This window comes from Pan paniscus, chromosome 11 (assembly GCF_029289425.2).
Source record: "Pan paniscus chromosome 11, NHGRI_mPanPan1-v2.0_pri, whole genome shotgun sequence".
NCBI classification, from domain to species: domain Eukaryota; kingdom Metazoa; phylum Chordata; class Mammalia; order Primates; family Hominidae; genus Pan; species Pan paniscus.
The window spans coordinates 28,601,018-28,812,413 of record NC_073260.2 but is presented as its reverse complement, the minus strand read 5'-3'; the positions used below and the strand labels follow the sequence as shown (position 1 = coordinate 28,812,413).

At 36.2% G+C, this 211,396-nt stretch overlaps 1 protein-coding gene across 1 annotated transcript; it reads left to right on the top strand.

The window, feature by feature from the left end:
- The first annotated feature begins 65,413 nt into the window (after window positions 1-65,413).
- On the top strand, window positions 65,414-203,382 carry MUSK (muscle associated receptor tyrosine kinase). Its single transcript, XM_034967957.3, has 14 exons — window positions 65,414-66,708; window positions 80,487-80,613; window positions 84,926-85,077; window positions 93,786-93,913; window positions 95,709-95,850; window positions 132,433-132,557; window positions 145,810-145,969; window positions 160,334-160,340; window positions 165,960-166,223; window positions 173,964-174,139; window positions 183,010-183,211; window positions 183,723-183,914; window positions 185,877-186,025; window positions 192,301-203,382. The coding sequence occupies exons 1-14, from the start codon at window positions 66,630-66,632 to the stop codon at window positions 192,981-192,983; spliced, it is 2,586 nt and encodes an 861-aa protein (XP_034823848.1). The 5' UTR covers window positions 65,414-66,629; the 3' UTR covers window positions 192,984-203,382.
- Window positions 203,383-211,396: the final 8,014 nt, after the last annotated feature.

Below are 211,396 nucleotides of genomic sequence, written 5' to 3'. Positions count from 1 at the left end.
CTATATGGAGAGACCTAGGGACCAGTTCCTGAATCGTTGGCTGCTTTTAGGAAATAGAAGGGTGTACTTGCTTCTTGGCCCTAGATTTCTCATTTGAGAAATGTCCTTTTGTCTTTATTCTTTTCTCCACTGTGATTTCAGATCTGGTGTGTTTTGGAACATTAGGTGAGGTCCCTATGGGCAGACACCTGGTCCCTTGAGCAGCTTTTAGGGAAAGGAAATTCCCTTGAGGATGAGTCATGCCGTGCATCCAATCCCTGGCTTGGATGTCTGTCACTCAGCCTTCTACCCCTCACCCACACAGTCCCTGGTACAGCCTTTGGTTGGGTATTTTGCGCAGCCTCTGTTCCAGGCAGCCAATGGGACACAGCTGGGGTGAGGTCAGTGAGTCACTTGCCTTGAGCAGAAAACTTAATGAGGTGCCAACAACTTTAGTAATCAAGATAAATGACATCCTAACGCAATATTTTTAAAATAGCAGAATGAATGCAAACAAATGATTAACAAAATATCACAGTTTTAATTAACAAAAGGATCTGCCGTGCACTTGCATGACTTGCCCTTCACTTGTTCCACCCTCACTGTAGCCATTCAATGGGCATTCTCTTACCATGTTCTTCAGCCTCCTTGTGTCACTCTGTCTCACCTAGCGATGTGCGACCCATTCCTGGGGATACTTTATATTAAAAATCTGGATAGTACAGGCAAATAATCAGCTACTCTTAAATTAATTTACCCTGTCTTTGAAGGTCAGGATGGTGCCCTGCTAGTCCCATCAATCCATCCTCTTTTCATCCAACCCATTAGTCCTATCTAAAAAAGGGAGGGGCCAGAAAAATAATCTGTACTCCCAGACCACATCTTCCAAAATCTCTATTTCATGCAGAGGTAAAGGAGCTTTTGACCTGGCCAGCTAATACGGTTTTTGTTTCTCAGTGGGAATACAGGGGTGTTCTAGAGGAGAAAAATAGAATGTCCCTTTAGTTGTTAAAGTCTCCTACAAGTTAAGATTTCATATACTGTTCTCCTATACTCACATATACATAAAAACATCAGAAATATATACATCTATATGCCATGCCTTTACATTATTTTCCATTTGAAATAAATCAATTAATGTTTGTCAATCAGAAAGAATACTAAATGATGTACAGCAAGTTAAAAATGCCACATTATTTCTGAACAGCTCTAAAATGTTTAAATCATGTAACTCTTTAACCATTTTAATTGCAAATACCCACAGAGGAACCTATGCACCAAAATAAATACAAAAACAAAAACTCTTTTCTGTCCCATTTCTTCCTATTCAATCACTCTCAGCCAGAGGAGAAGCCTGTCAGGACACAGGGGGGTCTGGATCCTTTCTTCAGCAGGTGTAACCTGGGCCATCCTGCCCCAGCACTAGTGTATGTCAGCGCTTCTATATGGTTACCCAGCCTAAAGTTTCTCACGGGCCTCATCTTTTCCGATTTTGTAGAGAATGGGCTGCATTTTTATGCTGGAGCATAAGAGAAAGCCTCCAGGTAGCTGGCCCAGGGTTTGGTTCCATGTACTGGCCCTCTCTCTTTCCTTTCAGAATTTCAAAATGCAACCATAATTCCTTTTTTTTTTTTTTTTTTTTTTTTTTTCTTGAGACGGAATCTCGCTCTGTCGCCTAGGCTGGAATGCAGTGGCGCGATCTCAGCTCACTGCAAGCTCCGCCTCCTGGGTTCACGCCATTCTCCTGCCTCAGCCTCCCGAGTAGCTGGGACTACATGCGCCCGCCACCACGCCCGGCTAATTTTGTATGTGTGTTTTAGTAGAGGTCAGGATGGTCTCGATCTCCTGACCTCGTGATCCACCCGCCTCGTCCTCCCACAGTGCTGGGATTACAGGCATGAGCCACCGCGCCCGGTCATAATTCCCTCTTTATACCAGAGTCAGCTGCTTATGAAATTCTGTAGCTATCTGCAAAATTATTTATCAAACCACTTCAAGCATGTGTATTCTACTTTGTGAAATGTGTGATTCTGCCAATGTTAGGCTACTTTAGCAATGGGAAGACCATCCAGGAAGGAGTGAGTCATCCTCCCAGTGGCCATGCCTTTGAATTGTGCTATATTTGTGAAACTTGTATTCACCGCCATCCTCTTCCCTTCCCCCACCCCAAATGTTCAGAGTGAGTGGATTTGTCTGGATAAATGCAGAGAAGGCCTCCTGTGCCTCAGCTGCTGTTTTACATTCTGCTGTTCTTCCTTGCACCTCACCAGAGTGACCAATCTGAGAAACCCAGGAGCTGTGCTCCTCCGAGAAAAAGAGAAGCTGAAGAGCCCTCACTGACGTAGGTCATATTATTTCCTGTTTTACTTATATACTCCTCTTTACAGACAGTTAGTTGAAGTGGAGACAAGAGAATGTAAGGGTGAAGCCAATTGGGGAATTCAACAGGAAGTGTTTCATTTTGCTTTGTTTTTACCTTATCAGTTTGGTCTATTAAAGAATCAGGGTTTGAAGCAGAGGCTCATGACCCTTCTCACAGAGACTTCTGTGCTTTTTCCCCAGATCCAAGGCACATGGACATACCACAGTACAGGTCCCTGCTGAAAACACAGAAAATGCAGAAGAATCCCCGGAACACAAGTGACCACCAGAGCGCTGTACTGCACTTTTTCTAGCCCTGCACCAAGACAGAGACTTAATTTAGTCCAGAGATTCAGAAGGGAAATCCAGAATAAACTAAACCTAATGGAGTGAAAAAAGAGAACATTCTCATCTCTTTAGCTTTGGCAAGATGCCAGACAACCTGTGCCAATATCCCAGAATCCATCACCTGTCGAGCTTTTACTAGAAACATCAGGTTTCCCACATCCTGGGGTACAAAATTCATCCTCAATGCTGGTTACCTGCCCCATGCAGATGCTGGCATTTAAAATGTTTTGTCGGTGGGTCACGCCTGTAATCCCAGCACTTTGGGAGGCCAAGGCAGGCGGATCATGAGGTCAGGAGATCAAGACCATCCTGGCTAACATGGTGAAACCCCATCTCTACTAAAAAAAAAAAAACCACAAAAATTAGCCAGGTGTGGTGGTGGGCACCTGTAGTCCCAGCTACTCAGGAGGCTAAGACAGGAGAATGGCGTGAACCTGGGAGGTGGAGCTTGCAATGAGCTGAGATTGTGCCACTGCACTCCAGCCTGGGCAACAGAGTGAGACTCCATCTCAAAAAAATAATAAAAAATAATAATAATAAATAAAATGTTTTGCCTCCCTCAAAGGAAGTTACCAGTAGTGATACCTCCAGTTTCCGACACCTTTTTGATATCCTCTTTTGTACTTTAGGGTACCCTTAAAAATTTCAAACCTCAGTTCTCCTTTAAATTTATTCTGAGGCCCTGGTTTCCTGCCACCGCAAAATTCAGTTATGCTTGTGCTTTCTGTCACATAAAAAGCAAATAAGTTAATTTCATGGCCTTATATTTCTCATAATCTCTTCATCTCCTTCTGATCTTTTCCACATACTTCTCCAACGCATCTGGAGCATGGGGGGTTTCTTTCATCAGCATTTTCCAAGCCCGTGTCCTCAGGAGGCAAGGAAAAAGCAGTGTGATTCCTTCCATGTGTTCATATGCTTGCAAGAGAGACACCAGCGATGAATCATGAAAAACACACCAAAGGAAAGAGAGCCCTTCCCAAGACCTAGAAAGGAGTTGAGGTAAGTCATCTATTCATAGGCCACAACTTTGTCCTCCAGCCCTAAGAATAAAGGTTTTCAACCTTGGCTATACCTTAGATTTTTAAGAGTACCTAGGGTACTCTTAAAAAATGCCTATCCTGGGCCAGGCGTGGTGGCTCACGCCTATAATCCCAGCACTTTGGGTGGCCGAGGCGGGCGGATCACTATGTTGGCCAGGTGGGAGTTTGAGACTAGCCTTGCCAACATAGTGAAACCTCTTCTCTGTGAAAAATACAAAAATTTAGCTGGGTGCGGTGGTAGGAACCTGTAATCCCAGCTACTTGGGAGGCTCAGGCAGCAGAATCGCTTGAACCTGAGAGGCAGAGGTTGCAGTGAGCTGAGATCATGTCACTGCACTCCAGCCCAGGCGACAGTGCAAGACACGCTCTCAAAAAAAAAAAAAAAAAAAAAAAAAAAATTCTTATCCTGAACCACGTAAGTAAGAATCTCTGGAGTGTTTTGTTTTGTTTAGTTTTTAAATTCCTCAGGTTATTCTAACATGCAGTCATAGTTGAGAATCATTGCCTTGGTATGACAGACCAAAGTTGTCCCCTAAGAAATCTATTTTATTTTCTCCTGAGCCATATATTATGAAACTCTTCCGTCTTGAAGTGGAAGGAGATGGGCAACTTTGAGTGCCCCATACATCTCGGTAATCGTCCATCAGAGGTAAGAGAATGCGTCCTACAAATGTACTACCTGAATACCAGAATATTAAAGAGTGAGTATTCACAAACACACCCCATACATGAATTATGTACATATGTGTAAATTACATATGATAATTAGGAAATGTTGTTTTAGCCACTGGAAGTACAGAAAAATTATTTCATGGTACTAACATGGCTTTTATCCATTCTAACTTTATTGAAAATGAAGCATAGCTGTTCTGAAGAAGTTAGGAGAGTAAATGTGCTGACTTCTTAATGAAAGGAAAAGGGGAAATAACTCCATAAACTTTATTACAAATATTCTTAAGAAAAAGATAAAAATTAAAACTTGAAGCATGCATTCCTAATTACTTAATTTCAAACTTTTCATTATTTCTTTCTTCCTTTCTTTCTTTTTTGTCTTTGAGATGGAGGCTTGCTCTGTCACCCAGGCTGGAGTGCAGTGGCACGATCTCAGCTCAGTGCAGCCTCTGCCTCCTGAGTTCTAGTGATTCTCCTGCCTCAGCCTCCCAAGTAGATGGGATTACAGGTGTGCACCACCATCCCCAGCTAACTTTTTGTATTTTTAATAGAGATGGGGTTTCACCATGTTGGCCAGGCTGGTCTTGAACTCCTGACCTCAGGTGATCTGCCCTTCTTGACCTCCCAAAGTGCCGGGATTACAGGCGTGAGCCACCGCACCCAGCCCATTGTTTCTATTTTTATCAAAAGTTTGCTGTTCCTTCTTTCAGGAGAAGTTGAATGATTGTTCTTATTTGTTGAACATGACCCTAAATGAATTTCATGAGCATGAGCCTCTTGGGATTCTAAATGCAAGAATTCTGTGTTGATGCTCCAGATGGGGCATATAATCTTTGGGACCTTCTCCTTAGCAAAAATGAGTTTCTCCTTTCCAAAAAAGTATATTTATCTAAACTACTAAGGATTTCGTTGGAGACTTTCTTTTAGAAAAATTATGCAAAGCAGCCTTCCTAGAAGTAATCAATAAACTTCGATAACATCTACACGCCCAACAGCTTCTGCATCTCTGCAATGTTTTCGTTCCCCCTCTATCTATTCTATATCTGGTTGCCTTCTTTCCATATATATGTAAATGAGGAGACACATAATAGTTTACATAAAAATTCTTTCTCTCCTTTTAAATTATGTTCTGATCTTATAGTTTAAATCCAGAGAATGTGTTGTACAGACAACTCAGAATGAACTTTTTGCTTTTCGGTCTCTTTTGGATGATTTTGCTCATTGCAACACAGTAATTAGAAGGATAATCAATATTTCCACTCAAGCCTCTCAAGCCTAAGAATTATTTCCCACAAACTAATAAGCTAACGGGAAATTCTGTGTTTGATATTACTTTTTGAATTTTCTGTGTTAGTACAATAAAAAGTAATAAATTTGAAAGTCATTAGATTTGATAGGCTGTAGGCCAAAAATGTTCACTGCTATGGCACATAGATAAATAAGTAAATAGATAAATTAATACGTAAAGACAAAGGATACTATGTCTCAGATGCAAATTTAAGGAAATAGATCAATGAAATGGCACAGAAATTTCTGAAACAAACACCAGAATAGTTAAGAATTTAGTGCATAATAAAGATTGCATTTCACATCAGTGGAAAAAGAAGGATTGTTTAATAAACATGCTAGGATAATAGCTTACTTACGAAAAAAATATAAACTTAGATTTCTGATGGATTTAAGAGATAAATATAAAGAGATTAAATCATAAATAAGTCAGAAGAATATATAGATAAACATTTATAAGATTGTAGGGTAGGAAGGAATATTTTAAGGCTGAACACAAAGGAAGAAACCACAAAGAAAATGTTAAATTATTTGATCATATAGCAATTACCACTTTTATTCATCGAAAACTCACAAAATAAAAAATAAAAATAACAAATTAGAAAATAGTAGGAAAAAAATTTAATTATCCTTATATATAAATCACTCTTATAAGTCCATATTATCAAGACAACTGGAAATATGGACAAAGGATAATGGAAAAGTAATTTACAAAAGAATAAATTCAGATGGACATCAAACATATGAAAAACTATTCAACCACAATTATAATTATGGAAATATGCTTTATAACAAAAGCAAGAAACTTTCTTTTGTATTTCATGTTGGCAAAAATTAATGAATATATGTATATTCATCCCCAGAACTGGCTAAGGCTGATTTGGCAGACACAAAACACATGTGCTTCCATGCTTCCATCTTTCATTGAGATTAAGCATCACTAATTTATCTTAGCATTCTTTGCTGCCATATTCAGATGTGGTCTTGCAGTCATTCTCAAAAAGGAGTACCAGGTCAACACTGATATTTAATCAATGATGGTAGTCTAGATGAAATCTAATTGCCCTTCCCAGCGTTTGAAGAAAGTGGAGCTGTTCTACATGGTTAGTCCTTGACAGTCTGATTCAATAATATGATCTTTTTTTTAAAGCTATGATAATGGCCATATCCTTCAGCTAGAAATCTTTTCTAAGGAAATAGTCAGAGATGAGCACATGCATTCATGTATGATAGAATTTACAGTACAATTACAAAAGTGAAATGTTGGAAATCTTGGAAACAACTTTAATATATAATAATAAGAATGGTTAAAGTATATTAAATATAAAGAAAAATACATAGTTATGCTTATGTTTTCAGAACTAATGTTAAAAATGCTTAATACGTACTGTTAAATTGATACACAGTTGTGCAATTTTTTAAATGTGCACATAGAAAAGATGAGAAGAAACATACAAATATGTGATAACATTTATCTTAAGGTAGAACAATAGTTATTGATTGTCACTTATTTGTTATATTTTAAACTATAGAAAGTAATTAAGCTACAGATTATAAATTTTTATCTATATGCAGATAGATATTATAAAATGTACATCAGTTGTGTCCTATAGCTAAATAATGTAATATTGTAAACCTCCTGAAATGTCCATGTTTAACATAAAGGAGTTTTTCAAATTTTGGCTTTATGTGATAGACCATCCTAAACTTAATGACCTAAAGTGATAATGTCTTACTATCATCCTTGATTCTATGTGTTGACTGGAATCAGTTGAGTGGTTCTCACTTGGGATTTCTCATGTGATGGCATTTAGACAGTGGCTGGGTCTGGAGTGATCTAAAGGCTAAAATGAGCAAGATGTCTAGATGTCCAGGATTCTCCAAGAGAATAGCTTGGACTTTTTATACGGTTACTCAAAGCTCCAAAGACAGGAAGCAGAAACTGCTGGATCTATTAAGAGTGATGGCTGGTACTGACATGCCATCACTTCCACCATATTCTAATGGCCAAAGCAGATATAAGGCCAATCCAGAAAAAGGTAGAAAAATGGACTCCACCTCTTGATAAGAGAGTAGCCAGGTCACACTGCAGAAGAGCAGGTGGAATGGAAAATATTATCATGGACCACTTTGTAAAATACTCTCTGCCACTCATTATTAGAAGGAAATTTGTCGCTTTTAGAGATCTCCTTCTTGTTTTTCAATTTGCCAGCCCGATACCCAAGTATTCTATTCCTTCAAAGAGCTTTAATGTGCTCAGTGGATCTTAAGCTGATATAAAGTCTAAAAAAATAGGAATGTCTCTCTTACTTCTCCACTTGATAAAGGACCAATTTGAAGTAGCTTAATTTATCCTTTGCAGAAGTGTGATTTGATCTCAGACTCACAAACTTCAACAGTTTAAAATGAAGTAACATACTCCACTAACTTCTGTTCACCCTAATTGTGCCTTGTTTTCCTCCAGCCAGATGTTTCTTATACTTAATTTGCCTAATAATATTCAGACTAGGAAACCATTCTGCATTAAAATGATGCACTAAGCATACCCACACTTATTTTCCATATCCTTGGCTCTTTCTAGATCTGCCTTGCAGCTTTCAACATACTTAATTTCTTTTGAATCCAGATGGAATCTATGTTTACCAGGAAAGAAAACAAAACCTGTAACAGTATTTTATATTCTTTCATTTACATGGAAAAGATATGAAGATATAATATGTGCTTAAAAATTATACACAAAGGCAGTGGTTTAAGACAGTGTGGCAGGCAACTTCCAAAATGGCCCCAAATTAGCTCCGCTTCCTGATATTCATGTGCTGTATAATTCCTTCCCCTTGAATGAGGGGCTGGCCTTAATGATTCACTTCCAACAAATAAAATATGCTTAAAATGTTGGGATGTCACTTTCAAGATTATGTTACAAAAAAAGACTCTGTTTTGCTTTTTTCTCACTCTCTTTCACTCTATCTCTCTCTCACTCTGAGGAAGGCCAGTTGCCATGTTGTGAGATGTCCTAGGGAAAGGCCCATACGGCAAGGAACTGATGTCTCTGACCAACAGCCAACAAGGACCTGTAGCATGTAAGCAGCCACGTAGTGAGCTTGGAAGTGGAGCTTCTGAAACCTGTTTACAGCCATATGAGTGGCCTTGGAAGCCGGTCCTCTCCCTGTCAAGCCTTGAGATGACTGCAGCCCTGGGTGGTACCCTGATTGACTGCAGCCTTATGAGACACCTTCAGCCAGAAAACCCAGTTAAGTGACACCAGGAATCCTGAACCACAGAAAATGTCACATACTAAATGTTTGTGTTAAGCTACTAAGTTTTAGGATAATTTGTCATGGAAGCAGCAATCTGGGCAGCAGCAAAGCCCAGAGACAGAGCTCATTTCTCTGACCAGAAGAACAAAGAAAAGGGACACCTATGGTCCAAAGAGTATGGAGGGGATCATCATTGTTCTCTCTCTCTCTTTCTCTCTCTCTCTCTCTCTTTCTTGCTACTTCATCATGAGGAGCATCTCAGCTGCACAGACTACACACAGAGTAAGGGGCTAAAACTCAGATACCATGGCTTTCTGCTTAGAGAAATGTGCTCAACAGATCTTATGGTCCCTATGGAAAAGGGACCATAAGAAAAGGAACCATAAGAGCCAGAGAGTGTGACAGGAAATGCCAGGTTGGGGAGAGCTGGAGAAAGATATCCCCTAATTCTATGTATGCACTAACAGAAGTTCTATGACCTGCAAATGCATGGAACAGACACAAAGAAGCATAGCTTTGAAAAGTGAACTACAATATAAACCACCAGCTATATCTCAGACTAACCCAATGAGGTACATGCATGGAGCGGACCCAAGCAGCATAGAAAAGGCTTTGAAAACTATAACTGCCACCCATAAAAGGAGAGACAGAGCTCATGGTCTAAACCTAACTGGGCAAAAACAAAAACAAATTGACATCTCCAACAGGTTTTCACATGCCCACGAATCTCACAATATAATCATCAAAGTTTTCAGCATACAACCCAAAATTACTTTTAAAAGAAAGAAAAATCTGATCACTTTTCAAGGGAAAAGATAATCAACAAATGCAAACCCTGAGATGGCCCTAGATATTTGAATTATCAGACAAAAATGTTAAAACCGTTGTTATTAACATGCTCCATAAGGTAAAGGTGAACACTTTTAAATGAGCAGCAAAGTGAAAGTTTTGAGCAGAAAAACTATGAACATCAATGAAATGGAAATTTAAAAACTGAAAAATAGAATATAAAATTTTTTTAAATTACTGGATGGGCTTAATGGCATAGGGGAAATGACAGAGGAAATAGCATTGAATTTGAAAGTAGGAAAATATAAATTATCAAATCAGAAAAACAAAATTACAGAAAAGATTTTTAAAAAAAGAACAGAGTCTCTGGTACCTGTAGAAGAATATCAAAGACATTTGCGTCATTCAAATCCTAGAAAAAGAGGAGAAATAGATTACTGCCAAGTATTTTTTGAAGAAATATAGGTGAACACTTTGTAAGTTTTATGAATTTAAGACACAAATTTACAGATTCAAGAAGTTCTGAGAACCCCACATAGAATAAACTCAAAGAAAACCATGCTAAGACACATAATTAACTACTTAACCAAAGATTTAAATATTTATATATAGAGAGAGTGGTCAGTGACAAATAACACATTACATTCAGGGGAACAACAATTTTCTTATCAAAAGCTGTGGAGGCTAGAGATAGGGAAATACCAACCTTCAAGTGCTGAAAGGGAAAAAAATTGCCAGCTCCTAAGCCTATATTCAATGAAAAGACCTTCAGGAATGATAGCAAACTAGAGACATTTTCAGCTGATCGAAAGCTTGAAGAATTGGTAGGCAGCAGGCTGCTTTAAAATAAATGTAGAAGGAAGTGCTTTAGAAAAACAGAAATGTAGATATCAAGGTAGACATACAATCATCCCTCAATATATACAGGTGATTGGTTCCAAACCACTACATACACCAAAATTTGCATATACTCAAGTCCGGCATTTGGCCCAGTAGAATCCACGTATACAAAAAGTTGGCCCTCATGATTTGCAGGGTTTAGATCTTCAATACTGTATTTTCGATTCACATCCGGTTGAAAAAAGTCTATGTATAAGTGGACCCACACAGTTCAAACATGTATTGTTCAAAGGGCAATTCTAAAAGCCTATTTTTCTACTTTTAAGTTCTTTAAGTAAGTAGAATTATCAAAAGCCAAAATTATAATATTGTCTGGTGGGGGTTTCCATGTGAGTAAATGAATATATATTATATATATAATAGGCACAGATATTATGTAATTATTATTATATTATGTAATATAATTACATGGCCATAGGCAAGTTGCCTCACCTCTCTGAGTATTAGTGTTTTCATTTATACAACAGGGATAGTAATCCTAACCCTAACCCTAATATTATATTAACATAAATAATAATATAATATTATATATAAGTATTATATTATAGATATTATATATATTCACTACATAAAGAAGAGAGCATAAAGGGACCAGGTAAGATTTCTACATTTCTATATGTTCTAATTAAAAAACAGACTATCAGACTCAATTTTTAAAAAGACAATTATGTGACTACAGGAAACACATTTAAATATAGATATATAGATAGATAAAATAAGAGAAAAGTAAAAGATACATCATGAAAACACCAATCAAAAGAATACTGGAGTTGCTTTATTAATATCAGATAGAATAGACTTCAGAATTAAAAATGTTATCAGGGATAAGAAAAGACATTAAATACTGAGGAAGGGGTGAATTCTCCGAGAATACGTAATAATCCTAAATGTGTATGCTCCTGACAACAGGCATCAAACTATGTGAAGCAAAAACTGAGAGAACTGAAAGAAGAAATAGGCAAATTAACAAATCTATTTGAAGATATCTACACTCAGGAATTAGAAGAACTAGACAGAAAAATCAATAAAGATATAGAAGACTAAAACAACACTAGTTGACATTTATAGAATACACCACCCAACATTAGCATAATACACAATATTTTCAACTGTTCATGGAATATTCATCACGAAAGACCATATGCTGGGCCATAACACAAGCCTTAATTGATTTACAATAATTGGAATCATGCAAAGTATGTGCTCTAACCTTTAAGGAATTAAATAGAAATCAATAACAGAAATACATCTGGAAAATCCCAAAATAGGTGGAAATTAAAAAATCCATGAGCCAAAGAAAAAACCTCAAGGGATATTAGAAAATATTTTGAACTAAATAAAAATGAAAATACAACATATCATAATTTATGAAATACATGAAAAGATCATTAAATGCTCATATTAAAAAAGAAGGAAGGTCTCAAATTTGTTAGCCTCTTTCCTTAAGAAACTAGTAAAAAAAAAAATCAAATTAAACCCCAAACAAGCAGAAGGGCAGAAATGATGTATATAAAAACAGAAATAAATGAAGTGGAAAACAGAAAAATAGTAGAGAAAAATCAATGAAACCAAAAGGTGGTTCTCTAAGTAAAACTCTATGCAGACATTCTATGGGTGGTGGGTATTATAAATAAAGTTTCGGTACCGCAAAAGAAATAGCACTCGAATATAAAATTTTCTTTTTAATTATCAGCAAGACAAGGTACTTCTATAGAAGGGTGCGCCCTTACAGACGGAGCAATGGTGAGTGCACACCTGGACAAGGGAGGGAAAGGGGTTCTTACCCCGACACACATGGCCTCTGATGCTGTGTCGTTCCCCTATTGGCTAGGGTTAGACCGCACAGGCTAAACTAATTCTGATTGGCTACTTTAAAGAGAGTGACAGGGTGAGTGGTTTGGCGGGAAAAATGGTTATGACAGAGCAGTTAATCGGAATGAGTCAGGGTGGAGCAGGTAATCAGAATGAGTCAGGGTGGAGCAGGTGATTGAAATGAGTCAGAGTAGAGCAGGTAATCGAAAAATGTTGCTTTATGAGGAAGTTAAGTTTAAAAGTAGAAGGCAAAGAATTGAACATACTGACATATTGATTCTTTGAAAAGAAATTTAGAACTCATATCTAACATGGGGGAGTGGGAAGAGGAAGAAGATACAAATGACCAGTACCAGGACTGAAAGGGAGATATCACTGCAGACCCTACAGACATTAAAAAGGCTAATAAGGGAATACAATAAACAATTTTATGCATAGAAATTCAACAGTTTAGATGAGATGGACAAATTCCTTGAAAATTATAAATGCCAAAAGTCACCCCAAACTGAATTTTTAGTTACTGGAGGCATTTATCTCAGCGGACTCTCCAGACTTTATTCAGAGCCATTGCCTGCTTCCATCAAGCTTAGTCTTGAATCTTTACCAATCTTTGATTTATTCCTCTTACTTTTTTTTCTGTTAACTTTGAATACCATCCCTCCTCCTTTCCAAGACTTTATTTATTGTGAGTGATAATTGACATAACCTTCAGGAACCTCAGAAACCTTAGGCATCTGCAGAAACATTTTGAAGCATATCAGACTAGCCTCTCTTTCTAGAAACCCGATTCCCATTCCCCTCTGCCAAACCCCTCAGCGGCGATGTGTATACTTTGTATTAGTGCATATTCAGGAAGATTCAAAGCACTTGTCTGCTACTCTTTACATGGCCACACTCTCAGTCAAGGGCCTTTCTGCTTCAAGCATCATTATAGATGGATTTGGGGCTTTGGGCTGTCTCCAGGGGAGCCATCTCCTCCAGGTTTTTGTTCCCTTTTCTGACTCAGAAGTTAACCATTCTGGCAAAACTTTCTGTGGTGTGGCCATAGTTACAGTACAGCGTTTGCGTTCTATGGGTCTTACAACACTATCCCCCAAATCCACCAATTTTCAGTAGCATGTAGCTTGTCTCATAAGCTTTATTTCCTGCTTTAAAGGATGAACAGTCCTCAGAGGAACCAAGTTCCTTGCCCAAATAATTTTGGCAAGGCTAAGACACTGAAGGACATCTATACGCCTTGTTTTCTCATAAGTCTTAGGCCTGTAAATTCTGGTTTATGGGTTCACATCCAGAGTCCCTCCTTTCTTTCCAGCTTTCCAATTAGTTTCTGTTAATTTATACGGTAGAAAATACATATTTCAAAGACGTAGTTCTTAGCTCTGTCTCAAAGTGCTTAAGCAGTTTTTATCAATTTCTTCTTATTTGGGAGTGGTATCCCCAAGCTAATACCGCCTGTGAGGGAAAAATATATACTCTTAGGCAACATTTTGCTAGTAGCTTGATAATCATAAGAGTGTCTTCTTGCTAGCAATATTTTGAGTACAACAGCAACAGAGTGTGCAATGGATTCACTGGTTAAGCCAAAAAGTTATAATGTTTGAACCTCCCAAGGGCCACCTCCATATTTAATATGAATTTCTTTAAACCACCAGAGCTGGGCCTCATTTCTCCCATACTCTGTGGGAATTCTGACTTTCATCCAAGATCTTCCCTATGACTTTAAGAGCAGAAAGACATGGTCCTTGTGGTGTCTCCCAAACAGGACTCCTCTTAGTTACAAGTGGACTATGACTGACTTATTAAAATGATCCTCATCTTTCCAGAAACACTTGAATGCTGCCACCAGTATATTTTTTAGCTAAGACCTTCCTCTTCCTTTTTTCCCCATAACCAGAATCTGTGGTCTGTGCTAACGTTGCTTCTCCATGAAAATTTCACTCCCACTCCACTCTTTCTACCTTTCTGCAGATGCCTGCACTTTCACCGCAAATCATGAAATGATTACATATTTTTAACAGCATTATTGAAATTAAATTTATTTACCATAAAGCTCACCCAGGTAGCAGTGGCTGCCTGCTATCCCCTTTCATAGAATTAGCCTTTTCTTTAGGCTTTGCTCTTCTCAAAACAAATACTTCCCTTTTTGTTCTCTTGTTTCCTCTTGTAAGTCCCTAGGATTATTAAACGTAGGGCTTGAATTTCACTTTGAAATGTTTTCCACGTTTGTGGTAATAATGTCACCTGAGGATTTCTACTAGATTAAGTAAAGGAAGAAACAGAGTGGGAGGGGAATGAAGTGTGACAAACTCTCCTATAAAAGATAAGGCAAAAATGGCAGTCAATTATTGTTTCTGATAAATGTAATGTCATCCAATAATTTATAGTAATTCTGAGAACTATAACCAGTAAAATGAATTTGCATAGTCTGTCTTCTTTAGGACACTGATTTTCAAACTTGAATGCACACTGGAATCACCCGAGGAATTTAAAAAAACACCGACACCTGGATCCCACACAAGGACCCTGATTTAAATGGTATGAATTGCAACCTGAGCATCAAGATTTTTTAAAGTTCCCTAGGTGATTCTATTGTGCTACGAAGTGACTCTTTTACTGCAAACTTGTTAGCATGATCAGAATCACCAGGGGAGTTTGATAAAATAGATTGCTAGAGTTTTTGATTCAGTACATTTGGGTGAGACCAGAGAATTTCAAGTTCTAGCAAATTTTTGGCTGAAACTGATGCTATTTTTCTGGAGACTATATCTTGAGAATCACTGCTTTAGAGCACTTTAATATGCAAATGAATCACCTGAGGATTCTGTTAAAAGGCAGTTTTGATTCAGTAGATATGGAACTGGACCTGAAATTCTGCATTTCTAATAAGCTCTTAAGTTATGCCGGTGCTGCTGATCCATGGATCACACTTTAAACAGCAAAAGATTAGAGTACAGAGGTTAACAATTATAATTAGAGAATACAGTAAATAAATTTTATTTTGTAAAAATATTGAGAAAAAAATTAGCACCAAAGCACCAATTGAAAGGATATTTTATTCCTTGATTTCCATATTATTACATGGATACATGATTTTTTAAAATTCCATGATCTTTGAGAAATTAACAAAATATTTTGGAAATGTTGTATAATGAGGAATTCAAAATTACTCTCTTTTTTTAAGGTAAAGGTGTCAATATTCAAGAATGCCCCCCAAATCATTGAATGATTACATATTTTAACAGCTTTATTGAGATATAATTTACTCATTTGAAGTGTACAATTTTATGGTTTTCAGTATCTTTTCATCATCACAAAAGAAAACTCATTGTTCATCACTCCCCATTTTTCTACTATCTGAGTCCTAGGCAGTAACTAAGCTGCTTTCTGCCTCCATAAGTTGCCTATTCCGGACATATCATATAAATGGGATCACACAATACGCAGTCTTTTGTTCCTTCATTTATCATAACACTTGCTTTTCCATGATATAATCCCATCAACATTATTATATGGATATTTTTCTGGTGATATTTAAAAAATAATATTCAGCTGTTCCATCTATTGGTTTATTTTTAAGTGTAAATAATCAATTCTAACCAAGAATGTAGAAGTAAACCAGTAACTCACATTTCTGCTTTTAAGTATACTAAGAACAGTATCAAATTTGGCTCTCACAGTTCTGAAACTTAAAAGGAACGCATGGAGATTCTGATTGTGATATTTATATCTATGTATTTTTTCTCTTGATTTTGGTAATTTACAATATGGGAATAAGACCATCTTCCAAAACCTAATTAGGAATACAGTGTTTAGCAGATCAGTAATATGTGCATTTCTCTCTTTCTAATTAGGATAATCCTCACCAGCCTCAGAGTTCATGTCTGAAAGTATAGAGGCGGCAGATAACCAATGCAAGTGAACATGGGTGAAAATGGATGAAAGTCCATCTGGGCTGTCTGCAAAATGAGAAGATTCTAGACACTGTTTCTTAAATACCTTGGAGGCGAGGATCACAAAATGCTCTCAGAAGTTTATGAAAGCTATGGAGTCTCCGGAAATATTCAGAATTTTGCATGTAATTTTCATAGATTGCAGATTCCCTGAAGAACACCAATAGTTGAGGACTCCTAGAACCCAGGTTAACAGTAGCTAGGGTTCATGCAGTACTTGACATGTAGTAAGTTATAAATGTTTGTGATGATGAGAATTAATAGCTTTGTTTCATGGAGTGAAGAATGAGAAAAAAAATACTTGTTTTTATAAATGGAGTTTTTAATGATTACAGAAAATATGTTTCCAGAGCCTGGAAACAGGCTGCTTGTTAACATTCATTATCAGTGTTTATTATTTTTAATGCTCATTCTTTTGTTTTTAATTGGCAGTTTTGGCAATATGGAATAGTCCATTTAGGAACTCCTGACTACTTGTTATTTACTTTATACCAAGCACGCTGATAATCAATTTACCTGGATTAGCTCATTTAATCCAAACAAATCCCAATAAGTAGGTTTCTCTAATAAAGAAGTTGAGACTTAGAGTAACTCGTAATGGTCCCAAAGACTGTCATGTGTAGGGAACAACTTTGTTTCATGAAGTGAAGAATGTATAGAACACAAACTATTTTTTATAACCACCTTCATTGGCAAAATAATTGCTGAAAAATTCCTACAGATTCCAGCAAGCATTTGTTAATAATAATTCATTGCTTTGTGTTGATGTATAATCTGGCTTTCACTGATATTTTAGTAAGGACTCTGGACAGGATAAGTATGGATAGCTAGCTAGAAGCTATTCTCACTCTTCTCTTCAGCATGGTGACTCGAATTTCCATGGTATAGTTTCAACATTGTCATTTGGTTTCCTCATTATCTTTGGCTTTTCCAAGAGCATGCTACCTAGATTATAAACTGAACCTTATTTTATGTTCTATAGCTCCATAGCTTGTTTCTGCTTCATTCAACCTGATTTCATGCTAAATATGAAAGTAGCTATAAAATTCCTACTTTAAAGTGTTAATTGAAAGATTATGAAGAAAAGAACAGGGTTTTAGTAAAGACTATATTTAACTGATGGTAAAGACTATCATGACCAAATTTATTTGGCAAATGTTTGCCACTAATGTTGACAGGTAATGTAAACTGCTCATACTATAATAATCTGCTTTCTTTTTTTGTCTTCTTCCAGCTTCTGGATGAAGCCTTCCACCATTTTAAAGCTCCTTTTATGGATATTTCTGGTTTTGGTCTCAGATTTTCATTCTCCAAACATTCTCTTTAGATGACCACATTCACTTTCAAGTATTCATGCCAAATAAATCTTCGTTTCCAGCCCAGACCTCCCTCCAAACTCTTGGTTTGTTTAGTCACTTGCAACACAGATTATTCATCCAGATTTCCATGGGCATCTCAAAATCAACACATCCGAAATGAAGTTATCATCCCTGATAATCCTCCTAGCTCCTGTCCCATTCATCTCCCTCCCATCTCTCACCCATAAAGAATTAACTTCTGATGTTTCTCACTAACCAACCCATAATAATGACCTGCATTAATTAATCCATGTGCAATTCAGAATTACTTACATTCATTTATCCATGTGATATTTTCACTCATTAATCACCATCGTCTGCATATGTAAACAGGAACAATAACATCCACCTATCCCAGCAGGGGTTTTGCAATTACTTTAAAGCCTTTTCAAATATATTTTTGTGTGATTAAAATGATGGAGATATTTCAAATGAATTCAAGTATAAAATGCAAAATATTCCAACTTCATAAACTGTTTACTTCTGGCTTAGAAAATGTTAATATTTTTACTCAACCCATCTGGCTCTGGAGATACTGTGTGTGTTTGATAATTGTATGTGAAAATTATTATTTGCATCTTTAAAAATTACTTAAGGAATGCTATTTATTAAACTTGTTATTCCTATCTATTTTTTGACAACATAATACAACTTTAAATTCAGAAGAAAAATTGACAAGACATATTTTAGCAGTTTAAAATGAACATCACAGATACAAAATGATCAAAGTAAAATATTATTAGCTGTAGATGACTCAAATATTTCCTCGTCTTACTGTCTTTTGTTTTGATGTGATTTCCTTCCATCCTTAAAAAATCCTGTAGCACCATCTGCTCCTATAACACTTTGGCATGCTTAAAAATTTCGTTTCCAGACTCGGCAGTTTTGAAATACTTCCATGGACATTTCTTAAAGAAAATAAGTTGGAAGAATTTCCATTCCTCCCAGCTTGTTTCTTAATAAACAGCAGACGAAGTACTCAAGAAACACAGAGCTATATAAATGTTTTGTTATAATCAGACATTTCCCTTCTGATTTTCCCTCTGACCCTGTGGCTATATTATGCCTGAGGAAACAGTATTTTATATGCTATGTGCACAGTTTATGCAACAATTTTTTAATATGCATATCTGGTTTTATAATCTGAATTCTAAAATGTAATGAATTTCCATGAAGTGTATGTTTCATGGATAAGCCAGCATTTAATAAATGACTAGATTACCCAAACAAACACTCCAAGGGAAGTTGGAGACTAAGCAAGTAATATCTGTAAAAATAATCCAATAAAGTAAATAGATTCTCCTTCTACGAAATTTAACCATACATTTAGAAAAAATTAGACTTCCAATTTTTGACAGCGGTAATGGAAAATTAAGTGGCTCATTTTTTCAATGTGTATGACTCCAAGTCGTTGAAACTGATACAGAAGTATAAATAAGGGGTATTAAGTGATGCTGAAACTGTGGTAGGAGAAATAGCAATGCACTAATGGCCTCCTCAGGGAAGCCTACATATAGGTGTTGCATTGTTTACAAATATATTCATCCTTTTAGTCACTTATTCAGCATATATCAAACACCTACTATGTCTAGATTTCATATTAGTTTCTGCAATGAATCAATAATTTCCTTGTCATTTTAAAATAATATTTATCTATCATCTTAGAGATGCAACTTGGTCCCCTTCCTCCAGCAATTTCTACTCTAACCCGTTTTTCACATAATAGCCAGAGTAAATTTTGTAAAGTTACAATTGTATTGTATGATAAAGGTCTAACTCCTTAATATGGTTTACAAAGCCCTTTACAAAAGTCTCACTTTTACTTACCCTCTTAGTCTCTGCCTTTCTACACTTACTGTCTAGCCATACTGAATTACTTCGCTGTCACTCGAGACTTAGTTCTTTGCATGCTCTTTCCTCCACCAAAAATATTTTTTTTTCTCCTCTCCTTACCTGGCTTCTTTTTTAAAAACATTTATTTATTTATTTATTTATTTATTTATTTATTTATTTAGAGACAGAGTCTCTCTCTATCACCCAGGTGGGAGTGCATTGGTGCAATCTCGGGCTCACTGCAACCTCTGCCTTCCAGGTTCAAGCGATCCTCCTGCCTCACCCTCCCAACTAGCTGGGATTACAGGCATGCGCCCCCATGCCTGGCTAATTTTTGTAGTTTTAGTAGAGACGGGGTTTCACCATGTTGGCCAGGCTGGTCTCAAACTTCTGACCTCAAGTGATCTGCCTGAGGCCTCCCAAAGTACTGGGATTACAGGCATGAGCCACCGTTCCCGGCCTCTTTACCTGACTTCTGTTCTTTACCCTTTAGTTTCTGACATAAACATCTTATCAGTGAAACCTTCCCTAAGGAACAATGCCAAGTCAGATGACCATAGTTACCTATGCTTTCCACCTTGCAGCATATAACACAGCAAGTTATTTATTTCCTTGCCTCTTCTACTGGACTGTAAACCCCTTGAGGACACGAAATATACTTTGCTTGCCCTGGAAACCTCATTATGTGAAATAGCGCTTTGGCATACCTTGGTAAAAAAAAGGCTGAATGAGGAAGTGGAAGAGTGAGCCATGCATTCTTCCTGTCTCTCTGAGTGAGGTCATTCAAAATGGCAAGGGTGTAAAGACGAGGGAGGCATTCATTTGCCTTGCCACTTGACTACATGGGTTGGAATATTTGATGGTAAATGCACATACTTAATCATACTCTTTTTTAAACACTACATTTAAATTCTAATTTACTATTAAAATATTTCCAACTTAAATCAGTAATGCCTTAATTTTTCTTATGGAGAAGAGTATGTGACTTATTCTTCTTGTTTACTTTAATGCATTATGATGGACTGAAATACAAAACAATTCCAAGATCAACTTAAATATATTTTTCTTGTTTTGGAAGCAGAATAATAATAACAAATTAACGAATCTAGAGAAATAAATATGTTCAGTAGAGAGATAATTGCATTTGCTTGGGTAAAATATTTTGGCTTGCTCAGTATCACATGTATACAGCTGTATTTCTAAAATAACTTTATTCATAAATAACATTTCTTTAAATATTTATTGATAATGATATGGCAATCTAGTATACTATGATTTTAACCTCTATCTATAGATTCTAAGATCAAATATGTAAATGAAATAAACATACATCTATGCATATTCAACTAGGAAGCATTGTATTGAAACACTAATGATCGTATTAAGGGTTGAATTTTATTTTCTTTTTTTTACTTTTCTATATTTTTCCAAACTTTGAGAATGAGCACATAGAAAAGAAAACCAATTAACATTTTTATATATGAGATAGAGCAGAAAAGATAATGACATTGTTCAATAGAGAGATAGTAGATATGGGTGTTCCATAAGTTTCTTGCTAGCTTTAAAACTAATTTTATGAGTTCTCAATTGTACTGTCAAAAAATATACAGATTTCAATCCAGTAGAGATTCAAATAGAAATATCTGTCAAATATTCTTTCTTAATAGATAATTAATGAAAAAGCATACAATATGACTGTCATAAAAGGTGAATGCCTTTCACCTCATGGGCACTTACGTATCTAATGAATCCATGAACTGGTCAATGAATAGAAACTGAAGTTTGTGTATTAAAATCCTGTCTCTGCTGCCCTCCAGTGGCTTAACTCTGAAGAACTTCAAAAGAGAAAATCAAGTGCCGTCTATTCCCAGATCCTTATTTGTGGTGAGTATGAATGCTCAGGTGTGTGAGCTTGGGATTTTTCTTGGACAGTTTTGTATTTGTCCTATTAGATATTACCTTGGTATATCAAGACCAAATTCCCAAGACTAAATGCATTACCCATCTCCTCCCACCTGCAGAAGGGTAAGCTGGAGCAACTGCCATAAATGGTGCCAATAAATACTAGCATTTGTTCGTGGACAGTTTATAGAGATTTTTCAATTGTGTTATCATAGAAAACTCCTAGTAAGAAATAGTGGTGATAGCAATTGCATCTCGTTTATTAGAAATTTCTCTGATTCCCTTTACAAAGTGGGTGATGGTGTCAGTGTTATCTTTAGGTATGAAAACCCTACGAACAGCTTGTAGTCTAAAACTTACAATGTGGTGCTGTAGAAAGATGTTAGCTTAGCAGCAAACATCATCAACAAATATCTTCTGCAATTTGGTAACCATTAGAATTATATATTTTTTATTGCCCTGGACTATGAGAATTACATTCTGAATTCATTTGGTATCTTGTGTAGGCATAGGAGAAAACCTTTTTGTATCTAAGAAAATGGGGTTTTTGACATTGACTATCACCTGTTCCCAGATCTCCTATGACTCAGACCTCAGACCCCTGAAACCTGAAACCTCGGGGGTTTCAGATAGTGATCTCCAATTGAGTTCTTGTCTAGATGAATTCTTAAAATGTTTTACCTTTCCCTGTTATTGTGGTTCTGGAATATTCTTTTGGTTTTAGCCAAGGAAATCTCTCAATTTCTTCAAAAGTTTGCTACTGTGCCTCTAGGTGGTACAATTATTTCCATCTTTTTGCTCATTTGCAGCCTGTCTTTTTGGATTATAGTCTCTTACTACTTAAGCAATTTCTTCCTTTTCTGTAGTATGTCTCATTTGTCCTTCATAATAATGAATGTCTGTGTTTTTTATTCTCAGGTAGATTACTGGAATTTTATATATATTTTATTGGTGTTCTCATGAATGCTTGGATTTAACAATTGTACCATTTTCCAACGTTCTATGTCATAGTAATTTTGCAACTTGTTTTCAATTAATAATATGTTGAGAATAGTGTACATAAAATGCATTTTAGAACTAATCCTAAGATAAAGTGTCTCATCAAAGCATATTTTATAACAATAAAGCAGTAGAAAAAATAAGTTAACTAAATGTCCAAGTGGAGATGTATTATATAAATTCAGTACCATCAAAAATGTAATATTACTCAGTAATTAAAATTATATTTTATTTAAATGTTCATTGGCTTGTGAAAAGTCTATAACATACCAAGTAGAAGTTAAAGTTATATTTTGTAAATTAAAAAAATTTTAAAAGGTGAGAAGTATATACAAGATTTTTCCCATTTTTTTAGAAATGGATATGCATGTGTATATTGTATGTATGTTTATATGTTATGTATATGCACACAAAAATGCCTAAAAGGATATAAGTTACTAATAGTGATTTTATCTTTGGTGTGGTTGTCATTATTTAAATCTAAAATAAAAAAAATCTTAACTCCATTATCCTTCATGAAGCCCTTAATCTAATCAAATAGTTCCTTAAACTCTAGCATATACTACTTTTATGCTGTTGGTGGGACTGTAAACTAGTTCAACCGTTATGGAAGTCAGTGTGGCGATTCCTCAGGGATCTAGAACTAGAAATACCATTTGACCCAGCAATCCCATTACTGGGTATATCAAAGGACTATAAATCATGCTGCTATAAAGACACATGCACACGTATGTTTATTGCGGAACTATTCACAGTAGCAAAGACTTGGAACCAACCCAAATGTCCAACAATGATAGACTGGATTAAGAAAATGTGGCACATATACACCATGGAATAATACTAGGCAGACATAAAAAAGGATGAGTTCATGTCCTTTGTAGGGACATGGATGAAGCTGGAAACCATCATTCTCAGCCAACTATCACAAGGACAAAAAATCAAACACCTCATGTTCTCACTCATAGGTGGGAATTGAATGATGAGAACACATGGACACAGGAAGGGGAACATCACACACTGGGGCCTGTTGTGGGGTGTGGGGAGAGCAGAGGGATAGCATTAGGAGATATACCTAATGTTAAATGACGAGTTAATAGGTGCAGCACACCAACATGGCACATGTATACATATGTAACTAACCTGCACGTTGTGCACATGTACCCTAAAACTTAAAAGTATTAAAAAAAAAATTTAAACAGCTGAAATGAAAAAAAAAAAACTCTAGCATATACTTTCAGTTTCCTAAACACTCTCATAAATGTATTGTAGTGCAATAAAATCTAACACATTATAATGCCATCTTTATTCTATCATCTCCTATCAGTTCTTAGTGGAATAAATTTGAGATCAGAACAGTAAGATAATTCTATTGACCAATGGACATTACTGAATCGGGGGAAATTCCAAAGTGGAAATGCACTGTGTCATACGTTTGTTTATTATAGTTGCAGCCTCAGCATTCATAAGTTGTTAGGAATCCCATAACAACTTAGGACTGACGTAAGTTGTTTGAATCCCAGTCATACCCCATCACCTTTGGCCTAGTTAAAACTCCCCCTTCCTGCGAGGTTGTTTGCAAAATAACATGCTTATGCCTCATCCCACTGATCCAAAACCCAATGCATCCCACCATTGCCAAGCACAATAACACCTAATGGTCAACACCAGAGCTCTAAAAATAAGTTCCTCATTCACACATGTTTTCTTTACACTAGCCAATCCACAACTTCTGCAGGAAAAACTAAGGGATAGTGCCCATGGCTTTGGTCCTTCCTAAAGACATAGCCCCACAGGTTCCCCTCCTCCCCATCTCATTGCCCACCCACTGGTTGAGCTTCCTGCTACCACCTACAGATTTCCCCATAGGCCTCACATTGGCACCCCCAACCTCTCTGGAACCGGTAAGTAATAAAATGCTTCTGTTTTATGCATTTTGGTTTCACAACCTCACTGAGTCTCACTTGGCTGACACACTTGAGCCTAACTTTCCCCCTATCAGGGCTCTCCTAGGGAGTGTCTATCTCGGCTTATGGCGACTCTCAAGAGAGAGATCGCAAAAACAAAGCAGACAGAAATGATAACAATAGAAATCATAACACACTGCATTGGAGAAGTACAGAGAGTTTTCTTCAGACCTCTTAGGTTCTGTGGCTGGGTCTGAGAATTAAAGTAACAGAAGACATATTAACAAGAGAAAAACATACAAGTTTAATTTTTTTCATATGTACACGGGAGTCTTCATAAGGAAAATTAAGACCTGAAGAAGCTATTAGGCCTCAATAGTTATATATCTTTTTAAACAAAGAACAATAAATTGTGAGGATGTGACAACAAAGAGGCTTGGGCCAAAGGCAGTAAATGTGGGACAGTGACTAGGAAATATATGGGAGAGACTAGTGGAAGATAAGGACTATTATAATAGATTTGTTTGTACGATTGATTTTGGTGTCAACTCCAAGTTTCCAGTGATAAAGATGGTCTTCTCTTCCTGGTACAAGAAGGGCATCTTTTTCACGGGAAATTTTATGGCCTGCTTTTAGATAAAAGGTGTTCAAAGAGTATTTTCTGTATCTGCTGATTCTCAAGTGTCTCCAGCTCAAAATAATCAATATGCAAAACAATAAATTTGGGGGTGACGTGTTCTGAACCCGTTTAGAAGAAAAATACATCAAGTTTGGTTAATAGACAAAAAATAAAACAAGATAAATAGATAAATTAAAAAGACATTTGTCATTGAGACTTATGGAGAGACACACAACAAAAGGCAAACAAATTGACCAATCTGTGGAATGCCTTCCATTCCTGTTGCAACAAAAGTAGACAAATAACACAATAATAATTTGACCTGATAGAATTAAAATTTTACCAAAAGCTGAATAGAGCATATAACACTCCCAATTTTCCTGGCAATGGGGCTGTCATTTCTATAATAATTACATTTTAATGAGGATAAAACATATCCAAATAAGATAAGCAATAATTAAAATCTGAGTCACATGTGTTCTACTTAGTTCCACTTTAAGGAAAGATCTGAAGAGGAATTGAGAGATTTTTGTTGCAGGCCAAAAATAAAGTTATGAGAAAATAATTTGAGTGATATAAATGACTGATAAAATTAAGCCTTTGTTCTGAAGAGCCTCTGGGTATCACACAACTGTGTTTGTCCCAATGTCTTTGATGGTGATAGCCACATTGTCTCACCTGTTCTTCCCATCAGCATTTCTGATTGGAGAAAATGAATACTAGAAAGTGGCAAAAGCTCATTCTTTCAGTGGCCTGAGAAACCCAGTAGCCATAATGAAAAATGTTGACAGATTTTAACTATATAATTACTTAAATACTCTTTCGGGATAATGATGGTTCATAAACAAGATTAAAAAGGCAAATAATAGAGGAAAATGTTGCAACACATGAGTCATGAATTAATGTCTTAAATCTTTCAAATCAATAAGGAAAGGCAAAACTTGACTGAAAAGTGAACAAAGGATGGAGCAGGCAATTCATAGGAGTAATGCAAATGGTGTAGGAACACAAAAAGTAAATCATCTTCTCTGGGAACCCTAGAAATGCACACTAAAACAAAAATGAAATTCTCTTTTACTCCATCAGTTTAGCAGTGGTGTAAGCACAGAAGCATTCTCATCTGTTGTTACTGAGAGGCAAATTAACAGAGCCTTTGGGAAGGCAGTGTTACACCCTCTAAAAATATTTCAAATGTGAAAAGCTAAGACAGCAATTTCACTTCAAGGAATTTAATCTCTAAAACTATAATGCACACATATATACACATAAGCAAACAGGGTAAAAATATTATGTACGAAATTGTTCCCTGTAGAAATATTTGTGTAGCAGTCAAATTGTAATCAATATAAAGGATGAAATAAATTATAATATGTGCTTATTACTAGTATGCTGTAATGCAATGTTTCCACTTAAAATGGGTTAGAACTATGTGTACAAACATTGAATGATGTCTTTAATATAGTTTGAGTTCAAACATGTTGCAGTTATGTATATATTATATATGTATGTATATATATGCACATTAAATCATATTTTAAAAATAAATTCAGATGAGTTGTATGATTAAGTTTTCTGTCTGGGTATCACCATTTATTTTTCTGTTATTTATTAAACTGACCTTGGACAAGTGACCTGACTCCATGTCCTCCATGTCTAAAATGGAAATAGTAATTTGGTGAGTCTTAAATGAGTTAATAAATGTAAAACAATTAGAATCTAAGTGTAAAGCCTGGCACAGGGTTAAACTATATGTGATGTCTATTATTATAGTATTTTTGTTATCTAAATTGAATGATTTTAACCCTTCTTACAAATAATGTTTTCTCACATAGACATTCTTTTTTCTTTTTTTCTTATTAATAGAACCCTGACCTTGTTTTTTATCCATGCACTTTTGTGTATCTAAGTGCTTAAGAGGAAAATAGACTCAATTCCAGTCTCATCAATTAAATCTTGATTAGTTTAAGCCAGTGATAAGCCAAAATGTGAATATTTTAGGTCAATGAGATATGACAGATAATTACCTAGATTTCTGGAAAGAATTCTGGGATCTTGAAAAGAGGCATAAACAAGAGATTGTCTTTTCAAGTTTTGTTTGTTTGTTTGTTTTATATCTAGATGTTGGTTTGTAATGATAGGCCTGAAGCTGCTGCAGTTATTTTATCCCTGTGAGGGAAATTAGCACCCACAGATGATGATAAACGGAAGAGATAAAAAGAATCTGTGTCTTTGTTGACATTGCTGAGCTACTGAATTGATCACTCATAGAAGGCCTTATTATATAAGATAATAAATATTGTTTTTCAAAAACTATTTTGATTGGGATTTAAATGTAAAGAACACCTCCCAATAAATATATCCATAATCCTGATACTTTGAAAAATCTATCATCTTCTATTCCTCTGCCCTCACACCCATGCCTTCCTCTATCTTCTTGAATATATGAAACATATTTATAATAACTTATGGATCTGTTCCCCTAGCTTGATTTTTCTCATATGAGTTATGCTTATATTTTTCTCTTGAGTTATATTCATATTTTCCTCTTGAGTTATATTCATATTTTCCTGCTTCTTTGCATTCCTGATAATATTTAATTGGATGCTGAACATTGTTAGGTGCTGGATTTTGTTGTATTCCTTTAAATATTTTTGGGGTTTTGTTCTGGGATGCAGTCAAGTTACTTGGAATTAATTTGTCCTTCTGATTCTTGCCTTTAAGGTTTGTTAGTGTGTGTCTAAAACATACTTTAGTCCTAAAATAATTTGGCCTCAGTATTTTTTAAATGATTCTACCCCAAACCCATGTATTAAGAGGTCTTTCTACCCTGGCTGGTGGGACGAAGAACTATTCCCAACTCTTTGTGAATTTTAGAAATGGTTCCCCTTCATTCTATCAGTTCTTTCCCTGGCATTGAGTAGCTTACTCACACTCATATTAGGTCATTACTTGGTTATAAAGACTCAAGGAGACTCCTTTGCAGTGGTCAGTTCTCTTTCTGTGTAGGTCTTTCTCCTCTGGCATATTTTCCCCAGCAAATTCTAGCCACTTAGTGTACCTCGACTTGGAACTCAGAGTGGCTGCTGGATGCTTTTGGATGTTCTCTTTATGCTTTGCAGCCTGGAGACTCTCCATCGATGGTAAGCTTGGCCACCACAGGGCTCACCTCATTTGTTTTCCTACTCTCAGGGACCACTCTTCTAGCTGTCCCTTGTCCAATGTCTAAAAACAGTTTTTTCATGCACTTTATTTGGTTTCTGGTTATTCAGGGTGAGACATTTTCTAGTTTAATGAGATGAATTCTACAGCTGTGGAGTACTCCTTTGTGTAGTGTAACATAGTTTATTCAACTACCTCCATATATACAAACATACAGTGTTTCCAAGACTTTGTCAGTACAAACAATCTTTAATTAATGACTTGTACATATGTAGTTTGTATTGCTAGAGGAAATTTTAGTGTATATTTCTAGCCAGTGGGAACGCTGGGTTAAAGGTAGTTTTGTTAAATACTCCATAAGTGTTGTAACAACTTGTATTCCTGCCACTGATATGGACATACGCCTTTTTCACCACAGCCACACCAGTTGAGTGTGTGTTGTTATATTTTAAAAATTTTGTCACTCTGATGGATGAGAAATGGGTCCTCAATGCAGTTTTATTTTGCATTTATCTCATGATAAGCAAAGTTGAACATTTTTCCATATGTTTAAGTTCCTTCTACGTGTGTGTGTGTGAGTGAATTATTGCAAATATTTTCTCTCAGTTTTTTTTAAACTCTGTTGTTTTTCTTTTTTTGCTATGCAGAAGTATTTATTTTTATTCCTTTATAGTCAAATGAATTATACCATCTCAATTTCTAGTCCTACTTAGAAAACCTTTTTTCCTCACTGAAGTTAAAGACGAATTCACCCATATTTTCTTCTACCACTTCTATGGTTTTTATAGTCTATATTCAGATTTCTGAATCATTGGAGTTTATCTTTATCCCTGGTATAAGGTATGGATCTAATTTTAACTTTTTTGAATTGGCTACTTAGCACCATTTATTAAAATGTCTGACTTTGTCCCAGTGATTTTTGCAACATTTATCATATATTAAATTTCCATATGTACTTGGGTATCTTTGAATTTTTTATTTAATTTCATTGGCCTGTCTGCTTATTTGTGTGCCAGTACCAAATTGTTTTTATTAGAGGGTTCTATAATGTGTTTCAACATCCATTTCCTGGATATTCTTACATGTTTATTTTTCCAAATGAATTTCAGTATTAACTTGTCTAGCTTCATTTAAAAGCTTGCTGCTGTTTGTATTGAGAGTGCACTAAATTTATCCATTAACTTAGAGAAAGCTGATGTATTTATGATGTTGAATCATTCCAAGAACAAAGAATATTTTTCCAATTGTTCAAATCTCCTTTTGTGTTCTAAACACAAGTGTTTTAAAGTGTTCCTCATATAAATTTTACACATTTCCTATTAACTATATTTCTAAGTATTTTACTTTTGTTGCTATTGTGAACAGGGTTTTAAAATACATATATACATACACATACACAAACACACATCTTTATTCTTTAGAACACATATTCTAATACATATATGTAGATTTATATATACAGAGATGGAGAATATATATACTTTAAAAAGTATTCATCAGTTCTTATTTTCTTAAGTGTTTTCATCAGACAAATATTTGTTTTTATCTAAGACTTTTTTCATTATCTATGAATATAATCAAGGCTTATTATTACAAGTGTTATTTGAATAAATTTCTTAATATTGAATCAATCTTGCATCCTTGGAAAAAAATCTACTTGATTGTAGCATATTGTTTTCTTAATGTGTTTGATTCTGTTTATTAATATTTTATTTAGAAACTTTGCATCAATATTGATAAATAATATTAGTATCTTTAATTTTATACTTTCTGTACTAGATTTAGGTATCAGGTTTAGGCAATGGAAAACATATAGAGACTGGTCTATGAAAATCTGGTAGAACTTTCTGGCAATTGTTTATTGGTTCTGTCTTTATCACTTTTTCTATTTCTTCATGGAAATTAATCTGTTTAAGCTTTGTATGTCTCATAGGTAATTTTTGTAACCTGTATTTCTGCGTAGGTAGAATCGTGTCCCTCCCACCCTGTCCCCAGGTCCATAAAAAAAGATACGTTCAAGTCCTAAACTTCAGTGCCTGTGAATGTGACTTTACTTGTAAAGGCTTTTTGCAAATGTATTAGGTGGTACAAAAGTAATTGCGATTTTTGCAGTGTTGAAATTTGCTGTTTGATACTGGAATACATTCTTAAATGTGATTATGTTAGACATCATTTTAACGCACATTTCTCACTTTATGTTTTTTGCTAATGACTTACTACTTGCTGTTTATTTTATATGTATTTTAGACTATGGAAATGATGTCAGACAAAAAACAAATTTGAGCGATTTTCTTAATTGAGTTCAAAATGTTTAAGCAGCTGAAACAACTCGCAACGTCAACAATGCATTTGGCCCAGGAACTGCTAACAAACCTACAGTGCAGTGGTGGTTCAAGACGTTTTGCAAAAAAGACAAGAGGCTTGAAGATGAGGAGCATAGTGGCTAACCATCAAAAGTTGACAAAAACCAATTGAGAGCAATTATCGAAGCTTATCCTCTTACCACTACACAAGAGGTTGCTGAAGAACTCAACGTCGACCATTCTGTGATTGTTCAGCATTTGCAGCAAATTGGAAAGGTGAAAAAGCTCAGTAAGTGGGTACCTCATGAGCTGAGCGAAAAATTTTAAAAAACCCTCATTTTTGAAGTGTACTCTTCTCATTCTACATCACAACAATGAACCATTTTTCAATCAAATCGTGACATGCAATGAAAAATGGATTTTATATCACAATTGGTGACGACCAGTTCAGTGGATGGGCTGAAAAGAAGTTCCAAAGCACTTCCCAAAGCCAAACTTGCACCGAAAAAAAGGTCATGGGCCCTGTTGGTGGTCTGCTGCGGGTCTGATCCACTACAGCTTTCTGAATGCTGGCAAAACCATTACATCTGAGAAGTATGCTCAGCAAATCGATGAGATGCACCAAACACGGGCAGCCAGCATTGGTCAACAGAAAGGGCTCAATTCTCCACAACAATGACCAACCATTTATCGCACAACCAACACTTCGAAGTTTTGCCTCATCCACTATTCACCTTACCTCTCACCAACCGACTACCCTTTTTCAAGCACCTCGACAACTTTTTGCAGGGAAAACACTTCCACAGCCAGCAGGATGCAGAAATTCCTTTCCAAGAGTTCATCGAATCCTGAAACATGAATTTTTATGTTATAGGTATAAACAAACTTATTTCTCGTTGGCAAAAATGTGTTGATTGTAATGGTTCCTGTTTTGATTAATAAATATGTGTTTGTGCCTAGTTATAATGATTTAAAATTCATAATCCAAAACTGTGATTACTTTTGCACCAACCTTTTGTATTTCCCTTTTGCCCATTCTGCAAAAATCGTTTAATGTAAGGCTTTTAAATTCCCAGCTGAACCTTTATTTGTTGCTAATAATTTTTAGTTCTTGGCTTTGTGATAAGAGAATATGTAATATTTCTAGTTCATGTTACTGACTTTTTGTATGTGTAACATGATCTCAAAGTCAATTTTTGTGACTTCCATTTACACTTGAGTAGGTGCACTCTCCATTAACAGAGTTTAAAGTTTTGTATAGCCTTAAAATCTACCCCATTTATTATGTTGTTTAGGTCTTTTATCTTATTTATTTTTTGTCAACTTCATCTGTCTTATGTGGAGAATACTGAGCTAAAGTTATAATGAGTGTGTTTCCACTTATGTCTTCTTGCATTGTTGTAGTTTTTGCTTCAGTGAGGGAATTCTGTTATTTAGTGCATAGATATTCATAAATATAACTTTGTTGTGAATTATGGTTCATTCTAGCATTAAGAAGTGAATTATGGTTCATTCTAACATAAAGAAGTGTCATTTTTATACCTTTAATGCTTATAAAATTGAATTTTTCTTTGTCTAATGTCAGAATTGCTACACCTGCCTCCCTGACAGATTCCATTTGCCTGGTATGCCTTTGTCTATCTCTTTATTTTTATCCTTTGAGTCACTTATTTTAGAGATGTCTCTTGTGTGTCCATATAGTTGGTTCTTGTTTTGTGAGTCAAATTGGAAGTCTTTTCCTATTAATATATGGTTCAAGTCCATTCACGTTTATGAGTAAGTGTGATTGTCTAGTCTCACATCTACATATTATTTGTCATAATTATGCATTTTATGTTATAATTGCTGAGTTTTTCCTTTACTATATTTTTTTTTGCTGTTTTACCTTTACAATTTCTTTGGCTATTTAGAAAGTTCTAGTGATCATCTTTATCTTAATGCCTTTTTAATGAAATTGATAGATAAAATTGTATGTATTTATTATGTACAACGTGATGTTTTGAAATATATAAACATTGCAGAATGGTTAAATCTAGATAATTAACATATGCACTAACTCACAAAGTTATCCTTTTTGTGGTGAGAACATTTAAAATATACTCTGTTAGCATTTTTCAAGAATACAATATATTGTTATTAACTATAGTCACAATACATCATGATCTCACTCATATGTGGAATCCATCTTTATAGATTTTTAAATATCATTAGTTCTCTGTTTCCATATTTAACCTTTTACTTACCACTTTGTTAGTTTTTACTGGTATCCATTAGCTTTCACTTGTTCCCTATATTAAAAAAATTAATGTGCTTATTTTATTTTCCTCTTTCAATTTTTCTTCTCTCATTCTTAGTCACATCATTTACATTTGTCAAAGATAAGACACATAATGTGATATATAATATATGCTATGTAACATGTTATTCTATCGCTGTTATCCTCACTTTTGTCTGATCTCAATTGTATCTACAAATTGAACATACTAAATGCTCACCATTAGTCTTTTTTCCAGAAGTTTCACTCATCATATCTTGGTTCAAAGAAGCCCATTCTCTAATGTATTTCTCAAAATGGGCTGCCAAGGATAGAATTTCCTGATTTCTTCCATATTTGAAACATTGACATTTTAAAGACAACTTGGCTTTATAAAATGTTTGGTTCACATATTCTTTCCTTGAATCTTTTGAAAATGCTGCCCAATTGATGCTTTGCTTTGTATGTGTGGTTTTTCCTTATTATCTGGGAAATTTGATCCTAGTCTAATCTTGTCCTCGTAATTTATTTGTTTTTTAAAAAACTAGTGGCCCTGATAAATCTTTTTCTTCATTTTAAGGTTTGATAGTTTTACTAGAGTTTGTCACAGAGTTGATCATTGTGGGTCAGTTTCCTCCAGTACCTGGTGGGTCCTTTCCATATGTAAACACAGATCTTCTTTATTTCTAGAAAGTTTACTATAATTTTTAAAAATATTAGTTCTATTCTATTGTTTAATTTTTCTTTTGAAACTCCAATTATACATAAATTGGTCTTTTGCCTGAATACCATTTCAACCAATTTTATTTGACCTTTTTAAAAAGGCTTTTTCTTATTTTTTCATTTATTAGTTGTTTTTCCACTTCTACTTATTGCCCTTTATTAAGTGATCATTCACACCTTTTCTTCCTTGGGTGCTCTAGGTGCCTTAGTCTTCATTTCTTATGTAATTTTTGCCCCTGAATTCAGTCAGCTCTCATTTCATTTCTTCCAATTCTTGACTTTTCAATTTCAGATGCAAGGTCTTTTGCTGTTGTTATTGTTTCATATATCAAAATGCTTGTTTGAGGATACTTAATTCAGTTTTAAAAACTGTAATAGTTTTGTTTTGCTTTGCTAGTCTTCTGCTTGGAGAAAAAGTTCCTCAGATAAACTGTTTTTATTTTAATTTGTTTTCCTTTAACAGTAATTTGTACAAAGACTATGTCCCTGCTTGGTGTAGTATATAAGAATCCTAATTCAAAATTGCCTCCTTCTATCAATATAGCAAAGTAGACCTCGTTTCTAGATAGCTTTGCTTTCTGTAGGGGTTTGGGAGAATAATTGTGTGTTCTTTGATATTTTTACTTCCTTTTGTGTTCCAAGATCTTAAATTTCTATCTCTTGCTTCTTTTTCTCATTCACTGTGAATTTTCCAAAAGGTACCTCTTCTATCCTTTCAACCATTATTGCCTCCAAATATTTACTTTTTTAAAAAATAATTGCCTCCTCATATCTTAGGTATACTTTTAAGTCTTTTCCATGAGATCAGTACTCTTTTTCAGTATTTTTCTTTTTCTTCTTGAGACAGAGTCTCACTCTGTTGCCCAGGCTGGAGTGCAGTGGTGACATATTGGCTCACTGCAACCTTGGCCTCTTGCGTTCAAGCAATTCTCCTGCCTCAGCCTTCTAAGTAGTTGAGATTACATGCACACACCACCACATCTAGCTAACTTTTGTGGTTTTGTTGTTGTTGTTGTTGTTGTTTGTTTTTTGTTTTTAGTAGAAACAGGGTTTCACCATGTTGGCCAGGCTGGTCTCAAACTCCTGATCTCAGGTGATCCGCCTGCCTCCGCCTCCCAAAGTGCTGGTATTACAAGTGTGAGCCTCTGCACCTGGCCTTTTTTCAGTATTTTTATACCTATGGTTGATTTTCTTCCTCTGGAAGTGTTTTTTTTATTTTTATTTTTGGTTAATCTTAGGCACACTGCTAGTTCCCCTCTTTTCTCTTTTATTCAGTTTTTACTTGACTGTTTTATTTTCCATGAATGCATTTGTCATGAGTAATTCAGTAGTATTTTGTTTTTATTTCTCTTACTTCACAGGTTATATGAAGTTTGGGCATTCTCTACTAATAAAACTCACGAAAGCAGGTATTTTGCATGGTTATATTGGTTCTTTTTGTTGTTCTGACTTCTTTCTTTAAAAGTTATGCTGGGAGGTTTGAATATTCACCATTGCCATTGTTTTGGCTTCCCCTAAATTCCCCTGATTTATTCTCAGGCGGCAAATTGTAATATATTATCAATTTGATTAAAAGTACTTTTGAAAACAATGTGTATTTTTAAAACAATCCCACACAGCAGCACAAGATGCTTCTCAGTAAATCTGGATTGTAGCACACGGACATGGATTAGATTTTGATACCGTCATGAAATATGAATGAATGAGGAAAAAATATAGAGCTACTCTGGTACAGGTTAACTTTTGTCTTCTCTTTAAAGGAAATAAATACGGGACTGAAAATTCTAGAAAAACATCTCTCTTAGAAGATGACTGGAGCCCTAGATGGGCAATGAGCACGGAATTAAAGAGAACACCAAGATAAATGTGTTTAAGTCTTCAGGCTGTGCTTGAAGAGAACTTGCTATTGAGCTACCAGAACCACTGCTATTGATCCTCAGAGATATGAAGGGGCATGAGACAGCTGCGAGGAGATTGCATGTGGGTAAATAGTGTTCACGTTTCCACAAAGTGAAAGATGAGTTATGTAAGACAATTATAACAATGAGCCTAAGCTGGGTCACAGAATGGTTATTAAAAAGGTAGTTTGGAATTACTAAGGTGAAGCACTAGTTGAAGAGAAGTCCATTGTGAAGAAGCACTATCATGTTAGCTGGACTACTTTCTTCGATAGGATGGATAGGTTTGGGGGATTACTGTAAATATGATGTATCTGGAATTGAGAAGACATTTGACAAATCTTTTATTACATCCCTGTGGACAAATGGAAAATATAGGCTGTATTATAGTATCATCTGATTCCTATTATTTCCTATGAGGATTAGACATATCTGTGTCAGATACTCACCCCACCATATAAAAGAAGTCCATTAACACATTCTTTTCCACTCCCATGTCCTAAACAGTTGTTCCTCATTCATTACCCTGATTTATTTTCCCATTTATTATTTATTTATTAAGGTATTTCACTTTATCTTGAGCCTTGGAACTATTACTTATTATAATTTTCTGGCTAGCATCTACACTTCACTAGCATTCTAAACTTGGCTAAGTCTCTCTTTGATCACTTCTATGACAAGGAATTACTGTAAATTGAAGATGATAAAACTGTAATGCAAAATGTAGGAATAAAAGAATGGTAGACTCAGTGTTCAGATTCTGAACACCATACGTAAGAGTTAAACTAAGTAAATTTCACAATATTTCTTCTTATATATTCCACTTTTCTTCTTAAATATTTCATAATATTTAATTATGATAATTACTGACTTCCCTAAGTTCCGAAAAATTTTATTGTTGTTCTGAAGGAACACTCCAAGATGATCAGCAGATGGCACTGCTAACTTGAAAAACCAATTCTTAGATATATTAAAAATTGATGACATATTTTTAAAGCTGTTAACTGTTACTATGATGTATTACAGAATAGTGAGAAAACAACGTTAAACAGGTGGAAGAAATTTAAAATGATCCACAATTGTATATAAAATAACGATTAACATTTTAGTACATGGCCAAGTTTTATATTCACATAAATGGAATCTATCCTACAAGAGCCTACTAACTGAATTTTGAAAATAAAAAATGTATTATATCAAATTGCCATGTCATTAAATCTTTCTCAGCAACATTATTTTTTATGGTATATAAATACACCGTACTTTAGTTAACCAATGACTTGTAGTAGGAAATTTAGTTTATTTCCAATTTCTTATTCTCATAAATAACACTGTTATGAACATCCTTGTGTCTAATTCCTGAGTTATAGGTCACATATTTAATTGTCTCCACAGGATAAATTCCCAAAAGTAGAACTGCTGTATTAGAATATATTTTTAAAATATTATATTCAAATTGGACCCAAGAAAGGGTATAATAATTCGCACTCATTTTTTAAATTTATACACATCGAATGTTACATTAAAAATCATTTGTCTCAAAATAGGTACAAAATATAACTTTATTTAAAATTATGCCTTTGATTAAATGTTTTCAAATATTTTGTAAGTTTATGATCCACTTGATATTTGTGAATTTCATTTTCATGTCTTTTAACCCTTTTAAAAATAGAATAATTCATAATTTCTCTACTTATTTTGTGAATACTCTATATATTAAAGTCATCATTGCAATTAAGGCTATTCTAAATAAGCTAATGTCGCTAACCCAAGTGTTATTTAGGAGAGTGTTATTTTACTTTAGAAAAAAATATGTCTTTTTTTAAGTTTATTGAATTTTTCTTTGAGTGTTTTTTTATGATAAATTTTAATAACTGTTTCTCAGGGACCATGAAAAGGATTAGTCTATATTTGTATGATATAGAATTCAAATATTACAACTTTCTTATATTTCTCAGATTCTCTATATAATGTTATGTGCTTTTTGTTGTTGTTGTTGTTTTTGTTTTTTTTTGAGATGGAGTCTCACTCTGTTAGCCAGGGTGGGGTACAGTGGCATGATCTCAGCTCACTGCAACCGCCGCCTCCTGGGTTCAAGCGATTCTCGTGCCTCAGCTTCCCAAGTAGCTGGGATTACTGGGATTACAGGCATGTGCCACCACGCCTGGCTATTTTTTGTATTTTTAGTAGAGACGGGGTTTCACCATGTTGGTCAGGCTGGTCTCAAACTCCTGACCTGAGGTGATCCACCCACTTTGGCCTCCCAAAGTGCTGGGATTACAGGCGTGAGCCACGGCACCCAGCCAATGTTACATATTTTTTTAACCACTTGATTTCTCATGGAGAAGAGATATCAAAATCTCTGACAATTGTATTTCTTTTCATTAACATTTGCTTTTTCTTTACATGTTTTACCATTATATTATTCAATGAATTAAAGCTTATAACTCATATTTTAGTGTGATTTTTTCATTTTGATTTTAAAAAGCCCTTTGCCTCATTTTAAGTTTTGCTTTTCTTAACTCAAATTATACTTAGTATACTTTCTAATTAGTTGTCAATGTACTCATTGACAACTGAGTACAACTGATATATTTATTAGTATATCAATTGATATATGCTTTTAAAGTGATTGAAACATTTGATCTTTTCAGTAGCATTAAAAGTTTTCCAAAAAATATTTCTTACCATTTTTCAATGGCTTCCTTCAAACTGTAGCCTAACCACGATCTGTGACAGCATTACATATGATGAATTAATGAGATCTTAATTCCATAGTATAAATGTTGTAAAGAAGAATGCGGAATATCTTTATGTGCTCAGTATTTAGGAAGCTGCCTAACTGGACTAGAATAGTTCCAATTTAAATTAGTGGATTTTCAAAAATTTTGGCCATTCGATTAATGACAAAGTTTTTGGAATAATTTAAACTCTTTAAGCGAGGGATAGGTGTACTTACTCATCAAAACATCTACACGAGGTACGTATTATTATTATTATAACATTTTAGAAAGGAGGAAAGAGATTAAATTACTTTCCCAAGGTAATATAGCCAGGCTTCAAACCCACACAGTAAAAACATCTTACAGCTTGTGGTTTTATTTCTACAACTATGTTAGAGAGAGAGAGAGGCCTGCAAATAAAAACTTCAAGTGCTGATTTTACCTAAAACTCTGTAAGATGACTTAACGTAGCATTGATTGTCACCTGTGGCTGGGTGCCCAGTGGGAGTACCTAGACATCTGCAGTGGAAGTTGTTTTGACAGCTTCAGGAGTATTAGAAGACAGTCCTTTTGGCAGGCCTGGTGACATTATTACAGAGAACAATAGAAGAAGTGACAGTGATGAGAGGCTCTTACAGCTGAGGTTTGACAGGATGTCTCATTGAAGGGGCTGTTGCAAGAAAGTAAGATAACAGCAGCTGTGGGGGTAGGAGAAGAGATTCAGTTGTGAATTCAAGTGCAACCCCCACCCACTCACTTACCCTGGAGACTTGCAATGTATATGATAGACTGTGCAGAATGCCTGACGCTACATGGAGTGATGGAGTTGAAAGCAGAAAATTTTGCATATTGCTTGACAAATAGTCCTACTTTTGCCTCTGGTATGGTCTAGAGAAAAGACAGTATTCCTCTACCAAGACAGAGAAGCTGTGTCGAGGGGGCAAAGTTGATGTAATTTGGCAAGAATTACCTTCATGACATCAAGGGATTGATTTGCACAGCCATAATTCATTCCTGGGCTGCAATGCTCTATGATAGCTGAAATCCAGTTATCCTTATTTTGAGTCAGTTGGTCCTTTGACTGAAGCAAACTTCAAATGATGAAAACTTAACGGGGCTCAGAGAAAAGCTAATGTAGGATTTAGAAAGATCCACTCATGGGTTGCACATCATCGTTTTTCATGGATGATTACTAAATTAGTCAGAGCAAATATCTATAATTTTACCTGCAGAGTCACAGCCCTAGCTCTGCCAAGTACCCTGAGCTTTGTGTGATCTGAGGGACAGCATACATAGCCTTGGTGCAGTCACCAGGGGTGACCACAGAATTCCCATATTCCAGGTGACACTGATCTTCAAATTAAAACAAGCCTCTGTCTTAATGGCTAAAATTGGTGAGAAATGGAACCAAAGTTTTTCCGATTTTGATAATGAAACACTGTAGGAGTAACCAGGCAAAAACAAAATTAAAAAGGTGACTTTCAATAGTACAAAAATTAGATTTGCTTCAAACTCACGCAATATTAAATGTCCGTCAATAGTACGAAAAGACTATATTCGATCTATTTGCCTTTTACAAGTGGAGTCTTTAGGAGACAATCTTTCATACACAAAGCCTTAGAAAACAGCTACTATGTACCCTTCCTGAAAAAGAAAGAAAAATATTTTACTCAATAGAAAAATGAATCAAAATTTACAAGTCAAGGCCAGGTGCAGTGGCTCATGCCTGTAATCCCAGCACTTCGAGAGGCTGAGGCGGGTGGATCACTTGAGGTCAGGAGTTTGAGACCAGCCTGGCCAACATGGTGAAACCCTGTCTCTACTAAAAATACAAAAAATTACCCGGGCGTGGTGATGGGCACCTGTAATCCCAGCTATCTGGGAAGTTGAGGCAGAAGAATTGCTTGAACCTGGTAGGCGGAGGTTGTAGTGAGCCCAGATGGTGCCTCTGCACTCCAGCCTGGGCGATGGAGCGAGACTCCATCTCAAAAAAAAAATTCACGAGTCAAGATAGTTTTGTGACATGTAAGAACTGATGAGTGCAGGAATAATGTATAAAGTTGACTAAAGTGTTGTAAGCATAACTGCAAAACTGGGCACAGATGTAAAAATTGTATGTAAATGTTTATTTATAAATTTTATATATATGTATGTGTATAGTTGAAAGTAATGCATAATCATAGTGAATAATTTAGGGAATCAGAAAATTCAATTATAAAATAAGAATATAAAAATATATCTTATATAAAATGTAGAAACTTTTTATATAAATATAAAATTAAAATAATAAAATATTTAAAACTTATCTGCTCTTCTACCTCTGAGAGAAAATTCTAAAGATTTCAGTGTATTCTCTCTCTACATATATGCATGTGTACAAACCATACTATATAGGCACATTTTATTCTTATACTTTAAAAACAATAATGGCACTTTGGGAGGCCAAGGCAGGCTGATCACTTTGAGGTCAGGAGTTCGAGATCAGCCTGTCCAACATGGTGAAACCCTGTCTCTACCAAAAAATATACAGATTAGCTGGGCGTGGTGGTATGCTCCTGTAGTCCTAGCTACTTGGGAGGTGAGGCATGAGAATTGCTTGAACCTGGGAGGTGGAGGTTGCAGTGAGTGGAGATCACGCCACTGCAGTCCAGCCTTGGTGACAGAGTGAGACCCTGTCTCAAAATAACAACAATAATAATAATAATAATAATAAAATGGATCAAAATTTATATTCTTAAATTCAAAAAACATGATTATTTCAGCTTTTTTTTTGGCTGTGAGGTCTAACATAGATATAAATCTCTTTTACAGTTCTGTGTTGGATAGAGTACTGAATGTGGGTCTAGTTGGTGTAAAGGTATTGTCTTTATGAAGCTTTTGGTAAAAATTTTTAACTAATTTGCACAATCTTCATCTGTGAATGAGAGTACCAGTCTCACTATGTCATCAATAGCAATACTTATCCTCAAAAAATATAATTTTTCCATTTTAAAGGCATTATATTTTATTCCATTTAGCACCTGTGTCATCCACAGAAATTCAAGTCAGGGCATTCTCCCTGGAATAAATGTGGCTAGTGAAGGAGGCAAGGAGTCATGTTCTATTTAACTACAGTATCTGAATAGACTATGTCTACATCTTAATGGCACCAGCCCCTCAACCATACCATCCCTACTGTCTATCACCCCTGCACACTACTCTGCCCCTATATTGTCTGTCTTTCTAGCTCGGAGCAACTGTCATATTCTTACACCATCTACCTACCACATAGACTGGAACAAAGTAAGTTAGAGCTTGGGTTAGAGGCATGGTATATTCACTGCTTTTCATTGACTAACATTGTTTTACTATTTGCTAACCTGAAACAGAGAACAAATTCTTAATGGTTAGTACATTTGATTTAACTTCCTTGATAAAGTAAAGCTTAATAACATTAGAAATTAAGACACTCTTATAGCCATCAGGAGCTGATCAGTACACAGTTACTTTGACTTATCACAATACTAGCTGTATATTAGCAAGTTGTTCCTGCTTTTTTCTCTTCATCTCCCAAGGTGGAATAAATAACTGTAAGAAACTTCATATATATAAAACACTGATGTTTATTATTTGTATTTCTTTGAATAGACGAATTTCAAAATGTTCATATTTTATTAGGTATTTGTAATTCTGTGAATTTTTGTATCCTTTGCTCTATTTTCTGTTGGAATTTCTCTTTTTTTCCCCTTATATAAGCTCTTGTGCACTATATGTAGTAGCCAGTTCAAATCCCTAACCAATATGTACCCTTAAATTCTGTTTGGCAAATAATAGTTCTACCTTATTTCTGATGTTTATGTGTGAACTCTATTTGTGTAAGATTCCTGGTTATTTTTTAACCCATTTCTTTCAAAGGGAGAAGAAGCATTGTAATCCAACTGACGAGTTTGGGAGCACAATCTTGGGCATATATAGCCTGACCCCCTTTTCAAGTTTTTTCTTTGGCAGCAAACTTCCCCACAGTGAGACAAGAGGCATAAGTTGTTTTTTGCTCTTTTACACTGTAAGTTCATCAGAGGCAGACACCATAAGGGAAGGCCTGAGTCACTCCAAGACTGCCTGTGCATGGATGGATATATCTGCCTAACTTAGGGGACCCATGTTAGTAAATTCACCTGCCCACCACTGTCCAGCAACATTCTACAACCTCAGTTTAATAATGATAAAGATGATATTTTGGCCTCTATCCTATTGACTCATCTTCTTTATTGTTCATTTGGTTCAGAAGTTGACCAGAGTAGAGGTGTCTTATTTATTGAGCCCCTGAATTCCAATTATTTGTTGTTTGCTTCTTAATGATGTTTTTATAATACAAAATATCTTAATATTTGTAAAGTCAAATCTCTTGATGCTTTCTTTTATTCCTCACATTGATTTTATTCTTAAAAAATATTTCCCCAAGTCAAGATCATTCAGATTTATCTATATTTTTATCCACCTATTGCGTAGTTTGGTTTTTGTTGTTCAAATCCATGTGGAATCAGTTTTTGTACATGATGTGAGGATTTCTTTTCTGAATAGTTAAGAAAGCATCCTGCAATCAGGCAGGAGAAATAAATAAAGGGTATTCAATTAGGAAAAGAGGAAGTCAAATTGTCTCTGTTTGCAGATGACATGATTCATGATTATATATCTAGAAAACCCCATTGTCTCAGCCCAAAATCTCCTTAAGCTGGTAAGCAACTTCAGCAAAGTCTCAGGATACAAAATCAATTTTGCAAAAATCACAAGCATTCTTATGCACCAATAACAGACAAACAGAGAGCCAAATCATGAGTGAACTCCTCCCATTCACTATTGCTTCAAAGAGAGTAAAATACCTAGGAATCCAACTTACAAGGGATGTGAGGGACCTCTTCAAGGAGAACTACAAACTACTGCTCAATGAAAGAGGACACAAACAAATGGAAGAACATTCCATGCCCATGGAGAAGCAGAATCGATATCGTGAAAATGGCCATACTGCCCAAAGTAATTTGTAGATTCAGTGCCACCCCATCAAGTTACCAATGACCTTCTTCACAGAATTGGAAAAAACTACTTTAAAGCTCATATGGACCCAAAAAAGGGCCCGCATTGCCAAGATAATCCTAAGCCAAAAGAACAAAGCTGGAGGCATCACGCTACCTGACTTCAAACTATACCACAAGGCTATATTAACCAAAACAGCATGGTACTGGTACCAAAACAGAGATATAGACCAATGGAACAGAACAGAGCCCTCAGAAATAATACCACACATCTACAACCATCTGCTCTTTGACAAACCTGACAAAAACAAGAAATGGGGAAAGGATTCCCTGTTTAACAAATGGTGCTGGGAAAACTAGCTAGCCATATGTAGAAAGCTGAAACTGGATCCCTTCCTTACACCTTATACAAAAATTAATTCAAGATGGATTAAAGACTTAAATGTTAGACCTAAAACCATAAAAACCCTAGAAGAAAACCTAGGCAATACCATTCAGGACATAGGCATGGGCAAGGACTTCATGTCTAAAACACCAAAAGCAATGGCAACAAAAGCCAAAATTGACAAATGGGATCTAATTAAACTAAAGAGCTTCTGCACAGCAAAAGAAACTACCATCAGAGCGAACAGACAACCTACAGAATGGGAGAAAATTTTTGCAATCTGCTCATCTGACAAAGGGCTAATATCCAGAATCTACAAAGAACTCAAAAAAATTTACAAGAAAAAAACAACCCCATCACAAAGTGGGCAAAGGATATGAACAGACACTTCTCAAAATAAGACATTTATGCAGCCAACAGACGCATGAAAAAATGCTCATCATCACTGGCCATCAGAGAATGCAAATCAAAACCACAATGAGATACCATCTCACACCAGTTAGAATGGCGATCATTAAAAAGTCAGGAAACAACAGATGCTGGAGAGAATGTGGAGAAATAGGAACACTTTTACACTGTTGGTGGGACTGTAAACTAGTTCAACCATTGTGGAAGACAGGATCTAGAACTAGAAATACCATTTGACCCAGCCATCCCATTACTGGGTATATACCCAAAGGATTATAAATCATGCTGCTATAAAGACACATGTACACATATGTTTATTATGGCACTTTTCCCAATAGCAAAGACTTGGAACCAACCCAAATGTCCATCAATGATAGACTGGATTAAGAAAATGTGGCACATATACACCATGGAATACTATGCAGCCATAAAAAAGGATGAGTTCATGCCCTTGGTAGGGACATAGATGAAGCTGGAAACCATCATTCTCAGCAAACTATCGCAAGGACAAAAAACCAAACACCACATGTTCTCGCTCATAGGTGGGAACTGAACAATGAGAACACTTGGACACAGGAAGGGGAACATCACACACCAGGGCCTGTCATGGGGTGAGGGGAGGGTGGAGGGGGGAGGGAAAGCATTAGGAGATATACCTAATGTAAATGACGAGTTAATGGGTGTAGCACACCAACATGGTGTATGTATACATATGTAACAAACCTGCACGTTGTGCGCATGTACCCTAAAACTTAAAGTATAATAATAAAAAAAAGATTTTTAATAGCCATTATATAGAAATTAAATCAATTGATTTTTGTATATAGATCTTGTATCCTGTTTTGAAAAAAAAAAAAACAAAAGAAAACATCCTGGTGCAACTTTTCCAAATAATCCTTTCTATTCACAAAATTGTGATAACTTTATCATATACCAAATATGTATATGTTGTATATACACACACACACAACACATACATATTGGTATATGACATATATAGACATACATATATATACATACATGTACACACAGATATATGTGTATATATGCATGTAAGTGTGTGCATACATATTAGTATATGCCATTTTTCTGGGCTATCAATCATACATGCTGTTGGTTCTTTTGCCAAAGTTTTATTTTACAAATTACCATAGCTACATTTTTTTAAATCAGATAACAAAAGTTCTACTTTGCAAGGTCTGATTATGAGGATACATGTTATGATAAAATACCATCTTTCAACAATCAAGTTTGTAAGCAAATATTTAAATGAATTTTCCAGAATAAACTTTTATGTAACTGTGATCTTTAAACATTGCTCACGTGTATGAGGAGTGAGAAGCCTGATGCCTGTGAGTCAGGCTGTGGACTGTACTATGGCTCGTGCCACCAGCTGGCCTATTGCATGACAGAGAATGGTCTCCACAAGTCACAAATTACATCTGTTTATGCTTCTATTTGTTAGACAATCTGGCACCGGGAACAGCTGAGCAGAAGGATTTGAAAACAGCTTGTTTGATTGATGTATCTAGAGTTATCTCTAAATCCAAATAAAATGTTAAGTGCTATCAAGAAATCATAAATCAGGCATGTCTCTCTTTGAGCTATGAGAAGTTCTTGCTAAAGCTTTTATGACACCCATTTGAAAGAAATACAATTGGCTTGTATTCAAAATAGGATTTAGGCCTGTGTGTAACACACGATTAATTAGGTCACATTTTTAACCCGATTCAGCTGTGAGATATAGCACAGGGCCTAGCATGTAAGTCATGGTGATGGAAAAGGTTGGAACTAGGGTTTTCAACCAGGTAAGATAAATGTAGAGAGCATCAAGTACAAATGCAGAAGGTGGTTGATACTAACGAGTATGTTCGAAGAGTAGTTGTGATCAATGACCTCTGTTTACGGGGAGCAAGACGCCAATCAGAACAGGCAACAACACAGGGAAGCTGAGTGCCAACTACTAGGACATCACTTTGGCGGGATCCCAGCACTGAATCTTCATCAGTTATGACAAGAAAATTTTACATGCTTATGTCTGTGAAAACTCTAAATGCCCAGGAGACAGTAGAAATGCACTTTTTCATTAAGCAAAACTTCTGGGGAAAAAAAAAAAATTTCCAGGCCAGGCACTGTGGCTCATGCCTGTAATCCCAGCACTTTGGGAGGCCAAGGTGGGAGGATCACTAGAGCCCAGGAGTTCAAGACCAGCCTGGACAACACAGCAAAACCCCCATCTATACATTTTTTTTTAAAAAATTAGCTGGGCATAGTGGTGTTCTCCTGTAGTCCCCGCTACTCTGGAGGCTGAGGCAGAAGGATCACTTGAGCCCAGGAGTTTGAGGCTATAGTGAGCTATGATTGTGCCACTGCACCAGCCTGGGCAAGAGAGGGAGACACTGACAAAAAACAAAAACAAAACATTTCTGTATGTGTTGTATTAGGTGTTGCCAATTAATATCAGCTCTGCCTAACTTAGGCTGAAAAGGAATTATTAGAAGAATATTGTGAAGTTTATAGAATCAACAGAAGCCTAGAGAATAAAACTTGAAAAAATGGGTAAAAGCCAAGGAAAGCTAGGTGGGAGGCACAACAGTTTAGTCAAAATCATGCCTAGGAGCAGATGGGCTCTGGTGACATCTTGTCACCAATACTGCTGCTCCAGACTCGGCTGCTGCTGTGCACCATGACAGTGAATGTATTCTCCAGTGCCTTTTTGCTTTGGCTTGACTTACTCAAGAGTCAATGCCATGGTCAGGAGCATCCCATTGGCTGATCCTGGTCACGTGCCCACCTGGCTTTGCCTGCAAGGGGAAGAGATCTGGAACCTTCAGCTTCTTTAATGTAAGGCTGGACTTTGACTTCTTCTCAAGTCCCCAAGTGTGGGAGGGGAGAAGTTCTGGATGTTAAGTAGCAAAAAGTGCACACACACAACCATACACACACAAACATATATATACTATAACTGAAATTTTAACATTTTGAATACTTATTACTTATGTAATAAAAACTTGTTTCTTTTTTTATAATAGTTTACTTTTATTTTTCTTAAGGTCTATTTTTTCCACTTTTGATGAAAGAGTCTCTTCTGTTTATTCATTCTTTTGTTAAAGGCCTAATACATCTCCCTATAAGTAGGGTGCCTGGATTCCGCTTATATTTTCCCATACTTCACTTGAGTCTTCATAATGAAGCCTAATCTCTAACTCCTTCATCCAGTAGCCCAGATTGAGTGCATAGTGATCTGGGGCAGTAGGTAGTCCTGGCAGGTACATCTCATTTCAGGAGAGTTTTTCATCTGTGTCTCTCAACACTTATCTAACGGTGCGAAATCATTTATGGCTGTACCCCATTCCTGGTGCAGTATATGAAATACTATGAGAACCGAATGAAAATGTGCCTCCTGCAGGAGATTGTTCCTCACCTGCCTTCATCAACCCCCAGTTTTAGCATTCTGAACAGTTAGTGACCTACACCTTGACAAAAGTTTTCCAATGTCACCCTTGCCAGCAGCCAGTGACTTGATAAAGCCATCTATGGCCCAGACCTCATGGGATAGCTACTCCTGAATCCCGTTACACTCTCCCTAGGCAGCTACAGCACTGAAGTCTGGCGAGCAGGCAGCCTCTGCCAAAGGCCCTCAAAGAACGAGATTTTCCTTTGATTGGGTGGTCCATTACTTATCCAAGTCCTAGACTAGATAAATAATGGTATCTATGACATTCAAAATCTCTTGTTAATTGTTGAAAGGTTCTGCTAAGGTAAGTGATTTGCAAGCCAGTCCTGCTCAGCCTTCTTCATACATGTCTCATCTGTCCTGTAAGTAACAAATTCTAGCATTTGGATGGTTCCCTAGTTTCTGATGTCAATGTAGTCATTTCACCATTTTCTGGGTGATTTCACTAGTTACTGGTGGAGAACATGCAAAATATCTGTCTGTTGTCAACTGGCCACTTTCCTCCAGAACGCAAACCGATACCAATTTGTTCTCTGATTTTATTTCACCTCTTTGAATCCTTGTCTCATGACTTGCACTTGGCATTCAGGGAAAGGTATGAGGGAAAAACAAACTAGGCCAGAAAAGACATGGCATGTATCTCTCAGATCCTGACATCTTGTAGGCTGTTTTCTGTGAGCTCTGCTGCTCTCCCTGCCTTCACATCTACCCAGTTAACAACTGCTTAGTTCAAGCACTGTCCTCTCTTGGTGGGGCGGGTTGGTCATCTCAGACTGCCCCCATGATTGCCTAACTCCTGTAAGTGCCCATACTCTGTTCTCCCAAGAGCTCTAAACATGCCTAGCACTTATTGCACTCTCTCATAGTTGTTGATATAGTCACCCATCTCCCTAGCCAGACTGTGAGTTCTCTGGTAGAGACTCATCCACCTGTCACCGCATTCCTGGCGTCAAGTTCAGTTAGTTAAATGAATAAATAGGTTTGGAAAAGAGATGGGAAAGAAAAGAAGAAAACAATTTATTAGAATATCTAGATTTTTTTCTAAATTGGTAAGATTCAAGATTAATCATGCTTTGACAGTTTGGAAGAACAAAAGTGAAGAATAAAGAAAGAACTAAACTGTGATACTGATAGCCTTTTTGTTTCTGCTCTGTTAAAAGTATAGTACATGTGTTGGAAGTGAACTTACTGATTGTGAATAACTAATAATAGAAAATAACGATAGAAACATATCTTCTGATGATAGTTTCTGTATAATTCCCATTTCTTTATAATAAATACACTATTCTTCAGTGGTAGAAAAACTAATTGTTCGCTGTGAAAATGCTACCCATTAGCATCACTGTTCCTAAACAATATACAATCTTCTCTTTTATGGCTCTCAGCTGCACGCTGCCTGGAAGATACTTTAGACATGAGCCAGCTTTTTACATATAACAAATGCCCAGTAAGAGACACTTAGAATTCCAGTTGGACTGAACTTGCCCCTTCTCCAGAGGGCACATAAATGAATACATACAAGGAAATCCCCTCCCATCATGCACACACATATGCCCGCACGCAATCCTCGGAGCAGCTGTGTTATATTATAAATTGGAGGCCTTTTGTTAGTTCAGATGTTTCAGGTCTGCAAAGGCACTCTGGAGAAGAAATAAATATTATGAGTAAGTCTCGTTTCCATGCTTGTAGTGGGGAAATACTTTCCAGCACAGTTTACTACGGTTTTATACTAAAACAATCTCGTAAAACAATACCAGCATTACTCACTCAGCACATGACTGCTAAGACAAGAATGGTGTCTGTTTTATTCCCTAAATATTCAAAACATTATTTCATTCAGACTCTGTCCCAGATAGACTTTCTTTTCAGTAAAACTAACCAGAATAATCATGGATTGTGTGCTCACTAAATCTATTATTCTTTTTTTAATACAAAATAATTCGTCTTTTTTCCCACTTTACCAAATATTGTGTATTTATAAAACTTCACCAATAAGAGAGATCCAATATAAGCATTTAAAGGAAAGGCAGCTTGGAGCTGGGTGGGAGCTCAATCTGGAATCCAGGTCATTCCATTTAAGGATCTGGTCTTCTGCTTTGAAGGCTCAGGACCTGAAGTTGCTTATAAGCTTGGTAACAAGAAGAGAAGGTACTGGAGATAGGTATAAATGCACATTTATTAATTTATAAGGGGAGAGGACTCATAATAATCAGTATACTAAAAGTCTACATAATAAGTGCATTCTCCTCTTATTGTCAAACTATACATGAAGCCAAGTGATAAGATTTTATTAAATATGAAGTCAGAATAAGGGTACACAGAGAAATTTATTTTAATGGCACTGGCCTAAGAGAGATATATTTATCTCCCTATGAGATCTTGTCAAAGGGATTAGAAACACTTTGCCATGCTCTTACCAAAGCCTGGCACATTCTCCCACCCCCATTCTCTGCTTACTTTTAGTAATCCATTTAATCTTAGCTTAATTATCACTTTCTTAGAGAAACCATTCCTAGTCTTCTTATCTAAGAAGGGGCCCTGATGTATACTCCAGAGCACTCTGTAATTTTCTTTTGTAACACTTGTCTCAATCTGTAGCTGTACATTTATTTGTTGTTTTAAGTTTTGTCTGCCTCTAGATTGTAAGCTCCAGGAGAGCAAGCATATTTGTTTTGAGCTCTACTATTCTCAGCATCTAGCACAGTGCCTGGCATAGCTAGGAGCATTCAGTACACATTTGTTGAATGAATACATGAATGTACAAGGTAGTGGCTGAGAGCACAGTTGCTGGATTCAGGCTTCCTTAATTGAAATCATTGCTCTGCTTCTTAATAACCACGTGAGGCTGCAAATTACAAAATTAGTTTCCTTATCTGTAAAATGAGAAAATGATAGTATAATACCTACCTCATAGGTATTATACCATCTAATGAGGATTAAATTCCAATGAGGATTAAATAATAGATACAAAATACTTGGAACAGTCAGTGATTGGCACAGAGTAAGCACTCAAGCAGAGTTAGCTGTTAATATCATCTTACAAAGAATAATTCTAAGAAAAGTCGAAAGCCTAATTTCTAAAACTCAGCTTTCTTGGGACGTTACTGGAATAGTACTATCAATACTAACCTCTGGAGATATTTATTTATGTTTCCAAGGTTTAATAGAACCACCTTTTTTATTATAAAATTCTTAAATTAAAAAGTGACCATTAAAACAGGTTATACCAAAGCCCTTTCAGCATGAAATAATTTTTTTATTATACTTTAAGTTCTGGGATACATGTACAGAATGTGCAGGTTTGTTACATAGGTATACACATGTCATGGTGGTTTGCTGCACTCATCAACCCGTCAACTACATTAGGTATTTCTCCTAATACTATCCATCCCCTAGCCCCTCAACCCTTGACAGGCCTGGTGTGTGATGTTCCCCTCCCTGTGTCCATGCGTTCTCATTGTTCAACTCCCACTTATGAGTGAGAACATGCGGTGTTTGCTTTTCTGTTCTTGTGTTAGTTTTCAGCATGAAATATATTTTATCCTATTTTCACAATGTTTTGAATGTACTGATGTGTACTGATCTATTATGCACAGATTTCAGAACTTAACTCTGATGGCAATTGTGTTCTTATTTCCAAGTTGTTGGGAGGGACATCTCTGTAACAGTGAACTATGAACACGAATATTAAAGGTGGAAATCATAAAATTTAGAAAGGAAAAAATAAGAACATAATAACTATATATATGTTCTATAACATATATTATAACTTTTATTTTATAAAAAAAGAGGTGGTCATTATTGTATTTGTTTTATATTGTTGTAAGGGCTTTACTATGGGGCAAAACACCTTATTTAACAATTATATATTATTATGTTGTAAGGCAAATCTTGGTTGTTAAGTTGGCTGTATAGTTGTTAAGAGTCTTACTCTCTGGCTCATTCATTCAACATTTATTGAGTGGCTAATAGGGCTGGTTTATGACATTTTGGATTTGCACTAAAGCATGGTACAAACAAGATTCTGTTTTTTGATAAATTGGTATTTTGATCATCACAACTTTTATCAATTATTTTTTATGTATTACGTCTGTTATTTTCAATGACAAAATACTGACAACAATAATGTATGAAAATGCATTGCTAAAATAACCAAAGTAAGGGCAACCACCCTTTTCAAATCTTCTTATCTTGTATATACCTGTAGTGCACCCTCTGGTCATTAGCTGTAGCTGCTACTCAAAGAGCTTATTTTCATTCACAATTGAGCATCTTTTACCTGGAATTAAAATATTCATTTCAAAACATATTCTTTCCTTTCCTTTGAGGACATTATAATACTTAATCCTAAATCGGGACTTTAGGAAGTGGCTTTCTATATTTGAGCCTTAATTTGTTCACCTTCTCACTTGTTGGAATCTCCATCCTTTTATTTTCTCACATAGGGGTTCTGCTGTTTTCAGTCCCTAAGACAAGATTATATCCTGTGTCCACATGAATATCCCACAGATTAAACTAGTGCACTGTCCTCAGAATTGAATCAAGCTCAAATATCTTGTACAATTACTCATCTGTTATTCACTTTCTCCTTATCAAAAAAAAGGACTTATAAAAACTATAATTTGTACACTTGAATTATCAATTATAGAGAGATGTGTTAAAAATCTTCCACAATGGTTGTAGATTTGCCATTTTCTCATAGTAATTTTATAAACTTTTCTTTATATTTTATAATGACTATATTATTAGGTACACATACCTACAATATATGATAGCAGGTCAAGAATAGACATTAATGAAACACATTGTATATGTATAAAGCATATTTATTATTCCACTCCCACTTATGTGCTCATGAGAGACATCAGTAATTAATCACAGCACTCCATTTTGATCCTAAAGTTGTTCCAGAATATGTTTTAACACAGTGCCCTGTGCAATCATCTTAGTTGTCACTCAAGGTAATTCCTGTTTGCCTTTCCTTGCCCCACCTTATTTTCTTGAAAAATAGAATGTACTAAAAAGGTGGGATTTGAATAGCCCATCAATGGGATGAACATTATAAAATATTACTCAATATATGGTGTTGGAACAATTGATACTTTTAAAAAATGATGTCATGTTTCAAACTTTCATCATATGCTAAAAAATCAATGGAAACAATTAATGTAAATATAACAAACTTTTAGATGGTCTAGAAGAAGATATAGGTGATTATCTTTTCTTGAGATCCAGAGACCTTTTATGAACATATAAGCAGAGGCTAGTGAGAGGGCATACAGAAAATCTCTGGTAAATTCGGCTTCATAAAAGTTAAAATCTTCCTTCTTTCAATCATAAAAAGCAAATGGAACAAATGAGGAAAAGGTAGGCAGTGTATGTAATACTAAAAGTTCTTAATATATAGTGATCTTATAAATTAAATAAGAAAAAGCTATTCTAGGTGAAAAATGACTAAGAACAAAATCACACAATTTGAAAAAGAAGTATTAATGGTGAATATGCATACTACAAAAGGTTAAATCTGACACTAACACAAAATAACACAAGATAATTTTTTTCCTGTCAATTTATCATAGTTCAAAAATAACAATGTCATGATATAATGTACATTGTTGAAAATATCTGAAAGGAAATTTGGAAACACAGATCAAGAAACTCATAAATATTCACAGACTTTGATTCAGTAACTCCATTTCTATTTTCACCTGAATGCCATAGTTTGAGGATTGCATATGAAAAGAATGGATGAGATGTTGACATTTTATTCCTAATGATTAGAAATTGGAAGTAACTAAAGTAGGTGATTACACAGATTAGAGTATACCTATATATTGGAAGAAAATGTATAATAACCAATTATAGTAAAATGTATAAAAATGTGCAATGTACATAAAATCCTATTTAACACATTTTCTATGTATATATGTGATATGAAAGAAGATGAGAAATAAATGTACAAACATGGTAATAATATTTGTTTCCTAAGTCTTGGCACTACTGAGAAATGATCGTTGTTTTTGTTTTTGTTGTTCTTAACCTTTTATGGTTCTTTTCTTCTTCTTATTTTACAATAAACAACTGTAATCAGAAAAATATTTTTTAAAAAGAAAATGTGAGGGAACAAATAGTGCCTAAAAATCGTATCAGTTTATTGCAGTCCCCAAGTATTTCCTAATCTGGAAAGATACAACCAACAACTGTTTCATTAGGCTATTGCCAAAGAAACATCTAAAAGTTACTTCACTGATGAAGACAGAAAACCACAGAAAATTTCTTCTTGGGTACATATTGTAATAACACATAAAAGCCTGTGTAAATCACAGATCAAAATTACCAGGACTTTCCCTAGTCAACACAGTTCAATCCAGCCACTGCCCTGGGCTAACCTAGAGGAACCTCTAGTCTGGTCCGTAAGCCACACACCCAGGCTTTGAGAAAGGGCCAGAAACATAGCTGGTTTGCTTTCCTAATCCTGGTGATGACCAGGACATTATAAAAATAAGTTTTATCTCTGGGTGTATATTTTTATTAAATTAAATCTCCTGAGAGCATCAGAGTTATGCATAGACCATATTTATTAATCTTGCATCAGCTCTAAGTGATTGTTTTAAAAATAGGCTATGAATAAATTGACACGTCATACTGATTCAGTCGTGCAGCATAGTTTTCCTAGCATAATTTGGTGCTGCTGAGCTTCTGGGAGACTAACCTGAAGGATTCTGTTTCCTGAGGTGATATATTTTGCAAAAGGGGAAAATTATTTTCCAGGTAGCCATGACATTAGCATTACACATTTTTGAGCCTTTATTTAGCCAGTATCGTCACTACAACTGTACTGCACTATTTATAGATGATGCTAGAAGATTCCGTTATTGTATTCAATCACACACAGAACCATTTTCATACTGCATGTGCCACTAGTAATTGTTGCTAGTTAAGGAGTAGGGAGAGTTGATTGTATTCATTTTCTTATCTTTCAATAACCTGGCAAGAAAGAGGAATAGAAATTTTGGGAAGAAATTTGCAAAGCTACTTTAAATATAGCGTTAGTAGTTTGAATACATTATGCTTTCATTTTCTGAAATAGGGATTCTATAAGTGAAATTAAATCAAACTGAAATTAATAGATGCAGAGCTCTCCTAAGGACTTGTCATGTGAAATGTTATCTATAACCCTTTTTTGTGTGTGTGCTCATATTAACCCTTAAGTCTGCAATATGAATTACTGCTGTTAAGGTCACTATCTGGGCAAATCAGATGGATACTTCCCATGTCTAAACCCCCTCACCCTCTCAGCAGCATTTAACCAATTTGATCTCTCTCTCTTTGGGAACTTCCTTCCCCTTCTTCTCACAAGAATGCACACACCTGGATTCCTCCAACTTCTCTGGCGATAGTTTCTTACTCTCTTTTGTTTTACTAACTTGCTCTTCTTCCTCAATACAGCCTCTATGGGTTGGTATTACTAAGGTAAAATCCTGGGCCCTTATTTTTGCTCCACCTATTTCATGACCACATGCTACCCCATGGTTAAACATCAACCTGCTGTAAACTCCCAAATTTATATTCAAGCCCAAACTTCTTTTCTGAGGTCCAGATGTAAACCTGACCTGCTTACTAGACATTTTGATTCAGATATCACATAGGTATCCCAAACTTAATGTCTAAATTCAAAATCATGATTAAGAAACTTTTCCTCTTTAAACTTTTTCTTTTCCAATTTTCTGCGTGTTAGATCACACCACATTGATTGTTATTTAGTCCAAAAATCTGGGCATCATTTTGATTCCTCTTTCCATCTCAACTAATCCCAAGCTTCTAACATCCCAGATGGAAGCAGCAGTCTTTTTATAACTTAATCTCAGTAGCAACACATCAATACTTCTTCTGTATTCTATTCATTAGACATGAGTCCTGAAGTCCAGTCCACCATTAGGGCAGCTTGACGAGGACTGCCTGTCATCCTTCTGCAGTGCTCCAAGCCTTGCCAAGCACTTCTCTCCGCACATAGCCACATGGCCTGGTGGATGCAGTTGTCAATGTTTCTTTTGGATTCTAGTGTCTGGCATGGCCCTAGCAATGATCTGCTGAACTGAATTGAAATATAGCACTCTAAGCCATAGTGAGAACATATAAACAGTACTAATGGCTGGGACTAAACGGAGAAATAAAACTCATACAATGGGATGTTTCCTTTGGAGGTGATCTAGTTCACTGTTTTCCTATTTTTTCCACAGTGTACCAAAAACAGATCTAGCATTTTTGTGTAATATACAGTAGGATCTGGAACACTCCAGTTATTATAATAAAGAAGGAGGAAGAGGATAGGCAGAGAGAAATGGGGATGAGTTTGTCACCCTGGTAAGGGCTCAGATGATAGTTTTCAAGCTACTCTGTGTCTTTCTATAATACCTTTGGAAATTCTAGATGAAGTCTAAAATTGAGGAAGGCAGAAGAGATGAGGATGCAGAAGGGAGGCTTTCAGGACACTCAGCTACCAGTTGTATTATAAGAGGAACCAAGGAAAGAAATTGCTTACCACCTCCTTCAAGACACCAAATGATAAAGGCCAAGGAAGGCCCAAATAAAATTCACTCTTTTCCTGTACACAGAATATGCCCAGAATTCCTGCCCGCCATATTTTCTCTAATGAGCTGAATAAATAGCACAGATCCATTTTGCCCTACCAAAAGCATAGACTTTAAGTATCCAGCACTATGCAATTTCAGTCCTTTCGCTCCAGTGTTGAGTGCACCTCCAAACAATCATTTCCCTGAGTTGTAAAATGCAATTCTGTATCACTTAGAACACAGTTCTCTATGGCTTAGCATGGCTCTAAGAGGAAAAGAAAAAATAAGACCTAAGAGAATGAGCAAGGAAATCACTTGTAATGATTTCATTCCCCTCTCGAAGAATTCATCTCCAAGGCCTAAAATTCCTAGGGATATGATTTCATTTATTCCCTCTTTCATCATAAACTGGTGCTGCAGTACATCAGGAACTCTGCTAAGCATAGGAAATGCACAGATAAAATACATAAAAATCAGTCTTCAGTAAGTTCACATTCTTGCAAAGAGAGAGATGCAGGAACAGGTAAAGATTCTTTGGTAGAGTGTGTTGTGAGTTAGGTGCAGTGAGCAAGGTGTGGGAGCTCTCCATTAGAGCAAAGAAAAGGAAATCCCACTTGGACTGAGGCATCAAAAGGCACCTCTCAGGAAAAGTAAGAACCAGGTGGAGTCTTGAAAGACAGAGGTAATTGGCTAAAGATAAAAAGGAAGGGGAAATTCCAGTGGAAGGGAAGACATTAAAAGGAACAGAGGCTAGAAAGAGCATGGCAATGAAAAAATGCTCATCATCACTGGCCATCAGAGAATGCAAATCAAAACCACAATGAGATACCATCTCACACCAGTTAGAATGGCAATCATTAAAAAGTCAGGAAACAACAGGTGCTGGAGAGGATGTGGAGAAATAGGAACACTTTTACACTGTTGGTGGGACTGTAAACTGGTTCAACCATTGTGGAAGACAGTGTGATGATTCCTCAGGGATCTAGAACTAGAAATACTATATGACCCAGCTATCCCATTACTGGGTATATGCCCAAAGGATTATAAATCATGCTGCTATAAAGACACATGCACACGTATGTTTATTGAGGCACTATTCACAATAGCAAAGACTAGGAACCAACCCAAGTGTCCAACAATGATAGACTGGATTAAGAAAATGTGGCACATATACATCATGGAATACTATGCAGCCATAAAAAAGGATGAGTTCATGTCCTTTGTAGGGACATGGATGAAGCTGGAAACCATCATTCTCAGCAAACTAACGCAAGGACAAAAAACCAAACATTGCATGTTCTTACTCATAGATGGGAACTGAACAATGAGAACACTTGGACACAGGAAATGGGACATCACACACCGGGTCCTGTCATGGGATGGGGGGAGTGGGGAGGGATAGCATTAGGAGATATACCTGATGTAAATGACGAGTTAATGGGTGCAGCACACCAACATGGCACATGTATACATATGTAACAAACCTGCATATTGTGCACATGTACCCTAGAACTTAAAGTATAATAAAAAACCAATATATATATATATATATATATAAAAGAAAAAAAAAGAAAGAGCATGGTTATTTTAAGGACCTACAGTTATGCCCAAGAGCAAAGTGTGTGAAGAAGGGAAGATGAGAGAAGAGAGGGGAGAGGTGAACAGAGGTTTGACAGGCTAGGAAGTGTGGAGTTTCTTTTAAAAAACCGTGGAGAGTCAAAACATTTCAAACAGGACAACAATGCAGCCAAATTTATGTATTAGAAGGAGCTCTCTGACACTGGTGCAGAGAAATGACTGGCAGAGAGGCCCATTAGGGAGGGATCTGCTTTAGTAAACAGACAGTAAATTAATGAGGCCTTTAACTGAGGCAGAGAGTGTGGTGAGGAAGGGTTGAACTAGAGAGGCTTCACAATGTCAAACTGATAGGACTCATTAAACATGAGGTTCAGGAAACCAGATGTCAGGGATGATTCACAGCTTGATTGCTTGGGAAGCTGAGTAGAAGATGGTGATATTCACTGAGATCAGAGATGAAAGAATTCCCAGGTTTCAGGGAAGTTGATGAGTTTAGTATTAAGCATACTGGCCTAATTCCCCCTGGTACTTAGGGCACGTACTATCTTGGATAAATTTAATTAAGACAGACTCTTTGGTCAGTAGAAATTTCTATCTCAGATCTTGAGCAACATGGAAAAAAGCTTTTGAAACAGATTTTATCAGCTCTAAAAGTATAATATCTTTCCAAACTGTCTCCCAGAACTCCCCATAATGACTTCTTCTCACTTCCATAGAGGGCAAGGAGGCGAACAAAAATGGATAGCATTTTATTTGAAGATAAGTTAGCTGTCTAGGATTAGCTATTTGCATGATACTATCTTAACTTTAAGAGCACTTTGATTTTTAGAATTCATGTTTTTTCAGGTCAATTTACAGACCTGTTAATTTTTTAAAAACAATTCTGAATTTATATACAATCTGTAGTTTATCAAACATATTACATTCTTCTGCATGTGGCTATCCAGTTATCCCAACACAATTTATTGAAGAGACTATTAAACTCACCAATAGAAGGAAACACATATTCCCCAACTTTTCCCCCGTGGCTTCATGTATAAGGATTTTGAACAGAGTCCAATATCTGGATGTGTGTTGGTTTACAGAAGTATTTTAGCTCAATGAGGACAGTGAGCACCCATTATGGAGATATGGCCTGTAAAATGGCATTTTGTTTTAAAGTCTCTCACAGTGATGGGAAGAGAAAGCAAAGTTTAAAAGTGAGCAGTCCTCTTTGATCTCACTGTTAGTTCTAATTGAATATTAAACCATTTAAAGATTAATTTAATATATCTCAAAAGTTGAGTTTTGGTTTCTTGTGAGACGGGCATGTAGGTGACCAGATATACCAGTGTTTCCCAAGACAGAGATTTAATTCAGAGATACAGGTGTAGAATTCATATGCATATACATGTTACCTAATGCTGTAAGTGTGGACACTGAAAAAAAATTGCCAGTGACTTAAGTTTGGAGAAAACTAACATTTATTTTCTCCATGGAAGAAAAAGGATTTCATGAAAGAGAAAACAAAAAATAACAAGAAAAACAGGAAAGAGCCCTATTTAAAAAGCCAAGTGAAAAATGGCTTTTAAGTGAAAATAATTGGCCAGTATTTTCATATGTTTGGGAAAATATATGTAAAGCTATAGATCTAATAGATATATTCCTTCTCTCTCATACACATGTTTTTTCTGGTACTTTTAAAATCTGAAATTTTATTTTGGCGTAATATATGAGGTACAGATGTAATTGATTTTTTTAAATGGCTACCAAATTCACCTAATAAGTCATCTTTCCTCACTAATTTAAAATGCCATCTTTATCATTCATTCAGTGTGCACTGACCTTCTACTTATAGCCTCATACCACAGGATTTTAATATCATTACATTAAGCTATTATTAAACCTTTACAATACATTTTAACACTTGGTAGGCAAGTGATTCCTTATTTTTATAACGATGCCAAGAATACACAAAAATAGTCTCTTCAATAAAATTGCGTTGGGACAACTGGATAGCCACATGCAGAGAATAAAATTAGGCCCTTATTTTATATAAAAATCAACTCAAAATGGATTTCAGACTTAAACGTAAGAATGGAAACTGAAACTACTAGAATATAAATGGAAAAAGCTTTTTTTCCCACATTTTCCCTGATTATTTTTGCTTACTGTGTTTCTGTATATACATTCTAAAATCAGCTTCCTAGTTTCCAAAATACTATTGGAATTGTATTAAGATTACCTTAAGTGTATAGGCTACACTATCTCAGGAGACAACAGTTCTGATAAAACTATGGTTTGCTATTTTTCTCCTTCGCAAACTGCACTAGGAGCAGGTTGGAGAAACTGAGTTGTAAATGAAAACCCACTACCAGTAGTTCCCCTTCACTATCTAGACCTCCAGCTCTAAGAAAGACGGCATGAACTAAGGCTGTGTATAGGGTAGATGTGAAATCGAGGTTCCGGTGGAGAGGGAAGTATAGTCTCCTTTTTGTTAAGAAAGAAACAAAACCCCAAACTTACTTGCCCAATATCTTAGGCCCTGAAACACCAGGATAATTAGGTGCCCAAAAATTCATAATCATTATTTTTTATTCCTCCTAACTGCAATTTTGCATCCTTTCACCAACATCTCCCCAATACCCATTTCCCCTCCCCCAGTCCCTTGTAATCACCATTCTCTCTACTTCTATGATTTCAACTTTTTCAGACTCCACAGACAAGTGAGACCATGTGGTGTTTGTCTTTCTGTGTTTGGCTATTTCACATAACATAATGTCCTCTAGGTTCATTTATATTATCCCAAATCACAGGATTTTCTTCTTTTTAAAGGCTGAATAGTATCCCATTGTGTATATATATACACATACACATATATATGTGTGTATATATATGTGTGTGTGTATATATATATATAGTACCATATTTTTGTATTTATTTATCTAGTCATGAATAGGTAGGTTGATTCCATACTTTGGTTATTGTGAATAATGCTGTAGTGAACATGGGAATACAGATATCTCTTTGACATACTGATTCATACTGATTTCATTTCCTTTGAATATATATATATCCAGTAGTGGGATTGCTCTATTATATGGTAGTTTTCTTTTTAGGTTTCTGGTAAACCTCCCCACTGCTTTCCATAATGGCTGTACTAATTTACATTCCCACTAACAGTATACAGGTTTCCCTTCTGTCCACATCCTCACCAACACCTGTTATCTTTCATCTTTTTGAAAATAGCCATTCTAACTGGAGTGAGATGATATTTCATTGTGGTTTTGATTTGTATTTCCCTGATAATTAATGATTTTAAGCATGTTTTCATATACCTGTTGGCCATTTGCTTGTCTTTTAAGAAATGTCTATTCAAATCCTTTTCCCACTTTTCTTTAAGCGAATGAGGTCTTGCTATGTTGCCCATGCTGGCCTTGAACGCCTAGGCTCAGCATCCCGAGTAGCTGGGACTAAAGGGGTGTGCCACTGTGCTTGACTTCTTTGCCCATTTTAAAATTGGGTTATTTGTCTTTTTTTTTTTTTTTGCTATTGAATTGTCTGAATTCCTTATATATTTTGGATATTAACCTCATCAGGTGTATGGTTTGCAAATATTCTCTCCCATTCTGTAGATAGTGCCTTTACTCTGTTGATTGTTTCCTTTGCTGTGCAGAGGCTCTTCTGTTTAATGTAATCTCATTGGTCTATTTTTGCTTTTTATTGCCTGTGCTTTTGGGGTCACATCCAAAAAATCATTGCCCAGACCAATGTCATAAAGCTTTTTCCCTATATATTCTAGTAGTTTTAGTTTCCATTCTTACATTTAAGTCTCGAATCCACTTTGAGTTGATTTTTACATAAAATAAGGGCCTAATTTTATTCTTCTGCATGTGGCTATCCAGTTGTCCCAAAACAATTTATTGAAGAGACTATTTTTGTGTATTCTTGGCATTGTTATTAAAAATCAATTGATCATAAAGTCAGAGATTTATTTCTAGTTTCTGTATTCTGTTCCATTAGTCTATATGTGTGTTTCTCTGCCAGTACTATAGCTTTATATTATACAGTCATTTATCACTTAACGTCAGGGATATGTTCTGAGAAATGCATCCATAGTTCATTTTGTTATTGTGTGAACATCATAGAGTATACTTACAGAAACCTTGATGGTATAGCCCACTGCACACCTAGGCTGTATGGATAGCCTATTGCCCCTAGGCTACAAACCTGTCAGCATGTTACTACACTGAATACTGTAGGCAACTGTAGCACAATGGTACGTATTTGTGTATCTAAACATAGAAAACGTACAGTAAAAATACAGTATAAAAGATAAAAATGGTACACCTGCATTGGGCACTTACCATGAACGAAGCTTTCAGCACTGAAGTTTGCTCTGGGTAAGTCAGTGAGTGAGTGATGTGTGAATGTGAAGGCCTAGGACATTACTGTACACTGCTATAGACTTTATAAATACTGTACACTTAGACTACGCTAAATTTATTTTTAAAATATTTTTCTTTCTTTAATAATAAATTAACCTTAGCTTACCACAACTATTTTATTTTATAAACTTTTTAAATTTGTAAGCTTTTTGACTCTTTTGTAATAATACTCTGTTTGAAACACAAATATATTGTACAGTTATACAAAAATAGTTTTTCTTCATATCCTTAAGCTCTTTTCTATCTTAAAATTTTTATTTTTATTTTTTACTTTCTAAACTTTTTTTGTTAAACACTAAGACAAAAACACACAATAGCCTTGGCCTACACAGGGTCAGGATCAAAACATCACTGCCTTTCAACAGCTTGTCCTACTGGAAGGTCCTCAGGGGCAATAACACACATGGAGCTGCCATCTCCTATGGTAACAATGTATTCTTCTAGAATACCTGCCTGAGGCTGTTTTACAATCAATTTTTTATTTATTTTTATTTTTTATGTTTTTAAATAAGTACAGGGTATACACAGTAAAATAATAATAAAAATATAGTACATTAAATAAACCAGCAACATGGTCATTTATTATCATTATCAACTATTATGTACTCTACATAATTGTATGTGCTTTTTTATTCAAAAAGAAAATCATTAAGAACACAGCAATATTAATATTTATTCTTTTTTTTAGAAGAACCTGATTTATTTATTTAATTTTTTTATCACACTTTAAGTTCTGGGATACATGTGCAAAACGTGTAGGTTTGTTACACAGGTATACATGTGCCATGGTGGTTTGCTGTATCCATCAACCCGTCATCTACATTAGGCATTTCTCCTAATGCTATGCCTCCCCTAGCCCCCCACCCCTTGACAGGCCCCAGTGCGTGATTCTCCCCTCCCTGTGTCCATGTGTTCTCATTATTAGCTCCCACTTATGAGTGAGAACATGTGGTGTTTGGTTTTCTGTTCCTGTGTTAGTTTGCTGAGAATGATGGTTTCCAGCTTCATCCATGTCCATGCAAAGGATATAAACTCATTGTTTTTTATGGCTGCATAGTATTCTGTAGAGTATATGTGCCACATTTTCTTTATCTAGTCTATCATTGATTGGCATTTGGGTTGGTTCCAAGTCTTTGCCATTGTGAATAGTGCTGAAATAAACATATATGTGCATATGTCTTTATAGTAGAATGATTTATAGTCCTTTGGGTATATACCCAGTAATGAGATTGCTGGGTCAAATGGTATTTCTGGTTCTAATCCTTGAAGAATTGCCACACTGTCTCCCACAATGGTTGAACTAATTTACACTCCCACAGTGTAAAAGTGTTCCTATTTTTCCACATTCTCTCCAGCATCTGTTGCTTCCTGACTTTTTAGTGATTGCCACTCTAACAGGCATGAGATGGTATCTCATTGTGGTTTTGATTTGCATTTCTCTAATGACCAATAATGATGAGCTTTATTTCATATGTTTGTTGGCTGCATAAATGTCTTATTTTGAGAAGTGTCTGTTCATATCCTTCGCCCACTTTTTGATGGGGTTGTTTGTTTTTTTCTTGTAAATTTGTTTAAGTTCTTTGTAGATTCTGGATATTAGCCCTTTGTCAGCTGGATAGATTGCAAAAATTTTCTCCCACTCTGTAGGTTGCCTGCTCACTCTAATGATAGTTCCTTTTGCTGAGCAGATGCTCTTTAGTTTAATTAGGTCCCATTTGTCAATTTTGACTTTTGTTGCCATTGCTTTTGGGGTTTTAGTCAAGAAGTCTTTGCCCATGCCTATGTCCTGAATGGTATTGCCTAGGTTTTCTTCTATGGTTTTTATGGTTTTAGGTTTTACATTTAAGTATCTAATCCATCTTGAGTTAATTTTTGTATGAGATATAAGGAAGGGGTCCAGTTCCAGTTTTCTGCATATGGCTAGCCAGTTTTCCCAACACCATTTATTAAATAGGGAATCCTTTCCCTACTGCTTGTTTTTGTCAGGTTTGTCAAAGATCAGATGGTTGTAGATGTGTGGCATTATTTCTTAGGCCTCTGTTCTGTTCCATTGGTCTATATATCTGTTTTGGTACCAGTACCATGCTGTTTTGGTAAACCAGGAAGAAGTTGAATCCCTGAATATACCAATAAGAAGTTCTGAAACTGAGGCAGTAATTAATAGCCTACCGAGCAAAAGAAAAAAGAAAAAAAAATCCAGGACCAGACGGATTCACAGCCGAATTCTACCAGAGGTACAAAGAGGAGCTGGTACCATTCCTTCTGAAACTATTCCAATCAATAGAAAAAGAGGGAATCCTCCCTAACTAATTTTATGAGGCCAGCATCATCCTGATACCAAAACCTGGCGGAGGCACAACCAAAAACAGAAAATTTCAGGCCAATATCCCTGATGAACATTGATGTGAAAATTCTCAATAAAATACTGGCAAACTGAATCCAGCAGCACATCAAAAACTTACCCACCACGATCAAGTTGGCTTCATCCCTGGGATGCAAGGCTGGTTAAACATATGCAAATCAACAAATGTAATCCATCACATAAACAGAACCAGTGACAAAAACCACATGATTATCTCAATAGATGCAGAAAAGGCTTTCAATAAAATTTAACACCCCTTTATGCTAAAAACTCTCAATAAACTAGGTATTGATGGAAACTATCTCAAAAAAATAAGAGCTATTTATGACAAACCCACAGCCAATGTCACACTGAATGAGAAAAAGCTGGAAGCATTCCCTTTGAAAACTGGCACGAGACAAGGATGCCCTCTCTCACCACTCCTATTCAACCTACTATTGGAAGTTCTGGCCAGGGCAATCAGGCAAGAGAAAGAAATAAAGGGTATTCAAATAGGAAGAGAGAAAGTCAAATTGTCTCTGTTTGCAGATGACATGATTGTATATTTAGAAAACCCCATCATCTCAGCCCCAAATCTCCTTAAGCTGATAAACAACTTCAGCAAAGTCTCAGGATACAAAATCAATGTGCAAAGATCACAAGATTCCTATATACCAATAACAGACAAACAGAGAGCCAAATCATGAGTGAACTCCCATTCACAATTGCTACAAAGAGAATAAAATACCTAGGAATCCAACTTACAAGGGATATGAAGGACCTCTTCAAGGAAAACTACAAACCACTGCTCAAGGGAATAAAAGAGGACACAAATAAATGGAAAAACATTCCATGCTCATGATAGGAAGAATCAATATTGTGAAAATGGCTGTACTGCCCAAGGTAATTTATAGATTCAATGCTATCCCCATCAAGCTACCATTGACTTTCTTCACAGAATTAGAAAAAACTACTTTAAATTTCATATGGAACCAAAAAACAGCCCATATAGCCAAGGCAATCCTAAGCAAAAAGAACAAAGCTGGAGGCATCACACTACCTGACTCTAAAGTTCTATAAATGAACTCACGAGGCCAAAGAATGAAGAAGACACCAACACAAAGGGGAAAAAATCAAAACAATATGGTCAATGCAATGGTAGAGATATGCACAGTATATTATGGAAACCCAGAGAAGACAAATGTAACACAGCTTTGGGAAGATATGGAATTTTTCTCCCAGGAGGAGAGGATGACCAAGCTGAGAGAGGTGTGAACTGAGTGGAAAGGAGGGGAGTAGTATTCCAAGAGAAGCAAACAGTATGAGCAATTCATGGAGGTAGGAAAGCTGTATACAGGGAACCATCAGCAGGTTGTTGAATATAGGAAGCTGAATGAGGCTGGGCACAGTAGCTCACGCCTGCATTCCCAGCACTTTGAGAGGCCGAGGTGGGATCATCACTTGAGGCCAGCAGTTTGAGACCAGCCTGGGCAACATAGCCTGACCCCATCTCTACAAAAAATAAAAATAAATTAGCCTGCTGTAGTGGCAGTGCCTGTAGTCCTAGCTACTCTGAAAGGATCACTTGAGTCCAGGAGGCTGAGGTTGCAGTGAGCTATGATTACCCCATTGCACTCCAGCCTGGGCAACAGAGCAAGACCCTGACTCTGAAAAAAAAAACAAAAAACAAAAACAGGATCGCAAAAGACAATACTAACATACAACAAAGCATGCAGATTCCAGTAAAGCCTGTCATATTAGGCAGATTAGGCATGTTTAAATATATTTTTATGTGATGATGAGCCCCTAAAGGCTTTTAAGCAGGAGGGACTATCTGAAAAAAGATAGAGAATGGTTAAGACCCAAGACAGAGAGAAGGTACAAGGACTATTTGGTTGATAAAATCTGTAGGAATTGGAATGGGCTCAATGTGGGAGTGGGGGTGGGGTGAGAGATGGGGAGGAGTGAAGACTGAATAGACCCAGATTTCTGGTTTGAGTCCGGGAGAGGTGGGGTGCTGAATTCGAAGGTCAGGACACCTATACCTCTGGGAATACAGCGATGGTTGCAAAAGGCATCTGGTATTGTCCTTCTGCCACTGTCTTAAAAGGGATTCTAAAGGGATTTTCTTGCCCTTGTTCCTCCAGCCCTACACTTGCATTACTGGCCTACGTGGATGCTCACCAGCTGGCTGTGTCCATCATTGCAGCCAAGTCTGAGAATTCCTGATTATACTTAGAGCCTGTGGAGCTGCTGACACAAACAGTCATTAGCAGACGACCCTTTTGCAACAAAGTATGCTTTAAAATGTAAACTGTGGAGGCATTTTCCTTGCGTTGTCCAGAAGGAACTTCGTCCTGCGTGAGCCTGGATTAATCATGAGAGAGCTCGTCAACATTCCACTGGTACATATTCTTACTCTGGTTGCCTTCAGCGGAACTGAGAAACTTCCAAAAGGTTGGTTTGAGCAATCGTGTCTTCTTGTTGTCTTGTCATGGTTGTAAAGTGTGTGTATATGAGATATGACCAAGACTGATTTATAGTATGGTGAGCTTGGGTTTTACTTGAAGAAGTAAGGGTGAAATGTATGATGAGGGAGGAAATTATATACATAAGCAATTGGTCTCTCTACCAATATTTTACTCCGAAGTTCTGCAATAAAAGGCTTAGCCACATAGTGCATGCAGAGCTCTGACTTCTAGGGCAAAACATAAGCATGTACACTGCAAGTTATCAAGGTCTATTTTGTTTATGCGTATGTCAAATTTCAGGGTGGTCTAAGTGGATGATGAAAACCTTTTTGCATCAGGTTTGCCAGGAATAGAATCAACCCCATTCTCAGACATCCAGAGCATTTGCTTCTGAATAAAAATCACTTTTATTTTCAGTTTTAACTTTGCCAAACTCTTAATAAATATTTTAGTTTCTAAAAATTGGAAATACAGAAAGACGTACACAATTTGCCTGTGTAACAAACCCGGAAGACAATGGATTTTAAATAACTTTGAGGCTGGAGTCATGATTTGGCTTGGCAAGAGACTGCAAAAGTTTTTTTCAGAGCCTTTGGAATGTACCGGAAATAACACCACCTCAGGGGAAAGGAAAGCAACTTAAGAAACTGACAAACACCTGTTGCAGTAGCAAGAATGTCCAGTGATATAGTTTCTGGCCAGTGTATTATGAAACTGGGACTAGCGTATTTGAAATCAGAAAGACTGGAAAGTATGTGATTTGCAAAGTGACTAAGGGTATCATTGAAATCTTTTTTTAAAAAGACATGAGAAAGCAGATCGAGTGGTATCAATTCAAGAGTTTTCAAATTTAATGTTATACCATAGAGTAAAAAGAGATTTTTGCTTCAGGACATGTTCAAATTAATCATTTTCCCTTTATATTAATCAAAGCACTGAAACAGTTTGTATTGTGTAGATAAATGAAGGTGGTATCTGTATATAGATGCAAAATGTATCTTTAGATTTTGTGGTAAAGAATTTTCAAATTAAATGTTATACAATAGAGTAAAAAGAGTTTTTTGCTTTAGGACATGTTCAAATTAATCATTTTCCCTTAATATTAATCAAAGCTCTGAAAGTTTGTATTGTGTAGATAAATGAAGGTGGTATCTGTATATAGATGCAAAATGTATCTTTAGATTTTGTGGTTCACTAAAAATTCTGGAGCCATAAGGTCAAAGTTCACATGCAGATAAGATGCAGGTTTCTTCACAAACAATCTGATTTCACAGATTTTTTTGTTTCATTTTGTTGCTTCTCTTTTTCCATTTTACTTGAGTATAATGGTATCTTCAAATGTATTTAAACGTTTAATTTCTAACGAATACTTTAAGGCATCTACAGATAAAAGAGACTCTAGATCTTTTCAAACAGCTAATAATAGTCAGAAAGACTTAACATTGGCTTCAGATTATTTTAATACTTCCTGATCAAACAACGGATGTCCGGTAAGGCCCCACCTGGATGTTTGAATGTATGGGTTGTCTTAAGTATTATTTGTATATTTCTAAACCACGCAGTTACATAAAAATGATAGGGTTAAATACTAAAATACAGTCTTATAAAGAGCAGGACAATTGATTTTGATGATTCAAATAAGGATTTGTTGTACACACACACAAAACCCCCAAAAATCTCTCTATCTGAATAAGTCTTAATTTATATTCTAGAAAGAATTGATTTTCATTTCCAAACTTTACAAATAAAGCCCTTAATTCAAATGCACACTACCTCTATTTTGAAAATATTGAAATATAGTGGCATAGAGATAACAAAGCCAAACACCCTGACTTTTAAATAAACTAACCAGATCATCCACCCAATTTCATTTCTTATAATTTATTTACTACTAGAATTAGGTTTTAAAATCAAAAAATTTAAGCAATTTTTTCTCAGTCTATTGTACTGTAAAATCTAAATTAGTATGAGTTTAACATCACCCTTAGCCAAAACACTATGTCTAGGAGAACAAACATTTATTTACTACATACAGCAGTTCTGAGAATAACTAATATCATGAAAGCATAATCCTTAAAATTTTAAATGTTGAAGGGTGAGGAATACATTGGTAGAAAAGAACCACAATAAAATATTATTATTTTCATTATTATTATTATTATTATTTGAGACAGTCTCATTCTGTTGCCAGGCTGCAGTGCAGTGGTGTGATCTCAGCTCACTGCAACCTCCTCCTCCCAGGTTCAAGCAATTCTCCTGCCTCAGCCTCGCAAATACCTGGGACTACAGGTGCAAGCCACCACACTCGGCTAATTTTTATATTTTTAGTAGAGACAGGGTTTCACCATGTTGGCCAAGATGGTCTCTATCTCTTGACCTCGTGATCTGCCTGCCTCGGCCTCCCAAAGTGCTGGGATTACAGGCATGAGCCACCGTGCCAGCCATTATACTACTGAAACTAATAAAAATGGCCCACCCAAACTATTTCTACTATTTCTAGAAAACTACTGTTTTCCCTATTCTTGGCAGACAGTAATAACAAAAAGAGTTTTTTAGATAATATACTTCTTCCTAAGTCCTTTATCATGAATGCATAAAGGAAATTGTACAATATGTATTACCTAATAAATTGACATATTTAAAATAACACAAAAGTATTCAGGGGATTATTTTCTGACTTTCTGCACATCATTTTTTGATAAAAATTAATATCCAACTTTGTAGAATTAATTGGTCATAGTTTTCATTTTAGTTTAATTAAGACTACTAATGCCCAAAGATAAGGGGAAGAATCATTGTCTTTCTGAATCATTTCAACTAGTGATATTTTCAATGATGAATTCAGTGCCATAACCCAAGTAGTAGAATTTCACAAACTGTCATTTATGAAAGTAGCCAATGTTCCACTGGATAATTGGCTTAACTACATACATCAATAACATTTAATGCTTTATTAGGGAGTATTAAATGTATGGTGCAATGTTAGATTCTGCAGGAGCATAAGAGTTCATGTAAGCAGCTCTGGATTTGCTTAATATGCACAAAGAACTGTCAAAAGTCTCACTTTCAAAATACCCCACTTACTACAATACGTTGAAGTGTTTGGGCGTAAGTGATTTTATCTTTAGATAGATTTGAATAACCTCCTCTTTTAAATTGTATGTATATAAGGATAGGATTCACAGATTTGACATATGACTAAGTCATGACTGACACAGCTGTCATTGAAATCCAGGACACACAGTCCTGGATGAATATTTTATATTGACATGCATTGAAAGAGTTACTCATTGCATGTTTGAGTAAACAGAGTTGCTTCAAATATTATTGACCTTAAAGAAAAGAAGGAAGGAGCAGAAATTTCAGGATCTCTTTAAACTCTATCTTATTTCCAAAGGTAAATGAAGTAGGCAGCTTCTCAGTGAAATAAAACCTGATGTCGTTGAAGGAGAGTAACAAGTGAGGGGTGGAAAGGGGGCCTGAAAGGAGTGGCTCTATTCAGGAAGATGAGAGGATCACATGGGCCATACTGAAGACCCAGCTGGGGCTAGGAACTGCAGCTTTCTTTATAGTGCCCCTGACCTGAACATTTGCTGCACTATACCCAGCAGTGCTATGTGAACATAGGGTAGGGAGGACAGATGGCTGGATTAATTCAGGATTGGCACTTTCCAGGGTCAGTACAGCTAAAGAACTAGAGAGTAAAGGAGTTGGAGTTATATGGCAGCGTACCATGAGATACAGATTGGATCACGAAGAAAGTAAAACAAGATATTTAATGCTTGGAAGAAAAGGTTAAAAAGTTTAAACCAACCCCAAAGTGTTTTGTTGTACTAAAAAAAATACTGCATTCATAATGTTAGAGAAACATGAATATTTTCCAAGTCAGAGCCCTAATTTTACTAAAATAGAAAGGAGCAAATACACCTTGTTTCTTTATGTACCCAATCATTGCGTCATGTCAATCAAAAAATAATCAATCAAAAGTTGGTAAGTCAATAGTCATATGCGAGAGCCCATAAAATACAAAGGAAAGGTAATGTCACGTCCTTCTCATCAAGCAGTTGATATCCAAGTCAAGCTTTTCTTCGGGTCCAAAAAAGGATTGTGTTCATTTTCATGTATTTGTTATTCATGTAGTCCTTGGATTGAGAGAAGAAATAGTGCCCTAGTTTAAACGAGCTCTGGCTGAGATGAAAGCTGGATAGTAGAATGAAAGTAAACAAGAGACAGTGTGCTGAGTCAACAAATATCATTAAATACAGCTGATCCATGTGATTGTGTCAGTGAAAACCGGAAAGCAGATTTGGATAACTGGAAATATGGGCAATGTGGACTTGGCATTCTGTGTGTAGAAACTGATATTGATGTACATCTTCTCTTTATCCATCTGTGCATAATCAGTATGATCTTGAAGATGCAGTATGTCTTAGAGAAAGGAAGTATAAACCAACTTTAACCCTGAAGTTCAGCTAGTTCAGCTCTATCACTTCCTATTTTTGTGATATGTAGACAAGTTGTGCAACCATTTTTAGTCCCCATTTCTGGTCTGCAAGTGGAAATATTAATAGTATCTACCTTTATTTTTTTGGGGTTAAATAAGATAATGAATAAAAAGTATAATGCATGGCACATACCAGATTCTTAATCACTTTTAGATGCTAATATTAGTAAAAACAGTCAAACTTCACACAAGACTGTTATGTCACTGAATCTTATGGGAAGGTGTTAACTTAATAAAGTTCTTAGTAACACCTTCCATATTTCTCCATGTCTATTTTCGAAGACATTCTAAGACTTACTTCTTTGATCTTAACTGATCTCAACAGTTCATGTGACACCTCCAATGTGTCACCTCATTGGAAAGATAACATTAATAGTAAGTCTATTACCTCTGCCACTTCTGCATCTGTGTATTGAGTGAAAATAAAACTAGTGCATAAAGCTTCTCTCTTATAAAAGTAGCACATGGTATTTAAGATTGATTTTGAAAATGCAAAATACATAAAGTTTAAGACAGAAGAAGTCATCCATACTTCCAGGACTATTAACACATTGGCATATTTTCTTCCATTTTTTTCTACGTATTTTTTAAAGTCCTTATTAACATTGTGCTGCCTGCTATTTTTACTTAGCACTAAAGCATGAACATATTCTATATTATTAATAATCTTCAAAACATCATGTGTGGTGACTAAGTAATATTCTCTTTAGATAACAGCGTGCTAGTATATGTTTAATATTCACCTCACTGAGAAAAAAAAGACGTGGATTTGTTGCTCTTGTTTATTTCTGCAGTATAAATACTCTATAGTAAAAAACTCTATTGTGTCTGTGGCCAGTCTCAAGCTACTATCAAATAATGAGCACTGAGTTGGGAAATAGCATGTGTAGTAGCATCCTTCATATATTATTTCTACCACACAGACACATTACAGATAACCTCAAGAGCTTATATAATAATAAAATGTAGTTAAATCATTGGGAATTTCAAGTATTAATACTTTGTTTTTAATATATTTGATTATAAATGTATACAACTTAGTTTTTAATAATGATTGTATATAACAATCACCTCTCAAAATTCCTAAAAAATTACCAAGTGGCTCTTGCAAACCTGCGGAAGACAAAACTTGTGTGCCTCAATCTTCTCCCACTTGACTACGATTAATAGAATTTAGTACAATTGATCTGTTTTCTGCAGTAAAAGTCACCTATATGCCTTTCTATATGTGAGATTATTTCCTTAGGATAGATTCCCGGAGATGACGATGATGATGATGATATTATTATTATTTTAGAGATAGAGTCTTGCTCTGTCACACAGGCTGGAGTACAGAGGAGCAATCACAGCTCACTGAAGCCTTGAACTCCTAGGCTCAGTTGATCCTCCCACCTCAGCTTCTTCCCAAGTAGCTGGGATTACAAAGTGTGTGCCACCACGCCGGCTAATTTTTAAATTTTTTGTAGAGATGTGGTTTCTCTGTGCTGCCCAGTCTGGTCTCAAACTCCTAGGCTCAAGTGATCCTCCCACCTCGGCCTCAAAAGTGCTGGGATTACAGACATGAGCCACCAACCACACCCAGCCTGAGATAAAATATTAACGGTATAATAAATCTGAATGTAATAAAGACAAGGAAAACAATCGAACAGCCTGGTTTTCTTTTTCTAAATTATAGAATCAAGTAACATTTGCACAGTGCTCCATGTGGACCAAGGACAATTTTAAATGGTTTCCATTTATTAATTCCTTGCGACAAGCTTATGTGGAGGCTATACATTATCTCCGTCTATAGCTGAGACACTGAGGTTAAGTGTGGTTAAGTGACTTGCAGAGCAGGTAAGTGATGGAGCTGGGATGTGAATTCAAGTCCTGTGCCACATTGCCTCTTTTTTTTTTTTTTTTTTTTTTTTTTGAGACAGAGTCTTGCACTGTCGCCCAGGCTGGAGTGCAGTGTCGCGATCTCAGCTCATTACAAGCTCTGCCTCCCTGGTTCACGCCATTCTCCTGCCTCAGCCTCCCGAGTTGCTGGGACTACAGGCACCCACCACCACGCCCGGCTAATTTTTTGTATTTTTAGTAGAGATGGGGTTTCACCCTGTTAGCCAGGATGGTCTCGATCTCCTGACCTCGTGATCCGCCCGCCTCGGCCTCTCAAAGTGCTAGGATTACAGGCGTGAGCCACCGTGCCTGGCCGCTACATTGCCTCTTAATGTGTAGTTGCTCAATAGTCTTCCCTTTTTTTTGGGGGTGGGGGGACTGAGTCTCACTCTGTTGCCCAGGCTGGAGTGCAGTGGTGTGGTCTCGGCTCACTGCAATCTCCACCTCCTGGGTTCAAGTGATTCTCCTGCCTCAGCCTCCCCGAGTAGCTGGGATTACAGGCCTGCACCACCACACCCAGCTAATTTTTGTATTTTTAGTAGAGATGGGATTTCACCATGTTGGCCAGAAATCTCTTGAACTCGTGATCCTCCCCGCCTCGGCCTCCCAAAGTGCTCGGATTACAGGCGTGAGCCACCGCACCTGGCCTAGTCTTTCTTTTTAAACAGTAAAAGCATTCAACATCATCAATTAACCTTTGGGCTCATTGTTAACCACACTCCACAAGCTTAATAAAATATTGTTTTTGTTCTTTATCTCTCAATATCTAGATGATTATACTATTAATTGCTTATTTCATTCATTCGTTGTTTAGAAAATAACTTTTTATTGAGATTGACTTTCTCAAACTTTATGAATTATAAGTTTGCATCCATTGCATTTTGAAAATTAACATTTCTTTGGCATTCTATCTGCTACAATTTTTTTCTATTATGAAAGCAATATGTATTCATTTTTTTAAAAAATCCTGTAAGATACAGAAAAACAAAAATATAAAATTACACATAATGCTCATAGCAAGGGATAAGTGCTCTTAGCATTTTGCTATTCATTCTTTCAGTCTCTTTCTCTCATATGTGTGTGTGTATATATAAGTGTATATATGTTGTATATATACACATACACACACATATATATTATATATTATATATATTATATATTATATATGTGTGTGTATGTGTATGTAATTTTATTTTTTAAATTTTAAGTTCTGGGGTACAAGTGCAGGATGTGCAGTTTTGTTACATAGGTAAACGTGTGCCATGGTGGTTTGCTGCACCTATCACCCATCACCTAAATAACTGGGCTCAGCATGTATTAGCTATTTTTCATAATGCTCTCCCTCCCCCAATCCCACCTGCTGACAGGCCCCAGTGTGTGTTGTTCCCTTCCCTGTGTCCATGTGTTCTCATTGTTCAGTTCCCACTTATAAGTGAAAACGTGGTGTTTGCTTTTCTGTTCCTGCATTAGTTTGCTGAAGAGAACGGCTTCCAGCTCTATCCGTGTCCCTGCAAAGGACATAATCTCATTCCTTTTTATGGCTGCATAGTATTCCATGGTGTATATGTATCACATTTTCTTTATCCAGTCTATCATTGATGGTCACTTGGGTTGCTTCCATGTCTTTGCTATTGTGAATAGTGCTGCAGTGAACATAGGTGTGCATGTATCTTTACAAATTTCAGAGGCTGTTACTTCATTGAGGAAAGAGAAGCATTTAAATAAGAAGCTCTCTCTTCAGCTGCCTACCAGCAAAGGGGGAAAACCTACCTCTCTGCATCCATCTTGTCCTCCTTCTCCCTCACTGTGCTTTAAGGGGACTTTCTCTTCCCATCCGTGGTTAACCCGTCTTTCTTCCTCTGAGCCCCACATATATCTGCTTTCTCAGGGACCTATTTCCCTCAATTATCTCCTGTTTTTCTCCAATGTCCTACATTTTTGCTTCTACTAGGTGCTTCCAGTCAGCATTTAAACCCACTCTTGTCACCATACTCACCTCCAGCACCATGCAGCCCCTTTCTTCCCTTTTATTGTTAAACTCCGCTGCAAAAAGATGTCTTCCCTCTCCTCTTAGTTTCCACTTCCTTATCACAACCTAACCCCCACCACTGCAATCTGGCTTCCACCAAATCTGCAAGCACCGAAATCAACATGACCTCCTCATCAGGAAACTCAGTGCGCACTTTTAGGTCCTTATTTAACTTAACGTCTTGGCAGCATTCGATTCTCCCTCTTTTGTGAAACGTGTGCTACTCTTGGGCTCTGCCAATAGCCTCCCCTGGCTTTGCTTACAACTCTGATTTCTTCCTCTCAGTCTCTTTTCTAAACTCTTCATTCTCCCACCCATCTTTTATAAATGTTTGTGTTTTCTTCTAATTGGCTTAGGGCACCAGCCTCCCTCCGTCTTCAGGCTTTCACGGGTACCGTTTCCTCTGCCTGGAACACTCTTCTCTCTCCACTGCACCAAGCCAAATTTGAATCATCCTGTGAATGTGTGTGAATGTATTGTGTAGTTTTTTTTTATTCCTAGTCTTATCAAGTTCAGTGGTTGAGAAACATTATTTATCATGTTAAAGAAATACTATTATATTCCGACTCTACTAATGGTTTTCAAGTAGGGAATGGATAGTTAACTCTGTTACTGCCTTTTTGACTGTGATAGGTATCTTTTAAACTATGACTATAGTAAATCCTGTTTAAAGGACTTTTCTATTAAATTATCCTTATATTTTTGCAAGGATTTTTTTTCTGCCTAAATGCATAGTAATAATTTTGAAATTTATGATTTAATTTGCTTTTTAAAATTTTACTTTAGGGCTTTACATCCTGCTTGACTTACATTAGCATTGTTTTATTCCAAAGATTGATTTGTGAAGCTTTCTATATTTTATATTCCCTATAGCTTTTGTTTGTTTGTTTTTGAGACAAGGTCTTTCTCTGTCACCCAGGCTGGAGTGCAGTGGTGCAATCACAGCTCACTGCAGCCTTGACCTCCTGGGCTCAAGTGATCCTCCTGCCTCAGGCTCCCAAGTAGCTGGGACTACAGATGTGTGCCACCTGTACCTGGCTAATTTTTTTATTTTTGTATTTTTTATAGAGATGCAGTCTTGCCATGTTGCCCAGGCTGGTCTCAAAACACCTGGATCCTTCAGTGGATCCTTCTGGGCTCAATGGATCCTCCTGGGCTCAATGGATCTTCCTGGGCTCAATGGATCATCCTGCCTCAGCCTCCCAAAGTGTTGAGATTACAGGTATGAGCCACTGCACCTGGCTCCTTGTAGCTTTTATGTAACTGGAGACTTAATTCTTTCTTAAGAGTTTTTTAAAACTTATCTGAAAAACTTTGGGGCATTATGTTTTTTTCAGAAGTGTTCTTTGATAATCTAATCTTTTTCTTCTGTGAGTATTGATGATTTTACCCCACCCTTTACTACATGTGAACAATTTTGTTTTTAAAATTCTTAATTCTTTAGATTTTCGTTTTTAAATATTCATTACTGTTTAGCTCTGTTGAATTGTGGTCCAAGAATGTGACATATAATCTATGTTTTTAAAATTTATTTAAGCTTTAATTTTCATGGGCATTTGAAAATATGTGTCATCTATCAGGGCTTACAGTTGATGTGCATATCTGTTTAATTAATTTTACTAATTCTGTTATTCTGTTTTACTACATATATATTTTTGTCTTTTGATCTATAAACAGGATTGGGATTTTTTGTGTTTTTTTTTACTATCTTTTTATTGTCTATTTCTTACAGATTTTATTATGGTTAGAAAATATAGAGTATATAAAATCAATTCTTTGAGCTGGGTTAAAATCTCCTATGTAGCTTGGTATATTTTCTTTATGTTTGAATGTTTCATCTATGCATCATTTACAAAATGTATTCTGTAATTGTTTCATTGTTTTATAAATGTACATTATATCTAGTGTTAATTTTGATGTTTATATCTTCTATATCTTTACTGTAGTTCTGTTTGATATATTAGTGTCTGAAGGAGATCTCTTAAAGGGTTACACTATGCTAAAACATTTCTCCATGTACTCTTGTGATAATTTTACTTTTGGGTTTGAGTCCATATTTTTAAATAATTAAGTTTCATGATTGTCATATCTTTTTATGGCTTGTTCCTTTTATCATTAAGCAATGTTTCTTTTTTTCTTATAAATGCATATGCCCCTATATTACATTTTTCTTATATTACTATTGCTATGTCACTTTCTTTGGGATATCGTTTGCTTTATACATATTTTCCCTCCCCTTTATTTTTAACATTTCTGTTTTATTTTATTTAGGTGTGTCTTTTGTGTTTGATAGCATCTGTCATTTCATAGGTCAGCTTATACCATCAGCACTTACTGTGATTTCTGGTATATTTGGACTTGTTTCTTCCATATTATTTTATGTCTTCTGTTAACCATGCTTTTTCTTGGCTTATTTATTCCTCCTCTTCTTCCTGTTTGTTTTTGCTTTTGTTTTTGATTGATAAAGCCTTTCTGGTACCTCTTTTTTTCTCCTGTTGTTTTGGAAGTTTTGAATTTTATCTATTTTTTAGTAGTAACCATTAATAAGGTTTTAACATAATCATTTAACCATAGATGTTTCTGTTTGAAGTTATTCAATATTTCTGTCCTCTTGTTGTTTATGGCAAAGAGCTTAGCATTTTTTAACTACTTAGCATTTTAAACTTCTTTCCTGAACTTTGATCTTATAATTGTTTGTCTAGAATTTAATTCCACTCTTTTTAAACACAAAAATTCGTGATTTTTAAATATTCCATAGTGTGTTAAAATTGCAATGGTATTTCACCACCATTTATGCTATTGTTTTTTATAACTCACCCCTTTCTTTCTGGTATAAATTATTCCTTAGTGAGTTTATTTACTCTAGTAACTATTTCAGAGAAAGTCTGTGAGTGGTAAACACTCTTAATATTTGTTTATAAGTGTTCTGAGTTTAAAATTATTACCTAAGCTAGCTGTATAATTCTAAGCTAAGAGTTATTTTTACTCAGTCATGTAAAGGTATTAGCCTATTGCCTTTTGGTATCAATTGCTGTTGCTGAATAATCTCAGGTTACCCAAAATTGGCATTCCTATTAAGGAATTAAACTTTTTCTTTCTGGTAGAGTTTAAGATTTTATTTATCTTTAATTTTTACAGTTTTAATTCAATGTGTCCAAGTATGAATTTCTTGCTTTTTTTCTTTTTTCTTTTTTTTCTTTTTTTTTCTTCTGAGACAGAGTCTCCCTCTATCACTCAGGCTGGAGTGCAGTGGTGCGATCTCAGCTCACTGCAGCCTCCACCTCCTGGGTTCAAGCGATTCTCGTACTTCAGCCTCCCACATAGCTGGGACTACAGGTGTGCACCACCATGTCCAGCTAAATTTTTTGTATTTTTAGTAGAGACAGGGTTTCACCATGTTAGCCAGGCTGGTCTTGAACTCCTGAGCTCAAGTGATCTGCCCTCCTCGGCCTCCCAAAGTGCTGGGATGACAGGTGTGAGCCACCATGCCCAACTGTATTTCTTTTTTAAATCTGTCTTGTCATTTGGTGGGTACTTTCGACCTTAATATTCATGGGTTTTTCAGTTTTGAAAAATTATCAGCCATTTATCTCTTTATATATTGCTTCTAGGCTGCTCCCCTCTTTTATTTTTCTCAAACTTCTATCAGAGGTGTATTAGTGCCTGTCACTGTATACTTTATATCTCCTAACTATTCTTTAATAGTGTCCATGTCTGTATTTCTTTGTATTATGTTCTGTATATTATAATGATCCTTATGATATATAAATCATATATATGATATATATAATGATCCTTATATATTATAAGGATCGTGATAATATATATTATAAAAATTATTATAATATATATTATCACGATCCTTATAATATATATTGTAATGATTATTCTGTTGAAAAGCTGGGAAGAAAGTGGCCCTGATGACTGTGTATAAGATGTCATTTTACATAAAAATTCTGCTTTCTTATTTCAACTACTATGTTTCAACTTTTTTATTTACTCCTTTTGTGAAGGCCTTATAAATACAGTTTTGTTCATTTAAACAGTACATCAGTCACTGTGCTCACCCTGGGAATTAAAAGATTCTAAAACATGATCCCTGACCTAAAGCTCAAGGTTTTAATAATTGAGTGTGGGACAAAGACGTAAACAGATCATTTTAATAGTATCTGTGTGACAAGTGACATTATAAGAATGACATTTCAGGATAACATAAGGTTAAGGAAAGAGGCATTTGGGTCTGCCTAGCATGTCAGGGGAAGTGGAAGGAGATGGATGCTTAAACTGAATCGTAAAAGACAAAATAACATTAGCAAGGGAGATATGGGGCAAGTAAAACGCTTCCACTCACCATTTTTTTTCACTCTCAGCAGATGAGCTTGCCTTTGACTTTACCAAAAAATAATAATAATAATAATAATAAGGTTTATTCAGAAAGTGGATGTATCTTTTATGGCCAAACAATGTGCCAGTCTGTTCTAGATGCTCTATAAGTCTGTCCCTGACTATTTCACCTCTAAACGTCAATCATACTACTTATTTGGCTTTGATGTATACCTTGCCCTTTAACTGAAGCGACCATATAATTTACTGTATAAATGCAGGTAGCCCTCATTTCACAGAGGAGTGAGAAAAAAGAAAGGACGATGTCTATAGCCTTTCCTCCCATTGTCTTAAAAAAAATAAAATAGAACAAAACAGCTTTGAGATCTAATTCACATACCGTGCGCTTTACCCATTAAAGTGTACAATTCACAAAGTGGTGTCTCTTCATTTTCTAGTTGTATGCCAAAGTGAATTCTCTATGAATCTGATGAAGCTTAAGCTTCAGATTCTCTCATTTGCAGGAGCCCTTTCTAAGACCCTCAGTGGGCTTTAGCAATGTGCTTTTATGAGTGTCTATTTTTATAAAATCAGGGGAAAATTGTTCCTAAAAAACAATTTTTTAAATTATTATCCTTTTCCACCCTGACTTCCCTTCAGACTCACTTCCCTTTATGCTGATGATATTGGGGTGGACACAGAAATTTTGTATTCATAATTTTATATTTTTTCTTTAAAAAGTACACTCAAATTGCACAAACTTGGGCCCCATAAAACTTGGATCTGCCTCTCCTCATATATCATAAACTCTAAGCCCTGCTCTCCTGAGAGACTTCTCTTTTGATTTTCAAATGCCTAGTTTGGAAGTAGAAACAACATTCTTTACATAAGCTCTTCCTTTCTTTTGGCAAATTTCTACTCTGGGGAAACAGAATTCTCATTCAGGTATGTAATGGCTTCTGACTGCTTAAGGAAGGGTTAGTAAACAAAATTCTAGAATGTTCTCTTTTGATTTCTCCTTTCCTTTCAGCTCCTGTCATCACCACTCCTCTTGAAACAGTGGATGCCTTAGTTGAAGAAGTGGCTACTTTCATGTGTGCAGTGGAATCCTATCCCCAGCCTGAGATTTCCTGGACTAGAAATAAAATTCTCATTAAGTAAGTATTCCACATTTTAATTTTTCTAAATTTTTGTGCGTATATAGTAGGTGTATATATATGTATATATTTATGAAGTAGATGAGATGTTTTGATACAGGCATGCAATGTAAAATAAGTACCTCATGGAGAATGGGGTATCCATCCCCTCAAGCATTAATCATTTGAATTAGAAACAATCCAGTTACACACTTTAAGTTATTTTAAAATGTATAACTAAGTTATTGTTGACTATAGTCACTCTGTTGTCTTATCAAATAGTAGGACTTTTTCATTCTTTCTATTTTTTTTGTACCCACTAAACATCCCCTACTCCCCCCGATCCCTGTACTACCCTTTCCAGCCTCTGGTAACCATCCTTTTACTCTCCATGTCCATGAGTTCAATTGTTTTGATGTTTAGATCCCACAAATAAGTGAGAACATGCAATGTTTGTCTTTCTGTGCCTGGCTAATTTCACTTAACATAATGATCTCCAGTTCCATCCATGTCTTTGCAAATGACTGGATCTCATTCTTTTTATGGCTGAATAGTACTCCATTGTGTATATGTACCACATTTTCTTTATCCATTCATCTGTTAATGAACACATAGGTTGCTTTCAAATCTTAGTTACTGAAAACAGTGCTGCAACAAACATAGGAGTATAGATATCTCTTTGATATACTGATTTCCTTTCATTTGCTTATATATGCAGCAGTGGGGTTGCTGGATCATATGGTAGCTCAATTTTTAGTTTTTTGAGGAAACTTCAAACTATTCTCCATAGTGGTTGTACTAATTTACATTCCCACATCAACAGTGTACAAGGATTCCCTTATCTACACATCCTTGTGAGCATTTGTTATTGCCTGTCTTTTGGCTATAAGCCATTTTCACTGAGGTGAGATGATATCTTATTGTAGTTTTTATTTGCATTTCTCTGATGATCAGTGATGTTGAGCACTTTTTCATATGCCTGTTTGCCATCTGCATGTCTTCTTTCGAGAAATTGTTCAAACTTTTTTGCCTATTTTTGATTGGATTAATATATTTTTTACTATAGAGTTGTTTGAGCTCCATATATATTCTGGTTATTAATCCTTTGTCAGATGGGTAGTTTGCAAATATTTTCTCCCATTCTATTTGTTGTCTCTTCACTTTGTTTATTGTATCCTTTGCTGTGCAGAAGGCCTTTTAACTTGATGTGATCCCATTTGTCCATTTTTGTTTTGGTTGCCTATGCCTGTGGGTATCTCAAGAAATTTTTGCCCAGACCAATGTCCTGGAGAGTTTCCCCAATGTTTTCTTGGAGTAGTTTCATAGATTGAAGTCTTAGATTTAAATCTTTAATCCATTTTGATTTGATTTTTGTATATGGAGAGAGATAGGGGTCTAGTTTCATTCTTCTGTACATGGATATCCAGTTTTCCACACATCATTTACTGAAGAGACTGTCTTTTTCCCAGTGTATGTTCTTGGTACCTCTGTCAAAAATGAAATGAGTTCACTGCAGGTGCATGAATTTATTTCTGGGTTCTCTGTTTTGTCCCATTGGTCTATGTGTCTCTTTTGATGAAAGTACCATGCTGTTTTGGTTACTCTAGCTCTGTAGTATGATTTGAAGTAAGGCAATGTGATTCCTCCAGTTTTTTTCTTTTTTCTTTTGGCTATTCTGGGCCTTTCGTGGTTTCACGTAAATTTTAGGATATTTTTTTCTATTTCTGTGAAGAATGTCATTGGTATTTTGATAGGAATTGCATGGAATCTATAGACTGCTTTCGGTAGTATGAACATTTTAATAATATTGATTCTTCCAATCCATTAATATGGAATATTTTTCCATTTTTTTGGTGTCCTCATGAATTTCTTTCATTGATGTCTTACAGTTTTCATTATAGAGATCTTTCACTTCTTTGATTAATTCCTAGCTATTTAATTTTATGTCTGGCTATTGTAAATAGGATTATTTTTAAATTTATTTTTCATATTGTTCATTGTTGGTATATACAAATGTTACTGATTTTTGTACGTTGATTTTGTATCCTGCAACTTCATTGAATTTATCAGTTCTAATAGTTTTCTGTGGAGTATTTAAGTTTTTCCAAATATAAGAGCATATCATTTGTAAACAAAGATAATTCTTCCCTTCCAATTTGGATGGCCCTTAATATCTTTCTCTTGTCTGATTGCTCTAGGTAGGACTTCCAGGACTGTGTTGAATTAACAGTGGTGACAGTGGGCATCCTTGTTGCATTCCAGACTGGAGGAAAGGCTTTCAGTTTTTCCCCATTCAGTATGATACTACTAGCTATGGGTCTGTCATATATGGCTTTTATTATTTTGAGGCATTTTCCATCTATTTTTTGAGGGTTTTTATCACAAAGGGATGCTGAATTTTTATCAAATGCTTTTTCAGCATATATTGAAATAATCATATGTTTCTTACCCTTCATCTGTTGATATGATGTATCACATTGATTGATTTGCATATGTTGAACTATCCTTGTATCCCAGGGATAAGTTTCACTTGGTGATGATATATGATCTTTCTAATGTATTGTTGAATTTGGTTTGCTAGTATTTTGTGCAGTCTGGATAGGCCGATAATCCCAAATCATCAAGTCCTGGTTCCTTTTTTGCTTAGCAGTTTTTCCCACTTATCTTTTCCTCTTGAATTTTACTATAACCAGAAAAAAGAAATGAGGCCGCAGCTTCGACACATTGCTTAGAAATTTCCTCAGCTAAATATCTGAGTTCATCATTCACAAGCTTTGTTTTCCACATAACTGCAGGACACCATTCAGCTAAGTTCTCTGTCCTGCATAACAAGGATCCCCCTTTCTTCTTTTCCCAGTAGCATGCTCCTCATTTCCACTCAAGTCCTCAACAGTAGTGCTTTGAACATACATATTTCTACGAATAGTCTGTTCATGATAATTTAGGTATTCTTTAAGATGATGTAGATTTTCTCTACCATGCAACTCTCTTCCTTCCAATTCCTCAGGAGCAGAATCATTAACACACGTATTTCTATTAACAGTCTCTTTGAGGAAATACAGGCTTTTTCTAGCATGCTTTTCAAATTTTTTTCGGTTCTAACTATTCATCAATTGCAAAGCCACATCCACGTTTAGGTATTTGTTGCAGCAGCACCACACTTCCAGGTACCAAAACCTGTATTTATTTATTATCCTTGCTGTAACAAATTACCACAAACTTAGTGGCCTAAAACAACATAAACGTACTATGTTACAGTTCTGGAGTTCACACGTATGAAATAAATCTCGCTGGGCTAAAATCAAAGTGTTGGCAGGGCTGAGTTCCTTCTGGAGGCTCTAGGGAAGAATCTGATTTCTTGCCTTTCCTAGCTTCTAGAGGCCACCTGCATTCCTTGGCCCCCTACTCCACTTATAAGGCTAGCAATGGCACTACTCTGACCTCTGCCTCCATTGTCATACCTCCCTTTATCAATCTGCCTCTCTCTTCCATCTTTTAAGGATACTTATTATCACACAGGGCCCATTCGAATAGTCCAGAACACTCCATTTTAAGATTCTTAACATCTGCAAAATAAGGTAACATATTGACAGATTTTGGTGATTAAAACAAGAACCTCTGTGGGAGTGTTATTCTGCTTACCACACGCATTTGGCATTAAAAAACTCTTATTTGGTTAAAAGAAACTCTCTTTTATATTGCTGCTTCTCTTCCTATTTCTTTCAATTGCCCTAATTCCCTTCTCAACAAATGGTTTGCATATAATTAAATAGGTAATATATGTAAAGCATGTATTTTTATAGTTCGAAATTGTTTTCCTCCGTTATGTATCCCAAGTAACTAGAAGTGAGCCAGGCACTTGTTAGCAATCAGTAAGTAATTGTTTAATGAAAGAATAAATATTCAACTAATCATTAGTTACTTCTATAAGTAATTAACCCTTTCTGTTCATCGTATTTATACGTATGCATGTTCATTATCTATTAATAGCTGCTACTTCCCAGAACTTATTGGGAGAAGACACCTATATCTTGGTTTTATATGCTTTTCTGAATAAAGTAAACTTTACATTTTGTCTTATCAGTGGGCATCACCCTTTGAAAGCATTTTTGAAGGACTATGGTACTTTGACTATTGGAGCCTAAGAAAGATGAGAATATAATGTTAGCTTTATATTATCAAGTAAGGTTATTCTATTATTCAGAACTCACTCAAGTTTCCTCTCACCTTTATTCTACTTCCTCATTAACAAGTCATTGGTTTGATACATTAATCATGGCAAAAACAATCACAGAGGAAGCACTAATCTGTCATTTTTTTCTGTGACCTGCAGGCTCTTTGACACCCGGTACAGCATCCGGGAGAATGGGCAGCTCCTCACCATCCTGAGTGTGGAAGACAGTGATGATGGCATTTACTGCTGCACGGCCAACAACGGTGTGGGAGGAGCTGTGGAGAGTTGTGGAGCCCTGCAAGTGAAGATGAGTGAGTGGGAAAGAGATTCATCTATTGATTTGAAAGTTGACTTGGTACACTTAGTTTTGTATTTATTTTTTACATTTTTTTTTGAGACAGAGTCTCACTCTGTTGCTCAGGCTGGAGTGCAGTGGCATGATCTCGGTTCACTGCAGTCTCCACCTCCTGGGTTCAAGTGATTCTCCTGCCTCAGGCTCCTGAGTAGCTGGGACTACAGGTGCGTGCCACCAAGCCCAGCTAATTTTTCTATTTTCAGAAGATACAGGGTTTCACTATGTTGGACAGGCTGGTCTCGAACTCCTGACCTCTGGTGATCCGCCCACCTTGGCATCCTGAAGTGCTGGAATTACAGGTGTGAGCCACTGTGCCCCCCCTGACTTGGTACACTTTAAAACAGTCAGTAAATAGAGATTTTCTCAGGCCTGGTGATTCAGCAGTGAGACAAGTTCAAGTTCAAGCACAACCCTGAGGCCAATTAATCCCACACCTCTTATGCCTGCTATCAACCACTACCCTAAGGCAAGCCTCTCAATTCTCTATCCTCTCCCATTTTCTTACCTTCACTCATCTCCTGACTTCTTCCACCCTGAATTCTTTCACCAGGAAAACTTCCTCTGAAACATTTACCCTACTCCTGTGAAACACAACCAAACACCCTTTTTATTTCTAACCTCTTTGCAGACACTTTTGCCTTATTTCAAATTTGATACTCTTCTGAGTGATTTTCTGCTTCAGTGGAAGCTGTTCTATTTTCTCCACTTCATGTCTACAAGACTGCCAAACACTAGTAGGTAATCTCCCAGCCCTCAGTGTTGCTTTTAAACCATTCTATTTTGTATTCCTATACAAAATCTTTCCTCTGATGAGGGCTTATGCCATTCTGACCTATCTTTTCTCTAACTGTATTCATCATGTCATCTACTCTTCTAGGCACTTCCCCATATTTATTAAAAACTTTGATTCCAGGCTTACTATCTTTCTATCCATCTCTACTCCTGCAATTACCCTAAGAAATTTTAACAGCCATGAAATAGAACCACTAGCCACTTAATTCTCATAATTCCTTGACCTCCAGAAATCCAGTGATGTTTGTCTATTTTTCAATTTTAAGGCTCATACTTTTAATCTCTATGGACACACGTATGTAGTCGTTAAGGTAAGTCTGCCACTGTGAGGAAAGGTAGTTTCATTTTATTTTTTTAACTTTCATTTTGAGTTCAGGGGTACATCTGCAGAATGTGCAGTTGTTTTACATAGGTAAACATGTGCCATGGTGGTATACTGCACAGATCATCCCATCACCTAGGTATTAAGCCTAGCATCCATTCTATTCTTCTTGATGTTCTCCCTCCCCACACCAACACCCCTGACAGGCCCCATGTGTGCTGTTTCCCCCCATGTGTTCATGTGTTCCCATCGTTAGCTCCCACTTATAAGTGAGAACATGCAGTGTTTGGTTTTCTGTTCCTGCATTAGTTTACTGAGGATGATGGCTTCCAACTCCATCCATGTCCCGGCAAAGGACATGATTTCATTCCATTTTATGGCTCTGTAGTATTCCATGGTGTATATGTACCACATTTTCTTTATCCAGTCCATCATTAATGGGCATTTAGGTTGTTTGTGTTAACTGTTTTATTGTTTTTTTGTTATATATAAATATATGTAAACATATATTTAAATATAAATACATACATATATTTAAATATATACAAATATATATTTAAATATATAAAAACCTTTAAATATAAATACGTATAACTATATATTTAAATATATAAATATATAGCTATAGTTATATATAGTTATATATTTATATTTAAATATGTAGTTTTATAGTTTATTTCTATAAACTATAGAAATAAACTATATTTATATAAATATATAAATAAACTATATATTTATATAAATATAAATATATAATATATATTTATATTTATATAAATATATAAATATATAATATATATTTATATTTATATAATATATAACTATATAATATGTAAATATATAAATTATATATTTATATATTATATAGTTATATATTTATATATAAATATATAGCTTTATATTTAAATATATATTAAATATATATATTAAATATATATTAAATATATATATTAAATATATATATTTAATTTAATTTAATTAAATTAATTTAAAAAATTAATTTAATTAATTAAAAAATAAATTTAATTAAATTAAATATATATTAAATATATATTTAATATATATAAATATATATTAAATATATATTAAATATATATTTAAATATAAATATATAAATATATAAATACATATTTATATATATGTAAAAAATAGATGTAAAAAATACTTATTTATATCTAACATATGTAAAAAATATAAAAATATGTAAAAAATACTTATTTATATATAACACATAAAAAATATGAAAATATGTAAAAAATACATATTTATATATAATATATGTAGAAAATATGAAAATATGTAAAAAAGACATATTTATATACGTAAAAAATATAAAAATATGTAAAAAATACATATTTATATATAGTTATATATATTTATATATTATATATATTTATATATATTTATTATATAATATATAATATATTATATATTTTAGTATATATAATATATTATATATTACTATATATTAGTAATATACCATATAATATACATAGTATATTATAATATATAACTATATATGTTATATATAGTTATATATAATATGTAAACTATATAATATATATAAACTATATATAATATATAGTTTATATATATTTTAATATATAATATATAACTATATATTTAAATATATAAATATGTAACTATATATTTATATATAACTATATATTTAAATATAAATATAAATATATATTTAAATATAAATTATATAAATATACATAAAAATACATATTTAAATATATATAAATATATATTTAAATATAAATATATATTTATATATTATAAATTATATTATAAATATATATTTATATATTATAAATTATATTATAAATATATATTTATATATTATAAATTATATTATAAATATATATTTATATATTATAAATTACATTATAAATATATATTTATATATTATAAATTATATTATAAATATATATTTATATATTATAAATTATATTATAAATATATATTTATATATTATAAATTATATTATAAATATATATTATAAATTATATTATAAATATATATTTATATATTATAAATTATATTATAAATATAATTATATATTATATATTATAATATATAAATATATATTATATATTAATATAAGTATAAATATAGAAATATATAATGTAAGTATAAATATAGAAATATAGATTATATAAGTATAAATATAGAAATATATATTATATAAGTATAAATATAGAAGTATATATTTAAGTATAAATATATAAATATATAAATATATATTTAAGTATAAATATAGAAACATATAAATATATATTTAAGTATAAATATAGAAATATATATTTAAATATAAGCATATATAAATATATATATTTAAATATAAGCATATATAAATATATATATTTAAATATAAGCATATATAAATATATATATTTAAATATAAGCATATATAAATATATATATTTAAATATAAGCATATATAAATATATATATTTAAATATAAGCATATATAAATATATATATTTAAATATAAGTATATATAAATATATATATTTAAATATAAGTATATATAAATATATATATTTAAATATAAGTATATATAAATATATATATTTAAATATAAGTATATATATAAATATATATTTAAATATAAGTATATATATAAATATATATTTAAATATAAGTATATATATAAATATATATTTAAATATAAGTATATATATAAATATATATTTAAATATAAGTATATATAAATATATATTTAAATATAAGTATATATAAATATATATATTCAAATATAAGTATATATAAATATATATATTCAAATATAAGTATATATAAATATATATTCAAATATAAGTATATATATAAATATATATTCAAATATAAATATATATATAAATATATATATTCAAATATAAATATATATATAAATATATATATTTAAATATAAGTATATATAAAAATATATATATTTAAATATAAGTATATATAAAAATATATATATTTAAATATAAGTATATATAAAAATATATATATTTAAATAAATATATATATATTTTTTGAGACGGAGTCTCGCTCAGGCTGGAGTGCAGTGGCGTGATCATGGCTCACTGCAACCTCTGCCTCCTGAGTTCAAGCAATTCTCCTGCCTCAGCCTCCCAAGTAGCTGAGATTACAGGCATGTGCCACCGGACCCTGCTAATTTTTGTATTTTTGGTAGAGTCAGAGTTTCGCCAAGTTGGCCAGGCCAGTCTCAAACTCCTAATCTTGAGTAATCTGCCCGCTTTGGCCTCCCAAAGTTCTGGGATTACAGGCATGAGCCTGTTTGTGTTAACTCTTTATCAGCGTACCCAATCGATGACTCACTATTGGCCTTGTCACCCACTGGAAGTAGTCTGCATTTAAAATCCTCAGCTTCAGTATGTCACTCTCATCATGGACATTTTTTGGTACAGCCTTGTCAGATGAGCAAAACAGTTTCCCATACTCATGATTTGCCTCCGAGTAGTTTGTGGGCACAAACTACCATTGTCTCCTTCTCAGCTAACAACAGTGTCTCAGTCTCTCTCATTCTCCTACTCTTGCTATACAACCTCAACATCACCAGCATCATCATGTTCTCTTACCTTGATTCGTCTCTGTTCTCCTTTCCATTGATTCCCCAATGGGGCTTTTATTTCTTTCCATACTGAGTTCTTTCTTCTACCTGGTGATGTATCATCAAACACTGCCTTACCAGCATCTTTAAATCTCATGGCCTCCTGTCCTGTAAGCATCTGCTACTTGCAAACTGTCAATCTTACAATGATGTAACCTCCATCTTCTCTTCTCTGACATGCTTATAACCATACATACGGGCACCACACAAATTAGAGGAATTTAGGTCTACTTGGGACATTTATTTTTAGTTTTTGTGTTGTTGTCTTTCCTCATTATTTCTTATCTTTTGTTATTTTGCTGGAGGAAATCATTAGGTACTTTGTTCAGAGTGTGAAGATGTAAAATATTTCCTGAATTTGTGCATGATTGGAAGTCTTCATTTTGCTTGCATTGTTGGATAATAATTTTGCTGCATGCAGAATGAGAGTTTTAAAAGCCCTTTTCTTTAGTTTTAGTAGATATCCTCTGTTGCAGATGAGAAGTCTTTTTCTTATTTCTTTACAAGTAAATCTGATGTCTCTCTTAAAAAGTTTAGGATTTTTCTTTTTTTTCTAGAGTTCATAAATTTCACAAATTGACAAGAATATATTAGGTGTATTTTTAAGAATTATTGCTACTCAGTTTTAGGTGGGCCTTGTTTTTTTGTTTGTTTGGTTGGTTGGTTTTTGTTTTGTTCTGGTTTTTTTGAGACAAGATCTCACTCTGTAACTCAGGCTGTAGTGCAGTCGTGTGACCATGGCTCACTGCAGCCTTGACTGCTTGGGCTAAAGCAATCCTCCTGCTTCAGCCTCCCAAGTAGCTAGGACTACAGGCATGAGCCACCATACCAGGCTACTTTTATTTATTTATTTACTTTTTTTTGGTAGAGATGAGTTCTCAGTATGTTGCACATACTGAGTCTTGAAGTCCTGTGCTCAAGTGATCCTCCCACCTTGGCCTTCCAGAGTATCGAGATTATAGGAGTGAGCCACTGCACCCAGCCTAGGTGGGCCTTTTTGATCTAAAGACCAAAGCTTTTTTGAAAGGTACATTTTCTCTGTTTTTTTTTCTTTTTTCCTTCTCTATGACTTCAAATTTTTCTCCTCATATTTTCTGCATGTCTTAATATTCTACTCTCTTGAAGATTCCTTTTACTTTTTCTTCATATTATGAATGTGGTCTCCAGTATGACTATTCTGTCATTCTGAGTGTTTTGGTCTTAAAAACTATATTTTTAATTTCTAAGAATTTCCTTGATGTCTCTGTTGTCATAACAAACTCACTTGTATGATACAATATTCACTTAAGCTTCTAAGGATATCACTAGTGCATCTTTTAAAAAGACATTTTCTTTTTTCCCCTGCATTACTTTTATTTCCTTCAGAAAAAAAAAAAATTGATTTTGTTTGGGTTCCATCCTTTTATGTTTACAATTTTTCTCAAATTGATCTTTTATTTTTTGATCATAAATATACATGGAGTGTTCAGTTAATTAGGATAAAAAGCTGGTGGGAATAGCATGACTTTATGGAATACTGATTTGGTACTTACTGTGAGTAAGTAGGTGGGGATCTGCCTATATGCAGGCTTCCCTTCAGTATGCAGAGAAGTAAGAAATCAAATAAGGAAGTTGGAATGCTCTCATTTGCTAAATAATGAAGACTTCATTCTGAGGATGAAACACATTCAAGTATTTCCTTACTTTGTGACACTACCTTTCTTTTGAATGTTTTGCGTATTCTCTCTGGCCCAATTGTTCTTGATTTGGGTTCTATACTAAATCCCCTTTTCTTTTCTTGCCTTCTTTTTTCCAACCTCTCCTTTGGAGATCTCATCCATTCATGTGGATATACACCGGTGTGGCCATTCCAATTGCTAAAATTTTGGAATGCTTCCATACTTCTTGGAAAGATCTGTTTTATAAGGCTCCCGAGATCCCCCAACCCCTATCACTACTCCAGCTCTCTTAAGCCCTCCCCCAAGAGCTCCCTCCCCTAAATTCCTAATGGTCCATCAGCTAAAATCTCAATGCTGGCACAGCGGGATACTTCCAGCATCCTGCTTTAAGGTGACCAGTTCTGATTGGTCAGTACTTATGACTCCACCCTGAATCATGTTCCCTTACAGTGGGGATCCGTGGCTATGCGTCAATACCCTAGTCATTCCTAGTTGACTTTACATTCAATTTCCCAAAAGGGAATTCCTCACCCCTCACCTAACAGATGACCAAGACATCATGTCACTGAGAAGATAGGAGATTTTTGCTTTAAGCAAAGGTCTTTACCTAAGACATTATCTGTGCCTCAGCTTTACCATAGAGATCTTGTTCAGGGAACCTATGGAAGGCATAGATAACACTTTATTCGACTGTCATAGGAATATCAAGTGCTCAGCTAAGTTTTTCCCAGCAACTGTATGACAATACAACTCACAGTTGAGGAACCTGGCCAGTACTGTATTTACATGTAGGTATTTACAGTTTATTAGAAGGAGAGTTGTATGCTATAGATAGCAGGCAAAGTAATAAAGTTGTTATTTTCCTATATTGTAAAGCCTTTCTTGTATTTTTGCTATAACACAGGGCCACAGGAACTCTAAATGGCAATGAATGCTTAGATTGAAAACCAACAGGTCTCACGCCTGTAATCCCGGCACTTTGGGAGGCCGAGGCGGGCAGATCACGAGGTCAGGAGATCAAGATCATCCTGACAACAGGGTGAAACCCCGTCTCCACTAAAAATACAAAAAAAATACAAAAAAAAAAAAATTAGCTGGGTGTGGTGGTGGGCGCCTGTAGTCCCAGCTACTCGGGAAGCTGAGGCAGGACAATGGCATGAACCCGGAAGGCGGAACTTGCAGTGGGCCGAGATAGCGCCACAGCACTCCAGCCTGGGAGACAGAGCGAGACTCCGTCTCAAAAAAAAAAAAAAAAAAAAAAAAAAAAACCCAACAGGTCATGAAGGCTTTGCAAGTATCTCTTACCACCAACAACACCAAAGCCCCCACTCCTCTCCCTCACATTGAAGTAGAAGAAAACAAAGTCCATATTTCATGCCTTCCTTTGTCAAAATAACAAATTGGTTACGGCACATGTCCTGCAAGAAATAAAATGTGTCCATTGCTCAGTAGTCTCTCTTGCGAAGTCCCCTTCTGTATCTGTAACGTAAAATTCCTAAGGACATAAATGTAGTTTTAATTATTTTACGAATAGTACTAAAATAACTGGCATCCTGAACTTATCAATTCTTTTGTATATTAGATTTAATAACTTTGTTTGAAAGTTTCATATTTGAGAATAAAAATTAACTGGCATAAACTATTTCTTCTGAAAGATTAAAAGTGTTTGAACAGTAAATTACATGTTTGCTTTACAGAATTGAGTCCCCCCAAATTGTATGACGGAATTTCTTCTGATTGTTAATATAATAATATCTGGTTTACTTTCTAGAGAATGAATGTATTTAATTAATAATCATCAAATTTAATAGTCAAATTAAGATGGAAGCTAAAGGGAAAATAGGTCATAATTTCTAACTAGGTAAGAATATAGTTATATCAAAATTTTCTTTTCAAATGTTTTATGTCTATCAGTATGAATTAAATAATGTTGAATTGCTATGGTGACAGCCTATGTTAATCAGCTTTTATTAACTATCTTTTAAAATGAAGAATGCTATGGTAACTTCACACTGTTAATATTTTTCATAAATTTGTGTTTTGCTAGTAAGATTCTAATAAAGCAGAGACAACCAAGTGTTTCTAAACTGATTTCTGTTTGAGATCTACTGAGGAAAACTGTCTTTGCATTTGGTGAATTTTGTAATGTAACATGCCTCAAATGATTCTCAAAACAGATGTTTAGAATTAAATTGAAAGTTAGAAACTCTAGGTTTAATAAAGCCATATTGCCTTATTTATTTTGAATTTTCATTTCTTTTTAGAACCTAAAATAACTCGTCCTCCCATAAATGTGAAAATAATAGAGGGATTAAAAGCAGTCCTACCATGTACTACAATGGGTAATCCCAAACCATCAGTGTCTTGGATAAAGGGAGACAGCCCTCTCAGGGTAAGTGGTTATGATGTTAAAACACATATATAAAATGTATTTTACAATATAACATTTCTTTACACACTCAGTTACACACTTACAAACTTCTAGTATAAAGTAGTTTCCATGTACATTTTAACCAAATGTAAATATTTCTGTTTGCATATATGCAAACTGCATGGCATTTCATTTGGGTCTGGCTAGGGAAAAAAGAGATGGGAACCAATAATGTTAAAGATAGAAAAGGAGGCAATGAAAAAGCAAACCTGGAATCCTTTGTATTTGTTGGCTGGCTAAATCATTTATTTTTTTTTAATGTTGAATCTGAGACTTAGGGGATGAAAAAGAAAAACTAAAACCCAGGCTTTAGAACTGAGTTTCTGGAAGGAGGGAGGGAGACAAGGTTCGGAAGAAAAGAAATGAGATCTCTGGAGAGAAGTTAGGCGAAAAGACTCAAGACTCATACACAAATACCTTGGCAAATCCCTCCTGAGTCATGAAGAGTAGTCACGCCTGTAATTCCAGCACTTCAGGATGCCAAGGCCTGAGGTCAGAAGTTCAAGACCAGCCTGGCCAACATGGCGAAATCCTGTCTCTACTAAAAATACAAAAATTAGCTGGGTGTGGTGGTGTGTGCCTATAATCCCAGCTACTCAGGAGGCTGAGGCAGGAGAATAACTTGAACCCGAGAGGCAGAGGTTGCAAGTGAGCCAAGATCTCACCACTGCACTCCAGCCTGGGCAACAGAATGAGACTCCATCTCAAAAAAAAAAAAAAGTTATTATCGATATGCTTATTTTGTACTGCCTCTGTATCTTATCCCCACATTTATTGATAAATTATTATGAGGCATCATTATTGTCTTTCCATCTTTGTATCACCTAAAAGATTACAGACTATGTTTTTCATTTAACAATGCATAGTATATTTTAAGAGGAATACAAAGGTGTCACTTTATGTCAATTAACTGAACTAAGGTATAAAATTGCTCAGCTTTGCTTTATTTAAAATAAAATAAATATTGCTAATTTTTAATGATTAATTATCTGGCTTTCCTCTTGTTATAAATCTTGGTGCATTTCCTACAATGACAAACAAGGGTGGTTGTACTTATGTTACTGAATTTAGGGTTCAAAACAGAAAAGACAGATGTAATATTTAAACTCCAAAGAGTAATTTTAATATTATGTGTGAAATTTTCTAGTATTTCAAAGGACATGTACTCTTCTAAAGATACCATCTAGGGTGCAAGGTAAACCTGATAGTTAAAAGCAATGTGTTTATTTATTTATATTTCAATAGCTTTTGGGGTACTAGTGGTTTTTGGTTGCAAGGATGAACTGTATAGTGGCCAAGTCTGAGATTTTAGCGCGCCTATTACCTGAGTGCTGTACATTATACCCAGTATGTAGTTTTGTATGTCTCACCACCCCACTCTGCAACATTTCCCCCTTGTAAAAGCAATGCTTTTAATCAGATTTAGCTGTGACTTTGGGGAAGCAAAATAAGCCCATATACATATATATATTATACATATACATATTATATATATATAATATATATATACACACACTCATGGGATGAAAGAAAATAAAAATAAACTATACCTCATAGGACCCTGGTGAAGATTAATTTAGGTACTCTTGCACTATTTCATTTAATATTGTATGTTTTACATAATAAGTGGCCAATAAAGGTCAAAGCGATATCTTTGATGATGATAATAGTGATGACAATAAGTTGATGATATTTGGCAAATGTATCCTTGATAGACCCATAAACATTTTTGAATTCACGTCCCTATCTCTGGCAGGAAAATTCCCGAATTGCAGTTCTTGAATCTGGGAGCTTGAGGATTCATAACGTACAAAAGGAAGATGCAGGACAGTATCGATGTGTGGCAAAAAACAGCCTCGGGACAGCATATTCCAAAGTGGTGAAGCTGGAAGTTGAGGGTAAGGAGCTGCATTTCTTCCCCTGGCTGTGTGACCAGGGGCCTCACTGTCTACTGTGAAGGCTGCACCTGGGCTTGGGAGAGAAGAGATGTGGGCAGCCCACTTCCCTCAGTTGTTCCAGATATTAGGCCATAAGTTCAAGCGTATGATAACAGAAAAGGAAAACTGAAAAAAGAAAGAAATTTTCACTAGTATAAAAGGTCATATTCCATTGATTACTCACAATCACTGGTAATTTTTACCAAAACAGACTAAATTTACTGTAACAGTAAAATAATAGAAACCCATTTTAGAATGTCTTCCTGGTTTGGACAATTCTTCCCTCATTTAAAGACTTGGGCGTAATAATTTTAATCTTTTTAATCATATAGAACAACTTTAAAAAGATGTGATAAGGAGGAAAAAGTAGCTATTTTCAGATAGTGTTCTATCACAAAGCTTGAAAAAAAAATTAACTCAAATCGTAAAGCCAAAAATAATCCCAGTTCTATGAGTTATGTTATCAAAATCGTTTTTCTTTTCTTTCTGAAAATATTTTTTAATCAGCTAATTCAATAACTTGGTGTGAAAGGTCTTCACTGAGAAATCAGAATCCAAATAGGTCTAGGTGTTCTATTTGCTTGTTAGTCGGGTCCTTCTTGACCTAAAATTGCACCACATTTTGCTTAAAAAGAACTATCAGCACACTTCTATTAGGCGAATAAACTGAGTACAAACCCTTCCTAGCTCTTCCTGTTGTATGCCAGAGAATTAACATCTTTGGCTCCTAGCTTTCTCACCTGTTAAGTGGGGTTTGCTCTATTTAATGAAGTTAGGTGTTGATAATGTTTAGCAGAGCATCTGGTCCTTTGTGCAACCTCAATAAATGTTGGCTATAAGAATTATCATCTATTTTTCTGCTTTTCTCTTATCTTATTGATAAGTGTTAGAGTATCACATACTGGCACAAATTACAGTTCAATCAGGAAAAGACTTGAAGAGTTCTCCATATTTTACTTTGATTCTGTCCTACTTTCCTTAGGCCAAAATCTATCCTTTTCTGCATATTTCCTTCTCACTCATATAGTTTTCTATTAACTCCTTTAAGATTATTTTTATTTCCTTGATGGACATTCCTGTCACAGCTTTAATGATCTCGTTTCCCACATTTGCCTCCAATTGAGGTAACATCTTTATTATGTCATTGTACCAATTGCTCATAAAATTTTCATTAATTCCTCATGGAAAATAATGAGGTTGGTGGGAATAGTGGCTGTCAGAATATAAAAATACATTTTCAGCAAGTTGCTGTAATTTAATATCTTCTAAATAATCAGTGCTATTTGAAGCTCCGTATTCAACAACCAGTTGATATGATTTATTCAGTAAAAACTAAATAAACCTACAAACCCACGCAGACACACATTCAGACTCACTGAATATCTGTCTGCCTAGATCCAGTGTTTTCTTGTTCTGTCTAAGGAATGATGCAGACTTAATGCTATCCATTTGTATAAAATATCACAGAGTTTTTCTCTTTAAGATATTAAAAATAAGCTTTCTGTATTATAATATTTAATACTGATCATTTAGGTCACTAGCTTCATAGATATTAAAACAACTTGCTTTACCTTTGACCTAGAGAAAATTATCACCGAACTCCATTAGTTGGAGTTATTATACAGTTTGGTTTTGTGTTACCATTTAATTTTGTATCATGCCTATCAGTAACATTGAATACTGCCTCTTTTCTCGTAACCTTTAAATGGTCATGCTTAGTGCTTTAAAAGTTAATATATGCTAGAGATTGTATTAAATTTGCTAGAACTGAGAGCTCATAATATCATTTAAAGTTATTCTAACTGTAGGTAAGATGATTTTCGCACACATTTAGCACACATGTCTATTTCTACCCTCATCTTAGTCCCTATTAAAATAGCCAAAATATGTGACATGCTTAGCACAATTGCTGGTACATAATAAGCATTTAATAAATGGAATCTACTATACTTATTATGATTAAAACATAAAATTGTAACAAATTTGCTTTGGCTCTGGAAGCTCTGAAAGGTTGACTTCCACTTGAATAAATAGTTGAGGTATTTTCATAAGATATAATGTAGACGTGACCTATTTAGAGGTAAGGCTAACTCAACCTACAACTCAGAACAAGTTTTTTTTAAAAAAAAGCAACTGAGAAATGACTGGAAAAACCTCAAAAGTACATGCAGATGCCTGCTAGTTTGGCAATGATGAGGACTGAAGATGATGAGGCAGGGCCATCGTCAGTTGGGGCAGACGAGCATATGTATGTATCAAGTCGTAACTCTGCAAATTAGTTATGCAGTGACTATATCGAATCAGAACTCTATGGTGCCATTTGATGCTGGGCTACATGTAACACAGATGGGCATACAGGAAAAGATAGAGTTTTGTCATTGATAGCCTCTAATAAAGATAAACATGCCAGGCCATGGATTGGGTACCATGTGTTAACTAAATCTTTGTTGTTACAACTGTGAAAGAAACACCCTACCACACAGAAGTAAAGCTCCCTTTCTAGATTGCCATTCTCAGACTGCTGGACCTCTGCAATGGAAATATAAAGGTATCCTATACTTTGGTCTTGCCTTAAAATGTTCAAACGGTGACATACAGAATTATTGATGGAACCATCTAACTCAAGCGTGGTGCAGCATGGATGTCTTTCTGAAAGGATGTCCAATGGGAAGGCTAACATTTTAAAAGGTTCCATTGAGGCTAAATGTTTTATGTGGATTATCTTGTTTAATTCTCACTAAAAGTCTGTAACAAGGGCCCTATATTCTGCCATTTTAGGAAACAGAGGAATAGAGAGGATCGCTAACTTACACAAGGCTGCACAGATAGCTGTGTCTAAGAATTTGAGTCAGGCTGAATACTGTCTGTTCTATTAAAGAATGAGATAGTCCTGTGTGACATTGTCAAGAGAAGTATCTAGATGAAAATGAGGGGAAAACCAGAATTCTGCAAATGAAGGAGAGGATGGGAGCTGAAAAGAAATAGACAGGAGGTATTGACAAATTTTTTGATAAATTTTTCAGAGAAAGGGGAGGAGTCAAAAAAGGGAGCAGTAGCTGGAGCTATGTTTGGTGTGTAGATCACGTTGCATTGCAAGATTTCTCTTCGAAAAATATTGAAATGTAAAAAAATTTAAATGTTAAAATATTAATGAGACTGAGCTCAGAGAGAAGAAAAATTTGAACATACATAAGAGAACAAAATACTCAATGAAATGTGGTGCTGGATAATGCACAAGGGTTGTATTTGGGGGCCAAGTAGAATGATAAACTGTATACAGAGGGTGACCACATGTTCTGGTTTTCCCAGGACAGTTCTGGTTTACACCTGTTGTCCTGGAATCATTATTAATAGAGTCTCTCTTTTACTTTCAGAAGTATCCAAGCTTCCACGATAAATTATATGGTTACTCTCCTTAGACAGGAAGACAGAATGTCCTTGTAATAGGAAGAAAGGAGAAGAGGGAAGTTTTCAGTATAAATCAGTTCATAAGTATGATGGATAGAATTTGAGAAAATTCTGTTCTTATGGTCTCTATTTCCTCTAGGAAGGAGAAATTAGGGTTATCTTTTGAAAACACTTTTGTTAAAGGGTCAGGGAAGGGGGTGGGGATGAAGTGAGTTCTAAAATAGCTGTGGAATGGGAGAGATGACTCACAAAGTAAACCAGGATTGTAGGGCAGCATTAAAGTTTTAGTAGAGAGCAGGACCGTGAATATGGAGTAGCATCAATGCACATGGTTGCAGGGTTTTTCCCTCCAGTGTTGCTCTGCTGTACAGGTGTAAGTTCAGAAAATAGCAGAAAGCTAAATTCAAAGGCAAGACATAAATGTTGGAGTTTTGTCAGGAAGGAAAATAGGGCAAAGGATTTGAGACTATTGCAAAAGAGAGATTGAAGCATGAATCATGGAATCCTTAGGTACCAAATACACCTATAATTTCTCTTTCTTTTCTTTTCTTTCTTTCCGTCTTTCTTGTTTGTTTGTTTTGTTTTGTGACAAAGTCTCACTCTGTTGCTCAGGCTGGAGTGCAATGGCACAATCATAGCTTACTGTAGCCTCAAACTCCTAGGCTTAAGTGATTCTCCCACCTCAGCTTCTTGATTAGCTGGGGCTACAGGTGTGCACTACTGTGCTCAGCTATTTTAGTTTATTTATTTTATTTTATTTTATTTTATTTTATTTTATTTCATAGAGACAGGGTCTTGCTATGTTGCCCAGGCTGGTCTCAAACTCCTCAAGCAATCCTCCAGCCTTGACCTCCCAAAATGTTGGGATTATAGGCATGAGCTACCATGCCCAGCCATACCTATGATTTAATATCCAAATATGAAATATCCTCAGATATGAGCCTAGGATTAAACACTATAGCTCCAGCAATATAACAGACAAGATAATATGAAAATCTTCCAACTAGCCCGGAAATGCTGGGCTAGTTGTATAACTGATAAGAATAAAATATAAATCTCTGGAAGCTCGAAATGGACAGGAACTGCAAAAACCATAAGCTCAATGAGCTGGTTTCTTATCGTTCTAAAGGTAATGGGACAGGTGCTCATCTCCATAACCTAGGAGATTGGTTTGAAGACCCTTAAAGGGGCAGGAGACAGGGTCTTGGCCCATGTGAAATGGAGGTTAGCATTCAGACCCTTGTATAAAGCTGAGAACCACAAAAGTAGAAAGATGGGCCAGAAATTCCATCTTTGGGCACAAAAACACAACACAATGGCTTGTCTGTCTTTAGTCGTGAGGGAGAAAAAACCAGGTCATCTTAGGAGTGAATATTCAACACTCAGGACTATAGCTTCCATAGGCTTGATATTGACTTAATACCATCAGCACAGTCTGGGAATTCTCAGCTGGAAAAATGAACATACAAACTGGTTTCAGGCTGGGCACAGTGGCTCACCCCTGTAATCCCAGCACTTTGGGAGGCTGATGGCTTGAGCACTGGAGACCAACCTGGGCGACATGGCAAAACTCCATCTCTACAAAAAATATAAAAATTAGCCAGGTGTGGTGGTACATGCCTCTAGTCTCAACTATTTGGGAGCCTGAAGTGGGAGGATGGCTTGAAACTGGGAGGTGGAGGCTGCAGTAAGCCAAGATTGTGCCACTGCACTTCAGCCTGGGCAACAGAGTGAGACCCTGTCTCAAAATAAAAAAAAAAAAAAAAAAAAAAAAAAAAAAAAAAAAAAAAAAACTACATACACATAAAACATTGGTTCCAGGCCAAAAAACCCACACACATACAAAACATTGGTTCCAGGCCAAAAATTTAACAAGAAAAAAAAGCTAAAAGAAGAAGCACTTTACCCAGGTTACATAGGCTTTTCATGGATATACCTACACTGAGGATGAGTTCACAATGCAAAATTGTCACACCTACAGAAAACAACCTACCTTGAGTGAGTGTTGTCCAACATAATATACAAAGAAAATTCAGTTAACCACATAACATCATAGAAATTATAAAATAAGTATGCTTAAAGTAATTAAAAATGCAAAAGGAGGAATAAGGAAAACAAAAATACATTAGGGCCAGGCACAGTGACTCACGCCTGTAATCCCAGCACTTTGGGAGGCAAAGGCAGGCAGATTACTTGAGGTCAGGAGTTCAAGACCAGCCTGGCCAACATTGTGAAACCCTGTCTCTACTAAAAATACAAAAATTAGCCAGGCATGGTGGTGCACGCCTGTAGTCCCAGCTACTCAGAAGGCTGAGACAAAAGGATCTCTTAAACCCAGGAGGCAGAGGTTGCAGTGAGCCAAGATTGCACCACTACACTCCAGCCTGGGCAACAGAGTGAGACTTTGTCTAAAAAAAAAAATTAAATAAATAAATAAATAAGGCAGACAGGCAGTTTTGATAAATAATTAAACACAATTTTAACACATAAAAATATAATTAAAATTAAAATTCAATGGATGAGTAATAGTATATTAGAGATAAAGAGATAATTCAGCCATTAGAAATCAGCTCTTCAGAATTTAGAATTCAGTGCAGAAAGATTTTGAAAGCATAGAAAAGATGAAACTGAATTTAAGAAATGATAAAAGATATATTACAGAAAATATGAGAGGCAATACTCAAAAACATGATGACTAAGAACTTTCCAGCATTGATGAAAGACTTAAATCTTCAAGTACTTGAAGCATACCAAGTCCCAATCGGTAAAAATGAAGAGCAGAGAAATAAGCATTTCACACCCAGTCAAATCATAAGGAAACATCAAATACAAAGAGATTATCTTAAAATATTGAAGACAGATTATTTATAAGGGACAACAATTAGGGTAACAATAGAGTGTGGGGAAACTATCACTTTCATCTATCCTTACAATTTGGTATAGCCCCATGGAGGTTTATGAAAAATAAAAATCAAACTTTAAAATGTATATAGATTTGTCTCAGCAATTTAACTTCTGACAATTTATCTAAAAGAATATTTGCACAAGTGTATGTTCAAGATTTTTTGTTACAAAGTTACTTAGTAAAAAGTTGTAAAGAACTTAAATTTGCTTCAATAGGACACCATCTAAATATGTGATGTAATTCCATGCAGCCATTAAAAAGAATGAGATGGATTTATATACATTAACTTCTAAAATTATCTACCGTATATGTGACTTGGGTCTGCTTTCCATCTCTGAGCCTCAGCTTCCTCTTCTCTAAAATAGAGATAAAAGCAGAACCTACCTCTTAGGATGCTTGATTATTAGTTATTATAGACACATAGTGTATACTATATAATTATTTGCTGTTTTATTATTTATTTCATGTATTTAATAAGTACTTGTATAGTGCTTACCATGTGCAAGGTACTGTTCTAAGTGCTTTAGAATATTAATTCATTATCAATATAATATGTTCATAAGTGAAAAAGTAAGTAAAGAACAGTATATCTTATTATTATATATTAGAGTACATGTATATCGAACTCTTAAGTCATCATCTCTGCATAGAGAATTATATGGGGGGTCCCGGCACGATGGCTCACGCCTATAATCCCAGCACTTTGGGAGGCCGAGGTGGGCGAATCATGAGGTTAGGAGTTTGAGACCAGCCTGGCCAACATGGTGAAACCCCATCTCTACTAAAAATACAAAAAATTATCTGGGCATGGTGGCAGGCACCTGAAATTCTAGCTACTCAGGAGGCTGAGGCAGGAAAATCGCTTGAACCCAGGAGGCAGAGGTTGCAGTGAGCAGAGATTGTGCCACTGCACTCCAGCCCAGGCAACAGTGCAAGATTCTATCTCAAAAAAAAAAAAAGAAAAGAAAGAAAGAAAATTATATGGGGGGTAACTTCTATTTTATACTTTATGTAGGTCTATACTTTTTGCATCTTTATAAAGAGAACTTTATAATTAGGAAGAATCAATACATGTATTTATGCTTTGGAAAAAAACACTTCTTCCAAATATTATACTATTTTTGATAAAGTAACATGAACCTTTTTGTTCATTAGTTTGATATTTTTGCAGTTCCGTTGCTCTATTGATCTCCAGGACAAATTCAGGGATGGGAAAAGTTTTGTCAAAGGCAATTGATTCCTATGTTGCTTAGGTTTTCACAACTCTTGGATATTGGCTGAAGAATTTTGAAGGTGGAGGTTCTGATGAACAGGACATAGAACATGTCATTTCTTTAGGGAAGGAATCAATCCATAAAGCTGCTAAGCTTGAGACCTACAAGAGGAAGCTGGCAGAGTCACCTAGATGGAGGAAGTGAAGGGGGTCAGAGAACAGCAGCTGCTGATGAAGTCTCCATTCATCTGACTCTTCTTTTCTATGTATAGATGGAAATCTGAAATTTATGATTTTATAGTCTGGAATAGTTTGGAGGATCCAGCACAAAAGTTTTGTTAGGGTTCTGATTTCTCAGTGAACATTTTCCACACTTTGCTGGGTGTTACTTACAGCATAAAGGGAAAAGTAAAACAAAGGGAAGTTCCTATAGGAAAGGGAAGCACCGCTAGGTAAGAACTATTTAGGTATACTGATTTGACATTGACAGGGAAGCCTCAGTCATCTGGAATGCAGAAGAAAGTTTTCAGTCTCACAACTGTGGAGGCTCTTCTGGAAAGGTTAAGCCCTGTCTCAGGCCCCCATGTGCCAAAGGGCTCTAGGAGAGGATTCACGGCAGGATGTGACCAGGGAACATCTTATTGTCTGATGTCACCAGAGAAATCTACATATCATATTTCATACATTCTAAGATGCTCATTATTTCATATTTTGGCATATCTGGGTTACATCTCATCATTAATCCCTTACAATCACAATTGAATAAATTTTAGTTTCTTTGTTGCACATTTTAATATCTCTGAAATTGAGATTTTTCTTACAGGTGCTAAAGGCATTCACACCCAGTTTGTGGCTTCTGCCCTCCAGCTAAGATCGTTCCTTAGCTGTCCCCAAATATGAGAATGAATATACAGTGATAAAACAAAAATAAATCAACCATATTGGCTCATAAAGCTTTCTTTATTTTTAACTAGAAATTTTCCTTCTGCTTGAGATCATTTCATTTGTTCCTCACAGAAATGAAAGCATTATTTTCAGTGAGATGATGCCAGCTAGGCTTTTTCCCTCAAAACCTTTTATTTGCTGCCTATTCATTTTATTAGGTTGAAATAGAGACTAAGTGACTTTTCAGGGCCATATAGAGGAAATTATCTTTTAAGAGACAGTTTTGTCTGCTTTTCTAATCCACTTCACATTCTACTTTAGGTATGGTGTGTAGCCAAAGAGTGATCTATGTTGTTTTTCTTATATATCTGAAACCATTTTCTCCTGAGTACCTCTAAAGGACAGGAAGACAGATACTCAGGGGCAGAGGGATATGGCAGTGGAACATGCTGATTTGAATGGCAGGGCTGGAATTTTCAATGAGGGTTTGCTATCATGATTGCTTGGGACAACTTTTGAAATTCTGATTTTATTTCCCTGTTTTGACCAGTGGCATATGCCCCCTTTAAAACGCTAGACCGGAGGGCCAACCACAGTGGCTCACACCTGTCATCTCGGCACTTTGGGAGGTCGAGGCAGGCGGATCACTTGAGGTCAGGAGTTAGAGACCAGCCTGGGCAACATGGTGAAGCCACGTCTCTACTAAAAATACAAAAATTAGCCGGGCATGGTGGTGCACACCTGTAATCCCAGCTACTCAGGAGGCTGAGGCAGGAGAACTGCTTGAGCCTGGGAGGCAGAGGTTGCAGTGAGCTGAGATGGAGCCACTGAACTCCAGTCTGGGCAACAGATTGAGACCCTGTCTCAAAAAAATAGAGAGAGAGAGAGAGAGAAACAAATAAAGAGAGAGAGAGAGAGAGAGAGAATTAACTCCTCTGACCAGTGCAGGGGCTCATGCCTGTAATCCCAATACATTGGAAGGCCAAGGTAGGTGAACCTCTTGAATCCAGGAGTTCGAGACAAGCCTGGGTGACATGGCAAAAACCTCATCTCTACACTGAAGTAAAATAAAGTAAAATAAAAATAAAATACCAGACCATACAAATCAAATCTTTTAAGGTGATAACATAATTACTGTTTTTTATAGCTGGGGGGTGTCTTTGTTATAAGATTTTTCAAACATTGCAAAAGACTCATTTAAAATTGACAAATATCTAATTTTCTTTTTTCCCCTCACATTCTCTGCCTTAACTAAGATTTTTAAAAATGCACTTATTTATTTGAGGCTGAATGTGGCTCTTACTACATTCTGTGAATATCACATTCAGATGAATACTGCTTTGTATATAGAAACTGGCTGAATGTAGAGTACTTGAGACCCAAATTAAAATAGATGGATGCTGGAGTGTATCAAGCTCTTGTTAATTGCATTTTCTATTATTATCTTGTTTACCCTTGAAGCTTTAAGCCATTAAGGAAAATATTGGGCAGAAGCTGGAATCAAGAGAGGGCTGTCAGTCAGCAATTGCTGGTGGGAAGAGGTGTCTTGGCACCAATACAAAACTGCAAATAAGAGCCAGGGAGGGTCTAGGAGCAGAACAAAAAGAAGAGAGTCCTTCTGGGTACAGGGTTATTGTAGGGCTCCTTCATGTTTAAACAACTCCTTATTTCCTCAGGGCTTTGAAAAGCAGCCTCTTGTCAAAACGTGGAGAGGCATTTTGGGGAGTAGCAAGGGAAGGCAAGTTATATGGAGAATTTAAGTGGCTTCAGTGCATGAGTCTCCATCACTTGTCAGGACACCTGCATGCTGCCAGCCCAGTTTCTTTGCAATCTGAAAGGCTGCACTATCTACCCTTAAGGCCAAAAAATCTATTCAGAAACTTTTTATCTGAAGAGATTTTTGCAGACATATGAAATAGGTAAGACAAGTAGAATTCCAAAAGATGAAAATAAATAATTCCTATCTATCTATCTATCTATCTATCTATCTATCTATCTATCTATCTATCTAATCTATCATGTCACAGAAGCAGATGTCAATAGACATAACTATAAAAGATCAGCATTGTCTTCAAAATTTTAGACTTCTGGCTGCCTTCTTTCCTAGAGATCAAATTTACTTGTTGCATCTACAAAAGTGGAAGCAATCATGTAATGTTTATACCACATTTGATTTGCTTTTTCCTTTGTTTATGCTGCAGCTCTTAATATCACAAATGCCACAGAGAGAGGTATTTAAAACCCCACCGTGTGCTGTGCTCTCAGTGATTGCAGTTTTAATAAAATTTGCAGTGGTCCTGTTCCCGGCATCAGTCCTAATTGTTTGATGCCACTAACAGGTTTGATTTGCTGTCATGAGTACATTGTGCATTTGAAAACCAAACAAAGAAAAAAATCACAAACCTCTGATATCCCTGGAGGCTATCATTGGGAAAATTAAATCTGCATGATTTAATAGGATGCATGTTCTAAAAGAGGAGCTTGACCCATTGATTTTGACTTTAGGGGATATTATGGTATATTATGGTATGGTTTCATCTAAAAAGTTCTATAAGGCTTTCAGAGAAGAATGGTAAAGTGGTCCTTTAGTTGAACAGTTGTCACTGCATTTCTCTAAGAAAAAGTCACTTGTATAATAATGATAGCACTGAATAGATAATACATAATGCTTCAAGTCAACACATAGTTAGGCCCTCTTAAATTGCAGTGTTAAAGAAAATGTACTTTAAAATAATTAAATTGTTTAGTATAATGTTGACGTTATATTATTTGAAATGAAAAGTTATCGTGACCTGAAATATGTATACTCTAATTGGAGTGAGTTTTTAATATCATTTTTCAGATATTAAAATGAGATGCATAAGTTCAAGTATACATACACAGTAAAGGAAAATTTCTTTCTCTTTAATGCATTAGTTCATCCAACAAAGACACACTGAGCAACGTTCCAGGTGCAACATGAGACAGAGAAGGCCATGCCTCCACTGGGCTTAATTTCAAAATGTGACTATTTTGATTCATGCAAAGATATCATGGAAAGCTATTAGAATTCTATGGCAATAAGGAGTTCAAGTAATTTTACATTCAGTTATTTTCTTCAGATACCAAATACATGACTCTGAGATTGTAATTGCTATATTTATTTCCATGAACAACAAACTATACAAGGCATTATTTTTGGAGAGGACTTAATATGGGTGGTAGGATCTCAAGAAAACTGCATGGGCTCTAGAGTCTCAGGTAAACTTCTTGAGTCCAAATCCTGGTTCTACCACCTATCACATGTATAACTTCCAGTAGGTTACTTATCTCTTTGTGCTTCAGTTTCCCTACTTGTAAAATTAGGTTAATAATACTATCTACATCATAAATTGAAGAATGTAGAAGTAGATAATATATTTATAGCTCTTACAAGAGTGACTGACACAGAGTAAACACTCAAATAGAAATTATCAATGTTAGTTCTAGGGCTAATATAACTTCTGTGCAACAGAAGCAGTGATTTACGCACTTGTGCAGACAATTATAGCTCCCTTTTCCATGTGTCATCTTTATCTCTGAGGTACAAGCAATAAAGTCCAATGGCAAAAACTAAATTTTTATTTTTAATAGTTTATTTGTATTAATTTTGGTTCTAGCAAAAGAATAATAACCAACTTTAAATCTGCAAGGAGACCCCAAAGTCATATAGTTCAATTCCTTAGTTTGTAGATAAAGAAATTTGAGACTAGGGGCAGTGGCTCACGCCTGTAATCCCAGCCCTTTGGGAGGCTGAGGCAGGAGTATTGCTTGAGGCCAAGAGTTCGAGGCCAGCCTGGGAAACATAGTGAGACCCCCTCTCTACAAAAAAATACTTATTTAAAAATATTTTAAAAAAATAAATTTGAGACCGGAAACATCTTTTATTTTATAGATAAAGACACTTGAGAACAAACAAATTGTGACTTTGCCCAGGTTGGCAAAGGAACTTGAGGGTCTTATTCCTAGTCCAGGACATGTTCCACTACCTATTCCGATTCTTTCCTCTTTTTAATATTTATGTTGTGTAGATAATACTCTGCAGAGTTCACATGCTTTAGTATCAGACAGACCTGGGTGTTAATCCTGACTGCTGCTTACCAGTTATGTGAGGTAGGACAATTTACTTAACCTCTGCAAGTCTATTTCCTCATTTGTGAAATGGGGGGTAATATTATCTAGAACACAGAGTTCTTAAAATGGACTCAGACAGCATATTCACAGTGTCTATGCAGTAGCTCTTTGATAAGTATTTGATGTTGTTGGTATTGTTGTCTGTTGTTTACATTGTTATAAAGCTGGATGACATCTATCCAGAGAATACCACTAGTCAAGCTTCTTGAATTTCATAAATAGAATGTCAACATTAACAACTGCTCATCTGGTCTCCAAAGAACATAAATCTACTTTCAATCAGCAATGCTTTGTACCTGCATTATTGTTACTTGTTAGAGATTATAACTTTGGTGTGGCTTCACCGTGACAAGTGATAAAGGGAAGCTTATCTAAGAAGCTGTGTAAAGAGGTGCCTTTAATGGCTAACAGGAGAGAGGCTATTTGGAGTCAACCTGTTAAAAAAAAATAGTACAACAACATAAAAGTGAAGGTGGCCTTCGTGTGTATCCTGAGCTTATATCATATTTTATTCACTATAGAAATAGATATTTGCCAAAAATCTTGTTGAAAATACTGATCCATTCTAGCACTCACTGCTCCCAAGTAAATCCCAAGTGAGAAATCACTTTAAAAATTTAGTGCCATAAAAAATGATGAGTTCATGTCCTTTGTAGGGACATAGATGAAGCTGGAAACCATCATTCTCAGCAAACTATTGCAAGGACAAAAAACCAAACACCGCATGTTCTCACTCATAGGTGGGAATTGAACAATGAGAATACTTGGACACAGGAAGGGGGATATCACACACCGGAGCCTGTTGTGGGGTCGGGGGAGAGGGGAGGGATAGATAGCATTAGGAGATATACCTAATGTAAATGACGAGTTAATGGGTGCAGCACACCAACATGGCACATGTATACATATGTAAAAACCTGCACGTTGTGCACAGGTACCCTAGAACTTAAAGTATAATAATAAAAAAAAAAAATTAGTGCCTGGCTGAAGCTCTGTGAACAATGGCTGCAGAGGAGCTTCCTGCCAGCCTGGGGAAGCCATAGCCTGCACATGATCTGTCCCTTTTAGTGAACTAAGGTTGATTTGATGGAGCCAATGCTGGCAAAGGTCTCTGAGGAAAACTGACCTGGATTTATACAAGGTCCAGCCTTGCAGGTGGTAAGGGAGGTCACTTTCATGGCAGGCCAAGATCCTTGAGATGTTTTGAAAATTTGAAGGAGAAAGGAATTAGGCCAAAATGAATAGATACTGCAGATGAAATCTTATGGAGAAATTTCCTTGGACTTACATCCTTAGCCTCAGCACAGCAAATTAATAGAAGCTTGCAGAAGACCAAGCTGAGATTTCTTATAGAGACCTTCAGTGGAACAAACTTAAAGAAGGCCCATATGGTTAACGTTCTTGATGCCCATATGGTTAACATTGTTGATGCACCTGTGTAAAGAACCAGGCTAAATCTAATAAGGCCATACTCACTTTGTCATCAAGAATCTTTGAGATTCTTTTTAATCAAAAGTGGGGAGACTATAAGGAACAATTTGTGCTTAAATGGAAAAGTGTGTGTTGTCATTCTAGAGCACACTTGTGTTGTCTGATTCCAATTCTGTGGGAGCTGTTTTAAAGCTTTATAAATTGTAGATAACTGGCAGCAATGCTAAATCGTTCTCCTCCATAGACTTGCAAATGAATTCTGTCCAGTGGAAAAACAACCAAAAAACCCAATCTGGCTCTGTTTGCATAGTCATTTTAATATTCCTGATCTATAAATGGGTCTGTCCTTGGGAATCTCTTTTCACCTGGTTGCAACACTTCACTGGTTTCCTTGTGAATGAGTTAAATAAAACCTTTAACTCATGTTTATTCTGAAAAAAAAAAAAAATCAGTGCCTGGGTTGGGGAGAAGGGGTCTCTGCTGAGAAACTGACATTTTATCCATTCCTATAGTAAGTACTGTGTACTTTATTTTCTTTTACTTTATTTTTTGCTCTGCCTGGCATGTATCTTAGAATCCAGTTTGAAGCTTAGTCATAGTATCTGTTACACCAAACCATCCAGAGGTTTTCTCCCTGATCCTAATATATTGTTATTCATTTAATTTATGGCCATATCAATATACCCTCCTTAAGACCTCTATGGAAAGAGAACGAAATACCTAAGTTGACGGATTCATGGAACTTCTCCTCCAAGTGGTTCTCAAATGCCAGTGCACATCAGAAGCATCTGGAGATCTTACTAAATGACACAGCTTCAGGATGCATTCCCCAGTTATTCATATTTGATAGGTTTATGTTAGTGCTTTTTAACAACACCCCAAAGGATCCTTAATGCAGTGACCCATGAACCACACTTTGAAAAACACTGACTTCAGGTTTTCTACTTAGAGGGACTTTATTCCAGATGAATCTAAACAATTCAAGGAGAAAGCTTATCTGCAAATAGTAAGATATCAATGTTAGGATAGCTTCAAATTCATCCATTTGTGGAATGCCTACTATGTTCTATGCAATGAGGTAATTCTTAAGGATACAGACAAAAGAGAGATGTGGTTCATTTCTTGAAAAGTGTTCAAATTCAGTGAGGAAGATGGATATGCAAACAAGTAAAATGCAATATATTTACAATGATAGAAGTTTGTGTAGGGTTATATACACAGGACAGAGGAGATAGTGAAAGGTCAGGGAAATCTTCAGAGAGGTGAGGGCCAACAAGGCTTTGATTGATGAAGAGTGAGGAGCTCTTGGTGAGGATCATATCACATTGAGGGAGGAAAAAGAAAATAGAGGAAAAAATTCAGATTTACCATGCAAGCACAGCCTGACACTGACTCATAACCAGGGAGTAAAAGAAGGATTAGAGAGTTTGGGACAGTATCTATTAGTGGTGCTATAAAAAAAGAATAAACCATGATTTGACTCACAGACTAACATGGAGATCATCTTCTTGGTATCTTCTCTTGGACCTTTTTTTCTTTTTTTTTTTTTTTTTGAGACAGAGTCTCTCTCTGTCATTCAGGCTGAAGTGCAGTGGTACAATCTCTGCTCACTGCAACCTCCGCCTCCCAGGTTCAAGCGATTCTTATGCTTCAGCCTCCTGAGTAGCTAGGATTACAGGCATGTGCCACCATGCCCAGCTAATTCTTGTATTTTTAGTGGAGATGGGGCTTCACCATGTTGGCCAGTCTGCTCTCAAGCTCCTGGCCTCAAGTGATCCACCTGCCTCAGTCTTCCAAAGTGCTAGGATTACAGGTGTGAGCCACCATGCCTAGCCCTCTCTTAGACATAATTTTAAATGGGTAGATACCTAACATCCTGACAATGTGGGAACCTATGGTTTGGAGGCATATGGCCTTATCTGGCATCCAGAATTCCATCTAAAAGGTTACAGAAATGTTCCCAACCCAAGCCACTTTAGGCAACTGGGATACTGTGGTATGATTTAAGATTAAGTTTATGGCTTCTATTTATTTTTCCAACTAAAATTTCCGGTTGGCTAAAACAAAAATCTTATTCTTAACAGACCTCAGCTCATTTAACGCATGTCAGAGTGCAGGCATCTTCCAGAGCTTAGATCAAAAAAGTTATTTAAAAGTAAACTAAGATTTTGATAAACGTACCATGGTTATACAGGATGCTAACATTAGGGGAAGTTGGGTGAACAGTACATGGAAACCTTCTATACTATCTTTGCAACTCTTATGTAAATCTAAAATTATTTCAAAAGAAAAATGTTTTAAAAAGGTAAACTAAGAAATACTTCTTTGTCCTGGTAATTAAGCAGTTTAGCATCTCCTCCCATCAAAAACAGAAAATGAACTTTCTTTAAGAAGAAAAAAGTGAATCAGGAATGAAGTCACATATTTTATTAGCTGATGATTAAACTTCTAATATATTTTCAGAACCAGTTTAACAAAAGTGCGGTTGCTCTATATACACCTAAGACTGAAACAAAAACAAGTAAACTTTGTGTAGCTCTTGTCTGATTTACATGGTAAACATTTCTTGCTCCTACCCACTATTCACCATCCATATTTACAAGTGAGAAAAACGTTACCATCTCAAAGGCCACAGAAATGTTCCCAACCCAAGCCATGGGAGGGAATCCTATATCATTGAGGCAGGCAGAACTATTTCGTCCTGGAGAAGAGAGTCACTGTATTTGAGGATGATGTGTATGTTTTCTAAAGGAGCTTGCCTTCTGACTCCTTCAGAGTTGGAGCCACAGTGGGTAAACCTCTTCAGGCATTGCCCTGCTTCAAAGCAGACAGAAACGTAAACAGTGGCAGTACACCAGGATCGGGTTTCTTTGCTTTAGCTACCAAGAGTCAGGAAAGAGAAACCAGGTATTTATTTAGGTTCGTCATTATTGCTAGGTTTTCTTTTAATAATAAGGGTTTGAGAAAAGAAGTATCTGTTCAGAAACAAAGTATCACAGAGCCTCAATAGGATTACTTTTTCTACCACCCTGGGCCACGTATTTTTTAAGTCAAAAATAAAAACAATTTAACCCATTTTGTTCTTTGTAGTCCTTGCCTTCTAACAGGCATCTCCAACTCAGTTATTCTTAAAATATGATGCTAGATGAGACAAATAGTCTATTTAAGAGCAGATTCAAATAATCTGTATAGATGAGCATCTATGTTTTAATAACAGGGTCGAAAGAATTTCTCTCTCTACAGAGTGATTTCTCTGTCTCAAATAATTCCGTTTATGAAAGGAGTTAAGGATATGCTTTTTAACACCGGAAAAGGGTACTTAACATGATCAATATCTAGGATACAGCCAGCTAAAGCAGATTGACGTTACAAAATAAAATAAAGCCTTCTCCCTTTGAAGTCCGTTAAAGGAACAGCTTTCATGACTCAGAAAGATATCCTAGAGATCAAAAAAGCTCTGGAGAAAGAAAAAGAACTAGAAGACCTGGCTTCAAAATTTACCTCTAGTACTTCCCAGTTATGAGTTAGCTGCTATATTAATTAATTAATTGCTTTATATAAATCATGTCATTTAATCTTCTCCACAATTCTATGAGTTGAAAGTTAATAACTACGTTTTCTGGATTGAAAACCTGAAGTTCAGAGAAGTTGAACAGCAACTCAGAAAAAACAGCTAGTGAGAGTGAAGTGAGGATCCAATTCTACCACCTGGATTGCTGTTAGGGTATTGTACACGAGTGTAAGGAAAGTATCCTACTACTAAGATTTTGACTTCCCAACCTCTGAGTTTGTCCTTTGAAAAAGCCCTGCAATGGTGTTCTTATTTACCAAATGGTCAGAGATTTTCTCAAGATATTGACTATAAGGAAAATGATAAACAATTTAATGAAATGGCACTATGAAAATAAAATAATCTAGGAACAAATATTATTTTATTTTCATAGTGCCATTTCATTAAATTGCAGCACTATTCACAATAGCAAAGACTTGGAACCAACCTAAAAGCCCATCAATGATAGACTGGATAAAGAAAATGTGGTACATATATGCCATGGAATACTATGCAGCCATAAAAAGGAAAGAGATCATGCCCTTTGAAGGGACATAGATGGAGCTGGAAGCCATTATCCTCAGCAAACTAACACAGGAACACAAAACCAAACACCACATGTTGTCACTTATAAGTGGGAGCTGAACGATGAGAACACATGGACACCTGGGGGGAACAATACACACTGGGGCCTGTTGGAGGCTGGGAGTGGGAGGAAGGAGAGCTTCAGGAAGCGTAGCTAATGGATGCTAGGCTTATTAACTAAGTGATGGGCTGATCTGTGCAGCAAACCACCGTGGCACACGTTTACCTATGTAACAAACCTGCACATCCTCCACTTGTACCCCTGAACTTAAAATAGAAGTTGGGGGAAAAAAAAGAAAAAAGAAAATATTAGCTTGGTGCAAAAGAAATAATGGCAAAAACTGCAATTACTTTTTTTGCACTAATCTAATAAAATGATCTTCAGAAAACAGTCTACTTTTTTAAAAGGCAAAAAACAGAGTGGTTTATATAATTGGAATAATTTTTACATCTCTTTTTGATACACACTTCTTATTTTCAAAAATTTTCACAAATCATCTTAAACATTAATGCTGTCACTAAATAAATTCTCACAAAGTAATAGAAAGCTCAGAAAATTAATATTTGAGAAGTAAATTTAGAGGCAAGGATAACTTAAACTGAGAAGCATTTATAATTTTCCATTTTGAGAAATACTCTGTAGCATTTATAAACATTATATTTTAATATTCTATTTCAATAAATTAATATTGTACCAGAATACCAAACTGCATTTGGAATCATAGGCAACTGTTATGTTTGTCCTTTCTTGATATTTGAAAAAAATGACCTTCCTTTTGAATGCTGCCCTCATAATTTAAAATTGGCCTTCTCCTTCACAGGGGACATTCACGATAAACTCTCAATAGGGTTTAATTTGGAGAATTTTAGTTTTGCCTTAGCAGCTTTTCTTATATCTTCTCTTAATTCTATAAGTTTAGGCTTTATATGTTTTGAAATTATATTGTTAAGTGCATACACATTAATTATTGTTGTAATTCCTCCTCTGCAGATTGCATTTTTAACCTTTGGATGATGTTCCTCTTCATCCCTTTTTTATAATACCTTTTAGCATAATTCTGTATTGTTTGATATTAATATCATTACCACATTTTTCCTTTGTTTTGTGTTTTCCTGTGCTCTTTGTTTGGTATTCTTCTATCCCTTTCTTCCAACCTCCCCACAATCTTGTAAGCAGAATATAGATAAATACTTTTGTAATTCAATCCAAAAGACTTTATTTTTAGTAGATAAGTGTAGGTCTTTGTATTTATTCTGAAAATTTATTTCTATTATTCTTTAGACGATTTCTATCATGTATTATGCTGTTTCTTTTCTCTGCTTCTTTTTTTAATTCCTTTTCTGTTTTCTGGTAGATCATTATATATTTTTTTAATTCTCCACTTTACCCCACCCCACAACCACTTTGCTGATTTTGAAATTGTGGATCACAATGTTATATTTCAGTGATTACTTTTACATTTTAATATACATATATGATGCTATAATTCTAACAGTTTAAGATCATATAGGATATTCTCCAGTCTCTTTAACTAAAGCAAGCATCTTATCATTCTTTAAAATCTTATCTAACAGCACCTTCCCTCATCCTCTGTCACTTTCCTTGGCATTATCCAAAATTTTATTTATCTTAAAACACTGAATTATTTTATGGTCCATAAATAGTTCTATCAATATATGCCACCAATTGCTGTGTTCATCATTCAATTTTCATGTGCCTTTTTCCTTCTGTTTCCAATTTCTTATTTCTGAAACATATTATTTATTAGTTCATTCAATTAGATCTGTGAGCAGATATCTTTGTCTTTGTCTTTGTATGTTTGAAAATGCCACTATTTTACCCTGATCATTCAGGTGAACATTGAAATCTAAGTTGACAGATATTTTTCCTCAGTGTTGTCCTATGTCTTCTTATATCAATTGATGAGGAGTGTTCTGTCATTGTAACTATAATTCTTTGGTAGGTAACAGAGTTCTTCTATCTGGTCTTTTTACCTTTGATTACCAGTACTTTTACTGTAATTTGTCATAGGATCTGTATTAGTTATCTGTTTCTCTGTAACGAATTACACAGAAACTCAATGTTTTAAAACAGTAAACGATTATCACTTCATAGTTTCTATAACTCAGGAAGTACAGAGTGACTTTCCCAGGCCAATGTCTGGATTATGTTTGCAGTAAAGATGTTGGCCACTTCTGCAGTCATCTGAAAGCCTGAATGGGCTGGAGGATCTAATTCAAATGTGGTTGACTCATAAGTTGGTATAAATTGATGCTGGCCAGTGCAAAGCCTCCCTTTGTCCCCATGTGGGTCTCTCCTCAGGCTGCTTGAGTGTCCCCACACTATGGTGCCTTCCTTCCCTAAGAGTAGATGATCTAATAGAGAACAAGGAGGAGTTAGTAATGTTTTTCATGGTCTAGCTTCAAAAGCCACACACAGTCACTTCTGCCACATCCTATTTGTTAGAAGTGAGTCTAAGTCCAGCCCACTTCCAAGGAGAGCAGAGGAACTATACTCTACTTTTCCAAGGGAGAATTTGTGGACAGGTTTTAAAACTACAATAGTGTCAATGCAAAATGCACCAGAAAGTCTCAGTAACAGAATCACACAAGCAGAAGAAAGAACTTCAGAGCTTGAAGACAAGGCTTGAATTAACCAAATCCATCAAAGACAAAGAAAAAATAATTTTTAAAAATGGACAAAGCCTCCAAGAAGTTTAGGACTATGTTAAAAGTCAAAACCTAAGAATAGTTGGAAGGAAGAAGATAAAGAAGATAAATCTAAAAGTCTGGAAAACATATTTGAGGAAATAATCAAGGAAAACTTCCCTGGCCTTGCTAGAGATCTAGACATCCAAATACAAGGAGCTCAAAGAACACCTGGGAAATTCATTGCAAAAAAATCATTGCCTAGACACATAGTTATCAGGTTATCTAGAGTCAAGACAAAGAAAAGAATCTTAAGAGCTGTGAGGCAAAAGCATCAGGCATCTTATAAAGGAAAATCTATCAGAGTAACAGCAGATTTCTCAGCAGAAACCCTACAAGCTAGAAGAAATTGGGGTCCTATTTTTAGCCTCCTAAAACAAAGCAATTATCAGCCAAGAATTTTGTATGCAGTGAAACTAAGCTTCATAAATGAAGGAAAGATACAGTCTTTCCAGACAAATGCTGAATTAGCCACCACAAAGCCAGCACTACAATCTCAAATGAACTCTAAATCTTGAAACAGATTCTGGAAATACACCAAAATAGAACCTCTTTAAAGCTTACATCTCACAGGACCTATATAACAGTGACACAATGAAAACAACAACAACAACAAGGTATTCAGGCAACAAATACCACAATGAATAGAATAGTACCTCTCATCTCAATACTAACGTTGAATGTAAATGGCCTAAGTGCTCCACTTAAAAGATACAGAATAGCAGAATGGATAAGAATTTCACCAACCAAGTTTCTACTGTCTTCAGGAGACTCACCTAACACATAAGGACTAACATAAACTTAAGGTAAAGGGGTAGAAAAACATATTCCATACAAACAGACACCAATAGCGAGCAGGAGTCGCTATTCTTATATCAGACAAAACAAACTATAGAGCAATAGCAGTTAAGAAAGACAAAGAGGGAGATTATATAATGATAAAAACACTAGTTCAATAGGAAAATATCACAATCCTAAATATATGTACACCTTAACACTGGAGCTCCCAAATTTATAAAACAATTATTACTAGACCTTAAAAATGAGATAGATGGCAACACACTAACAGTGAGGGACTTTAATACTACACTGATAGCACTAGACAGATCATCAAGACAGAAAGTCAACAAAGAAACAATGGAATTAAACTATATCCTACAACAAATGGACCTAACAGATATTTACAGAACATTCTACCCAACAAATGCAGAATATACATTGTAATCATCAGCACATGGAACATTCTCCAAGACAGACCATATGATAGGCCACAAAACAAGTCTCAGTGAATTTAAGAAAATAGAAATTATATCAAATATTCTCTCAGACCACAGTGAAATAAAACTGGAAATCAACTCCAAAAGGAACCCTCAAAACCATGAAAATACATGGAAATTAAATAACCTGCTCCTGAATGATTGTTGGGTCAACAATGAAGTCAAGATGGAAATTTAAAAATTATTTGAACGGAACGATAATAGTAACAAATAGTGAGACAACCTATCAAAACCTCTGGGATACAGCAAAGACGGTACTAAGAGGAAAATTCATAGCATTATCTGAAAAAGCACATATAGACAATCCAAGGCCACACCTCCAATTCTCCATGCAATTGGTGAAACAAGAACAATCTAAACACAAATGCAGAAGAAGAAAAGAAATATAAAAGATGAGAGCAGAACTAAATGAAATTGAAATGGAAAAAAATACAAAAGATAAATGAAACAAAAAGCTGGTTCTTTGAAAAGGTAAATAAAATCGATAGACCATTAGCTAGATTAACCAAGAAAAGAAGAGAGAAAATTCAAATAACCTTTATTAGAAATGAAATGGAAGGTATTACAACTGATACCACAGAAATACGAAAGATTATTCAAGGCTAATATGAACACCTTTATGGGCATAAACTAGAAAACCTAGAGGATATGGATAAACTCCTGGAAGTATACAACCCTCCTAGATTAAACCAGGAAGATGTAGAAACTCTGAGCAGACCAATAACAAGCAGCAAGATTGAAATGGTAATTTTAAAACTGCCAAGAAAAAGCAGTCCAGGACCAGACAGATTCATAGCTGAATTCTATCAGACATTCAAAGAAGAATTGGTACCAATCCTATTGACACTATTCCAAAAGATAGACAAAAAGGGAATCCTCCCTAAATTATTCTATGAAGCCAGTATCACCCTAATACTAAACCAGGAAAGAGCATAACCAAAAAAGAAAACTACAGACCAATACACCTGATGAACACAGATGCAAAAATTCTCAACAAAGTACTAGTGAACTGAATCCAACAAAATACCAAAAATATAATCTACCATGATCAAGTGGGTTTCATACCAGGGATGCAGGGATGGTTTAACATATGTAACTCAATAAATGTGATATACCACATAAACAGAATCAAAAACAAAAAATCACAATCATCTCAGTAGACATAGAAAAAGCATTTGACAAAATTAAGCATCCCATTATGATTAAAACCCTCAGCAACATCAGCATAGAAAAGACATACCTTAAGGTAATAAAAGCCATCTATGACAAACCCACAGCCAACGTTATACTGAATGGGGAAAAGTTGAAAGTGTTACCCCTGAGAACTGGAACAAGACAAGGATGCCCACTTTCACCACTTCTATTCAACATAGTACTGGAAGTCCTAGCCAGAGCAATCAGACAAGAGAAAGAAATAAAGGGCATCCAAATCAGTAAAGAGGAAGTCAGAATGTCACTGTTTGCTGATGATATAATCTTATACCTAGAAAACCCTAAAGACTCATCCAAAAAACTCTTAGAACTGGTAGATGAATTCAGCAAAGTTTCAGGATACAAAATTAATGTACACAAATCAGTAGTTCTATACACCAACAGTGACCAAGCTGAAAATCAAATCAAGAACTCAACCGCTTTTACAATAGCTACAAAAATAAAATAAAATACTTAGGAATATATCTAACCAAGGAGGTGAAAGACCTCTACAAGGAAAACTACAAAATACTGCTGAAAGAAATCATAGATGGCACAAAGAAATGGAAACACATCCTGTGCTCATAGATAGATAGAATCGATATTGTGAAAATGACCATACTGCCTAAAGCAATCTATAATTCAATGCAATTCCCATTGAAATACCACCATTACTCTTTACAGAACTAGAAAAAGCAATCCTAAAATTCATATGGAACCTAAAAAGAGCCCACATGGCCAAAGCAAGACTAAGCAAAAAGAACAAATCTGGAGGCATTACCTTACCCAACTTCAAACTATACTACCACGCCACAGACACCAAAACAGCATGGTACTGGTATAAAAATGGGCACAGAGATTGGTGGAACTGAATTGTGAACCCAGAAATGAAGCCAAATACTTATAGTTAACCGATCTTTGACAAAGCAAACAAAAGTATAAAGTGGGGAAAGGGCACCCTATTCAATAAATGGTGCTGGGATAATTGGCAAGCCACATGTAGAAGAATGAAACTGGATCCTCACCTCTCACCTTTTACAAAAATCAACTCAAGATAGATCAAGGACTTAAATTGAAGACCTGGAACCATAAAAATTCTAGAAGATAACATCAGAAAAACTCTTCTAGACATTGGCTTAGGCAAAGACTTCATAACCAAGAACTAAAAGCAAATGCAACAAAAACAAAGAAAAATAGATGGGACTTGGCCGGGTGCATTGGCTCATGCCTGTAATCCCCCCACTTTGGGAGGCCAAGGCTGGCAGATCACTTAAGGTCAGGAGTTGAAGACCAGCCTGGCCAATATGGTGAAACCCCATCTCTACTAAAAATACAAAAATTAGCTGGGTGTGGTGGTACGTGCCTGTAGTCTCAGCTGCTCTGGAGGCTGAGGCAGAGGAATCACTTGAACCTGGGAGGTGGAGGTTGCACTGATCCTAGATAGTGCAACTGCACTCCAGCCTGGGCAACAGAGCGAGACACCATCACGGGAAAAAAAAAAAAAAAAAAAAACCATGGGACTTAATTAAACTAAAAAGCTTCTGCACAGCAAAAGAAATAATCAGCAGAGTTAACAGACAACCCCCAGAGTGGGAGAAAATTTTGCAAATAATGGATCTGACCAAGGAGTAATATTCAGAATCTACAAATAACTGAAACAGCAAGAAAAAAAAAATCCCATCAAAAAGTGGGCTAAGGACATGAACAGACAATCCCAAAAGAAGATATACAAATGGCCAACAAGCATGGAAAAATGCTCAACGTCACTAATTATCAGGGAAATGCAAATCAAAACCACAATGTGATATCACCTTACTCCTGCAAGAATGGCTATAATAAAAAATAATAGATGTTGGCATGGGATGTGGTGAAAAGGGAACACTTTTATATTGTTGTTGGGAACGTAAACTAGTACAACCACTATGGAAAACAGTGTGGTAATTCTTTAAAGAACTAAAAGTAGATCTACCATTTGATCCAGCAATCCCACTACTAGGCATGTACCCAGAGGAAAAGAAGTGATTATACAAAAAAGATACTTGCACATGCATGTTCATAGCAGCACAATTTGCAATTGCAAAAATATAGAACCAGCCCAAATGCTCATCAATCAACCAGTGGATAAAGAAAATGTGAAACATATAAATACACACACATACATACATATACACACACACCATGGAATACTACTACACATACATACACACACACACACACACACACATATACATACCATGGAATACTACTTATCCATAAAAAGGAATGAAATAATGGCATTCACAGCAACCTGGTTGGAATTGGAGATCATTATTCTAAGTGAAGTAACTCAGGAATGGAAAACCAAACATTGTATGTTTTCATGCATAAGTGGGAGCTAAGATAATGAAGATTCAAAGGCATAAGAATGACACGTTAGACTTTGGGGACTCAGGGGAAAAGAGTGGAAGGGGGATGAGGGATAAAAGACTATATATTACGTACAGTTTACCCTGCTCAGGTGATGGGTGCACCAAAATCTCAGAAATGAAAAAATTTTAAAAACTACAACAATGTCAAATTCTTTGTATTAATCCTCCTATGCAATCCCACTGCCACTTGAAAGGCAGTCTTCAAGTACTTCTGAAAAATACTCATCCCCAAAACCCAGGCAAAAAATTTTGATTCAGTAACCTAAATTGTGTGTCCGGCATTTAATTGTTTGTTTGTTTGATTGCTTAAACTTCATAAGTGATTCAATGAATTTCGAGTTTTAAAAGCCACCACTTTAACTGATCTGGGGTTTCATGTATTGCTTCAAGCCTAGAAAATCTCCACCATTATGTCTTCAGATATAACCTCTCTGCTCTTCCTTCTCTTCTCTACTGCTCACACTCCTGTAAGCATATATTAGAGCTCTAAATCTGTTCTTCCCATCTTTTAGTTAATCTTTCACATTTCTGTCCATCTTTCTCTCTGGCCTCAGGGCTGTATGATGGCTTAAGTGCCATCTTCTGATTCATTAATTCTTCCCTTGACCTTGTCCAAGCTTGAGTTTATCATATCTTTTGTGTCTCTGTTTGTTATTATCAATTTCTAGCATTTCTACTATTATATGTATTTCAATTTTGCCTGTTTGTTTTATAATTTATTTTTATACATATACTATTATTTAAGGTTCTTAAACTCCTTTTGAACTTCTTTGTTTTCTTCCAGAGTAAATTAATCCCCCAGTTACTGAATTCATTAAGTTGAAAGTCAATTTATTCTTGCTTAGCAATTGTTTTCCTAATGTGCTTTGAAATTATGATTTGCCACTGTAAATCTTATCATCATCTCTCTGAAATGATTTATTCCTTTTCCAGTAATTTTGGGGGTTGCCCTCTACTTCCTTCATTCATATAAGATATTTCAGGGAGCAATTGTAGGACCCTATTCTGTAATGTTTTGACATTCAATCCAGACCCAGTCACTAAACCATCAAAAGCATAACACATGTTCTGACTACGATACTATGACTGCTTTGGTTTCAAGCAGCGAGCCTCCAATCCCCCATCTCATATAGTACACTTCTAGAGAAATCAAACTTCAAGCCCCTTTCTCTGTTTATAGAATTGGAACTCAGCAGTGACTACTTATCTGTTGTGTTTTATCTACTTTCTTATACACTGAGATATTCATCTTGTTTTTTAATATGGCTTTGTCTTTTTAGGTAGCAAAAAATTATATCTTCATTATTGCTATGTACTTATATTCTAGCTAGATGACTGAATTGTAATATCATAACACCAACTTGAGTAGTACTCTTTGTGCTATAATTATTATATATCATCATATAAATTCTATCCAGCTGAATATATAAAAATAAAAATTTACATTATTGCTTGAAAGAGGTCAAAAGTATTGATGTTTAAAAGTGATATTTTTATCCATCTAGAAAACACAAGAGTATCAACTCCAAAGCTACTTTAACTAATATGATAATTAATCCTATTTACAAATAAAACGCATACTTATGTACACATATATTAACAGTTTTCCTATATAGCAGAAATAACGCATTAGAAATTAATTGAAATAATGGCATTCACAGCAACCTGGTTGGAATTGGAGATCATTATTCTAAGTGAAGTAACTCAGGAATGGAAAACCAAACATTGTATGTTTTCATGCATAAGTGGGAGCTAAGATAATGAGGATGCAAAGGCATAAGAATGACACATTAGACTTTGGGGACTCAGGGGAAAAGAGTGGAAGGGGGATGAGGGATAAAAGACTACATATTACGTACAGTTTCATTCTTGTTAGGTGGATAGAAGTGGGAAAAGGGTCTTATAGATAGTAAGTATAAAGAGATTGGTTTTGGTTTGATTTTGATTTACAGATATTCTCTCTCCTTTATAACACAGTTGATCAAAATGGATTGCTACTATGGTACTGAGTTTCTCATAAATAAAACTTTTCAAGAAAATTATGGATTACTATTTACCTTGGATGTTGAAGTGAAGTGAATAAATTATATCTCAGATTAGTCCAATAAGAGCAGTCATTGATTATTCTAAATACCCTATTGGACAATTCCAACAAAATAGGATGAAAATGCCCCACTAATGCAACTGGCAAATAACTTGTTTAACAATAAGTGTGTTCTTCTTTCTACAAGAGACTGTGCTGGACTTTAGAGGAAAATAAAGCAGCAACAAAAGTCTGATACTAATCCCAATTTAATTCTAGCCCTAACCTCCCTAAAGAAGATTACAAATCAATTTGGAAGACAAGAACAATGCATTACATATAAAGCAGTTAAATAAAAATTTAGTAATTAAATGGGAATAAAGACTATGAAGCAGAATATTTTAAAATTGATAAGTGGTAAAACAATAAGTTCAGAAGTCAAGAGTGATCCTAGTAGGCTAGGCAAGCAGGATATGTGGAAAAACTAGGACTACTGTTTGAGCTTGAAATGACCAACAAATTAATACAGTGAATAACTATACCTGAGCTTAAATAGGCCTATAGACTTTTCTTGCATAATATTCTCTAATTTAAAGTAACCTCAATTGTGTGTGCATGCATGTAAATGTGTGTATGTTAATGCATAAACATATATAAATTTGTATCTATAAAGAGGTATAATATATTTGCATTAGAAAGAAATTTTGATAGTCTATAACTGAAACTATAATTTCTGGTAGAACTTCTAAGCTTCCTCCCAGGAAAATGACAAATCTTAGACATTCTTTCATGTCTTGAGTTCATCCACTGTAAGTAAACAGTGGATGAAATAGGTGTATTCTTTCAAAATTTTGCACTGCTTCCAATCCCAAATAAGGCAAAATGAACAATAGTAGCAACAATAACTTCAAACTGAAAAATTTCAAAGGAAAATTAACATTATCTAAAATTGAGCCTACGCTCAAAGTAGAGTTCAAGTATAGTCCTGTATAGATCATGGAGCGAAACTGAAAGGAGACTCAGAATTGACCTGCAGTTGCCCTTGAACCCTGACAAAGAACACTCTAAGAGAAGAAAATGACAAGTGAATATAATTCTCAAAATTTACTAATGGAAAAGGTTTACTGATACTCTTTAACTTTAGTGGAATAAAGTTTTGGAGATACCGCAGTTGCAGAATAAAGACACTTAATATCCCTATAAAAACACCATGGCCATCTCAACCACTCTAAGTTACTTGGCTGATAAAGGAAAAAGAAAAAGAGAGAGGGAGAGAGTTTTTGTTTTGTTTTGTTTTGTTTGTTTGTTTTTCCAAACTTAGAAACAAACACATTGTTCTGGGGCTCTAGAAAGATGTGTCCAGCCCGAAGGCATTCAAATGCAATTTTTCAAGTCTAATCTGGCCCAGTCATGGACCTTCTTTCATTTCTCCTGACTGAGGTTTGTGATACAGACAGGGAATCTGCAGTTTCCTAATGTCCAGATGACCAGTTTTAAATATGAAACAAACTAATATTTATCCAATACCTGTGCTTTACCAGGCACCGTTACGAAGATTGTAAAAAAAAGATTTCTTCATTTGAAGGTACATTTGACAGACGACCTCTAAATCTCCTTTTAACGATAAATATATTCAATTCAGAAGTTTTAAATAGTTTTTGAACTTGATGCTTATAAACAAAAACCAAGAATGTACCACTGAGTTGATGGAGGTAGGGAAAGTTCAGACAGTAGAATCTAAATGAGGAATTACAAATTCACTTAAATGTAAGGGGATTGGGTGTTAAGTGTAAATATGAGACCTTCTCATTGGGAAGACTCAATGTCTGAAAAGGGGGTTGAATTTCTGGCTCTGCACCTGCAGCAAATCTCCAAGACTTAGATCCTTTGTCCGGAAAATGGGCTAATTTTGGCAGGGAGGAAGTGAAGGGTTTCACTATTTATTTATGACAAATATTCAACACTCACAATTCTCTCCAATCAGAAGTTCTTTGAGATGCTGTTGGTCTTGACCAGTCAGAGAATGGAGTCATCTGACTCACCCATTCTGAGAATGGTCCCACAGACACTATAGGTTTTAAATTGGCCATTAAACCTGCCTATAACCTTGTCAACCTTGGCTAAGTTCATCTGATGGACACATGGTCCTTGGCACCCATGATGCGGTTGCTGGCGGAACATTTCCACTGCATGTTCAGGTCCACAAACTCAGGCTGGATAATATCAATTATGTTCAATTACAGAGACATGGGGAGAGTTAAACGAGATCAAGTAAAAAATGTGCATGAAAATATCCATAATCTGTGAAAGACTATGCAAGTGTATTATCATCATTGAGTGTTGTTAGCAATAGCATGGCCATTTTTTACTTACAAATAAATATTGCAGTTGACGTATTACTAACTCTAAGAAAGGTTCAAATTTACATGAACAAATAAAACTTCAGGAAAGAAAACTAGAGTTCCACTTGGGGACTACGTCTGACATGGTTATGTTAAACATTTTGGAACAATTAATTTGGTTTTGTTGTCTCTCTTCTAGGATTTTGAAACATTTATAAATTCTCAATTCTTTCTATTCAATCTAAACATTTTACAATATCCTGTGGACCTTACTTCCTTAGTAGATTCCCAGAAGGTAATGATTTGCTCCTTTCTGCTCTCCAAGCAGCTTCTGTGTTGGTGCAGAGTTGCAGATCTCTGTTGGTGGTAGGTTCTATTCTGCAGAAACCCCCTAATCCTCTGTTTACCACAACATGAGTCTATTGCCATAGAAATGATAGCTGAGATCCCAGATTGAACACCACTGACTTCACAGCAGGGCCTGGTAAGAGGAGACTCTAAGCTACAAGGGGGGAACGCAATGTATGAGAACAGTAGGCACTCTGTAGCCTTGAAAGAAAGGGTAACTGTCAACATTAGAATAAAAATTCATGAAAGAGCTACATTGTTAGGTATGCTGTAGTTTATTTTCTGTATAATACTGCCTGGCTAAAAGTAATCATTCTGAAATCTTATGTCATTTAATAGTTTGCTTTCAAAAGGTCTGCAGTTTTCCTTGATTGCATTTGTTTCTTATTGAAATAAGAAACAAGCAGCTTCTAATTAATCTTGTTGCACAACTGATGTTTCTGTGGTCAAAGATTTCCCTTTTCATGATGTGTTGTTTTGTTTGCGTGTTTATTGTGTGTGTTTGTTTTGTCTTGTTTTTATTAACAGAAGAAAGTGAACCCGAACAAGATACTAAAGGTATTTTTTTTTCTTTCTGCATGGCTTCTTTTTAATTGTGTAGCTCTTTTCAATTGTTTATTTTTGTTGACCTTATAAACAGCTCTAAGTGCCATTTTTAAAGAAATAACAAACAATGTATGGGGAATATTAAGTCACAGCACTTAACGGTGTTGTTAGATAGGCTTCTTTATTATATAATATGCTTACTGACCATTTGCATTTCTTAAGCAAGATTGAGTTAAAAGTAATGTTTAAATTTGGTGTCTCTGGAAATACAAACAAAATGAAATGAAATAAATCAGCATGAGAGTATAAATCCCACATAGATTGGAAAAGAAAGATACCCTTTGACTAAAAGACTTTTGGTGGGGGTTGGGGGCCTTTACAGTCTTTGGATAAATGTTAGGATGTCAAGGTGCCAATTTGGTTTTTATTGTGATGATTTCAACAAGATCAGGAGTATTATGCAATTGCTCCAAATCAAGAAAAATTAAGTTATTTTAATTGCACAGAGACATATGTTTGTAGTGGAATATGTTTAGAGGAAAACAGCTGGAAATTAAATTTGTATGTGAAAAATTCTACTTTTTCCCCAACAGTTTTCTGTCAACAGTTTCTGTTTTCTGTAAAAAAAAAAAAAAGAAAAAGAAAAAGAAAAGGTACCTTGCATTCTGATTAAGCCCCAAACTTTGTGCTCTTCTAACCTAAAATTTGATATTTGGGGGATGAAATTCGTGAGTTCTCATGTAATAGAGTTGACTGTAGGAATTAATCTCAAACTGGTATTATTTAAAACAGTACCTCCTTATCTTAGTATCTCATATAAAGTACAGATAATGTTTTCTTATTTTTAAATACCAGGTTGCTTACAATTAAATACAGGTAAAAAAGCATTTTACCTGGTCCTATGTGAATTTTTTTTCTTAATTTATTCCTATCAGTCATTGCTGGTTTGAATCATGTAACCTAAAAACCCTTTTCAAAGGAAGCTAGAAAATAACAAAAGAGGAAGGGAAAATAAAATCCATGGGAGCTCCTTGTGTCCTTTGAAATAACTGCTCAGAAATAGAAATTGATAAGAGACTTAAGTATTCCTCTGGCACTGCTCCCTTACCAAGAAAAGAGAGGTAGTTCATCTCCAGCCAAACCACTCATTTATTTCAGGACTTAACATGGATGCCCTGTCCCTTGGGCTTTTTATTACACTCCAGTGCAATTTCAGAGTGAATTATGCCTTTATCTTTTTACTATACCTTACTCCTTAAGATGACAATCAATAATAAAACTGATTACGTATCTGAAAGTGCTTTGAAATAAGGAGAGAGAGAGAATATAATGTGGGTATGTTATAAAAGATTTTAGAATTGCTGGATTCTTGAGCCCAATTTTGAATATAGGATTCTCCACTTGCAGTTAGCCTGCAAGTCTGCTCAAGAGACATTAAAGCCCCAAACACATGAATAGATCCCATGAGAGAAAACCCAGAGTTAAATATATTACCTGGTGTCTATTTTCCATGTTGCAGATGCACTTGCTTACCCACAGGAAACCAAGTGGTTTAGGGTTCACAGTGAATTGGAGAAGGATGGATAAGACTATGTACAGAAAGAGGGGTTTGATGATTTTTTTGTTTAAAAATCCATATCAAAACAGTTATAAATGCTTTCCAACTTACTAAGTAATTTAATGTTCCTTCTATTAAGTGGTTTAATTGTTTATGTAACAAAAACACTTTTATATTCTTTTATGCAAATAAAACACAAAATAGGGATATTCTATGCCCATTTTATTTAATAAGAAACATGTCATATAACTTTTTAAATTGATGACCTAGAATGCATTTTCAGCTAGTGACTACCACTGAAATAATGGGATTTACTGTTGACTTGTGTCCAAGTTTGTTATTGCCGGTGTATTATTATTCATGGAGGTTAATCTGGCATTTATTTTTAATTGCAACTGACTTTATTGTTTACAATGCTTGAAAAACATGTCAAAATTTCCCTCATCACCTTTTTACCTTTCATATTTGAAAAATGGTAAATTTGAGTATTATGCAATTGCTCAGATAGAGTTGGGTAAAAACATATCAGCTTTATTGCTGATAAGGCTGGAATGAAAAATAAAGATTTCTATTCCATGTGAGAATTAGACTAACATAACTTATGTTTCCTCATCCTCTTCCTCCCCACCCCACTCTTTCCCCTTCACTCTTAGTTGTAGGATGAAGAAGCCCTGACCTGGTAAACTTACTTACACACATCAACCCTATATCCTTCTTAGATGCAAGAGAGGTGGGAGACTGATAGCTCAGAATAGGATTGAGATACACATAACATATCCAAGTCCCTTCCCCCAACCTTACCAGAGAAGTCATCATGTTCGTTCATTTATTTATTCGTTCACTCAGCAAATATTCATTGAGTGCCTACCATATATATATACCATGCAGGGTTCTAGAAATAGAGACAGATATGTAGATAGATATATAGATTGTATCAGTCAGCTCATGTTAAAAAGCAAAGCAAACCTTGCCCTTGTGATGCTTACATTCTAGAGAGGAGAGACTGACAAAAAACAAACAAGCAAACAAATAAATCAGTAATTACCAAATGATTCAGATAGTGGTGTTATGATACAATACAAACAAGGGTAAGGGGAATGGGGATGAGAAAGTACTATGATAAGGAAACATTTGAGTAGAAACCCAGAAGACATCTGCTATCTCCTTTGAGAAGGGAGGAAGACTGGGAGGAAGGGTGAAAACTAACTTTCAATACTGAAAAAAGGGGGTTGAGGTTCTATTTTATCGTTTAGAGAGCATGTGAGAGTGCAGGAGAAAGCAGCTTCCCTTTAATCCCTGGCCTTATTGTCCTCTTAACCTAATCCACTGCACTTAATGAAACCCATGGTCAGCCATAGTATATCTGCCCCCTTCAGGGAGAAGTTTATCAGCAGTCTCATATTCATGAAGCTACCTATAATGTCAGCAGTACTCCTGTACCTGCCTGTGCCACACTGGAGCCCCCAGAAAGTTCCCATGGAGGGCAGAGTATTACATTAGTTAAATTAATTCCAAAGTCACGTTGAATTGACTCTGTTTTATTTACCATCCCACACTATGCTTAGTTGTGTTGTGCAATGTGGATAATCAGAGGTTTCACAATAAGCCCAAATGATATTCCAAATAATATAATAACAGCCAAAAGAAAAAAAACTGCTATAAATTAGGACAAAATAAAACCTTTCCGATTACTATATTTCCAAGAAGAATTTAAAGTCCCCAAATTAAAACTCTTGGCTTTATAAATTAAAGCAGCAAAACATAATCGAAATTACATTATTCTCCAATTTTTTATTCTGCTCATCTTCAGCCAGAAGGCTTTCATTCAAAAGGCGTTTTTGATTCAAAAAGTTCAAGGGTATAGTCAATGTTACTAGAACAGTTTTCTAGCACATATGAGGTTGAAATGTGCTAGATTTTCCAAATCTCTCAAAGATCCTGCTTGTTTCAGATTCTCGGGCAGTGGGATCCATAGATGGTCATGCAGTAGTCCCACACTCAAAAAATTTAGGAAACACAAGCATAGCCCCAACCCCTACAAGAGTTATTTTAGCCAGATGATGCACATGGACTCTAAGTCTCCATTATTGTAACCAGAAAACATTAGAAGAGTACCTGGACGCACCCTCACTACAATGCCTGTCAGTGTTAGTTGTCAAGAGTCTGTAACGTGTGAATTTAGATTAAGTTGGGAGAATAAGAATCCAAGCAGAGGCACACATTGCATTTGGGTGATATGTCTCTTAAGTCTCTTTTAATCTATAATGGATCACTCTTTCTTTTTTACCCCCTAATGCTAATGATTTTCCCTGTTAAATATCTGGGTTTGATTGAATTGCATCTCCATAGTGTTCTTTGAAATGTTCCTCAACCCTTTAATTTTTGTAGATTGTTAATTGGACCCCAGGACTTACTTAAAATCAGGCTCAATTTTGCTTCTGGGGGACAGATTCAGCTTCATTTTAAACATTTGATAGCATTCTTTGTTATTTTTTAATAATCTCTTTTTGCCTTGAAGACAGCACCTTCCTTGCATTTCTTTTCTCCTGGTTTTGGGCCCCACATTTCTATATCTAAAATATCAATATCAAAAGATAGGAAGTCAAATTAATTTAAATCTGCAAAAAGCCCCCAATGGTCAAACAAATCAAATGTTCCTTAATCTCTTTAAATTATGCAATGTTTTTTAAGAGGTACTCAACAATCAGACCAACTGGAAACACTACTCTGGACCTGTTCTATCATTGTCCTGCGTATCTCCTTATACTTATATATGGGAGAGCACATGTGGTCTCCCATACTTTAGTTTAGAATCCAATATTCACAAATTTCAATTTAACTAGAATTAAGTTTCAAAGCATTGTGCTAATTGGGGCTTCATACTCTAATATTATATTCTGCGCTTAAGTCCTAGAAATCAAAAAGTAGGAGCATAAAATATACTTACAGTATAATAGGCCATCCAAAAGATTCCGTAATAGTTTAAACAAACACTGAATTTGAAGTCAGAAGACTTGAGTCCAGGTTTCTCACTCATCATTCTTGTTACCTTGGGAAACCAGCTCACTTAAATTAACAAAGATTTGGTTTCCACTGCTATAAGATAAGAACAGGAATCTAGCTGATCTCTGGAGTCTCTTCCAAGTTTAATGATTCTGTGAATCTAAGTACCCTCCAATTTGTAATGCATTGTGAGCCTCAATCCCACTGTTTAGTTAAAGGTAAAATTTCTTCCTACATCAAAATAACTTCCTCTTACTTAATCAGTGGGGATTCAGGGTCAGAAAGGAATAGAAATTACTCATTCTGCTGCCTACACTTTATCTAAAATATCCTTTTTTTTTTTTGCCCAATATATCATCTGAAAAGTTTGACACAATTTGTCTGCCCTCCCACTATGATACAGTTGAGGGTGTAAAGTGTAATTATTTGATTAATTCAATAAAATACTATCCTGTGCTTGCTCTGGTCAGGAACTCTGCCTGAAACAATACAGCAGTCAACGAAAGGCAAGGCTTTTGGCTTCAAACAATCTAATGGGAAAGGGGAATAATAGACAAGTAAAAAATAAATAAGGTAATTTCAGATAGTTGTAAGGTCTGTAAAGACAATAATGTAGGCTGATGAAAAGTGAATGGGGGGAGGATTACACTTGATGTTGTGTGAGTAAGAAGGACCTTTCTGAGAAAATGTCACTTAAACAGAGACTTGAATGATTCAAGGAACCTACTACTTGAGGATCTGGGGGATAAGTGGTCTAGGCAGAGGAAGAACAAGGGCAAGTTTCCATGTTAAGAACAAGCTCAGTGTGTCCTTGAGTGGTGAGAAATGTAGGGTTATAACATAAAGGGCTTGGAGGCTCGGCCATGGCATGTGGTATTATCCTCAAAACAGAGCAAACACTGAAGAACTGCACACAGGGGAACATGGTCTAATTTGCATTTTTAAAAGACCACTCTAGCTTGACCATTTCCTGCAGGAGCGTCACTCACCACTTCTGTCTTCCTAACAGTTTTTGCCAGGATCCTGCGGGCTCCTGAATCCCACAATGTCACCTTTGGCTCCTTTGTGACCCTGCACTGTACAGCAACAGGCATTCCTGTCCCCACCATCACCTGGATTGAAAACGGAAATGCTGTGAGTGTCATGTGTGTGGGGACTTGTCTGGGGAAGACCCATTGGTGGTGAACTGCAGGATAGACCATATAGTTGTAGTTACCCAGATCTCTGTCATTGGTCTCACCTACACCACTTTTCAAAGCCTCCCAATATCTTTGTCCTAGAAGCCATTGCCATAGAAATCAAACTCCAAGAGTTTGCTTCCTTCCATGTATCATGAGGAATACTAGAAAACCAATTTCTTTCTTTGTGCCTTTGTGTAAATGGGAAGTGGTAATAATATCTTCCCATATAAGTAAAATAATTTTTGTAAAACTCATCACTGAAAGATTAGTTCCCTGCTAGAGGCTACTTTGATGGAAAGTAATCCGGAGTTAGAATCAGTGTCAGTTCAGCATTCTTTTCTTCATTTTCAATAGTGGTAATAATAACTGATGTATATTAAGTAGTTATTTTCAGCCAGGCTCTATTCCAAGCACTTTACCTACATACATTTATTTATTTATTTATTCATTCTACAAATACGTATTGAGCTTCTGAACATCAAACACTATTCTAGGCCCTGTGGATACAGGAGTAAACAAAACAGGCAAAGTTCTCTGCCCTCAAAGAGCTTACCTTCTCATGGGGAAATATGGGAAAATATATGTTGTATGTGTATGGTGTCAAATGCCATAGAGAAAAATAAATCAGGAAAAGGAGACAGAAAGTTCAACCTTAGGAGAAATCAGAACTCTCCTACACTGTTCATGGGAACGGGAATTACTACAGTCACTATGGAAAACAGTATGGCGGTTACTCAAAAAGCTAAAAATGGAATTGCCGTATGATCCACCAACCCACTACTGGGTATACAGTCAAAAGAAAGAAAATCAGTATATCTAAGAGGTATCTGCACTCCCATGTTTATTGTGGCACTATTCACAATAACCAAGATATGGAATCAAACTAAGTATCCATCAATGGATGAATGGATACAGAAAATGTGGTACATATACACAATGAAATATTACTAATCCATAAGAAGAATAAAATCCTGTTATTTGCAACAACATGGATGGAACCGCGGGACATTATGTTAAGTGAAATAAACCAGACACAGAAAGAAAAGTATTTCATGTTCTCTTTCATAACTAAAAAAAATTGATCTCATGGAGATAGAGAGTAGAATGATGGATATCAGAGGCTGGGAAAGGTAGTGGGGAAGGGGGGATAAAGAGGGGTTGGTTCATGGGTACATAAGTTAGAAGGAACAATATTGAGTGCTTAGTAGCTTTATTAGTCAGTTCTCGCATCGCGATAAAGAAATACCTGAGACTGGGTAATTTATAAAGAAAAGAGGTTTAATTGGCTCATGGTTCTGCAGGCTATTCAGGAAGCATAATGGCTTCTGCTTCTGGGGAGGCCTCGAGAAACTTACAATCATGGCAGAAAGCAAAGTGGGAGCAAGACATCTCACATGGCCAGAGCAGGAAGGAGAGGAAAGGTGCCACACACGTTTAAACAACCAGATCTCACAATTCACTCACTCACTACCATGAGAACAGCACTGAGGGGATGGTGTTAACCCATTCATGAGACTTCTGTCCCCATGATCCAATCACCCCACGCCAGGCCCAACTCCAACACTGGGAATTACAATTCGACTTGAGATTTGGTGGGGACACAGATCTAAACCATAGCAATAGCACAACAGGACAACTATACATAGTTCACGATATTGAACTACATAGCACAATACAATATTCAAGTATTTCAAAATATCGAGAAGAGTGGAATTGGAATGTTCCTAGCACAAAAAAATGACAAATTACTTAGGTGATGGATATCCCAATTATCCTAATTTGATCATTACACATTGTATGCTTATATCAAAATTTCACATGTACCCCATAAATATGTACAACTGTTATATATCCATAAAATTTTAAATTAAGAAACATTTTAAACAGAAAGTTAGACCTCAGGAGCAAGATTATATTTTTAAAAGAATGATCAGTGAAGGCTCATTCGGACAAAGACATTTGAACAAAGATCTGAAGGAGTTGAAGGGTGAAGTTACATAGATAACTGGGGGAAGATAACTAGACAAAGTCTCTGAGATAATGGTATACATGGCATGTCAGAAAAACAGCAAGGAGACCAATGTGGTTAGTGGGGAGTAAGCAAAGGGTCAAGAGATGAGAGGCAGGCATTGTGGATCCTATAGGCCGTGTGGTCATTTAGACAACTTTGCTTTTATTTGAGTGAGATGAGGTGCCACTGTAGGTCTGTTTCTGTTGTCTGTTTTCCCACTGATTCTTGTTCATTTTGTGTTGTTTCCTTGTGTGCCTAGCTATCTTTGATTACCTGCTGTGCATTGTTTTGTATAAAAATATCAGGAACTATTTTGAGGTCTAGATGAAGGTATTTTCCTCCGAAGAGAATTTTGCTTGTTTCTGCCAGGGACAAGAGGTTACTGCTAATCTTGTACCACCTTCAACTAAGCTCAAGGTATGAAGCTCCTTGGGCATCCCAGATAATTATAACATGACCAGTAATTCATTATGTGGACTATTTAACTTGTAGTTCACACTGATAGCTCCCTGATATCTAGTTCTTTTATATCTTAATTTATTATATCTCTTATTAGACTCTTAAGGGCATGAAGTTTTGATTTATCTCCTGACTCCCTAAGGCCATCCAAAGGAAAGTTCAAATTTTCTGGGTTTGGAAAACTCTCTAAGGGTAAATAAGATTTTCTTAGTTTGTTACATCTGTTAAAAATTTTTTTTTCAAAATTTTAATTTTCTCACTGTGTAGCTTTGTCTGAATAACCTAACATCAACATCTGAGACAGAAACTTACCATGGATTTTTATTGTCATTATATAGACTTTAACCACTTTGGTTTGCACCGAGTCTTTAGTTTCTGATACTCTTTATGAGGTTAAGAAAATTTATTTTTATTCTTAATTTGATTATTATTTTTAATATAAATATATTTTAAAATCAATAAAACACTTCATCATCAATTACATCCTCTTTTTGATGTCATTTTTCACTTTAAATTGCAAAGTTTCCCTTATATTGAACCATTCTTTCATTTCTGAATACATTGCTTTTTTGTTTAATTTTTTAATTGTGTTGTTTCAATTTTCTGTATTTCTTTCAGGATTATTTGCATCTATTTTCAATAACAGAAACGGTTTTGTCTTTTAGTAGGCTATCATGATCAGGCTTTGTTAATATTTTTCCAATCTTATAGAATAGACTGCCAAGTTTACATAGTTTCCTTTGATACAGAGCTTGAGATGAGAAAGTTGAGATGCAAGTCTTTCTTATACTCCAAGACATTTTCCTCTACTATACCAATAATTACTGCTTCTCTCTTCTCCACATCCTTTCTGTGTAGACTCCATTGAAATGAATTTCTTTCAAAACTTCAATCTTTCTCTTCTTTATGCTCTGCATATGTTTGTGGAGGAAATAGGGGGCCCTATTTTATCTGTCAGGTTATTCTCAAGCTCTAGTGTCCACCATGATTGTCAACTATAGGAACCCACAACAGAAAATCTCATTCGCAATCTCTATCTCACAGGCAGATGCCTCAGCCTGGTGCCATATGCATACATTATAGCTCCCAGAGTTCTTCAATTACTTTGCTGACTTTCTTAAAGTTGGCTCCTGCTTACAGCCCCTGCTATCTGAAGTTTGAAATTTTCCATGACTTTGTAGGGAAAATGTATCCATTCTCCTCTCAGTAAACCTCTTCTTTTGTGCTAGGTTTCAGCTACTTAGTTGATGTTAATTTTTCTATCTATCCAATCACCTCTTTTTATCTTCCAGAATTTGCTGGAAATATCTGATCCTTTGATTATAATACCACCTTTCTATATATTTACTTTTCTTAATTTTGTATTTATCTTTTAGGATTTCAGGTCCATAAACAAGAGTTAAACATGTGAGCTAAGATTATTATTACTGTAACTCTGATGTTAATGAACATGACTTGCATAGAGCACTATCTTATTATTTTCTTTGTCATTTTAAAATATTCAGCAGAGCAAGTTCTTTTGCTACTATTTAAGCCTACCTTAAGCAGGCTCTGTGATTTTTCTGGTTACTATTAGATGATTTGAAATCATTAACATTATCCCAACTTAGTCATTTAAGTGTCTAGTCCTAAGTAATAACCAAAGCATCCAATGGCATTCACAGTTCCTCCCTTCTCAGGGATATTTCAGCTTAACTTTCATATAAGAAAAAATTGCAATTGGCTTCTTACCTCATGCTCACTCATTCTTCCCCCATTTCCTAGCTGCTCTTTATGACCCCAGAAGGGGTGGGTGGGAGGTAGAGAGGAGCAATAACTGGTGCAAGAGAGCTCTAATTCAACTGATGCACTTGTAAGTTGGCTTTATACCTTCTGTGCCTGCCAGATATTTAAAACTGACTCTTACCCTCATAGACCTATTCATGATTCTTCAGAAATCAGGGAACATTAAGATGATACCAGTGATGCATTTTCCTCAGGCTATCCATCTTTGGCCACATTAGCAAGTCCCCAATTTGTTAGTTGATGGAAAGTCTCTTTGTGTTGGGGTCTAATCAGTCCCCCAAAAAGTCATCTTGGGAGGACTGAAAATGACTCCCAATCAGATCTTCTATAAAACCTTTTTATTGACAAACTCTGGAAGCCCAGACCATTGGACTCTGTCTTCTTTGTTCCTTCCATTGGAGCTGCCAGTCAGCCTTTAGATTTTACAGGTGGGAATTACATACTTGTCTAATGTGTCTCCAAATTGCAAGTGTGTTGGAGTCCCCAAGATCACATTCATGTTTGATGATTCATGAGAAGGACTCACAGATTTTAGATAAGCTGTTATGATTATGGCTTATTGCAAGAAAAGGATATAGATTAAAATCATCAAAGAGGCATCAGTTTTCCTCTTCTAGTGAAGTTGCATGGACAGCACTTCATTCTCCCAGCAACAATGTGTGACAGCATGCATGAAGTATTGTCAACCAAGGAGGCTCACCCTAACCTTGGTGTCCAGAGTTTTACTGGAGCTCAGTTACATAGATGTGGAGTGCTCACATAACCAGTCTTAGCTAGTTTCCAGCCCTTCCAAAGGTCAAACTAATACAACGTGGCCTAGGATCCCAAGTATTCACTATCATTCACATTATTATCATAAACCATCCAGCATTGCCCAAAATCTCAGATATATAAAGATATTCTTATTACACAGGATATTCCAAGGGGCAAAGGTCATCTCTCAGGAGCCAAAGGCCAGACCTTTCTTTGGAATGTGTAGGGTTTGAGCACCTCGAGCCCATTGAGTTAGCCCTTCAACTTTTCACTGCACAGCAGTAAAACACATATATAACTCTCCAGGTGGTCCCATGGAGGATACTTTTATCCCTTAAGGAGATGGGTGCATGTCCAACCCAGTCCTTTGGGTGGATTGAGAATGGCTTTCAATATGGCTGAACAACCCAAACCTTGATAACTCATCTAACTGGTGGCTATTTTCAGTTTTCATTTCCTCCAGGACAGGCTGTCCAACTTTTTGGTATCTTGGCTGTAGTGAACATATATTATCATATTACAATATAGTAATGGTACCATTTGGAGATCAAAGAAGTGTCCCAAATCGGGACACTTTAATATCCACAACATCCCAAATTGTGTTTAATGCAAGCATCACAACAAGAAAATGGGGGACTTCTTTTTAAGGAAGGCAAAACCTTATGGTATAATTCAAATGATATTAAGTATAATTTCTACCCAATCCAAGGCACATTCCTTCATGGACTTGAACTATTTCATATCTTCATGACTTTCTCTTCTCCAGGATTACATTAGTATTTAGGGCTGCCATAATAGAATACCACAGATAGGGTGTCTTAAACAACAGATTTTTTTTTTCCTACAGTTCTAAAAGCTGGAAGTCCAAGGTCAAGGTGCTATCAGGGTTGGTTTCTGGTAAGGCCTCTCTTCCTGGCTTGCAGATGGCTTCATATGGTTTTCTCCTTGTATTCTCACAGGGCTTTCTCTCCTTGTGTGTGCACTTCTGGTGTCTGTGCCTACAATGATGAGTGCCAAAAATCCCAGAGTGTTTTTTCATAACACAGTTCTCATTCCTAAATAGTTTTTATTCCTCTCTTTTATAGACCATTATAAGGTTTCTTCCTCTAAATTAAATAACAGTGACTAAAACTAAGGCAAATACTCTGGAGCAAAATAAAAACTAAAAAACAGCCTTAAAGCAGGAAGTTACCCTGTCACTAGGGCTTGGCATACTGTAGGCTTTAGAAGCATTTTGCGGCATGAAAGAATGGTAACCCTGAGGCATCTCCATGTAATAAGTTAATTTGTATACTGCTTTTAAATAAAGTTAAACAACTTACAGTTTCAGAAAGATAGAAGGGAAGAGCATTCGGAAGACTGGGAGTGAAGTTTCCCGGACCTGAATCCTTATTCAAAGGCGTCTTGACATGGATAACCTCGAGAACATTATGCTAAGTGAAATAAGCCAGATACAGAAAGGCAAATACCAAATGATCTCACTTATTGTGGAATCTAAGAGTTGAACTCATAGAAGCACAGAATAGAATAGTGGCTGTCAGGGATGGGAGGATGGGGAGATGATCATCAAAGGGTACAAAGTTTCAGTCATGCAAGATGAATTAAGTACTGTAGATGTAATGTACAATATGGTGCCTACAGTTAACAACACTGTATTGCACACTTGAAATTTGCTAAGAGGGTAGATCCTAAGTGTTCTCAAAACACACACACAAAGGTAACCATGTGAGATGATACTTCACTAGTTTGATTGCAGTAATCATTTCATAATATACATATATATCTCAAAACATCACCTTGTTCACCTTAAATATATACAATTTCTATTTGTGAGTTATACCACCAATAAGCTAAACAAAATTAAAAGTCTAAATTTTTTTAAAGGAGTTTCAAAAACTAATGCTTTGCTCTATACTTGTACCTGGCCCCACCCTTGTCTCTCTAAAGCAGGGTGCCCTAGGAAGACTGATTGGCTGCAGCCCCAAAAGGTGAGAACTAGGACATAAGACAAGAAAGGGAAGAAGGGAAAAGGAGAGAAGGAAGTGGAGAACAAAGTGTGTCAATGTGTGAAATTTTAGTTGGATGTTGTAAAACAGGAAAAAAAATGCCAAATTCTATGGCTACCCCAATAACAAAGAATGTCTTATGGCAATGGCACCCTCCAAGTCATATAATTCATTTATTATTGTCAGTTTCACTATTGTTTTTGCTGAAGTTTTTTTTCTGTTACTTGAACAAAATCATTTTTTCGTAATTTGTTAATAAAATTGTTTCATTTTATCTGTCTATCCTACATCCCTTCAAATACAGTACACAAACAAATGAACGTGCTTTTCCAGCTTGTAACTTGAGGCATGGTAGAATGAGAATTAGATGGGGAGTTGGAAGACTGAGGTTGTAAATGCCCCTCTTTAGTTAATGTGATTTTGGGGTCCGTTTACCACTCAGACACTGATTTTCTCATATCTATCTACACTAACACAGACGTCAGGTGGCTGTCAAAGATGATCTCTAATGGTATAATTAGAGACATCAGGGCTAATGTTCTCTAATTTTGTCCAGTTATGATAAAGTAACTTGGAGTGCCTGTTCTTTACCTCTCTAAGAACGTTTCAAGTGTCATTTAAAATTTGATTCTTATTTGTCAATGTGTTTTTTGGCTCCTCTGTGGAAACCGTTATAGTCTTAAGCCTGTCAAGGGAGTATAAAGACATCCTAAGAAAATCTGGAGACTGGGCCGGGTGTGGTGACTCACTCCTGTAATCCCAGCACTTTTGGAGGCCAAGGTGGGAGGATTATGAGGTCAGGATCCAGACCATCCTGGCTAACACGGTGAAAACCTCGTATCTACTAAAAATACAAAAAAATTAGCCAGGCGTGGTGGCACGTGTCTGTAGTCCCAGCTACTTGGGAGGCTGAGGCAGAAGAATCACTTGAATCCAGGAGGCGGAGGTTGCAGTGAGCCAAGATTGCGCCACTGCACTCCAGTCTGGGCAACAGAGAGAAACTCCATCTCAAAAAATAATCAAAATAAAATTGGGAGACTGACAATATAACTTCACTAATTTGTCTATGTAAAAATAGTAATAAAGAAAATGGAAAGGTATATACTTTTTAAATTTCTAGTATTTTCAAAAGATTCATATGAGGTTATAACTGGAAGATAAATGATTATTCTTTGTCGAAGTTTAGGAATAACAAGAGTAGGATAGTTTAAGATAGTTGAGGCCTTATTGAGACCCCAACTTATTCATTTAACATGTGACTCACAAAAAGTGAAAGGCAAAATGGATTTATCACCTCAGATTCTAAAACAGGAATAAAACAAACAAGTGACTTTCATCCAGGAAGAAAGCAAAAGTACATCCGCAGTTCTTACGGTCTGAGAGTGTGTGCTGCTCTTAGAGCCAAGTTTAGTTCTTGGTAATTCTACCCAAGTCTGAAAGGAAATCAAGATGACTGTCCACATTGACGCAAATCACAGGACATGGAGGCAATGTCAGGCATTTAATGTTGTAAAAGTTGCAAACCAGAAATCCCATGGAGGAGAACACAGAGAATCCTATAGTCCTGATATCATTTTTGGTGGAATGAACAAAGACGAACGCAGAGCTGGGAGATATTTGGCACAGAATGAAACAGAGTTTGAACTGTGGCTCTTCACTCACTGCAAGTTAGTAAACTAATGCCATAGCACGCTGCTCAGTACAATGGGTACTCTGAAAGAAGTGAGTGCTCCCTTTCTCCCCTGCTGTGAACCTGCCAGTGAACCAAAACCCTGAACAGTTAGAGCCAAAGAGCAGGAGAAAGTCCAGCAACGTGTCCCAAAGTGATTAGAAACTATCTTGCTTTCCTCCTATGGAAATACCAAGCATTTTTTGTGGAAATCTGAATTCACAGATGAAGTTCAGAGGGAATAGTAACATTCCTTTTGTTTTACAATCTTGGAAATAGTAGTTTGGCATGGAAAGAGCAGAGCTTACTTTTTAAAAAGAAAATTATTTGTATTTTTATAACCAGATTTATTTATAGTTATACCACTAATATCTCTGTTATTTTGGCATGCAACTAAAAAATATAGAAAAATTTCACGTCCCTCTTGCTTTGTCCAATAAATATAATTTCTAAAATATTTTAGAAGTTGAATAATTTTAACTTATTAGAAGAATTTTATAAAATAAACAGCCAAATCACCTAGGTTGAAGGTTGTCTTTTAGAATTTTCTTAAAGGGAGGCATATCTATATTTAGACATATTTTTAAGAGGCAGTAGTTTTGCTTTAAAATATATGACCTGTGAAGTCCTTTTATCTTACTAGCTGTGTAAACCAAAATAATTACATGTAACAAGTCTTACGTGGAATAATTCAGCAGCCAGTTTGAAAGAGGCTAATTAATATTTATGGCTACATTAATCAGAAAAACTATGGAAATGTCTCTTGGTTTATTATCCCTTTCTCTATGATTCATAAACAGACATTATTACAACTGCATAAACATGAACCCTACTGGGCCACATTCTTGTTTTGTTTTTTTTTTTTCCCCCAAGATGGAGTCTTGCTCTGTCATGAGGCTGGAGTGTAGTGGCGCGATCTCAGCTCACTGCAACCTCCACCTCCTGGGTTCAAGCAATTCTCCAGCCTCAGCCTCTGGAGTAGCTGGGACTACAGGCGGGTGCCATCAAGCCCAGCTAACTTTTTGTATTCTTAGTAGAGACGGGGTTTCACCATGTGAGCCAGGATGGTCTTGATCCCCTAACCTCGTGATCTGCCTGCCTTGGTCTTCCCAAGTGCTGGGATTACAGGCATGAGCCACTGCACACGGCCCTGGGCCATATTCTAACAGTTCCACAGGATATTTCCAGCCAGCTGGAACTATCTGCAAGACAGGGCCATTGAGGCCAGAATACGTTTCAGAGGTCTTCCCTAGCTAAGGTCAAATCATAAAATTATCGGATTATCCATAGCTGGGGGTGGATTCTCTCAAGACCACATTAGTAATGTATTAATGATACATTAAGAAGTACTCCACAGGTCTATAACTGCTCAATCACCTTCAAAGAGTTTTTACACACATTATGTCAGGCATGAATTATTATGCCTATTTAATAGAGCTTCCTATCCTACTGCCTCTTTTTAGAAAAAAAAGTTTTATTGTGATCTTTATTGTATACATTTAAGGTACAAAACATGATGTTTAGATAAACATATACAGTGAAATGATTACTATAGTCAAGCAAATTAACAAGTCCATCTCCTCACATAGTTACAGCTAACTTAGAAAGACAGAACATCACACCCAGAGCAGGGAGCTGTGTCTCCAGCTCCCTCAGGTCCATATGCCTGAGTGACTTGGAGAAAATCATGTATTTCCTGTAACTACCAGACGTAGTCACCTCAATTAAGTAATCTGTTTTGCTTAGGCATACCTTGGTAAAAGCTCACAGTACTAATCTGGACCCACCCCTTTGGTCTTTGAAAGCTGAGGTGCGAAAAAATATCAAAATGGAGGGCAGAGGGATTTGTTTTTATTTTCAGATCATCAAAAATACTAAACTGTTGATCAGAACGATCCATGAAGAAAGAAAAACAAATTCAAACTATGACTAACAGGGCCTGCTGTGCGTGAGTCACAAACTGAATCAAGCAAGGCCTCTGGAAGCAGGGGGAAAAGCATTCAGGAGTCACTTTGTACTCAAGCATGAACCTCCTAACATGTTGGTCTCTTTGCTGAACTATTTCAACACCTGGATGAAGTCCAGGAGAAGAGACGTCAGGCAGTTTAAAAATTGCTTCTCTTTCCTACTAAGGATGTTTTCAGTGACCTTGAGGAGGTGTTTAAGAATGACTTTCTTAGGTGTGAACATGAAAACAGTGGGACTTAGGGCAACATTTGGGGAGATTCCTTGCTTCAAAGTTGTCTCTAAGGCATTGCACATTCCTACTTCTTGCAGGAGGGAACTGTCTTTCCAAAGGATTTTGCAAACTGTTCTGCTTTTGCTTATCTAAACTGGAAAGAGATATATAAACAAAATATAAAATACAAAATAACATAAAGTCTGTTGATTGAGCATAGAGGCTTGGGGTCTTTAGCTTTTTTTCTTATTGTTGCTTTGTATTAAAATTCAAGGGAGTCCAAATATTTTCAGTCCCCTTGATCTAACTGGGATACTCATACAATGAGACATTGCACTTCTGATAAATATGATAATGATGAGTTTAGTTTGAATTCCCAACTGAGTGCATGTCTCTTAAAAACATTTTTCTCTTCACTTTGTAAATTTCTTATAGAGTCTAGGTTGCTCATCTGGGGAAAATGCCACAATAGTTGATCTGACCTGGAAAGATTCCCAGTGAAGGTAAATTGATACTCACATAAGCCAGTTTTTATCATAAGAATTGAGACTAGTACTGAAGGTAAAGAATAAAAAGCTAGTTGGACAAACGTTCACTGCATGATTGCTACACAGTGCTTGGTGCCAGGGATAGCCAGCCACCTGGCAGCTAGGAAGAAAGCTGGCCATACCTCAGAGCTTTCTTCTTCCTGGCTAGTCAAACTGTGAAAATCCTCTCTCATGCAACACAATAAAATAATTGGCTCCAAAATGTCTCATTCTCAGCCTCATTCCCTAATACTGGACACAGGAATCTCTTTCAGCCAAGCAGCCAAGCTCAGGCCAACATGGGACGTACCTCCACTCCTTTAAGATAAAGTCAAAGCATAACACCAGCTGATTCCTTAACTGTCATTTCACTCCAGTTTCCCTCAATTGGCATCATGTTTCCCTCATATAAGCAGTGTTAATTAAAGATTAGTTATTGAAAAGGTGGTATTGTGCTCAAGAAAACAGTGAAAAAAGAACCACCATTTAAAAAAAATGCCACCACCTTAACAATGACATTTGTCAGATACATATTTTGTTCATGGTTGGTTGATTTGCTAAGGTAATTGTTACTCTTGTTTTCTAATGACTGCTCATTTGTTCTCTCTTCTAGGACTAGGGAAGGCACTGTAACAATGATTAAAAGCATAGGCTTTAGTGTCAGACACGCTAGGATGCAAATTCTAACTATGCAACCTTGTAAAATGTGCTGGGCAGCTATCTTTCCTACAGAGTTGGAGTAATGTTGACTAATATATATGCATTTGTATAAATTAAGCTGTTAATTGTGTGTCAATATTGCATTGATATCTTGGCTCTTTAAGGACATTTGATTTTCTGGTTTAAGTAGTACCTCCTGCATGAACTTCCTAATGTGTTGAACTATTTCAACACCTGGATGAAGTCCAGGAGAAGAGAGGTCAGGCAGTTTAAAAACTGCTTCTGTTTCCTACTAAGGATGTTTTCGGTGACCTTGAGGTATTATGTATGTATTATGTATGTCATGCCTCAGAGACAGACTTGGCTTCACAACCATTTTTCCTGACAACCATCCACCTATCTGACATGCATTTATGGGGAACTGAACAGGAGTTATGAAAATAAGTCCTTAAGTCTGCAACCTCTCATACTTAACTGTCATCTGTAGGACACTGAAGACATATATCAGAGGATCCACACCGTATATAATTCATGCCTTGTATTGGTTATCTATGGTTGTATCACAAATCAGCCCAAAGCTTAGTGACTTAAACCAATAACTATTAGTGCTCATAAGTCTGTGGTTCAACTGGATGGTTTTGCTGATTTGGTTTTGCTGCTGGGCACGACTGCCTGATCTTGGCTGGTCAAGTTCCTGTGATCGGCAGATTGAAAATGTGGTAGTTGGTTCAGAATAGTCTTATGTGTACCTTGGATGGTTGTTGTTGGTTCCTACCTGGGGCAGTGGGGATAAACGGGCCAGGTGTGTTTCATCTTCTACCATGCTGGCTCTTGCTTGTTTATAGGCAGTCCCAGGTTCCATAAACAAGAAAGCAAGCCACAATGTGCAAGAACTTTAGTTTCTGCTCATTCATTCCAAAACACATCACAAGGCTAATCTAGATTCAAATTATGGAGGAAAATGCTACTTCTTGAGGGAAGAGCTACAAAGTCACATTGCAAAGGCATGGACACAGGGAGGGAAAATCTTTTGGCTATGTTTGCAGTGTACCACATGCACTTGATTATAATCTTAATGCTTTTCCCTTCAAACCTACTGACATAGTATAGTGGGAAATCCTTGACTGAGTTCTTCTATTTTCCTTTACTCTGTCAGGTTTCTTCTGGGTCCATTCAAGAGAGTGTGAAAGACCGAGTGATTGACTCAAGACTGCAGCTGTTTATCACCAAGCCAGGACTGTACACATGCATAGCTACCAATAAGCATGGGGAGAAGTTCAGTACTGCCAAGGCTGCAACCACCATCAGCATAGCAGGTAGGATGCCCCTTCACATTTGCGTTGTTCCAGGAGAGGGGAGAGTTGATACTATTCTACAATATCTAGCATTGGAGAAAATCTCCCTTTTCTTTTATCTCTTATTTCAGTTGCATTTGGGCTATTTCCTCCTCCATGGGGATACTCCAGAGGTGACCTAGATATGGATTTTGGCAGATTTGCTGCCTGAAAAACTAAATCCTCAATACCTACCCAAGTGATAGGTAACAGTTTCCAGGAACTCACTTCTTCCTTCCTTCCTTTTTGTTTTTCTTATCTTTTTTCCTTTTCTCCATTTCTCCTTCCTCCCTCCCTCCTTCCCTCCCTCCCTCCCTTTTTTCCTTCCTTCTTTCCTTCCTTCCTTTATTCCCTCCTTCATTCCTCCCTCCTTCCCTCCCTCCCTCTTCCCTTCCCTCCCTCCCTCTTTTCCTTTTCTTTAATTTCCTTTCCTTTTCCCCACTCCTCGTTCTCTCTTTTGGTTGATCAAACTTTCCAAGTCTCTCATGGAGAAAGTTGGCAGACATTCAACATGGTCATGCCAATTTCTGCATGGCTATTTCTTGCGGGCATTTTTACCTATGAGCATGATCCCTGTGGTCTTTCCCTTCCCTGCTTCAGCAAGCCACAGCAGGACTTACAGGTGTTTTCAAGAAAAAGGCTGACACACGGATTTCTAGGATGTTTGTGTTGAGTTCTAAAGGTTTATTTTTAAAACGTAAATGTCCCAAAGGCTTCTGAGAACATTTATAGAATTCCTAGAGATGGAAATAATCCCTGTATCAGGAAATGCCAGGCATATTAGATTCATAGCGTGCCTAGGGCTCAAGGGTCAGGAGAGAGGTGCTTGGCCTGACATGTAAGGCAAGCACGGATAGAGCTTGTGCCTAGGGCCAACTCCCCACAGCCTGCTGTTTCTTATTACAGTGCCACCTCTTTGATCTTCCCTGATGGGGAACTTTCCAGTAATGTCTGTGATTTGTAATATGAGGTGAATAAAAACCACAGATAAATAATAAGGAGCACTGGACAAGGCTGGCCCTCTGGGACTGCCTATGAAGGAAAAGGAAGACTTCAAAATTAAGGTTCCCTCTCCTTTCTCCCCCAGTGATATCTCTGCCTACCATGTCTTCAGACACCATATCAGTTATTCTAGCTTTTCCACAGGTGGGAAATTATTTCTCCCAGAAAATGAAAAGTCTTCTAAAAGTAAATTCAACTCAATTTAACAAATAATAATAATAGCACATAATAAGTAATAGTATAATCATATAATATAAATAGTAATAAGAATTACTATTTACATAGCACTTTGCTGTTTATAAAGCACTTTTACATGCATTTATCAAATACTCTAGATGACGCCCATTGTGTTGGGTAGAGTAAGAGATGAAAAGTTAATTTAAAAATGGGTCCTGCCTTCCAGGGACTCTGCATCTAGAAGGAAGTCAGTCAGTCACATATCTTATGGCACTGGCTGTATTCTATTGCAGAAGCATACACAAAATACAACAGCAGAACAAGAGAGGCAGGATGTCAGGGAATCCTTGGAAAAGAGGTATCATTGGAGCAGAAGATGTGGATATGAGATGACTAGGTTGAAGTCAAACCTTTCAAACCTGTTCAAAAAACAGCAAATCAGTGATCAAGGCTAGACCACGAGGGAGACAGCAGGGAGGTGGAAAGTGGAAACAAAAGTTGAAACATGGGCTCTAGCCAGGTTATGAAGAGCCTGCATAGGTTTAGTATATTATTTCATTGATGAGAAGTCATTTAATGATTTAGAAGAAATAAGTGCAATAGATATATCCTCTAGCAAATTAACAGATGCTGAGGTGTCAGGAGGTTGAGAAGTGCGGCAAGCTGTCAGGAGGCTCTTCCAGGTGTCTCAAAAAGTCATGAAGGTCTGAACAGCAGCAGCAGCATTGGTTCAAAGGGAAGAGGAGAGATGCACAGGACAATCAGGATAGAAATAAGGTTTGCAAATGCTTGAAAATGGCAGTGGGCTAGAAGAATGAGCTCAGATGTGTCTGATTTTGAAAGGTGCCTAGGACAAGCAATAATATATACACACAAAGCATATGAACAGGAGAAGGTCCAGGAGATAATAGAATACTCAAAAATGTTGATGCCTTTGAATTACCTGGAATTATTCTGGTCTCACTGTCTTTGTATTATTTGACATTTGGTCAAGACCTACTGTTAAATAAACATATATTTATAAAAATCTATCAATACATATTTATATAACATATATGTATGTATGTGTGTTTATATACACACACACGGAGAGAGAGAGAGAGAGAGAGAGAATCACATTTACATATGAATACTCAATCCAAGAAAATAAACTGATCTACTTTAATTTAACCTGCACTTTCACTGGCAGAAGAAAAATACTAATGTTACTAATCTTAGGAGAGTCTCATTTCAGGTCATTATTCGGTCACTCAAAGATACCCCTGCCAGAGCTCTTTTTCCCTTTTCTTCCTTCTTTCTCTTTCCCTAGATGGCAAAAGAGAAGAGGATTTGTATTTAGGCAGTGGTGTCTTCTGGACACCCCCCACACCACTGCTAACCCCCGGATCTCTAGTGAAGTCTGCAGCTGAACTTGTGATTTTATCTCTTGGCTTGGTTAGGGCCCAGGGGACCTCCCTGGCTGGCTTAGCCTGGGAGCCTGAGACATCTTTTGGAGCAGCACAGCCCTCTTCATCTCAGCCAAATCCTTCATCATGCCCTTGTCTACACTCTGCTCTGCAACCTCAGAAGCTAGGTCTCCCTGTCTGTCCCTACTGTGGCCCTGTGGCTGGCCTGCTGAATTCCAACTCAGCTCCTTCAGTACTCCTCACAGGGCCTGAAGCAACTTCTAGATCACTTTCAAGGCATACAGAATTCAGGAGAGATTTGGGCTTGCTAACTCAGTTCTGCTGTCTGCCCAACCTTGTCATGCTACCATTTTCACATTAATGTTGTCATCCATGTTGGAGTAAGGGATCCCTGTGGGGTGTTTTACTTATAGCATCCTAAATAAGAAGTTAGAAAAACTCCATCTGCTTTTGGCTTTTTCCTTAATTGATCAATACACCTCTATTCTAGGATTTGCATTCAGAAAAGGGATCTATAAAATCTATAAAATATCCAAATTTTTAATCTCCCTACCTTCCTCCTTTTCACAGCATATGAAGCTGGAAGAGCAGGTGGTCAGGAATCTCCCCCAACCTTCAGTGCAGTAATCTTTAGAGCCTACTCATCATAAGTACAAAGGTGGTTGTGAAGGCAGTGCTATAACCACTGAGGGGAACCTAATAAAATGGGTATATCTACTCCACACAAGGGAAGATTCATCCCACGGACACAATCTTTAAGATGCCGAGAGGACTACAGGGCATGATTGCCACCATACTATATGCAGCAATATCATGACTTCATTCCTGTCCTAGCCCAGATGAGAACCTGATCCAACTCCATAAATGGAACACCAACAGGGAAATCTGTAACCTTAAAAAAACGGCATCTTCCAGTGGTAGAAAGAGCCTAAAGGTCTGAGACAGGCAGTATAGGAAGGCCATGTCCTAGGGTGTAGGGAGAGGTCATCTTAGATATCAGTGTTGAGAAAGACCAGAATGAGGATGGGGACAATCAGCAATGGCCACCCAGGAAAAATAACAGTGGCATTTGCATGGGGGAAGGGATGGTGGGAGCAATGCAAAGATTGGCATGTGGCAGCAGAGAGCAACTTGCAATCTGCTGCAGCAGCAGAGGTGAGTGCCTATGAAGAGCAGTTATCTCTGTAGGAATAATGGTTGTGTAGACTAGAACCAGCTATGACTTTTCATGAGCTTGACGATGGCAGTGCGATGGAGGTCAGCTTTAGAGTGGGGAGAAGTTGGGGACCCTGGAAGTGAGGCTTGAAGTCACTCTGGACAGGGGTATGTTTACAGTAGCTACCCAAGGAACTTGGGTAGAGGTAGAGAAGGCAGCATAAGGAGAGGGTTAACCTATAACTGGGACCTGGGACTTTGCTCTTCTGAACCACAAAGGCAACAATTAAATCTGACCATATACAGAATCATAGTGCTGCACGATGTTTGGAGTCAAGTAAAGAAATGAGAGTTGTTACTCGAAAACTGAAAAATGGAAAAGACTAAAAAGGTCTAGAGTGGATATGATAAATGAGAAACATGCCTATTAATTAAAAAATTGCTACACATCTAGTGTTATTCCCTGGAATAAGACCCTTTTGTCCAACCCCTGATTTGTTTGTCTGGTTGATTCTCACTGATTATTAGGGGACTTGACACTCCCCGACTTTTCCCAAAATTTCCCGAGGCAGACCTAATAAGGGTGTGTCATGAGTGTGATTGAATAAGACTTCTGAACTCCCATGAGACAACTTCCATTTTCTCTTCCTCTTTGACCTGCTCTTGTGAGTTAGACCTGCTAGAAGCCCCATGAAGTTCCCTCTGGAATCACTGAGGAAACTACCTCCCAACCCTGGGGTGCTCCGTGGACTGGTATTTTAGGGAAATGAGGCTACTTCGATGAAAAAGGGATCCTTGGAGCCTCTTTCATTCAGGGTCATTTGAAAGAAGCATGGCCTTATGCTCTCCAGATCTCCCAGAACTCAAGTATGGTATCTGCTTTCTCCATTTCTGCTTTTGGCCCCTCTCTCTCGGCATCCGATGAGGCTGGCCGGAAGTCCAGAACTTCAAGTCAGACATGGCGCCTCTTTTGCCATTCTGGCAATGCTTCCTTAATGCCAAACTCTGCTGTCTCATTTAACCATCTCCATCCTCCCCTATGTGACTAGTACCCCTAGTAGTCAACAGCCCCCTCTGTCATGTTCCTCGTGTTTCCCTTTGAAATTTCTACTCCATCTGTTTATTTGCTCTTCCCAGCAGGAAAACTGGAAATGGAAAAAGCTGATCTTATGCTTATGCTTAGGATTATGTCTAATGATATTTCTAGTGTTTGAAGGACAACAAAAAATAAAGATCGGGCTTCATTTTTCCAAAACTCTTCCATGTGTCTGCCCAAATCCTTATGCATTGTTTTAGAAATGTGATATATTTCTTTCTGACTCATTTACATTTACTGTTAGTCATCAAAAGGAGTCCGAAAAACTTTTGGAACCTCTCCCTATGAACCAGGAAGTTGCATTTCCCCTCCAGTCACAACCCCATAAAGCCTCAAGTTGCAAAGTAAACTTGCCAGGATGCTGGGCATTGGGCAAGATGCTTCTCTTTGTCATCAGAACCCTCAGCCCTGTGGAAGAAAGCAAGACAGCCTATGATACCTATAGTGAGCATAGTCCTAAAACAGCCGGAGACCATGAAAATGGACACAGGGATTCAGAAGAGAAAAATACAGGCCGGGTGTGGTGACTCACACCTGTAACCCCAACACTTGGGGAGTCCGAGGCGGGCAGATCACCTGAGGTCAGGAGTTCGAGACCAGCTTGGGCAACATGGTGAAACTCCATCTCTACTAAAAAATACAAAAATTAGCCAGGTATGGTGACGCATGCCTGTAATCCCAGCTACTTGGGAGGCCGAGGCATGAGAGTCACTTGCACCTGGGAGGTGGAGGCTGCAGTGAGCTGAAATTGCACCACTGCACCACGGCACTCCAGCCTGAGCAATAGAGTGAGACTTCATCTCAAAAAGAAAAAAAAAAAAAAAAAAGAGAGAGAGAGAAATAAAATACATATTTGTATTTCCCATTCTCAATGGCACCAACAGGTCCTTCATCAGAGAGTGCAGTCCATGGTTCTATCCATGTTTATCCAGTCTCAGAGTACAGGGACGAGCCTATGATCACACACCCCTCTAATGTAAGCCACTCCCCATTCTACCAACAACCCCCACTTTCTATATTGCCCCTTCTTTGAATCGACCTCAGGGTCTAAGCCTTTTGGTCACTAAATTTAAAAGTCACATGAATACAGGTAGTATTATCAAAACTGAGCAGGAGGGAAAAATCTGATGTGGTAATACTGGAGTCTCCCAAACTCCCCAGATGAACCACATGGTTTTATTTTTCTTATTTCAAAAGAGGTGATGTTTCACACTACTACAGAAAAAAAAAAATGGAACTTTGAACACTATTTCATAATCAGTATAGCTGACTGAATGTACTGACATGTTTCATGCTCTTTCTCATGTCTGATAGCCACACTCCTGTTTCCTCCCAATGTTGGAGATAATTCTTGAGACTTGGTAACAGAGCAGTAGCACATAATTTGCTTTACCACTCAGTGCTTCAACCATCATAGGTAAAGAGTGTTCTTATCAACAAAACAGACACCATCCCTGGCATTCCATGCTGGCTTTCTCTGGTTTTAAATTAATTAAAGTCGTTTTGTTTTTGTTCTTAATAAAAGGGAAAAGGATAAATGAGTAACAGCCAGTAGCCACATTAAATTGCTACCAGATGTTCTGCAGTTAGGCATAAAAGGTAAGCATCCTTTTACAATCAGGCAGCTTTCTTATATTAGAACAGTTCTGTTTCAGAAGAGAGCCAATGTTTTTGCTGACTTCTAGATAATTTTAAAGATACTATAATATTGGTGGATATTTTAAGAATTTTTAAATACTACAAATATTGGTGGGATATTTTGAGAATTGTTTAAAATTGAATTCTGAGCTTAAAGCACTTTATAGTTGCAAGGTTCTTGGACCCCTTCCTCATCTCCTAGCCATACACCCCCACAAAAATAAAAGAAAATGCAAGTGGAGACATTTCCTATAGAAGCTCATTATCCCCTCCCAGGAACTATGGCTGGATTCTCTTTCACATTGGCTTATCTCCATGCTCCTTCCACATTACAAAATGAGGGCTCTATCATTTACATAACCTTGGCCCCCTTGCTTTTCAATAGATCTTCCTGCTCAGCTGCTATTAGAATCTGCCTTTGTATTTCCAAATTATATGCCATTTTCTCTGGAAGAATTTTCCAGTGTTCCACTGTCTTTCTTCCCACTATTCTATTTGTATAATGGCAGAATTGCCATGAGATTTGGGGGCATGAAGGCACTTCTTTCCTGAGTTCGGCAGTGACATAGAGTTCTCTTCATTCTCTTTCATAGCCTTTGGTCATTTTAATTAAGAGACTCTTGCAGGCCTCTTGCCCGGTTCACTAAAATTTAAATTCTCTCTAATTTATAATTTGTTGACATCATTGGCATCATCTCTTAGATGATCAAAATGACAATCCTATAACCCAGCCTGCCTATCTCAGTAAAACAGAAAGAATCTACTAGATGTTTTTCAGAATGGAAATAGGTATAACATTTATAATGATTTTGCTATTGTCCAGCAAATTATCTGGCAGTTGGAGTCCTGCCAATCTTAGAGACATCTTGATGTTTCCTTCATAGTCACTCCAGAGTCTGTTAGTTCTTATGTATAAAGAAATTTCACAAAGAAATCCAGCTTTTCTCACTGCTAAAAGGATGTGGCCTTCTGTCCCTAAGCAAAGTGACCCATTTAGGGGAGGGATAAAATTTTAGAGCTTATTATTGGCTAAAACCCTACTCTGGATCAAAAGTTTGTTTTTAAAGTGCATTGTAGATTGCAGAACAACTTTGAATCACTCATAAAGAGAGGTAACAAAGATCTGAGGCTACATGTGTAACCAGTGTATTGAACAATTTAAACTTGACAGGTACACAGAGAAAATGGTGTTTTCTCCAACCATTGGGGACTGAGGAATTATGCTTTTTAGAATCTCCTTGCCCCTCTCAAGAGCAAACCCTTTACAAACTTTCAGGCAGATTCCATAATTTCCAGGTAATGTTTAGAGATTAAAAACCCAGCCTGATCTAGTTTAAAACTCTCCTCTTACATAATTTAAACCTCATCTGCTTCACTCTCTCCACTGCCAGCCAATCTTCCATTCAGGAACATGGAGAGTAGACAAAATGGGTCTGCTACTATTATACACCCTTCCCTTCTTCCCTTTCCTCCTGTTCCTCTTCATCTCTGGCATATTTAAGGAGAAGAGGATTTGCAAGGAAGGCGGCAAATGTGTTTTCCTAAATGGAATATGTTTTAGTTCTTTCTCTGTTAATTGTTATTGCTTCTCTGACTAATAATAATAATAATGCTAACAATTGCAAGGTACATTCTCAGTGCCCAGTGCTATATATATATGAATTTATTTAACACCCACAACTCAATGAAATGGATACTTTTATTATCCCCATTTCACAGATGAGCAAACTAATGCTCAGAAAGGTGCCCAGTCTGACACAGCTAGTAAATGGCAGAACCGGTATTGAAACCCAGCAGGTGCAGCATCCAGGCTTTTAATGCCTTGATGGGTTATTAATGTCTCTCTATTGCAGGTGGTACCTGAATACTGACTGTCTCCTAGGACATTTGGGTTCTTTGGAGGGTCCTTCTGAAGACTGTGTATTGCACAGTGCCCTGATGTGGGAGATTCTTTACTGGTTCAACCTCTCATAATCCCCAGTCCTTGATCTCAATCCCTATTGAGGTAACCTGCAATTGCTTATGACTGGGGTTCTTTGTCTGGTGTCCAGTCTTCTTGGTAACTTAGCTACCTTCATAGCATCCACTGAACACACAGGAATGTCCCATGTCCCTACCATCCCAATGGTGGGGAGTTCTATTCCTGGACCCTCTCACTCTGCCCTCAGATTGTTGCAATTCTTTTTAGACAGTAATATTATTAAAAAAAAAAAAAAAAGACAAAACAAATGCTTTCCTTGTCTCTGAGTCCTAGTCTCTTAATTCTTAGGCAGTTGAAAAATGACTCCATGAGATGTGTTGTTACCATTTACATTGTATCATTCAAGAATGAGAAGATCTAGGGAAATAATTCATCCCCTTTCTCCTTATATTTGCTGAGATGCCCTTCATCTTTACTTGAAGGCTGAGAACCAAAGCTATTTGTCTGGTTATAGGGCCTACAAATTGCAACAAAGGTTGGGGTGATTGTGCCTTTTAGTAAATTCCAAGGAAAAATGTCAAGTTGTATGTGTGTGTGTGTCTGTGTGTGTGTGTTTACATATTTCCTACGTGTGTGTGTCTGTGTGTGTGTGTTTACATGTTTCCTACAATCATTTGTCTTACTTTTTGAGGGCATTCCAACTACTGGTGGAAAAAAAAAATAAATACAAGGGGGTCCATGCTGTGAGTAGTTGAAATGAAAATACTGGTGTTTTGATGGGATTAATTCAGTACATTTATAATAGACTAATTCACCCAAAATCAACTTCTAAAACCAGTTTGCCTTAACTCACTTAACTCAATTTCAGTTAGCCTGATGACTATTGCATCTAATGTTGAAAATTCAGAATTAAAAATGAAATATTGGCTGGATACAGTGGCTCATGCCTGTATCCCAGCACTTTGGGAGGCCGAGGCGGGTGGATAATTTGAGGTTGGGAGTTCGAGACTAGCCTGGCCAACATGGTGATACCCCATCTCTACTAAAAATACAAAAATTAGCCAGGCAGGGCAGCAGGTGCCTGTAGTCCCAGCTACTCAGGAGGCTGAAGCAGGATAATCGCTTGAACCCGGGAGGCAAAGGTCGCAGTGAGCCAAGATTGTGCCACTGAGCTCCAGCCTGGGCAACAGAGTGAGACTCTGTCTCGAAAAAAAAAAAAGAAAAAGAAAGAAAGAAACATTTACCAAATAATATGGCTGAGTATTTATGACTTATTTTTGTATTGCTAATACTTTATCACATATAGGGAATCATGAGATTGTTACATATTGTTGTGACTGTCTTTTTCTGTTCCATTCATTTTGAACACTTGCATTATTCTTTAGCCAATTTGTCAAAAAAAAAAAGTCTTTTTCTTTACAATTTTGAATTTCTGCTAAAAATACTTAGTGGAATGAAATTTATTCCATTAAAAAATGAACCTTTTGATTATTATTGCCTCCTTGCTACTTTCCTTTATTATAAGAGTCTATGAACTCTACATGTATGTGTATATATATACATATGTATGCATTAACCAAATTAGCATACTCTCAGAGCTCATTTCTGTTTAGTGAGGTATTCATATTTTAAAAGAATAAAGAAAAATGGGTCCCTCTTTTGATCACCATTCCATGTTATTTATCAAGAGATCTAACTGATAAAGGTTTTATTTTGTTTTGTTTTGAGACAGAGTCTCTCTCTCTTCCTCCCAAGTTGGAATGCAGTGGTGTGTGATCTCGGCTCATTGCAGCCTCTGCCTGAGCTCAAGAGATCCTCCTGCCACAGCCTTCCAAATAGCTGGGACTACAGGTGTGTGCCATAACGCCCAGCTAATTTTTGTATTTTTTGTAAAGAAGGAGTTTCACCATGTTGCTCAGACTGGTCTTGAATTCCTGGGCTCAAATGATCCTCCTGCCTGGGCCTCCCAAAGTGCTGTAATTAACAGGCATGAGCCACCATGCCTGGCCCTAATTGATAAAGTTTTAAAATGCAAAATGTGCATCATTTCCAAATGAATTTATAGTAAGAATCATAACATTTTGAAAAACAGTTTTCAAAATGCCACTGGAGTGTTAACAAATTAATACCATCTATGACGACTTTTCCATTCTGCCAAAACCTGATAAAGCTCTGCTGAAGTAAAGAAATTGGTTTCACAGAGCCAGCATACTGAATGGGCAAAAGCTGGAAGTATTCCCCTTGAAAACCAGAATAAGACAAGGATGCCCACTTTCACCACTCCTATTCAACATAGTATTAGAAGCCCTGGCCATAGCAATCAGATAAGGGAAAGAAATAAAAGGCATCCAGATAGGAAGAGGGGAACTCAAAGTATCCCTGTTTGCAGATAACATGATTCTATATCTAGAAAACCCCATAGTCTCTGCCCAAAAGCTCCTTGAGCTGTTAAGCAACATCAGCAAAGTTTCAGGGTACAAAATTAATGTACAAAAGTCAGTAAATTCCTATATACCAACAATCACGAAGCCAAATCAGAAACACAATCCCATTCATGATTGCCACAAAAGAATAAATACCTAGGAATACAGCTAACCAGGAAGGTGAAAGATCTCTGCAATAAGAATTACAGAACACTGCTCAATGTGCTTAAAGCAATTTATAGATTCAATGCTATTGCTATCAAACAACCAACGACATTCTTCACAGAACTAGAAACAAAACTATTCTAAAATTCATATAGAATCAAAAAAGGGCCCAAACAGCCAAGGCAACCCTAAACAAAAAGAACAAAGCTGGAGGAATCATGCTATCTTACTTCAAACTATACTACAGGACTGCAGTAACCAAAACAGCATGGTACTGGTACAAAAACAGACATATAGACCACTGGAAGAGAATAGAGAGCTCAGAAATAAAACCACACACTTACAACCATCTAGTCTTAGGCAAAGCTGGCAAAAACAGGCAATGGGGAAAGAATCCCTATTTAATAAATGGTGCTGTGATAGCTGGCTAGCCTTATGTAAAAGATTGAAGCTGGATCCCTTCCTTACACCATATACAAAAATCAACTCAAGATGGATTATAGACCTAATAAAACCTAAAACAGTAAACCTGAAAGATAACTTAGGAAATACCATTTTGGCCATAGGAACTGGCAAAAATTTCATGATGAAAATGCCAAAAGCAATTGCAGCCAAAGCAAATCCGACAAATGGAACTTAATTAAACTTAAGAGCTTCTACAAAGCAAAAGAAACTATCAACAGAGTAAACAGGCAACTTACAGAGTGGAGAAAATATTTACAAACCATACATCTGACAAAGGTCTAATATTTCAGAATCTACAGGGAAATTATACATACAAGGAAAAAAACAAACAACCTCATTTAAAAGTGAGCAAAGGACATAAACAGACACTTTTGAAAAGAAGACATACATGCAGCCAACAAGCATATGAAAAAATGCTCAATATCACTAATCATTAGAGAAATGCAAATCAAAACCACAATGAGATACCATGTCATTCCAGTTAGAGTGGCTATTATTAAAAAGTCAAAACATAACAGATGCTGTCTGAGACCATCCTGGACAACATGGCAAAACCTCGTCTCTACTAGAAATCCAAAAGTTAGCCAGGTGTGGTGGCACATGCCTGTAATCCCAGCTGCTTGGGAGGCTGAGGCAGGAAAATAACTTGAACCCAGGAGGCAGAGGCTGCAGTGAGCCAAGATCACACTACTGCACTCCCTCCTGGGCAACACAGTGAGACTCCACCTCAAAAGAAATAAAAAATAAAAAAATAACAGACATTGGCGAGGTTGCTGAGAAAAGGGAACTCTTATCACTGCTGCTGGTGGTGTAAATTAGTCCAACCACTGTGGAAAGCAGTGTGGTAAGTCCTAAGATAACAAAAACAGAACTACCATTCCACCCAGCAATCCCACTACTGAGTATATATTCAAAGGAATATAAATCAGTCTACCATAAAGACACATGCATGCAAATGTTCGTTGCAGCACTATTCATAATAGCAAAGATGTGGAATCAACCTAAATGCCTATCAATGACAGATTGGACAAAGAAAATGTGGCACATATACACCATGGAATACTATGTGGTCATAAAAAATAATATTATCATGTCCTTTGCAGGAACATGTATGGAACTGGAGGCCATTATCCTTAGCAAACTAATGCAGGAACAGGAAACTAAATACTGCATGTTCCCACTTATAAGTGGGAGCTAAATAATGAGAACACATGGACAGAAAGAGGGGAACAACAGACACTGGGATCTACCTGAGGGTAGAGGGTTGGAGAAAGGAGAGGATTAGTAAAAAAAAAAATAGAACAACTTTTGGGCACTATGGTTAGTACGCGGGTGATGAAATAATCTATACACCAAACTCGCAAGTCACAAGTTTACCTACACAACAAACCTGAATTATGTACCCCCGAACCTAAAATCAAAGTTAAAATATTCTTCAGGATCATTGAATAAAAAGCTCACAAAGATTCAAAAAAGTCATACACTCAAAGTTATAAACACCTTGTAGTTACCAACCCTCACCAATCTAAAAGAGAATGATTAGAAATACAAGCTCATTGTATTTTAAGAAGATTGCCCTCTCAGAGAAATTCATGTTACAGCCCTTAAAAATCCCCCCCAAAATAACACCCAAATGGATCTAAAACCTTCAAAACGGAGTTAGACCTCAACATTAGGAGAAATTTTAATATGGCAAATTGGTTTTAGACAAAGCATGTGTTTTACTGTTTATTTTCGTAATGAGGGTTGAGAGGACAGGACGAAGTAACCATCAAGCACTTGGTAAAGAGTGTGAAGTTTTTAATTTACAAGAAAGAAAATGGAATAATTCAGAAATGCTGGTTATATCACACCCTTGCCGGGATTCTCATGCCTTGGCAGAGTCTGAGTTGGGGCTGTTTGTCCTGGGAATCACATACCACCAGAGGAGAGGCATATTCTCCTCAGAGCCCTGAGTTTTTACATCCGTGAGCATGGGCAGCTACATAATTTGCAGGGCTAGGTGTTCAAAAAACGGTAAGGATTTCAAGGTAGGGACAGCAGAACATTAAATTAAGCCCGAGGCCCTTCTGAGTGCAGATGCCATGCAGCTACCCAGGGCACACAGCCTTGAGGCAGCCAGGTCTATGAGAACAACCATTGCCTACTTTCTCTTCTACCCTCTCTCCTCTGCATGTTCTTTTCTTTTCTCCTTCTCCTTTTTTCTTTTTTTCCAAGTCTGCTTTATGCATCTTCTCTGTTAACCTCCACATCTTGCTTTTTTTTTTTTTTTTTTTTTTTTTTTTTTTTGAGACGGAGTCTCGCTGTCGCCCAGGCTGGAGTGCACTGGCGCGATCTTGGTTCACTGCAGGCTCCGCCCCCCGGGGGTTCACGCCATTCTCCTGCCTCAGCCTCCCACGTAGCAGGATTACAGGCGCCCGCCACCTGACCCGGCTAATTTTTTGTATTTTTAGTAGAGATGGGGGTTTCACTGTGTTAGCCAGGATGGTCTCGATCTCCTGACCTCATGATCCGCCCACCTCGGCCTCCCAAAGTGCTGGGATTACAGGCGTGAGCCACCGCGCCCGGCCCACATCTTGATTTCTTAATGTAAAGTCCCTGGGTAGCTAATGGAGGGAAATTCTGAGCTTAGATATTGCCTTGGTGGATGTTACCCATGATTGACTCAGTTTGAAAACAACCTGCTTCGTAAAGATACTCAGTATTTTCTTCATTTCCTCCGAATCTGCCCATTAATGCAGCATCTGGCCTCCTAGCAGAAGCGGAGAACTTTTCAGAAACTTAGAGATCAGTAGTATCAAAACAATCTCAGCCAAAGCATAAGATGAAAATGTACTAACGTTCTTTCTTTTCTCCTTTAATTTGACTTCCTGTGGGAACTTCCTTTCCTGTTAATAGAATGGAGGTAAGAAACTGTTATTGTACCAATGTTTCCAATGTTTTGTTTTGTAGGGATTTCGTTTGTTTGTTTTTGTCTGTGAGAGGGTCCTGTGTTGCCCAGGCTGGAGTGCGGTGGAGTGTGTTTTGTTTTTGTTATTTGACATGCCATTTATTGAGTGTTTACTATTTGCTGAGCACTGTAACATTTTAGAAACTTTCTAATTTCTAATCCTTTTAGTAAGTATGATGAAGTGAAAGACAGGTAACCTCTACTGAATACTTACTATGGATCGGGCACTGTGCTGAGCTTCACATGCATTATTTAAATCTATCTTCAAGACATCCCCATGGAATGGGTATTATTGTTATCTCTATTTTGCAGAAAAAAAAATAAAAAAACCTAAGAAAGTTTCTTTGAACTGGAGAGTTCAAGTGGCTTACACAGCCAGTAAATGATAAAGTTAGAAATGGAACCCAGAACTGCCAAACTCCCCCTTATAGCTCTAACCTATATATAAGAAGGTATCCCTTGCAATATAACCTTTTGCAACTTACAGTGTTTTATTTGCAGTACTTTTAAAACTGACCTTCATAAAACTCTATGGAGTGTAATTAATTTTAAGACAGCATTCTTAGCACATAGCCTACGTTTAAAAACAGGCAGCAGGATACAAAATTTTGGTTAGATAGCAAAAATAATCTCAAGAGATTTAGAGTACAATACAATGACTATCATTAATAACAATGTATTGTATTCTTGACAACCACTGAGAATAGATTTTAAGTGTTCTCATCATCAGAAAATGGTAAGTATGTGAGGTAATGCATTTGTTAATTAGCTCAATTTAGTCATCCCACAATGCGTACATGTTTTAAAACATCATGTGGTACACAATAAAAAAAATAGTTTTTTTTAACTAAAAACACTTTTTAAAGAAAGTTTTACTGTTAAAAAGATCTTAAGAAATACCATGTGGATGTATATATTGCTCTGAAAAGCAGTGAAAATCATGATACACATTATATGAAGAATTAAACTAGTTTTAAGTATATAGGATAGTGATTTGTCATAATTGACTGCATTCCAGCGTGTTAATGTGGTATCAAAAATTCTCAGTTCAAAAAAAAGAAAAAATTCTTAGTCCATTTTTTAATCTAAATATTGCTTTAATAATTTTTATTAACAATTTTGGAGCTACTGCCTTAGCAGAGTAAAGTTTATCTAAACTAAAATTAATAAAAGTGCCATTTAATAACCCTCCTTCTGAAAAAAACAGGCAGCAGGCCAAATTTGTCCTGTGGGTTGTACTTGCTGACCCCTGCCTTGGAGAATAAATTATATACAAAGACACTAGACACGAAAGAATAGAAACAGTTCCCGTTTGCTTTGAAGGTTGGAAGTAGCACAGAATCTGTCATTACCTTTGTTGGGAATGTTCAAGGAGAGATAAAGCAGTTGCTAAAAAAGGGAAGATTTGTCTGAAGCAGAGGAGAGGTACAGCTGTCAAGTGTGCCTGTGCAGGGAGGGAGGCAAGTAAGATGTGGAGTTTCCACTAGAGTCTTGGGGTTGTCATAACACAAACATGCCATGGCTGGTCATCTGGAAAGCCCTTGGGACAAAATATTATGTGTTCAAAGGGAGTAGACATCTCCCTCAGAGAAACTTGAAGATAACATTTTAAAATGTTCTATTGAATGTGATTCATGCATTTCAAAGTAGAGAGAAATAGGAGTAAGAGGTGCAGTGAGAATTCTTTACCTACTCCCTTTGACCACATAGGGTTGTCTGTTATAAAAGAAGTTGAAAAGGAGATCCGAGATCAAATATCCATTATTGCCTCTACAAGAATGGGAACTTTTCTGAAAGAGAAGTCAACAGAGTTTATATTGTAAGGAGGCAAGAGAGGGACTGGTTCCATGTGCAATATTAACTAGCATTATTAGAAGCTAGTCTGGCTGATGATTCCGAAATAACCAGCATTCTGTGAATGGATCCCTGTGACCTCTGTCCCACGGTTCTAATGAGCAACAGGACCAGCTGCTTCTAGTGTTGCCCCATCAGCAGTACCACGAACTGCAGGCAGAGAAACACAACTTTAGCTGGACATGGAGGGGTCTTGTCACTTACAAAAGACAACAGAAGACACCAATGGAAATTATTTGCATTTACCTCATTCCCCAGTTCTTGCTGTGAGCTCCTTTTAAAAATGTTTGAAGTGATAGATTTAGGGGGTTGAGGGACAAAATGTTCCAGTTGGCCTCTGTGTCTTGCATCTAGAATTTGATCACTGTGTAAAATTGAAGGCTTATATTTCTGCACAAGAGGAGAGGAAAAGGAAGTGGTTGAAACACTGAAACTATAGGTAGTTGATAGATAAACAAATTCAGATATATATAAATTTAGATAGACAGATAGATAGATGATAGATAGATAGATAGATATAGATAGATAGATAGATCAATCAATCGTCGGTCTTGTGTGTGCCTTACCTTTTAGAGCTAATCCAAGCACTGATATAATACCAAAGCCAAGTCCTTAATTATTCCAGGAACATCATAGAAATGAAATGTAGAAAACTAATAATAATCATATACTTTGTATGTGTATGTTTTTTCCCAGCACATAAAGGGTTTGTATAAGCTAGTGGTCATCAAGCTGTTAGGAAGAAAAAGCAAAATTAAAACTAAGATCTTCTCATTTCTATTCAAAACCTATTGTCTTTTTTCTTTTTCATTTTTATTTTGCATTATATACTTAATGCTGTAAAACTAATGAGGATTCAATACTAGCAGAAATTCAGACAGAGGCGTTCATTATTAGTTGATTGTTAGTAATCCTTATCTCTGAAGTTATTTTCATTAATTTTTCTTTTGTGTACTTTTTCTTAGTTTCCAGTTTTTTAAAAAAGTGTGTTTTGATGTATAATTAAAGGAAACATCATGAATGTCTATTATTTTTAAAAATACTCATGGAAAATGAGTAACAGCATCATTGAATAGTTAACACATGACAGCAAAACCTGAATGAATAATTCTCAGCTTGGAGACATTGAGAAATATTTAATTTTTACATGGTGGAGTTTTTTCTGTTAAGCGTAAAGGGTCACACATGCTTTTATTCATCCCCCTTTATGCCGAGATATTACGTCAACATGTGAGACCATTTTGTAAACCAGTTTGAGATATTTCTGGTTACTCCTTATTATATAGTTTCTTAAAGCACAGTGTAGAAGCTGGTTAGGGATTAATTCCTTTCCTTCCCATCCTAACAGTCATGGCTGACACCTATATAACAATGACAGGTTAACAAGAGAAGAGCATAACAAATATGTTTCATCACAGTTTTACATAACATGGGACCCTTCAGAATAAAGACCCCAGATACAGGGAAAGCAATCCTTTTTTTCTGAGACAGAGTCTCGCTCTGTCACCCAGGCTGGAGTGCAGAGGTGCAATCTCAGCTCACTGCAACCTCTGCCCCCCAGATTCAAGTGATTCTCCTGCCTCAGCCCCCCGAGTAGCTGGGATTACAGATGTCCGCCACCACGCCCGGCTAATTTTTATGTTTTTAGTAGAGACTGGGTTTCTCGATGTCAGCCAGGCTGGTCTCAAACTCCTGACCTCAGGTGATCCACCCATCTCGGCCTCCCAAAGTGCTGGGATTACAGGTGTGAGCCACCACACTCAGCCAAAGCAATCCATTTTTATGCTTAGGTTCAATGAAGTATGAACAGCTGTGTAGAAATATGATTAGACACAAAGGGTATGATCTAATGCTAACAGGTTGAGTGGGGAAACTAGCCCATCCTGCTTGTTCAGATTTTTCTCAGCCCCTCTGTGCAGCACTCGCTCCTCCCAGGCAAGAGGTAGGATCCCTCTGGAATGAGGGTCTGAATTTCTTTATGGCCAGGTGTTACACAGAAAAGCTGGGGGTGGGTAGAGTAAATGTTTAGGTTTTATGGCTGGCCTTAAGGAAAAGGCGTTCTGGTGTCTATGATCTGACTTGGAGAAGAGGGATTCTAGTGTCTAAGGTTTGCCTGAGGGAAGAAAGAGAGGAGAGACAGGAGGGCAGAAGGTCTGTTTCTGAGGCTGCTTCTTAGGCCTTCACCTTGGGGTGTCGTTTACTGAGCCTCAACAACAGCATCCTTGTTTCTGCCTAATTTTCTCTGGGGGTTTTCTCACCTTTAGCTTGAGAAAGTTTTTGTGGAGTTTTGTGCTTTCTTATTCAAGGCCTTCATTTTAAATATTCCCAACAAACAAAGGGATACAGTAAAACTCATGTTGGCTAATTAGAAAAAGGCCAGTATGAATTAAAGGAAGACTCCATATTACAAAATATTGTTTTAAAGTATAGCTGTGTTTCTTGGAAGTTCATCGCTTTACCTGAATGTATTATATCTCATTCTAATGAATTTGCTTTAAAGACCTGCCAGTGATGGTTTGTAATTATAGTATTAATTTTTTAAATTCAAATGGGGTCACGTAACAATTTTAAAATTTGACACAAATTCTAATTTGTTTAATTTTCTTACTTTAAATTCTTTATATAAAGACATTGAAAAACTAAATTCGATAGTTGTACAAATCTAAATGAGAATATAACTTAAGAGTTTTCTTAAGTCATTACTAACACTATGGAAGATCTGATAGAAGGCATAAGAATATACTGAGACCATCACAGTGCCTACACATAATAAGTATTCAATATATGTTTGTCAGGTGAGAATATGAGTTGTTATAATTCCCAGCATTATATTAAGGGAACAAGTAGATGTGTGAAGAGAGTACCAGCAGCATTTTCCATTCTCCCAATTGTCTTCAGTTATTATAGCAGATAAGTTTTTAATCCTGTTTGTGCTAGCACTAGCATTTACAGGTTTCTCCCTGATATATGGCCCATTAACACACAATAATCCGAGTTCAGAGTAATTACTTACATCATTCAACAGAATAGATCACTGAGGCACTGGGTGACCAGTTGACTTTCCATGTGATGAGCCATGATGAGAAAACAGCAAAGCTGAAGGTGCTACTTGGCTCCTCTGGAAGCCATATTTCTGCTTTCTCCTCCCTACATCACTTTCTTTTTCTTTAATGGAATTCTAGGAAGATGTGTGAGTGGGAGAATCTGAGTGTGGAAGGTGTTGCAAAGATGTATATGTTGTCAAAAATTAAGGTAAACTATCATAACACATAAATAAACTATGTTCCTCAAGCTGCAAACTTTTTAGCTGAGAGCAATTATTATTATGCTCAATTATTTGTTAACCATCATAACGAAATGTCTTCCAGATGCATCTTTGCTTATATCAGCTTATTAACTAAGAGTAGTCAGATTCTATTTATAATGTAAAATATTAAAAATACCCAAATCTATTCAGTCCTTCATAGTTCCCAAAGCTTTCCACATCTATCGTCACATTTGGCCTTCTCAATAGCCCTGTGGAGTAGCTAGAGATGATATAATTGCAGCTGGAAATGAAGACAATATTCAAATGGAGCATGTCAACCAATTTACTAGTACAATTTTCTCCTATTTCTGCGACACAGATGTGAAAACCAAAAAAAAAAAAAAAAAAAGAAAAGCAGAATGAATGCCAAGAAATAGCATGTGATTAGAAATGTTGTTCATTTCTTCTTTCAGTAAACCACAGAAAGATAACAAAGGCTACTGCGCCCAGTACAGAGGGGAGGTGTGTAATGCAGTCCTGGCAAAAGATGCTCTTGTTTTTCTCAACACCTCCTATGCGGACCCTGAGGAGGCCCAAGAGCTACTGGTCCACACGGCCTGGAATGAACTGAAAGTAGTGAGCCCAGTCTGCCGGCCAGCTGCTGAGGCTTTGTTGTGTAACCACATCTTCCAGGAGTGCAGTCCTGGAGTAGTGCCTACTCCTATTCCCATTTGCAGGTAAAATCTCAAAAATAAGTCAAAGGAAAAATTCCATTTTTCTATCTGCACAACAGAAGGAGATTTTGAAAAATGTTGTAATATGCAACAGTAAAAGGAAAAGCTGGTTTTCATCCAAAATAGGAGGTTAATGCCTGGGTGCAGTGGCTCATGCCTGTAATCCCAGCACTTTGGGAGGCCGAAGTGGGTGGATCACTTGAGGTCAGGAGTTTAACACCAGCCTGGCCAACATGGTGAAACCCCGTCTCTACTAAACATACAAAAATTAGCCGGGTGTGGTGGTGCACTTGTAATCCCAGCTACTCGGGAGGCTGAGGCAGGAGAATCACTTGAACCGGGGAGGCAGAGGTTGCAGTGAGCCGAGATTGCACCACTGCACTCCAGCCTGAGTGTTGAGACTCCGTCTCAAACAAAGAAACAAATAGGAGGTAATTAATCAGACAATATTTCTACCATATAAATCACTAAAGATAACCTAAAATACAAGTACTTAGAACCTCTAGAAAATATCATAAATGGTGTAATATTCCATTACTCTTGTTATTGTTCACATTATTATCATATCCATAAATATCCCAGATTGCTATCAGATGAAAGGAGAAATCTTAAACATGGACCTCATTAGTAAGCCAAGATAGAGAAAATAAAAACTGTACATTATTTGTCAATAAATGAGACCATGCCAAGCATCTCTGAATGTTATTTTAAAGTACATTCCATCCAAAATTCTAAGTTCTGATGCTGTTGCCTCATTTGGGTGGTTATAGGAGGGAATTAGATTATAAATAGATATTTTGTTAAACTCCCATACTTTTTAAATATTGAAATTGATAAATTTATGTTCAATAGAATTATCTTCATCTTTAATTACTTCTTATGTAGAAAAAAAAGAATCAATCTAGTTTTTGAGCTAAATAGAACAAAGTTCAAATACTGTTAGTTCTGCTTTCTCGATGTGTGTGGTCTTGGCTAAACTTCAGTTTCCTCATCTGCACGGTAGAACTGAGAGGATTAAAGGAAAAATCACACTCATGGAATATGTCAGAAACTAGATAGACATTGTTATTCCTAAATTTTCTGTTGAGGAAACCCCATGACAACAACCAACACAGCACATTTCCACTTCTATTTTGATAAAACCAGAAACTATTTAAATATTGCAATAATTTGAGGACACTCTCTATTTAGCATTCAATAACAACAGTATGGTCATTAAATTAGAGTTCTGTATTCCTCAATTTACTGCAAAGTTTGAGCGTTTGGAGACACTATAAGAGTAATATAATTTGTTTATTCATCTAAGAAGATTGTATTGTGATCAGGCATGTTATCTAAAAATCTCTAGGGACTTCAGCATTGACAGAATAAGAAGGGGAAAGAGAAGGAGAGAAAAAGTAAAATTACTGCAAAAAAAATGGGAAGAGTGGGTGAGGGGCAGTAAAATTTGTTTTAATAGAACTTAAGAAATACTGATGCTATTTCAACTGTCCTTGCAGTTATTTGAAAAAATAGTGTCTCTGTTAATTATCACTTCTTTAGTTTAGATTTCTCTTTCTTGGGCTTCTTTATAGGATTCTCCAAAATTGTTTATTTGATGTACTGCTCAACAGTGAAAATCCTTTTGCTAGAAAGTAGCACGTGTATAATAAACAGAATGTAACCAGCAAAATAAAGTGACAGTAGATTCTATCAGCTTTTCCTTTAGTACTACTAACATAATTTGTGGTGGCCACGGGATAGTTATCATACTTACACAGTGACACTCAGGCAAATCAGCTCAACACCATGGATAGATGCTTGAGAGAAATAATAATTAGACTAGAAAAATTCTCTGTGTGTGTGACAGCCATTGTGGTTTTCTGATTACAAAACCCACAAGACTCCATTGTATAAAAAAAGAACACAGTACTTTCATTGCTAAAACCCAGAAAGTTGGTCACTACTGAGGTGTGTGTTTACTTATATTTACTTATATCTATATTTCTGTACTCTGAATTCTATTTCATGGATGGTTTCTCTATTTTTGCATTAGAGACTTCGGGTTTAATTACTGTCTTTATAATTAATTTCAATTTGTGCTACGAATTTCACAGGTTTTCATCTTTTAAAAAATTATTGTTTACTCATTATATAATTATTTTTATTACATGTTGACATTGGCAAAATGTTTCTAAATTTCATATTTAAAAATAATTATATAAGTTATATAATATAATTATATATTAACTTAAAAATAATTATCAATAACAATTAATAATTATATTAATAATATATAATCCTTAATATTATCATATAACTAATTATAAGCTATATAATTATATTATATATTATAGTATATATATAATTATATAGTACTTATATAATTGATATAATTTATAATTATATATTAATTATATAACATATAATTAATATATAATTATAATTATAGCTTATAATAAGTAATATATAATTATGTATTATATAACTCACTATATAATTATTTTTAAATATAAAATTTAGAAACATTTTGCCAATGTCCACATGTAAATACCATTTAGAATTTGATCAGAATGATGCTAAGTTTATTACAATTAACTTAGGGCACAGAGCTATATTTACATTACTGAGTATTCTCATTTAGGAGTATGGTATGCCATTCCTTTTATGTAGATCTTGTATTATGCCTGCTAGTAAAATTTGGTGATTTCTTTCTTACTTTTTTAAATTAAATTTATGACTAGGTGTGTTTTATAGTCATTGCTGTTGTTGCAAGAGTATTAATTATAATATAGTTATTACAGGAGGCTAGAATGTCCATAAAACATAGAGATGCAATTAATTCCCTTGTTCCTTATTTTAATAAAACTGCCATTAATTTCTTTAGAATTTGTACATTTTAGAGTTGAACTATGTAATTTTTTGGATCGTATTAATCAGATTTCTAAAAATGTATTCTTTTTTTGAGGTAGTTAGTTGATAGAAGTATAATTTATATACAAGAAACTGTGCCCCTTTTAACCATATAGTTCAGAGTTTGACAAACGTATACAACAATGTAACCACTACCCCAATCAAGACATAGAATGTTTTCACCACCCATAAATTTCTCTTATGCTCATTTCCTTCCTTTTTTTTTTTTTTTTTTTTTGTCCCTGGGTTCAAGCAATTCTCCTGTCTCAGCCTCCCAAGTAGCTGGGACTACAGGCACCTGCCACCAGGTATTTTTGTATTTTTAGTAGAGATGGGGTTTCACCTTGTTGGTCAGGCTGGTCTCGAACTCCTGACCTCAGGTGATTCACCTGCCTCGGTCTCCCAAAGTGCTGAGATTACAGGCGTGAGCCACCGCGCCCAGCCCTCTTATGCTCATTTCTAATCAACTTCCATTATCTCTAAAGGCATCGCCGTTCTGATTTCTCTGACAACTAGTTTTGCTTGCTCCTGAATCTCATACTCATGAAATTGTATAATATATACTGCTTTGTGTCTGACTTCTTTTGTTCAACATAATGTTTTTGATATTCATCCACATTGCTACATGTAACAGTGGTTTGTTCCTTTTCATTGCAGCTTTTATTTGTGTGGTTGAGATGGAAATAGTTATGTGAAGAAGTAGGTAGGGTCAAGCTCCCCTTCATGCTGCCTAAGAATTATAAAGCAATTAATTTGAACAACTGCAGTATCAAAAGGAAAGTTAGTATAGAAATGTTAGGCCACTCAAGATGACAGACTCATCAGCCACAACAAAAAAGTCAGATACCAGCTTTAGACACAAAGGATCAACCAAATAATTTATTCCTGCAATTTGTAGTTTATTCCAATTTTGTTTGGTATTATACCTCCTAATTATTGAGAGGAATCAAGTCTCATCAATCATAAATCATTAATCCTTGCCAACAAATGTGTATTATTTTCCATTTTGTTAACGAGTTGTTACTACTATATAATAAAGCCATTTCATTTTATTATATTTATATGCAACAACTGCTTTACAGTATTCTATTAGATTTTTGATTGATAGTCTATGGTTCCTCTGATGGAAAAATATGGTCTATAAATAATTATAAATTATTATATATAGTTTATATATAATATAAAACTATAAATCTTAATTAGATTCTACTCTTTCTTAATTGAAATTTCAGAAATTTTTACTAGAATTAAAATTAAATTTTATCTTCATGTGCTAGCACAAAATACATTTATTAACTTTCCAGCATTTATGTCCCAGATCAGTTTACATGCCTGAGCCACAGATGTTCTTTCTAATCTTGAAAATAATTCACCTTTTTGAAAGAAAAAAATCCCTTTCATTGAAATTTTAAATTTATTAGAAAATCATAGTTATTTCCTAAATCTATGTCATTCACAGTATACATTTAAAATTTTTTTCTAATTCCCATTGTTATTTAAATAAGTAGTTTTATTGGAAAAATGTTATTTTTTAAAATCCTCATCATCAAATATTTTGTTCCCATTGAAGTAAGAAAATATAATCTAAAAATTTTTACATTTTAATATTTTATAGAGTTTTCTCTGATATATAATAATAAAAATTGGCATTTATAAAGACTTAGTCTCTTCCATTAACATACAAAATTCATATATTTATGTTCAATCCTTTCTGCTCTTAAATGAGTATTAGCTATTTGATCCAATAGTTTAATAGTGATGCGTCAAAATTTTCACAATTGTGTTTCCAAGAATGTTTTCTTGCAATTCTGACTCCTGCTTTTTGCACCAAGAAATATTAAACTAAAATTGAATTTACTGCTGATAACTGGTAAGTTTGATCTTCATTTTTTTGTTATATCTTTTGAAAAAGTCTCTACCTTTATTCATCAAACTAGTTCAGAAGTTGTCAACCATTTTATATTCTACTTCTACTTGCTTGTGAGATTTTTAAAAGCGTGCTATCACTCATGGTTTTCTAATTATTAGGTTGGTACAAAAGTAATTGTGTTTTTTTTCCATTAAAAGTAATGGCAAGAACCGCAATCACTTTTGCCCCAACCTAACATAAGCAGTCATTCAATGATGTGTGCCTCTTTTCATGAACGACATGGAATTTTATTTGTCCAACAAATATTTATTGATCTCCTTCTGGGCTCCAAGTACTACACTGGGCATTTGGGATATATTAATGAACATAATAAACAACTTATATATAACTTTAGAAGGTGTTAAATGTCATGGAAAAAGAAAAAAGGAATGCTTTAAGGAAGACCGGGAATAACAAAGGGAGAGGGGAAAGTTGTAACTTTAAAAATAAGGTGTTCAGGGTAGACCTAATTAAGTTAGCATAATTGTACTGCATCTTCCACACTTGTTCTTTGAAACTTTACCTGAAATTATCAACCATATTTGTATTGTTCAATTATATTTTATTTGCATATGCTCAATTTTTGGAACATTATTCTTAGCTTTTACATTTGATTTCATAATCATGTATAAGTAGATACTTGGAGGAGCTTATACTATGTTACTTATCATTGATACTCATTGTCATTCATTTCAAATAAAATATTTCTTTTTCTTAAATTCCTAATTTAAATTCACTTCTTGTTCATTCATCTCTTCTTTACTCATCTCTCATTCAGCTGGAGTAGGTGTTTTTCACATGTAAAAAAAAATTCTGTCATTGTACATATGTGTTTTTGGGTATTTAAGTCTGTGTTAACACAAGTGTTAGCTTTTGCGTTAGTTCTCCTCACTTGTGTTACTTCTCCTCAAAACTGTGGACTCTGACCAATTATTTTCTGACCATGTTGTAATAAAGAGTAGAAGATAGCAATCCTGAATTTTGTTCCTTTGTAAGGAACATTTTCCTCTCTCCAGATTGTAGAAAGATTATTTCTTTAATCGTTGAGATTCAAAATATTTGTAAAATTCATTTGGGGATAGATTTATTCTCATTGTTTTCTTTCATGTAACATAAATAATATAAAAATAATGGGTAATATGTCCTAAACACTGTGCCCTTTTCATCTTAAAAATGTTTTCTTATACCACATCTTTGATTATTTTCTATTTTTTATGTGCTCTGGTTCTCTTGCTGAGAAACACTATTATTTGATTTTGAATTTCTTACTTGCTCCACCTTATCAGTTATTTCACACATTATTTTCATCTGTTTAGCCTTTCTTGCATTCAGTTAGGTCCTTTCTTTCTGCATTCAATTGAATATTTAGTTCAAATTTGTTTATTTCTTGCAGTGCCATTTGTTTTCTATTTTCAATGAAGATTATTAAGTGTTGGTTTTATTTTTTGTGGTTTCTATTTTCTGTAGTTACTTCCATGTTCAAATTATCTTACTTTTTAGTCTATAGTTCATCTTGATTTGTTTTTTCTTGTGAAAAACTCTGCTATAGAGGGCATGCTTTAGTGCATGGCAATGAAAACAAAGCAAACCAAAAGCCATTCATTAATGTGTTCTTCTGTTTAGAATAAAAAAATTTCCCAGGTATTTGCTTCTTCTGCATAATGTGGAGTATGGAGTTGTTTTCATATGTCCCATATTGATTTACACTTTAACTATGCTGTCTGCGTGCAAAAAAATGTGCTTATACAACCCAGGGGTGGAACCAAGCTAAGCAACTCTCCTCAGGTCCTTTACCTGCTCAGAAGTCTTGAAAGCCCCATTATACTCCCTTCTCCCTTACACACACCAAGAATTATAAATCCCATTGTTTTCTTCATATAAGAATATATTTGCATCTCATCACATTCATATGCACAGCCTTTTATTCTATGCATACTCAATTAGCACATATTGGCAAGTTAGGAAAGTAGGAGTGTGGGAATAAGTATGAAAAAAGACACCATTGTGGCATATATATATATATATACACACACACACACACACACACACTTACAATTTCCTCCTCTCTGAATCCTTCAGATACTGAATAAAGGACATCTGCTATTATTATGTTTAATTTATTTAATTATCTTTAATTTCCTCTTATTATTAACCCCAAATACTTTAATTTGAAATTAACCAGGTTTTTCCTATGCAGTTTGTCCTATTTTCTATCAGGCTTAAACAAATACTAATCTGCAAAATTCCAAGTAGTCCAATTAGTGTTTCTTCAGCCCCTTCACTCATAATACAACATGTAGATGAACATAACAGCTTCATATTCAAACAGATAATACTTTGGCTTTCTCAGATGGAAGCACGCAGAGCAACGGGACAGGATTCCGTGCCTCAAAGTAAGGGCTGAGTAAGGACCCACATGCCCTCCTATAAGCTGCCAGGGAGGTGGTGGTGTTCTGTTTCAGAGGACAAAGCACACAGAGGCCCAGACTGTGTTCCTCGAGCTCTACCCATTAGCCCCAAGATCATAGAAAAATCTTCCAAGCTGGAAACTGGTTGACAATGATCCTGACTTTCAGTAGGTGTGTTTTTTAAACTCTGTATACCTTTTTCCTCTACCTGTGTTGTTATTTGAATATGAAGTTGGGAGAAGACATATCAGAGATTCCCAATCTAATATGTTTTAAATTTGACGTTTTTTTCCCTTAGACTAGCATTAATTGTGTTTCACAACAAAACGAGATAGCATTTCATCTCACGGGACAGTACACTAGATTTCATGAGGTCTCATATTATTTACAGTAAAAAGTTTCTTTCATAAACGCGCTTTTTTCAAGAACAATTTACCATGATGATGTCTTGAAAACACAGAATTTAGGCTCTGCCACAAATTTGCTTTAACATGTAATGATTCATCAAGTTTTGTTCTCCATATACTATTTTAGAGAGTACTGCTTGGCAGTAAAGGAGCTCTTCTGTGCAAAAGAATGGCTGGCAATGGAAGAGAAGACCCACAGAGGACTCTACAGATCCGAGATGCATTTGCTGTCCGTGCCAGAATGCAGCAAGCTTCCCAGCATGCATTGGGACCCCACGGCCTGTGCCAGACTGCCACATCTAGGTAACACAGAGTTCTCCCAAGACTTTGGAGGTTAAGAGAAATTTACTATTTTGAAGAAACTAAGGTGTGAACTTAAAGCTTCTAATATTTCTAGGCATTTCTAATTTTTTTTTTTGAGTTCTGCCTTCCTTAGATACCTACTAGCGGAATCCTAATGCTATCCTAATTGTACAGATTAGCGTAAAGATTTATTTCATTTGCTCTAAAATAAATGAAACAGCACTTTTAATTACTGCTTGACATTTTAGATTCTTTCATAGGGAATCTTATGAGAGCTTGTAACATTTTCTGGAGTGTGCAGAAAAATGGCTAAGAAACATCTTATATTTTGTCAGAAGAGTGGAATAAAGGAATAAAGTCCTTTTTCTTAGCCAAGAAAGCATGCTAAAATAAGACACATGTTTGAAAATGCTGATCTCACAAAACAAAATTGAATTGCTTCATGTTGCTTTAATGAACTTTGTTTGTAAGGAACTATGTTGTTATCCCTAACAGCTGGTTTAATTTCAAAGACCCAATTCTTTCACATTCGAATGCAAAGAATGTTTTCCAGTTGTATATTAAAAAGCTGAGAGAGAACTTGCATTTCTTAGCACTCACTCTCTCACAGAATATGTGAGATATCTGGATGCTCACTTAAAACAAATTTTTATCCTTTCCCCTTCAGATTATAACAAAGAAAACCTAAAAAGTAAGTAATTGTGTTTGTGCCCTTGAAACCTTATGTGTATGTAATTGGATTCATGCATGTGTGTTTACACTTATATTTCCTGATGCCCAGAACAGAATGTACAGCCGCTCTCAAAGTCTTCTCACCATACTCATCCAGGGTATAACACGAGGGAAAATCATGGAAGGTCTCAGTTTATAACTTTTAATTAGACCGTAGAGAGTACCATATTTAGTGAGTCATACAAATGCTATCTCCCACCTCAAGGTTATTAGTCTGATTTATTTCTTATATGTCTATAAGTAAGCCAAATTTAAAATGTCACCTTTTGATTTTATATTCTTGATTCAGTATAATCTAATTATGTATAGATGAAACCCAACATTTATTTCTTCATTGAGCCAATTCGTGATCTTCATTTGTGACAATAGATCCCTCTTTTGGAAGTTAGGCATTTTTTTAAGACAGCTGATTTCCAGTATAAAGTTTATAGGATCAAATCAAATGGCTTTAAAAAGGTCATCACAAAAATCTCTGGGAAAGAATTCAAGAAGGTTGCTTGAAAAGGGATGTCGTACAAAATCACTTGTATCAGATAGTGCTTTAACCTGTCAGAATGCAGAAATCCTCAGGATGAAATTAGAAAAGCTTTTCATGTCAACTAACTTCCTCTGGTCTCAGCGTTCTAAGGCTTAAATCACACTTACTTCCTGTAATACATATTCCAGCCCTAATCTCCTCTGCCTTTGACTAGGTGCCAGGACTTGATTTTACCAGCTTGCTTAAAGGACCAACACTTAAAAGTATGAAAAGCAAGAATGCTACTGGTCCTAGTTGAATTACTCAGAGTTATTAAACAAGAAGAGTTATGGAAACCTTAAAAATCTATTATTCTGGTAGCCTGTCAAATTGTTATTCCCAAATCGAAGGAATAAAAAAAAATTTCAATTCTTTGTTATATGAGCAGCCAGAGTTTACTTTGATTGGACTTTGAATTGATTACTGTGCTCTTTGTTATCCATCGATTGTTTGCTCACTCATCCATTCAAACATTCATTGAGGGTTTGCTGTGTGGAAGGACCAGACCATTCATCTTAAATTAGACAGGAACAATACACAAAAAAGCATCCACATTTCTGCCTTTCACACTAATTATAAAGGAATTTTGAGCAGCACAAACTAGCTACAATAATAAATTTTCTAGTCTTTTAAAAAACAGCTTTATGAAATCTTTGATACATGTAAGAAAATGAGCTCCTAATGTCATGAACTAACCATTTAAACTGCAAGTAGGGCAGGGAATGTCTGAAAGTATGCTCCTTGAGTTAAGGCAATTATTATTAAAAGAGTTGGCTTTAGCAGGTCAATAGTGGAGCAAAGAAAACATCCTTATTAGTCAGTGTCCCATATTTTATAGGGGTGTGTAAAGACCTTAAGTATTTTCCAAAGAGTGTCTTGATTTCTGAGTAAACTCTAAAGAATATCACCAGCTCATTTGGAGGGCTCACAAAAGAGCTGTTAATCATTTGTTTATTTTTGCATTATTTTCTTCTTCCTTGAGCACAGGGACTAGAATTTCAGTAGTTTTTCTTTTTTATAATTTCTTTGGCTGAAGTGAAACATCTTTTTGAGCAGGCAATGCCTTTGTGCTATTTACATTATTTGTAAGCAAGGATTACACTATTCCTCTCTTCCGTGAGACTTCACATACTTTATTACAGAAACACTCAGCAGTGAATCTGTCTTCTATTTCAGAGCTTCTGTGGAGAAAAGGTTAATTTGTCTTAATCATTGAAATAATTACTTTTCTCTTGAATTCTCTTTTTCCTTCCATCTTTGCTCTTTCTATACATATACATGGAGAATAAAGGACCCAATGAATGTGCCCAAATCCAAACTGACTAGTGTGATACATACATTATCTCTCTTAATACTCCCAATAGTTCTACAAAATTAAGTACTATGAACGTCCTCCATTTTACTTACAACCCAACATGAGAAAGAGAGATTAAGCAATGTGTCCAATTTTACCCATCTAGTAAGGTGATAAGCCAGAATTTGAACTGGAATCTATCTGATTCTGGCTCTGTCTTCAGAGCCAGAATGTTATACCTGATGCATTTCTGTTATTACTAATGTTTCTTAAAAAATTCCAAGACCTCATGTGTAATAAAGCTTAACTGATTGTTTAACTGATTCATTCTTGAATAAATTCCACTACCTTTTCACATTTGTTATAATTGATTATTCTTAAGAAGCTCCAATTGATAAAAATTTTATTGTTCACAATTTTAAATCACCCAGGCCACTTGAGGATTTGACTTTTTGTTAACATTTAAATGAATACATGCTTTGTGTCCCAGACCATTTTTCCATAATGATCAGCTACTATTTTGCCCACGAATGAAATCATGAAGCGTGTGTGTGTGTGTGTGTGTGTGTGTGTGTCTGTCTGTGTAAAACTCATGAATTATTTCATAATTTGAAATGTGGTTTGGGTAATTTTTGTGGTAATATTAAAGTTACAAGTTCTTAGAAAATTGGAGTTTAAAGTAACTTTAACAGTTATTTAATCTAAAGTCTCCCACAATGAAAGAATCTTTTCTAGAGCATCTCTGACAGAAACATTCCATTTTCCCTCCTGAATTTATTTCTCAATTCCTTTGTAGAATACATTAATTATTTCAACAATTTAGCTATGTAGAACTAAATTCTGGTTCTCTAGAACTGTCAACAACTGATCTTCACTCTATTTCTTTGATTTATTTATAATCTGTATGATAGTCCTTAAAATATTTGGAGACAGGCACTCAATCTCTCTGTAGTCTTCTCTTCTTCACATTAAATATCTCCAATTTTTAACTTTTTCTTTCGCAACTGACTTCCAAAATCCTCACCTCCATGTTTACTTTTTACTGGCTGCACACAAGCTTGAGAATATCCAGAACTGAACACAAAGCACAGAACATGATCTGATCAGAATTGCAATGCAACCGTATTTTCTGTGATAAGGCCTTGTTCTTTTATGAGTATAGATTAAACTCATGCTAGCTGTTTAATAATCTCATGACATTAATAGCCCTTCTATACACATATGGGTTTACTGATTTCCTTGATTTTCTAATAAATTTTCTACTAGACCGATCCAATTCATAATTATTTTTATTACAGTCTTCTAGCATTTATAATAATTTGTACTTTACATGTTTAGTTACTATGTTCTATGAGGCATAGTGATCCAAGACACTTTTCTTTTTATATGAAGCTCTTTACCAATGTAAAATGTCACTCTCGTCTTGTTTTAGTGCTTTTAGCTTTAAATTTCTAGTATTAATAATGGTAATTTTTTCCTTGTATTTATGTTAACCTAGCACCTCTTTGTTCCTCTTTTATTTTTCTTTTCTTATAAACAACATATACCTGGGTTTACTCCAATCAGATAGCCATTTTCTATTAATAGGAGGATTTAGCCTGTTCATATTTTATATCACAACTGATATACTCTATTTTATCCCTACTATCTTAACTGTACATTTTCTATTCACTTTACGTTTTTGCTTCTTCTTTTTCCTTTTCTTTACTTGTTGCTGGTTATGTTTTCTCCACTGCTAAGTGAAAGTCAGACACCAATTCTTTCTACACATTGCAGTGCTCTATTTATTCTTCATTTCTGCCCACCCCATGGGACTTTCAGAATCTCCAGGAGATCCTCAGACTGCTTGGATCTTCTTCCTTACCTCCCCTGGTACTCTTAGGTTTCTCTTTGCAGAGTGATTCTCAGTATTGAGTCTTACCTAGCGAATTAGACAAGACTCCACCCATCACAGCCCATTTACATGTATCCTGAAGTCATTTTCTGATTCAATTGTTATTAAGAGTCTCCTCATGTATTTCCTTAGAAGGGAAAGTGTCTTGGGAGACAGAATCCCTGAAGCCTTGTATGTTATCAAATTGTTTTCTTTTATTTGGGTAGTTGAAAAGTGTATTAACTGGGTATGGAACTCCTGAGTGACATTTCTTTGGGTGGTTTCTAGATGTGATTTCACGCTTTTCTAGCTTCTAGTGTTGGAAGCAGGTAGTCTGGTGTGAATTTGTTTATTTTTTTCCTGTAAGTAATTTATTCTTTCTATCTAGGCAGAAACTTTTTGATTTTTCCCTTTATCCGTGATATCTGTATGATAAAAATTCTGTTTAATCATGTGCTATTGAACATCTTTTTCCAACTCCATGATAGGGCTTCATGTTGGGAGCTTGAGATAAGCTATGATGGGAATCTTTATCCTGTTGAAATCAGGATGGTAGACAGACCTTTCTAATGCAAAAAGTTGATCATGCTATTCCACCTCATAAAACACTCCTATAAGACCCTCCATTTGCTGCAGGGCATAGTCCAAATTACTTAAATTGGTATACAAGGACTTTTATCACTAAACCTGATATCTGCATCTTTACCTATAGATACTCCCCAGCTCCAACAATGAAATTTCTAGGTGCACTTTTAGAAAGGCATCACATCTGCTTAGTTCAGATCTTGGTATATGCTATTACTTCTTTATAGAATACTATCTCTCTACCCTGACTCCATTCTACTCTCTTAATTCCCCCATCCCACACACACATTTGTGTGTGTGTGTGTGTGTGTGTGTGTGTGTGTGTGTGTGTGTGTGTGTGTGTGTGTTTGAGACGGAGTCTCACTCTGTCGCCCAGGCTGGAGTGCAGTGGCACAATCTTGGTTCACTGCAAGCTCTGCCTCCCGGGTTCACGCCATCCTCTTGCCTCAGCCTCCCGAGTAGCTGGGACTACAGGCGCCCACCACCATGCCCAGCTAATTTTTTGTATTTTTAGTAGAGATGGGGTTTCACCGTGTTAGCCAGGATGGTTTCGATCTCCTCACCTCGTGATTCACCCGCCTTGGCCTCCCAAAGTGCTGGGATTACAGGCGTGAGCTACTGCTCCCGGCCCACACCTTTTCCTTAGTCTGTTCAGGTTGCTATAACAAAATGCCACAGACTGGGTGGCTTATACACAGAAATTTATTTCTCACAGTTCTGGAGTCCAAGAAGTCCAAGATCAAGGTGCCAGCAGATTTGGTATCTGGTGAGGACCCATTACTCATAGACATAGCTGTCTTCTCCCTGTGTCCTCACATGGCAGAACGGGCGAGGGAGCTTTCTTGGACCTCTTTTATAAGGGCATTAATTCCATTCATCAGGACTCTACCCTTATTCATTTCAACACATGAATTTGGGGGAGAGACACAAAGACTCAGATCATCATAACCTTCAATTGGTTACTGGCTACTCACCATTTATGTTTAACTTACAGTTACTCACTCTAGAAAACCTTCTCAGTATGTCTAAACCTGAGTTAGTGCCAGCCCTGAATGAGACTCACAAGCATCATGTTCTTACTACTCCTATAATGCTTCTTATATTTTGTTTTATTTCTCCATTTATTCACTTGTGTCTCATGACAAGCAAAGACTTCTCATGTTCACCACAGTGTTCTGGATACCTAACAATCACTATTGATTTAGTGAATGCATTTACATATGGATGAATGAGTCTATAAACTCCCGTAGTGTTCAGAGGAAAAGAATCAAGACAGAAAATTGGTGAGAGAAAAGATAAAAAGGAAAAAGAATGACGATTCAAAGTGATCCTTTAGACCCAAAGAGATCATTGGTGTAGTTCAAGGGAAGATCAGATCAAATCAGAAGCAGTCATCAAGGAATAACAAAACAAAACTATCTTGAAGGAAAGAAACATTTAAATCCATAAAGCAAAATTATTGTTCCAACTATGTCATTTCTTGCATTTAAAAAAAAACTCACTAAATCATCATAGATTTTTCTTTTAACATGACAGTAAATTCTACTTTCTGATTCTTTTTAGAAAAACTAACCTTATATTTACCAGTGAAATTACACTACCAACTTTACTAATTACATTATATTCCCTCACATGTTATATATGGTGTGAGATGCTCTGTAAACTCCAAATACAAAAATAGTTATTTCTCCCTATCTTTTAATAATTGTTCCAACTTTATTATTAGCAGAAAGCAAAGCTCGTCAATTTAAGCCACCCCCTACCACCACCACCCACCCATCTTAGATCAAGAAAACTTGGGATAACTCAGTCCAAAGAGAATCAGACTAGCTTTCAAGTCAGTCAGAGAGGAACCTGGCCAGTCTGTTGAGTCCACCACTCCTGTGGTGCTGGATGAGGCATGCTGTCACTGATCTTGCACAGATGTTTTATTGCTGTGTTGATGTTCTTCCAGTTCCAGGTGCCTGCCTGAGTCACAGTGGTGACCAGGCCTGGCATCCGCAGGCTTCAAAATCACTTGCTTAGCCATTGGTACTCAGGGCATAATCACTGGGTCCACTTCATGTATGACTAAGAAGTCATACATGAGCGTCTCTTGTAACCTCCAATTTTGCAAGTGTCCTATTTCAAATGCTTTAGGCATCTACTGCCATAAAGGTTTTATTTTGACTTTGTAATATGTTATATTAATATGTCCCCTTCTATTAAATCATTATTCTCTGACTATGATGTAGTCAGTTGCTACTATTTCATTTAGGATCTTCTAAACTTAGGTTGTATAATCTATGTATGCTCTTTTCTTCTGTGCTAACATTGCCAGGTTGTGATATTAGTATTATAATAATTTCTAAAATAATTTGAAAGAATTTTCTCTTACTGGAACATATTATAAATATGGAAATTTTATCTCTTTCAAGACTAAAAGAATGTCTTTTATAATGTGATGACTTAAAAATCTAGTTTCCTGCCTATGGTAATATTTATATTTTCTAATGCTTCGAATTTGGTGATTAATATGTTCCTATCATTTTCCTTAAGGTGTGAAATATATAATTACATATTATTTTAATTAACTTTGAATCTGTTATAACTTTTTTATCATTTCTAATTTTCTGTTTGTAACTTTTCTCTTTAATTAAAATTCCATTGATTAGACTACTATATGAATATTTATAAAACCAACTATTGATCTTTTAATTTTATCATTTGTGTTACGTGTATTCTAACTTATTAATTTCTGCTTGTGTATGGCTGTTACTTTATTACCTATTATCTTTTGTTTTCTGTAGTTATTGTTTCTTACCCAAAGTCTTGGGTTAAATGTTCAGTTCATTTACTTTCATTCTTTTTTATCTAGTGGAAGGAGATAACACTATGACTTTATCTTTGAGCACAACTTTGGCTAAATAAAATACACACTATTAAGAGGCTTGTGTCTAATCTATAACTATAGTTACTCTCTAGTTTTTGATCAAAAAGTCATTGATTTTTTTCTTTTTAAAAATGTCCCATTGGATTTTATTTAATCTATTATTAATTGCACTTTGGCCATTAAGTAGATATGCATAATTTCTGCTTTTAAAATTTATTGAGATTAATCCACAAATATTTGAAAGGAAGGTTTATTCTCTATTTTTGGGTACAAAGGTCATTCTTAGCTATTAAAACATTGTTGCTGATTATTTTTAAATACTCTGTATCCCTGTTTTTGTCTTTACTCAATCTGTTAAGAGGATTTAAATGTGATTAATAAGGTTCTTTTAATACATATACAATGGACTTTGTACTCTACAAATAGTGGTATGAGTATGGCATCTTTTGGTTTCCAACAGTAATGCTGATTTTACTTTATACATATCACATCGGACTTTTAAATTGAAGTTTGACAGGAGTTCAGTTTTTAGATGAATTAACTTCTCATTTGTCTCCTAATATTTTCATTTTTCATCTTCTTTCATGATTTTTCTTCTGTTTGTAAACTGACAGTAAATGTATATAAAAGCTCAGCTCTAGACAATCCTGATGTCAAGTGTAATTATGTGAAAATATTTTATTTGATAATTTCCATGATTTATGTCAGGTCATAGATAATATGATTCAGTATAAATGGCACCAGCCCAAGATCTACATTTATCTCAGAAAAAAAAAACCTATTTCCTCTCTCTGAGTCTCATCTTTAAAATTCTATTATTCTATAAGCTGGATTTACTTACAACTAGACCTTACTGAACTTTATAAATATATAACCAGGGAGAACCTGATACATAAATATATTCTTATCATGAAATTTAGTTTACTGATTGCTTAAATACAAAAAATTGCTTCTTAAAGGTTTGAGAATGAATGAAATAATTATTCTTTACTTACAGCATTCCCACCAATGACGTCCTCAAAGCCAAGTGTGGACATTCCAAATCTGCCTTCCTCCTCCTCTTCTTCCTTCTCTGTCTCACCTACATACTCCATGACTGTAATAATCTCCATCATGTCCAGCTTTGCAATATTTGTGCTTCTTACCATAACTACTCTCTATTGCTGCCGAAGAAGAAAACAATGGAAAAATAAGAAAAGGTGAGATTCTAGTTTCAGCTAACCACGTGTAGTAATATTTTAAAGCCTTGTGTTTTATGGAGTTGGTATGACGTGAGGAATATATATGACACTGCAACTCTCTAAATATATCCGTAGCCCTGCTTTAAAATTAAGCACCCCCATCATGATCTTTACAAATGTCAATGACTTTTTGGCATAGGATCAAATCAAATGCCCTAGGGTTACTGTTTCACAAAAGGTAAAATCTAAACAATAATTTGGAGGAAAATGGCTATTCCTGCTCCTTGTCTTCTCTCTCAGGCCTGTTGCCATTGCTGGCTTGGAGAGCTAAACATTTCTGAGAAAATGTGCCTTTTGACTCTAGACCAAACAAAATATTTTATTGCTCTCAAAACGAAGGATCTTTGGCTGCCTTAGTATAACTTGTTTTCATTACTCTTAAATGCCATATTTCTTAGAATCTAAGTCTAAGTACAAAGATCTAACCTGCTTCTGAGCTCATTCCTGATCTTGCCTGTCTTGCCTGCAGAGAATCAGCAGCAGTAACCCTCACCACACTGCCTTCTGAGCTCTTACTAGATAGACTTCATCCCAACCCCATGTACCAGAGGATGCCGCTCCTTCTGAACCCCAAATTGCTCAGCCTGGAGTATCCAAGGAATAACATTGAATATGTGAGAGACATCGGAGAGGGAGCGTTTGGAAGGGTGTTTCAAGCAAGGTAAAGTTACCTATGGAAAAAAAACTCCACTGAAATATGTTATGTCTGAAAAGCTACCAAACTATTAGCTTGGTATATATATAATATTAGCTTTATATATATACACACACACATATATATCAAGCTAATGATATAGTACATATATATGTACACTGTGTGTGTATATATATACACACACACATACATATATACACACAGTGTAATATACAGTATTATATAGTATTAATACAATATTATATATGTATTATATGGTAATAATATACTATATAAAATAGTTTTTATCAAGTTAGTTAATTCTGGCCAGGTGCGGTGGCTCGTGCCTGTAATCCCAGCACTTTGGGAGACTGAGGCGGGAGGATCACCTTAGTCAGGAATTCAAGACCAGCCTGGCCAACATGGCGAAACCCCATCTCTACTAAAAATACAAAATTGAGCCAGGCATGGTGGTGCACAACTGTAGTCCTAGCTACTCGGGAGTCTGAGGCAGAAGAATTGCTGGAAGCCGGAAGGCAGAGGTTGCAGTGAGCCAAGATCACGCCACTGCACTCCAGCCTGGGTGACAGAGCAAGACTCTGTCTCAAAAAAAAAAAAAAAAGAAAAGAAAAACTAGTTAATTCTTTACATCATTAACCTTATTTGTATTGCATAATACACTTCAAATCTTAATTTCCCCTCTTTGCTGGAAAACAGTAGCCTATATGGAGATAATATATTTTATTGCATTTAAAATAGGTAATTTATTGGAGATGTAAATGTATCTTCACTTCTACGATTTTTAAATTATAAGAAATTAGTAATATAGTTCAATAATATTTCCTTTTCAGGAAAGAATTTACCATATATTTTTAATCATAATTTCTTACATTGTTTTAAATAACTCCTTACATTATAATATAATGTATAGATATTAAGTAGATGTTCATGAAATGACAAACAGAAAAGGAATAAAAAGGCAAAAATTTATAAAAAATGAGCTCAAGAAAGGAGTATGTATTAGGGCCAATATTAGCCTATGTATCACCTTTGTGCGAACTGGAATAAAATACCCTTTCTGCTGCATGGATATGGCTCCACAGACACACAGCTGAGCCAGAGAATATGAATTTGGTTTTAATCTCCAACTGGCACTTCGGCCTGGTGCTCTTGGGCAAGACACAACTTAATCTCCACCCATGGTGGCCCTGGCGTAGAGGTTACATGAATAGTGAAAATCTCACACAAACATGTCTTGGAAACCAAAATTTGCAAGGCACCACTTTAGGCTCAATGGAGGGTACAAAGATGAGTAAGCCATAGTTCCTACATCATGGAATTTAGATTCTGGACAAAGATTAAAAGGTTAGGATGTGGCCGGGCGCGATGGCTCACACCTGTAATCCCCGCAGTTTGGGAGGCCAAGGTGGTCATATCACGAGGTCAGGAGATTGAGACCATCCTGGCTAACACAGTGAAACCCTGTCTCTACTAAAAATACAAAAAATTAGCCAGGTGTGGTGGCGGGTGCCTGTAGACCCAGCTACTCAGGAGGCTGAGGCAGGAGAATGGTGTGAACCCAGTATGTGGAGCTTGCAGTGAGCCTAGATCATGCCACTGCACTCCAGCCTGGATGACAGAGTGAGACTCTGTCTCAAAAAAAAAAAAAAAAAAAAAAAAAAAGGTTAGGATGGCAATGATAATCCTATTGGGGGTGTATACTTCAGAATTCCTATAATGTGTAAATAATGCATCTTTCAAACTTCATTGTTTGAAATTGTTGAAAATAACACCAGTGATTTTTATTAGTTGACATCAAGGATTTTAAGTATGTTGTCTTTCTTTGATTCTGTGGCTCTGGGAAAGGCTGCATGAGACTTAACCAGCCTTTTACACAGGGGAAGTGGGAGGATATGTATAAATGTGGGTAGGTATAAAGATATGATGTCCATGATCTTTGGTTTCTTTTTCAATAAATGTATCTCTCAGGGCACCAGGCTTACTTCCCTATGAACCTTTCACTATGGTGGCAGTAAAGATGCTCAAAGAAGAAGCCTCGGCAGATATGCAAGCGGACTTTCAGAGGGAGGCAGCCCTCATGGCAGAATTTGACAACCCTAACATTGTGAAGCTATTAGGTATGAAAATACAAGTGAGGATATGTATTTCATCAGAAAGCAGAGGCTTTCCAAGTTTTTCTCCCCTTGTTCATGCTTTTTCCTTTTCTCCTTGATCAGTGAGACGTTTCAGTTCCTTTTCAAATTTAGCTTCTTCACCTTGGTCTATCCCAACCCTATAGGACATTCATGGCTTAATGGATTATCCCTCTTTAAATTCATCACTTCAATTTGTCTCTGTCTTTGCTGCCTCCTTACTATTTATAAAAATGTTTAAAATGTCCCCATTGTAAAAAATTAATACTGCTTCTCCATCACAAAATTTATCAATATTGAAAAGTCTATATATTTTACTTATTTTGTTTCTCCTCTTTCTTCCCTAACTAGAATGTCATGAGCAGCGATTTGTATCTTTTCTGTTCATTGTTGAGTTCCAGTTTATTCCCAGATTCATAAATTCAACACAAATTTTACAAATATTTAGTTTGTATTAATTACACAGCAATTAATAAAACTTTTCAAAAATCTGTGCTCTCGGCTGGGAGCAGTGGCTCATGCCTATAATCTCAGCACTTTAGGAGGCCGAGGCAGGCAGATCACTTGAGGTCAGGAGTTTGACACCAGCCTGGCGAACAAGGTGAAATCCCATCTCTACTAAAAATAGAAAAATTAGCTGGGTGTGGTGGTGTGGGCCTGTAATCCTAGCTACTCGGGAGGCTGAGGCATGAGAATCGCTTACACCGGGGGGGGCAGAGGTTGCAGTAAGCCAAGATGATTGCACCACTGCACCACAGCCTGGGTGACAGAGTGAGATTCCATCTTTAAAAAAGGAAGAAAAAAAAAATCTGTGCTCTCATAGAGCATACATTCACTCTATATGAGGAGACAGATAATAAAAAAAAAACAAAAATATGGGATGCTGGATATTAAGTTCTACAGACTTTTTAAAATGTTAAAGCAGAGAAGTTGGAATGTGAGCTACAAAGTTTGAAGACTTCAGTGAAAATATTACATTTATATAAAGACCTGGCAGAGGCAAGGGAATAACAGTGTGGATATCTTGGGAAAGAACATTCCAAAAAGAATGAGAAGCATTTGCAAAGGTACTGTGGCAAGAGCAGATGTGGCATGTTTGAGGAATAGCAAGGAGATGAATGTGGCTGAAGCAGAGTGAAAGATGGGGAGAGTTATCAAAGATGAGATCAGAGAGGTAATGGGGGAGGTAGGCAGGTCCTGTCAGGCCTTATTAAAAACATTGGCTTTTAATCTAAGTTGGGAAAGAAATGGAGAGTTTCAGCCAAGACATGACATGACACAACTCACATTTTTTCAGATCTTCTCTGGCTGCTTTCTTGAGCATTGCATGAAGGGAAGCAATGAAATCAGGAAGACAGTAAACAGGTATTGCAATGATGCAGCAAGAGAAGATGATGGCATGGACCAGGTGGTGGTAGTGAAGATCGTGAGAAGTGATTCTCTTCCATGTGTAATTTGAAAGTAGAGCCAAATAATTTGCTGACAGACCAAATATGAGATGTGCAAAAAAGGGAAAAGTCAAAGATAGTATCGAAGTATTTGGCTGTGCAGATGAGTGAATGGAGGTGCCATTGGCTGAGTTGAGGAATACTCAGAAGGAACAGGTTCCTTTAGTGGAGAGAGTGGGAATTCATTTAAAGATGTGGTTTTTGTCCAGGCACTGTGGCTCACGCCTGTAATTTCAACACTTTGTGAGGCCGAGGCGAGCGGATCACCTGAGGTCAGGAATTCGAGACTAGCCTGGCCAACATGGTGAAACCCCATCTCTACTAAAAATACAAAAATTAGCCGGGTGTGGTGGCACACGCTTGTAATCCCAGCTGCTTGAGAGGCTGAAGCAGGAGAATTGCTTGAACCTGGGAGGCGGAGGTTGCAGTGAGCCAAGATTGTGCCATTGCACTCCAGCCTGTGTGACAGAGTGAGACTCCATCTGGAAAAAAAAAAAAAAAAAAACATGTTTTTTGGCGATGCTTATTCAACATCCACATGATCCACATGAAGTTAAGGATGCATGTGGATATGGAGGCCTAGAGTTCTGGTAAGGATGATCTGGTTAGACATGAATCCAAGGCTATTGCAGTACACAGAGTATTTAAAGCCATGAGGTTGGGCAAGACACCTAAGTATGGAGAAAGCAAGCCAGAACAGAGAAGAGGTCCAAGGACCAAGGCCTGGAGCATTCCAGTATTTAGTGTGAGAAAGAGGAGATGAACAAGAAAAACAAACTAAAAACGAGCAACCAATGAAATAGAAGTAAATCAAGAGAGTGTGGTGTCCTGGATGTCAAATGAAGTATTTTAAATAGGTGAAAGTGAGCATGTCATATGCATTAAGTCTAGTGAGAGAAGGACTATAAAGTGACCTTGAATTTGTAAACATGGATGTTCACTGGTAACCCCGAGAAGAGAGGTTTCTTAGGAATGTTGGGGGCAAGAGGAAATGTAAGTGAGCTCAAAAGAAGAGGAAGAGAAAATTTGGAGAAAAAGTATAAACAACTTGTTTTGCCATAAAGGTGAACCAAGGAACATGGATAGAGCTGAAGGGGGCAGAAAGAAGCATGCTTCCTTTCATGTGGAAGTAATAGCACATTTGTAAATTAATGAGAATGATCCCGTAAAGAGAAAAATTGATGACAGGGTTGGCAAATAGTGGAAGTAACATCTTTGAACAGTGAGAGGGAATGGAATCTTGGCACTGTTGGATGGATTGGCCTTTGTAAAGAGAATGCTCAGATCAACCACAGTAATAAGAGAGAATTGGCTGGAGATTGTAGCCAGTCTCTTCTGATTGATTTAGTTTTCTTTGTGAGGTAGGAATCAAGATCTCATCTGAGAGTGAGGAATGGGAGAAGAGTTGAAGATTTGAGGAAAGAGAAGAAATAAATTGTCATCTAAGAAAATCCATTTTTACATAAAATATAAAATGGACTAGAGAAACATAATATGATTGGCAAGAACATTAAAAGCTTACTTGAAATTAGAGATTACACATTTAACATGAGACCGGTCAGCATGGTTGTGTATTTATCCAAATGCCGCCAGCTGGGCATAGACTCGTTAAGAGGAGTTAAATTTTACCAGAATTAGCATTTTGCCACACAAGTAAGTTGAAGTCAAATTGAGGCAAATAAGAGAGGTGTATGCAAAGGAGTGATTATTATGATTGATCAAGGAACTTAAGCTGTTTAAGGAAGGAAGACAAAACGTGAAGAAAGTAGGGATCATTAAAAGGGGGTAGGATCAATAGATTAAAAGTTTCAGTGGGGTCAAAGGATTTTTAGAGTTAGGGCAGTCGAGGCAGTGAACTAGGGTGAAAAAGGGAGGAAGTGATGAACAACAAGTAGAGTAACTGAAAATGAGATTATGGGAGGTATACAAATGTATGGAATGACAAAGTCAGGGGTATGACAATGTGAGTGATTAGCTGAAGTTGGGCAGAGGTCTAAGGAAAGGAAGTAAAGTAATTTAGTGGTCAGGATATTGGAAGGAATCTAGATAAATATTAAAAGCAAGAATTTCTATAGTAGTATCTCGAATAGTTTCTGGCACATTGTAGGCACTCTATAAATATTTGTTCAATAAATGAATAAAGGATATTCAGTATATAACAATTCATCTTGAAAACACTTCTTCCATTTCCTCAACTCCTAAACATTCATTTATTCATTCTTCATCACACAAAAATCTGAATCTGGCTTCTGCCCCCTACCCTCCTTATTTACTTTCTCAAATAGTATACATTTAGTCATTAAACAAACATATATACATGCATATTTTCAAGATTATCAAGCAATTCCTGTTTCAACTTTTCTTAAAATGTTGACTCTGTATTCATATACAGTTTATAACATCCTGAATTCCTGAAATTGATTCAAACAGAAACTGTGTACAGTTTTCCAATTTAACCACAGTAGCATGCTTATACATCACTACTTGGAGTTTTCTCTCATTTTTATTGTCCAACAAGAACTGAAACTTATGTTGCCGTTTGTTAAATGCTATATCTAAATTCCATTTGGATATCCAATGAACACAGGTTCTATTTTTTATCAAGTATACATAAGCAGTAATCATTCATGCAAGTGATTCCACTACTCTCATAGTTTCTTGTAAGTTAATCCCAGTGAAATAAGATGACAACAGTGGAAGAAAGGGAAATTGGGAAAATCCATAAAATTCACTTCTATCAATAAAAGAAATCTACTTTGTTTTATATATTTGATACATCAGCCACTTATTGAACATGTTCGTATCTTAAAAATTGTTTCCCTTTTATTGAAATCCTAGTGGATAATGGTTTCGTAGTCATAAATTGGGAAAAATGGTATAACTAAAGAAATATGCAGAATTTTAGAATGGGAGTAGGCATTAAATATTATAGACTCTTAGGGAATATTCTGGCAGTGGAGCAAACAGTAGAACAATCAGGTGAGATTATTCATTGAAGATGTCATGCTAAAGTTTAAAGACATGGCTTGGGCTAGGCATGAGGTTTTCTTATGGCCATCCATCTACGCATCCATCCTTAAATCTATCCATGCATCCACCTATCCATTAATTCATCCATCCACCCATCAACATATATTGAAAACCCATAGTGAGCCATGTGTAGTATTAGACCTGAGGTTACAAGGATGAATAAAATACAGTCTTCCTCTCAATAATTATTCTATTTTGAAGTCCCAGCTAAGAGTTGGGTTCAAGTAATTACAATATAGAAAACATTTTGAGGTCTTAAATAAATGTATATACATATATAATTGTAAATTATATCTATACACATGTATATATAATTGTTCATAATAATCACAAAGTAGAAATCTTTTATATAGTATTTTCTTTATCAGAGTGGAAAATTTCATTAAATCAACTTAGTTCAAAACTTTTTTATTTCTCAGAGAAATATTTTGTCATTTTTTTCCAGTATAAGAAATTATTTTTAAATCAACTCAACCAGCATAACAATGGTAAAGCCAGTTGATGAGATAGGTAAGTCCCTGTTAACTAAAGATTATCCAAAAAGGATCCCACAGAAGAAATTTCTAAGTATTATCCAGTTGGTATTTCTTTATTTTTTCCCTTTAGTTTACAGAAATGTGCTAATTGAGGTCCTTGGAATTAAAAATTAATGCCAAAATAAATAAGCCAAGATAGCAGTATTCCTCATTTCTCCTCTTTTTCAAACAGATACTTTTAACTTTTGCCTGAAAAAACCCAATAGATCTAATAATCTATTTTTAAGATGATGTGAAATTATGCCCACCTTATCTAATATTCCAAGTTCTCCAGTTTCCCTCTCAAATATATCAAGACTTTAAGATTTGAAAATGATCTTCTGGCTTTAAATCTAAGACTTTATTTATATTAACTTTTTTGGTAGCATGAACATTGTAAAACCTAAATTTCAAAATGTTTTACTGCAGCAACTTAAATACTTCATCTAAGACACTTGAATTGTATTTGTTATTGTTTCCAAACTTGATACATCTTTCTTATTAACATCCTTCATAGAAGTAAACAGAAACAGACAGCAATTACATTACACACTCAGAGCAAGCATCCATTCATAAATTAACTCACCAAACATTATGAGGCATCTGCTCTGCCAGACACGTGGTAGGTGTGGGGAATTTTTAAAGAAGAATAAGGTTCAATCTCTCCTTTCAAAGTGCTAAAACGTTGGGGAGAAACCTCAAATAGTCAAATGATTATAAAATAGGATGGTAGGTTCTCTGTGAAAGGATGACAGTAGGAAAATCTAACAGTTACTGGAAGGATCAGGAGCTGAGGCACCCTAGGGAGAGTAATAAACTGAATCTTAAAGGCAAAGAGGAGATGTTTAGGCAGAGAAATAGGGTCAGGGTTCAACCATGGCGTTGTCAACAAAAAACCAGGGCCTCCAGATTTCAGAGAGAAGAGCCACTCCAGAGAACTGATACACCATGTACTTATATGCACCATGAACTTGATGCACCATGTACGATGTACTTATGACAAGTGCCCAGGACAACAGTGCTCTGCTGGAAGTCCTCAAAAACTTTAGCCAAGGGACAGAAACCCCACTACCCAGAGTGCATTTCCTAGCTGAGACTCCTTTTGTGTTGTGATTAAAAGGATACAAATATTAAAAAACAAACATACGACAACAACAACAAAAAACAGGGCTTCATATGTTCTGACATGGTCGTTTGCTTTTGGAGTGCTCTTTCCATTGTTTCATTGTAGAAACTGAGACTAACAGGGATGGTCTTTTGGTTCCAGGAGTGTGTGCTGTCGGGAAGCCAATGTGCCTGCTCTTTGAATACATGGCCTATGGTGACCTCAATGAGTTCCTCCGCAGCATGTCCCCTCACACCGTGTGCAGCCTCAGTCACAGTGACTTGTCTATGAGGGCTCAGGTCTCCAGCCCTGGGCCCCCACCCCTCTCCTGTGCTGAGCAGCTTTGCATTGCCAGGCAGGTGGCAGCTGGCATGGCTTACCTCTCGGAACGTAAGTTTGTTCACCGAGATTTAGCCACCAGGAACTGCCTGGTGGGCGAGAACATGGTGGTGAAAATTGCTGACTTTGGCCTCTCCAGGAACATCTACTCAGCAGACTACTACAAAGCTAATGAAAACGACGCTATCCCTATCCGTTGGATGCCACCAGAGTCCATTTTTTATAACCGCTACACTACAGAGTCTGATGTGTGGGCCTATGGCGTGGTCCTCTGGGAGATCTTCTCCTATGGCCTGCAGCCCTACTATGGGATGGCCCATGAGGAGGTCATTTACTACGTGCGAGATGGCAACATCCTCTCCTGCCCTGAGAACTGCCCCGTGGAGCTGTACAATCTCATGCGTCTATGTTGGAGCAAGCTGCCTGCAGACAGACCCAGTTTCACCAGTATTCACCGAATTCTGGAACGCATGTGTGAGAGGGCAGAGGGAACTGTGAGTGTCTAAGGTTGAAGACGTTCAAATAAAATGCTGCAGTTTCCTCTCAGACTCTGTGAGCCAGGGGAATCCTACACCAGAGGCCCAAAAAGACCCACATAGGAAAGAGTAAGAGTAAACATGAGTAGTGTGTTGTTTGCTTCCCAGGGAGAGCAAAGACAGTGCAAAACCCATGTGGTAGATGGACCCATTGAAAGCCAGTGATTGGAAACACAGGCTAGGAAATGTGTCAGATAATGGAGACAACTATTCTTCTTCATGAAGGTTTGTAATACACACTGCACAGGGAAGAATGTCATCCTGTTCAGTTTCCAAAGTAGCTGGTCACAGAGTAAAGCTCTGCTGTATTAAATTTTAATATAAAATGGGATTCAGAGCTTCATTTTTTAATTGAGTTAATTCCTGTCCATTGTGAAAGTAGCTTAATCGTCATGTGAGACACTTAGGTGAAGTACAGAAAACTAAAAAGAAGGAAAAGCCACTCATTCTGTCTCCCCCCAAAGACGAGTCTTAGTGTTTTATTAAATCTTTCTTGCATTTAATGCATAATTTTATATTTGTTTGTATTCTGCAGAGTTGTGGTTACATTTTATTGATAGAGGGTTTCTAAGGAATGAAACAGCAAATCAGCAAGGCTGTAACTCTGAGTTCCCTTTTCTGTCCTGTGCCCCTCCTTTTTTCCTTTCTGTGCATTTGTCATGAATTAAGTCTGCTTATTTTATTCCTCAAGTTTTCTTGAAACAAGTTTTTGTATCTTACTGATTTACCTTTTCCTTTAAAAATTGTATTGGTATCTTTTCCATTGCTTTAATCTTTATTTCTTCTTCTTTCCAGGACTTCTGTCCTTTTTTAGTTATTAAGCTATTTTTTTCTTTTATTTCATTCATGTAATAAACACTCTGGCAGAAATAATAACATTTTAAATACCATTGTAGATTGATATGTATATGCCTTTTGCAAAGTATTACTATTTTTTCTGCATTTGCCTTTGAAGTCACACATTTCAACATTCTCACCTATTAATATTATTACTAGAGTCTATTTAAATCTCTTAAACCATAATTTATAATATGAGATTTCATAAGATACACTTGTGGCTCTGAGTTATTTCAAAACTGATATTTCTGTGCATTCTGACATTTTATTCCTTTTAGAAACAAATTCAATTGGCTGTAGAATTAATATCGTTCTGCTTAACAACTTTGTGCATGACATATTAACTGATTTTGTTGTATTTCATGATTTAAAAAAAAAAAAGCAGCAGCTCTGGAACTCAGATTCCTGGGGGTTCAGATTTTTTCTCAGTGGATCCTCACACAATACATCTTTATCTAAGTCCATACATGATCTGAGTTTATTTCTGATATAGCATGAACCCAAATTCTCCTGAAAACGAACAGGGAAGAGAAAATAACAGTCTACTCTATACCAGCTTATCTTAATTCAGACTAATTGGTAGTTAGGGCATTGGAGGAATGGTGTGAATTCTTGAAAGTAGATTTTCACTGTCTGCTGGAAAACTCTGCCTGAAATCCCCAAATCTGCCTCATGTAACAGCTTGACATCTTTGGTGGGAAACCTGCCATTTCTTATTCATAGTGTCTCCAGGCAACCAAGACAAAAATGTAGAAATTTTCCTAGACTTTGCCCTCTCTTTCATCATCAGTTTTCTATTAGTTTTACTTCCTAAAATCCTCCTGCTGACATCCTCTTCCCTTCAACCCAAGAGCCAATGACTCAACCTCTACCATTGCCCACCCTGTCTATTATCTGGCCTTCCTCTCATTTCAGGCCTGAACAGATTCTATAGGATACAACGACAGTAAGGCGGTCCTTAGTCACAGTTCTGGTTCATAAATAGCGAGGTCAGCATTTAGGACTGAGACCTAAAGAAGTGCTTCAGATAAAAATCATGAGTCTAAGTCCAAAATTGATACTGTAATCCAAATGACTGAATAAAGAATAAAGTTGCAGCGTGCGTCTAAAACAGAAAGTCAAGATGCCAACAAAGCAGAAAAGTTGGAGAGGGCCACCAGCAAGTCTAGAACTTGAGCATAGATATCCATGGCTTATTTTAGATGGTTCATGTATGCTCTGCAAAATTCAAAGACAGCTTCGGGCTTTCTCCGCTGATAAAGTTTTGTTGTAAAAGACAGACATAGAAGTCAGGCTGACAGAAAATAGAGTAACAGTAATCATAAAAATTATAATATCAGCTAGCATTTATTGAAATCTTACCATGTGTATTCTGAGGCCTTTAAATATATGAACTTAAACCTCACAACATCCCTGTAATGTTGGTACTATCATTATATACATTTTAGTTTTGCTTTGTTTTGTTTTGTTTTTGAGACGGAGTCTCGCTCTGTCGCCCAGGCTGGAGTGCAGTGGCACGATCTTGGCTCACTGCAAGCTCAGCCTCCAACAGTCACAGAGAGATTGTGCAACTGGCCCGAGTGCACACAGCAACAGAGCCGCAACAGAGCCTACTTTTTGACCAAAAGAGGCCAAATTCTCAACCACTATACTGTAGAGCCTCTGTACATGATAGAAGCAATAACTGAACCTCAGTAACTCTGTGGAAGTGATTTGTAATTTGCATGTCATTTCAAGCACACTCTATATCTATATTTTATTCTATTAACTTCCTAAGTCTTTTTAATGAATAGCAAAAAAAGTATATTTCAGCATTATCAATTTAAGTTAATCATAACATCTAATAGGTGACATGTTTATTTTTTCATGAGTTCTAATTACATTTTCAAGTTAAGATCACTGACTTATTCCCTAAGTGCTCGATCTAATGTTCTGAATCACAGGAGTATAGATGCATTATTCACCAATATTGTTTACTTTTTTAAATAAGATTTTTTTTCATGGTAGAATCATCATATACATTCAAAAAGGTAGACAAAAGAGAGACACTCACAGTGTCACTGTTACCAAGTGCCAGGACAGATATCAGTAAGGCACCAGCAGTCATTTTTAGTGATCAAATACCAAACATGGTAAGATACCAGAGTATTTTTCACATGACACCCAAAAACATATTCTCTGCTATTGTGGTGGAGCAGAAAAAGAACACTTTCTTTTCATTTTACAGTATATTACGAACCTGTTCCACGTCATTAAATATTCTTCTAAAAACCCAATTTTGGAATAATATTCTATTTGATTCATATACTGTAATTTAGCTAATCAATCTTGTATTTTTGAACATTTAGGTTTTTTCCAATTTTCATCATTATAAAAAATGCTGTAATTAACATCCTTATCTGTTCATGTCCACATTTCTTTTTATGAAAATTCAGAGAAAGGAAATGTCTGGACCAAATGGCATGTACAATATTAACACTTCTGTTATGTGGTTTCATATTCTGCAGAAATATTACTGCCACTTCTACATTGTACAAGAGATCTCATAGCCCTAAACATTTGCTTTCATAGATAATTTTCTGTTTTTTAGAAATCTTTTATCTCTTTGGTTATAGAAAAAGAGAACCTCTTTTTAATTTTATTTTTTAAATTACTAGTCAGGTTGAATGTTTCTTGTTCCTAGGTCATTAACAGTTTTTATTTTGGCAATTGTCTACAGCCCATTTTTCTGCTGTGTTCATTTTCTAATCGAATTATGGGATTTATCTTGTAAAAAGCCTATTAAGCCTTTTTCATACTTTACACAAGAGATCACATCTACTTACTTTACCTTAAAATAACATTTACTTATTTTCTTATAAAAGTAATATATTATGTTTGAAAAGAAAAATAATATGCAATAATATACAATAATATGTATAATCATAATAGACAATAATAAAAATGAAAAAACACCAACCAGTGGTAATTAACATTAACATCATAATATTCTTCCAGCCTTTTTCAGATAGACAGGTAGGTAAGTAGGTTGGTAGGTAAATAGATAGATAGATGATACATAGATAGAGAGATAGATAGATAATTTAAACAAAAATAAGATCATACTGCTACATTACTTCAAGCCTTGCTTTTATCACTTAATATATCTTAAACATCTTCTACATGAACAAGTATTCATGTGCAACATTAATTTTGATGGTTGAATAGTATTATACAGATTTATCGTAATTGACATAACTATTATTCTACTGTTAGACATTTGGTTTATTTCTATTTTTCCATTATAAAATGTAATGTTTTGATCATCCTGTTGCTAAATTTTGTAAGCATTTATCTTAAGTGATTTCTTTAGCTATAACTCCTAGAAGTGAAATTTCTAGATGAAACGATAAATGCACTTTTAATACTTTGTAAATATATTAAAAAATTACCTTCCTGAATTATTTTATTAACATGTACCTCTCCTAGTCAGATAAGACAGCCCATTTATTTCAATCTCACCAATACTGAGTATAGCATTTTAATCTCTGTCAATATAATAGCTAATAGCTTAAAGTTATTTCATAGCTTATATTTACACTTCTTTAAATACTAATAAAATTGAACATTGTTTAATGTTTTGAGGATACTTGATTGGTGATTTGCCTCCTACTATTATTTTTCTACTGGGTATATCTTTTTCTTGTTGCTTTGTAAGAGCACTTTATATATTAAGGAGTTAAATTTTGTGATATATGTTTCAACTACTTTTATCATGTTAAAAATATAGACTTCTATTTGTCTTTTATTGTAGGTTTTATCAATCAGAAAAGAATGTTGACTTTTCCGTCCATTCAGATGATTGTGGCTTTTTTCCCTAAATGATTTGTTAATATGTACAATTGTATGAATTTATTTCCTAATGTAGCGATATCCTTGTCTTCTAGGAATAAACTTTTTGGGCGAATCATATCAATCTTCTACTTAAATACCAAATTAATTTACATATATTTGCATCAATATTAATAAGTTCATAAAATTAAAAGTTTTTCATTTTCTTCTCTGTTAGAGTTTTGTATTGGCATTAGCATTTGTATTAGCATTGTATTAGGAAAAACTCAGGAGTTTTTCTCTATAATCTTGGTTAGTTTATTTTTAAATAATTGTTATTTATGAAAGTAATACATAAAAATGTTGTTTAAAAAAACTCACAAGAGGGTAAAAATTTAAAAAATAATAAAAGTTCCCTTCTTCCTTTTCATCTCTAGTCCCAGCCTAAGTGCTAACCACTTCACCCATTTATAGTGTTAGTTCTTCTGGTGATTACCAGTGCAATTCTAACAAATAGGTTTGCATTTCTCTTTCTGAATTGATCAATTTTTTAAAAATATGCAGCACTCTGACTCAAACTCCCTTTCTTTTTCCTGAGATATGTTAACTTCTAATGTTATATTGTTTATCACAACTTTCACAAATATTTCTAAATAAAGGTTACCTACTGATTCTGGATTATGCTACATAAAATTAGAGCTTCCAAATTTCCCTCCATCACTTCTCCCTGCTCTCTACTCTCACAATCAGTCAACTATACACCTATTTCTACGCTGTCAACTATATGTTCATTTCTATGAATCTTGAATATTTGCATTTTGTTCTGGAACAAATTAAGATTTAGGTGTTTTGACTAGATTGATTCTAAACATCAAAAAACAAAAATAAAATACCTGCAATTATGTGATCATGTATTTATGCATTGCCAAATAATGGTATTCCATTATTTTAATTTGATAAGATAAATTTAATATACATTAATTCTTATTTCCTCTATTTTATGGAAGAAATATTTTTAAAAATCACAAAACTTTTACATTCGCTTCTCTTCCTAATATTTATTTTTCCTTTTCCTTCTGCCTCTCTTCTTTCGTGCCCTTTTTTCCAAAAATTATTTTGATGATTTTTTTTATTCACCATACATAATTACAAATGAAGAGTTGCTCTGGTTAGTATTGGTAGCAGAAGTGGGGTCCCTTTGCTGTTTTGTTGGTATATTCACCCAGCATGACCTCTTTTCCGTGGGATGGCTACCTCTGGGCTCTGGTTATGTGGCTCATAGGGAAGTATAGGCAGCCTGAGTCAGAATCCCCACAGTTCCAAAGTGATGGAAGACTGTACTCTGAGATACAATATTTTGACGTATTTCACTCCCAGGAGAGCTGCTTGCTATTCTTTCACTGCTTCCATTACCCAAAAGAGTATGATATTCTCCCCATTTTCTGTATTGCCTCACACCTAGGACCCTTCAAACCCACACCAACGACCTCTCAGGCAAATTGATCTATTCAGATAGCAGTTTACAGGGATAGACATGAGGCCTCTTGGCCCACCTGCTCTATACACAATCTTCTAGTCGACCATCCTGATTGACAACCCACAACCCACCCCTGTCTCTGTATTTGCTGACTCAGAGCATTGAGACTTTATACATGTGAAATCACATCTCCCCTCCCCTCACGCTTGGCTTGTGTGTATTGCAAAAGCTGCAATTTAGTTTTTCCTGTGCCTTGTCTTACCCATGGATAAGAACACTAAGATACTTTCCGCTTTTTGAATATTTGTCAAAGTGATGGCACTTGGATTGGTTTCAGCATGTACATAGATTGATTCTTATTCATATACATTTACTGTCATATTGGGGAAATCTTGAGGGGAAAAGAAAAGGCTCTTACTACCATGTTCATCAAGAGTCCTCTCTGGAATAGTTGAAATAGTTTAGGAGTTATCGGTTCACTCCTTCGTCTTGTTTGCCTCCAGATTTCTTTTTTCCTTCTTTTTCTGTTTCTTAGTGTTGGAACAGCCCACACCTCAATCCTTGGATGACATCTCCCTTTTATCTGTATTCATCCCTAGTGATCTCTTCTGGTTGCAAGGCTATAAATGCCATCTGTATGCTGAGATTTTTTAATTTTTAGTTCAAACCTCTCTCCCCAACTTTACACGCACATTTCTAACTATGTTATAGATGATAGCTTTAGATTCTCCTCCTCAGGACTAGGCTTTCTGCTTGATCTAGGAGCAAAGCTGAAAACTGCTATGGAGCTTGGTGTTGCCTTGATACCAAGGAGGAGTCTCAGAGCCTCTCCAATGCAAATACACACTTGCAGTGTCCTAGTGCTGCTGACTTACGTACTCATTCTAAAGAGGGTAGATTGTATCCATTTTAATAGCTCTCAATACCCTTGCCCATTCCCATTACAGCTGGCAGAAATTCCCCAGCTGCAAATGGGTTGCATTTATCTGTTACCCATTCCTGATTTGCAGCACGATTGACTGTTTCCTTTTCTGCATGGTCTATGTGTCACTCCGTGAGAATCTGGGAGAGGAGAACTCGATATGGTGCTCATTCCATCATTTTAACCGTAGTGTTCTTTATTGTGAAGAGGGATCCCTGTTAGAGTGGAGTCAAAGCTTTATAGCAAGTGTATTTCAGGTAACTATTCTTTTACTTGTTTCAGATCTATTTCAGTAGCACAGCCACCAAGATAGAACACTTATAAGCCCTTATTTTGGTATAGATCACCAGAGAAACCACTCACCACTCGCACATGGCCTTCAGTACTGAGTCATTACATATTGGAAGGTCAGAAACTACATCAACAGGAAAGACCCATAGGTGTGGGGGTCTGATATATTTGCCAGTACATTTCTTATCATTACAAACAAAGATTTATGTGTGTCTAGATGTTTACCTTGCCTTCTAAGAGGTCATGTCCTCTGAATGAAGCAAAATCAAGGTAAGCCTTTACATGTAAGCTGTTACATGTCTTCTTTACAGAATCCCTCTTAATTAAAAACTTCTAAGAGATTCAGCAGGGTTAGTTTTTCTTACAACCTTCATCGTCAGACCTGTAATTATGCAACTGGCCAGCATTGCTCTTTCAAACCACAGTCTCTGGAAAGTACACACCGTATATAGCATTTTGCCCATAAGAAGAGAAACCACCTGTAGTATCTAAGGTTACGTCAGAGAGATGTTAACCACAAAAAAACCCAGACTTAGATACACACTATCATTTTCTGGGTGTGTTCTTGACCATTTAGAGCTGTGATTAAAATTAGAAGTGTTGGCATGACACTGCTTTCTGACTTTCTTTTTTAGCCATGTTGACACCGTGGTGGTTAGTGTGATGCTCCTTCTTATTTCAATTGATGCTTTACTCAGGTATGGATGAAACATAATTTAAAGTCACCTTCTCTTCTGCTATCTTGATTTTTAAAATTATTTGGATGCATTATATTTAAGAATCTTAAGACAGTCCATTAGTATTATGTATTTATCTTCTCTTCACTCATTTAAGTCACTTTCTGACTCAGATCACCTTCTCAGGAGACTCTCAGCATCATTTTGCCTGACATCACTCAGTTGCTTTGTTTATGGCAACCTAAAAAAGCAGCTGCCCTAATTTTAGCCCATTCCCAGAGTGCCCTCAGAAGTGACAGGTAAGAAAGAATAAACTGATCAAAGATGAGAGAAAGACTTACAGAGGAGTGACACTGAGAGAGCAAAAAACCACAAATAAATTTCATTTCTAAGAACAAAGCAAAGATGACCAGGAAATGCCTGAGGAAACACATTTTTTTTTTTTTTTTTGGAGGTAGAGGGTATTATATTCCTTTTTTTTCTTCAACTTTCATTCTAGATTCAGGGAGTACATGGGCGAGTGTGTTATGTGGACATATTGTGTAGTGCTGATGTTTTCAGTACAACTAAACCTGTCACCCGGGTTGTAAGCATAGTACTCAATAGATAGTTTTTCAACCCTTGCCTCCCTTCTTCAGAGACCTCCCCCTTCTTGTATTCCCCAGTGTCTTTTGTTCCCATCTTTATGTCCATGTGTACTCAATGTTTAACTCCCACTTATACTTGAGGACATTTAGTATTTACTTTTCTGTTTCTGTGTCCATTTTGCTGCAAAGGACATGATTTTGTTCTTTTTGGCTGCATAGTATTCCATGGTGTATATGTATCACATTTACTTTATCCAATCAACAATTGATAGGCAACTGTGTTGATTCCACATCATTGCTATTGTGGATAGTGCTGCAATGAACGTATGGGTACAATGTGCCTTTTGGCAGAATGATTGATTTTCCTTTAAGTGTATACCAAAGGAAATGGGATTGCTGTATCAAATGGTAGATCAACTCTTATTTATTTCTCATTCATTTCTCAAATAATTTCTGAATTATTTGAGAAATCAAGGAGACACTTTTTTTTTTTTTTTTTTTTTTTTTTTGAGACAGAGTCTTGCTCTGTTGCCTGGGCTGGAGGGCAGTGGCGTGATCTTGGCTCACCAGAACTCTGCCTCCCAGGTTCAAGCAATTTGGAGACATAATTTTTAAGACATTTTAAAATAATAAACCTCAAATATTTTAGGGAAAACATCTTTATCTCTGTTTCTATAACTGTCAACCTGTTTCTAATAAGCTTTGCAAAGCTATATGAAACTAGTTTTTAATTTTTGTATACTTGAGACAATTTTGGAAGAAAGTAGGTATCTACTCATCCAATTTCAGAGAACTCTGAGAAAATTTAGTTATTCTTATGAAAGATCTATTTTCTTATTGCAATAACTGTGAATTTATCTGGCACTTGCCCAAACTTAGCATTAACAGGTAATACATTATATTCACAACAGAAACTAGAAGATGATTCCAGAACAACACAGCCCTAAAGGAAAAATCATTAATTGTTTGACATAAATATTCTACACTTCAAAAATCTACACTTAGATTTTTTTTCTAAGATTGTTTTGTATTATTTACTAACAGCTTTCCATTAACAATAAATTTAGAACTTTTTTATATTTTAAATATCAATGTGTGCATTATTTTGGTGATGACATAATAAATCATTAGATGTTGCATACATGTTATCAAGTGTATATGGATGTTGCATAAGTGTTATCAAGACAGGCAGCAGATGGAGTGTTGAAATATATGGACTCAGGGCTGAGTCTGCTGCCTGTCAAATCCTAGCAATTTACTTAACCCCTTTGTGTTCAATTTTCCTCATTTATGAAATGAGAATAAGAATAGCACCAAGCTCATAGGTTATTGGAAAGATTAAATGATTTAATAAGTAGAAAAGGCTTAGAAAGGTACCTAATACACAGTAAATACTTCCAAGGACTTTGCTAATATAATTGTGTCTAATTTTTTGCAATTATATAGAAAACTGACATACTATAGCTAAATCATTACACAGATCTTTTTACTATTTCCTGCAGATACAGCAATAGAACTAACATAATTAGGTCAGATGCAATAAACCTTTTTAGGAATTTTAATATATGTTACAAAATTACCCTCCAGAAATCTTGCAACAATTTACACAACCAATAGCAATGTTTGAAAGTGCTTATTTCTGATACTTCAGCTAATTTAGCATGTCATCAAATTTAATTCTTAGCCAGTTTGATAACTGAGAAACTTTAGCTCCCTGTTTAAATTTGATTTTTCTTTTAAATTCCTGCAGATATTGTTTGCTTTTCAGATTTTTTACCAGCTGTTTTTGGGCATTTTGTGAATTGTCAAGTATGTTCTACTGTTTGTCTTCTACTGATTGTTCTCCACCTGGACTGAGTGTGGATCCTGGAACAGTCTAGTTTTTCTTGGGAATCCTGTTACAATGTATGTTCTAGATCTACCCTCCATATTTATTATCTTTAGCCTCATTGTATACATTTTATATCAATTTCTTCTGAGATAGGTAAATGTCTTAATCTGATTTTGTAATTCATTACATCTCCTATCTGCTTTTTACTGTTTTCATTGCATTATTTTTTATTTACTTATTTTTAATAGTAATACATTCACTTGGGTCAACATTCAAAGATATAAAAATCTACACAGTAGACTTCTACTTATAAGAAGAGGGGGTGGATGTGCTTTTTCCTCTTCCTTCCACTAAATACAACTAAAAACCCGAACATCACATAGAAAACCAACGTGGAAAAGTGGAGAGAAGTAGACAGTTCATCTAGGAAGAAGACAGAGTCAAGGAATGACATTCTGGTGAGCTCTCTAGGTTTTCTTTGGGCCTCAGCTATCTCAAACTTGAAGCTGAAGAAGCCAGCAACACAGAAACGCCAGCGGGCATATACCGAAAAAAAAAACCAAACAAACAAAAAAAAGCCCCAACTAAAGCCTGCTATCTTTAGACAAAACACCAGGAAAAGGGCACCTAGCAAGACAGAAACCTTTTAGACAATAATTGCTCTCTTCTAGCCAAACACCACGCGCACACACACACAACAAACAAAAAAAATGGCCTCACCTCCACCCACGCCAGCAAAGACCGAGTGTGGATCCTAGACTTCTCCCTCACCAGGTGTAATAAGGAGCTCAAACTTCCCACAGGTGTGAGTCAGAAAAGTCCTCTTCCACAACTCAGACTTTCATGCCTCTGAGCTCTAAATGCATATAGAGGAAATATTTAAGGCAATATATTATAAACATAGGAGGCTAAAGCGATATAAAAGGAGGTCCTTTCTACACTTTGTTTGAACTGGTAAAATGTCGACACTAGTAACTGTGATAAGTTACATACATACTGTATAATGCATGTATAATGTAATCCCTAGAGCAACCATAACAAAACTCCACAAAAAGATATACTTCAAAACACTATTGGTCAGGTGCAGTGGCTCACACCTGTAATTTCAGCACTTTGGGAGGCCAAGGCAGGTGGATCACCTGAGGTCAGGAGTTCAGTACCAACCTGGCCAACATGGCAAAACCCTGTCTCTACTAAAAATACAAAAATTAGCTGGGTGTGGTGGCACATGCCTCCCAGATACCTGGGAGGCTGAGGCAGGAGAAAAGCTTGAACTCGGGAGGCAGAAGTTGCAATGAGCCGAGATCACACCACTGCCCTCCAGCCTGGGTGACAGAGCAAGACTGTGTCTCAAAAACAAACAAACAAACAAAACCCACTATAGATATATCAAGACAGAATTCTAAGAAATGTTCAAGTAACCCACAAGAAGGCAAGAACAAGAAAACAGAAAAAAAAAAAACAACAGAGCAAATAAAAAGCAACAAATAAAATGGCAGACTTAAGCCTTGACATAGTAATAATTACATTAAGTATAATTATCGTAGAATTTTAAATGTTTAGATGGGCTTCCAGTCCAAGATGGAGAGAGAGCATGTGTTTGCCTCACCACCTGTGGTCTCAATGGACTACGGATTTGGATAAATTTCTGCAAAATGGAAAACACATGGCGTCATGCTAACAGACAAGACTCACAGGAAACAAGAGTGATACAATAGAGGTAGAAACCATCTGTTTGGTTCTATCCTTGAGAGGCTAAATAGAGACTATTTCCCTAGATTTACTAACTAAAATACTATCACCTGGCAGGAAGCAGTGGAGGTTGGGAGGAGGGGCGGCAGTGAACTCAAAATAGATGATTACCTTTCTGGTGTCAGTGCCTGGTCCATACCCCTCACTCCTAGCAACAGTTCTTCTTCTCCGTTTCCTTCCTTAAAATCCTCCATTAATTTTTTATTCATTCATTTGACCAATACTTAGTGATTAGCTACTAAATGCTAGGCACTGTCACAGATGCTGGGGAAATACTAGTGAACAAGATAAGTCTGATTTGGGGGAGTTTTAATTCTACTAATGAACAAATAATAAATATGAAAACAAAAATATAAACAGATCATTTTAAATAGCAATGAGTTCTATGAAAGCAGAGACATTGCAGGAATTAGTGTATATCCTTCCACCTGCTCATCACAAATAAATTCATTAGTAACTGCACTGCTACGACATTTCAAAGGCTGTTGAAATTCCACGTCTCCAAGGGCTGGAGTTCTCATTGCTATCAGCAAATGATCTGACTCCAGAATCTCAACCTTAGGGTATGCTTCCTAGGACTACTCTTAGGATACAGGGTTAGGTCATGTATTAGTCCATTCTCATGCTGCTAATAAAGACATACCCAAGGCTGGGTAATTTATAAAGGAAAGAGATTTAATTGACTCACAGTTCAGTACTGCTGGGGAGGCTTGAGGAAACTTACAAACATGGCAGAAGGGGAAGCAAGCATGTCCTTCTTCACATGGTGGCAACAAGAAGTACTGAGCAAAAGGGGAAAAGACCACACCATCAGATTTCATGAGGACTCATTCACTATCAGGAGAACAGCATGGAAGTAACTGCCCCCATGATTCAATTACCTCCCACCAGGTCTCTCCCACAACACATGGGGATTATGGGAACTACAATTCAAGATGAGATTAGGGTGGGGACACAGCAAAACCATATCACGTCAGGTTCTTGACAAACCAAGCCTGAGATAAAGATTCCTGTGCAAGTGGTTTATGGAGGGAGTGCTCTCAGAGGAAATGCCTCTGGGAGTGATAGAAGGAAGTTTGGTTAGTGAAAGAGCTGGGCAAAGGTGTGTTATCAGCTGAAGTGTGACCTCAGCTTGCACTCACAGAGAGCTCTGGAGTATGAGTTATACCGCAAAGATTGTCCTACCCAGAGGCAAAGAAGATTGAACTGTTATACTCCTGCTTTGGCCTTTGGATATGAGCCACCCTGGGGCAAGGGCCAGAAGTGGGTAACCTCTCAGGCGTCTCCACATGAGACAGTTCCTGTTATTCAAAGGCAATCCTTTCAAGAAGGGTTTCTTAACTTCCCAACTTTCAATTTGGGAAGATTTCTTATTGTCTAGCTTATTTTTATAGACACAGTCATCTTATTAAATAATAGTGACACACTAGCCTTATATGTTGAAGACTTCCCTTAAAACTGCTAACAGATATGGCATAAATCATTGTAACAAAATCAATTCTTTTTGGTTGATCCAAGATTCCATTTTCCTTCTCGTTGAAGAAGTAGGTGAACTTTAAAGGAAAGAACTAACTTTCCAAATTCAACCTGAGCTAGTTACAAAATAAATAAAACAGAAACTGCCCATTCTACCTTTTTATGCAATAATAACAATACACACTTAGTCCACTAATTAAGTCTTCCCTTCAAGAAAGATTAGTAATTTATTTAGTAATTAATTACTAAATATTAAAAAAATAATTTAGTAATAAAATTAGTAATTTTATTACATTAGTAATAAAATATGTGTGCCAGGTGCAGTGGCTCATGCCTATAATCCCAGCACTTTGGGATGCCAAGGCAGAAGGATCATTTGAACCCAGGAGTTTGATGCCGGCCTGGGCAACATAGTAGGACCCCATCACTACAAAAAAAATTTTTTTTAATTAAAAATTAGCTGGACATGGTGGTGTGCACCTGGAGTCCCAGCCACTCTGGAGGCTGAAGCAGGGAGATACCTTGAGCCCAGGAGGTCAAGGCTGCAGCGAGCCATGATCATGCCACTGTACTCCAGTCCAGGTGACAGAGTGAGACTCTGTCTCAAAAAAGAAAAAAGATTTCTCCCAGGCTTTTGGAGTTCTCAGAGTGTCACAAATGCTAAGAACAGACAAGGAAAGAGGAAGAAAAAGTACAGAGAAACAATCTTCTATCCCCTTTAGTATTTGCAAACTATAGTGTGTCCCTTATTTGTTTCATTGTTATAATCTGGATTCTTGGCATTTAAGAAGAAACTGAGATTTTTCTGTAACTCTGATGAAGAACATTCCCGGAGGCCAATGTGTCTATGTGCTGGAAACCAGAAAGGGGAAGTGTCCCAGCTAGAGTCTGGTAAACCATAATTCTTCCTATTGTCAAGAATTTCACATCTTTGCTCACGCATGGGAAAGTTCTCAAAGTAGATTTGACAATATTTCACAAATACCACAAAAGGACCATGCTCAGCAAAGACAATTCCAGGCTTGGCGCTAAGCAATGTATTCTATCAACTGGCACCAGTGAGTCTCACTTGGTGTGAATGTTCCACAGCACAGACCAGTACCACTCTTAGATTTGGGCAAGAGGAGACTAACTTGGGCACTGTGATTAAGAGGATTTCACTCTGGTCTTTCTCCAGGCACCATCCTTCTCACAGGGTGAGGGTCCCAGGGGCCAAAGGGCTATGCCTACCTAGAAACTGACTCCCTTCTTTTAAACCATATTTCAGATATGAGGGGCCCCAGAATTTCAGCTCTGCCACTGGCCCTTTTCTGGGTCCCTCTACCCTTGAGTGGACAGTGCCTCTGGCAGTCATATCTTTAGGCTGGGGGTTGTCCAAGGAGCAGCCATTGTAAGAAGAATGAACACAGATGTGTTCACAAGACCTTTCATGTGTTGGGCAAACTCAGGGTGGGAAAAGAGAGTAGAAGGGCTGTGATCCAGGGCCTAGCTCTTCCCACACCACCATACTTCAGCAGAGACCTCAGAAGAGTCCTAAAACTCTCCATATAAATAGTATTCAGTTTAGGTAATAATTGAGTTACTATGTGGCAGGCACAATCAGGACTGGCAGGCACTATTCTCAGTATCATATATGTATACACAAATATATATACATATATAATATGAATTATAATATATTATATATAAATATATTCACTTAATTTTCACAATAACCTTATGGGAAATAGGCTTACAGGGAGATTAAATAACCTGCACCAGGCCATACAGCAAGTGGTGGGCCCAAGATTTGATCCCATGCAGCCTGGTTCCAAAACATGTACTCCTATTTCACCAAATACAATTTTGCATCCCTCTGTGAATTTCTAGATTAGATAAATTTGATGTGTATCACAATCTTCCTTGGAATTTGCTTTGTAAAAAAAAAAAAAACTAAACAAACCAAAACAACATGATTTTTTTGGAGAAGGCAACTTGCTTAGTTAAAACAACAGGGTGGATCCGGTGCTATATAGAGCAGTTTGCTGCAAGAACACACAGCGTAGGGAACTTAACCCAGACCATGGAATCAAGGGGCACTTCCAGAGGAAGACAGTTTCTGAAATAAGTCTTAAAAGATAGGTCCAAGGTAGGCAAGCAAATAAGATGAGAGCAGGACAGTCTATTCTAGCCTCTAGTAGGAGAACAAAAACAAATAGGAAAGAGGGCCCTTTATTTTTTTTTCATGGATGGGATTTTATTAAAATTGTACATAGATCTCAAATTTAGATTTAAAAATGAGCATTTTTTTCTAGTATCAAAATAGTTATTTTAAAAATAACTTGGAAGCCGGGCGCAGTGGCTCACGCCTGTAATCCCAACACTTTGGGAGGCTGAGGTGGGCGAATCATGAGGTCAGGAGTTTGAGACCACTCTGGCCAACACGGTGAAACCCCGTCTCTACTAAAAAAAAGAAACAAAAATTAGCCGGCGCAGTGGCGGGTGCCTGTAGTCCCAGCTACTCTGGAGGCTGAGGCAGGAGAATCACTTGAACCCGGGAGGCGGAGGTTGCAGAGAGCAGTGATCGCGCTGCTGCACTCTAGCCTGGGTGACAGAGCAAGACTCTGTCTCAAAAAAAAAAAAAAACCCTTAGAAAACTTTAATACAACTTTGTTATATATTAAATATTCACCTAAAATCTCAATCATTTCTCTCCCATCTCTCTCTGCTAGAATCTTGGAGGGCCCTTTATTTATAAGTAACTCACTGCAAAACACTTTCAAGACAAGAGTGAGGGGAAGGTGAAGAGGTCAGAGCTGAAGTGTTTATCATATCTCTAAGTCCATGGCTTTTAACCTAAAAGCCGCCTCTGAAAATTTACCTGGAGGAAATGAAAAACCTGTGTCACTACTCTGAAAATTCAGATTTTTTAAATATTCAGGGATAGATTTATAGAAACTTAATTGTGTATAACCTTACCTTGTGGGCGAGAAAAATGACTCTGAAAGATGATAAAAATCAGTAGTTGTCGAGAGTATGATCTTTTGATTCAAAGTAGAAATTCACTTTTATTATTAATCTTTATTGGGCCTACTCACTCCTGCCAGAGTGGGTCATGCAAAGGCTCTGGGGTCTTAAGCAGAGTACAGTATTTGGTAAGAATGTTCTAGGGTTTGGTTTACACTGACCACCACTGAGATGCCCATTGCAAGTATATGTAGTCATTTGAAGTTTGGGACTTCTGCCATGTCTATGCCACACTTGGACATTCAAATCATTACAGAGTCAGTCTAGGAACTCCTGTGCCTACGGTTCGGTCTCCTTAGGTGCTCTAAGCAACCATTTGCCCTGGGAGTCATGCCGTTTCACCAGGGCACCTAGAGAGTGGGTTCCCGTCACCACTGGAATCCAAAGACCTGTCTCCTCAGCCTTAGAGAAGCGTCTCCATTCTGTTGCTACTTTTTTATCCTGCTTGTTTAAAAAAGGCATTTTCCTCTCCCTAGTTTCCCTTTTGAGACATTTAACATATTCTCTCCAATTGCTTTTGGCTTTTCTAAATGCCAAAAAGAAAGCTTGTATTCAAGCAACTCAGGCTTTAGGCACTGAAAAAACATCCATAGCAAAGGAACAAAGGCCTTAAAACTGGGAACAGGCCAGGCACGGTGGCTCATGCCTGTAATCCCAGCACTTTGGGAGGCCAAGGGGGGTGGATCACGAGGTCAGGAGATCAAGACCATCCTGGGCAACATGGTGAAAACCCGTCTCTACTAAAAATACAAAAATTAGCTGAGCGTGGTGGCACACACCTGTAGTACCAGCTACTTGGGAGGCTGAGGCAGGAGATTCGCCTGAACCCGGGAGGTGGAGGTTGCAATGGGCTGAGATTGCGCCACTGCACTCCAGCCTGGTGACAGAGTGAGACTCCATCTTGAAAAAAAAAAAAAAAAACTGGAACAAATTCCAGAAGGACAAGCATCTCAAATATCTCTGTTTTCCAGCAGCAAAAATAATAATAATGATTCAACGAATGATTATATAGGATATTTGATTGTTATACATTTTGCATCATTATAAATAACACTGTAAAAACTTCTTATATGGTATTTGTATTCTTGGGATATATTTCAAATAGTAGGAGCACAATATATCACTTGAGGTACCTGCTTACTTAAGCAAATGTAAGGTGAGGTCATTAATGTCATGACTGAAAGACAAAAGAGAAGCTTTTTGTCAGTTGCTGGAGTCCACTTTTCCCATGAATACCTTGTTATACTCTGAAGGTGAGACAGAGTAATTTTCAGGAAGCCATTGGTTTCCTGGAGGAAACTCAACTCCTCGTGCCTAAGATTCAAAGTTAGAAGGACTCATCAGAATGGACTGAGATGGTCTCGTGCAAGTTCCCCTAGCAAGAAAGCAAGCAAAGCCCCCCAGAAACACTCACCAGAAGGGAAAGGAAGTTTGGGATGGTACTGGAGCTCAACACAAGGTATGAAAATTGGGAAGCAGCATGAAGCTAAAGTAGGAAGCCCCTTGCCAAAGCCCTTGCCTAAGCCCTTGCCAAAGCACAGGCATGAGATTGGACTAGATAAGAGATCACTGCACAGTGAATAAGCATCCACCAGTCTGCATAGACCAGGTCTCCAGCAGCAACAGTGTTGTGGGCAATAACTACAGCAGTAGAGCTGATGGACTGATTTCTCCTTCTAGTTCCTTGTCTCCTCTGGGATGTTGAAGCACAGCTAGT

What these genes read in the sequence shown, in the direction of transcription:
- MUSK (XM_034967957.3), top strand. Translation starts at nt 66,630, where the DNA reads ATGAGAGAGCTCGTCAACATTCCACTGGTACATATTCTTACTCTGGTT. An exon ending in AACTGAGAAACTTCCAAAAG is followed by an intron (nt 66,709 to 80,486) that starts GTTGGTTTGAGC and finishes CTTTCCTTTCAG; the next exon opens with CTCCTGTCATCACCACTCCT. An exon ending in CAATGGAAAAATAAGAAAAG is followed by an intron (nt 183,212 to 183,722) that starts GTGAGATTCTAG and finishes TCTTGCCTGCAG; the next exon opens with AGAATCAGCAGCAGTAACCC.